The sequence below is a fragment of the Hyperoodon ampullatus genome (assembly GCF_949752795.1).
Source record: "Hyperoodon ampullatus genome assembly, chromosome: 1".
Taxonomy (NCBI): Eukaryota; Metazoa; Chordata; class Mammalia; order Artiodactyla; family Ziphiidae; genus Hyperoodon; species Hyperoodon ampullatus.
In genome coordinates this window covers 118608621-118896978 of record NC_136914.1, presented here as the reverse complement: position 1 = coordinate 118896978, position 288358 = coordinate 118608621, and the positions used below count along the sequence as shown (strand labels likewise).

General features: G+C 40.7%; 4 protein-coding genes across 7 annotated transcripts; 1 reads left to right on the top strand and 3 right to left on the bottom strand.

Moving 5' to 3' along the window:
• Window positions 1-90256: 90256 nt before the first annotated feature.
• On the bottom strand, window positions 90257-104025 carry TOMM20 (translocase of outer mitochondrial membrane 20). The gene is made up of 5 exons (XM_079718407.1): window positions 103813-104025; window positions 99400-99446; window positions 96669-96750; window positions 93254-93396; window positions 90257-91498 (listed from the first exon to the last, which is right to left on the bottom strand). The coding sequence occupies exons 1-5, from the start codon at window positions 103931-103933 to the stop codon at window positions 91454-91456; spliced, it is 438 nt and encodes a 145-aa protein (XP_079574533.1). The 5' UTR covers window positions 103934-104025; the 3' UTR covers window positions 90257-91453.
• A 4504-nt stretch (window positions 104026-108529) lies between these two features.
• RBM34 (RNA binding motif protein 34) lies at window positions 108530-121942 on the bottom strand. 2 transcript variants are annotated; one of them, XM_079703441.1, is made up of 11 exons: window positions 121838-121942; window positions 121553-121727; window positions 121194-121330; window positions 117857-118085; window positions 116536-116595; window positions 113327-113370; window positions 112158-112241; window positions 111944-112007; window positions 110636-110675; window positions 110290-110408; window positions 108530-108867 (listed from the first exon to the last, which is right to left on the bottom strand). In XM_079703441.1, exons 1-11 carry the CDS (start codon window positions 121894-121896, stop codon window positions 108589-108591), a joined length of 1290 nt encoding a protein of 429 aa, XP_079559567.1. In that variant the 5' UTR covers window positions 121897-121942; the 3' UTR covers window positions 108530-108588. The 2 variants fall into 2 exon arrangements, with proteins under 2 accessions (XP_079559567.1, XP_079559568.1); XM_079703442.1 differs by lacking the exon at window positions 112158-112241.
• A 4658-nt stretch (window positions 121943-126600) lies between these two features.
• ARID4B (AT-rich interaction domain 4B) lies at window positions 126601-188755 on the bottom strand. 3 transcript variants are annotated; one of them, XM_079701423.1, is made up of 18 exons: window positions 188615-188755; window positions 179192-179330; window positions 175383-175462; window positions 173576-173652; window positions 172251-172405; window positions 168664-168736; window positions 166645-166739; window positions 165462-165559; window positions 164455-164698; window positions 163975-164150; window positions 159822-160073; window positions 144912-144996; window positions 143359-143557; window positions 136932-138146; window positions 133630-133743; window positions 131209-131424; window positions 129795-129941; window positions 126601-126822 (listed from the first exon to the last, which is right to left on the bottom strand). In XM_079701423.1, the coding sequence occupies exons 1-18, from the start codon at window positions 188728-188730 to the stop codon at window positions 126695-126697; spliced, it is 3609 nt and encodes a 1202-aa protein (XP_079557549.1). In that variant the 5' UTR covers window positions 188731-188755; the 3' UTR covers window positions 126601-126694. The 3 variants fall into 3 exon arrangements, with proteins under 3 accessions (XP_079557549.1, XP_079557550.1, XP_079557551.1); XM_079701424.1 differs by having other exon boundaries at window positions 159930-160073; XM_079701425.1 differs by lacking the exon at window positions 159822-160073.
• A 67497-nt stretch (window positions 188756-256252) lies between these two features.
• GGPS1 (geranylgeranyl diphosphate synthase 1) lies at window positions 256253-262323 on the top strand (the record flags this gene model as incomplete). The annotated part of the gene is made up of 3 exons (XM_079713402.1): window positions 256253-256322; window positions 260931-261001; window positions 261247-262323. 3 exons carry the CDS (start codon window positions 256253-256255, stop codon window positions 262006-262008), a joined length of 903 nt encoding a protein of 300 aa, XP_079569528.1. The 3' UTR covers window positions 262009-262323.
• Window positions 262324-288358: the final 26035 nt, after the last annotated feature.

Below are 288358 nucleotides of genomic sequence, written 5' to 3'. Positions count from 1 at the left end.
GCCATAAGAAAGAATGAAATCGTGCCATTTGCAGCAACATGGACAGATCTAGAGATTGTTGTACTAAGTGAAGTAAGTCAGACACAGAAATATAAATATCATAAGATATCACTTACATGTGGAATCTAAAAGAAAAAAAAAATACAAATGAATTTATTTACGAAACAGAAACAGACTTCAAAAACAGACTTATGGTTACCAAAGGGGAAACGTGGAGGGAAGGGATAAATTAGGAGTTTGGTATTAACATATATACACTACTATATATAAAATAGATAATCAACAAGGACCCACTGTATAACACAGGGAACTCTACTCAATATTCTGTAATAACCTATATGGGAAAATGATCTGAAAAAGAATGGATACATGTATATGTATAACTGAATCACTTAGGTGTACACCTGAAACTAACACAACACCATAAATCAATGATACTCTAATATAAAACAAAAAATTAAATTTAAAAAAAGTTTAAAAAAGGAACTGAGGTCTGGGTTAGAAATATGTATTTAGAAATCATTAGCATATAGAAGCTATCTGAAGTCAAGAGACTGGATAAAATCAATGAGGGAGTGAGCGTAGAGAATAGCTCCCTGTTCAAAACCTCACGCTGGCTTACCATAAAACCCAAACCTTTCATCATGGCCAACAGAGCCCCACATGTGGCTCTCTCTCATTTCCTATTACTCCCACTTCACTCTCTTAGCTCTCTTAGGCCATCGTGCTATCCCTTGGGTAATCTCATTCCCAACTCAGGGCCTTTGCACTTGCTGTTCCCTAGGACAAGGATCTGTTCCCCCTATATGTGAGCCTGCACGCCCACATCATTTCACTCTGTGCTTAAATGCCAGCTCCTCAGAGACGTCTACTGACACCCTATCTAAAATAACTGCCCCCAACCATACCTACCATACTCTCTAACCCCTTAAACTGCTTTATTTTTCCTCCATTTACAGGTTACAGTTTCTATTGCTGCATTAACAAATTACCCCAAAACTTAGTGGGTTCACGGAACTATCTTATTATGAACATGGATTCTATGGGTCGGAATTTGGATAGAGCACAGAGAGGGTGGCTTGTCTGTGCTCTACAATGTCTGGGGCCTCAACAGGGAAGACTCAAAGGCTGAGGGTGACTTGACAACCAGGGTTTAAAATCACCTGGACGATTCACTCATGTATCTGGCATCTGGGCTCGGCTAACTCAAAGACTAGGACTGCAGACCACAGGTCTACGTGTGGCCTCTCCATGTGGCTTGGCAGCATGGCAGCCACAAGACAGTCAGACTTCTTACTTGGTTACAGAGATACAAGAGCATTGTCCCAGCAAACAAAACAGAGCTGCACTGCCTTTTGTGACCCAGCTTCAGAAGTTGTACAGTGTCACTTCCCCCATACTTTCCTGGTCAAAGTAGTCTCAAGTCTGTCAAGAGGAGGGACATAGACTCTATCTCCTACTGGGAAAAGAATCAAAAGAATTTTGAGGCTAGGTACTGCCACATTGCCTGAGATGTACTCTCATTGCTGAGCTAGTCTTCCAAGCCTGCTACCAGCTGTCTGTTGAAAGAATTGTTTCCTTAACGTTCTTCTGTTGACCTGTGAATATCTTGCTCTATCTCCCCCTACTCCTAACTATCTGAATTCTCAGCTGCTCTACTATTTATCAAGAAGTCTTCACTGGATATAAGACCCTGACTCCACAAAATGGAACACACAGTGTCTCCCTCTTTACAGAAGGGTTTCTAAATCTGTCAACAGCCCCTCCTCCATGATGGATGGTCTGTCTCCAGTTCACAACCTGGTCCCTGTTAATCCTCTGAAAATTCTTGTCAGGACTCCTTAAAGGGATGAAAGACTTCTCTGAACATTGAAAAACAACACAAAAACACAACAGAAGAGTTATTAAATAAGTTCAAAGTGGCTTCTTCACAACAATGCCATTTGATTGAAAATAACTGGACAGGAAAAATTAATTCCAGACTGCACTGAGTAGTTATTTTCTGAAATGGAAAGAAATGCTTCTCCTTTAACCATCAAAGCCCCTAAAAATGCCACCAAGATTGTTGAATACCACTAACCTGAGACAGGAAGCCAAATGACTGGAAATCCAGCTGCCCCTGGTTTATTCATATTCACACCCACAGATTTGCCCTTTGGCCTGAGCATACTTGACTCAGAGAAGAGTGACATGTGTCTGAACACCTAGCACTGAATTTGAGAAGCTTCCTATGGCAATGACCAACAAGAATTTCTCTCAGAGTAAACCTGAGGCTGGGCATGGAATTGTATGACATAATGGGACAGAAAGAGGCAGGGGACTGCATCCCAGAGGGAGATGTAATGAAGCAAAACAAAGGAAGAGAAGGACCAGACCCAAACCCAGACCCCACACACAGGCTAGGACATGGCTTGGGTTGTCTGGAAGCAGTTCCCAGACAGAAACCTCAGTGTGATGAATCCGTTTCCTTGGACATTGAGGGGATAAAGAGTCCGCTGTAGAGACAGAGCATATTTATCCAAGGAATGGCTGTGAGAACTGGGCTTGGGGGTGGGGCGGGCACATTGGAGTGTGCAGTATGTGGTGGGAAAAAGCCACCATGAATCCCCAGTCTAGACACTGAGCCCATAATGCCCAAGGAGAAGCAAACTATCTAAAAGAAAGGGCGTCTTTGGGAGAAGCCAGTTGAGCCTGACTCTGAAATCGCTGGTTGTGATACCAGAGTCAGATTTTGCAGACAAGTCCTTAAAAATCACAGAGAGGAGAAAATAGAGATGAATTTAAGACAGATATTAATAGGAGCACAAGTCTTCTTTTCTACCCTATACAATTCCACTGTAAACAATGCCATAAAAAACATCTACACCTCTAAATAGCAAAATTTTCCCAGTATTATAAAAAGCCCCCTTTATGTGAAGCAACACAATTACATTAAGCACAAAAGCAATGTTTAGACAACCTTCCATTATTCAGGACTATTGTCAGTCTCATAAAAGAGTGTTGAGACCAATGATGTGCATCCCACGCACAGGCAAATCCCACCACGAGACCAGCAGAGACCTACAGTATACACTTTGAAAAAAATGGCACTCTTCCTCTTTTACCACCCCTCCAAAAAAAGTCCCAGTTCTCTTGTGACCAGCCCTACAAATGCCCGATAAATGCCAGGTTGGCTGCGGGAACTAGGGCTCTAGGTTACTTTCAAGTGTTTTCATACTGAAGAAATAACAGCAACTGATATTCATATCACATTTTTGTGCTTAAGAGGCATTTTTACATATATTATCTCTGTTGATTCTCACAAAAAACATGTGAGGTCCGTTTGGCACATACAAGCCCTTAGCCAGAAGCCCTTCTGTCTCTCCTTGGAGAAGGGGAGGCATTTGGAAGGAATGAAAACACTCTCCCTTCCCTGGCCTTGCTGTGCACCAGGGCTTTCTCATCCTCCAAGAAAATAAACACGTTTTTACAGGTCCTAGGGTGTAGGTGCCACTTTGGTGGGCAACGGGCACCATACAGCATGCTTTTGTCGTGGGGACTGGAAAAGGGAGGGAGCTAGGATGGGGAAAGGGGAGTCAGTCTCCAGGTCTGAGGGACCATAGACGGCTGGGGATCCCGGAAGTTCTGAAGGCAGCGCCAGGGGGCGAGGAGCAGCACGAGGAGAGTGCCTGAGGCGCCTCCTAGCGCTCGGGCAGGACCAGAGAGCCACGGCCAGCCCTGAGAAGGGAAGGCAGCTGGTTCAAGTAGGAACCCCATCAGGATGGGGTGTGAGATCGCCTACCTTCCCGGGAGCACGATCAGCTTCCTGCCGGTGCTTCCACTTCCCCTCCTCAGTGTCAAATTGCTCCGCCACCCTAAAAGAGCCCACAGGCATCTGTGAGCCCTAGTGGAAGCCTGGACCCCCAGGGACGATGGAACAAGAGCTCTCACTCCTGTTCTCTGGGGCCAGATGGGCACACTTGAGACCACCACAAGCCAGGGACAGATGGGAGTGGACACCACCTTTCCACTGGATTTATCACCATCATCACCATTATCACCATCGCCATCATCATTATCCCATCTTTACTGGTAAGTAAGTCCTTAAGGCCCAACAAAGTAAAAGGACTTGCCAGGATCTCATAGCTGGTGAGTGACAACACCAAGTTACTCTGCCTCTAAGGCCCTGATTACTTTATTATACCAGCTCTAAGGGTAAATAACCCCAACCTCTGGGTTCATGTGTCAAATGAGGGAGGCCCTGGGACTTCCCTGGCGTCCAGCGGTTTGGACTCGGCGCTGTCACTGCTGGGGCCCAGGTTTGATCCCTGGTCAGGGAACTAAGATCCCGCAAGCTAGGCCGCACAGCCAAAAAAAAAAAGAAGAAGAAGAAAATGAGGGAGGCCCCATGTTCTCTCCATCCCCTAATTCCCTGGCCCCATGGTTCTAGCCCTGGGGCCCTGACTTGGAAGAGGTCAGCATGCGTTTCTCCTGCAGAACGAGCACCATCCCTCCAAACGCCCTTGGCCTCCTCTCAACGGTGTTTCCTTTGTCCCTGTCCTGGGCCTGCTTTATAAGGTGAGAGACCTCCTTTTCATAATGAAACCCTTTTAATACTGAAAAAAATGTAAAACCTTGGCTTGGAAAGAATCCCAGACAGGCACGGCTGACACAGACTTCCCCGGAAGCTGAGAGCATTTCCGCTCAGCCCCAGGTGCAGTCACCCAGGACGTGATTTGGAGGCGAGGGACTATTTTGTGACCAGACAGAAGAGCCCTCTTCTCTACTACGCCTGTGAAAGTAGCAGCTGTGCTGTGTTCCTCTGTCCAGGAAACTAGTGCACAACTCAGAGAAAATTCCCGAGGAAAGCGACAAAGATGATTAATGAGCTAGAAAAGCAAGTGACGGCCTTGGGGGATCACACTGGCAGAGCCGGGTGGGTACCACGCATGGCAGAAGGAGCCGGACCCAAAGACAAATATTCAGCTGGGCCCCGGGGGTAGTGGTTCTGTAGGCATAATGGGAATGAAATGGAGAGAAAAGTAGGATGTCAGCTGAATATCAGGAACAAATTCCTCATGCGGGGCACCCCCAGGATGCAGATGGAAAGCACATTGTTTTGGTTGTGTCATGGAAGGCCAGGATGAAGATTCAAGCTGAGACGGGTTGGGGCCTGGGGCCCTTTGCTGCAGGGCTGCAATGCTTGCACCTGGACACACCTCTCTCCTCAAGCAACGAAATACAAAGAAACTATATGGCACTAAAAATAACTACGTGTATGCGCAGTTGGGGCAAATTATAGACAAAAAGATACAAAGACCAAAAATCTCAACTGCCACTTCTGAAGAGCTGGGAGCAAAAACAGGGTGTTGGGAGCAAAAGCAGGGTACTGTGCATGTCCCCTGCACACACCACCTACGGGGTGGGCAAAACTCCTAAGCCGCCCCTCCAGCCCCATCCCTGGACACACCCCTGCCCTCTCCCCAAGCTGGCTCCACCCCTCAGGGAGGGAGCAAGCAGAGGAACCTGCGACTTGTTTTTCCTCCTCAGCCCCAATAAAGCCTCGCCTGAATTTCTTGTCTGGCTTCTAGTCAATTTCTATTGACTGGGGAAAGCCAAGAACCCTGGTCGGCATCAACAGCAGCTGGATGTTTGCAGCACCAAGGGTAATTCGACTCTCTGGGCAGGGAGGCTGGCTAAGGAGGTCCCACAGCAGCTCCCTGGCCACCAGGCCCCTTGACTCCTCCAGAGCCAGCTTCCCTCCAGGGTCCAGTGCTCCTGCAGCCCACGCCCCTGGATGGTCACAGTGATTTACAGGATCACCGGCCCTTCCCAACGTCGTCCAGGGACCTCAGGAACAAGTCTTCCTTTCTTGGTCTGCCGAAGTCACTGGAACCCATCAGTGAAGTTCCATCCCGGTCTGTAAATCACTGCCTTAGTCAGGCAGCGTAACTCTCAAACAACTGGGTAGGTTTGTTTTTAATTCCCTTAGAGGATGAGCATAGATGCAAACACTGGCTGAAAGCGGCCTTTGTTCCTATTGTCCTTGCGCACACCACCTCCCAGCCTCTGCTCATCTGCGGGAAGGGGCCAAGGCCAGAGCGCTCTTTGGGGTGTTGCAGGAAAAGGGGCAGGAGGGGTGGCCGCTGTTAAATCGGGAACACTGACTTGGGGCCGTTAGTCACCGGGGGCCGGCTGCAGGGTATTTTCGCAGCAGCCGCTAACCCCAGACACCCTGCTCTTTCCTCCCACACACCCTCCTCCTCAGCCACGGCTTCCACCTGTGGCCTTTTTTCACAGTCAGCCTCAGAAGTGTCTGCCCAGCGCGGACCGAGCTCTGGCTGTTTCATTCCCCATCCCTCCCCCTTCCCCCGTTCTTCCTCCCCTCCCCCTCCCTTCTTCCTCCCCCTCCTCCTCCCCTCCCCCTCCTCCTCCCCTCCCCCTCCTCCTCCCCTCCCCCTTCCTCTTTCCTTCCCTTCTCCCCTCCCCTTTCCCCCTTCCCCTCCCCCTCCCCATCACTCCCCTCCCCCTCCCCATCACTCCCCTCCCCCTCCCCATCACTCCCCTCCCCCTCCCCATCACTCCCCTCCCTCTTCCCCTCCCTCTCCCTTCCCCCCCCACCCCCTCCACTCCCCTCCCCTTTTCCCCTCCCTCTCCCTTTCCTTCCCCCTCTCCCCTCCTCCTCCCACTCTCCCCCTCTCTCACTTCTGAAAGCCAGCAGGCACCATGAGAAAGGCATTTTTCTTTCAGCCCACACGGGACTTTCACCCTCGACAGTGTTCTTAAATGCAGAGAAGCCTTCCCAGGACTCCTATCAGAAACCTTAGCGTCAGGCTCTCTGGGAGTCTCCCAGGTGCTTCACTGGCTGCTCTGGGGAGGTGGCGCTTGGTCGGGGTGATGGCGCCCAAAGCTGTGGGACCCCTCTCTCCACCTCCTCCACCCAGCTCTTCAGAAGTTTGTTCCATCTTAGAGAAGCCACTTCACCTCCCCAGGGGTCACGTTCCTCCTAGTGTAACACACCCACCACCATTCAAGCCAAAGGCAGAAGACTCCAATAATTTTGCTTGAAGGTTATGTGCATGTATTTCCAACGTTCCTATATTCCATGGAGGTGTCTTCAATAGACATTTGTTTTCTGCCTAACTGGAGCACCATGTGGTATAAATGATAAAACCCAAAGGAAGGCTCAGGGTATTAAAGAAATATGCCAAACATCACACACCTCTTGAAGCGCCAAGGCCGAGTTTCAAACCTGTCTTACTGTAAAGCCTTTGTTTTTTCACTAATGTCCTCCATTCTGCGATTGGTCCAACAAAATGCTTGTTTCCAGGCCCTTGGGCTGACTCTCTGAGACCCAGTGGTCACCTGAGGATGGGCATATTCATCAGAGCTCTTGGAAGCACATAGCTTAAGCAAAAAATAATAAAGAAATGAACGAATTCTCCACCCCTGAGAACTCCAGGAATGGACTGGAATTGCAGCTGGGCCCTGGGCTCTGACAGGGCTCTCAGGTGCCTGGCTCCTTCGAGGCCTTGCTCTGCTTTTGTCATTTGATGTCATTCTTAGGCAGGTCCCCCCACCCCACCCTGAGGGAGAAGAATGGCCACAGGTGATTTCACATTCTCCCTGAGCAGCCCAGAGGAAAGACACTCCAGTAAAAGTCTTGGGTTGGGTCTCATAGAACCAGTTTGTGTCAACATGCTCAGCCCTCACTGGGTTTAGGAGGTCAGAATATGTTGAGTGGTCAGGTCTGGATGCTCAGGTCGCCCCTGCACCTGGGGAGCAGTGACACCATTTACAGAAGAATGGGGCAGACACAGAGTGGGCCAAAACAGCCAATGGCCCTGCTGAAAAATTGTCGGGTACAACGTCGTACATGAGGCCGGCCCTGCCCACCTCTCCTGCCTTTTCCTCAGTTCCTTCCTCCTAAAAGCACACCCTCTCCCCTCCCTACACTGCCCTCCAGTTACCACCTGTCCTTCTCCACCAAGCTGCCTCTGACGTCCCTGGTCTGAAAGAAGCGACCCTCCTTTGCATTCTCAGGGTGTCTCATCTTGGGATGGCCGTGGCCCTTCTCACAATGGGTCATCATCACCAGCTTACTCGCCTGTCTGCCCCATGAAACTGAGTTTCTTGACAGTGAGACCATGTCACAGTACTTAGTGCATAATAAGTGTTCAATACACAACTATAAAGGAAAACAGGCCTTTTGGGAAATGAAAGAAATCATTTTTAGTAAAGTCTATTGATTATTTTATATGAATTGTAGGAAAATGAATCCATTAATGACTGTCTAACTTGAGTTTCAAAACACAGTTTTTCAGTAGAGATCTGATTATGATAACCAACCCTAAAGAAGGACTATTCCAAAGCCTATTTAATGGTACCTCCAATATACTATTCCTCTAACTTCCTATTCAACTGATACATTTAAAAAAAAAAAACAGTAATAGCAGAAGCAAGAAAACTACAATCCTGCAGCCTGTGGAACGAAAACCACATTCACAGAAAGATACACAAAATGAAAAGGCAGAGGACTATGTACCAGATGAAGGAACAAGATAAACCCCCAGAAAAACAACTAAATGAAGTGGAGATAGGCAACCTTCCAGAAAAAGAATTCAGAATAATGATAGTGAAGATGATCCAGAACCTAGAAAAAGAAGGGAGGCAAAGATCAAGAAGATGCAACAAATTTTAACAAAGACCTAGAAGAATTAAAGAACAAACACCTAAAACAATTAAAGAACAAACAAACAGAGATGAACAATACAATAACTGAACTGAAAAATACACTAGAAGGAATCAATAGCAGAATAACTGAGGCAGAAGAACGGATAAGTGACCTGAAAGACAGAATGGTGGAATTCACTGCTGTGGAACAGAATAAAGAAAAAACAATGAAAGGAAATGAAGACAGCCTAAGAGACCACTGGGACAACATTAAACACAACAACATTTGCATCATAGGGGTCCCAGAAGGAGGAGAGAGAGAGGAAGGACCCAAGAAAATATTTGAAGAGATTATTGTCGAAAATTTCCCCAACATGGGAAAGGAAATAGCCACCCAAGTCCAGGAAGTGCAGAGAGTCCCAGGCAGGATAAACCCAAGGAGAAACACACAGAGACACATAGTAATCAAACTGGCAAAAATTAAAGACAAAGAAAAATTATTGAAAGCAGCAAGGGAAAAACGACAAATAACATACAAGGGAACTCCCATAAGGTTAACAGCTGATTTCTCAGCAGAAACTCTACAAGCCAGAAGGGAGTGGCATGATACACTTAAAGGGATGAAAGGAAAGAAACTAAAACCAAGATTACTCTAGCCATCAAGGATCTCATTCAGATTAGAAGGAGAAATCAAAAGCTTTACAGACAAGCAAAAGCTAAGAGAATTCAGTACCACCAAACCAGCTCTACAACAAATGCTAAAGGAACTTCTCTAAGTGGGAAACACAAGACAAGAAAAGGACCTACAAAAACAAACCCAAAACAATTAAGAAAATGGTAACAGGAACATACATATTGATAATTACCTTAAACGTGAATGGATGAAATGCTCCAACCAAAAGACACAGGCCTGCTGAATGGATACAAAAACAATAACTGTATATATGCTGTCTACAAGAGACCCACTTCAGACCTAGGGACATATACAGACAGAAAGTGAGGGGATGAAAAAACATATTCCATGCAAATGGAAATCAAAAGAAAGCTGGAGTAGCAATACTCATATCAGATAAAATAGACTTTAAAATAAAGAATGTTACAAGAGACAAGGAAGGACACTACATAATGATCAAGGGATCAATCCAAGAAGAAGATATAACAATTATAAATATATATGCACCCAACACAGGAGCACCTCAGTACATAAGGCAAATGCTAACAGCTATAAAAGAGGAAATCGACAGTAAACAATAATAGTGGGGGACTTTAACACCTCATTAGACCAATGGACAGATCATCCAGACAGAAAATTAATAAGGAAACACAAGCTTTAAATGACACAATAGACCAGATATATTTAATTGATATTTATAGGACATTCCATCCAAAAACAGCAGATTACCCTTTTTTCTCAAATGCACACAGAACATTCTCCAGGAGAGATCACATCTTGAGTCACAAATCAAGCCTCGGTAAATTTAAGAAAATAGAAATCACATCATGTGTCTTTTCCGACCACAATGCTATGAGATTAGAAATCAATACAGGGAAAAAAACGTAAAAACACAAACACATGGAGGCTAAACAATACATTACTAAATAACCAAGAGATCACTGAAGAAATCAAAGAGGAAATAAAAAAATTCCTAGAGACAAATGACAATGAAAACACGATGATCCAAACCTATGGGATGCAGCAAAAGTTCTAAGAGGAAAGTTTATAGCAATACAAGTCTACTTCAATAAACAAGAAAAATCTCAAATAAACAATCTAACCTTACACCTAAAGGAACTAGAGAAAGAAGAACAAACAAGACCCAAAGTTAGTAGAAGGAAAGAAATCATAAAGATCAGAGCAGAAATAAATGAAATAGAAACAAAGAAAACAATAGCAAAGATCAATAAAACTAAAAGCTGGTTCTTTAAGAAGGTAAACAAAATTGATAAACCTTTAGCCAGAGTCATCAAGAAAAGAGGGAGAGGACTCAAATCAATAAAATTAGAAATGAAAAAGGAGAAGTTACAACAAACACTGCAGAAATACAAAGCATCCTAAGAGACTACTACAAGCAACTCTATGCCAATAAAATGGACAACCTGGAAGAAATGGACAAATTCTTAGAAAGGTAAAACCTTCCAAGACTGAACCAGGAAGAAACAAAAAATATGAACAGACCAATCACAAGTAATGAAATTGAAACTGTGATTAAAAATCTTCCAAGAAACAAAAGTCCACGACCAGATGGCTTCACAGGTGAATTCTATCAAACATTTAGAGAAGAGCTAACACCTATACTTCTCAAACTCTTCCAAAAAATTGCAGAGGACAGAACACTCCCAAACTCATTCTATGAGGCCACCATCACCCTGACACCAAAACCAGATAAAGATACTACAAAAAAAGAAAATTACAGACCAATATCACTGATGCATATAGATGCAAAAATCCTCAACAAAGTATGAGCAAACAGAATCCAACAACACATTAAAAGGATCATACACCATGATTAAGTGGGATTTATCCCAGAGATGCAAGGATTGTTCAGTATATGCAAATCAATCAATGTGATACACCATATTAATAAATTGAAGAATAAAAATCATATCTTCATCTCAATAGATGCAGAAAAAGCTTTTGACAAAATTCAACATTGACTTATGATAAAAACTCTCCAGAAAGTGGGCATAGAGGGACCCTACCTCAACATAATAAAGGCCATATATGACAAACCCACAGCAAACATCATTCTCAATGGTGAAAAACTGAAAGCATTTCCTCTAACATCAGGAATAAGACAAGGATGTCCAGTCTCACCACTATTATTCAACATAGTTTTGGAAGTTCTAGCCACAGCAATCAGAGAAGAAAAAGAAATAAAAGGAAGACAAACTGGAAAAGAAGAAGTAAAACTGTCACTGTTTGCAGATGACATGACACTATACATAGAGAATCCTAAAGATGCCACCAGAAAACTACTAGGGCTAATCAATGAATCTGGTAAAGCTTCAGGATACAAAATTAATAAACAGAAATCTCTTGCATTATCATACACTAACAACAAAAGAGCACTAAGACAAGGATAAGCCTGTGGGTACCTGGGGTCAGTGGCCACAGGAAAGTCCTCCTCTGGCTCAAAATGACCACGCCTCTGTCTCAGTCAGCATGGCCATACAGAATACCAAAGACCGGGCTTCCCTGGTGGCGCAGCGGTTGAGAGTCCGCCTGCCGATGCAGGGGACACGGGTTCGTGCCCCGGTCCGGGAAGATCCCACATGCCACGGAGCAGCTGGGCCCGTGAGCCATGGCCACTGAGCCTGCACATCCGGAGCCTGTGCTCCGCAACGGGAGAGGCCACAACAGTGAGAGGCCCGTGTACTGCAAACAAAAAAACAAAAAAACAAAAAAAAAACCCAGAATACCAAAGACCGAGGGGCTTACACAACAAATATTTATTTCTCATAGTTCTGGAGGCTGGAAGTCCAAGATCAAGGTGCCAGCATGGTCAGATTCTGGTGAGGGCTCTCTTCCTGGCTTGTAGTCAGCCACCTTCTCCCTGTGTCTTTACATGGTGGAGTGAGACATCTCTCTAGTGAGAAAAGGACATTTCTTATAACGACACTAATCCCGTCATGGGGGCTCCACCCTCATAACCTAATCACCTCCCCAAACCCCCACCTCCTAATACCATCACACTGGGGGGTTAAGCCTTCAGCATATGAATTGGGGAGACACATACATGCAGTCCATAGCACCAGCTGACCTCTAAGAACTGAAATTCTTTTAAAGGGAAGCCAGCCTTTCATTCCATGGTTAAACATAGGGCTTAAATGCAAATGAACCTACACAAGGTAATGACTGTCTCTGAATGTCAAGGAGCAAAAGTCCAGCGGGAGTGCTTGCTTGTGAAGAAGAGCATGTAGAAGGAAGGGGCGGCAGGACAGAGGGCTGCAGAGGGCAGAACAGCAGGGCCCCTGGGGTCGAGTGAAGCTCTGCCTGCTTCATAGATGCCTCCAATCCTCTCTAAGGATGGGGAACCGATGACACTGAATAAGTAAAGAAATTTTTCAGATATAGGGAAATATCTGAAAGAAACTTGGAATATCAAAAATGAAGGAAGAGCAATGGAAATGGTAAATATCTGGGTAAATAAACTAGACTGTTTTTCTCTTACTGAGCTCCTTAAAACATGCTGATGGTTGAAAGCAAAAATTATAATATTTTTGTTAATTGTTTTCTGGTTGTTTTTGTAGTTCTTTTTTGTTCCTTTCTTCTGCTTTTTTTTTTTTCCCCTCTCTTCTCTCCTGATTTGATGACCATCTTTTGTGCTACACTTGGATTCCTTTCTCTTTTTGTGTATGTATTATAGTTTTTAGTTTGTGGTTACCATGAGATATATGTATAGCAGCATGTATATGATTATTTTAAGTTGATAATCTGTTAATCTGTTAAGTTGGAATGCATTCTAACAACTCTGCATTTTTACTCGCCCCCCATGTTTAATGTTTTTGACATCATACTTTACATCTTTTTCTTTTGTGTATCCCCTTAACTACTTATTGCAGATAGAGATGATTTTTACTACTTTTGTCTTTTAACCTTCCTACTAGCTTTCTAAGTGGTTGATCTACTACACTTACTGTATATTTGCCTTTACCAATGAGATTCTTCCTTTCATAATTTTCATATATCTAGTTGTGGTCTTTTCTTTTCTGCTTAGAGAAGTCTCTTTAACATTTCTCATAAAGCCAGTTTAGAGGTGCTGAACTCTTTTAGTTTTTGCTTGTCTGTAGCACTCTCTTTCTCCTTCAAATCTGAATGATAGCCTTGCCAGGTAAGGTATTCTTGGTTGTAGCTTTTTTCCTTTCATCACTTTGATTTTTTAATTTATTTTTTATTATATTTTTTATTTTTGGCTGTGTTGGGTCTTCATTGCTGTGCACAAGCTTTCTCTAGTTGCTGTGAGCGGGTACTACTCTTCATTGTGGTGTGCGGGCTTCTCATTGTGGTGGCTTCTCTTGTTGCGGAGCACGGGCTCTAGGCGTGTGGGCTTCAGTAGTTGTGGCACATGGGCTCAGTAGTTGTGGCTCTCAGGCTCTAGAGTGCAGGCTCAGTAGTTGTGGCGCATGGGCTTAGCTGCTCAGCGGCATGTGGGATCTTCCCAGACCAGAGGGATTCTTAACCACTGCGCCACCAGGGAAGTCCCCCTTCCATCATTTTGAATATATCGTGCCACTCCCTTCTGCCCTGCAAAGTTTCTGCAGAAATGTCAGCTTACAGTCTTATGGGAGTTCCCTTGTATGTAACTAGTTGTTTTTTCCTTGAAAGAAAAGAGTCTTTCTTTATCTTATATTTTTTAATAAATGAATTTATTTTATTTTTGGCTGCATTGGGTCTTCGTTGCTGCACGTGGGCTTTCTCTAGTTGCAGTGAGCAGGGACTACTCTTCGCTGTGGTGTGTGGGTTTCTCATTGTGGTGGCTTCTCTTGTTGTGGAGTATGGGCTCTAGGCACGCGGGCTTCAGTAGTTGTGGCACATGGGCTCAGTAGTTGTGTCTCACAGGCTCTAGAGTGCAGGCTCAGTAGTTGTGGTGCATGGGCTTAGTTGCTCCGTGGCATGTGGGATCTTCCTGGACCAGGGCTCGAACCTGTATCCTCTGCACTGGCAGGCAGATTCTTAACCACTGCGCCACCAGGGAAGTCCCCTCTCTTTAATCTTTAATTGTTGCTGTTTTAATCATTATGTTTCTTGATGTGGACCTCTTTGGGTTCATCTTGATCAGGACTCTCTCTGCTTCCTGGGTGTGGATGTCTATTTCCTTTCCCAGATTAGGGAAGTTTTTAGCTATTATTCCTTCAAATAATTTCTCTGCCCCTTTCTCTCTCTTCTCCTGGGACCCCTATAACGTGAATGTTAGTATGCTTGATGTTGTCCCAGAGGTCTCTTAAACTACACTCATTTTTTAAAATTCTTCTTTCTTTTTTTCTGTTGAGCTTGGGTGATTTCCACCACTCTGTCTTCCAGTTCATTAATCTGTTCCTCTGTGTCATCTAGTCCACTGTTGATTCTTCCTAATGTATATTTTATTTCCTTTATTGTATTCTTCAGCTCTGTTTGGTTCTTCTTCATGCTTTCTAACCCTCTGTTAAACTTCTCACTGTGTTCATCCATTCTTCTCCCAAGTTTGCTGAGCATCTTTATGATCATTACCTTGAACTCTTTATCAGTTCTTCTGGGGTTTTATCTTGTTCCTTCATTTGGAACATATTCCTCTGTCTCCTCATTTTGCCTGATTCTCTGTTTTTATTTCTGTGTGTTAGGTATGCTGGTTACGTTTCCCGATCTTAGAGAAGTGGCTTTATGTAGGAGACATACTATGGGGCCCAGCAGCATGCTCCCCTCTGGTCACTGGAGCTACATGCTTTAGGGGTGCACTTTATGTGGGCTGTGTGAGCCCTTATTTTGTGGCAAGCTGACTACTGTGGGTACACTGATAGCTGGGGCTGACCCTGACCCATTTGGCTGCCAGGCCTTGCTTCCATGCAAAGACTGCTGCAGGGCAGGTGGGGCCAGGCCCCAGTGCAGTTGGCTGTGTGGCCCAGGGAGTCCCACTGCTGGTTTCAGCCCACTGATGGGCAGGGCTGGGTCCCAGAGCAATTGGCTGTGGGGTCTGGGGGGTCTGGGACTGGTGTCAGACTGCTGGTGGACAGGACTGGGTCCCTGGGTGGCTGGCTGTAGAGCCTGGGGATCTCAGTACAAGTGCCAGCTCACTGGTGGGCAGGGCCTGGGCCTGGGGAGGTCCTGGGCTGGTGACAGCCACTGGTGAGCAGGGCCGGGGCCTGAGCCTACTGGTGGGTGGGGCTGGGTCCCCACATAGCTGACCATTTGACCTAAGGGGTCCCAGAATTGGTGTTACACAGCTGGTGGAAAGGTAAGCCTCCAGTGCTAATAGGCTAGAGGGTGGACTCCAAAATGGTGCTTGCCAGCACCAGTGTCTTTGTGGTAGAACAAGCTCCCAAAAATGGCTGCTGCCAGCATCTATGTCCCCCAGGGGAGTCCTAGTTGCCTCCTGACTCTCCAGAAGGTTCTCCAAGATCAGCAACGTGGTCTAACCCAGGCTCATTTCAAATTACTGTCTCTGTGCTGGGTCTTGGAGAGTGAGAGATTTTACATGTGCCCTTTAAGAGTGAGTTTCTGTTTCCCATGGCCCTCCAACTCTCCTGTACACATGCTCCCCTAGCCTTTAAAGCCAGATGTCTGGGGGCTTGTCTTCCCAGTGCAGGACTCCTGGGCTGGGGACCCTGATGTGGGGCTCAGGCCTCTTGTTCCTTGGGGAGAACCTCTGCAATTGTGATTATCCTCCCATTTGTGGGTCACCCACACAGGGCGTGGGGCTTGATTATACTGCATCTCCTACCCCTCTTGCTATGGTTCCTTCTTCATATTTTTAGTTGTGGAAAATATTTTCTGCTAGTCTTCAGGTCATTCTCATCAATAGTTGCTCTGTAAACAGTTGTAATTTTGGGGTGCCTGTGGGAGGAGATGAGCTTGGGGTGTTCCCACCCTGCCATCTTGGCCACTCCCCTCTAAAATTAATAACTTCTGTTCATAAACCTTTAAAAGGGAAATAACAAGCTACAAACAGAGAAGATAGATAAAGCCTTGTCATAAATTGATAAGCAGGATCTAAAATATTCAACTTCATAAAATGCAGGATTGCATTTTTGCAAAATTGTGAAAAAATATTTTTGAAAAAAATTTTTCAATCAGTATTTCAGTTACTGTATGAAAAAAACTGGGGAAAATATATTTATGAGTTGTGTAGGAAATAGACATTTAAATGCTGACCTAGAAAATTCCAAATGATCAAGAGCATTTGTTTCCAAATGCCATTCCCCTCTCAACAGAGGAAAAGAAATTTAACCCACTCCTGTTTGTATGCCCAACCAAATGGGAAATATTTTTCAAGAAGGAGACGGAAAAAGAGCATTTTTAGACAACTCAAACCAAGCAGACTTTAGCTCACTTCAGAAAGAAGTAAAATGAATCCAGTAGAGGAAGATCTGAATGCAAGAATAAATGAACAGACAAAAATGTAAATATGTGGGTAAATCTAAATAAAAATTGATGGTGTAAAACAATGATAATTATGTTCAATTTGTGCAATTAAAATAAAACATGTCAGAACTAGAATACATGACAATAATAGCGCATACATCTGGAGAGAATAATGGGAATTCAGGTGTTCTAAGGTTTCACATTATTCAGGAGGAAGGAAAAGATAGTAATTAACTTCACATGTTAAAAATTTAAGGTTAACTACTAAAATAATAGAAATAAGAAATATAACACCCAAACCTGTATAGGGAAGTAAATGGAATAAGAAAAAACACTCATTCAATTAAAAAAAAGTCAAGAAAAATGGAAAAAAAATTTTAAAGTTCAGGACAAACAGGAATCACCAAAGATGATAAAAATAAATCCAAAATTATAAGTAATTACAATAAATGCAAACAAACTAAATGCTCCAGTTAAAGACAAAGATTGTCAGATTGAGCATTAGAAACTGAATTCAGCCATATGATGTTTATGAGAGATAAAACTAAAATATAATAATAGAGAAAGAATGAAAATAGAAAGATAGAATGCAATATTCCAGGCATGCCTAAAAAAAAGAAGCTTATGTATTAATATGTTAATATGAATTAAAATAGACTTTAAGGCAAAAAAAAATTGCTAGGGATAGAATCAGTACATAATGATAAAAGGTGCAATTCTAAATTTGTACCTACCTAACAACGTAGACGCAAAATATATAAAGGAAAAACTACAAGAAGAAAGAGACAAAACCACCATCACAGTAGGAAAGTTTAGCACATCCTTTCATAGAATAAACAAGTGAAAAGTCAGAAAACATAAAGCATATTTTAACGTCACAATTGACAAGCTTGATCTGAGAGATCTGTAAAGAAAACCTCTATCTAACAACTACCTATTACACAGTTTTTCAAGCACATACAAATATTCTTGAAAATAAATCACATACTCATGTATAGAGCCAGTTTCAACAAATTTCAAAAGATTAATATTTTACAAACCATATTTTTTAACTAGAATGCAATAAAGTTAGAAATCGATAGTAAAAAGATAAATAGAAAACTTAAAATATTTAGAAGTTAAGAAATATACTTCTAAATAACTCATAGATCAAAACAGAAATCAAAATGGAGATTAGGAAATATTTCCAGTCAAACTATAAGATAAATACCATATGTAAAAATTTGTGAGATACAGCTACAGTGCACTTAATAGAAATTTATAGCCTCAAATGGTATGTGAAGTCAGTTTTCAACTTAGGAAAAAGACAAAAAAATAAACCCTAATAAATTGAAAGAAAAAGTAATAAAGGGGAGAAATTAATGAAATAGAAAACAAATATATGGGGGGGATGAATTAGGAGATTGGGATTGACATATATACACTAATATGTATAAAATAGATAATAAGAACCTGCTGTATAAAAAATAAATGCATGAAATTTTTTAAAAAGGAAATAAAACAAATATACAATTAGGATTTTAATGGTGGTAGGCAGACATTAAGTGTATGGGTGTTGAGTCAAGATTTTAGACCACACCCTTCACTTACCAGCTGTATTATTTTGGGTGAGTTACTTAACTTCTTTGAGTCTCAGTTTCTCATACATGAAGTGGGAATCATAAGATTATTGTGAGCCTTAAATTATACATAGTATATAGAATGATACATAACTTTAGCAGAATAAAAAAAAAAAGCTGATAGGTGGGTCTTATAAAGACTAATGAAATTGACAAACTTATGATAAGATTGATCAATTAAAAGAAGAAAGGATACAGATAAAAATTATTAAGAATGAAAAGTGATTAAGTTGCTGGGGCTTGGGCAGGGCAGGGGTGTGGTAATGAATAGGCAGAACACAGAGGCTTTTTAGGGCAGTGAAAGTACTCTGTGGGATACTATAATGGTGGATACATGTCATTCTGCATTTGTCAAAACACATAGAATGCACAACATCAAGAGTGAAACCAAATGTAAACTACAGACTTCGGGTGACAGTGACGCCAAGGCAGGTTCATCAACCATAACAAACGTACCGCTGTGGTGAGGGATGATGATAGCAGGGGAGGCTGATCCCGTGCAGGGACAGCAGGTATATAGGAACCCTCTGCACTTTCTGTTCAATTTTGCTGTGAACCTAAACCTGCTCTACAAAAAAGTAAAGTTTATTATTTTTTAAAAAGTGACTTAAGTATAATGTTGTATAGAAAAAGAAAAAGGTTAAGAAGAAGATAGTGCAAAAAATAAATGCCAGGAAGTTTGCAAACGAATGCATTTCAAACCTACCAAAACCGACTCTAGGAAAAAAAAAAGGGGGGGGGAGTATTAATAGTTCAATAACCACTCATGAAATCGAATTCAGTAGGTAAAACTCTTCTCACAATGAAAACACTAGGTCCAGATGGTTTTACTAGCAAGTTCTACCAAAGTTTTGACTTGTTCTACCAAGGAACCAATACTATTCCAGAGTATAGATAAAGAAGGAGCAGTCCCCAACTCCTTTTATTAAGCGATCACAGTCTTGATTAGAAAACTCAGTAACAATATTACAAGAAAGGAAAGTTATAGGCTGCATCAATGAAAGTCCCAGCGGGAAATAAGATGATTTGGGGAGGATTTATTTACAACGTGTGGTTGAAGGGGAACAGCAAAGGATCTTGTACCTGGGATAGGAAACAGGGAAGAGAGAAATTACCAGAATCCAAAAGGACAGAGGGTGAAGTAGACTGGGCCTCTTTGACAGGGCCTTCTATCAAAGGGCACAGCCAGCCTGAGGTGACCTCACTTTCCTCCCTCCCACCAGCCTCCTGCCAGGGCTCCCCATTCACCCAGCCCAACTGTGAACCAGAGAGTACACTGAAGATGGTCATACCTTTACACCAGCCAGCCCCACTTGGCAGTGAGCACATCTGCAAGGGCAAATAGAAAATCTCCAAATCACAAGCCAAACTTGCTCATGAATTTAGATTTAAAATCCTTTTGTAAAATTAGTGAATTAAATCTAACAATGTATGAAAATTCTAATACAGAATAACTACAATGGATTTAAATTAAAAATGCAAGTTTGGTTTAACTTTAGAAAACAAATTAATGTAGTTCACTATATTAACAAATCAAAGGAGGAAAAATCGTGATTCTCTCTATAGATGTAGAAAAGGTATTAACTAAAATTCAATATGTGTTCATGATTTTAAAATAAACATATCCTCAGCAAACTAGGAATAGAAAGGACTTCCTTAACCTACCAAAAGCCTAGCGCAAACACGAGAAACTAAAATGTTGAAGGTTTTCACTTGAGACTACGAATATGACAAGAATGCCTGATAACTCCACTTCCTTTCAACATTGCATGGGAAGTCTTAGACAACACAATGAGGTAAGAAAAAGAAATGAAAGGCAAGAGCCTTAGAAAGGAAGAAAGAAATTGTTCTTATTTGCAGACAATATGGTTTCTACAGAGGAATCTCCCTAAATAATTTACATTTAAGTTACTAGAATTAATAAGAGTATAACAAGACTCCTGAACACAAAATCTAAATATAAAAACCAGTTGCAATATTTATACACCAGCAACAAAAATAAAAAGTAGTTTTTAAACATTCCAAAAGTATGAAAAAATAAAATACTTAGAAGTACCAAATAACCAAAGATGTGCACGTCTTTAGGGAAGAAAATTCTAAGCCTTTATTGAAAGATAGTAAAGAACTAAACAAATGAAGAGAGGGGTCTTGTCCCTGGATTAGGAGACTCAATATTGCAAAGCTTTTCCCTGAATTAGTACACACGGACCCCAGGTCCCGAGAACTATGGGGAAAGGGGCTCAGCAGGGAACTTCTGAAAAACCCAAGAAAGTGAACACAACTAAGAGTTGGCTTTCATCTTTTTTTTTAAGGTGACAATTTTTAGGTGATTTTTAAGGTGCTTTTTTTTTTAAGGTGCCAGATGTTTTTCTAACACAGTCCTTTGTTTCCCCTTGGTCTGTGTCTTTTGTTCTATGTTGAGCCTTTGTCCATGTGTAACCTATCTATAGTTTGCAAATTGTACAGGCAAAGCAGATAGGACTAGTCCAAGACTGCTCCAGCTGGGGGCAGTGGGGACCAAGGGCCAGAAGAAAAGCAAGAAAGCAGTTTATACACCAGGTATATTAGTCTGCTACGGCTGCAACAACAAAGTACCACAGACTGGCTGGCTTAAACAACAGACATTTATTGTCTCACAATTCTGGAGGCTGAAAGTCTGAGATCAAGGGGTCAGCATGGTTGATTCCTTCTGAGGGCTCTCTCCCTGGCTGGTAGATGGCCGTCTTCTCCCTGTGTCTTCACATGGTTTCGCTCTGTGTGTGTCTCTGTGTCCTGATCTCCGCCTCTTATAAGGACACCATTCATACTGGATTAGGGCCCAGCCAAATGACCTCATTTTAACCTCAGTCACCTCTTTAAAAGCTCCATATCCAAATACAGTTACATTCCGGGGTACTGGGGTCAAGGCTTCAATATATGAATTTGGATGGGCCCAATTCAGTGCATACCACCAGGTTTCAAGTACTTTATGTGCTTGGTTTCAAGTAATCCTCCCAGCAACGCTATGAGGCAAACATTCCTTCCTCATTCATATATGATGAAACTGAGGCCCGAGAAGATTAGGTAAACTGGCCAAGGCCACACAACTAGTAAATGGCAGAGACGAGTCAAAGCAGGTCTGACTGCCCCCAGTGTACCACACTGCCTGCTGGGACCAGGTGGCTACGGGTCACGAGGGCTATAGCGGTATATTATAAACAGGCACTAAAATTACTGCACGGAGGGTCACATGCCCATGTGTAGTCAGCCCTAAACTTTCCTTCTCACTCCCCTGTCCAATGCCCCATTGTGTCTCCGTTTCCCCTAGGCCAGCCTTTATATTTTATTTATGTTTAACTTGACTGCGACTCTTGGCAGGAATTGGAGAGATTCCCTCTGCCTAGGAAGGAGGCGGCCTCTTATGGTTTCCATAGAGGTGGGTCTAAAAGGAGCAAAGAAGGATGCTCAGAGCCAGGGAGAGGTCTGTCCCTGACTGAGGGCTGGTGTGGGGAGCAGCTCGGAGGCTGGAGCAGGAATCAGGAAGAAAGCTGTGGAATTCTGCTGTGGGTAGGAACGGGGCTGTGAACAGGCAAGTATGCCCTTACCCACTTCTTCCCCGGGAATTCAATCCCAGTCTGGTCCAGAGGGGCTGAGTTCAGATCAGGGGTTCCCAAGTGTTATGAGCTGAATTGTGTCCCCCAAAATTGATATGTTGAAGTCCTAATGCCCAGTAGGTCAGACAATAATTGTATTTGGAAATAGGGTCTTTAAAGAGGTCATTTAGGTTAAATGAGGTCATTAAGGTGGGCCCTCATCCAATATTATGGTGTTCTTATAAGAAGAGATTAGGAGAGGGTGGGATGAATTGGGAGATGAGAATTGACATATGTACACTACCATGTGTAAAACAGACAGCTACTGGGAACCTGCTGTATAGTGCAGGGAGCTCAGCTTGGTGCTCTGTGACAACCTAGACGGGTGGGACGGGGGGGAATGGGGGGAGGGAGGGGATACACATAGCTGATTCACTTCGTTGTACAGCAGAAACTAAGACAACATTGTGAAGCAATTATACTCCAATTAAGAAGAAGAAGAAGAAATTAGGATACAGACACACACAGAGGGAAGACCATGTGAGGACAGGGAAAGGAGACAGATGTCTACAAGCCAAGGAGAGAGGTCTCAGAAGGAACCAGCCCTGCCAAACCCCTGATCTCAGACTTCCAGCCACCAGAGTTGTGAGAAAATGAATTTCTGTTGTTTAAGCCACACAGCCTGTGGTACCTTGTTCTGGCTGCCCAAAGAGACTAAGGCACCAGGTCATAGGTCTCATCACACTGGAGAAAGCCTGGCTACCAAGACTGTCCCCAAATCTTCCTCAGTTTCCCCCCAGGATTCTCCAAATAAGAGAGATGGGCCCACTCACAACAGACCCTCATCTGAGCCTCTGAGAATCAAGAATAAGCTGAGTTGGGAGAGAATATGAGAAAACTCAAACTTTCTACCATCATTGGTAGGGGTTTCGCGGTGGCAAAAGGAGAGAAGAGGGGGAAAGAAACGTTCAGTAATACAAAGCAATAAAAAATCAAGGCACACTGATCCATCCCTGAGCAAGCTCGGCCTTTGGTGACTTTGTCTTTTTAAACAATATCTTTAGGGATATCTGTCGGCTTCTTCTATAAACTGCAATTCTCCCAGGTAGCTCTGTGAACCAATGGGTTTCATGTTACCAGCCGACCCAAATCTTTAGGAATTTAGCCCAGGTCTTCTGTTTTTCCATCCCTTATTCTAGCAGCCAAGAGGCAGGCTACTTGTCCTCACTACTAAGGTGGAAGAAGGCCATAAAAGGATTTACAATCTGAACATTCCAGAACCTTCTGAATAAATCTGCCCCACTGTCTCCCCTAAAAGCTGGACCAACTTTCTGAGAGCTGAGGAATACATTTTCCTTCTGGACCAGCCTGTCCATCTCAGCTTAGTTCACACAAACATGAAACCCTTATCAAATGACAAGCTGCTCACCACAGAATAGGAAATTTCTAGATCAGCACGACAGTTGCCAAGTTGGAAGCACAAAGATGGAAGTGGCCTGTGTCACTTGTCACCAAAGTTCCACAGCCACGATGTAGCCCCGGCGTCTCTGCCCTTCCCACTGGCAAGTCCTTGGACTGTTTGAGAACTGGTCATGGTCTGCCCTGCAGTGTGAACTCGCAAACGGGGGCCCACGCTCCCCACAGGTGGAGGTGTCCATGCCAGTCTTGTCAGGTGCATTCCAGCCCCTGTGGCCTCTTTTGCAGCGACAACCTTGAAGGCCACAGTCCCGGGCAGCATCAACCACTAATCATTCCACCACAGAGGTAACAGAATGTTAAAAGTGACACTTTGGGGGCCAAGCTACTTTCACCGTGAAATTCCAAAGCAAGACATGTTCACAGGAAATGCTCGAGGTCTGCAACCTGCCAGCCTCCTCACCCACCTGGAGAATATAATGAGTCAGCAAGTTGAGAGATGGGATTTTATTTATTTATTTATTTTTACTTTTGGCTGCGTTGGGTCTTCATTGCTGCACGCGGGCTTTCTCTAGTTGCGACGAGTCGGGGGCTACTCTTCGTTGTGGTGCATGGGCTTCTCATTCCTGTGGCTTCTCTTGTTGTGGAGCACGGGCTCTAGACACTCGGGCTTCAGCAGTTGTGGCATGTGAGCTCAGTAGTTGTGGCTTACGGGCTCTAGAGTGCAGGCTCAGTAGTTGTAGCATGCGGGCTTAGTTGCTCCGCGGCGTGCAGGATCTTCCCAGGGCAGGGCTCGAACCCGTGTCCCCTGCATTGGCAGGCGGATTCTCAACCACTGAGCCACCAGGAAAGTCTAAGAGACGGGATTCTAAAGAGAGGATTTTCTGAAAAGAGTATCTTTGGAGAAAGCTGTGCTTCTTGGGCAGGTGAGGGCCTGCTGCCTCATCTGAAACACATTGGGGGTTTCCACGAAGCCACTTGGCCATCTTACCTTGTGACTCCCTCTCGCTGAGGGCAGAAAAGGCTGGGGCCCTTTCCCAGCCAGGAAATCCAGAGGAGGGGGTGGGGCGGTCAGGCTGCAGTGGGCTGAATAAAGGTTCATAGATGTCAAGTCTAATGCCTGGAACCTGTAAATGTGACCTTATTTGGAAAAAGAGTCTTTGCAGGTGTGGTTAAGTTAAGGCTCTTGAGACAGGGAGGTGATCCTGCATTATCCAGATGAGCCCTAAATGCAATTACACGTATCCTTGTAAGAGGGAGACAGAGGGAGACTTAAGCGCACACAGAGAAGGCCATGTAACCAGAGATGCAGGGATTAGAGCGACGGGGCCACAAGCCAAGGAACGCTGGCAGCCACAAGAAGCCCAGAGAGGCAAAGAGCAGATTCTCCCCCCAGAGCCTCCAGAGTGAGCTCAGCCTTCCTGACACTGGATTTCAGCCCAGTAAACTGATTTCAGACTTCCATCCTCAGAACTGTGGAAGAGGACATTTCTTTTCAGCCATCAAGTTTGTGGTTATTTGTTACAGCACCCACAGGGCACTACTTAACATGCAGGGTGACTCCTGCTTGGGTGGTGACGCCAGATGCAAGCGTCTGAGTTGGGGTCACCCTCCATCCCGGAATTTGTCAGGGCAGGCGATGCATGAAGGTTTGAGCCAGATGCGGGCCACACAGGTAGGGAACCAGGATGGCCTCATCCAAACTCATCATCTCTGCCTGGAGGGGCAGAGACCCCAGCCGCAAGAAGTTGGAGGTAAACCCTAAGGGAAAAGTCCCAAGTGACCACCCAGAAGAGGGACACCTCCCCCTGGGTCAAAGACACACAGAGCCTTAGAAGAGCCCACCAGGAGAAAGGTCAGCTTAAACCATAGCAGGCTCCCACCACACCCACTTAAGTAAGAGCTATCCTATGCCTCCCACTCGCCCCGAACCCCAGCTTCCACCTTGGGGAAGAGCAGGAGGGGGCACAGAAGCCCAGCAGAGAATCCCCCTTTCCCACGCAAGGCTCCAGCCTTAAGCAAGCTAAGCTGGAGCCGGCGGGGGGAGAATGGAATGTCAAAGTTGAGAGTTTTGACTAATATCTTGGCCTGGACATTCAAATTCCAAATTGAGACTGTTTTCCATTTAAAGCGACCTTAGGACAGACTATTTCCTAAGAGGAGCAGAAAAGGCAGCGCCTGCCAGCGTTTTCATCCCGGGCCAGGGAACATTAATCCCACTGAACACATTTCAAAGGGGCAGCAGCAAAGAAACCCTGAAGCTGTGTGCCCAGTGCACCGCGAGCCAGGTTTATTCAACATGCTGGTTGCAAAGGCTGGTGAAAACATCTCAGTGGAACGGAGCATCGCTGAGTTCCTGTGAAAGGAAAAAATGCAAATTTGTTTTCGGTGTCACTTTGAAGCTTCCTGCGCAGAGCCCTTGGCCTTGACAGACTCGCACTGACGTCAGCGCAAGTTAGCCAGATCCCAGCAGCTGTTCACCTCCTCCCTCGACGGCCTCGAAACCCGGTGCAGAACACGCTGATTTTGTTTCACGGAAGATTAAAAACATTTGCTGCTGCGTCCATAATTCACAGGCCCTGTTATCACTGGGACCAGGAATCCTGAACAAGAAATGCTTAGTCCCCTCTCAAAGCCGAGGAGCAGCCCCCAGAGAGAGGCCAGACACAGGATGATGCATCATCTGGGACCCAGCCCAGAGCTGGGTCATTACATCCTTTGCCTTTCTTCTGGAACAAGAGGAGAAGGATCTATACACCCTTCAAAACACGGTCATGTGCCCCAAGCTGCTTTGTCCTCACGTGCTGTAAGAGAGACAGGGCTACACAGCCCTGGATGAGCGCCTCCTTGCCCCAGGTCTCACAGCAAAGTATCAGCAAAGCAAGATGAGAAATGAGCTCCCTGGCTCCTCGCAGGGGTGTAGCAGGGCTGGTGTTGATGGTGGCAAAGCTGACTGTCATGTGGCCCGCCCTGAACCTGCAGCCGGGACCCCAACTCTACCTGGAACCTTCTGGTCCCTCCCCGCACCCAGGAGGAGACTTGGGCAGGCAAAGCCCAGCTGAGATGGTTCCTGCAGCAAAGAGCCAGTTCTTCTCCAGAAATCCTGGTGGGACAGATGGTTTGTCAAGCTGGTAGGTAACTCCACATCTTTCCATCAGGCTGCTCAGACACATCGCTTAGGTAACTATTGTTTGGCGCCTCCCTTAAAATTCAGCAGAGGCCAGTAGATTCTTTATCCCTTTCATTTGTTTAGTTGCAGGAAGTAATGCTCTTCCCTAATTAAGCCAGTGAGTTGGGCGAAGAGAAGGGATGTGAGAGAAGGAAGCAGGGACTGGGGGAGGGCTGGAATGACGGTCACACCTCTCTGTGGTCTTCGGATGCTCTCAGCAGGGACCTGAAACATGTGGGTGTGCCTCAGAGCTAACCCCCCAACTCAGAGCCAGCAGATACCTGAGTCTGATTCCTCCCCGTGCCATCACTTTTTCTGAACATAGCAGTGTTGGTCTGAGCACTGCACCAAGCTCCAGCTAACGCTCAAGGTCCAGCTATTGCTGGACCTTCCCTCTCCCCTCTCCTGGGGGTCTCCCCTGTGCCTCCCACCCCGAGGTTGTGTGGGGCCCTTCATCTGAGATCACCTCCCTCATCACGGTTGGCTGCAGTGGGCTGTGGCATTTCCCAGTTGGCTGTGGGCCACGGGAGGGTGGGGACTGTGCCCTGTCTAAACCCCATCACATAAAATGCAAAATGAAGTATGCCAAACTCAGAAAAAGAGTCGAGATGTTACTGTTGTTGTTGCATTGCTGTTATTTATCTAGTAGAGTAAGTCCCCTACACGCGAACCTTTAAGTTGCGAGCTTTCAAACATGCGAACACGCGTTCCATCAACATCAGGCATGAGTGAAATTGCAGCTTGCCCTCCATCTCCTATCGCTGATGATCCTTCAGCTCTACCATCTCCTACCTCCTCTCCCTCCTCCAGTCAGTAACTCTTCTTGCCTGTTCACTCGATACCAGCCCCTGTATGCCAGCTGTTGTACTGGACTACTGTACTTTTCAAGGGACTGCACTGTAAGATTTAAAATGTTTTCTTTGGGGACTTCCCAAGTGGCGCAGTGGTTAAGAATCTGCCTGCCAACACAGGGGACACATGTTCGAGCCCTGGTCCAGGGAGATCCCACATGCCGCAGAGCAACTAAGCCCATGCGCCACAACTACTGAGCCTGCGCTCTAGAGCCCGTGAGCCACAACTACTGAGCCTGTGAGCCGCAACTACTGCAGCCCGTGCGCCTAGAGCCTGTGCTCTACAACAAGAGAAGCCACCGCAATGAGAAGCCCGCGCACTGCAACGAAGAGTGGCCTCCGCTCGCCACAACTAGAGAAAGCCCGCATGCAGCAACGAAGACCCAACGCAAGCAAAAATAAATAAATAAAATAATTAATTAATTTTTTAAAAAGTTATCTTTATTTTCTGTGTTTGTTTCTTTTCGATGCATTATTTGTGTGAAAAGTATTATAAACCTGTTACAGTACAGTCCTACATAGCCGATTGTGTTAGGTGGGTACCTAAGCTAACTTTGTTGGACTTAGGAGCAAATTGGACTTACAAACACACTCTCGGAAGGGAACTTGTTTGTATGTAGGGGACTTACTGTAATGATAAATAACCACGTTTCCCTTTCTGGAATCTGAGTAAACCCATAAGATGCTGCGGATTCACATCACGGACTGTCTGCACTCTCTGTTCAAAGTTGGGGGACTTTTCTGGAGGAAGGCAGACTGAAAGAAGGAGTTATTTTTGCTGTTGTTACTTGTAATCAATCTTTTACTCACAGCTGCAAACCTTTACTCAATTATGGATGAAACGTAAGAACCTTTTTGAAATGCTAAGAAAGGAGTGGGTACCAAGGGACCAAAGTAAAAATCCAAAAGCTGAGTGGGGAACAGGCCGGGGTTGTCCACTGCACATGATCCACACAGAGGCAGAGAGATGGTGGCACCAACGGGAAGGAATTCGGGAAACTCTTGCCTCCCCCCAGTTGCTAAATGCTATTGAAATACTATGGACAGAACAATGAGAGGAGGTTCAAGGTTGGCGTGAAAAGGTCAAGATGCCATCAAAAAAAAAAAATTTAGTGGGACTTCCCTGGCGGTCCAGTGGTTAAGACTTCGTGCTTCCACTCCAGGGGACACGGGTTCGATCCCTGGTGGGGGAACTAAGATCCCACATCCCACATGCCGAATGGCTCGGCCAAAAAAAAAAGATGCCATCACTCCCTCAGCAAACATTTACTGAGTCACTTCATGTGTCAGGTCACAACTGTAAGGGGACGCACTCATTATCCCCCAGGAGTTCCCAGCCTCTGGGAGACACTGTCACACCAGGCTGAGCAAATGCTATACAACCAGGTCTGGAGGAGCAGTGGGCGCAGAAAGGGGATGCTACATGGAGGCTCGTGGTAACAGCTCAACCCAAACACCAGGCAGACCCGGGCCAAGCCCTGGGTCCGAATCTTGTTAGCACTGGGACCAAACCTTGCTAGCACTAGGACCATTGCCAAGTTATTCAATCTCTCTCAACCTGTTCATGCCCCTTGAAAATGAGACTATCAGTGCCTGCCTCAGAGGGTTGTCATAAAACGATTAAATAGAACATACAATACAATGGTCAGCCTAGATCACTGCTTGAAGAAAATACTCAGTAATATTGGCTTTTGTTCTTATTCACCCGTCGGACAAAGTCAGACACTTCCACAGAGGAGGTAAGATTTTAGATGCATCAGGACTTAGGAAGGAGGACCGTGGATTTGGTGAAAAGGAGATGTCATTCCCAAGAGACCAACACGTACGTAAATGCACGGCATGTTTGGAAACCAGCAAGGGGTTCAAAGTCTTTGGCCTGAGGGACTCACAGGAGGGAAGAGCTGGACAAGTGGATTTGATCCATGCTAGGGAATTTGGACTTTGTCCTGTGGGCATTTGGTCAAAGGACTGGGGTCAGAAAACTTTCTCTGAAGAGCCAGGTAGTAAATATTTTCGGATAGGCAGGCCATACATTTTCTGTTGCAACTACTCAACCCTGCCAACGCAGCATGAGAGCATCCATAGACCATACGTACATGAGTGAGTACAGTTATGTCCTAATAAAACTTTATTTATAAAAACAGGCAGTGGGCAAGATTTGGCCTTCAGGCAGTAATTTGCCCACCCCTGCTTTAGATTAGGAAACAAACCTGAAATCCCCTACAACACGGTGCCCCCTGCCCCTTTCCACATGCCAACAACCAGCACTGTTCTTAGATCCTTATAGCAGGTCCAGTGGCTCCAAGATATCGCTAAATGGTCTGAAGATTATCCTGAGCTCCCCCAATCCAAGCTCTAGAGGCTGCCGTGCATCAAGATAATGTGTTCCACAGAATGAGAACTGCTTTGCCAGGAGCACTGAGTGTTTTAATAATCAATCAATCAATCAGTCAGTCAGAGAAAACTCATTAAGCACATGGTGCTGGAAACGTTGAGATCACTGAGGCTGGATCTGCAGGAAAAGCACGTGGTTCGGTGAGAAAGTCTCGCTTCCCAGTTGCCTGAGTTCTACTCACAGTTTTACACAGTTTTAGTTGTGCACAATCCTCGAGAGTCACAGTTTCCATTTCTTAATCTGTACGATGAAGGAATTCAGCCAAGCGAGGGTGTGGAGAAAAGGGAACCCTCCTACACTGTTGGCGGGAATGTAAATTGGTGCAGCCACTATGGAAAACAGTATGAAAGTTCCTCAAAAAACTAAAAATAGAGTCACCATATGATCCAGAAATCCTACTCCTGGGCGTATATCCGGAGAAAACTCTAATTCGAAAAGACACATGAGCCACAATATTCATAGCAGCACTATTTACAATAGCCAACATGGAAACAACCTAAATGTCCATCAACAGGTGAATGGATAAAGATGTGGTACATAGAGGATCTGCACAGAAGGGGAAAGGCAGCACGTGGAAAGGAGGGCCTCTGGAGTGTGGAGTTCCAGAGTTTGGAGCCATGTGGCTGACAGGGTCTTGGTGTTCCAGCCGGGTGTCAGGCCTGTGCCTCTGAGGTGGGAGAGCTGAGTTCAGGAAATTGGTCCATCACAGACCTCCTGGCTCCACGTATTATCAAACGGCAAAAGCTCTCCCAGAGATCTCCATCTCAACGCTAAGACCCAGCTCCACTCAACAACCAGCAAGCTACAGTACTGGACACCCTATGCCAAACAAATAGCAAGACAGGAACACAACCCCACCCATTAGCAGAGAGGCTGCTTAAAATCATAATAAGGTCACAGACACCCCAAAATACACCACTGGACATGGTCCTGCCCACCAGAAAGACAAGATCCAGCCCCCTCCACCAGAACACAGGCACTAGTCCCCTCCACCAGGAAGCCTACACAACCCACTGAACCAACCTTAGCCATTAGGGGCAGACACCAAAAACAATGGGAACTACAAACCTGCAGCCTGCAAAAAGGAGACCCTAAACAGAATAAGATAAGCAAAATGAGAAGACAGAGAAACACACAGCAGATAACGGAGCAAGATAAAAACCCACCAGACCAAACAGATGAAGAGAAAATAGGCAGTCTACCTGAAAAACAATTCAGAGTAATGATAGTAAAGATGATCCACAATCTTGGAAATAGAATGGAGAAAATTCAAGAAACGTTTAACAAGGACCTAGAAGAACTAAAGAGCAAACAAACAATGATGAACAACACAAAAAATTAAATTAAAAATTCTCTAGAAGGAATCAATAGCAGAATAACTGAGGCAGAAGAACAGATAAGTGACCCAGAAGATAAAATAGTGGAAATAACTACCACAGAGCAGAATAAAGAAAAAAGATTGAAAAGAATTGAGGACAGTCTCAGAGACCTCTCGGACAACATTAAATACACCAACATTCGAATTATAGGGGTCCCAGAGGAAGAAGAGAAAAAGAAAGGGACTGAGAAAATATTTGAAGAGATTATAGTTGAAAACTTCCCTAATATGCGACAGGAAATAGACAATCAAGTCTAGGAAGCACAGAGATTCCCATACAGGATAAATCCAAGGAGAAACATGCCAAGACACAGATTAATCAAACTATCAAAAATTAAATACAAAGAAAAAATATTAAAAGCAGCAAGGGAAAAAGAACAAGTAACACATAAGGGAATCCCCATAAGGCATCAGCTGATTTTTCAGCAGAAACTCTGCAAGCCAGAAGGGAGTGGCAGGACAGATTTAAAGTGATGAAAGGGAAAAACCTACAACCAAGATTACTCTACCCAGTGAGGATCTCATTCAGATTTCACGGAGAAATTAAAACCTTTACAGATAAGCAAAAGCTAAGAGAATTCAGCATCATCAAACCAGCTTTAAACAAATGCTAAACGAACTTCTCTAGGCAGGAAACATAAGAGAAGGAAAAGACCTACAATAACAAACCCAAAACAATTAAGAAAATGGTAATAGGAAACTACATATCGATAACTACCTTAAATGTAAATGGATTAAATGCTCCCATCAAAAGACACAGACTGGCTGAATGGATACAAAAACAAGATCTGTATATATGCTGTCTACAAGAGACCCACTTCATACCTAGGGACACGTCCAGATGGAAAGTGAGGGGATGGAAAAAGATATTCCATGCAAATGGAAATCAAAAGAAACCTGGAGGAGCAATTCTCATATCAGACAAAATAGACTAAAATAAAGACTATTACAAGAGACAAAGAAGGACACTACATAATGATCAAGGGATCGATATAAAAATTGTAAATATTTATGCACACAACATAGGAGCACCTCAACACATAAGGCAAATGCTAACAGCCATAAAAGGGGAAATCGACAGTAACACAATCATAGTAGGGGACTTTAACACCCCACTTTCACCAATGGACAGATCATCCAAAATGAAAATGAATAAGGAAACAAAGCTTTAAATGGTACATTAAACAAGATGGACTTAATCGATAGTTATAGGACATTCCATCCAAAAGCAACAGAATACACTTTCTTCTCAAGTGCTCATGGAACATTCTCCAGGATAGATCATATTTTGGGTCACAAATCAAGCCTTGGAAAATTTAAGAAAATTGAAATCCTGTCAAGTATCTTTTCCAACCACAATGCTATGATACTAGATATCAATTACAGGAAAAAATCTGTAAAAAATACAAACACATGGAGGCTAAACAATACACTACTAAATAACCAAGAGATCACAGAGGAAATCAATAAATACCTAGAAACAAATGGCAATGTAAACACGACGACCTAAAAGCTATGGGATGCAGCAAAAGCAAGTTTATAGCAATACAATCCTACCTCAAGAAACAAGAAAAATCTCAAATAAAGAACCTAACCTTACACCTAAAGCAATTAGAGAAAGAAGAACAAAAAACCCCCAAAGTTAGCAGAAGGAAAGAAATCATAGAGATCATAAATAAATGAAAAATAAATGAAGGAAATAATAGCAAAGATCAATAAAACTAAAAGCTGGTTCTTTGGGATTTCCCTGGTGGCGCAGTGGCTAAGAATCTGCCTGCCAGGGCTTCCCTGGTGGCACAGTGGTTGAGAGTCCGCCTGCCGATGCAGGGGACATGGGTTCGTGCCCCGGTCCGGGAAGATCCCACATGCCGCAGAGCAACTAAGCCCATGCGCCACAACTACTGAGCCTACGCTCTAGAGCCTGCAAGCCACAACTACTGAAGCCTGCGTGCCACAACTACTGAAGCCCGTGGGCCTAGAGCCTGTGCTCTGCAACAGGAGAAGCCACTGCAATGAGAAGCCCGTGCACCACAACAAAGAGTAGCCCCTGCTCGCCACACCTAGAGAAAGCCTGCGTGCAGCAATGAAGACCCAATGCAGCCAAAAATAAATAAATTAAATAAGTAAACAAAGAAATAAAATATCATAAAAAAAATAAATAGTAAAAGCTGGTTCTTTGAGAAGATAAACAAAATTGATAAACCATTAGTCAGACTCATCAAGAAAAAAAGGGAGAAGGCTCAGATCAACAGAATTAGAAATGAAAAAGGAGAAGTAACAACTGACACTGCAGAAATATAAAGGATCATGAGAGATTACTACAAGCAACTCTATGCCAATAAAATGGACAACCTGGAAGAAATGGACAAATTCTTAGAAAAGCACAAAGTTCCAAGACTGAACCAGGAAGAAACAGAAATATAAACAGACCAATCACAAGAACTGAAATTGAGACTGTGATTAAAAACCTTCCAACAAACAAAAGCCCAGGACCAGATGGCTTCACAGGCGAATTCTATCAAACATTTAGAGAAGAGCTAACACCTATCCTTCTCAAACTCTTCCAAAATACAGCAGAGGAAGGAATACTCCCAAACTCATTCGATATAAAAGGCCACCATCACCCTGATACAAACCAGACAAAGATGTCAAAAAGAAAGAAAACTACAGGCCAATATCACTGACGAACATAGATGCAAAAATCCTCAACAAAATACTAGTAAACAGAATCCAACAGAACATTAAAAGGATCATACACCATCATCAAGTGAGGTTTATCCCAGGAATGCAAGGATTCTTCAATATACGCAAATCAATCAATGTGATACACCATATTAACAAATTGAAGGAGAAAAACCATATGATCCTCTCAATAGATGCAGAAAAAGCTTTTGACAAAATTCAACACCCATTTGTGATAAAAACCCTCCAGAAAGTAGGCATAGAGGGAACTTACCTCAACATAATAAAGGCCATATATGACAAACCCACAGCCAACATTATTCTCAATGGTGAAAAACTGAAACCATTTCCTCTACAATCAGGAACAAGACAAGGTTGTCCACTCTCACCACTATTATTCAACATAGATTTGGAAGTTTTAGCCACAGCAATCAGAGAAGAAAAGGAAATAAAAGGAATACAAATCGGAAAAGAAGAAGTAAAGCTGTCGCTGTTTGCAGATGACATGATACTATACATAGAGAATCCTAAAAATGCTACCAGAAAACTACTAGAGCTAATCAATGAATTTGGTAAAGTAGCAGGATACAAAATTAATGAACAGAAATCTCTTGCATTCCTATACACTAATGATGACAAATCTGAAAGAGAAATTAAGGAAACACTCCCATTTACCACTGCAACAAAAAGAATAAAATATCTAGGAATAAACCTACCTAAGGAGACAAAAGACCTGTATGCAGAAAACTATAAGACACTGATGAAAGAAATTAAAGATGATACAAACAGATGGAGAGATATACTATGTTCTTGAACTGGAAGAATCAACATTGTGAAAATGACTCTACTACCCAAAGCAATCTACAGATTCAATACAATCCCTATCAAACTACCAATGGCATTTTTCACAGAACTAGAACAAAAAATTTCACAGTGTGTGTGGAAACACAAAAGACCCCAAATAGCCAAAGCAATCATGAGAAAGAAAAATGGAGCTGGAGGAATCAGGCTCCCTGACTTCAGACTATACTACAAAGCTACAGTAATCAAGACAGTATGGTACTGGCACAAAAACAGAAATATAGATCAATGGAACAGGATAGAAAACCCAGAGGTAAACCCATGCACATATGGTCACCTTATTTTTGATAAAGGAGGCAAGAGTATACAATGGAGAAAAGACAGCCTCTTCAATAAGTGGTGCTGGGAAAACTGGACAGCTACATGTAAAAGAATGAAATTAGAACATTCCTTAACACCATACACAAAAATAAACTCAAAATGGATTAAAAACCTAAATGTAAGGCCAGACACTATCAAACTCTTAGAGGAAAACATAGGCAGAATGCTCTATGACATAAATTACAGGAAGATCCTTTTTGACCCACCTCCTAGAGAAATGGAAATATAAACAAATGGGACCTAATAAAACTTAAAAGCTTTTGCAGAGCAAAGGAAAACATAAACAAGACGAAAAGACAACCTTCAGTATGGGAGAAATATTTTCAAATGAAGCAACTGACAAAGGATTAATCTCCAAAATTTACAAACAGCTCATGCAGCTCAATATTAAAAAAACAAACAACGCAATCCAAAAATGGGCAGAAGACCTAAATAGACATTCCTCCAAAGAAGACATACAGATTGCCAACAAACACATGAAAGGATGCTCAACATCACTAATCATTAGAGAAATGCAAATCAAAACTACAATGAGGTTATCACCTCACACCAGTCAAAATGGCCATCATCAAAAAATCTACAGACAACAAATGCTGGAGAGGGTGAGGAGAAAAGGGAACCCTCTTGCACTGTTGGTGGGAATGTAAATTGATACAGCCACTATGGAGAACAGTATGGAGGTTCCTTAAAAAGCTAAAAATAGAAATACCATATGACCCAGCAATCCCACGACTGGGCATATACCCTGAGAAAACCATAATTCAAAAAGAGTGATGTACCACAATGTTCACTGCAGCTCTATTTACAATAGCCAGGATATGGAAACAACCTAAGTGTCCATCAACAGATGAATGGATAAAGAAGATGTTGCACATATGTACAACGGAATATTACTCAGCCATAAAAAGAAACGAAATTGAGTTATTTGTAGTGAGGTGGATGGACCTAGAGTCTGTCATACAGCGTGAAGTAAGTCAGAAAGAGAAAAACAAATACCGTACACTAACACATATATATGGAATCTAAAAAAAAAAAATGCTTCTGAAGAACCTACTAGGGGCAGGACAGGAATAAAGATGCAGACGTAGAGAATGAACTTGAGGACACGGGGAGGGGGAAGGGTAAGCTGGGACGAAGTAAGAGAGTGGCATGGACATATATACACTACGAAATGTAAAACAGATAGCTAGTGGGAAGCAGCCACATAGCACAGGGAGATCAGCTGGTGCTTTGTGACCACCTAGAGGGGTGGGATAGGGAGGGTGGGAGGGAGACGCAAGAGGGAGGAGATATGGGGATATATGTGTATGTATAGCTGATTCACTTTGTTATAAAGCAGAAACTAACACACCATTGTAAAGCAATTATATTCCAATAAAGATGTTAAAAAAAGTAAAAAAAAAAAAGATGTGGTACATATATACAATGGAATACTACTCAGCCATAAGAAAAAAGAATGACATAATGCCATTTGCAGCAACATGGATGGACCTAAAGCTTATCATACCAAGTGAAGTAAGTCAAAGACCATAAGATATCACTTATATGTGGAATCTAACATATGACACTAGTGTTCATTACCTACGAAAGTTCATTACCTACGAAACAGAAACAGACTTGCAGACATAGAGAACAGACTCGTGGTTGCCAAGGGGGAGGGGGGGTGGCATAGGGAAAGACTGGGAGTTTGGGGTGAGCAGATGCAAACTATTATATATAGGATGGATAAACAACAAGGTCCTACTGTATAGCACAGGGAACCATATTCAGTATCCTGTAATAAACCATAATGGAAGAGAAAAAAAAAAAGAAATTCAGCCAAATGGCAATGTGATTCTGAGTTTGCTTCAGAGGGCTTCAGGGGTGGGGAGGGCTTTCTGGCACCATCTTGAAGGAAGCCATGCCCATGGGTTGGCCTTGAGGGGTCAGGCTGGCATTCTTTGGGGGAAGGGACAGCATGAACCACGGGGAGAGGAGGTAACGGGCAACCAGTGCATGAGCCTTCCTTTATTGAGGAAGGGTTCAGGGAGGGAGATGCAATAAAATGGGAGAAATGGGTGGAGACAGTGCATTGAAGACTCTTGGTGTTTTCTGCTGTCATTGCAAGAAGAAGGAGACTTTCTGGTGTATAGTATAGATCAGGAATCAAAAATGCCTGCAGGGGCTAGACAGGTAGGAGTGAGTACGTGGGATGGATATAACCACAGGGAACCATAAGAACAGGACAGACTGGCGAGTGCAAGCCCTGCCTAGGAGAGGTGCTGGCACTTAGCTCCAGATGACTGCCGCCATGTGGTCTTCATGGCTCAGTGTGGTTGATCTGATTTTTTTTAAGAATGTTGGAAATTTAGATTTGTATGTGAGAGCTCCTGATTTTTAAAAATTGACTAAATTGTTTTTATTAACATCATGACAGCCAAACAAAACATGGCTGGTTAGATTCTGCCCAAGTTGCCAGTTTGAAACTTCAGCTGTAGATGGTGAGGCTGATTTCAGAGTGAGCTCTGGAGAACCAGCAAAGCTAAAGAGCGACGGTGAATCCAGTCCCAGCCTCTGCAGACGGAGGCCTCCTTCAGCATTAGATCAGCTACAAGCTTCACCTGAAACTAGGATTAGCTAGCTACAGGACCCCCAGTTAAATTTGAATTTTAGATAACCAGAATACATTTTTAGCGTAAGTATATCCCAAATATTGCATGGGACATAGACTAAAAAGTATTCAGTTTATCTGAAATTCAATTCAAATGTAACCGAGCATCTTGCATTTTTATTTGCTAAACCTGGCAGCTGTCCCTGGAACCCCACCCCAGGCTCCAATGGGGTCAGACCCTCCCAACTCCTCTCAGAGCAGCAGACTCCACCCTCGAGGACACAGGGATATAGTCCACGATGCAGATTTCAAAGGAAAGGGAAGCAGATCACACGTTTGAGGACCTGAACATGGCCGTAACTTCAGGTGATCTGTATTAACTACCCTTGGCATCAAAGCATAGATATTCTGGAGCCATCTCAGCCCCTCACCAGTTGTGTGTCCTTTGGCCCTCTGAGCCTCGGTTTCCTCATCTCATAAATGGAGAAGGGAACTCCAATCCCACAGGATTGTCAAAAGGATGAAATGGAATAGATGTAAAAGCATTATCACACTGTGTCTGGCACCGGGCAGATGCAGAACAAACATCTGTTGTGTGTTCAATGAAATTCTTCCACCTCAGAATGATTGTCTTCCTACTGCTCCTGTCACCAAGCCAAGATCTGTCTACTGAGGGTCCCAGAAGGCTGAGGCAGGGCAATATGAGAAGCCCACTATGGCAGGTGACGTCTCTGGGGACGGGGGAACAGCCAGAGAGCTGAGCTCCTGGTGAACCACCAGGATCACAGTTCAGGGGGAGAATGAGACCCTGGCTTCCTACACTTTCAAGGCTGGAAGTCACGTGTGCAGAAGCCTCCATTTATTTGTTTGTTTGTTTGAAATATATTTGAAATATAACACTGTAAGTTTAAGGTGTACATGTTTTGTTTTGTTTTGTTTACAGCAGGTCCTTGTTGGTTTTCTATTTTAAATATAGCAGTGTGTACACGTCAATCCCAAACTCCCAGTCTATCCCTCCCCCCGACCCTTCCCCTATGGTAACCCGCAAATTCATTCTCTAAATCTGTGAGTCTGTTTCTGTCTTGTAAATAAGTTCATTTGTAACATTTTTTAATGCCATTTGCAGCAACATGGATGGACCTGGAGATTATCATTCTAAGTAAATCAGATAGAGAAAGACAAATATCACAAAGTCTCGCTTATGTGCTGAATCTGAAAAAGACTGATACAAAAGGCGTACAATATTGTTGACTTGAGACGTTTATATATTGTAACATGATTGCCACTGTACCGATAGTTAGCACTTCTGTCTTGTCCTATAATTATCATTGCTTTTTTGTGGTGGGAATAATTAAGATCTAGTCTCTTAGCAAGTTTGATGAATATAATACACCCGATATTGCTGTCTATATTCACTATACTGTGCGTTAGATCTCCAGAACTCATTTATCTGCTAGTTGCAAGTTTGTACCCTTAAATAACTCTCCAATTCCCCACACCCCAACCCCTGGAAACCACCGTTTTACTATTTGTATGCATTTGGATTTTTCAGATTCCACATATAAGTGTTACGTAATATTTGTTTCTCTCTGTCTGACTCACTCAGCCTAATGTCCTCAAGGTCCATCCATGTTGTCCCAAATGGTAGGATGGCCTTCCTTCTCATAGCTGAATAATATTCCATCCCGTATATATACACCACATCTTCTTACCCATTTATCTGTTGGTGGACACTTAGGTTGTTTCCATATCTTAACTACTGCGAATAATGCTGCAATGCCCATGGCAGTGCACATCTCTCTTCAATATCCTGTTTCCATTTCATTTCCCTTGGGTATATACCCAGAAATGAATTTGCTGGGTCATATGGCAGTTCTATTTTTTAACTTTTTGAGGAACTTCTATATTGTTTTCCATTGTGGCTAAAGCGATTTACATCCCCGCCAACAGTGCACAGGGGTTCCCTTTTCTCCACACCCTCACCAATGCTTGTTATCTCTTGTCTTCTTGGTGAAAGCCATTTCTAACAGCATGAGGTGATAGCTCACTGTGGTTTTGATTTGCATTTCCCCAATGATTAGTGATGCTGAGCATCTTTTCGGGTACGTGTTGGCCATTTGGATGTCTTCTTTGGAAAACTGTCTATTTAGTTCCTCTGCCCATTTTTAATAGAATTGTTTGGGAGTTTTTGTTATTTTGGATATTAACCTTTTATCAGGTACGGGGTTTGCAAACGTTTCTCCCATTCTATATGTTGCCTTTTCATTTTGTTGATTTTTTCTTTTGCTGTGCAGATGCTTTTAAGTTTGATGTAGTCCCACTTGTTGATTTTTGCTTTTGTTTTTTGTGCTTTGGTGTCATATCCAAAAAAATCACTGCCAATGCCAAGTTCAAGGAGCTTCTTCTCTATGTTTTCTTTTAGGAGTTTTATAGTATCAGGTTACATTTAAGTCTTTTTGATCCATTTTGAGTAAATTTTTGTAAGTGGTATAAGACAGGGGTCCGATTTCATTTTTCTACATGTGTTTATCCAGTTTTCTCAACATCATTGTGGAAGAGACTATCCTTTCTCCATTGGGTGTTCTTGTCAAATATTAGTTAACTCTGTATGCTGCTGGGGGGGTGTAATTTTGAGCTCAGAATCCTCCTTCTCAATTCATGGTTTGCCACTGTTCTTCAGCAGCATGGCTACTCTTGCAGGTAGTACAGAGATGGTTTCTTAAGCACTCAGAATGTTTTTTGAGAGGCTCAAAGAAACCCAGGATTAGCTCCAGCCACCCTCCCCACCTCCATGTTCAGGCCTGAGAGCCAAACCCAAACACAGAACAGCTGGGAAGGCCTTCAAGCATTCTGAGGCACAAAATAGAACCAGGAGCTTGAAGTTCTCTATCTGATTCCTTCCTGACTGCTTAGAGGATGACAAAGGATGTCTTCACTTAAACACAGAGATGCCACTGCCACACACTTATCTGATACACCCCCCCCCACAAACACACACATTAAAGGTCTCTGTGAGAATCTGTTTAAACTATGTCCCTTGGGAATACTGTATCAGTTTCCTAGGGGTGTGTCTTAGTCTATTCATGCTACTATAACAAAAGCACCATAAACTCTGTGGTTTATTAACAACAAACATTTATTTCTCACAGTACTAGAGGCTGGAAGTCCAAGATCAAGGCACCAGCAGGCTCAGTGTCTGGTAAGGGCCCGCTTCTGTGTTCACAGAGAGCAACCTTCTCACTGTGTCCTCACAGTGAGAAGGGATGAGGGAGCTTCTGGGGTCTCTTTCATAAGGGCACTAACATCATTCACAGGGGCTCCACCCTCTTGACCTAATCACCTCCCAAAGGCCACACCTCCTACTACCCTCACATTGGGGGGTCAGGTTTCAATATATGAATTTTGGAGGACCCATACATGCAGTCCATAGCACCCGCTGACCTCTACGACTTGAAATCCCTGTAAAGGGAAGCCAGCCCTTCATTCCATGGTTAAACATAGGCTTAAATGCAAACGAAATAACTTAATACTCTTTTCCTATGAAACTCAACTTCAAAGTAGCTAAAAGATAATAATTATGCCCGGCATCTGTCTTTGTGTTTTTAGGCACTTTGATGTATACTCACCACACTCACACCAAGAGGACCCCCAAAAGGAAATGCAAACTTTATCATTCTGGAAACCAGAGTCAGTGCTAGATTTCTAGAAGCCTGACCAGGGACTCTGGACACTCAGGATTGGCCTAACTGACCCCTTCCAAGCACACCCTCCAGGAAGGGGAAGGGCACGTGGGTAAACCAAGCTCTCATCCAGACACCACTGCCATGGGAGACCAGCCATCCCTGTTCTGTGCCTGCACGGCCTGATCAATGAAATGCGGATAACGGACTTGATTTCTCTCACTGAAATTCTTGAGAAGTGTTAAGAACCAATTAAAGATGTGTCTAAATGCTTGACGGAAATAAGAGTAAGCTACAGAGAACGTGACTTGAGCTGAAAGCGGCAGGATTTCTGGGGAAGTTTTCTTCCCTCTGTTCTTTCCTCCCTCTTTCCACAAATGGTTCTTGGGTCTTGAGTACCTTGTGCTAAGTGCTGTGATCAAAGTGACCAAAACAGAGGGTCCGCTCTCTGCAAGTAATCAGTTCACTGAGCCACACAATCCCCCCAAAATTATCCCACCACCTGTAATCATGGGGCAGCTTGCTCACATGCACAGGGCCTGAGGAAGTAGTGCTGTCCTCCAAGCAATTGGAAATGAAGGTCACAGGTCATCCATTGGCTGCAGCTCAGGCAGATGGGCTAGATGCTTCCTCAGCCTCTGGACAGGCCTCTGATTCATTAAAGTGAATAGGATCGTAGGTCCCTGGGCTGGACCAATTCTAGAGGTCAGTGAGGCCAAAGCTCTCCCCTAACAGATCCGGAAACTGAGGACACCCAGGTGGGGACCAAGCCTCCCACAGTTCCTCAAAACAGACTAGCATCCCAGGCCTTCTGTGTAAACAGAGTCGATTTTCCCTGCCTAGCAATTTAATTTATGAGGTTCTTTTATGGTAATGAGTTGGAACTGCGCGCACACACACACACAGAAATGTAGCACAAACCACTGTGAGAGCTGAAAAATGCTATTCTCCCTCCAACATCTCCACACCATTCTCCTGAAACTACCTACTCCTGCAAGGTTCCTGTGGGTTAATTATTGCTGCAGAGGAAACGGCAGTGATTTGCATCAACTTCCATCTACTGTAACCACGCAATGTCAGTCCTGCAGGAACAGGCTTGGGTTAACCTATGAGCCCCACTGCTTACAGGTAAGAGGGATGCAGCTTTGACCCACGGCACGGCTTCCCTCGACGAATCACACACAGTGCCCCTGCCGCCTGGGGGCCCCTGCCGCGATGCGGTTACCTGCTCACCTGTGCTTGACACGTCTGATAATCCCGGAGCTTTCCCACCTGCTCCTCGTGGCAGCAACAGCCTGAGGCCCTAAGCTCAATGTGGCCTGGTATTTCATTTGGCCTGTTTGAAAGTTCCATCCATACCTGGTGAGCTCATCAATAACCATCAAAGCCACCTTTCTTCCTCTCCAAGTTCCAGGCTTTTTATAATGACTGGCTCCCAGTAGAATTTCAAAATATGACTGGTTAGCGCAGGCCAGGCCCAGTTCTGAAGGCAGGGCCAGTTACCAAACAGAATCACGTGCGTTCAGGGAAAGCGTAAAGAAATCGCTACATAGGACTGGCCTCTGGGGTCCTGAAGGCCTGAGTCCTCTGCTCTCATATTGCAGGGAATTTGAAAGCTCACTGGCTGTTTGTCCACCTGTGTGTGTAACAGGGCACCGACTAGTTCTGAGAAAAGGAAGCGTCTGTAATCCATACATTGATATGCAAAGGTGAGATGCATTGTGAGAGATGCACCTGAAGTAGGTTCCCATTCTGCATTTCACCTTTATCCTGGGATTCCTGTGTCACACGGCTGCCCAAAGAGGGTTTCGAAAGAAAGTTCTGCTTGTACACACAGCTCATCTACAAAAATCTTTCACGGAGCCACGTTTCAACCAAAAAAACGAATATGTTTGCATTCGTATGTGTGGACTGTCATTAGGTGATGAGGCACGTAAGGGCACCAAGAGTTTCACATCAAGATAGCACCTGTCCTGGAAGATTCTCGATGATGCTAAGTATGTTCCTAAGTATAACAAGTATTTCATATTTATAGATGCTGCTGCATTTTCTCCCTGAAAGGCGCTGAGCAACCCTGTACTGATCACCGTGGGCCCCAGGAGCTGTTCTCATAGCGCTTAGCTCACTCCCTGTGGCTGGTTCTCACAAGCTCTGGAGGGCAAGACTGAGCCCCATCCTGTTTCTCTACCCGGGCTGAGGAGGGCAGCTGGCTTAGTGGGTGCTCAGTAGCACTGGGGCAGGAGTGAGTGGGTGAAGGTGTGTAGGGATGGACAGAAAAGCAAAGTCTAGTTCATAGAGAGCAAGCCGGTCAGGGAGGAAGGCTGTGGCCACCAGAGAAACCCCACTAGGTGAGGATGAGGGGCAGAAGGGGGCTGCTGCCTGTGGTTGCCTAATGTGCAAGAGGCAAGTATCTGCCGAGGAATTTGGCATGAAACACATGGCATCTTGTATGCCTAGTTTCTAGGGATCTTCCTGGGGGGAAAAACATGGAGGACTAAGGAAGTGTAGCAATGGCCGACCTGGCGGCTAATGCCAGGATTACACACACTGATCAAGATCAAGTCCATCCAGGTGTTACTCAGGACCACCCCCAAGCCCTGACAGGTACTATGGAGGCCAACAGCTGGGCCCAAGTCCCCTCACTGATGGGCATGTCCTTCAAATGCTGCCCAGGTACAATCGGAGCTGCACACCTAGGCGCCATGCCATCTTAGGGTGGGCTTGTGTCATGGCTGATGGCCGTGACCGGTGACTGGGCTTCCCCACATGTGTGACGCCCGCCTGCACCTGGAGCAGCGTGGAAAGGAGACCTGCCTGCCTACAGGGGCCTCACCCACTCCCTACCTCCCACCCGTCCTCCAACCCCCACTCCCCCCTACTCCCACCAAATCCCCACCGGCCCCTCCCACCCAAGCCCCACCTTCCACTCTCACCCAGGAGTTGCTGACAATTGCACTGAGTCAAAACAGAGTCCACTCCACGGCCTCCACTTTGCAGCTCCATCATACTGTCTAACCTTAGATGACCCAAAACAGCGCTATTACCTTCCTCAGCCATCGCCCCTATAAAGAAACACAGCTGCTAATGTCCTTAACCATTGCCAGCTGAAGCCACATCCTGGCCAGTGCATCGGCCTTTATAAACAGCCCTGCCCACAGGCCAGGGGCACACAACACCCTTGTGCTCCCAGCTAAGATGTGGGCCCAGGTGCTGATGGCAGGAAGAGAACTCTGCAGCAGCCCCCGAGGTTCACAGAAGGCTCTTGGCTGCATTATCCTATCAAATCCTTGTCTCCTTCAGCAGACTGAAGCTCAGAGAGGTTCAGAGTCAGAAAATGACAAAGCCAAATCAAGCTCAGGTCTTCTGACCGAAAAAGGAAATGTAAGAGCAGTCAACCACCCCAGAAAGGGGGAGAAGAGCTCTGTAATGTCTCTTGGGGCCCTGCAAGGTGTTTCTCTTTGGATATTATTAGCCGTAAAGAGGCCTAAGGACCAGGACCAAGGATTTTTCTTTGTAATTCCCTAGAATATTTGAGGTCTCAATTCAACACGTTTATTGAGAATCTACATGCTGTACGTCGTGCTAGAAACTGGGTTGTACAGAAACAGTTCCTGCCCTCAGGATGGTTACAGTCCCAGAGATGAGAGCAGCAAGAAAGGAGATAATGACAATAGAGTCACGGGGAAAATGAGAGAGGTCTCCGTGCAGTTCAGAGGAGTGTGATTGATTCTGCCTTAGGGAGGAAGCTGTCTTTGGAGGAAGCTGTGTTGACACTGAGTGAGGATTTTGCAGGATGAATAGGAGTTTGCCAGGCAGTTGAGAAATTGGGAGTTATCCCTGGCAAAGGCAACCATACCTATCAAGGCCATGGGCATGACCAGCACACAGCTGCTGGAGAACACAAGTTGCTCAGTACTTCTAGATCCCAGAGTGACAGGAAATGAGGCCAGAGATATAAACAGGGTCCAGGTCATGGAACCAGCTTTGCATGCTAGGCTAAGAGCTTGGATGTGACCCATAACTAATCAGCAGTCATGGAAGCATTTCAACAGGAGTGCATAAAGAATATGTGGTACATATGTACAATGGAATATTACTCAGCCATAAAAAAGGATGAAATACTGCCACTTGCAGCAACATGGGTAGACCTAGAGATTATCATACTAAGCAAAGTAAATCAGAAAGAGAAAGACAAATACCATATGATATCACTTATATGTGGAATCTAAAATATGACACAAATGAACTTATCCATGCAACAGAAACAGACTCACAGACATAAAGAACAGACTTGTGGTTACCAAGGAGGAGGGGAGGGTGCGGGAGGGTTGGATGGGGAGTTTGGGATTAGCAGATGCAAACTGTTATATATAGGATGGATAAACAACAAGGTCCTACTGTAGAGCCACAGGGAACTAGATCCAATATCCTGTAATAAACTATAATGGGGGGGAAAAATACCAGGAGCTCATGCTCAGATTTCCACTGTCAATGGTCACTCCACTCACAGTCTGGAGAGGGTTTCAAAGGAGAAGCAAAGAGACGAATAGATCAGTTATTGCCATAGTCCAGACAAAAGAGATGTGGACCCAGGTGGGGCTGCCGAGCTACTGAAGGGAGGACTGACTCAGGTGACAAGAGTTAGAAAGTAAACTCAACCAACAGACTAGAATAGGGGAGGTACAGCAGAGCCGAGGATGATGTCCAGGTTTCCTGCCTTGTGCACCTGGATGAGTTGTAGCATCCCTGACTGACGTGGGAAATACCGGGAGAAAAGCAGACTTAGGATGATGGTGCGTTCATTCCTGGCCATCTTGGATTTGAGATGTCCGTGGGACCGTCCTGTCCAAGTGGCCCTCGTGCACCTGGAAATGTGAGTGTGGAAGAGAGCACAGACGAGTGACCTTAGCAAGCGTGTCTTCCGTGGGCTGGTAGGGGGGTTGTGAGAAAGTGAAAACAAGAGTGTAGACGAGTCCTGAGTTAGTGCAGCTAAGGGTGGAGAGAAGGAAAATCAAAGTCATGCAGGGCCACGGAATTGACTTCCCTGGGACACAAGAGAGCCGGAGGGAGTGAGGGGTGGCCTTGGGGCCAGGATGCAGGCATACATGCAGATGGGTGGCCAGGAATAGGAAAGGGCAGCTTGTTCTCAGTTCCTGGAGAGAACAAGAGACAGATGCATGAGGGCAGACATCACTTGGTAAGTTGAAACAAAGGGGGACAAGAAATTGAGAACTATATGTTGTTCTCCTTTATAAAAATTGGGCTTAATGAAAATGTTATCTAGGTAATTAGGTTACACTTTAAAGTGACCAGGTAAGAGAATCTTTAGAAAGATAAACTAATGCTAAGTATAATATGCTCATACCTCTCCATAGCGTATGCACATACATTCATGATACACCAAATGCCATAGGGTAAAACTCCTCTTGGATCTGGCAACACTGAATTATTTTACTAAGATTCTTTAAAACCATAAAGACAGTAGGTTCCGGGGGGTTTTAAAACCACTGCATGTCGAACACCATGTAGACTTTGGCTACCCCTACTTAGAATAACCAAACTCCATGAAAATATAACATAAATTTCTGCTCATCTGAGAAAAGGGCTCTCTGTCTTGGTATCTGTTCTTCCAAACATCACCAAACTCGAGAGCAGAACACAAGCTTCAACCTCCCAAAGGAGAAGCATCTCCCATCGCGCAAAGTAAAAATGCCTTTGGAGACAAATTTGAGGGCATTTTGAAGATTTTGATGTGCAGAGAAATCTCAAGCTTGAAAGAACAAGAAGCAAGGCGAAATAAACATTTCCAGTATTTTAAAGAACCAAGGCATCAAACTGCTCATTTGACCAAGGGGAGACTTACAAAAGCCTTGGTATGTAGGTTGAATCCAAAGTGGATCGCCATGGCTATGGGCTTTTAAACCATCACTCGCTGAGGACAGGAGTGGGTGTCAGGTCCACATTTGGGCCCCATCCATCAAACACCTGCCTCTGCAGAGCACGGTGCAGGCGCTATACGGACGCAGGTCCCACCACCCTGGGGTCACCCTTCAGGACAAATTGCAAGGCAATTACAGCATCTGCCACACAGGGGCGCTGTGAGACATAAGGGATGTGGTCCAGAGTGGAGCAAGGTAGCCCCTCCCACTGCCTGAGAAGAGGAGCTCATACCTCCCCACCAGCAGCACTTGGGCAAGAGAAAGGACTTGAAGGCAGGGGGCTGAGTGTGTCCCCTGGCACCAGGCGAATCCCAGCCCTTCAGCGGGTCACTCTCTGGCTGTGCTTCTCAGGAGTCCTGCTTTCTCTGCCTCAAGAGTTTGGGGGGTCAAATCAGGGTCTTCACGCAGGCTTCTGGCTCCAGAAGCTCACTGTTCAACTGCCACATCCTCTTAGCAGGATAACTGGGGGCAGGAGAGGAAAGGAAGAAGATTCGGGAAATGTGCTTGCCTCCTGGGAAGGAGGAGACCCTGGATGCTGCACTGGGCTGGGAGCCCAAAGGCTGGGTGTGATGCAGGCACCAGAGGAGCAGATGGCAGAAACCCTCCGCGCAAAGCTGAGGACTTGGGCGTCCAAATGAGACAGTCTCCTCTTCCTGATCGCATTATTTTCCTCTTGGAAAGGTTTTTTTGTACATCTTGAGTTCAAAGGAGAGTTTTGGGCAAAAGAGAGGTTGTCCCATCCCCAAAGCGGGTACTTGTCGGAACATGTGACTTGCCGAGTGCCGACGGGGAAGGGCAAGGAGCCCTGGACCAACGTCCCCAAAGTCCTGAGGCAATAGCAGGGCACCCGCTCTGAGTCAGAGGAAGGGCATGCTTCTACTATGACCAGCTCCTCCAGCACCGTGTCTTTCTCCTTCCCACGTCCCTAGGCTGAGAAGCAGGTGTGGTCCATTGCGTCAAGTTTACATCAACGAAAATCACATTCCTGGGCGCCTTGATTCTTTGACACATGCAGTTTCTGAGGCTGAATGACCCCTGACCTCTGGCCAGTCCCTGTTTACTCCTCTGCACAATCCACTCATCCATCAGGGAGTGGCCGTGCCCTTGGGAGGCGCCTCCAGCTCAGCCCCAGGGGCAGCCTTGCAGGGGTCCAGGAGCCACAGGTTGCCCGGTGCTGGTGCCCAGAGCATCCTCGAGGGCACTTGCTGGGCACCTGCTCATATGAGCCCACCCCACCCCCGCCCACCTACCTCCATGTCAGCGACCTGGTTGCGTTCATTCATTCGGGGGGATAGGTACCATACGTCTCCAGTGCCAGGCTTTGCCAGGTGTCAGGGATGTGATGGGAGGTAAACCAGGCACAGTCCCATCCCTGATGGAGCTCACCTTTTGGTAAGAGATGTCAGAAGCAAACAAACAAAGAAACCAGGTTCTGGTGGTGGTAAGTGCCATGGAGAGCATCGAGATCGTTGGGGGCATGGGTGTTAATTCCAGGGAAGCCTCTCTGAAGAAGGGACACTGAGCCGAGGCCTGAGTGATGACCTGCAAGGATATTTCAGCTCTGGTCCCTGAGCAGGAGAGCCCAAAAGGAAGCCATGACGGAGGGCCAGGTCACAGGCATGAGGCAGAAGGCCCCAGCACTGTCCCAGCTCATCAAATACAGGCGCCTGGGACTGCCCTGGTGGTCCAGTGGTTAGGACTCCGAGCTTCCACGGCAGGGGGCATGGTTTCGATTCCTGGTCGGGGAACTAAGATCCCTTGGCCAAAAAAAGATACAGATGCCCACTGCCCGGAACATTTGCGACAGTGTACGGGCCTCTGTCCTCACCCCCCGACCCCTGAGGCACAGGGCTTTCATGGACGCCAGCATAGGTGGCACGCTGTGGACTCCCTCACAAAAGGAAAGCAAGCACGGCCTGCTCAACTGGGAAGAGAGGTCATCCCTGCGAGGACACTCCGGTAGCTCACAGTTGGTCCGATTTCCCCAGGTGACCCTCCAGTCACATCCATCACAGGATCCAAAAGACCTCAGCCAATGGAGGCAGTCAGCCAGCTCCTATAGCTGGCACCCTTGCCCCAGCTCTTGGGTGTGAACCCCACTTAGTATTTGGTCCCTTTCTCAGAAGAGGGGCTGGTTCAGGTATGGCCAGGGTCCTCAGGGCTCTGGGCTCCTGGGCCTGGCTGCCTTGCACACACTCCCTTCTGGAAGCTCCCCTTCTCCCCGCCACGTGGAAAGGTGCCAGGCCACACCGCGCCTTCGCTTGGGAGCAGGGCATCTCCCTCCTGAACATCGCAGGTCCATGTGCTTCCTGAGGTGATGAGTGACCTTGACTGACGTGGGTGAAATAATGGCCTTCAGTCTCAACCTTCTTGGTCACGTTGCAACACAGCCCTCTGGAAGGAAGAACTAGTTCCCAGGGCCAGCTCGGGGAACTTCAAACACCTCCCAGTCTGGGCTTACCAAACTCACCGTCAAACGATCGGTCCACGTGCCAGAACCGCCCTGGCCCGCTGCCACAAAAGGTGCAATGGCAGGGCCTTGGCGAGGTAGAGGCCGGAGGACTGGGGCTGATTCCCAGCTCTCCCTTTGCTGTGTGACTTTAGACGAATAACTCAACCTCTCTGAGCTGCTGCATCTGTACCCACATGTGAGTTGTGGGGAGAATCGAGTGAGAAAATGGCCGTGAAAGCACTTTGTTAGTTTGAAAGCACCACACCAGTGACAGTCCTTCCGTCCGGTTGAAAAATTGATCCTAATGGGTGAACTTTTGAGTTTTTACCCAAGGAGCTCTTGGGATATGAGAACTGATATCCCTGAATCCACTTCAATGTTTTTAGTATATCAGCAAGTAAATTTCCGGGGTAAAATCCAAAATAGAAACTCCATGCCACATTGTAGAGCATTATGATAAGATGTCAGGAGATCCCCATAGCTGTAAACACCATAATATATTCTCTGCTCCAAAATAATTCCTTGCAGACCCAGAATTGGAACTTCCATGGCACTACTGGCTATGAGTTGACCCTGCAATGAGATACAGTATTGGGGCCCATAGGGCCTTAGGCTGTTTTCTCTGAAACAAGTCTTTTTGTAGCTTACAATTTATACTATGAGAGAAGAATGAACAAGTTCTTCGAAGCTACATGCTTTGAAGTTGCACAAAGAATCCTGCCTCCTGGGCAATGACCCTTGCTGCTCACGTGGGTCCATGTTCTTCAAATGCCTCTTCTTAGAAGAAATTGCTAAACTTTCACCATTCCATTTTATCAACCAAAAGAGAGGCAAGACTCGGGTCCTTCCTCACCCACAGGTAATAACATCAGCCTAATTATGATGCCCAAGGACAAATGACCAAGGATGTGGCTGTGAACAGAGGTGGGCTGGACATGAAGGGACAAGCAGGCTGGGTCTGCAGAAGGCTGTTCACCACATTACACACACCCGTCTTGGCTAGTCTCCTTCCCCAGCAGTAGGAGAGACCTCCCCCACATCAGAAAGTAGGGATCTGATCCTCCTTGAAAAATACGGGGTGTGAGGGACTTCCCTGGTGGTCCAGTGGTTAAGACTCCGTGCTTCCACTGCAGGGGGCCCGGGTTCGATCCGGGGAACTAAGATCCCACATGCCAAGTGAGGTGTGGCCACCCCCCCCAAAAAATATATATATGTGTGTGTGTGTGTGTGTGTGTGTGTGTGTGTGGCTTGAGCACTGGAAGGCTCCAGTAAATTCAAAACCAACTGCAGTAGAACCGTCCATCTTTCTTCTCCATGATCTCAGAGGGAGAGTTTAGAAACACCCAGAAGTCATCCTTAATTCCTCCCTCCTTCGTGCCCCGTGTCCTGTCCATCACAGTCGTATGTCAGTACTGCCTCTCCAAGAAATCCGGGCTCACGTACTCCTTCCCCTTGCCCGGTCCCCTGGCCAACGACCTGCTCACTCCCAGCATCGCCTCTTGCAGTGTCTTTCTCCCTAACCTGGGAACAGGCCACCCTCATTTCCTTGTCGGGGCCTCTGCCCGGCTGCTCCCTCCCTCTGGACTGCGCGGCCCAGGTCTGGCCCTTCCCCAGCATCCGGGACGAGCTCACGTAGACTGCTCTGCTCCCCTATGTAAAGTCGGTCCTCCCCTCGCAGCCTCCCCTCCAGCCCTTCTCTGTTACATCATGCATTTTTATTTTCCTTTTCATTTGATGTGTTGATTATCTGTCTCCTGTGAGCCCCGTAAGCCAGGGGCCATGCCTGCCTCATTCGCCACCACATCCCTGGCACCTGGAGCCACTCCTGGGCCAGCACGGGCTGCTCAAAAAGTACTTAATCACCCCCTCTGAGAGCCCAGTAACTCTGAGCAGACTGGGCTTGGTACAGCACACTGACACTTCCTGGGGTCACCAACGGCCAGTGTCAACACCTCAGCCCACAGGGCTGCGACCGAGTTCCCGGGGTGGCCGCCAAGGCCCATCAGTGCTGAGGAGAAGCCCTGAGCCTCCCCCACCCCCGGCCTCCTTCTCTGCGGGGCGGCCCCTCCCTCCAGGAGTTGGGCTTCGGCCCCAGCGTCAGGCCGCCCACGCCCCAGAGCCCTGGGGAGGACAGCACCCTTCTCCCCTTCTTGGCCTCACCACCCGGCCAGGTAAGCCTCGCCATTTCCCCATCTGTAAGACAGGGACAAAGAATGCTTGGTCGCCCCACCTACTTCTCACGGTGTTGTGAAACTACTGTTTGCTTGGAAAACACTCTGAGCAACTTGGGTAAAGGTGCCTGTGGTTCAGATGACGTTGCTGTATTCAGTCCAGGCCCCGGGCCCTCCAGCTCATCATCCGGTCACCGCCTTGCCTGCCCGAGGGATGGGAGGTGCGCAGCCTCTCCTGTGTCACCAGGCCTGTGTCACCAAGCCTACTGGCCACACTGTGATCCCAGAATAAGCCTACGAGGTGCGTGTGCATTCCTGGGGCCGCCTGACCCACTGATTTCAGCAGAATATGAGCTCTCTGTGGGCCTGGACATTGGCCACCGAGTGCCCAGCCTGCCCTGTTGTCAGGAAGGAGAGCCAAGGGTTACCTGGGGATAACCTGCCCGAGCTCTGGCCACGTGGGGTGGGGCTGAGGCCTCGGTGCCAGCCTCTCAGGCAAGGAGCCGGGAACAGAGGAACTCGGTCTTGGCCCCTGGCCTGGGGAGGACAGATCGCAGCCTGCAGGCACTCAGGTGCCCCTCATCGGCTGCAGATGCAGTGGCCACCATGTTGCCATGACAACCATACTTGGCAACCATATCTCTGCCCCGCCCCCGGAGGGGAAGACCCCCAGCACTGACCAGGCATTTCCCGGAGCAGCTTGAGGTTGATGATGGAGAAAGGCCAAGGGGTAGGCAGTACGAGGGGACAAGGAACACACCTGCCGTTCAGCCAACAGTCCGGCCTTCACTTCCGACTGGACGTTGGACTCAGCGCCCCCAGATCTCTCTCCCTGTAGCCTCCACCCAGGGGCTGCTGCTTCCCTAAAGCGGGTGGCAAGGCATTTAGCAGACAGTGAACAACAGACAGCATGTACATTTAATTATAACTCTCCCGGATAGGAAGGGCTGGCTATATACAGTATGTCTGCCTGTTACTAATTATATTTATTTTCAAATGAGGGGGGCGGCGGGGAGGGGGATCTTCTGAAGATGAGTCAGAAAAAAAACCCTTCGGTGTTATGAAAGCAGAGCCATGTCTCCCAAGGGTGTCTGTAACACGTGGCTGTCACCGCCTGACAACGGAAAACCTGAGCTGAGCCAGCTACACCGCTGAACACGGCGAGATGGCTCTCCTCGCCCTGGGGCCCCTCAAGTGGGCACCGGAGCAGCTGAAAGGGCTTCTCTCTGCCAGAGAGCCTGACAGCCTGGCTGGGCCTCCTCCTCCTGCAAAGACAGGGCCACGCAAGCGTCTGCTGTCACCTTAACTGGGAGGCAGCGTTCCAGCTGAAACACAGGAAAGACTTTCTTCCTCATCAAAGGAAAAGCATTCTGCCCAGATGGCCTAAATGAAAAGACTTCAACTTCAATCCCCACACAGCCCACGGTGTTATTTCTAACAACACCGTGAACACCTAGAAACCCAAGATAGTCACCCCCATGCCTGGCAGAAGCCGTCCACACTCTGGAGGCGGTCAGAGCACTGGGCTGTCTGACCGGCGGACGCGGGCCACACACACGTGTGCACACCCCTCCGCGTCCGTGCGTGTGAGGCGCACACGGGCGTTTGGGGCAGGGGTGCTCCTCGGGCCCCATCAGCTCCTCCAACTTGAAGGCGCTTGGCTGCCCTACCTTCTCACCACATATACACCGTGGAGTGAGGAACAAAGGGGACCCAAGGCGACACATCCGCCCAGGGGAGCCGTTCAAAGCCATAGTGTTCAGAAAGGGTTTTCCAATCATTTTTAAAATAGTCACACTTGTTTTGTTTGCTTTCTTCCAGGAAGGCTGCACTGTTTTGGAAAAGGAGGGGGAGGACAAAAAAAAAAAATGTGAGTTCATTTCCTGAGTCTTTAAAATATTTCTCCGTAGACAGAGCATTGAGAAGCCGGGACCAGAGGGCAAGGCGGGCTCCGGGCGGCAGCACACCTGAGGTGCAGAGCGGAACTTGGTCCCCACCCATGCTCTTTACGGGCCGTTGGCGGGGAAACCAGATTCAGCGACAGGGGGTGTGGAAGGACCTGGGGGGGCAGGTCCCCAGAAATGTCATTAAGGCAAGCTGTTCTTGGAATGGGTCTCCCTGTTTGTCCAGGCAAGGTTGGATGATTAACTCAGTTTATCTGAAGGAGGAGGCAGAAAATGGACCCGGTGACTGATAAATTAGGGACCCAGGAGGGAGTTACGGGCGCAGCCAACGCTTGTCGCAGTGCTTTTCACACATGCTATTTTACCCCATGAGCACTGGCACTGTGCCCGTTCCACAGGGGAGGCTCTGGCGGGTACACAGCGGATCTGAGGGCATCCCACCCTCTGCCCCAGACTAAGCCATCTTTCCCGGGTGGCTCTCTGAGCCCTCTGTCCCTTTCCTTCAGGGCTGTAGCAGGCATCATGCGCAGATGGCACCGCGGGGTGAGCTGGCCTACGTCTGTCTATCTGCCCCACTAGGATAAAAACTCCACGAGCACAAGGACGCGCCTACTCACCGGCGTGTGTGGGACCAGCACAGAGCCGCGAGCACAGCAGCCCTGCCGTGTGTATTTGTCGGATAAGTGAAGGAATGAATGAATGAACCAAAAACTCCCGCCTGAAAGGAGGAGAGAAGGCCCAAGAGAGACGCATGGCAACTCCGAGCGTGCCAGCTGTGACACAGCTGGGTTCATTTTGAAACCAGCGGCAGCAGCCAGCCCACACTGAGCCTCCACGGCCAGGGGGCCCGGCTGCCAGGCCTGGGGCAGCTCTGCCCTTCCTGTCAAGGTTCTGTGCAGCGTGGGCAGGGCATGGACCCCTGGGCGGCAGATGGGGGCCAACACCCTTGGCCTGATGGACACTCAGGACCCGGGAGAGCTGTGCTTTATCCTGAAGGCATCCTGGCAATTCAGGGGCAGAGCCTGGAATCAGACCCGTCAGTCCTGCCCGTAAAGTCCAAGATGGGCTCATGGATTAAAGCAATGATCTGGTTTTCAGAGCAATGGTCCCAGTTCCAGTTGAGCTGCACAAAGATGACCCGCAGGCTCAAAGTTTCGGGGCCTGGCCACTGAGAAAGCCTCCCTGCTCTGTAGCCTGGCTCCCCCTGCTCTCCTCCGAGACCCCAAGGCGGATTCAGTGACAGTGAGACTGACTGAGGGAAAGAAAAAAGGACAGGACAGAAGGACATGTAAAAAATGGGGACCGCGTGAGGCAGGGGACCTCTGAAGGCTGATCCGCTGCTGTGTCTTTTATCCTGGTTCTACACACAAGCATCTGTAAGTGCTGTTTGCATCCCTGGATTTGCCTTCAAACCAGGACTTCTGGGGAAACACAGGGCCCAGCCCTTGAAGGCTCCCAGCCCACCGATGATGCCAGGTGGGGAAACCCCAGCGCAACCCACCCCTGTGTGGCACAGAGGCACCCACCAGACTGTCACCACCCCGGGGTCTGCAGCTCCTCCAAGGAGATGGGAGGAGGCACTGGGCAGTCCCAGCCTCCAATGGCCAATTCCTCTCCTTTTCCTCTAACTTTCTGATTCTGCTGGGTTGAAGTTTATGAGAAAATGGATCCAGCCATTTCTAGGGGAAAGAAAAGTGAGGAGCTGGTAACGAAATCACCCTTCAATATGACCACATTCTGTTCCCGGGTCACACAAAGTAACTGTTGAAAAGCCTCCTTCCCTCTTATAGGTGGCCCTTTGGGGCCGAGGCAGAAGTTACTCTGCTGCCTTGTGGGCATGACGAAGCATAACACAGCAGAGAAGACCCGAGATGCCAGGACCGGCTCGCGGGGGCTGCATCCCACCACCATGCTCTCCAAAGGGCCCTTTGGCTCCAATGTATCATATGACTTGTTCTTAGAGTTACATTTTAACTGACAAAGTTTAACAACAACTATGACTTATGGCCTTCTAAAATTGGCAGCAGAAAAATGAACTGAGGAAGTAATGGAAAAAACCACAAGTGAAGCCACTCTGTATTATGCACAATTTCTGTTGTGTTTTTTTTTTCTTTCCAAGCGTGTGTGTGTGTGTGTGTGTGTGTGTGTGTGTGTGTGTGTGTGTGTTTTCGAATGGTAGAAAATATTTTCCAGATACGCTGCCCTGGCTTTCCCAAGCACATATTTATGCCAAGTTTATAAAAAGCAGCTGCAGACAGGGTTGACCGAAAGGATTGCTCTGCTGCCTGGCTTCCAGAAGGTGCTTAGGTCCTCAGTCTGTCATCAGGACACAGACTTACCACCTAAAACTCACCTTCTGCGTCGTGCACCTGAAAGAGGACAAACCCACGGGGCGGCGTGACCCGGAGGGACATGGGGCCCCTGCTGTACTAGGCGTTCACATCCCACTTTTGATTTGCAAGGTGCTTTAGTGACCTGTGCTTTATCATTTTTAGTCATTCGAAATCCCCACGCAGACACAAAAAGGAAAGTGTTCGGAGGCACATTTCACAAATATCTGGATGGCTCAGGGGTGGGGGCGCAGCGATGGGAGGCCCATCAGCATCACTTTCTGAATCGTTCAGAGCAGATGGTGGAGCCGCGTGGCTGAGCCTGTGTCAAACTGTCTGCATCTACTCGCGTTGGCCTGAGACTCCAATCCCCTCCCCTAGCCCCTGGGTGGGTGAAGCTGCCCAGTGAGAAGCTCCAGCCTCCCCTGCACCATGGAGGGACATCATCCTGGGACACCCTGAGCCACTGCCCGCCTGCACCCAGATCCAGGCTCTCACTGGCCCGGGGGTGGGGCGTCCACTTGCCTCCCTCCGCCACCCCGGCCTTAATGAAGATGATAATACCTTGCTCTGTGGCTTTCCTGGGGGTGACTAATTGGTTAATCCTGGGAAGGCCCTTTGAAGATGGCAAGCAGGGTATTACTCATGGGCTTGAAGGCAGGCACCTGACCCAGTCTGGGCCTGAGTCAGCAGAGAGACCTCCCTCCTGCAGGCAGACTGGGCGCGCTGGCCCGAGTCCCTGCTCAAGGTCAGGGTTGGCCAAGGAGAGGGGTGTGGCCAGCATGCCTCCATGGCCTGTGCCATGTGGGCCCAGAGTTTGGGAACCATGTGTCATGGGCGTTTGCGTGGTTGAATAAGCCTCCAAATGACTCCGCCAAAAGGGCAGCGTTACCTCCAGAATATCAGTCGAGACAGCATTTCCTGGTCATTGTTAGGGGAAAATGCTTTTCTCACAGCAAATTCCTCCCAAGCGATGCCGTTTTTCTCCTTCCTCTGGAGGAAGGTGGGCTGGGGTGGTGCTGGGCAGCCTGGGAGACCTGAGGTCAGGGTGCCAGGGCCGGTGACGGCTATGCTGTCTCGTCTCCAGCTCCTGGTCTGCCCAGTCTGCTCCCCACTCACATCTCCCAGGAAGAGGAAGTGGCAGCAAGCACTGGGAACCAGAGGCCAAAACCAGTGGGTGAAGGCGAGGGTCGCTCAGGACCACACGGAGGAGGGGGATTCTGACACAGCGGCAGCTGGGAAGCCAAGAACAGAGAGCCTTTAAGCAGCGCAACCTGACGCCAAGATTCCGCGCCCAGAGCCCGCTTCCTGCGCTCCACATATTCCTCCCCGCTCCCTCTCTCCCTCCCAGCACCTTCTCCCAGTGACCCCTCTCCACGCAGCCTCTGTGCACGCAGCACTAGTTTCTTCTTTCTTCTAGAACACAGGTCATGCGGCCAGAAGGATTGCAGGCACTTCTGCTTTCTCTTTTAGTTCCCCAGGTCCTTATAAGTTTTTCACGGCCCTTTCTCCTTCCATAGACCGCCTGGAACCCTAGAGGCCTCCACAACACACAGAATGACAAAGATCCGAAAAGAGGGTGGAAGGATGGGACCCTGAGGGTGGGAAAGAGGGCAGAGGGACTACTCGTCTTTGCAGGCAGTCAGGAATGGATGGGGTGCAGGGGAGGCGGTGCAGAGCAGAGGGAACAGGCTATGAAATGATTTTCTTCTATTCTGTTTTGAAGGAGGTGGGTGGAAATGACAGTTTGGAGAGGATTAGAATGAGGGAAACCGGTTTCAGGGGAAGCAGCCTCTTTTCTCCAGTTCTAACAGTGCCATCAAGTGGCTTGTGCGAGCAGGTGCAGGGCAGAGCCTCCGGACAGCCCGCGCTGACCCCGTGGAGAGAGGAGCAATGGGGCTTTGCAAAGGGCACCCTGCTGATTGCCAGGGGCCAGCCTCTCGCCTCTCAGCCGCGTAGCCAAACACCTTTCCCTAGATCGGCCGGCAAGGAGGTGGGGGAGATAGCTACCCAAGTGTACCCTTAATCACCCCAATGCATATGGCGACCAAGCTCACCAGGTTCCTGTTTCATTTAGCCTCTGCCCACACACACTTGCATCACTGGGAGGCATTAGGACAGAAGTCGTGGTCCCACGAGAGGCACAGAAGTACATTTCCAACCAGAGAAGTGGTTGAGCAAGCCTGTCTGGGCCATCAGACCCTTGTCTATGTTCAAAGGAGAGCTGAGGGCTGAAGGGTGCTGGGCGAGACTAGACAAGGTGCGCATACCTGGGGAAGCCTGGCCAGCATCCCTCAAGCTTGTGTCCGGCCAGGGACACAAGTCTTCTGGCATTTCACTTAACTGTAGTTGCATTCTTTTTTTTAACTCTGCAAATCAAAATCAATTCGCCTTGGAACTCCACAAGTTGTTTTTCTTTCCAAAGAGAGACATTTTACTGAAACAGAAGACTTTGCCGGCAGTTGTGTATTTGGTACCCGGAACCGAGCAGCAGATGGGGCAAGGCTCAGGGAGAACGTCCCTCCAGGAGTCCAGGCGCCTGATGCTCGTCAAGCCTGAACACTAAGCTGCTGTGTACCTCTGAGGAGGTAACCTCAGGCTCTAGCCTCACTTTCTGTAAAAACAGAGGACACAGCTAGAGCCACGGTTTTCAAAACTCCACTCCTCAGCCCCAGGGGAGGGATGCCAGTTTGGTGGGACTCTGGCCACCATCTCCTTTACCAGAACAACTCAGCCTTTATCCATCTGTCATAGTTGGCTGTTAGGTGAGATCTTATGTGAACAAAGGGTTCCACAGTGTCATAACCACTTTTTTGTTTTTTTTTTATCTTTTAGCCACGCCACACAGCCTGTGGGATCTTAATTCCCTGAGCAGGGATCGAACCCGTGCCCCCTGCATTGGCAGCACGGAGTCTTAGCCACTGGCCTGCCAGGGAAGTCCCCGTCATAGACAATTTGGGGGCACCTGCCCAGACCACGGCTCTCAGAATGGTCCACCCCGCCAGCAGAGCTAAGGCCCTAACACTGTACTTCATGACTGCAGACCCGGATGATGACCGACTGCACAGAGACGCACACCTGCTCCCGGTGAGCCAACCTGATGTCCCTCCCCAGAATTTGAAACTGGATCAGACTGGGTCCAAGTCAGTCTCCGTTAGAGCTGAAGTGGCCACTGGGGGTGGCCGTTGGGTTCATGGGATGGAGGAGGCCTGACAGCAGCCCCAGCTTTCCACTCCCCATGGTGCCCCGCCCTACGTTCCCCTGCATAAACTTCCCCGGTTAAAAGCTTCCAAATCTCTACACAAGACCCTCTGAAAGCTTCTTCCCGTCCCTAGGAAACAGCAAGATCACCCAGCCCAGTGCGATACACCTCATCTCCCCAGAGCCACGTTCTGTTTGTTTGTTTTTTTTAAGGGCAGTTTCTAAACAGACTATGTAATCTTATGAACAAAAATGTTTACCAGAGCAGGCATATAATGACTCAGTAAGTATCAACATTATCATTACCTCTATTATTGATATATTCAAAAGTCCTTTATAAATCGATCATACTATTCCGTTGCTATACATTTTAATTTCAAAAACATTTTGTTGTTCATAGCTCCTTGGACCACACCTACCGATAACACTTTTTAAAATCTATTAATCCTGAAATCTTCCATCCGAGGACTTAAGTATCTGTAAATATGCTAGTTCTTTCATTCATCTATTTTCTTAGATGCTCTGAGATCTACCAAAGAAATAGATGACAAAAATCCCTTCACTAAGAGCTTACAGGGTAGGAATGAAATAATGCCATTCTCAGTAACATGGATGGACCTAGAGGTTATCATATTAAGCAAAATAAGTCAGACAGAGAAAGACAAATATCATGATATCACTTATATGGGGAATCTTAAAAAAATGATACAAATGAACTTATTTACAAAACAGAAACAGACTGGGAGACTTTGAAAACAAATTATGGTTACCAAAGGGGGAAGGCAGCAGTGGGGGAGTGGGTGATAAATTAGGAGATTGGGATTAACATACACACACTACTATACATGACATAGACAATCACAAGGACCTGCTGTAGAGCACAGGGAGCTCTACTCAATACTCTGCAATAACCTGTATGGGAAGAGGATCTGAAAAAGAATGGACATGTGTATATGTATAATTGAATCACTTTGCTGTACACCTGAAACTAACACAACACTGTAAATCAACTATACTCCAATATAAAATAAAAATTAAATTTAAAAAAGGAATAAGAAAAAGATTTTTAAAAGAGCTTACAGGGTAGAATTTGAAGAAATCATAATTTTAAGTGGGTATTTCCTAAATTAGGTTTTCTAACACTGAAGAAGACCTGTGCCTTACTCCACAACATATCAAAGAGTCACATATTGTGAATGTGAGAAAAGGCTTTCAAGGCACCCGTGTATTTGTCAAACCCTGGGTCACGACCTAATGGTGGACCCTGAAATCAATTTAGTGGATCAGAACCAGCATTTTAGATTTTTAAAAAATTTTTATTGAAATACAGTTGATTTGGACTTCCCTGGTGGCGCAGTGGTTAAGAATCCACCTGCCAATGCAGGGGACACGGGTTCGAGCCCTGGTCAGGGAAGATCCCACATGCCGCGGAGCAACTAAGCCCGTGCGCCACAACTACTGAGCCTTCACTGTAGAGCTCGCGAGCCACAACTGTTGAGCCCACGTGCCACAACTACTGAAGCCCGCGTGCCTAGAGCCCGTGCTCCGCAACAGGAGAAGCCACCGCAATGAGAAGCCCGCGCACCACAATGAAGAGTAGCCCCGGCTCGCCGCAACTAGAGAAAGCCCACGCGCAGCAACCAAGACCCAACACAGCCAAAAATAAATAAATAAATTTGAAATACAGTTGATTTACAATGTTGTATTAGTTTCAGGTGTATAGCAAAATGACTCAGTTATACATATACATATATCCATTCTTTTTTTAGATTCTTTTCCATCATAGGTTATTACAAGATACTGAGTATGGTTCCCTGTGCTATACAGTAGGTCCTTGTTGGTTATCTATTTTATATAGAGTAGTGTGGATATGTTAATTCCAAATTCCTAATTTATCCCTCCCCCGCCTCCCCTTTGGTAACCATAAGTTTGTTTTCTATGTTTTTGTAAGTAAGTTCATTTGTACCCTTTTTTTAGATTCCACATATTACGGATTAGATTTTTTTTTTAATTAGTGTGTGTCACATGCAACAAGGCTAAGTATTGTTATGTAAAACCTGATTTCAGCCACATAAACGGATGTGCAGGGTGACAATGTCAAATGCATGTCTCACTGTGGGTTGGGGGGTGGCGAGGGGTAGGTGGCTGGTGGGATCAGCAGAGTCCAGGAAGCCAGGCTTGAAACCCCCGGTCACTTTTGGTGGCGCTGGTGCTGGGCCTGGACTATGAGCACAGTCCAGTAGCCGTCATTCTTACAGGTGTGAGGGCTACAAAGGTCCTTGCCCATCACTGCACTGAACCCCGGGCAGGGCAGCGGTCGGTGGTCTCTGACAGCCACGGCTACGGCCATGCAATAGCAGAGAATCTAGTTAAGTGATGTTTTTACTTACATGACACAAAATAACCATTTTACCTGATTTTGTCCTTTGCAGTCTTGACAGAACCTCAGGATTATTTGGGGCACAGTACAGGGCAGAATCTTGCTACTCAAAGCCTGGAACTGGGAGCTTGGCCTCACCTGGGAACTTATTAAAAGGAGACTCCCAAGCCCCATCCCGACTTAATGAATAAGAATCTGCATTTTAACAAGGGCCCAGAGATTGGTGCATGCATTTAAAGTTCGAGGAGCTCCGATTCAGAAATGCTGGTCCACTAACTGACACCCAGCTTTGGAAGAGATTTCATTGGTCCACATGAAAATGTCAGTGTGAAATTTGTCCTTTCTTGGCAAGAGCCATCTTCCACTCTGATTGTATTCCCTTCCTACTACTTTTTAGGCATAAAGTGTGCTTGAGGAAGTGAGACTGATTGTGATTGTGGATGTAGTTCTGTCTTGTTTTGTTTCATGTGTTCAGCAGTCAAAAATAAAATTTGGGGGGCTTCCCTGGTGGTGCAGTGGTTGAGAGTTCGCCTGCCGATGCAGGGGACACGGGTCCGTGCCCCGGTCCGGGAGGATCCCACATGCCGTGGAGTGGCTGGGCCCGTGAGCCATGGCCGCTGAGCCTGCACGTCCAGAGCCTGTGCTCCGCAGCGGGAGAAGCCACAGCAGTGAGAGGCCCACGTACCACACAAAAAAATAAAATAAAACTTGGTTACCTATGCCTTCCATGTTGTCATCAGTTTTTCTAGCCCAGGGACCCAAAAGCCTGGGAACAACTAGTAAAAGTCAGAAGTGTGTCTTGCTGATTTCTGCGCCGTCTAAAGCACAGCTGGAAAGCACTATTTGTTTCAGGTGAAGATGAGAGGAACAGCAGTGCTTGCCCTTCGTTCATAGTCTTGGAAACTCCAAGGGTTGCCCCCTCTGTAAGGAGCATTGTGCGCTGCTCACACATAGACCTGGGAAGGCAGCAGGCCGACTTGCACGTGGCCTTCCAGATTCCAGATCCCACCGGAGCCCAGGCTCGCCCACCCCCTCGTGCACCCCGGGAGCCCCCACACGTCCACAAACTAGCCGATCGGTGTAAGAGGCCATGTGCTTGGGAAATGAGCCCCTCTGGCCAAAGCAAACTGGACATGAAGTCTTATAAACATGGCCCTCGCATTCAGACCCGCTTAAGAAGCATCAGAAAACACCTGCATGACTGGAAACCCAAACATGCCTGGGTTTGTTTTCTCTGACATCCTCTCCTGAAAACTGGAGGGCCTGTTATGAGCAGGAACCAGGTAGAAGGTGAGGACATCACGCCACTCGGTAAATAGGAGTGACTTTCCTGAAGAAATGGAACACTGGGAGTGATTCTGGGATCCTCGGGAAGAAAAAAACAAGGGCCTGGCATGGTGAGAAGGAAAGAAACCTGAAAGGCAAGCAGCATCCGGCCAGTGGGAGCCTGCAGAAGGCAGGAGCAGCCACGACCCTGCCCCACATTCTTGGACCCCGAAGCCCACCTCCCAGCAAAGGCTCCGGGCCCCCTGCGTCCTGACCTGGCAGGCAGGCCCGCCCTTCCCCCAGTCCTGGGATTCTCGGCATTCCAGAGCCCGGCAAATAACAAAGGCAGTGTTTGTGCCATTTCAGAACAAGCTTGGAAACTTCTAAATGTCAAAATGAATGATGTGGAAAGACTTGTGGGAGCAGCGAAGAGGCAGAAGCTGAGCTGGGGAAACGGAGAGGCCGGGGGCGCCCGCGGGGCCACCGGTTAACACGTCTGTAGGGCTCCGACGTCTTTTAACAAAAGGGATACTCAGAAGCAGAGAAACATCTTGAGCTGTCACGAGAGCCAGTGATACGGCAAGAATGAGAAGATTTATGTGGTCCCGGCGGGGAAAGCTGGGTGTGCGGCATTCATTTACAGAGGATCTGCTGTCTGAGGGAGCAAGCCTCTGATGTGCACGAGGAGGTGGCAGAACTGTCACCCCAGCCGCCCCAGACCCGGGCTCTGGATCTGAGGACACACGCAACCTTGCTAAGGGCGGGGGGTCCCATGACCCGGATGTCTCCCACATCGAAGGCCGGATTTGTCATTCGATTCCACTGCCCACGCTAGCCCCTTGACAGGACAAGGGACCCTCTGGCCTCTCAAAGCCCATCATCACCTGGGTGGAGATGCCCCATGCACCACAGGCAGGAAGCCAGGGCTCCAGCCCCACTCTGCCTGCCGCTGGGGGCTCTCGGGGAGGACAGCCACCTCCCTGACCTCAGTCTTGTCATCTGCGGGTAACAGGCCTGGGCGGGGGCGTGGTGACGTCCCCCTTGGATGGGGAGATCAAAAAAAAACAGTGTAAAGTTTAACCTGCTGAATGGGAAGTCAGCCCTTATATTTCCACAATGTGCTCCAACATCTGGAGTACTTTCATATACATTGTTTGGTTTTTTGTTTGTTGGTTTGTTTGTTTTTTGGGGGGCCACGCGGCTTGCAGGATCTTAGTTCCCCGACCAGGGATTGAACCCGTGCCCCCTACAGTGCAAGCGTAGAGTCTTAACCATTGGACCACCAGGGAAGTCCCTAACATGCATTGTTGAAACCTCATAACAACCCTGCAAATTAGGAAGTCCCGTTTTACAGATGAGGAAACTGAGGTCAAGAGTGAGATACAAGGTTCCACAGAACGAAGGACTTCAGAGCCAGTCAGAGCTCCCTCTCTAACCTCTGCTGCCTGTAGGAAATGTAGTCCAGGTAGGAGGTCCTGGGTGATTTCCAGGATGGGTCCACAAGGGTGGCCCCAGCCAGGGCTGAGGACCGTAAGCAGTGGGCATCTGGCCACTTCCTCGTGGGACAGCTTTCCCGTGCCTCCGAGCTCAACTGTGCTCCCCTGCGAAAGCTCCCCTTTGCCTTGCCCTCTGGGAACGTCCCTCAGCTTTACTGACCTGTGAGCCCCGAGAGGAAAGGAACTGGTTTCGTGTTAATAGAAATCTGGAACACATCCCCTCACCCGATGTTCCATGCCTGGCCCTTCCATCAGGATTCCTCTCCTAATTCCTGCTGTTCCCACAAAACCGGCCTGGCCCCAGCTCATTCCCACCCTGGTCCCAGAGCTGGTGGCCAGCTTCACCCCTGTTGGGACTGGGACTCCCCCACCACCCCCACGGATCACCCCCCCACCTCACCCAGAGCCCAGGTGCCCACCTTGATGATCACAGGGAGGAGAAGGGAGAACAGACCCTTGGGGCCCCTCACCCTCCATCACGTGTCACCAAAGCACAGCGAGGTTTCCAGGTCAAGACTGGGAACCAGGACGCGGCAGGCTCACCCCCTCAGAAGCAGTTGCTATGGAGACCAAGGCCCGGGTCCCTGATGCTGTCACCCTGCCTCTCTCTGCCTCCACCCCTCACTCACACGCACCACTCAGATAACCAGGAACAGCGGCTGAGCTCTGAGAACTCACCCCAAGACCTCCACTCCACCCACCACCCCCCACAGACCCAGCCTCTCAATGGGAAAGCACCTTTGCTTGGTCATCTGCCATTAAAAAACAGACTTAAAAAAAATCCTCCACTCCCTCATACCACCGCCCACCCCCAGCCCCCAGAACAGGGAGACCAAGGTCCCTCCAAGCAGAGAGCAGGACAAGGTGTCACCCTCTGTCCTGACCCCACAGCAGCCCCTGCCTCTCAGCAGGACGGGGAGTGTGAGGCAGGCTGTGTCACCAGGCAGCCTGGCTGGGATTCTCATCGGAGGCTCCCAAATGATCCATGACTTGTAGGCAAAACCCGCAGCCACCTTCAACTCCCTCACACGGTGCGGGCTTGGGCCCCTGCAGGGAATCAGCCCACTGGTCCAAGTGCCTACAGCAGCTATGATGGTAGTGACCCTGGGCAATTGGTGCATCACTTCCGCTCAGTTGAGCAGAGGGGAAGCTCAGCAGAAGAACCAGTCCCACTGGCTGTGGCTGTCACCACGGCCACGTGGCTCCTCCTTGACCAGAAGCCAGCAGGGCGGGCCAACTGAGGCACCCTGACCTTCCCAAGTGTAATGTGCAGAGGGAGACCACGCAGCCCCAATCCTCCCACACAGAAGCAACCACGCGCAGCAGGGCAGACGCTCCGGAGCAAAGCTGCAGTGAGCAGGGCCACCTCCTCCTGGCTCTTGGGAAATCACAGTCCCCGTCTAGGAAGAGCAATGTGGCAACAGAAGCATTTCAATGCATGTGGCCCGGTGGGGGGGCGGTTTAAACAGAAGAGGGGTTGAGCGCTCGCTCTTTTCGCTGCGTAGAAGCAGAACTTGGTTCAGCTGCCTGCCCTGGGTGAGGCGTAGTGGCCCTTCTCTCCGTGGCCCAGACCCACCCGGGGCCAAGCCCAGATCCTGTCCAGGCACCTGGCTCTCCCAAAGTCAGGGTTCCCAATGAATTCACTGAAAAGTCATCTTATCATGGAATAAAATGAAGAGTGAGACAAAAATATATCCCACTCTAAAGCATCTGGTTTCTAGCAGTCATTAGCAGCTGGCAGGCTGGCAGTCAGCTCCAGCTCTCAGCTGCCTGCAAGACATGGGCCCATCCCCAGGACGAGCCTGAGTGTGTGGACACCGACTGTGCCCCCCGGCCGCCCCTGACCAGAGGCCATCACACGGCAGCACCTTCCTGGCGGGAGCCTCAGCGTCTAGCACAGAGCAGACTGCGTAGGGAAGGGATGGGTGAGGGGTGCCGGCCCCTCGCTGGGCCTGAGACTCTGGAGGCGGCAGGCAAGTCCTCCCGCCCGTGGGGTGGGGGGCGGATCTCAGAAGAGGTGACCATACCCCACCCACCATAAGCCCCTGCGGGGGGCCATCCAATGATGCCTGAATTTATCTGGGATTCTCCAGCAGCAGGTCGAGAAGTGGGAAGAACCCGGGGCCGGGGGGACCTCGATCTGCTGCTCACGCTTGTCTGGGCTCAACGACCCCCATACTCTGCGACGATCGTCCCATCTGTAAAATGGAGACAAAAGCACCCACCAAGTGCCCAGGATATTGGAGGGAATGTAATCGTAAGGAAAGCACCCAGCACAGCGCCCAGCATAGAGTAGGTGCTCAATATGTGGTCCTTACCATGGGCTTAAGGTGGCTTCTCCAATCAAGCAGTGCCAACATGTCTGGCCTGAAGGAGCACCCCTCCAGCCTCAGGACACTCACTCAGCACATGTGAGCTCCACACGGGAGCGGGACAGGGCCTTGTGAGGGAGGGAGGGTGGCCTCGGGGGGTCTGGGTAGGGGCAGGAGGCAGAGACCCCACCAGGGAGAGGAGGGAGGGGTCACCTACCCTGGGTCCAGCCCTCACCCCAGCCCCACAGCCTGGCTCCTGAGGGACGTCCCGCCCCTTCCCAAGAGCTCCCCCACTGGCATTGCAGGGTGCTTAGGAGTGCAGGGCCCTGATCTTTAAAGAACCACTGCCACACTCTGGCAGATGCAAGGAAATCACCCCGGTGCCTGAAGGACAGCATCCAAGTGTCCTTTGTTTATGAGACACCAAATCCAAACAGGGCCGAGGCCAGGCCTGCCTGTAACAAGAGTCGCACATCAGCAGGAAGGTCACCGTGAGGGGCGAGGCAGAGCAGCTCCCTGGGGGGCCAGGGCTCTGAGGCCAGGACCGTGTGGCCCAGCAGAAGGTCCTGATGGGCAAAGGGGGGACTTGCAGGAAGACTCAGGCCCACTGATTCCTCACCACCCACCCCGGGAAGCAGAGTGGACCCTCTGCAACTCTCGGCTCCCTCATCCCAGGATGGACTCCCAGAGCCAGTCCAAGGGGACCGGCACCGGCACCGAGGGGGCGGGTCCACACTCCCGCAGCACTGACCGGCACCAGGGCAGCCCCTGTGGACTCTCCTCCCCGGCTCTGCCTTCTGCCCAGCCTCACAGGAGGGAGCGTCCGGGTGCACCCAGAACCCACCCCTGATCTGAGCCGCGCTGCTCAGGATCCCTGCCCACAAATCTGATTTGCTGAGAGGTGTGGTCTCTCCCTAGAGGACCAACATACAGTGCGTGAACCTGGAGTTGTGAGCCGCCCTGCCATCCTCCACGGAGACTGTGGAACAGACAGTCTTTCTGCAGAGAGAGGCCAGAACAAAGCTGGTACAAGTGTAAGAGCGGAGAGATGGAATATTACTCAGCCATAAATAAGAATGACATAATGCCGTTTGCAGCAACACGGATGGACCTGGAGATGATCCTACTAAGTGAAGTGAGTCAGGCAAAGAAGGACAAATATCACATGATACCACTTATATGTGGGATCTAAAAAATGACACAAATGAACTTACTTACAAAACAGAAATAGACTCAGAACAGAAAGCAAACTTATGGTTACCAAAGGGGATAGCAAGGGAGGGGGCAGGGAGGGGCGTCAGTAAATTAGGAGTTTGGGATTATAACATATCCACACGACTATATTTAAAATAGATAACCAACAAGGGCCTACTGTAGAGCACAGGGAACTCTACTCAGTATCTTGTAAAAACCTCTAATGGAAAAGAATCTGAAAAAGAATACATATATATATACACGCACACATATATATACATATATATATATGTGTGCGTGTATATATATATGTATAACTGAATCACTTTACTGTGCACTTGAAACTAACACAACATTGTAAATCAACTATACTTCAATTAAAAAAAAAAAAGAAAAAGGTGAGAGAGAGAGAATAGAACTTAATAGAAACACTTCTACATCCACTTCCATTTCTGTGAGCTATCTGACATTTCCCCAAGAAACCGCATTTTCTACTTAAGTTGGCCAGGTTTGATTTCTGGTGTTCGCAACGAAAAACTCAGACCAGTCACGCATGTTATCACATTGAATTTCCCTAACATAACCCTACAGGAAATACTATTCTTTGCATTTAACCCACAAGCAAATGAAGGCAAGCTCTCCAGAGCTTGGATCTGCTCCTAGACAGTCTACCTCCAAAGCCCACTGTCCTCACTTTGGGGCTACGTGCCTCTCTGTGGCCGCCATACCTCAAGCATAAAGTAAGGAGACTGAAGGAGACAGTGTAGCTGAGTTCCTGCCATTGGCCAGCACAGCTATGCTCACTGTAGGATGCATGCGTTGGGAAGGAAGCAAGCAGGGGAGGTGAACGGGCCCAGGAGGCCCAAAGCTGCTGGAGGGAAGCGGCCGTGACCCCCTCTGTCCAGAGCCAACACTGTGCCTGGAGCAGAGGAAAACACTCCATCCCACAGTGCTCCCCCTCAAATCTTCCTTGTTCATCCCTTAGCTCCTTGTTCACGTTTCTTACTTGGCCCTGAGCATACGTGATTACAATCATCTGCTTTTATTCCGTGTCTCCAGCTTAGCTGTGAGCTCCGTGAAGTAGAGAGACCGCCTGCTGCAAAGCCTTGCGCACAAGGAAGCCTTCACTAAATGTTTGTTGAGTGAATAAAAGAGGGAAAGATGTACATGAGTATGGAGGTCTACTAACATGTGCTCAGGGAATTAAATCTGTGATGATGGGGATGGAAACAGGGAGTAGAGGGATGGCTAGACTTTGCAGTACCTAAATTGGACACTAGGTGGCACCCAAGCACACCAAGAAGATGCTTCTGAGACAGGCAGGAGGTGTGTGTTTTTTGGTCTGGGGGTTTTAAGGAAGATTGCAGCAGATCCCATTGACCGGAAGTCTGCAATCTTGCACAAATGAGCCAGCCTCAGCAGGACCGACTGTGTTAATCAGGGTTCTCCAGAGAAACAGAACCAATAGGCTATGTATAGAAATAAATTTATTATAAGAAATTGGCTCCTGCAATTACGGAGGCTGGCAAGTCCCAAATCTGCGCCATCAGCTGGACACTTCCTCCAGCTTAGGGAGTCAGGTCTTTTTGTTCTATCCAGGCCTTCAACTGATTGGATGAGGCCCACCCACATTAGGGAGGGCAATCTGCTTTACTCAAAAGTTCACCAATTTAAATGTTAATCTCATCCAAAAACACCTTCCAACTGACACATAAAATTAATCACCACATACACCCTTTGAGCTGTTGGTCCAGAGTGGCCGTGACCTTGCATGGAGACTTGCCTCTCTCTTGTCCTCTCCTAGTAGCCCTGTAATGAATGCAAAGTGCTAGAACAAAACCCTGTTTCCTCCCCTCAAAAAGCCAAAGTTTAGACTATCAGTGTGTTTTCCCCACATGCACCACCCCCAGAAGGCAGTGCAGGGAATATGACCCATGATCGTGGTTATAAACTAACCTTCTGGGGCACCATCCTAACCTGTGGGGCTTAAGTATACTGTTTGAAGAATTTTAGTCAAGGTTTAAAAATTAGCTGATAATTCCTAAAAGCCTGTGAATTGATTGTAAGAAATTTAATTGGAGATGAGTAAGTGGGAAGACAAAGGAGAAATTTCACTCTCTCAGCTGCTCACAGCTAAAATCACAGCTAGGAAAGCTCTGTTAGCAAATTCACTAACTGGAGTCATGTTTACACTCCTGTTGTCAACTAGAAACCTTTACTTGTTTAAAGGAAGTCTCCTGAGTTCAGTGTAATTGTTACAACCTCTCTACGGACAGAAAGTCCAGAGTGGAGACACAGACGCAGCAGTTTCGTAAACGACCCTTTGTTAGGTGAGGCACAAACTTGCTTTAGCTGCTAAATTATTTTCTTTCACCATAAAACTGCCAATGGTTCTGCCATCAGTAAAATCACTCAGGATTCTTCCGTGTTGGTGTTTCTAAACAACCCTTCTCAGGAAAAAACCTTTAATCGGTGTTTATACATGGTCGGTGTAATAAAAGACCTTTTGTTTAAAGCGAAATCTGTCCATTTGTAATAGACTCATAAAAACCACTGGGAGGAAAAAAATCATGCTTAATCATATGAGATACACTCTACTTTGCAATCCAATTTTTAAAATAAGGCTTCTAACTAGATAACATTAGTGACTTAGTGGGGCTTCTGTCTTGAAAGAAAGCCATTGTGGCCTGCCCCTTGGTCCACCTGGGAGAGAATGAAGGGACAGGGCAGCAGAGAAACAGTTCTGTATGGTGGGGATGTCCTTCTACCACCACACACAACCTAGGCACAGCCTTCTTAGGTCATACCCTGTCCCCAACAAAAGGCTGAAATACACTGCAGAAAACAGTATGCAGGTTCCTCAGAAAACTAAAAATAAAGTTCCCATATAATCCAGCAATTCCACCCCTGGGCATATACCTGGACAAAACTATGATTCAGAAAGGTACATGCACCCAAGTGTTCATAGCAGCACTATTTATAACAGCCAAGACATGGAAGCAACCTAAATGTCCATCGACAGATGAATGGATAAAGAAGATGTGGTACATATATACAATGGAATACTACTCAGCTATAAAAAAAGAATGAAATAATGCCATTTGCAGCAACATGGATACAACTAGAGATGATCATACTAAGTGAAGTTAAGTCAGAAAGAGAAAGACAAATACCATATGCTATCACTTACATGTGGAATCTAAAATATGGCACAAATGAACTTATACACAAAACAGAAACAGACTCAGAGACACAGAGAACAGACTTGTGGTTGCCAAAGGGGGCGGGGAGGGAGAGGGATGGATTGGGAGTTTGCGGTTGAAAAAAACAAAAAAAAAAAGCTGAAATAATTACGACCAATTCTGAGCAATGGTTCTCCCCTTAGAGATGAATGTGGCTGTTGCCCCGTCACATATGTTCTGTGAAGTAAAACGAACAGATGCTCCACAGACCATACAACTCCAAGTTAAATACTAAATCCAAACTATAAATCAGGGACTTCCCTGGTGGCGCAGTGGTTGAGAATCCGCCTGCCAATCACGGGTGTGAGCCCTGGTCTGGGAAGATCCAACATGCAGCGGAGCAACTAAGCTCGTGCGCCACAACTACTGAGCCTGCGCTCTAGAGCCCGCGAGCCACAACCACTGAGCCCACGGGCCACAACTACTGAAGCCCACGCGCCTAGAGCCCGTGCTCCGCAGCAAGAGAAGCCACCGCAATGAGAAGCCCCCGCACCACAACGAAGAGTAGCCCCCGCTCGCTGCAGCTAGAGAAAGCCCACGTGCAGCAATGAAGACCCAACGAGCCAAAAATAAATAAATAAATAAATAAATAAATAATTTAAAAAAAAGAATAACACAAAAGAGAGACTCAACAGATTATAGAGGAACGGTTACAAATCATTCCCTTGCCGCAGTCAAATTGTTCTCCTGTCTGCCTTTTCTAGGGGGGAGAAAAAAATGCTGGCAATTAAAAAGCTGCAAATAGAACAAACCTAGGAAAGAAAAGACCCCAAGCAGGAGTAAGGCCAAAAGGTGCCCCTCTCTCCCCCATATTTGGGATCCCACAGTTGCCTGTAGCTACTTTGTAAACTTGAAGCCTATAGGAGTGGGAAATAGGGGTCAACCTTTTCTTTCCCCAGAGCACCTGCGGTGTCTGTCAGCAAGGCTCCCACAGGGCCAGCCCCTCTGCACATCTGCAGCTGCTGGCTGCCCTGGGAGAACAGGGCAGGGGACGCCAGCACCACGCCCGCCCCGGAGCAGATGTGCTTCCTCTGGCTGTCAACACAGGAAGAAGAATGGAGTGTGAAATGCTTAGGATCTGTGAGAAACTGCGTGGTCTGGGCAGAAAATCTCTGAAAACCATTTGGATGCAAAAGACATTGTGAAATGGGGTTCAGTAGGAGAATTCTACTTTCCCACCGCGTAAAGCACTTTGCAGAGTTACACGGGGATGTTGGCATCCGATCCAGTGTATCCTTTTTCCAAGGGTCCAGGGAGGGTAGATGACTCGAAAAGAGAAACTGGACTAAACTCCGGGCTGACCCTCCAAGGGCAGTGGATTTTTAGCCTTTAGTTTTAAGGTTAACCCCTCCCTTCAGGAGCATAAGGAAATGTTATCACAGCACTAGTCTAAGTCCCTGGAGGTCCTTATGGTTTCCAACTCAACAGACATATGAAGAAAGGTCAAGAGACCATATGGTGGCTCTAGGCAGAGACAGGGGACAAGGACTCATCTCAGCAGCATGAGAAAAAAAGGTGGAGATTGCCCAAGAGAGACAAAAAGTGAAACAGCAAGAAACACTGGAAATGGAGAGAGAAGACAGCGGAAGAGGACAGCTTAACTGAGCACTGGACTCTTAGGAAAGTTTTATCATCAGGGTTGTTGATCCTAACTTACTCTTTCATTCTGATGAGTTAGCCTTTCCCTTTTGCCTTGGTTGCCAGGAACCTCAGAGCTACATTCTGGGTTCAATTAAAGCAGCTTTCCTTAGTCTTAAGTGTCCTCTTTCTTGCATTATTGCAAATCCTTTCTGGGAGTAGGAAGACGAGGTATGTGTGATTTTCTGGTTATGTTTCATTTATTCCCTCATTTTGCTAACTGGACACCAGCCTCTAGGAAATGACCCTTCCTTCTCCTAGCCCATGTGCGTGGTCCCACCTCCATCTCAGGAGACAGGAACTGATCAGTTGCTCTATCCTTCTTGCCCCAGCATTGGTTTTTAGGTGGGTACATGAGCCAAGGAGACACAAAGAACATTTTGCCAGGAATCATGGGCCAGAAATTTTTCCCACTAGACTTGACGCTGGAAAGAGGCAAGTCTAAAGCTGTGTTATGACCACAAGGGAAGCATCTGCCTGAGAGTGGAGCCAACTCGAGAGGGAGACCTGTGGGATGAAGAGGGAGAAAGACCCCCAGGTCCAGCGGTACCCAAGACCCGCCCCTGCCTGTGAAGCCACAAATTCCCAGTGTGCTTCAGTTTGATCTGGATTTATTAGTCACAGCAGAACGGGTCCAGCTGATACTGCAGGTAGAGATCAAAAAGCTTACTGGGAGAAGAGTATGTGGTGATGGCAGAAATTTTCAAAAGTACAGCAAAGTATAAATAAGAAAAAAATATGACCCCTGAATCCCATAACCTAGAGATGATGAGAAAATGGACTATTCCCCAAGTTTACTTTGAAGACAGGGAAAAGCACCATCCCTGAGCACCTTCAAATGTATGGTCACACAAAACCTGATACCACCTGGAGTTATTCTATTTAAGCTGCACAGAAGGATCGAAATTCCCTGGTGGTCCGGTGGTTAGGGCTCTGTGTTTCCACTGCAGGGGTCGTGGGTTCTATCCCTACTGGGGACACTGAGATCTCTCAAGCCTTGGGGTTAAAAAAAACAAAACAAAACTGCACGGAGGGAAAGATTTTTGTCTGTTTCTGTTTAGCTTAGGAGGGTGGTTCTAGCAAGCTTTTGACTTGGATTTAAGGAATCTTTTCCCCTTCCAAATCCAAAAGCCATAAATCTGCGCTACTAGAAACCAGAGACACAGTGTCGGAGTTGCTCCCGACTCTGGGCTTGGCCCGGCACCAAAGGCCTTTTGCTACAACAGCTGAGCTGATTGAGAGCTGCCTGTCTCCGAGCAGCAGCTGGCTTTTCAGGCTGGCCCTTCGACTTTGGAAGCCGCGTGGAGGCAGGGCGGAGCCTGCCAAGCTGCTGGGATGCTCCTTTGCACGGCCCTGGGAGGTAAGACGAGTCCTCCAGAGCTGCGGGTCTCTCGCCAGCAGTTCCCGGCCCCTGGATCGCTTTGAAGCAATAGCACCATCAAAGTCTGCTGCAACCAGTTTCCCACTAAAGCTCATAGCATGCTTTGTGTAACTTTTCTACTAAAGTTTTCAAACATACAGAAAGAATAGTATAACAAACACCCATGTGTGCATTGCTTCAATTTCACAATTAACATTTTGCCAGCTTTGCTTCATGTATTTCTCTTCTTCTTTTTTAAAGTAAATTATAAACATCACATTTCACCCCTAAAAACTAAATTTCATATATATGGATATGTTTATATAAAAATGAAATGCTTATCATAATACATAATCACAACTATGTATTAAAACAGCTAATACAATTAATATAATTTTCAACACTGTCCCCAAATAGTACAAAATTTTCTTTTAAAGTTCTTTTGCTCAATCAAGGACCACACAATATATTTGGTGTTTTATCTCTTAAATGTATTTTTTCTTTCTTTCTTTCTTTCTTTCCTTTTTTTTTTAAAGTTGTGCTACAAATGCAAGGCTTGTGGGATCCTAGTTCCCCGACCAGGGATCGAACCTGGGTCCTCGGCAGTGAAAGCACAGAGTCCTAACCACTGGACTGCCAGGGAGTTCCATTTCTTAAATGTATTTTCATCCAGGACAGTCCCCTGCCCCACCAGCCCCCTTCTTAAAGATACTGACTATTTGAAAGAAACTGGTCCAGTACAATATTCCATCTCTGGATGTGTCTGATGGCTCCTTCACAGTGCATTTTGTTCTTTTAATTTCCTATTCATATTAGATACCTAAGAAGGCTAATGTAAAATAATAGCTACCATTTATCCATTTATTAAACACCTGCTATTTGCCAATTGCTTCATTCATTCATTCACTCATTCATTTGCCAGTATTTATTGAGGACCAGTTAGGACACAGTTTGAAGCCCTGGGGATACAGCAATGAACAAAACTAGGGTGAGAGGGGAAGCAGCCTTCATGGAGCTTACATTTTTGTGGAGGAGACTGGCATTAAATAGATAAAGAACAAAATACATAGTACACATATGGGCTTTGGAGAAAAATACAGTAGAGAAGGACCACAGTGATAGCAGACGGGGTGAGGAATGATGGATTCAGGATACACTAGGAAGAAAGAGACAGGATGTGAGGTGTGAGAGAAACAGAGGGGTCAAGCATGGCTCCAAGATGTTTGGCCTGAGCATCCAGAAGCCTGAAGAAACTATTAACCAGGATGGAGATGACCGCAAAGAGAACAGGCCTGGAAGGGAGGGTCAGAAGTCCAACGTGGACATGTTACGTTTGAGAGGTCTCTGAGACAAGCAAGCATTGATGTCAAGTTGGAAGCCAGAAGTTCAGGGGCCAAGTCCAGGATGGTGATGCTACCCGGGAGCATTCAGAATATACAGATAGTATTTTCAGCCTTGCGACTGGATGAGATCAGTTAGGGGTGAGCATAGCTGGAAAAGACACACAAGGACTGGGAAATGGCCAGTGCAGGAAAAAACTTAAGAGAGTGTAGTGTCCTGAAGCCAAGAGGACAGAGGGTTTCCAGGGGAAGGGAATGATCATGTCAAACACTGCTGATAAACCACAGAAGATAAAGACTGAGAACTGACACCAGAATTCAGCATGAGGACGCCACTGGTTTCCTTGGCAAAAGCAGCAAAAAGTCTGATAGGGTGGGTCACGACAGAGTGGAAGAAGCAGAGACAGTGAGTATGGACAGCACTTCAGAGACATTTTTCTATGATATAAATGTGAGAAGAGAAATGGGGAGCTAGCTGCAGGGATGAGGAGCCAGTAGATTTTTTTAACATGGGAGAAATTATACCATGTCTGTGTGCCAATCAAGTTATCTGGTAGAGAGGGGGAAACTGAGGATGCAGAAGAGAGGAAGAACTGCTGGGCAATGTCCATGAGTGGTCCAAAGGGGACGGATATCAGAGAGAAGCATGGACAGCTAATCCATAGGAATAGGAGGAAAGGTAACAGTATGGGCGCAGTAGACGGTAGGCGTGGCCGGAGTTTTAATTCTCCTTTTGAGAAGATACTATCTCCTCTTTGCAACTAAGCCTCGAAGAAGGTAAGGTCCCTGGTAAGTGGCAGATCTGAGACTCAAGCCCAGGACTCTGATTCTAAAGTTTTTGTTTGTTTTTTGCATGGTGATCATACAGAATTGGGAGGTTAAGGAGTTAAAGAAACCCTCTGCCTCATTTTTTTTTAATTGGAGTATAACTGCTGTACAATGTTGCGTTAGTTTCTGCTGTACAATGAAGTGAATCATCTATATGTATACATATATCCCCTCCCTCTTGGACCTCCCTCCCACCACCCCCATCTCGGTCATCACAGAGCACCGAGCTGAGCTCCCTGTGCTCTACAGCAGGTTCCCAGTAGCCATCTATTTTACACATGATAGTGTATTTATGTCAAACCTAATCTCCCAATTCATCCCACCCTCCCATTCCCCACGTGACCACGCATCCATTCTCTACGCCTGAGTTTCTATTCCTGCTCTGCAAATAGGTTCATCTGTACCATTTTTCTAGATTCCCCATATATGCATTAATTTTATTCTTTGTCTTTATTATAAAAGATCCATATGCTTCTTTGAAGCAAGAGTAACCTGGAATTATGCCTTTCTTTGACAAGTCAGCAGTCCTTCCAACTATTTTTCTGAATTACATTCTCTCACTTGGCATGTTCCCATATAAAATTTTAACTTATGGGGACCTAAAACAAGACTTGACAAAATGCCATGCTGGTACATTTTCCAGGCTGAACTTTTTTTTCCCCTCTCTGTGCCCTAGCATTTTTCACTTCGCTATTAGTGATCGGTATACATTACAGAATCACATTTCCCTGCAAGGGGAAACCGAGGGCCGGAGCCCGGAGGCTGCGGGCTGTCTGCTCCAGGTCGCCGGCTAGCGGGTGGCGAGTGCCCCCGGAGGACCACGGAGCCCGGGGACAGGGAGCGGCCAGGCGCTCGGGCCGCTAGCGGGGAAGCGGCCACCAGGTGGCACCAGAGCTCTCCTTCGCCTCCGCTTCTAACCTGACGGGATTCTCACGGGGCTGCGGTCCCGTCCAGCGTGGCTCAGCAGCGAGCATCGCTCAGCACCCGCACGTCTCACAGGATGCGTTCTATCACGTGTGCAACGCCCCCGCCCCGGCTGGGAAGCTGAGCAGCGGGGAGAGCACGCCGCCCGAGGTCCTCTCCGTTCTTCTCCTGACTTGATGGAGCGGGCGTCTTCCTCTGCCTGACAGATGAGCCCATGAGCGGCCAGGATCACTCAGCCAATGGCAGTGCAGGACTCGGTGGGTGTAGGGAGAAGGCAGGAAGAGGTTTTTGTAAAAATACTACTGGACACATACTTTGCTGATATTTGCTTCTCACAAAGACTGGTCCAGTGTCCAATAACTCAGCTGCCTTGACCCCTATGCGATGGAGATGGAATTTCCCCTGTGGAGCAGCTGGTGGCATTAAATCATCTTCAGATGAGTTCACCTATTACTTCTTCTGTTCCATGGTGACACACCACCATGGCACAAAACATGACCAGCTTACAGATGCTTGAAAGAATAATCTGTGGTTGACAAGTCCATCCTTGAGAAAAACTCGTGCGTGCCGCCGGGACAGCAAGGTGCAATAGCTCAGTATATGAAGAATATTATCTATAATTAAAGCACCCCAGACCCCTTTGACAATTGGCTAAGGGAGATGCTTTTTCTAGACTTGAGAGCTCATTCTTTTCACTGTAGGGTATCTGGAAAATGCTATTCAGCATGGAATAAACTAAAAACTTTTAATCATGAACTATTTTAAACAAGTCAGAGTAAATATTGTTTACGATAGGAGCCTTCCAGGCATACTGTGGCTCTAGAGCTGATGTTTGCAGGGCTGGCTTAGATGTTTCCTGGAATCATTTTTTTTAAATAAATTTATTTATTTATTTACTTTTGGCTATAGTTAGGTCTTTGTTGCTGCGTGCAGGCTTTCTCTAGTTGTGGTGAGGGGTGGCTTCTCTTGTTGCGGAGCATGGTCTCTAGGCGCGTGAGCTTCAGTAGTTGTGGCTTGCGGGCTCTTGAGCGCAGGCTCAGTAGTTGTGGCGCACGGGCTTAGTTGCTCCGTGGCATGTGGGATCTTCCCGGACGAGGGCTCACACCCATGTCCCCTGCATTGGCAGGTGGATTCTTAACCAATGCGCCACCAGGGAAGTCCTTCCTGGAATCATTTTTATCACATATCTTACCTCATGCTAAATGATTTTTATCACATATCTTAACTCATGCTGAAGTTAACTTGAATATCTTGGCTTTGGGAGATGAGAGCTGAGGTAATAGGGTAAAGTATAATTGAGGAGATGTCACCTTGACTATGAGAACTATTTCACATTGGTTCGTACCTCTGGGAACCCATGTCCTTTTCTCTTTCACTCTCTCTCTCTCTTTTTTTTTTAATACTAATAACAGCCTTTTCTGTCAGACTCCATAAATTTTTTTGTATGTGGAAACTGTCTTTTTAATGAATTCATTTAGCTTTTAATGAGGTGTCCATCTTGTGCCAGAAACCATTCTAGGCACTGGGGATACAGCAATGAACAAAAATCGTAAAAAACAAACAAACAAAACAAAACAAAAAACAAAAACACTGCTGTCCTAAAGCTTACATCCTACCAGAGGAAACCACCAAGTAAGTTTTTAACTGTGCATCCTGTTAAGATAGGATATTTATTAACTTACTGTCCTCAAAGCATCATGATGTGGCATGACCTGTGGTTGAGATGGCTCAGGTACAAACCAGGAAGATGTGCCTGAACTCATTTCTATCATTAATTCCGGTGATTCAGAACAACTCCTGTCTCAGTTCCATGCATCAGTTAATATCCTCTGGTAATATCCTACCTTCCTCATAGCTTTGAGAATTCAATGATAAAACATCTAGTGTTAAGAGCATTACACAAATGCAGGTTTACATTTTTTATGTTACAAAACTTAGTATTTAAAGAGAGCATTAGATAAGCTAAAATAAGGGAACACTTGATTACTGATGATTCTTAAAATCAGTCAAAAGACTTGTAAGATGAGGCCAGAACTCCAACAGAGGTTGGAGTACCGTTTACTTTCAGCCATTATTTACTTCTCTGAAGCAAAATCTTAGGAAGGCAGAATATTCTCAATATCTCTTAAAAGAGATCAGACTTGAGCACGTTGTCAGCCCTGAAAAGGAGCCCAGGAGCGTTAGGTGTCCTCCTAGCAGATAGCCTCCCTTGGAGAGCAGCTTCAGGCAGATCTTCTGCATAAAAATGTAGAATGGAAACCAGCCTTGCCAGCCCAAGCTGTTCTGATTTGACCAAGCTCAAGGCCACTGTGGATGAGGTGACACGAGAGGTCAGCGGTCTCTGAGGTGTCTCTGTGTGACTCTCCAATACAGGACAATCCAGAGCCTCTCTCAGGAGGTATGATGAACGTGAGATGCACAGAGAAGATGAGACATAAGATGCACCCTGAAGATGCAGTGTCTAGGCTGCCGAGGCCTGTGGTGCATCCCAGATGAGGAGGAATCAATGGAACTGAGCGACAACCCCACCGCGCACCTCCCTGCCCCCCGCCCCTTGAGATGCCTTGGTGCTCTCAGCTTCCCCACCCCACTGCGTGCATCCTGACCGTTAACCCCATCACCTCGCGGCTTCACAGAGAATGATTTTTCCTTTTTCATAGGAAACAGGTCGAATATTAATTCTATTTTTCTTAAGTACAGTAAGATCTGTATGACCTTCTGCAGGAGAGAAGTTGCATGTGGCAGAAGAAAGGGCCTGTAAATCCTGCAAATTTCCAGTTCAAAGTCCTTTATTTAGAAAGCATACTGGCCGGCCAATTTGTGTTTCTACTGACCATCAAGAGAAATACACCCCCTCTCAGAGGCCCAAATGTAAGAACTATGGGCCAACAATTTCTCTGCGAGGAAATTAAGCATCAGGACACCTCTCCTTCCACCTCTTCCACTCCATGCAAATTTAGTGTGAGCCTCAGATAAATACCTGTGCCTATTCTCAAAATCAAGGAATATTTGGGTGCAAGAGCATTAGGAAGAAATCTCAAGTTTAACCGAGACCTGAAAGCATTAACAAAAATATCTGAATTTTGCTTGGCATTGTCTTTGATAAAATAAAAGGGTAGTAAAAACATTTAGGCTGACCTCTCATCCCATCCTGAAACTTCTATTTAATTAAAACAATCAGTGCAAGGCCTAGCCCAGAAAGGAAAGCCATCTCTAATTTTGTCAGGTGCTAGAATATTTTAATTCAGGTCAAATTAACGAGTCCATCCTCTTTCAGTTCAAAAAATATTTACTATCTGCCTATTGACAAGCCAGAGTAGATACTCAGGATCCTAATAAAAATGAGATCTAGCTCTTTTTTTTTTTTTTTTTTTTTTTTTTTTTTGCTGTAGGCGGGCCTCTCACTGTTGTGGCCTCTCCCCTTGCGGAGCACAGGCTCCGGACGCGCAGGCTCAGCGGCCATGGCTCACGGGCCTAGCCGCTCTGCGGCATGTGGGATCTTCCCAGACCGGGGCACGAACCCGTGTCCCCTGCATCGGCAGGCGGACTCTCAACCACTGCGCCACCAGGGAAGCCCCGAGATCTAGCTCTTATGTCAAGAAAACTTCTGGTCTATCAGGGAAGAAAGCATATAAGCACATGATTATAATATGTCATTTCACTTTTTGTCCATTTCACTGATGAGGACCCAAGACTCAGAAAGTATTCCTTAGTAATGAAGTACCCAAGAAATTAAAGGACCTACCATCAGACAGCCAGTACATGACAAACCACAATACCTACGACTGAGACTACAATCACTCAAAATATTATTATATGTAGTAATATTATTTAAATGGAGCTTGCTGAATGTCTAATGTAGTACCTAGGAAGTTAAAGAAAATTTGGAAAGTCTTGTCTTTCATCACAAACGTTTGGTGAGGGCATGGTCATTTTAGCTAGCGTTTTTCCTGAATATAAAGTGAATTTCAAAATGAGTCATCTGTGAAAGTATATAGGTTAGATTCCCAGTTTTCCAAGTTCCCTGGACTGCTGTGTAAAGTTCTTCTTGCTCAAAGGATAGGTAAAAAACAAAACGAAACAATCCTTTCCTTTCAAAGGCATTGGCAGAGTATGGACTGTCCACAGAATAAGATTTAAGTGATAACTACACATAATTCACCCCACATTTGACAACCTTTCAGTGAAAGGATGAACAGTTTGGAATGACTCTGAGTTGCTTTTTTTAATCTTATAAATGCTACTTCCATGGCTGCCAGATTTGCTTAAAAAAATTTTTTTGGCCTTTTGTTAAGCCAGGAGGCTGTCAAGACATATGAGGAAAACTAAATAGATATGTTCCCTTCTATTCTCAAACCATGTTACTTCTAACCCAGTGACTTAGTAAGCAGCTTTTAAAATAGATCTCATCACCCCTCACAATCATGTGCTTTTTTCCTTCCACTTACCCTGCATGTGTAATGTCAAAGAATCTTTTATATTAATTTCATTGTGAAAAATCCCCAACTAACTTCTGCCCATTTGAATCTCCATTCATCCATTAAATATTTACTAAGCATTTAAGTACGCTTTATGCTGGGAAATCCAATGGTCGGTAAGACATACGTCCTTAGGATTAGGAGTGGTCTAGTGGGAAAGAGGGCTAAGTTACCAAGAAATTACAGTAATCTTGGTAAATGCCATGGTTAAGAATATCCCAGGGTTCTACAGAATCTCCAACAAAGGGCACCTTACCCCTTTACTTAGGAAGCCTTCACTAATTCTCTCTCAACCTGATGGTAAAGTCAGTGAGGGCAGGGACTATTTTGTTCATCCAGAGATCCTTGGCGGTTAGAACAGGGCACATATCATGTGCAAAAGTCCTGAGGCAATAGATAGGATCCTAGCTGCAGAGGAAGGTACTTCTGGGGTAAGTCAGTTCAGTTTGACCAGAACTTCGATTTCTGTGTGTTTGGGAGGGGAGGAGGACATGTGATGGATGACGTTAGAGAGTTAATTACTCAGGTCAGATTATAAGGGGCTCGGATGCTACATGAGGGACAAAATGTTACCCAACAATTCCTTAGGCAGCAGGATGGATCAGAGGGGATGAGGCTGTACAGTAACTATACAGATAAATGACTCAAGAGAGTGACAGTGAGGTCAAGAGAAGTGAATGGTTAGGGACATAGTAAGAAAAGGAGGGGTGAGACTTCCCTGGTGGCTCAGTGGATAAGAATCCGCCTGCCAGTGCAGGGGACACGGGTTCGAGCCCTGGTCCGGGAAGATCCCACATGCCGCGGAGCAACTAAGCCCGTGTGCCACAACCACTGAGCCTGTGCTCTAGAGCCTGCGAGCCACAACTACTGAGCCCACGTGCCACAACTACTGAAGCCCGTGTGCCCAGAGCCTGTGCTACGCAACAAGAGAAGCCACCACAATGAGAAGCCCACACACCACAAGAGTAGCCCCAGCTCACTGCAACTAGAGAAAGGCCGAACACAGCAACCAAGACCCAACACAGCCAAAAATAAATAAATAAGTTTAAAAAAGAAAAAAAGAAGAGGAGGGGCAGGTTTGGGCACTGATGGAACGTGCTGAGCAGGAAACAGCCAGGCTGAGGGCAGTTCAGAGGAGCAGGTTCAGTGGAATGAGGTCAAGTCTGAACATGTCATCAGAGGTGACTATGGACATCCACATGATGCTGAGCAAGCAGGCAGCCATACCCGCCTGAGCTTAGGAGGGGACATCGAGTACTGGCGCCACTCGGCCACAGAGAATGAAGTCACCCAGGAAGGAGGGAGAAACTGGGGAGAATCTCCAGGAAAGAGACGCCAAGAGAGGAGCAAGTTCTGGCAGAGGTTCACTCCCAGCCCTGAGCCCCAGTTCCCATGGCCTCTGGCTCTCGCCCAACTTCATCCCAGACCCCCAAGATGATCTGCTCTCCAAACTCTGCTCCCACTTATCTGGTCTGTGACAGGAGCTCAGAAGTCATGGCAACCTTCCCAAAGCATTACCTTTATGTCAGTAACTTGGGAGATGGCAGAGACTTTTATCTTAGACATTGCAAAATTATAAAGCAGAAAGCACACCAAAAAACCTCTCGTTTTTTAAAAAAAGATGTAAGATTTCAATGATGTTTTGTGCTTTCAACTCCTCAGGCTCCATATTCTCACAAGAAATAGGCATCCATTCCATGAGCAACTTCAATGATATAGTGGCCATTTGGTCCTGTTTGCTCATCATGTTTCTCGTCTTTGGTGAAAAGTACCCCCATTCTTTAAAAACATTAAAAAAAAACCGGGCTTCCCTGGTGGCGCAGTGGTTGAGAGTCCGCCTGCCGATGCAGGGGACGCGGGTTCATGCCCCGGTCCGGGAAGATCCCACATGTCGTGGAGCGGCTGGGCCCGTGAGCCGTGGCCGCTGAGCCTGCGCGTCCGGAGCCTGTGCTCCGCAACGGGAGAGGCCACGACAGTGAGAGGCCCGCGTACCGCAAAAAAAATAAAAATAAAAAGTAAAAAAACAAAATAAAAAACATTAGAAAACCCAAAAACACTCCAGTCCTCCTCCTTTATCCTATCAAATAGGTAAGGTAGCCAAGTACAGTGCAAGTTACCCTTAATTCAAGTCCTGAATCTTACAGTGAACTCATCTTCAACAAAGGTGCTGAGAATACACAGTAACAGTCTCTTCAATAAATGGTGTTAGGAAAACTGGATATCTACATGTAAAGAATGAAATTGGACCCTTACCTTATACCATATGCAAAAATCAACTCAAAATAGATTAAAGACTTAAATGTAGACTGGAAACTGTAAAACTCCTAGAAGTAAAATTAGGGGAGAAGCCCCTCAACATCAGTCTTGGTGATGATTTTTTTAAAAATTTGAACCAAATGTACAAACAACAAAATAAATAAATAAATAAATGGGACTACATCAAACCAAAAGCTTCTGCACAGCAATGGAACAAAATGAAAAAGGCAACCAACGGAATGGAAGAAAATATTTGCAAACCATATATCTCATATGGGGTTAATATCCCCCAAATATAAGGGAATTCATACAATTCAATAGCAAAATAACAATAACCCAGCTTAAAAATAGGCAAAGGGCTTAGACAGACATTTTTTTCTAAAAAGGAAAACCAAATGGCCAACAAGTATATGAAAAAGCACTCAACATCACTAGTTATCTGGGAAATGTGAATCAAAGCCACAATGAGTATCACACCTGTTAGAATGGCTTTCATCAAGAAGACAAGAGATAACAAGTGCTGGCGAGGACATGAAGAAAGGGGAACCCTCGTGCACCATAATGGGAATGTAAACTGGTGCAGCCACATGGAAAATGGTATGTAAATGCCTCAAAAAATTAAAAATAGTACTACATGATCAAGCAATCCCACTTCTAGGTATTAAGCCCAAAGGAAATGAAATCACTATCTCAAAAAGGTATCTGCACCCTCATGTTCATTGCCGCATTATTCACAAGAGCCAAGATATGGGAATAACCTAAGTGTCTGTCAATGGATGAATGGATAAATGTGATACACACCTTTATAAAAGGAAATTCTGCCATTTCAACAACATGGATGAACTTGGAACATTAGACTAAGAGAAATAAGCCAGACACAGAAAGACAAATACTGCATGATCTCACTTATATGTGGAATCTGAAAAACAAAACTCATAGAAACACAGAATAGAATGGTGGTTACCAGGGGCTTGGGGACAGGGGAAAAGGGGAGGTGTTGGTCAAAGGGTACAAACTTTCAGTTATAAGATGAATAAGTTCCAGAGATCTAACATATCTCATGGTGACTGTAGTTAATATTTACCTGAAATTTGCTGGGGGTAGGTCGTAAGTATTCTCACCACTCACACAAGAAAAGGGAACTATGTGAGGTGATAGAGATGTTAACTAGCTGGACGGTGGTAACTATTTCACAAGGGCTACAGACATCAAATGTCACACCGTACATCTTATATATTTAATATACGTACACAATTTTTACTTCAATAAATCCTGAATCTTCCACTTCCATGCAACACTGGGCACACCCTGTAAGCCTGTAAGGAGTGGTGAGTTAACACGTTCTAGAGCTCAGGGAGTGTGACTGGCGTCATGCACATGTGCCTGGAGCGGCCAGGGCCCAGAGCTCCAGCCTCCTCTCTAAGTCTGCTTGTAGAAATGACACAAGCCCAGTGAGAAGCAGAAATGGAAGGAGCTGTCCTGGTGTGGAGATCCTTGTGCTAATCATAAAGGTCTTCGTGAGGAGCTAACAAATGCCACTATTTCTCAAGCTTATTCAAGTTGGGTTTCTAAGCTTGCTACTAGGGTCCTAATTAATACAGGGAATTGCAAAGGAAGCTTTTATAAACCACTGCAGTGCTCTCTGGGAATGGGGTATGGATAAAATTGGTCTATTAGGAATTCCATAGCAGTCCAGTGGTTAGGATTCCGCACTTTCACTGCCAAGGGTACAAGTTCAATCCCTGGTCAGGAAACTAAGATCCCACAAGCCAAGCACTGTGGCCAAAAAAAAAAAAAAAAAGAGGTCTAGAAAAGAATCAGTCTCTGCTGACAACCAAAGTTGTCCTCTTCAAATGGTGAGTAGGTTGAGCAATTGCACGTGTGACGGGAACACTGTCCAGAGGTCACTGAGTACGTTCAGCCTCTCCGGGGACTAGTCTGGTGTATTACCCAGGGACTAGTCTGGTGTATTACTCCGGGTAAACTGAGACAGGCTCTGGTTTTATAACTTCAAAGATGCCCACTTGGGCTTCCCTGGTGGTGCAGTGGTTGAGAGTCCGCCTGCCGATGCAGGGGACACGGGTTCGTGCCCCGGTCTGGGAAGATCCCACATGCCGCGGAGCGTCTGGGCCCGTGAGCCATGGCCGCTGAGCCTGCGCGTCCGGAGCCTGTGCTCCGCAACGGGAGAGGCCACAACAGTGAGAGGCCCGTGTACCACAAAAAAAAAAAAAAAAAAAAGATGCCCACTCAACCAAGGAACAAACTGAAAGGCCAGCTCAGTCTACTGTCTTATGTGATAAAAGGCAGGGATACCTAGATTTGAGGACTTCGGTGAACTTCCAGGGGGATGCAGTTGTTCTGGCTCTCTCTCTGAATGTGCAGAGCGCACGCAGGCACACGACACACGGAGACGCATGCTGAGTGCCAGGCACCACTCCATTTCTCAGATCAAGCTCCAGCTTCACCACAGCTTCTCGTCCCCGTTTTATCCCCAGCCTCTCGTCCCCGTTTTCTCCCCTTCACTCCCCACCTCTAGCTTCTTTGTCAGTATTACGTCAAAGTACTTGACTCCCTTATCAATATTAGCGGAAATTAAACAAGGATTTAGTACCTCCAAAATTATATTATACAATTTATTATGTAATTTAAATACACAGTGTAATTAGTATTTAAACAATCTATATATACATAAACATTATATATATATATATATATACATATGATGCTCCAGAAAACCTGAATCTAAAAAGGGAAAAAATCCATTTGATTCACTCAAAGACATAAATGTGGAGTAAAAACTTAAAAACTCACAACTTACATGCTTAGGGAATGTGATTTCTGTTTAGTTGACCTGTCTAGTCGATGGGTTATTTTTTGAAAAAAATTCCTAAAATGCATTTTTTTAATGGCCTGGCCTATCTTGAACATAAAGTCTGATAACTGATGGTCTGTACTGGGAGCTCCCAAATAATTACATTCTGCTACAGTCGGCAGGTTTTTTTAAGCACATGTCTCACTTTCAGAGTCCTACATACAGTACATCATCTGTGACCTTATCACAGCTGGTGTTCTCTAATAAGGATTTCCTATTCACATTTTCCACTTCACCACTGAGCATCACCGTCTGCGTCACATTCATGACCCGAGACCAGCAATATCACCAAAACCAGGGAACTTGCTAGAAATGCTGATTGATACGTGTTCCTGGCCCAGACCTGCTGGCCAGTGTCGGGCCCAGCAATCTGCTTTAACAAGGCTTCCATCAGAATCAGATGATTCTGATACATCTAAGGCTGGGAAAACACTACTACAGAATCCTCACCTGTTGACACTAAAGCAGGGGTTCTTAACCTGGGATCTGTGATCCCCCTTAAGTCAAAGGCAAGTGTGCATTTTCCTGGGGAGAAGCTGCAGAGCTGTCAACTTTCTCAAAGGGATGGTAACCAAGAAACTTGATTCTACGTTGAATCATCAAATTCAGCAGAATTCACTTCTGCAGACACACACGAAGCCAAAATTTCCTCCAAGCCCTGTAATATCACTTAAGCAGCCGAGGCACAAGCAATAAGAAAACTGCGTTTTTTACGTTACAAGAAAGGAAATTTTGTGTATCTGCATGATACACGTTTTCTGAAAAATCTCTTCTGCGTTGACATTCATACACACTCTGGTCCATAGGCTGAGTCAACAAGGTCAGAAAGGCAGGCAAGATGAGAAACCATCAAGTTTACTGAGGAGGAAGAGGACTCAAATGTTTACCGACTGCCCACCACACACACTGTACCAGGTTTTACGCACTTTACAGAAGTGAGGTGTGAACCTAAGTTCTATTTATCTAACAGAACAGCGCTGATACTGCCAGCTAAGCCTCCGTTTTAAGTGCTCTTGAAGTACAAACTGTGGAGATGACAGCAGAGGAGCACCTGAGCTCACCTTCTCTCACGAGCACAACAAAATGACAACCAACAGCTGAACAACCGTCGATTAAAACGACTGGCAGCTACCAGAAGAAGACATTCTACACCCAAGGACATAAAGAAGAAAGCACGAGAAGGTCGGAGAGGCGCCCTCTCGCCACCACCAAGTCCCACACCACCTGAGCGGGCGACCCCAGCTAGAGGACACTTACATCGCAGAGCCTCGCCCCCGCGTGCGCGGAACCCCACGCCAGGCTCCGCAGCCGGGTGTCTGGCATCGGGAGGGGCCCCTGGCATTTGGCTGTGAAGGCCGGCGCGGCTCGGTCGCAGGAGCCCCACAGGACGGGGGGAAGGAAGAGGAGACTCCGCTCCGGGAGGGCGCACGCAAGCTCCCTCGCGTGACAACGGCATGACTGCACAGCAGCCTGAGCCCGACCTACCTGCGGGTCTTGGAGGGTCTCCTCGTGAGGTAGCGGGCGTCTGCGGCCCTCTCTGGGGTCATAAATGCTGCTGGCAGACATTTTGGGTCCTCGGTCCGGGAGACCTGGTCCCACCCAACAGCCTGCAGGCTCCAGCGCCTGGGCGCCTTAGGTCAAACCACCCACAGGGCGGGCACCCAGCCCCACCCATGAGCAGACAAGCCGCCTCAACTGGAGGCCAGGGCCACCTCCACACACGCCACTAGGCCTAGACCCAGCCCCGCCCACCAGCGGGCGGGCACCAGCCCCCCCACTTCCGGGCACCGGCAGAAAGCGCGCGCAAACTTCTAGACGAGCCTCGGCCACTAGGGGGCAGACGGCAGCGGCCGGGAAACTACTGAGTCTGCAAACACAGCTCACTACCTACCCTGGTCCTGCACTGGGACACACAGGACATCTCCCACAGAGAGCCACTTCTCCCAGGTCGAGAAACGTAACTAAGCTACTACGTATGGGTTGACAGAGGCTGATGCAAAGACAGCACACGCAGACCCGGAAGCCAGAGGCACCAGGGACAACGAGGGTGCCAGCGACTCCGAGAATCAGCAGAAACAAAGGCAAGGCCTGGAGTTTTCACAGATGTGGAACTGGTGAATTTATACAGATATGGTGAATTTCGATATAAATTTAGTAGTAAAGTGGAGTAGCCAATCTACTGGAAAGAGCTCAAGTAATGACTGTAAAGATGATCCAAGAACTCAGGAAAAGAATGGATGCACAGTGCGAGAAGTTCCAAGAAGTTTTTAGCAGAGTTAGAAAACATAAAGACCAACCAAATAAGAGTTGAAGAATTTAAGCACAAATTGTGGAACCAAAACAATAGATCTCTGCCCCAGGAAGCATGCCAATGTGCACTAACATTTCCATTTCCAAAGACCTAAGTGTGCTGCAACATTAGCACATGGGAACAACCAAGCAATTACCACTCTACTTAAATCTTGGGTTGAGCACCATTCGGCCAGCATCCCCACCACCTGGTTCCATCACTGTGTAAAACTTTAGATCGTAAACCGTGTTCAGCAATTACTTGTCTAGACGGAAAAAACTTTTTTGGTATTGTTTTTAACACAACATAGCTAGCTTTCAAAAGTGGTACCTAATTTTAAAGCACCAAAGCTGTCACTCAAATAAGATGTACTTGGCATAATCAGCTCTAAAGTAAGGATATCACTACCTTCAGTAAGCATTAACGCTGATTATTTCTCAGAAAGCCAAGTGATACCCAGCTTGGGCTGCACTAAATTTCACAAGGGCACATAGTCTTCATTCCCTCCTAAAATAAACCTAAGTTGATTGACCCCTCACACTCCTCTAGCCAGTCCTTAAGTTTTCCTGGGTCCATTCCTCTCTTGCCAAGCTGTCTGCCCCTTGCTCTTTCCCCACCTACAATCCCTCTGACTGCCCCAAGTCCATCCCCCATCTGGGAAGATGCAGGACAGAAGAGTGTTTCCTAGCTGCACGGTCAATTACTGACGAATCACCACTATACTGTTTTGGATTTGGGATCCTACTAGGAAAATGAACCTACCAACACATGCTTGAACTGGTCATCCCACTCCACCTCACCCCCAAAAAGCATGCAGACTTGTCACTGAAAAAAGCACAGTTTATGGTTCAGAATCACAAACCTGGAAGGTTCCTGAGGAAGCGTCCTTTAATGTGCAAGGGACCTAGTCTGATGTTCTTATTTTACAGATGAGAATACTGGAGTTGAGATGTCATGTGGACTTGCCCAAGGCTGGCAGCTATCCAGAGGGAGAAACTAGAACCACACTCCAAACTCTTCCCACTACATCCCAACCACCACAAAACCCTGCAGTTAAAGTTTTTAAGAAAAACAAAATGTCTAATACACAGAAAAGGTCTCTCTACATTCAGACAGAATAAAGGCAACCGGTACAACGAGAAATGCTCAACACCACTAAGTACCAAGATCTTTATTCTCAGGTCTGATACTGAATCTGTGGCTGCAGATAATGTCACTATTTTTGAGAATAAAAGGTCCCATTATCTTCATTCTTTGCAAGTCTTCAGCCACAAAGTTATACCTTATTCCCATAACAAGATAAGTGAATCAGGCTGGAAGGGGATTCAGGAGGTACACTGACGATAAAAGCAAAGGGGAACACACACTTTTACAAGCATATTGTCCCAGCTACCCTGAAGGTTACATTTCAGATTAATTTACAAAAGTAGTGACAGAACCATGATTTCAGTGAAAATCAACACAAGTTATACCTTAAAAAAAAATCAATTCAGAAATACGAAGTCAGGCAAGCATGCAAAATTCAGAGTATTAAAAAATGCAAGGGCTGGTTGCCCAAACAGATATATCCCTCAGAAAAAGGGATTTGAAAATGCTGAACAGAACCAAAGGAATCAGAAGCTGAATCAGCAGACCAATTCCCTCATTTTATAAATGCAGGCAGACATTAACTAGCGAAGCTTACTCAGCTAGATTAAGGGTGTACACAGATCTAACTCCTGGTGCTATTTGCAACTACACACATCTAAAATACAAGGAGATAAATATCCGGAACACATTAGGCCCACTGATTCAATCAACGGTGGGAGTGAAGTTACTATAGCACAGCAGCACATTAGACATATTTAAGAGATTAAATGGAAAGAAAGAATCTCTTAAAGATTTTAATGCTCAGTTTTAATACACAATCAAGTTTCCACCCAATCATCTGATGTACAGTGAACTGTACTAGCTTAAAAGAAAAAAGTGCATTCTTGTTTTCTTCTACACCTTTTTTGGCCTATCTTTCAAAACTGAGCATTAGGTATTTTTAATGTAAGTAATGTGATGTTATATATGTACATTCTAATTGCACGTTTTAGGAATAAACAAAATCCGTATTTCGGTAACTGATAGTGTATTTATAAAATCAAAACCTATCAAAATACACTTTTCACTGAGAAAAATAAATAAAACAGACAAATGGATCTACACAAAGTAAAAATTAACTTTGGTAGATTTCAGTGTAGGACAGTCCATAACAAGCTTATTTGCCCTTACTCCCCCAGAGCTGATCATCTTCCAAGTTAAGATTCTAAAAATATTTTAAAATTGAGATTATTATGTTGACATTTATTTCTCATTCCACATCATCTTCAGCCAAGCTCTGAGCACTTACAATTCTCTGAAAGAGAAAAGAATTTTTAATTTTTAGAAGTATGATAAGCATTTAATCAGGATTCTAAGTTCAACATAAAATGCTCTTTGTATCAAATCTCTGGATCAAATCTTGCTGAGGTTTACCCATACTGAGATATCAACATTTAACACTTCATACATTGTTTTTATCTGAGAAAATAATGATCATTGTCAGTTCCATCTCAAAATTCAAGTCAACAAAGGAACCATAACATTATATCGTGTTACATGTTAGTCAATTTTGTAACTAAAACCAAAAAGAATTTAAGATCTCTTTTCACTCCCACAGGAACAAATACCAATTAGTGCTATACTGATCATTCTATCCTCCAAACATTTCCCTTTTCTGCCTGTAAATGGTCACAGTCATTATACAAAGACATCATCCTCAGGTCAATTTTCCAAAAGCACTATGCTATGCTGTCTTTCAAAAGACAGATAATCTTAAGAGGATTCTGACAACTGACTGGGAACCACATTAGTCTAAAATAAAAAAGATTGAAACTCCTTGGTTTTCCAACTCTTTCCCTTAAATCCTTTTTTTTTAACATCTTTATTGGAGTATAACTGCTTTACAATGTTGTGTTAGTTGCTGCTGTATAACAAAGTGAATCAGCTATACGTATACATATATCGCCTCCCTCTTGCGTCTCCCTCCCACCCTCCCTATCCTACCCCTCTAGGTGGTCGCAAAGCACTGAGCTGATCTCCCTGTGCTATGCGGCTGCTTCCCACTAGCTATCTATTTTACATCTGGTAGTGTATATATGTCAGTGTTACTCTCTCACTTCATCCCAGCTTACCCTTCCCCCTCCCATGTCCTCAAGTCCATTCTCTACGTCTGTGTCTTTATTCCTGTCCTGCCCCTAGGTTCATCAGAACCATTTTTTTTTAAGATTCCATATATGTGTTAGTATACGGTATTTAGTTTTCTCTTTCTGACTTACTACACTGTATGACAGACTCTAGGTCCATTCCCTTAAATCTTTAGGACCCTTTTCTTTTCAGTCCCTTTCCAATCTAGATGAGTAAAGACTAGTTTAAAGAATTGTAAAGATGAGTTTAAAGAATTAACCAGTCATTTTACTAATTTTTAATTATATCAAAGATGAAAATTCATTTAATAGACATGATATTCCAAAAAGTAGATTCATTCGAGCTCCTTGAGAAGGATTTAAAATGAGTGGAATGCATTTTAATTAACTCCTAAGTCATGCTTAATCTCTTATTTAAATGAGATGTAGTCAAATAGCTCCAAACTTGAAGCCCACCTCAGCAGCAGCAGAGACACTGGGGCCTTCAGACAAGTGAGGTCAGAGGGAACCCAGAGCCCTTTATGACCTGATTTCCAAGCTATGCCACCTTGGCTCCTCTGGCCTCTGCCAGGCCCCTTAACTGCATGCGTGGTTTCACACAAGAGGCAGAAAGCTAGGTTCAGAAAGTAACTGGGAATGGCCTGAATTTGATGATTTGAATACTAAGGCCTGAGATTTAACACCAAGAGACATATTTCCTAATCAACTTCTTGGGCACAATCACTAGATTTTATGCCCCCTCATTTGGATGCTTTTCTCTTAGGGAAGAAAATGTCAAGCACTGACATCTCCTGTACTGTTTTCATTACACGGAGGAGAGTTTCATGATGCCATCATGCTCACTAGGCTCCTTTTAAAACGCCAATGTCCCTAAACATTTAAACTCAGATTCTACTCACTTATTTCATAACATTTCAAATCTTTACCTGACTAATTGTTGGGAGCTTAGTCAGAAGCATCTGGAACACTGGCGGTGGAAGAGTTTGCTGCAACACTTGCAGTAACTGCTGTGGCTGTCCACACACAGCAATTGCATTTGTCAGATGGTCCACACCCTTCTCATATTCACCTGGAAGATTTACATAAACATAACATGAGACTGGAAAAGCCTTTGCCTTTGTTCAAAATTCAACCCTAAAGTCTTCACTGTATCTCCAAGTGAAAATGACCAAAAACATTGTGCAAGTAAAACCTAGAAAATATAGTAAGTACACTCGTATAGCTGATTAAGAAGCCATGAACAAGAATGAGTCAGATTATACGTACTGATATTGAATGGACTCCAACACACATACAAAGGGGGGAAAATAAGATATAGAAATGTCCAAAAAAAAAAAGAAATGTCCAAGTTTTTACTATTTATATACTAAGAATACATAAGAAATTGCTAACAATGAAACAATATTTTCTATGAGAAAAGAGAACTGGAAGATTGGGGGCCTGAGGCAGACAGGCCCAATTTCACTTTAAGCTGACCCCTTATACTGTATGAATATGACTACATGTAAGTAGACACCCTAAAGGCCTTTAATCTCTCTGAACTAGTCATCACTGCAGTCATCCTCTCTGCGGATCCAACAGCAAACAATGCCAGACAATCCTGGATACATTTACACATTTACAGGACCTCAATCGCAGTCAACTTGTCACCTTGAGCTTCCTTCACACGTGATGTTGCTACAACTTTTGCTGACCTGATAGCCAGATATCAAGTGGTATGTTTTATAATACCAACAGCATTGAAAGCATCATATAATCCTTTTATGACATAGCAGAGGAAGAACAAACCAAGTGTTACAAGATGGAAGTCGCCATTTGGAAGAAACACTGCTGTGTTGAGCAGAATGCTCTCCCTTTCCCCAATACCTAGGCCCTCCCTCTCAGGGAATTCAAGGTGCAGCCTGAAGGAGACGTGAAAATGTCCCCCTGATTGGTAGCTAACTCATTTTCTGTTGTAGACTTTTTCATTGGTTCTCCTACTCACTGATTTTTAATCTTAGTTTGTTGGCAATTTAATGTAGAGACTGTGTCATTTGTTAACTCTTTCCGTGAAACTAAACAAATTCTGATTATGTCAAGAAATTATTTCCTGAGCTTCTGGGTTGGTGAATACATCAAAGTACTAGGAGGGTGGCACCTCCAGAAGGCATGAAGTCCCCCACCCCCTAACCCTATGCATCTCTTCTATCTGGCTGCTCTTCAGTAGTATCATCTATAATAAACCAAAAAAATAAAAATTAAATTAAACTTAAAAAAAAAAAACAAATATAATAAACCAGTAAACAAAGTTTTTCCAACCCCTGAGTAAGAATGTGACCAAATAAGGGACTAAAGACTGGTAACTGAGAAGGAACTGCCTGCTACCTAGCATTTTCACTTCATGTATTCAAACTGAAGAAAGCATTAACTCTACAAAGAAGCATTAAAAATGGAAAATATAAGACTTAGGTCTTCCAAATAAGACGGGACTTCCATCGGGGACACAATGGCTCCACTGACTTGGAAATTAAGATGCCACATGGTCACTGAATCCTCATGCCACTGAACTTACAGGCGGCAGACGGGATCACACTGTTGTCTGAGGATATGAATTCCGATTATTAAATGGAAATAGAGTGGCTATACCAGAGTGCTATGTGTAGAACACAGGGGATCCTCTGAGACACCTCCTAAAACTTCTAAACACACTGGAAACCACTCATCAACAACCACAGCAATTCAGCGCAAGTGAAACAAACCGTTTCCTCTCTGCCCTTGCAGCTTCGATCCCATTCACATATCCTGAGATGAGATCTTGCTCAGCAAATCGAGTATGCTTATGGAAGACCCCTGGACGAAGGAGGCCTTGCCAAGCAATGAAACTCACTGTCTAAGCTGCTTATGCTTTCTCGTGGCTTACTTTCCCCAAATTCTAACCACCTGAGTCTTCTACCTCGGGCTGGGCTGGTAGATTCCACCAGAAGAAAAGGCAGCTTGGCAGCTGAGTTAAGTATCCCTCTGGGTGTGCTGGGCTGAAATGGGACCAACATACGCCTGGGAAAAAGAACAACTCTTCCCTACCCTTCCTTGACCCCCCATCCCCCTACCACCACGAGTTAACTTTTCTTTTCCATCTGTATCTAAAGGCTCAAGACAAATAGACAGATGCCCACAGTACATGGATCTCCAATATAACCCAAGCATATGCTCTATCCTTAGACACATATCATTACACATGCTTTTCTTTTCGGATATTAAAGTAATATAATCATAGCCTCTCAAATGATCCTTATGAGGATTTAACTGCTTTACCTTGCCCTATGATTAAACTTCATATTTTTCTAATACTGTGAAAAAAGTCAATTATTTCCTAGCAAGACATTTCCATTTTAATTTATAAATATTAGCAGCTTACTATACCAATCAAATAAAAAACAATTACTGCCTCCCTTACCTCCCTCAAGAATTATTTCTTATGAGACAGGAGACATGATAAAATGTATTGATATCACTTTGCCTTTGTTCAAAATTCAACCTTTAATTACTCCCCATTAAAAAAAGGGGAAAAAAACCCCCCACAAATGACCTGCATCATGTAGTTCAATACTATCTAAATCTATTATAACAGTGAGAATAAGAAAAACAAGTTGACACTTGATACTGTTTTTATTAATGACAGCAACTACTTCAAAGCTACTTTGAGATAAAAGCTAATTTGACAATAAAATATTTATAAATACTTCTGATCAGGTAAATTAGCCTTCCACCTTCTCTGGGACTTATTATCTTAGCCATTCCTTCCTGTAAGTACTAGAAAAGACCTGAAGATTAGATGAAGGAGTTGAGGGAATTATACTCCCAGATATTCTTTCAGTCACAATTTATATATTACACTATGACTGTATTCTCTAAAGAACTTAAAAGCAACCTCATTTGTAAAGATTACTTATTGTCCTCCTATTATTAAATTAAATGTCTCATATTATTAAATGCCTAAAAACTTGTCTTGAAATATTTACAGTATCTTTTAAAAAAATAGCCACACTAGGGCTTCCCTGGTGGCGCAGTGGTTGAGAGTCCGCCTGCCGATGCAGGGAACACGGGTTCGTGCCCCGGTCCGGGAGGATCCCACATGCCGCGGAGCGGCTGGGCCCGTGAGCCATGGCCACTGAGCCTGCGCGTCCGGAGCCTGTGCTCCGCAACCGGAGAGGCCACAACAGTGAGAGGCCCACGTACAGCAAAAAAAAAAAAAAAAAAAAAAAAAAAGCTACACTACATTAAAAAAGCCCCTCATCACCATAAGTTTATATTAGTGTGAAGAATTTTATCTTGTTTCCTAGTCTTTTAATGAATATTAATTACCTTGAGCTAGTAACTCTTCACCAAGCTGTATTTCTTCAAGGAAGAATTTCTGAACGGCTTCAGCATCTTTAAGGTCAGGTAACTGTTTAGAAATAGACTATTTAGTAACTGATACCAAAATTACTCCAGGGATATAAACAATACAAAAAATCATGCCACTAAAAAAAACTGAATAGTTCATTATGAAAACTGACAAAAAGAAATTCACTCTTCAACAACACTCGCAAGGATTAGAGGTTAGTATCTACATTCAAATAAATGCAAGAAAAAATACTTTTTGATCAAACTGGTATTTGTTCTTAGAAAACTGTGAATCAAACCTAAAGTAAAAAGTAGAGTACAGGGCTTCCCTGGTGGCGCAGTGGTTGAGAGTCCGCCTGCCGATGCAGGGGACACAGGTTCGTGCCCCGGTCTGGGAAGATCCCACATACCGTGGAGCGGCTGGGCCCGTGAGCCATGGCCACTGAGCCTGCGCGTCCGGAGCCTGTGCTCCGCAACGGGAGAGGCCACAGCAGTGAGAGGCCCGCGTACCGCAAAAAAAAAAAAAAAAAAAAAAAAAGTAAAGAGTACAAATATCTTTACCATAAAATATGCACTTTACAGGAAAAAAGACACAGACCTACTAGAGAATGGACTTGAGGATATGGGGAGGGGGAAGGGTAAGCTGTGACAAAGCGAGAGAGTGGCATGGACATATATACACTACCATACGTAAGGTAGATAGCTAGTGGGAAGCAGCCGCATAGCACAGGGAGATCAGCTCGGTGCTTTGTGACCACTTGGAGGGGTGGGATGGGGAGGGTGGGAGGGAGGGAGACGCCAAGAGGGAAGAGATATGGGAACATATGTGTATGTATAACTGATTCACTTTGTTATAAAGCAGAAACGAACACACCATTATAAAGCAATTATACTCCAATAAAGATGTAAAAAAAATGCACTTTACAATTTACACTATTTTTTGATGGCCATTATCATAGATTTTTATATAACTATAATCAATTTGTTCTCTTCATCCAACACTGTCTTGTATAGATTTTACATGCATCTATAAGGTTAGCTATTTTTAAACAGCAATAGAACATACCATCGAGGAATATATGACTGCATAATAACGATCTATCTGTTGGGCATTTGAGCTGCTTCTAATTTTTTTGCTATTACAAACAAAGCCTTATTTAAATAATTTTTCATTTCTGCGTTTTTGTTTTATAGTTTGTTACATATTACCAGATTGAATGATTATGGTAATGATTATGGTATGGTGATTATAGCCACAAGCTATATGCATTATCTTTTTTAAAAATGTAAAACAAGTATTTAAAAAGTCCCTTTTTATTTAAAAACCTAGACTTCTATTAATGGAAGTTTTTAAGTTCTCGATTATTATTATATACGCTCTTATTACCAACATAGGTGAAAAAATTTAAATTTCTAAAAGTGGAGGCATCTTTCATTGACTACCCCAGCATATGGCAAGAATATGATTATACGTGAATCTAAAAACACACACTGATGCACATGGCTATACAGGCATATCTCACTTTATTGTGCTTCACTTCCTTAAACTTCTCATATAATGTACTGTTCCCCGTGTCAAGTGAGTCTATCGGTGTCATTTTTCCAACAGCATTATTTTTTAATTAAGGTATGTACAGTTATTTTAGACACGATGCTACGCACACTTAATACAGTATAATGTAAACACAACTTTTATATGCATCGGGAAACCAAAAAAAAAAAAAATTCACGTGACTCGCTTTACTGACGAAGTCCCTTTACTGCAGTGGTCTGGAACCAAACCTGCAGTATCTCTGAGGTATGCCTGTAATATATCCATTTTCCTAAATCCTTAGAAAGAAAAGGCTACTGAAAACATAATGAAGATATTACGTATTTCAGAAAGGTAGTTTGGAGATAATGGGAAAACAAAGTGGTCGCCTCCAAGTTTCACCTCACTATTAGCACATCCAGTCAGTCAGCTGTGTTAAATTACTCAAATGTAACATTTATTGATTTAATTTTTTCATTGCTTCAACTTGCTTTAAAAAGAACAACTACTGACCCAGTAGGTCCAAGTGCTGGGCATCCAGACAATGGAACTAATTTCAATAAAAAAGAAAAGCTGTAGGCACAATGATTAACATTTACTTTCTTAATTTACTTACACATGTCACACAACATTTTTTTATAAAGCAGATAAACCTATGTAGTTATTAAAAATAATCATGAACACAGGATCTATGAAAAGAAAAAAATGAATAAGATTTATGTCTACATTTACGTATTACAAGGTAAAAATTTGACAGGTGGTGGGATTCTGGATCAGTGGGTGTGAATAAGCTTATGTAATTTTCAAAATGAATAACGTGGCTCTTTTAAAGAAAGTTTGTAGGAAGGAAAATTAAATTAATAATAAATGTTTTATTCTATTATTTTGGAGCAGCTAAGTGAGAAAGTTTGAACTTTTTATTATAAATGTCTTCTGGGGCCTATCATCTTACCACCCCTTAAATATTGATCGCAAACTAAGTTATGAGCTATGATGGCCCACAAAGGGAAAATAAGGAAGGACTGGAAAATCTGCAGTTGAACAGAGTTAATAAGTACTCTTAAAAACAACAAATCATATTTTAAAACAGAAAATCTATGTCTGATACCAATTAGCATTCTCAAAATACACATTTGAAGTAGATTGTAGAATAATTGTTTCTCTAAAAGAGATTATTACCTTGGAAAGTCCAGCTCTCTCCTTGGCAAGCTTCTGTTTCTTTCTTCCTGCAAGAAAGCAATATTTTCCTTTCATCATTATTAAAATGAGAATCAAAGGAAGTCTAAATGCTGTGGCAATCATTCATTCTATTTGCAAAACATGCCTGACTCAAGCTCTCTTCTTGTGATTTGTCAGGGTCATAAAAATAGTTCTGGTCAATGAGCTATGGACAATAGGACATTTCTGGGCAGGAGCGCTTTCCTTCCCTCTCAGGCACCAGGATGCGCAGTTTACAAGATGGAGACAGTTCCAGCAGCTGGGTCTCTTGAGTAATTATCATAAGCAAAGCAAGCCTCTCCTCCCACCTTCAACCTATACAGGACATGAAACACGAACAAAATTCAAGCCACTGTTGTTTCAGAGTTTATTGCTGAAATATAACAGACTGTGTCTTTACTGACTTTTGAAAACTACCTGGCATTCTTAAATAGGGAAAAAAACAAAACAACAACAACAACAAAAAAAACCCAACAAAACCCCCAGCATTTGACAGTTTTCTTAAAAAAAAAAAAAGCATAGTTTTTATGCATTTGGCAAAAGTAAGAGGGAAGAAGGGTAGCACTCAGAAATGATTCTTAATTCAACTACTGCCAGCTAGTTAAGAAAAAAAAACCCTCTGCCTAAAGTCTGTAAGTTGTTTTGGGTTTTTTGTTTGTTTTTTGATATGAAATAGCAATACTACAAATCTCAGGAGTAAGTGATGTTGTTTAAATCTGTTAGCCAACCCTTAAAACCAAATCAATAATAGGACACTAACAGTATTTTAAGTTGTTGTTTAATTGTACACCCTGTGTTGGCACAACGAAGCTCGGGCTTCCTTTATATCCCAGATCTTCCAGTGACTAGCAGTGTGACCTTGGGCAAGTTACAGTTAACCGGTGTCTCTCCTTCTCTGTATTTGACAACTGGTTTATGAACAATACCTGCTTCATAGAGTTGATACGAGGATTAAATGAGTTAATGTATTTTTAAACAGCGCCTGGTTGGTATCCTGAGATATAAACATTCAGTGTATTGAGACGGTGCAAACGTCCTCTTAAAACCTTAAAGCATTCTATAAATCCAAATTTCAAATCATGACTAAAGAGGCAGTGACCTGTTTGCCTAAGTGCAGACAGATGGTTAATTTACTACAGTCAGGGAACCTTTTCTTATCTACACTTAAAAACTTAAGATAGGTTTAACCACACCAGTGTCTCTGGCCAACTCTAGCCCCCAGATTACATAAAGTGCTACAAATCTAAGGCTTAAAAACTGTCTTAGCACTGTCAACAAAAAATATAGGTTAAAGCTATCTTACATATTATTTTGAAGACTGCCTATTTTCCCCACCAGCTACCTTTGCTAGGTGTTCATCACTGGGCAACTGTGGGGAAACAGACGCATAATATATTCTACCTCCAATTTGCTTAACTAAGGGTTTTGTTCAGCCCTCTTTAGGCAGAAAATAATGACTGATAACCAGACTACATTAACTAATTACTAAGTATCACGGTACAGCCTAGTGCTGGGAAGGTACTACAACTAGAAGAGAAAGACTTCACAGAGGAATTGGACATGGAACACTTGGATGTTAAGGGTAAGCACCTGTTTTAGATATTACATGCCAGACACTATTCTAAATGTTATTAATTAGTTTATTTTATCCTCATAGTAACCCTATTATCATCGCCAAGTTACAGCACCTCAGAAGTAAACCTGGAAAGTTTGTGGAATAAATACAATATGCTAAGTCAGAATTATGGAAAATAACAAAAATGATAATGAAACAGTAGAAGGAAACTTAGTTTCCAAGCTTATAGGTTTTTTTTTTTAAATGGAGTGGAGAAGAACGCATGATTGTTGTTGAATGTTTGATAGTTACCAAATTTTAAGATCGCTTAGTTGCTTTAAATTTATAGCTGTTAAGATTAAAATTGTGGTTTAATTTATAAGACCATTAACTTGTATAAATTTATAGCTATAAGATTAAAATTCTGGCTTTACTTTTATAAGACAATTAACTTGTTGTATTATTTTCAGGGACAGTATCAAATAGGATCTCTGTGACAAAAGGACACAGAACACACTGAAAAACCGAAGAGATACACAATCAGCAAATCGACTCAGTATTTGCTAGTAATCAGTCCGAAGTGCTACTGTGTAAACCTAACAAGTTAAAACAGACTAAAAAAAACTCATAAAATATGAACTTACAAAAAGCCCCAAATCTAAATCATTCTTAAAGCATTCATTTAAATGAGAAGATTACTCAATATATCTTAAAATGATGAATCATTTTACACAGTGCTGTATAACGAAAAACATCTGTAGTTGGCACTATAATTTGTAGATTAATTTTCATTTATAGTGATTATTTAGATATAAATTATGCTGTAGGAGTTCTGGTAATCTGCTCTTACTAATATGGAAGGTTAAAAAAAAACTGAACAAATTAGAATCCCAGATCTAACCTCAAACCTATTTTAAACATCTTAAGTCTCTTTTCCTTAAAAAAAAAAAACACACACACACAAAACAAAACCCCAGAAACACTAATTTGAAAAACGCTGCCCTTTTATTATAGATGTAAATATTCTATTAGGAATTAGGCTAGAAAAACACGAAATTAAACTAAACTGAAATCAATTTCGCTCCACAAATACAAAACGCCATCAAGTTCTTAAAATCGGTCAACCATACAGACTTTAAACAGACTGCAAAATTACTCTGAATAAGGTTTACTTGGTAAAGAAAATATCAAATAATTATATTCATAAACAATCTTTAGCGTTCATCCATTACCATGTGCCAGGGGCACTGTACCAAACTCTACATTATACTATTTTACAACAAAGGAAAACTAAAGGTTGAAATCCCTTGCCCAAGGGTTATTCAGCTACTAATTCAAGCCTGACCACTTAAGTCATCAGGATACTGCTGAAAACTAGAAAAAAAATTTATGGATTGAGGATGATGGAAAAGAAATTCTGAAAATAACAGATTTCTCAATTTGTCCAAAACGATAGTTTCATGATTTCTTCAACCAAAAATTCATTTTCTCAAGGTTTAACAATAGGATTGTAGTGTTTCCAAAGGAAAAAAAAGGTTAATCCATTCTTTACAGAGCTCTGCATCCACGCCATTACCCCCCAGCTATTTCTAAAACTACAGGAAAATTATCTAAATTCCAACAGTTACACTTCCAGCCAGGATTTACAGGGCCTTCTCCATGTCAGGAATGGTGGCCGGCACCTCAAACACTTTAATCTTCACAAAACCAACTAGAGGCATTACCTGATTTTGCAAGCTAAGAAAATTAAGACTCAGCCCAAGATTATGCTAATCTGTGACTAACCTGGGCCAGGAAACTCAGTGTCTGAATCCAAAACAGCACTATTTCCATTACTCCACCTAACCATAAATAAAATAAATTATATCCATATCCCTTTCTTCCTGGGACATAAGAGAGCCAGAATCAGATACCATATTGTAGATGGTATAAGAGCGCTTTTTCCAGTAAGGTAGTCACTAGACACGTGTGACTACAGAACACGTGAAATGCCTTACTTTAGCTTAATTAAGCAGTAAATCATTAAATAGGATAATCACTTCTTCGTACTTCCTGGGCTTTAATAACTCACATATAAATTCTAATTTTACGAACTGTTTTGACTGAGCAACCCAGGTAAGTTACCAAAGTTATTTTTTAATGCAACAAATTTGCCCTTCTATTGCTGCAAACGAGCATTACCTCTGAAATTCAAAGATCACAAAGGTTTTGGTGACACGATTCCCCTCTTGTAAACCTCTCTTAAAAGATGTCGCAGGTATGAAATAAGACTGAGCCACAGAAGCAAAGCCCTTTGGACTCTCCTGCAATCTCTATAGCATTCACTCATATCTTGGAAGCCTTTAGAACGAAGCTACCAAGAGGGTTTAAGAATGCAACCTTATCGATTGAGAACGATACTGAGCTGGATTTGCAGATTTGGTCTCAAGCAGAAATTCGCAAAATACAAAAAAACCCCGCAACTTTCGAGCTAGAAATAGGTTTAGAAAGATCAACAGCAAAAAGGACCACAACCCCCGCCCTAAATCATAATACAAACGAATATGCATCTACACGCCGAAAGTGTTTGGGGAAAACAAAATGGGAAAGCTCGCCCCTCCAAAATGGAGGGACTCGTACGGGGCACAAGGGCCGGGAGCAGCCCTGGGAGCGCGCGGCCAGCGCCATCACCTTCCTCTGGCTTGTTCGTTCGCCGCCCCAGACCCGGCAGCACCACGCGGCCACCCAGCACGCGGCGGCCCGGCGAGGGGCAGGAGGGGATGGGGACGCCGGGGTGGGGTGGGGAGGCATAAGGCCCAGGGGACAGGGGACCCACTCACGTTCCCGCAGCCTGTTCTTGAAGTTGGGGTCACTCCGTCTCTTGCGGTCGAAGTAAATGCAGTACCCGATGAAAAGGGCCCCGCACACGCCGGCGGCGATGGCACTGTTCCGGCCCACCATCTTCTCTCCAACGAGGAGTGGGGTCGGCGGCCGCGGGGCCCGCAAATGACCCGTTGACTCAGAACTCTCGGAGCGGACTGCACCGCTCAATCCCGACGCCCGCCGCGAGGGACGCGGAAAGGCGGAGATGCGTCACTTCCGGCCCCTGTTGCCGAGGCCCTCGGGGATGTCCGCGGCAGTGCCTGAGCGGAGGCTCCCGCGCTGCTTCTGCGCCTGCGCAGGGGCTTGGGCGCCGCCGCCGCCGCCGCCGCCGCCGCTGTTGGCGTAGGAGTCGGGATTTTGCGGGAAGCCGCGCACTCCCGTAAGAGCCGCTGAGCGTGATGTAACCAGGGCGGCATGTGGCGGTTGTGCGCACACTCCAAAGCCTGTGTAGCTGACCTCCCTACTTGTGTCAAAGAAGGAAGGTCGCTGACCACAAATGCTTCATCTTTTTATAGAATGCAGGTAACCCGTGACTCTTGTATTTAATGGAATTTGCTTTTCAAGTTCAGTCACAATCCGTTGTGCCCCAAGGACCATAATCATACGATTAGTAGCTGGCTGGTCAGAAGAGTGAAACCATACGATTTCAAATGATGTTACAGTATAGCCTCAGGAGTGGAAGAAAATTAAATGGAGCGATTCCTGGGAAAGCGTAACGGGTAAGAGATTGAAGGAAAAAAATAGAAAACGTTGAGTTGTCAAGTTGTCATAGCCACTGAAAACATTATGTATGTAGTTTAAATTTAAAGAGGCAGAGGCGGGATCCTCTTAAAACCTTGGAGTGATAGGCCTGTGTTATTCATAGTGGATCCTGACCGTTTAGGCTAAGGAGATGGTTCCTGATGGGGTCTGGCCGGTTGGCTCTACTCTGTGTAGTTACACGTCAGTGTGCCGTGTGCTAGGAGGGGGAAGTTTCGGTCTCCACAGGGAGGGAACAGAAGCTCTGCATTTGGTACTCTCCCAGACCTCTCCCTGTGCCCCTCGGCTTTCCCTTTGGCTGGTTGTTTTTTGTTTTTTGCCCCACGGGACTTGTAGGATCTCAGGGACCAGGGACCAGGGACCAGGGATGGAACCCAGGCCCTTGGCAGTGAACGCACTGAGTCCTAACCACTGGGCCGCCAAGGAAGTCCCTGGCTGGGTTATTTGTTTCTATTTTGGGCTGTGTTGGGTCTTCGGTGCTGTGCGCAGGCTTTCTCTATTGCGGTGAGCGGGCTTCTCACTGTGGTGGCTTCTCTTGTTGGGGAGCACGGACTCTAGGCGTGCGGGCTTCAGTAGTTGTGGCTCGGGGGCTCTAGAGTGCAGGCTCAGTAGTTGTGGCACGGCGGGCTCAGTAGTTGTGGCACACGGGCTTCGTTGCTCCGCGGCATGTGGGATCTTCCCGGACCAGGGCTCGAACCGTGTCCCCTGCATTGGCAGGCGGATTCTTAACCACTGCGCCACCCGGGAAGCCCCCTGGCTGGTTTTGATTTATATCCTTTTGCTACAATAAACCTGTAATCGTACGTATAGCATGTTCTTGAGTTCTGAGTCCTTGCAGTGAGTTATTGAACCTGAGAGGGTAGTAGGAACCTCCAAATTAGTAGCTGGCTGGTCAGAAAAGTGGCCTGGAGACACCACCCCTCCCCCACATGTGTGACTGGTGCATGAGGGCAGTCTTGTAGGGGACTGTCCACGTAACCTATTTAGTTTGGCTCAACTCTGGGGTAGTTGGTGTCATTTAGTTATTGCAGGGGTACCTATGGAAACGTTTAGCTGGAGCTCCGAACCTAGTCCAAAAGCCTAGGAAAGCCCTTCTGCCTGGACCTGAGACCCTATAAAAGACTGGAAATTAGATCAAAGGTACATGTGCATTGACAGGACTGCGGTGGGGTGTGAAGGGGCATATGCACCAAAGCAAAGCAAATGATTGAGATCAGAGGATTGCACACAACAGGAAAAAAAAGCTTTTCCTTATATCCTGCACACATACAGATTCTTCCTATCCCAAAAAGTGCACCTCAACTGATACAGGTATGTCCTTAACCCCCGGGGTGTTGGGACAGAAGACTCACAAGGCCACACAGATGACATGAGGCCTCTTGGAAATTTGAGACTGTGTCCATTAGATTATGACTCTGAACAAAGAACATGCTGTTCTTCTGTATCCCTGTGTTGTATAGAGTAAATGCCATGAAAATGTGAGGTCACTGCTATGAGTCCAAAAAACGAGGCAACACATTTATACAAAGCACAGTTAGTGCAACACCCGTGCCTTTGAATCTCTCAACCACCCTACAGTTTTTAATACTTCTTTTTTTTAACATTTGTAAAATACCTATAAGCATAGAATCCTGAAACAGAAACAGCCTGGAAATCCCTGAGGCATGTTGCTTGTGAATGGAATCATTAATGGGTTGTGGAATGACCTTAGTGGACCATCACGTGTTTTAAATAAAATAGGATAAAAAATATCAGATGGCAACACGTGTAGTAAGGACCAGTACTGTCTTGTGAAACTTGTGTGTCAGTTAAATATACCAATGTTTGTACTGATCAGTGTAAAATTAAAGCTATTGCAGATCACAGTCGAAAAAGAGGGAAACCACTGACCTAGTCCAAGCCCCTTATTTCACCAATCAGGATATTTAGATAAAGAGGTTGAGAGGCTTGTCCAAGGTCATGCATGCACAGCCAGAGAGATGGGTCAAGAATCAGATGTCCTTACACCCCACTCCAGGACTCTTTACATGAAAACCTAAAGACCAACACTCTATGTTAAGAACACTAAAATTATATCTATTTATATACACTAAAAAGCATATAAATAAAATACACACTATAAAGAAAATACAATGAAATTATAGTCTATAGAGATAGTTTATGTAGTCTACAGATAAAGCATCTTTATATAAATTTAACTGGAAATATATGAAAAAACGTTCAAGAGCTATCTAGTGAAAAGTACTTACTGAACCCTACTTATGAAAAACAAGATTCTAAGCACCATAGAAGATACTAAGCATAAAATATCCAGTCCTTGGATACAGGAAAATGGAGCTCTTTCTGCTTTCCATAGAGCTACATTTTAAAGATCCATTAGGTTTTCCCTGTGCTATGCCCAAAAGACAGGATTTTCAAAATAATCACCAATAACTCAGTGTCCCCCAGTTCTCTTACTTAAGTAATAAGATGCGTGTATAACAGATCCGCCTACCTCAGATCAGGCCCCTGGTTTACCGCCACTCCTCCCTCCTGGATACAGGCCCAGCTCGGCAAGGTTTGTGGGAGGGGGCACCGGCTATATACCACGAGGTTAAATCCCAAGGAAAGGCAGGGGTATTCCTTCTCTTTGTTGAACTTTACACCTTGTGACTTCATTACCATACTTTTTCAGCAAATGTTTCCTTTAAACACGATTTTTTAAAAATATTGTTTCATTCTACTGAGTGATGTTAAGAATCACAAGTTTTGGGTTTCCCTGGTGGTGCAGTGGTTAAGAATCCGCCTGCCAATTCAAGGGACATGGATTTGAGCCCTGGTCCAGGAAGATCCCACATGCCGCGAAGCAACTAAGCCCGTGCACCACAACTACTGAGCCTGCGCTCTAGAGCCCACGAGCCACAACTACTGAAGCCCATGTGCCATAACTATTGAGCCTGTGCTCTAGAGCCCACAAGCCACAACTACTGAAGCCCATGTGCCATAACTACTGAGCCTGCGCTCTAGAGCCCACGAGCCACAACCACTGAAGCCCGTGTGCCATAACTACTGAGCCTGCGCTCTAGAGCCCACGAGCCACAACTACTGAAGCCCGCACACCTAGAGCCTGTGCTCCGCAACAAGAAAAGCCACCGCAATGAGAAGTCCGCGCACCACAAGAGTAGCCCCTGCTCGCCGCAACTAGAGAAAGCCCACGCACAGCAATGAAGACCTAACACAGACAAAAATAATAAATAAAAATAAATAAATTTATATTAAAAGAAGAAGAATCACGTTTTCCTGGGAGAATATTTTTCAAATTAAAAATAGAAAAGTAAAAATCTGCTTTATAGCCAATTTACCAAGAACTTTAATAACCAGTCTAATCACCAATTAAGAATAAGAAATCAGAGCAACATTTGATACAAAATCCCTGTCTGTTAGTTATTAGGTTGATGAAATAAAATTAAAACCCAAAACTCCACTTATCCTAAGTGCAAGAGGAAGGAAGAAAAATGAGTGGCTATTATATACCAAACCTCAAAACCTTACTTCTTAGGGATTATGATTTGACCTTAGATCAATCAGTATTCCCACTTTATTTAGATACTTTGTCTACATACAATCAGTATTAAGGTTACTTCATTTTTCTTTAAATTTACTCACTTTTAAATTTAGTCTCATCCCAAGTAATTCTTAAAATAACTCTCTGAAGTGTTAATTATTTCCAACATATGGTAAAATAATACATAACCACTAAAATTCTAAATGTTCACCCTACATCTAAAATCATCTCTCATACCATCAGCAGTATTAACATGGTGACTGATCCGCCTACACCTTAAAACAAATGATTCAAAGGTACTATTGCAATGTGAATAACTGAAAAAGTGTCCATGTTTCACAATATGTAAAAAAATCCTGAAATTCAATACATGGATTTACCACAATTTTATTACCAGTAGTCAGTGGGGAAAACAAAACACTTCGGATAGCTACTTCTGTTTTTTCTGTTTCTTAGTTCGTCCACTTTTCTTCTGTCCTTTCTTTTTCTTCTTCATGAGAACAGCTTTTTCTCCGATAAACAAACTTTTAGAATGTTGTGCATTTTTTGAAGAAAAATTAAGTCCCTGCTTAGGTTTACTGACATTCTTCAAACTAGGATTTGAATTTTGTTTTAATTTTTCTTTATGGACAGAACGCATGACTCTGAGTTTTCTTCCCATCAGTTCAGAGTTATTTAATTTCAGAGCAAGATGAACAGCATCTGTATTCTGCAATAAAAATCAAAATATTAAATTTTCACCAGAAACTCATGTGCAAAGAAACGAGTAAAATGGTGACTTTTCTGGATTAGAACTTTCAAGCTTGCATATAGAAACCCCTCTCATTTCCACAGCCAAGCAGTCTAATCCGAAGTATTGAACTACAAGCAGCTGTTCTTGTAGTCTTAATCATGCTCCCTCTCATGAGTTCCTCCCCAGGAAGCACTCAAGCTGCCCTGTCAAATAATCAGATAAGTCACAATCTAAGAGGCTTCATTTTTCTCAATGTAAATTCAATTAACGAGGTCAGCCCTATAGTGTCTTTTAAACCAATAAACCTCCTCTTCACAAGGCTCTTCCTGAAAAAGCCCTGCTCTACTAGTTGATTTGAGAGCCGAGAACTCTCTATTACAGTCCTTGAGATGTCGGACTAGATGCCTTGTAGGGTTCCCTTTAGGTCCAAAATTCTATTATTCTTTTATTCTAATAGAGAACCACTAAATGCTAACCACCCTGAATATTCATGACATGTTTGTTGAAGGACTTTACAAACTTATCAACAGTCAGAAGACAGAGCAGAGAAACAGTGAGATAACTACATCACAGTCATGATGGCCGCTGTGACCACATTTCTTCAAAGCCATCTGGTCATACATACTGAGAGCCTTAAAGATGAACAGATGTCTTGACCTGGTTAGTGGTAACCCACTGGGGAGCTTTCCTAAAGAAGTAATCCAAAAATGGAGGCAAACATTTGAAGGAAAAAACATAACCACTCTGATCTCATTATTACAGAGAAGAAGAGAGACCACTGCAAACATGCAACATTTGGGACACACTAAGGAAAAGATAGTATACATGCTCAGTGGAACATACTTGCACGACAGAAAACAACATAAAGCAGACTGCAGAATCTTATGTTCACAAATACTAAGTTTGTCCATAAAATAGGCGGCACAGGTAAAAACTGAAAGGAAGTACACGGATGGGCTGTTGTGAAGGGAAGAAAACATAAGGGCCGTTGGGCCACATGTGTATTCTAATAATTTTAGGCATGAGACACTGGCTAATATTTAGTGAACTAAATATAACCAATTTTGTACAGAGACTAACATTCTCTTCTACCTGAGTGAACGATCAGTTCTTCTCTCCATTTTACAGAAGGTGGAGATTCAGAGATTTAATACCTTTACTATCCAGTATCTAAAACATTATTTAACAACATTAATGTGGAGAAATAACTAGAACATCTCTTGGTTGGATGCAATTTATAGGAACAGGAGTCTATTATACTGTGGCGTGTTATGAATGTAGTTTTCTTAAGGTGGAATTTTGAGGGTGACAGTGAGAGTTACGTCTGAAGGACAGGGCAGCGGTGACAGCCTCTCCAGGCACACTTCAAGGACAGTGACAATGTATCAGCCTCCCTACCTCAAAGAGCACGTAGCCAAAGCCTCTGCTGGCTCCTGTAACTTGATCCCGCACGACCCTTACAGCCACAGTGTTCCCACAGTCCAGAAAGTGTTTCTCAACCGCAGATTCTTCAGCTTCTAAAAACAGATTCAACCCCAGTGGAAGTGAGGATTTGGAATAGCCTTAGGAAGCTGGAGATGTTTCATAATATACCAAGGGTAAGCATAGCATCAAGGTAATTAGTCAAGTTACACCCCGCGCTTCTTAAAGGTAGTCTTAAAGCGAAACATTATGTTACCAACTCAGATGTTATTTGCATTACTTCAGTGATAAACAGGTACTTTATTTGTTTAAACAAACTTACTGTATGGGAGATTCCCCACAAATACAGATCTCTTGTCCCTCTGAAACACAAAGAGGGTTAATAAAAATCACTCATGGAGCAGAAAACGGAAGTCACCCTAAAGTCCACCCTTGTCCTCACCCCACACATCTGACGGGGCTCCATCTCCTGGTTCCCCGCCCTCCAGGCCCGTTTGATTCCGTTTCTTCCGCCTTCCCCGCTGGAGCGTGAGCGAGCCCCGGAGCAGGGAGTGGTTCGGTTCACAGCTGGCACTGACCCACGGCAGTGCTCAACGAAGGCCTGCTCTATTGGCGGTGGGCAAACGTTTTCTGGAAAGGGCCAGAAAGCAAATATTTTAGGCTTTGTGGGCCACTCTGCTGTGAACTCTGCTGTACCTACCTGCCTGGTTGGGTGACAGTAAAACTTTATTAACAGAAACGGGCTGCAAACAGATTGGGCCCTCAGGCCAGTTTGCGGACCCCGTGCCAGGTCCACAATCAAACCCAGGGCTGTCAGCCAGGCCTCTGTCATTTCTCAACTAGTCACCCTGACACCAACCGTAACGCACTCTGTTTCTGTGGTGAGTTCTTGCAACTCACGCTTCATCCGTTTCAAGACACCCTGAAGAACAGCTCTGGACAAAACTCACTCCTCCCCATGGCAGGCCAGGGTCTTCATGATTGGCCTCCACCTATTTCTCCAACAGCTACTCTTATCCCGCCCCTCCTCACACGCCAGCCACTACTAACTGTGTCAGGCTCTTGCCATTCCCTCAGCAAATTAGGTTTTGGTCCCCACCATTCATACTGTTCAAAATTTTTTTGCCTGGCTAACAGACTCATCTTGCAAGACTGATAGAACACCTGTTCTCCTGGAAACCCTCCTTTGTCCCTTCTTGCTGGCAACCCCCCAAATCAAGTGCTCCATTCCTGAGCTGACAAAGCGTCCTGTGCATTTATGACAGTATTTATCATAAAATCGTTTGCTCATCTTTACCTCCATCCTGTGAACTCCTAGAGAACTGAGACTGTATCTCAGCACTGACCGCCTGACACAGAGGACAGACTCAAAAACTGTTTAATGACTGATTTAACTTTAGACCTCAGTCTATAAAATAAGGTGCTGGCCCCGATGCTCTCTAACGTAACTTCTGACCTCTCTCTAGGACTACTGGATCTAACGTACGGGTGGGAACCACTTTCTTGAAGCTGATGCTGACTTACAGGGCATTAGCTGAGACCACAGAGGGCAAAGGCTGTCTCCTCTGTGCTTCCCGCAAGCTCCCTGCTGACCCCACTGCTCTCCCAGCACAAGCTCAGAACTACTCACAGATGAGGTCTCAGATGCAAGATCCACTCTAACACGAAATCCATCTGCAATCTGGGCCCCATTTCTGGTATAAATACGAAGGGAAAATTGTTGTTAAAAACGAGTGCTGAGTTACTGGGATATTTGCTCTGAAGTGAAACCAAAGAATAAAGCATGGACTCATACACACTTAAATTAGAATAATTCTGTCCAAACCTCAAAGAGATGAAATTACCTTTCCAGTGCTTTTGTAGCAGCACTCTCGTCCTTAAACACAACATAAGCGTTAATATTTTTCTGATCAGGATGAATTTTACGTCTACACCAAAAAAAAAAAAAAAAGAAAAGAAAAGAAAAAAAAGACAATGTAAAATTTGTTAATCTCAAATTCACTGAAATAAATATAGCTTGTTTTCCACTCTCAACACATATGACAAGAATTTCTGGGGGGAGTTTCATCTCTTTTAATAAATATTTAGTAATAACTCAAAAAATAGCACACACCTTACACAGATATGGGCTGATACACGTGACCCAGGCCTCCTTACTAGTCATTACTGTGAGAGACCAGCAAGTGCCCCCGGGCAACCCACCACACTATAACTACTGGGCTGGCCAAACAGTTCGTTCAAGTGACACCTTACAGGAAAACTCAAATGAACTTTTTGGCTAACCCAGCATCACCTTAGCTGCAGCTCTGTATCTAAGGCACACACAGATGGGAAAGACAACGTGCTTTTTCCTTTTTACTGTAAAATAAAAACTACACAGACAGGTACAGCTTAGGGAATTATTATAGGAACCACTTCCCTGCGTGTCTATGTGGTTTTATCACCCAAGTGTCTACTCCTAGACATACTTTGGTCTTGTCCAGTTTTCAACTTGAAAAGTCTTCTGACTCCTGTTTAATCTGTAGGATTCCCCATTTATCTCTCCATCTTATAGTGTGACCTATAGAATTTCCCTGGAAAAACCTGGCCAGCCAATAGCAACCATGAGGCCCCTCTGATTTTAAGATGCATTTTGATTTTTAAAATGTTAAGGTGTGGGAAATGTCGCCTTAGAATTGATGAAATATGATACTTATGATTTACAATAGAATTTTTAAATGCAAAACTTTCTTATTCTCTTCAAACACTATGCCTGATTAAACGTCCTTGAAATTTCTCGTTTCTTGTGGCACATTTTAAGTTATTTTGCAATTCTTATCCTTGATCCTACAATTTATGTTGAGGCTTGAAGACGAACATCTGACAAATTTATATGTTATTACAGACATAAGAAAACAATAAAACATGATGTTTTATCCAAATACAAACATCTATGAGGTTAAGAAATGATCTCAATTTTAATCAAAATGGAAGAGAATTTATGACTACTCCATTTCTCTAATTATAAACTTACTTTATTGCTGCCAACTTTTTGGACAAAATTCCCTCTGCTGGAATCTTTTAAGAGAAAAAAAAGTATTAAAGAAAAATCATTGTTTGAAATATTATTTCAAAATAATTATATTTTAATTAATTGAATTCTAAATATCTAAGTCTGATATGATGGGATTAAAAACATTCTAAGGAAATACTGAATCAGAAACAACTGTCCTAATGTTGTATGAACAGGACCTGGTGGCTGAGGACAAACATTTCCAATGATAGTGCCACATTCAGATTTCACAGGCAGTGACTCTCAAACCAGGCGGAAGTTACAAATGACTTGAAGGGATCTCTGGTCGTGAGGGGACAATGATGTTGAAGACACACGTGAAGAGTGTTATGGAAAATTGTTTTATAAAATCAGCATGGAAAAAAGGGACACTTCTAAATTAATATTGTGTATGCTACATGATTTTAAATATGTCTAACTAAGTTGATAAATAATATAAGAAGATACTACTTCAGTATCTGTAATTAGACATAAAGGGAATCTCCTTTATATTCAGTCACGTTACTGTCAGTCATATAAGGGTCATACGTAAGAGTGAAGGGGGCAGGTAGGGAAAACTTTAGAGAGGTGGAAATTCAAGTCAGCAACTGTGACTGTCAGGAATGTGTGCCAAATACCACCAGGCACAGAGAACACAAAGGTAAAGGGATACAGACTGCAAGTTCACAAGTCCAGGGGTGTGTCTATAAATGCCAACCCCATTTAGGGCAGTTACTATAAATCTCTGGAAGACTTTTTTCTTTTAGTCATTCAATAGTTTATATAGTAAAACGAAGAAACTTGAACTATTTCTTCTCAGTCTGTTCTGCTCAAACTAACATATGGTCAAACTCTCAAAATATAGACAGGAAAACAGTATGACACATGAGAAATGCCTACGTGAATAACTGACATGGGAATGCTGGTCATCAAAACACATCTATTGGATGCCTTCTAGGAGCTCTCAAGGACCTGTGTTCTGTTATTAAAGATACGAATGAATAAACATAAGGCAATAAAGTACAAAAAGAATATATATACAGTGAAATACTACTCAGCCATAAAAAAGAAGGAAATCTTGCCATTTGCGACAACATGGATAGATGCTGAGAGTATTATGCTAAGTGAACTAAGTCAACGACAGATGCTGTATGATGTCACTTATATGTGCAATCAAAAAAAAAACACAACAGGGAATTCCCTGGCGGTCCAGTGGTTAGGACTCTTGAGCTCTCACCGCTGAGGGCCTCGGTTCAATCCCTGGTTGGGGAACTAAGATCCCGCAAGCAGCGCAGCCGAAAACAAACAAACAAAACAAAACTCAGAGATACGGAGAACAGACTGGCGGTTACCAGAGGAGAAGGGGGTTGAAAGTGGGTGAAATGGGTGAAGGGGGTCAACTGCATGGTAAACACAGACTGAACTGTTACGTTGAACACCTGAAACTAACAAAATGTTATATACCAATTTGATGTCAATTAAAAAGAAAAACAAATGAACTGAGCAAAAGGACAAGGGTGGGAAAGCCCAAGCATATGATCGGCAAGGAGGGCAGCTCCCGGGTTGCAGGACAGTCCCATGTAGAAGAACGCAGGGCCCCAGGGCCACCCTGTGCAGGCTGTCAGGCAAAGAACCAAGGACACTGACAGCGAGAAAAATGAAAAGCTTTTAGGGAACGCCATACGTATTTGATGTGCACCAGGTGCTAGTGACCCAAGGAGGAGCCACACAAACAGGGTGTTTGTGGTCACAGCTCACAGTCTGGTGGCACAGGAGCAGCGTAACAATGATAGAGCAGTGTCACAAGGACTATAGTGAAGTAGAGGGTGCTGGAGGGCGCACAACAGGGTCACCTGACTTATCAATAATCCAGGGACAGGGAAGAATCAGGGCAGGCCCCCCAAAGGGAACTCCAGGCCAAGGCAGGGGTGGTGGTGTGTATAATATTCACGGGAGGGGAGGTGGAGGGGAGGAATTCTGGGCAGGAGGTCCAGGAGGAAGTGCTTTAGGAAGATTAAGCTGACAGTGGTGCGATGGATGCATCTGAGGCAGACTGAAAGCAGGACCCGTAAGAGGCCTCTGCAACTCTTCTGGCAAGAGCTGTGAACACTAAGGTGGAACAATGGAAAAAGAAAGAACTCCTCTTGGGAAGACACCACAGCTGAAAAACAGCAGGTGGCATAGGCTGGGGTGGGGGACTGACAGAGGTCAAGCACAGACGCGCTGATAATGGGCAGGACACCCAAGTGGATGTGTCAGGCAAGGATCTGATGAGGAAACGGGACTCAGAAGGGCAGACAAAATACATACGTGATAAGCGTGAGGAACAAACACCACGATAGGAATTATGGAGACGGCACCAAAAGCTTGCGAAATGTCTACTTTCAGAGAAGCAGGCAGTTTTGCCCGCTGGGGACATCTGGCAATGTCTGGGAATATATTTGGCTGTTACAACTGGGGTGGGGAGGATGCTACCAGCACCTAGCAGGTGGAGGCCAGGGATCCTGCATCGCACAGGGCAGCCTCCAACAACTAAGAACTAACCAGCACCAAATGTCAATAGTATCAAGGTTGAGAAACCCCATTTTAGACAATCACATTGAGAAAGAGCAGTTGGAAACAAGGAACAAACATCTCCTATACTATACTAATACATATTAATTACATTAAAAAACATATGAATGATGCTTATTTATGCTCCAAGGAACATGGCTATAACTGGTCTACAGAGTGCTCAGTTGGTGAAATCAGATACCATTTATTTCCATAAAGTTTTAACATTAAATTGATTAAAACATACTTTATCTTTCTATGTCAGAGCATAAGTACTGCTCTGCAACGTCATGCAAACCCCTCATATGAACACCTATGATTCCAGAAATGCTACTCAACAGGTGTGAACGTTTCCACCTACTCAACTGACACACAAACAAAAGTCACCCATCCACCCTCCAAAGTACACTTAGTAAGGAAAGCATTTTACTATTTGAACTAATTAAATTAGCTAACAAAGTCCAAGAGTCAGCAATCGATACCAGTGTGATTCTTCTTTGGGGCTAGATTTGAGCCTGTCGGTTCTAAAGGTTAAAGTCAAGGGCTCCTCCATCTCACTAAAACCGACACATGAATAAGTCGGATTTAAATGCAAAACATTTTAAGATTATGCAATTTTAAGGGGGCGGAACACATACCAGAGAACGAAATCGTACAGATTCTATCTGTCCGTACTCTTTAAAAAATGACTTCAGCTTCTAAAATAAAAAAAACATATATATATACACACATATATATATTTCAGTCCACTTTCAGAACGTCAAATAAATACCACAAAAAGGAATTAAGTAAAACGGTCTGATAATCTTTTCCTGCCATGTTTTCAGAATATTTCAGGAAAAGTAGGTAACTATTCAGTTAGAAGACAAAAAACTTCTACTGAAACTTATATAAAAACACAATTCAAGTTCATGTTAGTATCTATAAGGTACACAACATTTTTTCTTTCAATCTTTTATAATCTTTACTACAGGTAAACTAAGATTATATATTCCATAAATTCTCTCATCTTTTCACACTGGCTTATTTAAACCAGAAATGGATTTTAAGGATCCTTATGTCACCATGGGAAATTCCCCAACTGTCTGGAATTAAGACCATCAGATTGAAGAAAAGTCTTAGGATGAATTTTATACATTACTCTTATGACTGGCTCAGGATGTGAAGAATGTATATGTTTTACAGCTTGCACAATAATTTCTATAAGCAATTTTAATCCAAAAATAACTTATTAAATGTGTAAAGCACCACAAACACTCCCTTCCCTTGAGGAAGATAAGTAACCAAAACTACGCTAGAAAGTAAAATGGGTTATGTTCTACAAAATAATCACACATCAAATGCTAGGGGACAAAAAGGCAAGGGGGAAAGGGAAAAACCAGGAAGTAACTTTCTAGTACTGTTGTGTTTTTAAGAAAGTGGAATTGAAATTGTTCTTCAAAAGATAAGCAGGATTTTAACCAAAGGGATTGCCACCAGGGTGACTATCACATAAACACACAGAAAGTAAAGGGCACGTCTTGGTTTAGTGAACCCCACATAACGGAAGAAACTTAGGATGTATGCATTCATTTACACGACAAATATTCAACAAGCCTCTACTACACACCAGGCACTGTTTCAAGTGCTAGGGATAGAGCAGTGAAGAAAAGAGATAAACATCCCTGCACGTATGGTGCTTCCGTTCTAGTGGCATATAAGAGACGACAGAGCTGGAGGAAAAAACCAGATAGGAGACCACTGCAATATTTCAGACAAGATCTGCAGAAGCCTGAATTAGGGCAGTGACTTTGGGAATGGAAAGGAGCAGGTGGATACTGGAATCAATCTATAGAATGATATATGTAGTCATTTATAATGAAGTTATCTACTAATGACTTACTTAATAAGGTGACAGTAAACAAAATCACGAATTATTAATTTCTCTGCATGTTAACAATATACAGACTACACACTCACCTTCTTATTACAGGTGACAGGCAAATTCCCAACAAACACAGTTCTCTCATTCTTTAATCTCTCTTCTTGGTTGGTTTGAATTTTCTTTCTTTGATTTACAACTGTCTGATCTACATCATCAAGTACTTCTTTATCAGCAATTTTAACACCAGATTGAGAATTTTTCCTTTTCTTCCCTTGTTTCTGGTGAATTTCTTCTTCTAAATCAGCACTTGCTAAAGAATTTTCTCTTTTTAAGTCAAAAAAAAAAAAAGTCATGGAAGTCAGGTCTAGTATTTGACAAAACACATTGATTAGAAACACTTCCCATCTACTTCTGGCCCTCCTATATATCAACTTACCATTCACAAATACATCTACATTTAAACAGCATTATCAAAAAGTGACTGGTATCTTTAGGAAACTCAAGAGTTAGAAAAAGTTAAGGTCAATTTCTGAAGATAGGTTAAAACTGCCAGGTAATAAGCAGAGCAACAAAAGTTCATTTAAACAGAAGTTGGCTCACTTAAAGCTTTGGGGATTTAGTTTACACTCTACCAATGCCTAATTCCACTCTCTGCTCTAGAATTCTAGGGTTACTGCAGCACTCCCAGGGGGTCTATGAAGATTAATATACCGGCAAAGTACTTAACTTTGTAAAAGCAATCTGGCGAAGAGGAGAAATCAGATTTCCTACTGCAATATTTAAAGGACTGCTTGTCAGAAGTAAATTCCGCCAATATTGTAAAGTCCTGGTGCACTTGGGTAAGTGCACCAGTCCAAAAAGAGAAATGGAACAGGAACTTAGGAGTGAGGGGTCAGAATGGGTAGTAGGAGTCATAAAACTCATTCATTCATTCATTCAATAAGTATTTACTACTCAGTTCTAGCCTCTGGGGATACAAAGATAAAAGAGACTATTAGAGGCCTTTCAGTAGTCCAGACTCTGGAGCGAAAGGCAAGGTTCACCATAAAATGGTTAACATGTATAATACATGGTGTAGAAACATAAAAGAAACAAGAAAGGCTCTCAGAGGAGGAAAGGCAGTGTACAGCACATGGTCAGTCCTCAGTAAATGTTGACCGTTTCATCCCTCCACTAGACCGCAAGCTCCAGTAAGGAGAGGGTCAATGTCTAGTTTTTGTTCACTATGGTATATAAAGTACCTAGTAGGAGTGAAAGGAAATGAGACAGTATGTCAAGGAGGACCATGCCTGTTATGCAAAAGTGCTTAGATTTTTATCCCACAGAGGATAGGGAGCCCCTGAAGACTTTGAAAGTGCCTAAAAGAGATCATTTGGGCAGCAGAGCAGAAGACAATTATGGAAGGGACAAGGCTGGATAAGGGAGACCAGTAAGGACACAGTTACAACTGCAGGCATCGAAGAAGACAACAGACCCACCAGAGCAAGGGAAAGGGTGGAAAGGGGAAGGAGATTAAAAGAGATAATTAAAAGACAGCATCATTAGGACTTGGCAACCGATTAGATATGCAGGGAAAAGAAAGAGTCTAAGATGACTCCCAAGTCACAGGCTCAGGCAACAGGAAGGCTGATGGTACCACTCATAAAGAGGAACAGGTTTGATGAGGATAATGAGCTCGGTTTGAAGCATCCTGAATTTGAGGTCTATATGAATATAGAGCTAGAGATGCCAGTAGACAAACAGATATACAGGTTTACAGATCAAGAAAGAGAGATGAGAATTGTGGAGCCACGAGGACTGGGAGACTGCCCAGAATGAAGGGTGTGAAAAAGGTCATGAGAAGATGACCAAGAACAGAATCCCGAGGGAAATCAGCATTTAAGGAACAGTCAGAAGGAAAGTGCCCACAATACCACTGAGAAGGAGCAGAAAGACAAGAGGAGGATGAGAAAACACTGCTATCAAAGAATCCAGCAGCTTCGAGAAGAAAAGCAACCACGTGACATGTAAAAGCGAGGACTCAGACAAAGGCTGTACTCTCTACCTAGGTCAGGATGGCTTCCCTGAGCACTGTTTCAGAAGTATGGTCATATCACATAAAAACAAACACAACAAACAACCAACCAGAGTGCAAGTTGGTGGAAAAGAAAACAGATCAAGAAAAGGAAGACAGCGCAAGTATAGACATCTTTTTCTAAAAGCTTGACGATGAAGGGAAGGTGTGAGGGGATGGAGCAAACAGGGACATACGACTGCAGATGGGGTTTTGCTGGATTTCTTTTTTTAAGATGAGAATCTTGAGAGGACAGATCAAAGATACAGGAAGAAAAAAGGAGATTATATATATATATATATATATATTTGATGACATAAACCCTAAGGAGGCAGAAGAGGTATATGCTATATATAAACAGCACAGGTGAATGAATTAATCTTGGACGAGGAGGAAGACACCCTTCTCTGAAAGGGGAAGAAATTAAAGATGTGCATAGTTACAGGCAGTAGGAGAACCAGAAGTAGTCGCTCACAACTGTTAGCAAGTAAAAAAAATAACTCTCAGGGGAATTCCCTGGCAGTCCAGTGGTTAGGATTCCAGGCTTTCACTGCTGGGGGCCCAGGTTCAATCCCTGGTCAGGGAACTAAGATCCCGCAAGCTCCCTGACGCAGACAAAAAAAAAAAAAAAAAAATTCTCAGATTAGGTAACAAGATCACCTGCCAAGAGAGAACAGAGAGAGAAAGGGCATGAAGAGTGGCCTGACAGGCTGAGGAAAGTTAATGAGGAACCTATAATGATACTGCTATATGGATGTCAATTCAAATAAACTGTTTTTTTAAAAAAAATTAAACTAATGGGGGAAATTTGATCTCTGACTGAATAAGTTTAAGAAAAGCAAACTCATCTTTTCCATACATGCTGAAATATTTATAGATGAAACCTAAGTCTTAGGTTCGCTTCCAAATAATGAGGGGGAAATGAATAGGGTAAAGATGAAACAAGATTTGCCAAGTATTCTGGGTACATGGGGTTCCTTATCCTTTTCAACTTTTTTTTTTTTTTTTTTTTTTTTTTTTTTGCGGTACGCGGGCCTCTCACTGCTGTGGCCTCTCCCGTTGCGGAGCACAGGCTCCGGACGCGCAGGCTCAGCGGCCATGGCTCACGGGCCCAGCCGCTCCGCGGCATGTGGGATCTTCCTGGACCGGGGCACGAACCCGTGTCCCCTGCATCGGCAGGCGGACTCTCAACCACTGCGCCACCAGGGAAGCCCATCCTTTTCAACTTTTGAAAATGTATGGGGCTTTCTATAATAAAAATTTAAAAAATATAACTATGAAGTGAGAAAAAAATTAAAATGAACATTGCTGGTATAAGAATGTCAATTTCTTTACCATCTAATTTCTTTAACATCAACTAGGAGAGAAATTTTACCAACCTGTTTGCCAACTTTCGGTCTGCATCAGAAAGTTTCTTCTTCAGTTTCATTTTTTTGGCAGGTTCTTGCAAAAGCGGTCTTTGGATTTGGGATGAACTTTCTTCCTCCTCATCCCGTTTCCTTTTTTTGGTGGTTTCCTTTTAAAAGTTTGAAGTTATGTTTCAGACCTCATCCTTCTTAATAATTTAGTGGTCTTTCTAAAGTAGCATCTTTTCTCTCTCACTGTTATGTCCAGTAATGAAAGGTTACTTAAAATTGATCCTTATCTGCCCCACTTTAGAAAGCATGCCCTGCAAGGTAGGTTGCTTGCTTCTAAAGTTGTTCTAATGGGCCATTCGGGGTAGAATGCAGTGACTTACTTCAGGCACAGGCACATACACGGGTTGAAGCTGAGGCTCCAAAGAGCCGAAGAGGGAAGCCAGCCGACCCGTGCTGCCTCTGGAGGGCCGCTTGCCGTGGAATAAACTACTGGCGACTTGTCCAACTTCATAGTCTCCTGCCAGATTCCCACAAGCGCCGTCCTCCGGGTTCTCTCTAGACACGGACATCAGAGACTCAGCGACACGACGCCACGCCCCACCCCTCGCGCCCCGAGCTCCCGAACGCATACTCCGGCCCAGGCAGACGAGCCACGCGCCACTCACCCCTCCCGCGCACTCCGCTTTTTCTTCCGTTTGTTCTTTTCTTCCAGGGCCATTCTCATCCGAGGCCTCGGACAGGGAGGCAGCACGTGATCCCGCACTTCCGGGTACCGGCCACTCCGCTCTCGGAGCCACGCCCCTTCCGCCCCGGGAGTCTCTGCGGACGCCCTGTGGGCGGAGACGGCGGACGGGGAGGGGGGCGGAGACGGCGGGCATGGGGGCGGAGACAGCGGACGGAAGAGCCGGGCCTAGGCTTCCGGACCAGTTGGTACCTCTGTCTGAAACCTAGCCTTGGGAGGGAAGTCTTCCGAGGGTAGTTGAGGCCTTAAGTACGAATAAGAATCGGCCAGCCTGGGACTGGGGTGTCAGTCCAAGCAAAGGGAAAACACTTAGGAAAAGCCCTGAGTTGTCGAAGAGGAAGGAGGGAGGTTTATCGGGAAATGAAGTTACAGGGATGTATGTCACACGGTATTAACAACTGGTGAATCGGTTGAAGGATACATGGGACTCCTTTGTACTGCTCTTGCAACTTTTCTGAAATTTGACATTATTTCAAAATAAAGTTAAAAATAAATAGAGACCACAGCTCTAACCTGCTCTACTCTAGTCTACCAAGAAAAGGGGCTCTCGGCTCTCAAAACTATGCTGTTTTCTTGGCCTACCTTCCCAAAGCCCGCTTTTTTCCACCACCTTTTATTCCTTCACCTTTTGTCATTCCTTCTTATTCTTGTTATTCCTTCCCCCACAATCGCCCCCCTCTTTACCCCTCATTTTCACCTGCAAAATTGTACCCATCCTTCAAGGCCCAGCTCACTTAGGAAGATTTCCCAGCTATTTACAGTAGAGATATAACAGTCTCTCTAGATGTAAATGGTTGTCTTATTCAGCCTGTGCTCTGTATCCCCATTCACCGTACCTAGTGAATATGTGGTAAATTAACTTTTAAGCAATAAAAAAATATTAGATTATCATTAGATAAATCACTGAATCAGTAGTTTTGGTGGTAAAATCAAACTTTGAATCTATGGGAACAGATTTGCTAATTTTGGAGAGCTGCTTAATAGAAGTCACTGGGAATATATGTGATCTTTTTTACAGTCCACATCAGATAATGTGATGGAAAAACAATATTCAACTGCTTGGCACTGGTTTTGATTTGAGTCCCTTATTTTGGCTTGTGGTATCACACAAAGATGAGAAAAACTCCACTGTCCATATTTGCAACTCTAGCATCTCCATCTATCCTATACTGTCCAATGAAGACATTCTACTCATTTTTCTTTCAGCATGTCTTCCAATCAGGTTCCTTCCTCACTCTCCCTAGCATTATTCCAAGAATCACTTCCTCTCTGGAACACCACAATGTCATTGAATCTGGCCTTTCTCCACTCTAGACTACCTACGCATTCCATTTCCAGATGGATCTCAGTTAAATGCCAAGGTTTGCCATCTCCTCCATATCACCATCACATCAGTCATCACATTCCTTTCATGCTCATACACTGCCCTCTTTAAACTCTAACGCATGTGTTTTCCCTGCCCATACAATTTAGTGCTTAATTTTATGATCTCTTAGATATCTATTACTTCCACAACTAAACCATGAAACTATTCCTCCGGGGGATTTACATCTTATACATACAAAACCCATCATATGACGTTAGACAAAAATCCCTAAATAGCAGGTTAAAATTAGACGAAAGGTGAAGAAATGGACTCACAAAGAATAAAAGGCAGCACACACTTCTAGAGGAAAAGGTTGTAAGTATGAAAGAGACTGTGGTTGGAGATAGTTAAAAAATGATTCCCACTGTTCTTAAGAACTGCTTTCCAACCATTTAGAGATCACTAACCCCTTTGAAGAGTTTCTTAAACTTATAGGGGCTCTTTTCATTAAAAAAAATACAAATACATTTTGTAAAAAATGTTAGGGGTTTCTGGAATCTGGTCCACCATCCCCAATCTTCCCAGGTTATTAAAATTAACAAGACCTCACCCTCAGGTTATTTCAGTAGGAATAAAAAAAAAAGGTTTTGGAGAACACTGTAAAAAAAAGTACCATCTTAATTTTATTAGAGATTGTAAACTAGTTAGATAAAATGTAGTTTAGGGGACCAGGGAAAGACTTAAGTCAAATTCTAGTAATGCCATGAAATTCTCAAACTCTCCGGAGAAGCTGGGAGGAAGGGAGAAATAGGCAGAAAAGCCCAAGGGTATAAACCTCAACTCCAAAAGAGTTTGAAATCACTCTCCTTTAGAGCACTGTTTCTGTAACCTAACAAGTAGGTGATATTGGGAGTTCCTTGAAAAACAGGTTTCATGATCAGGTAAGTCTAAAAGCAGTAAGTTAAATGAAAAAACTTCCTTAAAAAAACTTCTTAAAGTTTTTAACATGTGAACACTGAAACTCTAAGAAGGGGATGTGCTATATATAACATTTCTAAAATATGTTTGGTAATAAACTCCCAGAACATTTCCAGGGACCAGTATTCTAGGACCTCATTTTGAGAAGCACTATTCTATAGATTTTAAAACTCATCCCTTAAACGTTAAACTGATTTCTGTGAAAATAAAGGGTCATCACAAAGGTACATCAGAAATACACATCTGGGCTTTTTAGGCCTTAAAAAAGTTTCCTTTTTGTTTTAAAGAAAAAATTTTCTCTTGGTGGGAAGTTCATTAAACAGGACAGAAAACCTGATTATTGATTTTAAAGGTTTGGAGTGATGCAGTGGTTCTCAACTCAGATGAGTATTAAAATCACTGGCCACCTTTAAAAAAAGACCAGCATCCAGGTACCATCCCAGACCAATTAAATATGACTGAGGGTGGGGCTGGAGTATTTACGAGTGTTTTAACAATACCCAGATGATTCCAAAGTGCAATGGGGTAGAGTGCACTGAAAGTGTAAGAGAGCCACAAAGGTCCAATTACATTAAAAGACCAAAAAAAGAAAAAAATCTTGGTTTTCTTCTTTAGACAAACCTCCAAGTCAGAGTATTCATCTTCAGACTCAAGCTAAATTGTGTATGCAAAGATATAAGAATGCTTAACAAATCCTGTACATAAATCTGGTTAATGGACTTTTAATTCCTATAGGCAGAATATTCCCTTTTTTGGATGTCAGTTTTACCCCTTCTGATAATATATGCTGGAGATATATGTTTCGGTCAGGCATCAGAGACAGAAATGAACTAAAATTACTTAATCTTTTAGAAACAAAATCAAGGATTCACAAACTATGGCATTTTATTTCAGAGCCTTTGCTTACATTTGTACAATATATTACATAATTCTTCATTGTTTGCAGATCCTAATATATACTTTATAGCTTTTATTCTATAAGCTTTTCTTCAATGTTTTGCTGTCAACAAATCTTTACAGTCCTGTACAAATCTGAATAACTTGAAACCATTTTCAACAAAATTAGTTACTGTAAGCACACACTGCAAGACTGAAAATGCTTTTCTTAGAAAAGTTGAATGTAAAGGATTCTGACACGTTAGCATCTACAACAAAACGCTTCGAAATTCTCACGTCGTATTGCCAGAAAACAAATAAAACATGCCAGCCCCGTCCAAAAAAAGTACACAGAACTACAATTAAAACAGTAAAACAGTCTGTACAGTACTGTGTATTAACAGTGCCAGATATTAAATAGCTTGAATGAACACATCCACAATATACAAATGTCTTACAAAGGTGTAGAATTAAATACAAGTGCCAAACAGAACAGAGATTGGAACCATACAACATAAAGTCAATACAGGTGAAAACAATTTTGCGCTCATTTTGGATTTTATACAAGGCATTTAATTTTTATAGGCCTACCAGCCCGATTAGCTATTTATACTTAAAATAACAGCCATCCTTTTGAGACAGTTCATAGCAACAGCCTTGAACCATACCGATAAAGTGTACTTGTTCCTGAAGTCCTCTTGTTGTAGCTCATAATAAAATAAGCAATACAAATGAATTATCTGTATTTAAGGAAAAAGAAACATTTACAAGAAAACACAAAAATATAACTGTTATAATTCATTATGAATAAATATACACTTTGAACTGGCTAAGTACAATCTTTACACATTGTTTAAGATTTAATACAGTTTATTAGCCATTTTCTTTTTTCACACAATGTATTATATCAAAATTAAAAAAAAATACTGATTTATAGAAAAATGGCAAAGTACAGTAGTTCCATTCCAATTTGAAGGGGCGTGAAAAGCCACTACAAGACCTTTTAGCCTAATTCAAACCTGTAAACATGTTCAGTCTTTTTTTAAAGAGAATCTTTAATATTTGGTTATCAGGATTGATGTCTAATATCCTGTTAACTGCAGGTTCTGAATTTATTACATGTGCTTGAGTTATACAATTAAAGCCACCCTAAGGTGACTTGCTTTAAAAAACAATTAGCTTGTACAAATGAAAATAGGTTCATATTTTTCATAAATAAATGGAAAAATATCAAATGTTCCAGCTTTAACAAAATACAAGGGAATACATATACAGTAAGTTATCTTAACATGTTGTGGCCGCCCAATGACTATGCTTACTGTATTGTCTCTACAGGCAGTGAAAAGCCTCCATTTGCCACAGTGGAAGGCCTTCAAGTTACCAGACACACAATTCCCAGACAAGTTGGAAACAATTATTGCTTGAGGAAAAGCAGTTCATTGTACTTTTTCTTCATAAAAAAAGTGCACTTAAGTGCCAAGTCAGCTTGTCAAGAAACAATTTTTAAATATAAAATAGTGCTTGTCTGATTTTTTTTTTTTTTTGTGCCACTGTGCAGTATAAAAAAAGACGTGGCTCTCAACAGCCATTAAGTGCAAAGTGCTTTAGCAAGTCCTGCTGTCACCTGCACTCAACTGACATTCCATTCTGTGACGTGCTGGACATTGACGGTTCAGCTAATGTTAACATAACAGCAGCCGTTATGGAGCTGGATGAAGGTGAAGATGATGACGAGGATGTAGCAGCACCTAAGGCGAAGGGAAACCAACAGCTTAATAACACGCGTATACAACAGTAGAAGGAAGTAAAGCACTCGTCCTCTAAACTAAAATTCTGCTGTGTTCTCCAAAATCATTTAGCTTACTACGAGAGCAGTCAATTCTTACAAGACCATTATGTAAAGAAAGGAAAACCTAGTGCATCTCAAGTAAGGAGGCACTGCCAAACCACAGGAGAAGCAATGACAAAGGACAGACCAGGGAACACTCTTGCGTGGATCAAAAAGGAAAATGAACAGTGTTCTCAGTCTACAGAGACATGGAAATAAAACAAAAGATAGACTTCCGTAATAATGAAACAAATGTCAAAAAGATCTTTGAATTCAACAGGAAAAATTTGTAATCCATCCCCACATCTTTTTCCCCCTCCCAATTCTTGTATGTTTCTGCTTCTGGAGTTCCTTATGAAATTAAATGGTGATGAGAAGGGAAAGCTAATTGCTTCTTAAAGCTGGGAAAAAATAACTACTACCACACATCACATCATAACTACTGCATTTTCCTACGCTTGGTTTACAAAGCAAATGACACATTAGTTATTGTCCTCAAAGAAATTCTCTCATTGTTATAAATCAGTGTTTGAAAACTTATTTTTTAAGGAATACATGCACAAAGCAAACGAAATCATTCAGTGCTGGGATATTAAGGTGGAAAAGCTAATCTCCCTCTCATCCAGGACCCTCCTAACCCTCCAAATTCCCCTCCCCACTGTTACCAGCTGCTTCACAATCTTTAAAACTCCACAACAGGGACTGGCAAATTATTGCCCCAGGGCCAAATCTGGCCTGCCTGTTTTTGTTAAGAAAATTTTATTGGAACACAGCTATGCCCGTTTCTTTACATCTTGCCTATGGCAGATTCCATAAGGTCAAGTAGTTCTAAAGAGACTACAAGGCCCACAAAGCCCCAAATATTTACTATCTGTCTCTACAGAAAATGTCTGCAACCCCAGTTCTAGAGGAATTTTTTCCGTAGAATCTAGAGATATGATATGCACATTTAAAATGAAAACACTAGTAACTTCTCTTTTAAAAACCCAAGTGGAAGCACAGTACAGAGTCTGACTCTTGGTTTTTACACTTAACAATCTGAGGAGATGATTCCTTATCAGTACATATATAGATTTACCTCTTTTTCTTTTCAAAGCTGAATAGTGTTCCACTATATTTATGAATTGTAACTAATTTAATTCCTAGTCTTTTGCTGTTACCGACATCAAATGAATACTTTGAGCATTATAAATAAAAATTTAAACGTCTACTTATTTTTCACTAATGCCATATATTATTGGAGAATACAAGTTAATGATTTCTATCTGCTATTATAAATATTACCATAACAAACTTCTTTGTGACCACATATTCTTCTCTGGGACCTATTCTTAGGAACTAAAAGTAGCTAGGTCTCCAAACACACAGTCGAAGAGTTTCCCAAGATAACTGTGCCTGTGATACAGGCTACTTCGTTGTAGTATGCTTTGCTTTATTGCCCTTCAAAGATACTGTGTTTTTCACAAATTGAATGTTTGTGGCAACCCTGAATCCAGAAGTCTATTGCAGCATTTTTTCCAACAGTATTTGCTCACTTTGTGTCTCTGTGTCACATTCTGGTAATTCTCACAGTATTTCAAACTTTTTCATTATTATGATGTTATTGTATTTGTTATGGTGATCTGTGAGCACAGATCTTTGATGTTACTATCGTAATTGCTTTGGGATGCCATGAACCATGCCCATATATAAGACAGTGAACTTATTTGACTGTTGAAATGACAACAAAGGATTTAGAATATTACATAAACTTAGTTAGTGGAGCAGCAGCAGGGTGTGAGAGCACTGACTCAATTCCAGAAGGAAGTTCCACTGTGGGTAAAATGCTTTCAAACAGCATTGCAGAGAAACCGTTTATGGAAGGAAGAGTCACTTGATGCAGCAAACTTCCTTGTTGTCTTATTTTATTTTATTTTATTTTATTTTATTTTATTTATTTATTTTTTGCGGTACGCGGGCCTCTCACTGTTGTGGCCTCTCCCGTTGCGGAGCACAAGCTCCGGACGCGCAGGCTCAGCGGCCATGGCTCATGGGCCCTGCCACTCCGCGGCATGTGAGATCTTCCCTGACTGGGGCACGAACCCGCGTCCCCTGCATCGGCAGGCGGACTCTCAACCACTGTGCCACCAGGGAAGCCCTGTTGTCTTATTTTAAGAAACTGCCACAGCCACCCCAGGCTTCAGCAACCACCACCCGGATCAGTAAGCAGCATCAACACTGAGGCAGGACCCTCCACCAGCAAAAAGATCACAATGACGGCTCAGATCATGGTTAGCATTTTTCACAATAAAGTATTTTTAACTGAGGTACGTACATCGTTTCTTTTCTTCGACATGATGCTATTGCACACTTAACAGACTACAATATAGTGTAAACATAACTTTCATATGCACTGGGAAGCCAAAAAATTCATGTGACTCATTTTATTGTGATATTTGCTTTACTGTGGTAGTCTGGAAAAGAACCCGTAACATCTCTGAAGTAGACCTGAGCTTTGTTTCGGCAGCCCCGGAAAACTAAGACAACGCCCTTCCCTCAGATATTTTAACCTCTCTCACTTCCTCTGGTCATTCGGGTCTCAAAGAAAAATGTCCCAGCCATTGGTAATCTAACGCAACCCACCCAATCACTGCCTTAACACTGCTCTAGTCTCCTCACAGTCTGAAATATTATTAGTTTTGGCAGAAAAGCAGACTGTAAGCTCCGTGAAAGTGACTATTATGGTTTGAGATAACTGTTTCTTTAGATAAAATTTCCCACTTTATAGATGAGGAAAATAAGCCAGAGGGATACAAGAGCCTGCCTGAAGATACACAAACACAACTCACATGAGCCCAACTGCACAGTCGCAAACTGCTTTATGTTTAAGTAAAGTAAGGTAAAAACACTTACTTTCTCTCTCTTTCTTCTTTAAACGCTTTCTCCTCCGATCAATGGAAGCTACTTCAGATTTTAATGACAGATAATGTTTTCTGATTTCTTGCAGTTTTTCTTGAAGAATTGTGATACGCTCAGCACTTGTCATATTCTCCAGGTCCGCTGTGAATTTAAAACTTTCATTAATATGCATTTGTGAACACAATTTTAATATATAAGACAGAGAACATAGAGTGTGGCTGTAGAATGAGGAAGACAGATAAACTAAAAATTGGCTTGTAAACATTTGTTTGCCGAAGATTTTTTTTCCCTAGCCTAGAGCAATGCTTGGCACTAACACATGCACGGTATTTTTTGAATGAATGAGTGTGTAGAATTAAAGATCTCAGGACCTAAACATAGAGGTTAAAAATTCCACATTTACCAAAAAGAAAAATCCCACATTCGTGTACAGTATCACCACAGTACAATATTAATTTGCTTTTTTTTTTTTTTTTTTTTTTTTTTACGGTACGTGGGCCTCTCACTGTTGTGGTCTCTCCCACTGCGGAGCACAGGACGCACAGGCTCAGCGGCCATGGCTCACGGGCCCAGCCGCTCCGCAGCACGTGGGATCTTCCCGGACCGGGGCACGAACCCGTGTCCCCTGCATCGGCAGGCGGACTCCCAACCACTGCGCCACCAGGGAAGCCCTGCATATTTTTTTTGAATGTTAGGACTGTGGATAAATTTTTGTCTTTCGTCTGCTTTTTGTTCTTTTTTTAAAGTTTATCTCTTAACGCATGTCCCATCAACTTTTTTTGGTCGCAGCGCATGGTGCATGGAACTTCCCCGGCCAGGGATGGAACCCACGCCCCCTGCAGGGGAAGCACGGGGTCTCACCCGCTGGACCGCCAGAGGAGTCCCCTCTTTTTGTTCTTTTTTAGATTCTTCTAATACTTTTAGGTTGGAGGAAAGCTTTCACACACTCTAAAGCACTTTCAGTCCCCTAAGACTCTTTCCCTGCGTGAGAAACTGCGGTAGTCTCTTTTTCAGAAAACATCTTTCATGGTTATTTCTCATGTATACAAAAGGGTGAGGAGCAGGATAAGGGAGTGGCACACGGCCATCACGCAGCTGCAGTGACCAGAGATTTGTGGCAGACTCTGCCTCACTTATGCCTCCATCCACTCCCCACTTCAACACCAGGCTTTTACAGCAAACTGCTGACACAGCAGAACACACCAACGCTGACGTGTGCCTCAAATGCCTTACAAGTTATCTTTCAGCAATTTTCTGTTCAAATCAAGATCCAAATAAGTTACACTGCAGCGAATGGTTATTATGTCTCTCAGTCTGGTTACAGCCACTTTTCCAGAATTACTGGCATCAAGAATTACTAGGATGCAGTTTCTGCTGCTTAACTGCTGATTTAATGTATGTCACTTACACATCTGAAAACTCCATTTGTAAACTTTGGGTAACCGATTGCTAGGTTCCTTGAGGTCAGGATCCCTGTCACCATTCTTTCCACACTTCCCTGGAGACTGCGTCCTTGCGGGAGACTTGGTACCATGAGCCTTCATTCCACTGGAAACAGACTTGACAGGCTGAGCCTTAGTTACACTCTCACCAGCAGAAAGCTCTTCACTATCACTACTATTTGCTGAAAAAAAAAAAAAAGAAAAAGAAGAAGAAAAGTGTTAGTAAATAGAAAAGTAACAAAGAATTTGTCACAGATTTCAGTGGACAATTTAAAGTTAACCATTTGAATTTATTACTACAGTAAACAACTTGCTTTACAGACCCTGCCTAAAAACCTGGAAAATCATTAAGTATAAACACAGCAGTATCTCAGTTAAGGAAAACAAAACCAAAAACTCTTCTTACCTGAATTGTCAATAACATATTTTTAAAAAACACTCAAACTAATCTTTCATTATACCTGGTAGACTATCAAATATACAGTAATTATTTAAATGGCTTTTAACTCTATTATGTTAATATATATAAAGTAGAATACAGCATCTTTTAAAATGACTCATAATGGAAACCTCTTAACTTTCATATGTTAAACTGTGTACAGATTGTGTACATGTCACACTTTCCTACTCCTTTGGCCACAGTGATGCACAATCATATTTAATAAAGAATTCTTTGGGAATAAACTCTAAACTTTGATACATACAATGATTCCTTAAGAAACTCCTACATCATAGCTTGTTGACTAAAATAAACCATCAGTTTTACCCTGGTAAATATATTCAGTAAGTTATAAAAAAATTCAGAACTCTATGTAATAATTATGTTACATCTGCCGTTGCTGATTAAAACCTCAGGACTAGAATGGAAATGCTTAACACTTTGACATGTGAACAGGTTATGGAACTGGTATTTTTATAAATTACCTCTTTCTGGATACAAAGCATTATTGTAGATTCTATGAGAGTTAATTCACTTTACTAAATTATTCTCAGAGAACTGTTTCCTCATTCTGATTTATAAAGACGTAAGCCCAATAATTAAAATGGGAGAATATGCGGTCAACTGCTATTATCTCTCAATTATATGAATATGTTAATTGACTTGCTGAAGATGAGCCCTCTTAGAGAACATCATTTAAAAGTCTTGAAGATAAAAACATCAGAGTGTAATAAAAAACACTCTGATTACCCTGTCAGTTACTCCAAATAAGTGATCAATTTGGCATCAAATTTATCGATTTTCATTTCCTGATTCTTCATTTAACAACCAAAAAAAAAGTATAGTTAAGCTCTAAAAGCCTGAAAAGTGTTCCAGATAGGAAAGACACACAGCAACTCCTCCCACTGTGGTGTTTTGGGAATAAAGAATCTCCACCACTCTTTTACACATACGTTTAAAGAATCCCTTCCCAGTCCCCCCACTGCTGCTCTGGAACCCCTGGCAACTCCTAGCTAAGCCACCCAAGGCTTGGGCCCACTCTGATGCAGTGGTCTGCCTCAGCTTGGCTTTCATGGCCTTGCTGAATACAGCCGCCCGGGGCCCCAAAGGATGCCATATTCACCGCCTGGAAGTCATATGGGCTCAGCAGAACCTCGGGGAACTGGCCGCATAACCCTTTTCTGCACTGAAGTGCAGCCAAGCCGGCCGATAGCAAAGGTCAGGCAGTGGAGGTGGCAGGAGTCTCCTGGAAGAGCAGCAGGAGGTCAGTGTGGGACACCTGAAAAGAAATTCTTTACATATTTTCTGCTTCTTACTTTGTCTACAAAAGAGAGAAAATGTGCAGCTCTCAGGAGAAATACAGTATATATACTCCTGTAGGTTGATAAACAGAATCATTGCTAAAGTCATTAGTTACAACATATTTAACCAGAGTATTCTTACAGCTGCTCTTAGATACATAGTTTAGGATACTGAAGATAAAGGTAGTGCACGGGAATTACTGGATTTACAGCTCTAAAGCTATCTTGATTGTTCTCTTCCAGGCTGATTTTGCCTGGAAGAATTACAAAGCAATCAATTTCCTTGTAATAAAAATAATATATAATTCAAACATTTCATAACATGTAATATATATAATGGCAAAAGAACTGTTGAACATAAAACTAACGAAGATGTTGATGTTTATATTATATTGGCTACTATTTTTTAAAAGATTACCTGATCATTCATCAGCAATCAGTACCACTGCTGAATAATAAACTGCTCAATCCTAGAATTTACCTAGGATCAAAAGACTTCTGTGTGATTTTGGTTGGGGGGGGGGGTTTGGTTAGAGACGAAATCAAAATATTAACTGTCCCGTATCCTGAATACCCTTTTCTTAATGGGGAAAAGACATATCCACCATTATCTTTATATTTTAAAAATTTAGAGATTTCACACTTACTGCCTTTGCCTTTCTTTTTGTTGTTTACCACTGTTGCTTTATGGCTTCGTTTCTGCTTTTTTGATGAACTTCCTCCTCCCTGAGCTTCCTTCACTCTTTTCTGACCTGTACAGGCTTTGATGGGAAAGAAATTATTAAGTAACACAAAATAAAATCAAGCTTGCCCCAGGTATAAATTAATACCACATTCTAGAAGAATAGACCAATTCTGAGACTATACCTGTTCTTTATGAGATTTATAATTTGTCATAGAAATTACTACAATTTTTAAAATAAATCATCATTAATAAGCTGAATTACTACACATAATTAGAGTTTTTTAAAAAGCAGATAAAGTATGTACATCCTTCTTAGAAAAATCAGATATAAACCGAATATAGTTCTCAATATAGTACTGAGAGTTTATGAGTCTAGTAATTCAAAAAAAGGTATATACTGAAAATAAAAGCTGAAATTTGTTAAAATTCAATAAAACCAAAATATTAAGATTTAATTACAGGTTAAAATAGTAATTATATGTATTATAATGATATTAATGAAAATTTTAATGACATAATATTAATGGAATAAATTTTAGTAGTACACACAATTATAATAACAAATTTATTATAAAGACTATTTATTATAAATTTACAACAACAATAAATTAGCTCCCAGGGCAATGGTTAACACGTATACCATTTACAAATCTAGCATAGTAGTTCTAAGAAATGTTTCATCTTCTTGGCAGGAAGTTATTCCAAAATATTATAAATGTCTCCCTTTCTTCAAGGACAAGCCCAAGTCCTACCTTCCCCGATGCCCAGCCTTCAATGATCAATCACTACTCCAAACTGTAGTTTCTCAGCCACTAATCTGATCCTCAGCATCTGCTGTGTTTCTATATCTTCCTAATTATATGCATTGTTTCTCAGACTATACAGTAATCTTTTTCCTGAGATTAATAAAGTCTTATCTCTATTCCATTCCAAAGTCAGATACTATAATGACACAATATAATTAATACCATGATAGAATTATGCCATGTTTGTTTTAAAAAAAATGTTTCTTAGTCCTGTTACAATGGTAAAATCAACCATGAATATAAAAGACATGGCTTCGTTGGTAAAAAATGGAACAGGCTATTAAATGTTTTGTTTGCAACTTCTCAGTTTTCTTTTTTTTTTAATGGGTTACATCTAATAGATAACTTTTCCTGATGCTCTTTTAATATAACAAAGTGAAACATAAAGAAAGTGATTTAGATATTATCTATATTAAAGTACAGAATCTTAAAAACAATTGCCAGATTTCTCTCCAAGAGTTTATTTCTGAAACTTTCAGCTACAAGAAATAAAAAGCTTACTGTAGGCTAAACTGGAAGGCAATCCGAAATCTAAATTGTAAAACTTACGTTTTTACTTTTTTTTTTTTTTTTAATGGCCGTGCCGGGAGACATGCAGGATCTTAATTCCCTGACCAGGGATTGAACCCATGCCCCCTGCAGTGGAAGCACGGAGGCTTAACCACTGAACTGCCAGGGAAGTCCCTTGCATTTTTACTTTTAAAATCAAGTGAATTCTGGGACTTCCCTGGTGGTCCAGTGGTTAAGAATCCGCCTTCCAATGCAGGGGACGCGGGTTCAATCCCTGGTAAGGGAACTGAGATCCCACATGCCGCCGGGCAACTAAGCTGGTGCACCACAGCTAAAGAGCCCATGCGCTCTGGAGCCCACATGACACAACTAGAGAGAAGCCTGCATGTCACAATTACTGAAGCCTGTACACCTGGAGACTGCTCCGTAACAAGAGAAGCCACTGCAATGAGAAGCCCACGCACCGCAAGGAAGAGTAGACCCTGCTCGCCACAACTAGAGAAAGCCTACGCGGAGCAACAAAGAAGACCCAAAGCAGCCAAAATAAATGGGTAAATTTATAAGAAAAAAAAAAAGTTTATCATATTTTTGAAATAGTTGAAAGCCTCTCTAATCATCTGTGATAAATGCTTCTTTCATTTTGAGGATTACTCTATTTATGCCTGGATAATTCAGTTCCATGAGATAGTATGGCACACAAACATAATCACAGTAGCTGTGTGTGTGAATGTACAAAAAAAAATTTATTGCAACTATATATATATATTTTTTTTTTTTTTGGCAGTACGAGGGCCTCTCACTGTTGTGGCCTCTCCTGTTGCAGAGCACAGGCTCCGGACGCGCAGGCTCAGCGGCCATGGCTCACGGGCCCAGCCGCTCCACGGCATGTGGGATCTTCCCGGACCGGGGCACGAACCCGTGTCCCCTGCATCGGCAGGCAGACTCTCAACCACTGCGCCACCAGGGAAGCCCGCAACTATATTTTTTACTTAATTTTTAAAAATGTTTTAAGTCAAGATTTGTGTGATAATGTTATGTCAATTATATCTCAAGGAAACTAGAAAAAGGAAAAAAAAAGGTTTGTGTGAGAAAACTTAGCATTAACTAATTTGGTCTGGATCATTATCTCTTTTTTAAGTTTAGCTAAAAACCTGAAGTTAGCATAATAAAATCTGGTATGTTATATAAAATACATACCCTAGTGCTGTATCTTTATACTGGAAAAGTGTGTTTCAAAGCCAAGTGTCAGCCTAGAGCATATTAATTTAAAGACACCTGAGTGAAGTGGTTTATAAGTAAAATGATGACAGAAGTACAGCTACAGCACCATCAAAAAGGCACTAATACTTTCGGGAAGTACTAATTTCAACTTCACGGAAAAATCAAGAGTATTACTATAGGTTATTAACAGAGACACTGATCCTTCAATTTGGAAGCTCTGCATCTAAGAAAGCATCAAATTCCTTTACAAAGGCTTGAAAACCAGTCTGACACGGTTGTCTGAGGAAAGCAGTGCCTGCAGAGCTGGTTGCTCCAACCTCCCACATACAGTATTTGGTTAAGGGTGGAGGGGTCTGTCAGTAAATCAAAATGTTTGTGAGAAACTGCACACGGCAAGTGCAAAAACAATGTTACACAAATATATTTAAGCTGCTCACGCCATACAGTCACTCAGTGCATCATGAGTTTTCAAGTAGGTCTGGATTTGGGCCTGGGTGCAGTTTCTAGTACGTGTCTGGTCCGCTGTGAAACGGCACGGGCGGCTGAAGCAGAGGACATTCAGTTCTTCTCAAGCTTTTAAACACACTCCACTCTTCCTTACAACAAATTACCTTCCAAATTTCCGTTTCTGCCACGTTCACACAAGTACTCCATGTAAACACCTCACACTTGTAACGAGAGATACTATAAACCCATAAGGCAACGAACGCAGCCCTGCACGCCTCACCTTTCTCAGGATGCTCCGCTTCAGGCTGATTACTGCTGCTGGAGCTCACGCTGGCGTCAAAGCCCGCAGGTGAGCTGTTCCCTTCTGACTGGAGGTCCTGGAGCTCCCCGGCCACACTGTCCACTTCGATTGTGCTATCAGTCTCACTCTTGATACTGCGGACTTCTTCTTGGTTTGGGGCCAGCGGCTCCGATACTGTTACAGAAGACGGCTGCCGACTGGCTTCCGTCACGGTGACTGAGGAAGGCGACTCGGGTGTCGTGGGAGGGGTATTGAGCACTGAGTTACTGCCACTACTGGGAAATTCCGATTTTTTGTCACTGACCTCCGCTGGCTTTTCCTCGGCGTGTTTGTCGTCGGCACTGGGGGGCGGCGGGGCGGTCAGCTCCGCGCTGGGGGAGCAGCTCTCCTCCTCGGCCACGGTCTGCAGGGACCCCTCTACCGGGCCCTCCTCTGGGGCAGGATGGGGCGGGGAGGCCGCAGCCTCGGTGTCAGAGTCAGAGAAAAGCTCCTTCAGCGTTTTTTTAGGCCACTGTCCCTGAATACTTGACCAGACATCTTTTCGATCTTTAGCTCTGCTGTTCTGAAGTCTTTCATCAGAGTTATTTGAAAGTTTTATCCTTTTTTCGGCAACTTCTGAAAATCCTGAATAGAAACCAGTTGTCCGCAGAGACTTTCTTTTCTCTTCCAAACCGTTGTATTTCTTAGTTGGTGTCGTCTTTGCTTTTGATTTTTCTTCTTCATCTTCATCTGAAGAGCTGTTGCTACTGTTTTCTATGCAGAGGGGCTCTTTGTTCTTGGCCTTCTCTTCCTTTTTGCCAGGTGATCCGGTTTTTAAACACTCCTCGGTATTGCAATACCTTCTCTTACCACGTTTTACCGGTGGCTTTGAAGATTTATCTGCGGTGTCCTTCTTGACATCCTTTCTCTTTTTTGTGACTTCATCTTCTTCCTCATAATCAGTATCTTCGGATAATCCTTCTATATCTTTTCTTAATCTTTCTGGAGATTTTGACACGGATTTGGCTATTACCAAATCTGCATGGACTTTGTTTTCTTCTAGCAAAGATGAACTGTTCTGTTCCTCTTTTGCAATAAGATCATTTCTGGTGTGGGTCAAGTGATCAACCTTAGATTCTTCTTTGCCATTGTTATCTAGGTCTTGAACACCTGTCTCATCCTCTTGCTCACTGTCTTCAGCAGAACTTTCAGAAGCTAGAAAAGAAAGAGAAAACAATGAGAATGATCAGAACACTAGCAATGTCTTCTCTGTGCCAGCTAATATAAACATGGATTAGCTCCTATGTTTATAACTACCCCAGGTTGCTAGGTTTTATCCTCGTTTTACAAGTGAGGAAACTGAGCTTCAGAAAGTGAAGACATTCACCCAATGATGGAAATGTTCCATATCATGACTATAGTGGTAGTGACACTACTGTATACTTCTGCCAAAACTCATCAAATTGTAAACATAAAAGTTGTGACTTTCATTGTTTGTAAATTATACCTCAGTAAAGCTGATTATAAAAAAGAAAGAATTTTCTACAAATTTATGAGCACAAAATAGGGGAGTTAGGATGTAGTCCAAGGTTGTTCTAACTCCAAAGTCTATATTCTTATAAAAGCGTAGCCTTCATTTTTAATGTAGCAATGATCATTCAAAGATTTTGTGAACAATGTATTTCCACGGTAGATGCTTTAAAGAACAACACAATTAAGTAACTTAGACTTTATATAAATGTATCTATAGAATTTATTTCTTAATTGTTCATTTTAGTAAATAAATTCAATTAACTACTAAAAAATAATAGCTTTTATTATGATTTTAACATACCATTTATTGAGAAACTGTTACATGTCAGGTACCTTGAAATGCTCTGCACAGATCATCTCATTCAATCTCACCATAACCCTATGAGCGTGTTATTAGCCCCATTTTATAGTTTAGGAGACTAGGAGTTAGAGAGGCTAAGTAAACCACCCCAAAGAGCTAAAATAAGTCAAGATCAAATCTAAATCTAAGTCGTCTGACTCCAGAATTTAGAATCTTAACTACACTACACTCTACTGAGAAGTCCATGTATATTCTTTAGCTAAATTTGTTAAAAGTAAAAAATAATTGATACAGTTAAGATGGTTAAAAACATTTAATCTTTTCAACGTGTTCCTAAATAACTGAATTTTTAAAATTATTCAAGCAATACATATACATGGTTAAAACAAATTTAGACTCATAATAAAACACCAAAAGCTCTTTTCTTCCCTCCTCAGCCTCCAAAATGTTGTAACTATTTCCTCTGATAGTTACGATTGTTATCTCTTAATAATATGCCATTCGTTGATACGTATAAGCAGTGAGGATTTTCTCTCTTATTAATACCTCTACTCCCTTCTGCCACACTTTCTATACAAGTGGTGTTGGGAAGTTGGACAGCCGCATGTGAATCAATGAAATTAGAACACACCCTCACTCCATACACAAAAATAAACTCAAAATGGCTTAAAGACTTAAGTATAAGACATGACACCATAAAACCCCTAGAAGAGAACATAGGCAAAACATCCTCTGACATAAATTGTACCAGTGTTTTCTTAGGTTCATCTCCCAAGGTAATAGAAATAAAAGCAAAAATAAACAAATGGACCTAAGCAAACTTACAAGCTTTTGCACAGCAAAGGAAACCACAAACAAAACGAAAAAACAACCTATGGACTGGGAGAAAATATCTGCAAATGATGCAACTGACAAGGGCTTAATTTCCAAAATATACAAATAGCTCATACAACTCAATAATAATAATAATAATAAACCCTACTGAAAAATGGGCAGAAAACCTAAACAGACATTTCTCCAAAAAAGACATACAGATGGCCAACAGGCACACAAAAAAATGCTCAACCTCACTAATTATTAGAGAAATGCAAATCAAAACTACAACGTGGTACCACCTCACAGCAGTCAGAATGGCCATCATTTAAAAAGTCTACAAACAACAAATGCTGGAGAGGGTGTGGAGAAAAGGGAACCCTCCTACACTGTTAGTGGGAATGTAACTTGGTCCAGCCACTATGGAAAACAGTATGGAGGTTCCTTAAAAGGACTAAAAACAGAGTTGCCATATGATCCAGCAGTCCCACTCCTGATAATAAACTCCAGAGAAAACTATAATTTGAAAAGACACATGCACCCCAATGTTCACAGCAGCACAATTTATAACAGCCAAGACATGGAAGCAACCTAAATGTCCACTCACAGATGACTGGATAAAGATGTGGTACATATATACAATGGAATGCTACTCAGCCATAAAAAAAGAATGAAAAAATGCCATTTGCAGTAACATGGAGAGACCTAGAGATTATCATACTAAGCAAAGTAAGTCAGAAAGAGAAAGACAGATATTGATACCATATGATATCACTTATATGTGGAATCTAAAATATTACACAAATAAATTTATTTATGAAACAGAAACAGATTTCACAGACATAGAAAATAAGCTTATGATTACCAAAGGGTAAAGGGGGTGGGGATGGATAAGTTAGGAGTTTGGGATAAGCAGATACAAACTACTATATATAAAATAGACAACAAGGTCCTGTATAGTACAGGGAACTACATTCAAAATCCTGTAATAAACCATAATGGAAAAGAATATGAAAAAGAATATGTATATATATGTATAACTGAACCACTCTGTTGTACTCAGAAACTAACACAACATTGTAAATCAACTATACTTCACTAAAAAAAAAAAAAAAAAGAATAAAATCAGAAACATAAGATATTGTACAAGAAAAGAATTGTATAAAGCATGCAGAAAAGAGTTGTTGAAAATTAAAAACATTACAGCTGTCAATAAGCATTACAGCAGTAAATTAAATAGTAAAAGGATTAAAAGATAAAGTTGAGACAATTTCTAAGAAATCAGAGGAAAAAGACAAAAGAATAAGTAACATGTCCCCGCCAAAAAATAAGAATATTAGAGTATACTGCAGAAGGTTCAATAGCAATATAATGGCAGGTTGAGAGAGACAGAGACAGAGACAGAGACAGAGAGAGAGAGAGAGAGAGAGAACAGTGAAATGCAGAGGAGGAAATCAACAAAATAATTCATGAAAACTATCCAGAACAGAAAGACACAAGTTTCTAGAATGAAACAACTTAGTAAGTACAAACCACAGTGGATGAAAATACATCCACACAAGGTATAATCCTGTGAAATTTTAGGACATTAGAAACAAAGATTCAAGATTCCAGAAAAAGGGAGAGGCAAAAACAAGCAATAAAACAAGTCACATGCAAAGAATCAGAAACTAGAAGAGCTCTGGACTTCACAGAAATAACACGGTAAGCAAAAAAACAGTGGAACAATGTCAGTAAAATAATTACGGGAAAACGTCCAACCCCGCTAAACCATGAATAAAGATATTTTCAGATATGGAAAGTCTCTAAAAATGTATCTTCCCTCTTATTCACTTGTTCTTAAAATTTACTAGAGAATGTGCTCCACCACAACCAGTATACCAAAGAAGGTTAAAAAAACACATCAGATATCCAAAACAAAGAAATTCTAGGGACCGCTTTGAAGAGAGAGCTCTAAAAAGTTCCCAGGAAGAGAATTGTGCATCAGATATAAAAGGAAACCAGTCCAGACCGTGCAGTGTATTTCCAAAGGAAGTCATATGGAGGGCTATCATCCCCAAGATGCCTCCTGCCATCAACTAGATTCTTTGTATGTATTTTAGCTTGTTTCCACCATTTGGTGATGAAATTCCAGCTCTCCCCTCAATGTCTTGTGTGCCATCACCTGAATCGGATAATGATGTCATTTCACCCGGCCTACACCTGAAAGCCAGGCGTATGTCTGGGAAGCCTAGAGTCAGAAAATACACAGGACCTTCCTACTGCCACTGAACGTACTCCTTTTGGTCCCCCTCTGAGACTACGTCAGATATTCCTGTGGGGAGCCCCGATGTTTCCCAGAACGGCCTCATTACTTTGCCCCACTGAATTCCCTTCCAGAGGCTTTTGTAGAGTCACAAAGAAGCTTACTATGACCTAGAGAGTCTATTCAGATAACATTCTCAGGGAGCCTTCAACTAAGTGGAAATACTGCCTTTTTTACATAGCTAGGTTTACGCTTGCCATAGTTTTAAGGAAACTAAATAATATCCTCTTTAGGAATATATATAGGTTTAATATAATTCTAAAGAAAAGTAAAAGAATGATTAAGTCAGAATATTAATTACTTTTCAGGGAGACATAACTATTTTAAGTAAATACTACTTGTTCACCACTGTGGTAGACAAACAATATTCGTATCATTATTCTTTAAATTATATATATATTTCCATATACTGCTCTGTATTTCTGATATAGTAGAAAATTATGAAAAATGAACTTTAGAATATTTAGATATTTACAAATAATAAATATCCATCTGAAATAAGAGAGAAACACAATTTCCATTACATTCAAAATTAATAAAAATTCAAACTCTCTTAAGTTATAAGAAATGTAAAGTTTGTGGGGTTTTTTTTAAGAAATGTAAAGCAGTTTTATGGAGATACATTCTTTTACTTCATTTGACAGATCAGATTCTCTCTTCCCCGCCAGTCAGATTTACAAAAATCTTCCCCTCCTGTACTCATCACTTTTATTATTTGTTAAACTTCATTCTGCCTTAAACATTAAGCAATAAGGACATCATAAAAGGGATCATAATAAATATAATCAAGATAAGCAAAGTTTGGTATTCTTTACAAAAAGTTCAGTACAGTCTGATATTACATAATACAAACTATGTTTTACATGGCTACAGAAAGGATGGTGCCTGAAAAAAACACAGTAATAGTACTAGAAGTTGAATATTAAATTTTAACTAAAATCTAATGGTGCCCTCAGCTCTACTAATAACAGAAATATTTCCAAGCCTCAATCAATGGCTGATTTTTTTTTAAATTATTTATTTATTTATTTATTTATTCATGGCTGTGTTGGCTCTTCGTTTCTGTGTGAGGGCTTTCTCTAGTTGCAGCAAGTGGGGGCCACTCCTCATCGCGGTGCACAGGCCTGTTACTATCGCGGCCTCTCGTTGCGGAGCACAGGCTCCAGACGCGCAGGCTCAGTATTTGTGGCTCACGGGGCTAGTTGCTCCGCGGCATGTGGGATCTTCCCAGACCAGGGCTCAAACCCGTGTCCCCTGCATTGGCAGGCAGATTCTCAACCACTGCGCCACCAGGGAAGCCCCAATGGCTGATTTTATTTCAAGTAATAACAGAGTCAATAAAATTCTGGTTCAATTAAAAACAGAGAATTTGATAATGTCACTGAATTACCTTTATAGAATTTGATTTATAAAAATTGAAACAAACAAAAATTAAAACAAATACTTGCATGCAACAGGATGCTTGTTATGTTTACCTTGAAGTCCATTAAGGATAGAAGTGATTTCTATGGATTTAATATGAGCTGTATCAGAGTTTTTGGCATCAGTAAGATCCAATTTGGATACCATTTCAGGAGATGGATTTGTCTGAAATGGTGGTTTTGACAAACGCCGAAGTTTACAGTTCTTAGGAGAATACTTTTCATCTTTGTCTTTTTCTTTGTCTAATTTATTCTAGGTTAAGGAAAAAAAAAGGTATCCCATGTTAGCCATAATACGTCATGAGGCATTTATTAGTAACAATGTTAAAACTCATTTTTAACTCAACGTTACAGACTATTATTAAAAAACATAAAAAGAAAGAATACAAAAAGTCCCACAAAACAGTCAGAAATGTTTTTTCAAAGTTATTTAACAAATACTACAGGATGAGAAATAAGTTTTTGTCTAATATTTATATTTTAATAGTGGAAATAAGTTAGCAATCAGATAGGCAATTAAGACTAGCAAACTCCCCTACTGCTAATAATTAGTGTTACAAAGTCTGTAAAAATTAAATCACAATAGGCTTAAATTAAATATTCACTAAAAAAATATACTACTTCTAAAACTTGCTCTGTGTAAGGAAACTGGCTTTTTAGTGCCACACACACACAGCTCTTCTAGTAGCTTAGAGTGATGCTAAATGTAGCATGACTTCCAATAAAGACCAAGAGTGTCCTGAGTCGTAGCTACTGAGTTGTTATACCAAAACTTTAAAAATATGGACCCAATTTCACAGTGAGAAAAGAATAATCATTCTAGGGGAAACCTTTCAGTATTTAGGGCCACTAGGGTATCAGTTAGTCAGAGAGTAAATAGCTCCTCACTTTTAATATGAAAATTGAATTTCAGGAGAACTATTAAACACTTCAACTATATATACCATTCAAAGTATTAAAGAGCCATTAAAAAGATTAAAAAATATTCTAAAACCTAGTTAATGGTTCTACTTTCTAATAAAACATTAGAAAGATTCAGTCTTAGAATGAATAAGCGTAATTCTATCATACATAAAAGTAACCTTAATTTCCATACAAGCTCATTAATAGATTCCCCACGGTATCTATGTAGAGTTTGCCTAATAGGGTCTTGTGAACACATTCTAAGGCACTACCTATATAGTCAGAGAAAGATGAAGAAAAAAGAAGAGCTTCAGATAGGCTTTCCTCTGCCTTCAGACACCTCCTTCTCTTCCTCCAATGGTTTGCAGCTATTACAGTAACCCCAGGGCTCCCAGCCACAATACTTAATGACTCCTAGTTGGAGACCAGAGGTGTAGGAAACAGGAAATGGGTAAGTGAAATCTGGCTGAGTGGACTTATACAATGTTGGAACTGAAAAAGCCTCAAAGATCATTTAGTACTGTTTTCAAAATGCTTTTCCATAAGCTGACAATCTTAATTGTACGCAAATCTAGCATTTGATAAATTTGCTATTTCAAGAGAGTATTTCCACTCTACTAACACTAATGCACACACACTTAATACTCATTTTGGAGGCAAAGTTCCTTAATTAAGAGCTATAATACAGCAAAATAAGCACTCACCTTTATTTTCTTGCGATGTTTTATCTTTGGCACATTTTTATCAGCAGGTCGTACTATTTTATCTGCTTTAATCCATTCATCATATCTAAAATTGAAGGAAATTAACATAAATATAAAACACATACCACAGAAGGAACCATGCCATATTACAGAGAAACTTGTAAATAGAATCAGAACATTTCAGAACTGGAAAGGGCTTGGAGGCCATCTAGTTCAACTTCCTGGTTCAAGAAATAAAGTTACAATGGCTCAAAGAGAGAGACGAAGTGACCTATCCAAGGACACAATGTCATCTATTGCTGAGCTAAGACTCAGCAAGATCTCTGGACTCCTGGACTAGCACTCCTTGCTCTGTTGCCCCAATGAGAAACCAAATCTGTGCAATAGCTATTAAGAGAAATCCCAGTATTTCCTATACTTTTTTTGTATACTTTGTTGTGTTCGTAAGCAGCAAGTAGCCCATTTTTCCTAACCGTGTCAGGAAGCTATAAGGGGAAGCATAGCTCTGCCAAGCCTCCAGTGCCAAGACACTTCTTATGTGTGCAGGCAGCCGAGGGCCAACAGTCGTGATGGCCCCTCCACTCAGTGCTGGCAGTCTGCGTGATTTTACAGGGTGCAAGTCACTACTGACTGCAATAAATCTATTTGTTTAAAGGGAAAAAAAAAAAAGACAGTTTACTTTTGTAAAAACTCAGCCAGAAAGAAGAAACATTAAAAACAAATTAACCTCTTTTTATGTTTGAAAGTTATCTACATTTATTCTGGAAAATGGGAAGACTCACTGACATTTTTAACTCAAGGAAATGAACAACTGAAAATGAGCTTTTAAATTAAAATGTCCTCATTACCAGAGGTATTAAGTGAAGTAATAAAGACCTTAAGTCAGGAAGCAAATGACCTGGGTCATTAGCTTACTAATAAATTACATTCTTGCTCTAGATAGGCCTAGTTGTATTTGTAACAAGTCCCAGGCAGAGCTATACTGCTGGTGCAAACCATGAGCTGCGGCGAAGCTGAGGGCTCAGCCCCACGATGGTTAAAGCAGTGTCTGCTGGAAGCTGCCGAGGGCCACAGTGATAACTGGAGAGGATGAGGAAAGAATGGAATGAGTTCTAGAAAAGTCTTTACATATCCTTGCTGACTAGTTATGTGGCCCTGGTCAAGACGTTCTCAACCTCAGACTTAGTTCGCTCTGTATAAAGACCACATTAAAAAGATAAAATAAAAAATAAGACTGCATATCACATATGGCTCTTTGAGGATCAAATATATGATAAGTGCTTTGAAACAGTTTAAGTCAAATATTATTCTTCTACTAAACACACTCCTCTGGTATTTATACTGGCACACTAGCACCTACCTGTACATTTATAGTAATTTTAATTTTCCCATTAATACTCAAAATTGTATGATGCTTGACAAGAAAGCAATTTAGTTCCTTCCAAAATTAGAGTGAAGGTGAAGAATGAACAGAAAATATATCTGCCCTCTACAAAGTTGAATGTGAACTTCCAGAAGTTGCTCTTACTTGAATATAGTTATGGAAATCAATGCTATGTAATTTAAGAAAAAATAAAACAAGCTTCCTATCTTCTTATGAGATAAACTAAAAACAGTTCATGATGGTTACACATAACATCAGCATAAGCTAAACGAAGATATAAGAGTTTTTTACCTTTCTTAACCAAAGACTACCTGTTGTACAATTAATTTTGTAATACCAGACATTTTGACTACCAGTAAGAGTATGATTCAATTCCACTTGGATTTTTTTTTTTTTTTTTTTGCGGTACGCGGGCCTCTCACTGTCGTGGCCTCTCCTGTTGCGGAGCACAGGCTCCGGATGCGCAGGCTCAGCGGCCATGGCTCACGGGCCCAGCTGCTCCGTGGCATGTGGGATCTTCCCGGACCGGGGCATGAACCCGTGTCCCCTGCATCGGCAGGCGGACTCTCAACCACTGTGCCACCAGGGAAGCCCCTCCACTTGGATTTTTGACATGAATTATTATATTGCAAATTTGGGTGAAACAGTAGCTTTCAATGCAAGAATATCACCAAGATATTGTAGCTTTGATGGAGCACCAAACACATCAAACAAGCAAAAATACTTACTGTCCCCATAGTTACAATGTTCACTGTGACAGAGAAAGATTTCTTTATGAGTTAGAGGTAATGTATTTTGCTTAAATTCTCTTAGGAACAAGGTATAAGGAACATATACATAAATAAAGTAGTGGTTACTCCACATGGTACAGGCTGATGCTCACTGCCTAAGCTCCACTAGAGTACAGATACTATACGATAATCATTTTCTCCTCCACCCAAACATAAACTAAGGATGGTATATAAGAGGACTGGTTATCAGAAGAACTTTAGTGAGTTTGGGGGTGGAAAGAGTGTTGAGCCAGGCAGGAAACAAAAAAGAAAGATTCTGGAATTAGAAGTAACAAACTATACACGCTTCTAAAATACTTGAACAGCAGTAATTAAACACAAGGGTCTTACTATTCTACATGACAATTTTGCTTGAAAACTACTGACTATTCTGTATGGTTTTAGGAGATTCCTTGGGAAATTCTTTAGATATGTTTCCTACTAGAGCAATTACATGGTAATGTATGGTTCTATAAGTATTAGCTAATATTTATATTGTGACTCCTTTATTATTTGCCTCTTTCTATTCTCCTTTCTCAGTGCTTTTTGTTTGTTCAGGCATTCCCTTGTTCTAATACTATTCTTTTAGATTTTTTTCTTTTTTCAGCTAGATTTATGCTGCCTTTCGTAAAATGTAATAACACAACGTTGTTATTGTTATTATAATTAATATCCTTCAGAACTAGAACATGCCTTAAAAATCTATCAGGAATTTATTTCACAGATTGAGAAACTCAAACCATGGAGGCGAACTCATCTTGCAAGCTACAGGCTTGCCAAAAACCACTATGTGAGGAGTTAGAGAAGAACGGGGAATGGACTGCCTGTTAAACAGTGTAATACTAGAATGATTACTACTAGGCAGGCCAGGTCCTGTTCAGAGTAAGCATACAGAAGAGTCCAGACCAGCAACTGAAAAAGCCTCATTAAGAATGCACAGTATGAACCAATCCACGAGGAGGGAGAACGGGTGAAAACAATGTGTGAGGATTTTGGTTAAGGCAGCTTTTTCAAATTACAAATGCCTTTAACCAAACAGAGGTTGAGACCAGTGATGTAAACATTAACAGAAATATTTCAAAATGTAATGAGGTTCCAAGTAGCACTTTAGTTGCCTGATTAATCTTACAAGGAAAAAAAAAATGATGATCAGAAAATAAACTGATAGCTATAACTGACCATTGTATATATTTTAAAAATAGGAAATGTTCTTTCCCTTTATGTAATAACTGATTAGAGTATTATTCAGGAGTTCTATTCTCTCTTCTTTTTTTTTTTTTTTTTTGGCTGCAAGGCATGTGGGATTCTAGTTCCCCAACCAGGGATCAAACATGCACCCCCTGCACTGGAAGCATGGCGTCTTAACCATTGGACCACCAAGGAAGTCCACAAGTTCTATTTTCTTTACAGAATACTTTCAAAGACCAGGAAGGAGAGAAACATAAATTCATGTGGGGAAAAAGCAAAACGATACACCCCGAAAGGCAACATTTCCTACTGACACTAAATTATATAAGAAAGAGTTAGGCCAATTTAATTTTTATTTTACTAGTGCTTGTTAATTTAAATTAAGTAATATTAGTGGGTTAAGATCTCTGATTCCCTATCAAATACCAAGAATAAAGACTTGAATGAAGGGAATTTAATTCAGAACTACAGGAAAAGCTGCCATTGATTCTGTTTATTCTATATAAACTTAAACTTTTTATATAGTCTATTTAATATACATTAAAAAGAGATTACAGCACATTTACTTTAGGCATTAGAAAACAGTCAAAGAAGCTTTAGGCATTAGAAAACAGTCAAAGAAGACAGAAAATGGGAAAATTTAGCTCAAATTCAAATACCTTGGACACCATAGAAATTGAAATTACAGGGAAGTGGCAAACAACAGAAAATTGCAGCTAAGAAATAGAAGAACATGAAATATTTCTCATCTCTCCTTGGGGCACCATACCAAGTACGGTATCCATTCATCCCTCAAAATACATTCTTAAAGAATACAAGAGGGCTTCCCGGGTGGTGCAGTGGTTGAGAATCTGCCTGCCACTGCAGGGGACACGGGTTCGAGCCCTGGTCTGGGTAGCCCCATGAGCCACAATTACTGAGCCTGCATGTCTGGAGCCAGTGCTCCGCAACAAGAGAGGCCGCGATAGTGAGAGGCCCACGCACCGCGATGAGGAGTGGCCCCCACTTGCCACAACTAGAGAAAGCCCTCGCTTTCTTTTTTTAGAAACGAAGACACAACACAGCCATAAATAAATAAATAAATAAATAAATAAATAAATAAATAAATAAATAAATAAAAGAATACAAGAATTGGGGCTTCCCTGGTGGCGCAGTGGTTGAGAGTCCGCCTGCCGATGCAGGGGATACGGGTTCGTGCCCCGGTCCGGGAAGATCCCACATGCCACGGAGCGGCTGGGCCCGTGAGGCCATGGCCACTGAGCCTGCGCGTCCGGAGCCTGTGCTCCGCAACGGGAGAGGCCAAGACAGTGAGAGGCCCGCGTACCGCAAAAAAAAAAAAAAAAAAAAAAAAAAAAAAAAATTAAAAAACTAAGTCAAATATAAATTTTTTGGTTTTAAAATGCTTCCATCCTTTTCTCAAACATTCCCAAATATATGGACATGCTGTACTTCCCTCACAGTGGCTCTCCAATATTCTTGATTCAGCTTTAAGTACCACAAAGGGAATCAAGACATTAGAACGCATATTCTGATGGGGTCTCTCTACTGTGCAGGAACTACGAACAGCTATTTAGGTATTCAAAGGTATTAGGTATTCAACAGGTATTCAAAGAAACCACGTTATTGTTAAATACCTAGATTTCTCCCCAAGGCTAGCAGGACTATTGCTGTCAGCTCTCACGTTCTGTGATAATGTAGCTTGAAAACTAGGAGAGAAATTTAAGCTAAGTGGTTGGCCTACAAACAAAATGACCTGTAACTTTAATCCAAGCAACAGAGTTTTATGAGAATGTCTGAGGAAAACAAGGAAGTTTGGATTATTGATATAAACTATACTACCTTTAGGTGGACTTTAAATTTAGAAATTACGAACAGAAGAGAGTAATTGGCCTGTTTGTGACAAAAGGAAATATAGTTTGCTAGGGCACAAGGAAAAGATTACTAAATGCTTCCATTTAAAAACAAATATCAGAAAACAAAGAAAAACAAATATTGGAACAAATATTAACAAACACTGAGTTCGAAAATGAAGACTAAGTCTGTTAATGATTAGACCATACTTTTTCAATTCAGTTATCAATAAATTCATTGTAATTAATGCATGGAGTCTAGACAAGTATCTTCTCTGATATTTAAAGTACTAAGGAAAATATTTTCAAAGAATATACTGACTTATTTGAGAACAGTCTATTGAGATCATCTAACATTCAACTAACGGAATAAACATGAAGGAACAGATGCATAAGCAACTCATTTAACTTCTAGCGGTCTGTTCCCTGACCTACCTAAAATGAAGAAGGTAGAACAGATGATCCCCCAACTTAAAAAATTATATGAAACTCCCAGACTAGAAGTCTACACAAGGGCTTATTCATTCGACAAATACTTCTTAGGTACCTATCATGTGACAGGCTCTGCGCTAGGCACTGGGTAATAAATGCACCACAGCTCCTTAACAAGGAGTTTACAATTTAACAGAGAGGACAACACTAATCAGTCATTACATAAGTAATACAAACCTTTTGAACCATTCGAGAAAAGTAGCTATGTAAATATTTGAAATTTTAATGTGTTGAATTAAAATATTTATACAAAGCTAAAAGGAACCATTCAGAGACCATAGCATACTTGCTCTCACCAGAGAAAAACAGAGTTCTAAAAAGAAAACGTTTTGACTTTTTTAGGGATGTGTTGGCAAATCATCTAAGAAATCATTTAGCAACAATAAAAATGGAAAAGAACATTAGTCAACCAGACATAAGATACCAAAATGGTTACTGTGCCCACATCAGTTCAGATTTTGGTTCTGCTTAAACCTAACTAAACCACTTTCAAAGAAATATCATCAGCCATGTATTAATATAAACACACACAGTAATTACATGCAGAATAAGGATACTGTACAAATAACTTCATCAACAAAACCGAACTGACAAAACACTTAAAAACTCATTATTTAAAATATGCATACAGATTATAAAAGATAAAATCTAATAACTAACCGTTAATATAAGTGAAATATTAACATCATTAATATGTTGTTTTCTGTAGAGACTCATTTCATAATTGCTGAACAATATGTATTTTATATCCTATCTATAGGCAAAAAACTTAATATATGTCATAAAACTAACTTAGCTTTTAAAAACCTCACATCTAAAGTGGAAATTTAGGCCCTCTTTAGCATGGAAAGGAATTCTTTCCCCCTTAATTGAGTAAGAAACTATGAGGGAAAAAACATGACACCGTAATAGAAAAAAAGACCAAGTCATGATGAAGAGCAGCACTAGTTATTATCAATTATAAACTTTATAAGCAATTTAATCAATATTTACCTACTTTATGAATTTTCTATAATAATCTCAATTTACATATTTATTTTTAATGTGAGAGAATATCTAAAGCAAAATTTATAGAGACCTACTGACTACAATTTAATGCTTTTAGTCATGTACTTAGGATAAAACAAAAATAAAGATAAAAGCATCACATTATTGAAAAAATAAAATTCTAAGCATGCTATTAACATTTCATATTTCCACTCCATACAACACTGTTAAATCCACATCAAAGAAACAGGAATGGTGTTCATTGTAATAAGGAACATAATAGCAGAATGATAAAAACATGAATATTATAGCATCATCATATTAAAGATTTGACGCAAACAGCCCAAGAGAAATGTACTGTAATTATATAGATCTGTTTTCCTAGAGAATTTAACTTTGTAAAATGAAACAAAGGTATAGGTCTTCAGGCAGAGGTAGTACCAATATATAATGTTAAGAACACATCACAGAGCATTGTACCAGGCTTATAAAGACCACTGCAAATGGTTAACAACTCTGGCACTCATTGTATTTTGTGATGCAGATACTGACTTCTAAAAGTATCCCCAAAGTTTGTTTTATTAATATTTGATAAGTTTAGGGGATTAGTCTGTTTGTGCACATTTAGACAAACATACTGATGTAACTGCCAATCTACAAAACTATGAAATGGAATCAGTCCAAGTTAATGCTTTACATTAAATGTACCTGTCAATCTACAAAAAATACTAAATGGAACAGGCCCAGTTAAGTAAACACTCAGAGAGAGAGCAAGAGAGAGAGAAAGGAAAAAAGGAAGAAGGAAAGAGAGAGAGGCCATTTGAGTGCAAAAATATATGAGTTTATTAATCTTCTTCACAAAGGAAATTTTTATTTTCACTTGCACTGAAAAACTAATCAACTTGAAAGTCATTTTTTAAGTAAAAATTTATTTTTATGTTCACCTTGTTCATTGCTTATAAGCTTTCGTTTAAATTTCTCTACGTGTAGGACTGTCTGATACAAAGCATTTGCATGCTGAAAAAGAATTTTTCACATGAGCAGTAACATACAGTCCTTTGACTTCCCTAGTAGTTTTTAATTATAATGCTTTATAGCATAAACAGAAGTAAATAGGCTAGGAGACTGTGACATAAGGGTTTATGGAGACAAGAGTTTGGAGATGGCAGTGAGGTATCAAGAAAAGAAGAATGGCACACAGGAGGAGGAGGAGTGTGCAAAGAGAATAGGAAGACTTGGTGAAAGAGATATGGGCAATGTTCCCTTTCTCCCCTTAAAACAGGCTGACAGATATTTCCCTGGGAAGCATTGTCAAATGACCTTCATTTATAGTTCTTTAACTTCCAACTATAAAAATAAAGCAGACAATTTCCTAGATAGGGTACCTTGCTTTCCTTTCTATCATTACCAGAGTAATTATTTCAAAGCATATGAGTAGAACAACTTTGTACTCTTATCAATATTCCTAAGTCCAAAGGCATGTACAATGAAAGTATGGCAGGGAAGGAACAGGGAAATTAAGCTGAAAAAGTGACATAAAATTCTTCAAAGGAACAAAAGGAGACAGGGACTGGAAGAAAGGTCACAGGACACGAGCACTTCCAATCAGATTCATTCAAGTCTCTTACTCTGAATCCCATTTTGGCTGCTAATTAGGAGTTGGGCTCTGTATATTACCCAAAGAGGTCATTGTAAAAATTGACTACCATAATCATATATAAAAATTAACTCAAGATGGACCAAAACCCTAAATATTAGAGTTAAAACTATAAAATTCTTATAAGAAAATGGGGAAATTTTCATAACACTGGATTTGGCAATGTTTTCTAGGATACAACACAAAAAGCATGAGCAACAAAGAAAAAACAGATAAACTGGACTTTATCAAAATTAAAAAGACACTATTAAGGGTGAAAGGACAATTCTGTGGGTTCACAGAATGGGAGAAAATATTTGCAAATGACATCTCTGATAAGGGATTAGTATACAGGATATATGAAGAACTCCTACAACTCTTTAACAACAACAAAAAACAACCAATTCAAAAATGGGCAAAGAGCATGAATAGACATTTCTCCAAAAAAGATATACAAATGATCATATAAAATTAAGTACATGAAAAGATGTTCAACATCACTAGTTATTAAGGAAATGCAAATCAAAACAACAATGAGATACCCACTAGATTAACTATAAATAAACACTTTTTTAAAAACAGAAAATGACAAGTGTTGGCAAGGATATGGAGAAATTGGAACCCTAATACAATGCTGGTAAGAATGTAAAATGGTGTAGCCTCTGTGAAAAACAGTTTGTTCCTCAAAAAGTTAAGCAAAGAGTTACCATGTGTAAAATGATATAGAAGAGGTTCCAGTGAGAAAACTAAGCAACATCTGTCCCAATTCCCCACTAGTCTCTATATTCCATAGGTATCACTTTTTATATACAAGTCCCCTTTTTTTAGATTTTAATTTCTGCTCTACGTCCATTTCATTGCCAGGAGGTCCAATCTAGTTCAATATTCGTTTAATAGTTACCATACGCCAGGCATGTACAGAACATTCTAGATGTGCTAAGGGATATTAATGGAACGAATATGAAAACTGAGGGGTTTTTTTTCATGTTTTAAAATTAAATGTACTTCCGTAATGTAAAGTAATGTGGTCCCAATTTAAAAAGCTTAAACAATGGAAAAAAATTTACCCACAGTCCTACAGGCAAGTTATATTCCAGGAGGTCAAATCCCTTTGGCTGCAAAAAATAATTCAGAAAAATTCAATATCAGAAAAAGTGACTCAAATCAGGACTGGAAAATCAGGAACAGAATGTAAAATAAGTTAAAAATGGATACCAGAAGAATAAAAGAAGGGAACAATTAGAAGGGAGAAAACACATAAAGATAAGAAATGACAGAATGACTGAGGGGTGGTTTTCAATTTGGGAAAAGTAGAAAAGGAAAATAAACCAGAAAAGTAGTTGCAGCTGCAGCAGCCGGAACCCACGTGAAAAGTACCACAAAAGGAGCGATCAGCTGGCTCAGGCACTAAGGTAAGGCAAGTAACAAGAGGTCAAGAAATAAGGGATGGAATTTGGCTAGATGGGGTCCCTGGTGACCGTTCTGGAGGTGTGATGGAGGCGAAAGCCTTATTGGGTTGGGTTTACACAAAAACAACAGGAGACAAACTGGATAACAAGTGTAAATAACTCTAGTTGTTTTTGCTGGATGGAAGTGGAGCAAAGAAACAGCACAGTAGGGAAAGCAGGGGGAAGCTCAAATGAGATGAGAGAAATAACTGCAGGTCTATATGTGGATGGGAATGGTTTAGAACAGAGCGAGAAAATGAGAAAAAAGGGGAGAATTTCTGGGACCATATCTCTGATTTAGGCAAGAAGGTATGGCAGTTGGAAGATGGGTTTTAGATAGTAGCATGCTTGTTCACCTAAGGCTAAAGATGAGAAGGCAGAAAACATGGCAGCAGATGTAGGTAAGAGGTGATGTAGTGGAATTCTGTAGAAATTCTCTTATTTCAATTTTTCAATGAGGTCACCAGCTGAAAGTGAGGATGGGGGAAGAGTTTCTGGGGATTTGAGGAGATAAGAAACAGTATGAAAAAAATTTTTTCTGTAACTATGTATGGTGATGGATGTTAATTAGATTTATTGTGGTGATCATTCTGTAATATATACAAATATCAAATCATTATGTTGCATACCTGAAACGAATATAATACTGCATGTTAATTATACCAATAAAAACTGTAATAATTAAAAATTACTCCCTTAAAAAAAAGGAATAGTCTGAGAAAGCAGAAAGGGCATGGAAGGAGGACATATAGCGCCCACTTGAGGTTCACAGTGACGAATTTAAAATAAGACCACTCATTGTGGTTGTTTGCTTTCCTCCAGACAGGATCAGCTGCACAGGTGCAGGCAGGGAGTAGTAGGAGTGTTAGATTTCATCAGCGTTCTTGGGGTTTTGTCAAGCAGGTACTACAAAGCAACAACACAAGAGCAACAGAAGAACATGGGGGTTAAAAAAAAAGATTCTGGGCTTCCCTGGTGGCGCAGTGGTTGAGAGTCCGCCTGCCGGTGCAGGGGACACGGGTTCGTGCCCCGGTCCGGGAAGATCCCAGATGCTGTGGAGCAGAAAGATTCTAACAAATGACTGAAGAATGCGAGCAACATAAGGAGAGGATGAGGGCGGGGGGAGACGGGGGCTGTACATGCTGGAGAGGCTCTCCCCTCACCTGGACAATGAATTCCTTGCTAGGGACTATTTCTTTGTACCTTTAGTGCCAAGCACAGTATTTGGCTTATAGCTGTTGAACTTATGTTTGCCAAATAAAGGAAGATATTTGATAAAAAGCAGCTGAATGTTCACAAAAAATGGGATGAAACCCATTTGTTTGTGAAAGCTTTTTACTAGTTCCCACTCCACCCACTCCCTCCAAGGAGGAGCCAATTTGCTTAGAAAAATGAGGTATTTTTTAAAATGAAATACATTTTCACTTCATATAATATACTTAAGTATAATTCATCTTACTTTCAGTTTTCTATAACTTGTAATATGGACTAGAACTAACTGTTGTTAGTTATTTAAGAGCTTTACAGTTGAAATTTTAGTCTCTCTTTTCTTTTTCTTTTACTTAAGGGTATCATTTAATGCAGTTGGGAATCATCAATATTAAAAAAAATTCTCTAATCAAACTCCCAACTCCTTGATTATGGAAAGCCAAAGTAGAAATGAATGGAGAAAAATAAATCAGCATCGATACATAATAAAATACTGATGTATTTTAAATCCCATGCCGAGTAGCCTAGATAGTTCCAACACACTTGGTTGTTTTACTGAACAAGGATAGCTGTTACTGAACAAGGATAAATCCAACACACTCAAGTTTATGGCCAGTGAATTTCAACGTGTAACTTCATTTTCAAACGTCAATCTCATGTTTTATGGCATGACCTAGAAACTTGAGAGTGAAAAGGACCAATTAGCTAATGATACTAAAAACATCTATAAAATATTAACATCACTAAGAGAAATTAAAACAAATATAACAGAGCCTACAATTAAAAATTACTGAAGTATGACTATAATTTTTTTAATATATGGAGATATATTTTTTAAAAGACTAAAAGAGAACACACAACGGTATTAGTAGTGATCCTTTCTTTTATGTACTTTCTCATTTTTCTATATTGAATGCTATTTTTAGATGAGTTTTTAAAAATTCTGTAAAAAAGCATGTGGTGAACTAGTAAATGCTATAGCACTGGACAATAGTTTTACATATGGCCACCATATCGGAAAAATTCTGTAGCAATACTGTACCATTTATAAGTCATTATGTGGTTTAGGATCCAGAATTTTGGCTATTTCCCATAAATGTGATGTAAGTATGTAAATATGTCTTTTTTTCTCATTGTAGTAGTAAAAAAAAATTAGCCCAAATGCTATCTTGTGTAACAAAAAAATTAACATTTTCAGTTGTGAAATAGGGGTATAAATGAAAAGTAATGTAAAGGTTTAGACAGCACTTTAGAAAAAAAGGAAAAATGTAGAAATTACAAGAAAAACAGTATTTTTCTAACTAAGAAAGATATTCTTATTTTCTTTAAGAAAAACCTGTTTGATGGAAAATGTTTCAGATCAAATAAAATGCAAACATCTCCATACAAAATTTCCAAAATGCTGTTGTAATAAACAACTGCCAATGAAGATAAAACTATTTTTATGAAACTTCATGCATAAATCTTCATTTCTAATTGCACATCTCAAGTGTAAATTCAGAGATCAAGCTGAAGATCCCCAAAATAATAGGAAAATAGTTGTAGAGCTGATGAGGATTTGTTGAGGTCCTCATTAGATTAGCTTCAGACATGAAGGAGCAGCAAAAATCATAATTATTGCTTATTCATCAATAAGACAGACTCTTTGGTTATTAATCCAGAGAGAAATAGGAATACTGTTATGTTGACTACAAGAAAATTAACTGCTTCATCTACTGAAGTACAATTGTTTTCTCTATGATGCTGGAGTCTGTAGAGATCCACCCTACAGGTCTTCATCAAGATGGTAAGTTTTCTTCTTTTGAACGTTCATACCATACAAACGTGTGAGTCGTCAGAAGTAGATGGCATCCTTCTTGTTAACACAAGCATGTCTTGTTGAACTAGGTCTTGTTTTTCTTTTCTATATTATTAAAAACTTGAATGCCTCAATTTAAAATCCTCCCTTACCCTACCCAACCCCCTATCAATTTCAAAGCTCAAGTACTGAACATTCTTTTTACCCTCTAAAATCCAAGTGCTCCTAGGATAGGATTATGCTTTCCTTTAGCAAATCTTTTCTTAACAAAAGAAAGTTGCATCTTAATTGCAGAATAATTTTATGAATGTCTCAATCCTTATATCTAGTAAGCCCCTTCTGTTTAATGAGATAATTAACAGAAAATAATCAAGCCCTCATTACAGTGAAACTTGAGAACGCCTAAATTCTATCCATTTGTCACAGAATTTAAAGCATTTTATAAAGGCCACTGGGAAAACTGCCTCATTATATAAACTAGCAAAATAACCAGAAGAACTGAAAAAAAGAGGTAAAAGATGATGTAGCTCAGATTATCTATCTTGTGGGCATTACTTAGTAATTATTAATTTTTGCTGATTCAATTTTTCCTTCCTAACTTTAAACTAACATATTCAACATTTACATTTACATCCTATGCCAAAGTGGAACTCCCTCTAAATTTATATTTAATAAGATCATTTAATGTAAAATCAAAATGATTAAACATCAAAAACAGGAAAATATTCTGATAACAGCTCTATCTGAGATCTCAAGTGTCTTCCTTTGAACATGATCATTAACAGTCAGCCCTTCAGGTGAGGAAAATCACGCACCACAGGGGCAGCGCAAGAACCAACAGCCAAAAGGATAAATTACACACGATGTTGAAGGAGGTATCTGGAAAGCTTATGTTTCATCAGGACAATACTGATGATAGGCATTCTTAAAATCCAAAACTTTGTTAACCTTCCTGGTAGAAATAATAAAGAAAAAGTCCCAAACAAAACTCCTAAACATTTCCTTATGACTTAAGTTGCTATTTTCTTCCAAGCTTCAGAATGGATCAGAACTGCACTTCTCTCAAATTAAGAAAGGTAATCAGAAGATAATGCTTCTAGATAGAGCTTCCTATTGCTGCAGAAGGAGAACACAAATTGTACTTTTAAGAAACAAAGAGTGTACTTTAAGAAACAGAGAATATGCGATGATGTTTTCTTAAAAACTTCCCAAACCACAGAATACAATTTAAATATAAAGCATGAGAACTGTATTCCTCCTTGAAGAAGACACTAGGCACACCGTGAAACTACCACTGAAAACTTCAATGGTTACCTTTTCAAGGGCTACAACTCTATCACAGTCTACTTCAAATATATCAAACATTCCAAAATAAACAAGGTTTTTCTTAAAAGATATCAAAATGCTCAGATCCCAAAACTGGCTTGCCAACTTTGGATAAAATTCAAACATAAAATTTCTTTGGATAAACCAAAGCAAACTTGTACAAAAAGAAAATTCAGTCTCGCCTTTCAGTTCCCTAGGTGAGTAGCAGTCGGATCGTGCACTCTATTTCAGTCAAGCAGACTTGCTCATAACATTTCAACGATACTGTTTCAAACATAAAAATTAATTTCGGAGGCTTGTGAACAAGGCTGTAATGCAAGAGCTGTTAATGAGGAGATAAGGCTTTCTTGAAATAGCTAAAGCTTCCTAAGAAATCACAACTTTAAAATCCCTGCCTACTAAAGGAAAGAAACAAGATTACAAAGAAGAGGTTACTGCAGCAAGGTGGCTGAAAATGCAAGAGACCAAGAAGCCTGATAACTGGCTTGTGGACATCAAGAAGCTCAAAGCCCTTTTACCTTTTAAAGAAATTTTTCTATCATTTCACTAATAATGTTGCCTCTATTAATCTACATGCATAACATAAAAATCAGCTACATAGACTTCAGTTTTCCAGACACTAAGGATACCTTTGAACTACTGAAAACAACAAGTAGGAAGTCACTGAGCGAGGCACTTACTTGCCAAAACTACATGTTTTTTGTGTGGTATACTGTGCCCTCAATTAGAATACTAATAAATCTGTAATTCGTTAAATATTAAAATAGGAAATTATTTTACAAGTGTTTTTAGGTAGTAATCACTAGCTAAAACTCAAGTTACCTCACATTCCATCCGCAGTAATGCACCAAGTAAAGGACCTCTCCACCTTCGACATCAGAATCTTTAATACTAGCTTCATACATTTTTTGATTTTTCCCTCGTCCATACCGCACTTGGACTTTCATGCCTGGTGGATAGCACTCAAACTCCTCTTCTTCATTGTTGTCGTCATCCTCTTCATCCTCTTCCTCCTCCTCCTCCTCCTCTTCTGCTTCTTCATCATCTTCCTCTTCCTCTTTATTCGTTTCATCTCTTGAAAGGTTTAAAAAATTGCAGTTAATAAAAGACACTTCATAAGCTTTTCAGTTCCAAACCACATAAAATGATAAAAATCGTGGCTGTGATTGTTCCGGGAACAGCAGGTTCCAAGTGTATGATATTCTCTGAGTTTCTATTTAATATTAAAAACTAAAACTGTGTAGGATGACCATGGATGGTTACAGAAAGATACATTTAGAGAAAATTAAAACGGAAAAGTAAGTGCATTAAAAGAAAATGTCCAACAGCCAGAAGAATAGAAGTTGTGTTGAATAGCAAGAAACTAGTAAGGTCGAATGTAACATTTTTCTCATGTTTTATTGTCAAAGTGTTTTACATCTCAGTTGACAAAAACAAAAATCATCACACCTTATAGCCATTTTCTGACTAAAAATTATTTTTCATTCAAATATTTCCAACCTCAGGATGTTTAAACAAAACTTTTTACTAGCCAAATGGCTAGTCTTAATAACTTTAAAATAATTCCAACTAAATTTTCAAAAGTTATACTAAATGAAATATTACTTTACCTTTCACAGTAATATCCTACTAACTTCATATTGCTATCACATCAGGTTTTTTCTTTCTATTCTTCTAAACTTCAACACAATTTCTGCTCTCTTTAACACATATTTACTGCAAGTCCTCTTCTACCAATTCTCTCAACTTTAAAGTTCTGAAGAAATAGGTATATGAGAGGCCAATTCCAAATAATATGAAACTAAAAGTCATTTGCATTCTAGAAGCAGCAATGCAAACCATTCTGGTCTTCTCAATATCATGCACCTTCTAAAGCTGAGCATTCATATTCATTTTATATTAGCCACAAATCTGTGTTCAACAAATTGGAGAAAATCTTAAATTATAAATCTTTCCAGGCACTAGATTTACAAAAAAAAAAAAAATTTCAATAGGAAATTCTGGACTATATTTAGTTTTAATTTGCTCTGCAATATGTCTATACTTATTACAACAGTTTTCTCTCAAAAAGAATCCATCACTTTACAGCTGACAAATGAATAAATGTCATAAAACAGAACCACAAGACAACTTAAGTAATTAAGCTTTAAAAGTTAATGGCTATTAATATTTATATAAAAAGTCTTCCTCCACTGATAACTTTAGTTTTATATTCTTATATGCTAAAGTACCAAATGAGCCAATTTTCTCTGAAATACATCATAAAGTCTACAAAGATCCTTAAGAATTAATCCTATTTTAAAGACTCATTTACAGTCAAATAAATAGGTACTTAAAAAATTAAATGAATCCAGCTGTAATCTGAGATAAAAAATATGAACTCTGTTACTGAAAATATATTAACATTTCTATAATGAAGAAAAACTTATTAATAAGGCTAAAATATCTAAGAAATTATCAGAAAGGATGTTATGGATGATAAACTATTATTAACAACTTTAAGTAAATGATTTATATATACTATATATGTAGTATACATATATAAAATTAAAATAGTTAAGACTTTTTTTTGAAAGAACACTACTTGTTTAAACCATAAAAGTATATCCCTGCACATCAGGGAGTAAAGGAAGTGTATTCTGGTGGCTACAACAGAGACTGATTATGTACCAAAGAGATTTATCATGCACCTCAGAATCATCATAAAAGAGATAAAAGATATATGAGAGATAAAAAGTCTAAAATTTTTAAAACGAAAACTAAACTGTATCTTACATTATATAATGCACTGAGCACACTGGTAAATGCCAATGATAGCAAGCACAACCTGACTTAAAGTGGTAGCCAGGACAATCTTTTATTTAATCTGGAATAAAAACCTAATATTCTGCATTAATTTTAAAAAGCAGTCAAAAATTAAAAATTCTCATTTAATGTCAACCTCAGACGCAAAGCAAATAGGAATCACTCAACTAATACACTGAATTATAGAGAAGCAAACAACACAATTACTGGTTATCAGCCAAAGCAAATATTCTCCTCCTCCTCCTCTTACTGGCAAAATCAGAGGTAAATGCACTAAACTAAACAGAACACAGAATGCCAAGAAAGAGAGCCTTTCAAAGTATAAAATGCAGCCAGTACACAGGTTAAAAAAATTAAGTTGATGTATATATTACACACACATACATACACACAAACACAACACACACACACACGCACACACACACATGCACGCACGCCCCATTAGTTAGCTTTTAGAGAACTACAGTTTGGGAAACCAAATGTATCGACCAGGAACTTTTCATCCGAACTCACAAAGAAATATCAAATTTCCCAAGGTTGATGTCATATGCCTTATTTACAATGGAACAAATTAAAAACAAAAAAACTACTTCGGTTTATTAGTACCTATTATGGGCCAGGCACTGAACCAGACATTTTACATAAATTAAATGATTTACTCTCCCATACCTGGACTATGAGGGAAGAACACTGAAAGTTCTTGGTAGCAGCTAATTACTTAGAGAAAGTTTATATACTAGAAAAATACTTACACATTAATTCTTTATAATTATAAAAGTTTCTATTGCACTTATCTAATAAAATTCAGAGATCAATTTTGGACATTTCTAACCCGTAAAGCTTCTAAAGAACCCATAACACTTCTAAAGCAGTCACAACAGGAAAATTTCAGTTTGTTGTATGATATATTTATAAATATCTGTGGTAAATAAAAAGGCCATATAGTTGAAAGATTTTTAAAAATCTGCAGAATATAGTTTATACCATAAAATAAGCTGAAGTACCTTGAAAATTTAAGATAACTATTAGTAACAAAGAGAAAATACAGGCTAATCACAGGGCTTTCCACACAGTAGATACTCTGGAAATGTCTACGTATTTAAAAATTCAGCAAAAAGCTGAATCCTTACGAAATTTCTTAATAGTTAAAATAGTCTCCAAGTAGCAGCAAGAGTACTTCAAATATACATTTAACACACACAGAAATATAGCCACGTAAAATGAACAAACACTTATACTATATTCATCTAAACCCAGTTTTGTTTCGTTTTTTCATGTATATTTGCATGTTGTGGCCAAAACTTCAGAAGAACACTAAAATGAGCAGAGATTTTAGGCAAAGAGCTGAATACTCACTAAGTTTCTTAATAGTTGAAATAATTTCCAATATCAGTAAGGAGTGCTTGAAATACACGTTTGTACACACAGATATATATATTACAAAGTATAATAAACACTTTTTACTATATTCATCTAAGCATGGTTTTTTCTCTTCCCTGCTTGTCTGCATGCTGTGGCCAAATTTCAGAAAAATACGAAAATGATCAAAAAAATATTTGGTTGTACTTATTTAAAAGAACCACTAACAATGGGAATATTTAGGTTTTTTAAACCTCAGACACAAAATCAGATGCCAAAGATCACCTATCAGTATAGAGATTACACTGCTAAATAATTCATTATCCCAAACTGACCAAAACAAGTAAATGCTACTACCACATAAAACACAACATAACAATTCTGGCTTTTTAAAAACTAATTACTAGCACTTTTCCATTCTTATTTTTTCCTTAAAAAATGGTTACAATTCTCAAAATCTAGAGCCAACATACCATCTACAAAACACTGGAGAAGGCCATCTTCCCAAATTTATATTATCTGGTTATCCAGCAGAGGTTAAGGCAGTAAGAAGTGCTTTTCTCTAGCTCGAAATTTCATAAATTTCCATGATGAGAGCAAGAATAATGGATCAAAAATATGATCTTTTGCTACAAATTTGCATTAGTAGGGTCTCTGAAGGAGGCAAATACTATTTACATAATAAATGCAAATTTAAATCACTCATTTATTTGGTCAAATTTAGATTCATACATACACACACACATACAAAGAGCAAATTATAAGGATTCATTCAGCCAAAATGCATCTTAACCAAAAACAAATTTCTTACCCAGATTTTGCTTTTTCTTCTTCAGCTTCTACCTTTATGCTGAGGGATTCATCTACCCCAGTTGTCTCATCATCTTTATCTTCCAGATTTTCATTTTCTTCTGTTTTTTTCACATTAACCTCTCTTTCCTGATCAGACTGTGTAGGTACAGATTCTGATAAATTCTTTTTACTTCCCTAGAAAAAGATCAGAGGAACTATACCAACAAAAGTAAAAACTGTCAACCTAATTCCATTATCTAATTGTTAGCAAAAGGAGGTACCAACGAATACTAACATTGAGAAAGTTATTTTAAGAAACTACTAAAACACTAGGCAAAAATAGCTAACAGCTATTTTGAACACAAAAATAGCACTTAATGAAGAAAGTGCATGAACAATAAAGTATAAAATTATATAATAAATTAACTATGTAATCTTTACAGAGGATGTAGAAAATGCACTAAAGAAGGCAAAGGACTATCAACAGTATCTTATTTACCAGAGAGGGCTGAATATTTTCCTTTCTTTCAATACCCTCTTCAGTAGGCTTTTCTTCTTTTGGTATTACATTCTCCTCCTCTTCAATCTTTATTTCTTTGATTTCTGGTTCATTTTCTTCCTTAACTTTTATTTCTTTTACATTTTCACACTCCTTACAAGGCTTGTTAACAACTTTCTCTGGCAATGCCATCTGAAATTCAATATTGGCCGACCTACAGTACTCCTCAAAACCATATAAGTATCTGGAAATATGAAAAGAAGTTACATTTGGGAAAACATTTTGAAATGTTACTGTAGAGTTGTAGTTCTTAAAATATGTGTTCATTTCTCCTGTTTAAGTGCTCAGATATCGAGCTATGCTAATATTCAAATTTACTCTAGTTTAGTTCTTCCCAATCTTTTTTACTCAAACAGAAACGTTTTTCAAAGAAAAATAAATTCATTAAAAAAAGATGCTAAAAGTGAAAAGACAGTCATCCTCTTAAATGTAGTAATTGTAACAACAGTAGCTATTAGAAGAATTAGTAATAGCATCTATTTGTTGAGCACTTCTTATATGACAGGCACTGGCATGTAAAATTTCATTAACTCATCAGAGTAATCCTATGAGGCAAACAGTATCATCTCATTAAAAAAAGAGGAAATTGAGGCTTGAGAGAACAAATAAATGGTCCAAGGGCACAAAAAGCAAATAACCGGCAGAACCAGGACTCGAACCTGGGTTTATTTGACTTTAAAACTTTGGCATTAAAAAAAACTTTGGCATTTTAACTCCTACACATACTTTCCAAATTTACTTGGCCACAAAAACTTTCTTCACAGACACTCTCACAGATCTAGTATTCATGGAATACACTCTAGAAAACGCTATTACAGAGTGATTACTCTAGTAAAACTTTCTTGATTTCTTCTTAGAAGAAATTACTAGCCTCAGTTATATGGTAAATTCCATCCTGCTTTCTAGGTAAAATATTGAATATAGCTATATCAAGTACACCTACTTACTTTTTATAAGCACATTTAACATTGTATCCTGCCGCTGAATTTAAGACAGGGATTCCAAGATCTTGGTAGACTTGTTTCCAAACAGCTCCGCTTTCAATCTAACAGACAAAGTGAAATGAAAACTCCCAAATTAAAAGGTGGGAATGCGATAAAAGTTTGATAAATACTATATATATATGTGTATATGTGTATATATGTGTATGTGTGTGTGTGTGTGTGTGTGTGTGTGTATACACACAAATATTCCTATATTTGTTGGTTCCAGTCTGAAGGAATGAAAAATATCAATCTTGATAAATTCTAAATCAAAAACCTGGTTTACAACAATGTTTTAAAGTAAGTTTTGGTATTTTAACAAATCTCAGAGAATTACAAATGTTGAAATACTAGGCCATCTGACTTTTTTTTTTTTTTTTTGGCCACGCAGCATGGCATGCAGGATCCCACTTCCCCAACCAGGGATTGAACTGGTGCCCCCTGCAATGGAAGCACGGAGTCTTAACCACTGGAGCGCCAAGCAGTCCCCATTTGACTTTTAAAGAAACCCTGCTATATATAATAAATAAGAAAACATCCACATTCCTAAATCAAAATCTTAATGAAAAGACAGAGATAAAAAGTTTTAATGATGTATGATTTCCCATAAAATATATAAGCTAATAAATCAAAGCAATTTTATGAATCTTAGTAATGCAGAATACTTTTTGTTCCTCCAGAATAGCCATAACTGGATGGGCACCATACATCATGGCAACCTTAAGATAATTTCTTCAGTTCAACGAAGATCTTCTGCATATATATGCAAATAATGTTTTCTACATATATAAGGCACAGTGGTAGAGATTAAGGATATAAAGAATATTAAGACAGATCCCTGCTCTCAATGACCTTACAGTCTAATGGAAAAGAGACAGAGAAAGGAAGAATCTCCACTAATATGGCTGTGTTATAACTCAGGTAGTTTATGAAAGTTTGACAAATTTAACAGTAAATCAGAAAGCTCACTTTTTTAAATCTTTAATTAAATTTAAATTTGGACTGAGGAAGCTAGCTGTTTCTAACTTATACTCTCCATTTTCTTTTCCTTTTATTCTTAGGTTTTTATTAATAGACAACTTTAGATAATTTTTAGATGACAAAACATGTATGCAAAACATGTTTCACTTTTGATCGTAATACTTACATTATCAAATCCTCCAAGTTTGTGTACAAGTCTGAATAACTTAAAGAGATTCAAATTTCGATATCCAAGTACAGGTCGCTTGTTAATGGGTGTGCCTATTAAAGGAAACACGAAATATATTAGAACGATGCTACATTTTTAACTTAAACTCTGAAAAGATTCAAACATTACCACCAAATATACATAGTGTAAAGTGTGTATATATGAGAAAAAAAATCCCTCGTTAATCAAAAACATGATACCTACTACTTAAACCCATTTCATTAAAAAATTGTTTTCCTATATCAGATTTTTGAAACCTTATTTATATGATTTCATTCGACTTTCATTCCCCTGATGAGCAAAAGAATAAATACTAAATGAAGCAAAATAAAATACCAACAAAAATTTTTAAAAATCAGGGTAACAAGGTTTGGTAGAACTGAAAAAAGTGTTGAGATAATTGATGGGCAACTGTGTCACAATTAGAGTTATCTTTATGATACTTCCTTTGTATTTTACTAATTTTCTACTATTCTAAAGAATAATTCTAGAATAAAGCTATAGTGTTGTTTATTCTAACATGAGAAAATGTAGGAGAAGAACACTAAAACTATCAAACTGTTAGGATGTGGTAGAGAAAACAACAGGATAGAGATACACAACTTACTGCCCTTTCCAAAAAACATATGACTGGCATAATCACATTTTTCACTCTTTTCTAGTATTAGATTTTATTCATTTTCTTCACTTTTTTATTTACCTTACACAAAAAAGCTTAAGAAATAGCCTGGGGCCTCCCTGGTGGCGCAGTGGTTGAGAGTCCGCCTGCCGATGCAGGGGATACGGGTTCGTGCCCCGGTCCGGGAAGATCCCACATGCCGTGGAGCGGCTGGGCCCGTGAGCCATGGCTGCTGAGCCTGCGCATCCAGAGCCTGTGCTCCGCAACGGGAGAGGCCACAACAGTGAGAGGCCCGCGTACCAAAAAAAAAAAAAAAAAAAAGAAATAGCCTGCCGTCTTAGGCCAAGCCTCCATTCATACAAATAAATAATATAGGAATCAAGAACATTTTATATTGAAGAATAAAAAGATACCCACATTGTAGTAGCCACTATGATTTATGAGAGCAAAAAGAAGACCAAGCCAGCTTCTACTCATCAACAATACAAAACTGGATTAAAAAAAACATTAATTCACAGAGCACAGTAGCACTTTCAAGTATTATTCATTCATTTTGTCCTTCTCCTCAAGCTAGAAAGCTTTCTGCCTCTCACCACTCCTTTTCTAGCATCTTCCCAGGAAAGGAGAAACTATACTCTGAACAGCAGATAAGCAAGAGAGTAACAGGACCATAGTTATTGGTGGACTAGGTCATCACTGCAAATTAAAAGTTATTGTTAGGTACCCATTCCTCTTTCCCCCAATGCTCGTATTTCTTAAACCACAAAAGCAGATTCGATAAGTTAAGCCCAGGCTCACCTTGAGACTTGGTCACCTTTCTCTATGGATGGTTTAATTCTGTTCTTAGTTCTATGTGGCTGGGTTATAAGAAGACTTATAAGGCCCATCTTAGAATGTGTGCTCGCTCGCTCTCTCTCGCTCTCTCTCTCTCTCTCTCTCACTCACTCACTCACACACACAAACACACACACATGCTGGGAATAGCAAACAGTGATTTTAGAGAAGAGGCTTTTCTACAGGCATGTATGTAGGCTCAAATAAAATGGTACTCTGATACCCATTCTGCTACTGTTTCCTAGTGTAAGAGTTCTTTGGGGGGGTCCCATAAATGGGTGGGGGGACAGACAGGACAGCATACAGTAATTTATGGGTCCACGGCAATAATATCCATCAAAATACTGTCAAATTCCACATTCCACTTCCTATGTGACAGACACCATACTAAGATGCTGGTGATTGGAAATCAAAAAGATAGCCATGATTACCAGTGACATGCAGCTTAATAAACAGAATTCTTATTTTAAGATATTAATTATCTGATACCTACATTAATGATGAATAAAAGAAAAAACACTCACCTCTATCTTCCATAAATTTGTACAACTGTTGAAGAAAGTTCTCCCTTTCCTCTGGAAATGGTTCTATTTCTTCCTAATTTTAGTCACAGAAGAAAAGAATATTATTTTCCTCAGTTAAGCATTTTACTAACACAAGTAGCTTTCCTACCAACAGCAAAGACTAATACTGGAATATTTCAAAGGCTTTTTACCAAATTAAAATTATTTCTTAACACTAAGCTATTCAAAACCAGAAAGCCTAGACATTTCATGCTTTACAGAGAAATATGTCCTAAAAGGTTATCTCAATAGTGACAATTCCAAATGTAAATGCTCATATAAGAAATGAGACCAGCAAAATGATTCATGAACTTTTTACCAGATCAGAGATCTAGTCCTTCATAGGACTAGGTCATAGGCTCAAGAAGACCTACTCTCACTTATATTAAATTGGGTCAGGGTTTACCATCAAAACTAACTCTATTATTGCTCCTCAAGGAACTGAACAAGTGTGGTTCCCATTAACTGCGACTACAATTATCCTTCATTATATATATACGGCCCCACTGTATAGTGCTTCGAGCTTATAAATTCAGTAAAGTGGGGAACAAACTTGATCTACAATACCTGAAGATTCAGACTTAGGGAAATCTTCAAGTAATAAAATAGTTCCCGAATTTATCAATTACAAGGGAGGGACTAGCTTCTTGCTGCTGTGGCCAGGGGCTGTGGCAGTAGGGAGCTGGTCCTGAAGCAACCTGCAAGGAGCAGGGTAGCAGGTGAGATGGAGGAACTCATCAATTCAGTGACTATCAAGCCATTCAACAATATTTAATGAGCACCGGTAAGTGTAGGCACCATGCAAGGTGCTGAGTCAAACAAAAGAGAAAAAAGCAATGGCACCTGCCATTACAGAACATGATCAGGAGTAACTGCAGAGGAAGTGATTCAAAATATACACCTAGGCTTTACAGTTACTCTGGCTGAAACAAATGTACTACTAACAGTAAAAGTCAGGAGCGTACTTTGCAACTGGTAGTCTAAATAAATCATTTTAATTTTAAAAATCATTAGCCTAATGCTACTGTTTGAGTGAGATTTGCCTCTTTATTTTATAAGCTAGCAGAAAAAAGGAAGGAAGTTAAAGCAACAAAAACTCATGTTGATAAACTATTATGCTTGCTAATTGGGAAGAGAAGAATCAATGACAATTATTAGTTTGTTCAGGATAAATCTGTATTTCTCAACTTAAACATGGTCCACATACACTGGATTGTGGTAAGGTAGTCAGATGTAAGTCTAAGGAAATCTGTTTTCTAGATATTATCTTAAATGCTCCCAAGGTACAATATTTGACTTACATAAACTGTCAAATGTATTCCTGTTGCAACAAAATTTAAGTGAAGTTTGAATTTAACTTAAAAAAAAAAGTTTAAACTGGAAACCAGATCTGCTTTTACAAAAACATTTGTAAAACATAAATCTAAGCGACAGAAGTTTTGGTAACTAATACTTATTGAACATCTGTTACACGTTACACACTATGACAGAGTACAAGTAAGACAGAGTCCCTACCATTGAGGAGCTTACAGATTAGTAGGAGAGAAAACAAATAGAAAATAAATATATGTACATATGTATGTACACATATATATGTAGGCAAAAATTTCTACAAGAATAGTAGTAGTTTATATTAGCAAATTGAGTGATTAAACTTTTCCTAAGGTGAGGAAGGTGATAGTTCTCAGGGCGTTTCCCTTTACAGAGGGGGCATGTCAGTAGTATTTAAAAAACCGAACAGGACTGTGTCAGGCTGACGGGGGGAGGGCACTGTAGGCAGAGGAATTGGTTTGTGCAGAGGTGAGTAGAAACGAGGTATGTAATTTGATGTTGCTGCAACATAATGTTCATAAGTAGATGGGTAGGGAGTTAGTTCCCTGGCAGTACAGTGGTTAGGACTCAGCACATTCACTTCTGTGGCCTGGGTTCAATCCCTGGTCAGGGAACTAAGATCCCGCAAGATGCACCACGCAGCAACCCCCCCCCAAAAAAAGTAGGAGGGTATACCAAGAGAAGTAATATAAAAAAAAGGCAGGGGTGGGCTTCCCTGGTGGCGCAGTGGTTGAGAGTCTGCCTGCTAATGCGGGGAACACAGGTTCGAGCCCTGGTCTGGGAGGATCCCACATGCCGCGGAGTGGCTAGGCCCGTGAGCCGCAACTACTGAGCCTGCATGTCTGGAGCCTGTGCTCCGCAACAAGAGAGGCCGCGATAGTGAGAGGCCCGCGTACCGCAATGAAGAGTGGCCCCCGCTAGCCACAACTAGAGAAAGCCCTCACACAGAAACAAAGACCCAACACAGCAAAAATTAATTAATTAATAAACTCCTACCCCCCGCCAAAAAAAGTATAAAAAAAAAAAAGGCAGGGGTGGGACTACAAAGGGAGGTTCTAAAAGTGAAGCTTGATTTTCAGAGTGATAAGAAGCAACTGCAGAGGTTTTAAGCAAGGAACTGATGGCTCCAAGCGTTTTAAATAGAAGGCAGTAGGGAAGGAGACTGAAGCCTGCGAAACTTTTACACTACACACTGTCATAGATTACTATATTATAAAACATAAACTCTAAAACAATCCTATTTCATTACTAGTTGCTTACTACAGTTAAATGGCAGAATTTTATAACTTACCTAAATTATTACATATTAACTTATCTTTGTTTCCTAAAAACATTAAATACAATTCACTTCATGGTCACGTATTGCAGTTTCACTACCTGCACCATTCCCCCAATAACTCTGATAAAGTCGTCCAACAAACCATTAAAGAGCACAGTGGTGCAATGTCACTAGTAATATTATGAGCATCTTTTCCCGGTACTTGTCATTGCTAGACCTAAAGTAACAGCTAAAATAAAATATAAATTTAGCTCCTTGATCCATATAAATTGACAGATGTCTTATTTATGATCTAATTAGAACTATCTACCCAGTTGTATTAGATAAAGTCATTTAAGATTCTCTGAATTAAAGAGATATTAATCTTTACTTTTTTTTTACTATTTATTCCTTTAATACTAGATGGAAGACATATTTTATACTTTACTAGGTATTTTAATAAAATATGTAGATGTAAACATACTATGAGGTGACAGCTGTCTACATGATGGTAAAAAGCATATGAAAGTAGGGTCTTCCTATATTAGGTAGGGATTTCCTTAACCATCTGATAAACAAAAAGCACAGCAAGATTAAGAAACATTTTTTTCCCTTTTTATTTTTTTAATTGAAGTATAGATGACATACAATATTATATTAATTTCAGGTGTACAACATATTGATTTGACACTTACATACATTATGGACTGAAGATTAAGAAATATTTTTTGAGGTTACTGAGATAACTATACTTAATATTTTTAATTTCACAAGACCATATTTCTGTTTTAAGGTAAGCAAGCAAACTACTTGATTATGATGAATATCACAAGCACAACTGTATTATGAAATACTTCTAATGCTAAAAATATTTAAGTGATTAATGACTTTAGCCAAATCCCAACTCACAAAGGAAACGTGTCCTTCATTTGAAAAGGCATTAACTATGTTTACTCACCTCCTCTTCACTGCTGTTATCTTCCTTTGCTTTTTCATCATCTTCCTCCTCCTCTTCTTCCTCTGCTTCACTGCTAGAACTATCTTCTTTCAATTCAGTCTTCCAGTTAGCAGGAATAGTTCTACTTTTGTGAAACTCAAGTGCCTGATCAAAGGCTGGAAAGAGACCATAAACTATATCAACTGGAGAAATTAAGACAACTGATTTGTCTAAAAATACTAACAGGAAAAAGAAATAAAAAACTACTGTGCTGCCACCACTGACATTTATGGAGTGTTTGCTATGAGCTAGGCACTGTGCTAACTGCTTTTCCATGCAGCAACTCATTTAATCGTAACAGTCTTAGGCATTAGGCACCCATTTTATAGACGGCAAAACTGCTACCATTTGAAGGTGACTTAGGTTCAAACAAAGACAAGAGAAAAGGGGCAGTTTTCTTCTTTTAAATGAAAATTAAGAGTGTCTAGTAAAAAACACTTTAAGATAGGTAAATTTTTAATCGTTTTATCAAAAAAAAGAGATTATTAAACAGTATTATATACCAGGCACAGAGTCATTGTAATAACACACAATACCTGAAAATATACTATAAATATGTCCTCTACATTTTTCGTTAAGCCTGAATTTAAATTATATTAACAATTAGCTTAAACTAAAATTAGCTAGACAGTTATTCTCACTTTATAATGCATGGAAATAAATTCTAAGCCATAAATTCTTGATGATTTTTAACCGGTCTACATAGCATATTATTTGATTCAGTGAACATGGGCAAAGAAAAAATAAACAGCTATTTACAATGCTAAAAATCAAGTAAGAGATGCAATTATCACGTATTCCTTAATAAAATATAACTACGGTTATAAGAAATGCCAAATCAAAATTACTTTGATTCCTGTTTCTACCATCCTCAGGAACTAATATTTTATTTACTAGGCAAAAGCCAGACTACAGTAACAGCTGATGATATTGTTCTTTCCCATTTTTAGATTATTGTCCCAATTATAAGCTAAAAAAAAAAGAAAAAGAATACCTGTGATAACAAAAGGCACGTGGGTTTACAAAAGTATAAGTTGCATAGAACCAAATGTAACTTTAAAGACTTAAAAAAAATTTTAAGACCAAAGAATATTTAATCTTCAGAAATACTTTTTACTTTTTTTTTATTTTGGCCATGCCACACAACTTGCAGGATCTTAGTTCCCCGACCAGGGATCGAACCCGGGCTCCAGCAGTGAAAGCTCCAGAGTCCTAACCACTGGACTGCCAGGGAATTCCCCATCAGTTTTTAAATTAACTATAATTTGTTCCAAGATTATCCTTACCTTGTTTTAATACGGCATCAGGCTTTGGTGCAGTGTCACTAGTAATTTCATGGACATCCTTTCTTGGTACTGAAGTACTATATTATTTTTTTAATTTTAAAGGAAAAAACCCACAAAAATACAACAGAGATTAATTAAGAGTCCAATTACCTACCACAGAAAGATACTGAAAACATGGGAATACTGACATTTACAATGAAAATGATTGCATACAGGGTTGCAAGTCCCAAATAAAATGCTAGGCAGGATGTTAAAATATGTAATCATCTACAGAAGGACCCCACCTTAAGAGATGTTTTATAAGCAACAAGGTATTCTCAAATATCAGAGGACTTAGCTAAATGCAATACTAAAAATACTGAAACACTGAAAATAATAAATTAAAATGTCTGGATAGCAGAATGCACCAATCCAATAAAAAATAAGTTAAATAGCAAGAATTGGCCATCATCTTAGGATAAGCACAAGAAATTACTAAATTTAAGACTGGAAGAACATGTACTATTTTATAATGTAAAATGTTCTTTTAACAAATTTTTTTTAAACTGAATTCTAGGTTCACAAGCAAACTTCTAATACATAATTTAAGGTTTTTTCATGGAACTTAGCAACCATAAGGAGGGGCTAGATGCAAGCAACTGGGAGAGGTTCATTCTATCATATACATCACGTATATTTCCTATTTTACACTAATAAATCATCATTCATCTTTTCTGCACTTGGTTTGTCTCAACCAAACCACAAAAGCCTAAAAACTATTCCAAATACATTTTTCAGCCTGCTTTTTTGAACTTTTTATTTAAAAATTTCAAATATATACAAAAGTAGACAGAACAGTACAATGAACTCCCACATATCCATTACCCAACTACAATAATCATTAACTCAGAGTCACTGTTTCGTTTATACCCCTACCTACCTCCTCCTCCCACCCCAACTGGATATTTTGAAGCAAATTCCAGACATTATATAATTTAATTTATAATATTTCATTACGGAGCTTTAAAAGAAAATTCTTCTAAAAATATAACCGTATCATTATCACACATTTAAAAATTCACAGCAATTTCTTAATATCATCAAACCAGTATTCAATTTCAGTGTTCAAATTTCTCTGATTATCTCCATTTTGTGAAAGTGAGTTTCATATAGACTGTTTTTAAAAATCACATTTCAGAACTTGAAAACCCAAACACCAATCTTAAAGCATGATGATCCTTTTAAAGTATAGTTACCCAATAAGGCAAAATATAAAATACATGGATTTTCTAGTCACACAATTCTTCAAGAAAGAAAAAAACACATAGTTTTTCAGTTCCAGAAAAGTTCTACATGAAAGGTCACTTTCTTAATACTTAACATACATTTATAGTAACTCATTTTAATCCTCAGCCTACTGCAGAAGTCGAATGTTACACAACAGGGTAACACTAACCCATTTAGACATAATTAAAAATGATAGAAAATCCTAATAAGACATTCAAAAACAATAAATATATCAATATCAATCAAGTATTAGATGTGGTAGATATATCGAATTTTCCTCAATAAATCATCAGCTATTACACAGGCAAACACTGACAAATTAGACAGCACTTAGAGTCTAGTTTAGAAAAGACCAAATGAACAAGAAAAGACATATCATAAGACTACTATACTTAATGATAATATGAAAAATGATCATACTCTGAAACACTGTGTATGATGAGAAGGAAAAGCATAAGGTCACTGGAAATAACTAATTTATAATTTACCATCCCAATCTGGAAAAACAGCATATTTTTCATACCAAGTGAATTATACTTACAATTTGCCATCTTTGAAAGATCGAACAAGAATATTGTCTTTTTTCACAGCAATTTCATCACTACAATCAGGACAAACCACCTTTTAAAAAAAGTGTGAAACTATTATAACTAAAAGTACATTTATAGATAGTTATATAAGTATCAATTATTTAAATCCTTTTCAAAATAGTTTCAGCTTAAAATTTAAAAACTAATTTTAGTTTGAGGGTAAACAGTTACACACACATGTGGGAACACACACAAGTAATTTTAAGTTTATATCCTTCCAGCTCTCTGGATTATCCGCATTGTTTTCTGACACAGGCACGGTGTTGAGAGCAGAACTGTGGCTATGACTAGACTGAAGCTGTGGACCAAGTCTAGGCAGAAATAGAAAGCTGGAATGAGAGTAGCTCAGGGGTGGAAAAAGAGGGAGAGCTAGTCCTAACAAAGGGTCTGCAGCAGGGCTAAGAGAACAGCAGGACCAAAATGGAATCAGATATCAGAACCTTAATCAGAGCAGTCTCTATCTTTAAAAAGACAGAGATGATGTTCTACTGATTATCTACATTTAAATATACACTTTAACACATGCTAAAATTTCTCCATAATATTACCCACTCTAAAAAGTAAGTATTTTAAACTGGGTACCTTCCTGGGGTCTATATAAGATTTATTATGAACAAAATAAAAGATTTATTTTATTTGAAGTTATCTCAACTATTATTTAAAGTAAGGATAAAGCATGCCTTCCCAAAGGTAATACTAATGTAAGACACCTATAAATTTTTATTATTTTAATCCCGAGATAGCCCACTATATATACCAAGAACAATAGTATAGTTACAGTTTTTAATGAAAAATGGGCTAAGTAACTATGACAGATTTAAGGACTGTCTCATTAGCTCTGAAAAATGACACAATAGTACATAAAGGCATGTAATCTCACCACAGGTTTGAGAGGAGTGAGAAACAGGTAAGTTCTAGTTCAGTCTTTAAAAGGTTAACAATTTCCATACTTGTAACTGCACTGCATTAAGCATTGCTTAAATGTTGATGGCATTATGAAATAATTCACTCATGGAAGTCTTTTACATGCGTTAGCATCTATGAAAACTTTCCTATCATTTCAATAAGGTCCAGAAGTAAGTACTTAATATCTGTTCATTCATTCATCCAGTCACTCTACAAATATTAACTATTTCATCAAGGTACCATACTAGACCACAGAGGCCTAGTCAGTCACCGTTCCTCCCCACAATGAGCTTGTATTCTAGCTGGGAAGACAAGCACTAAACAAGTAAGTGCACATTTATTTAACTGCTATTGTGGTAAGTCTTTATCTAGGTGGTCAGGTACCACTTTCTTGAGGACACAACATTTAAGCTCAGCTTTGAAAGCTGAGTAGGAACTGGCTTGACGAATGATGTATGTGTGTACACGTGTGTACCACAGGGCTGCGCTGCAAGCAGAGGAAACAGATTATGCGAAGGGCCTGACACAGCAAGCAGTGGAGCCCATTCCAGGAAGCAAAAGGTCAATGTAGCTAACTTTCTGCCTGGGCTGAATAAGTGAGGTAAGCAGAGTTCAGATCTGTCAATCTTGTATGCCATGTTAATTCTGAGGATAAAATCTAAACTCTTCAAGGGAAGGATCCAAAGCAAGATAATGTCATAATAGAAGTGCCTTTTAAAAAATTACTTTGACTGTCATAAAGAAAATGGACCAGAGAAGGACAAGAGTTGGAAGAGATGAAGCTACTGCAAATCTTCCAGGTGAGAGATGGTGACCTGGATGTAAAGTGCTGATGGTAAATTAAAGGAACAAGAAATAGTAGAGATAATTAGGGAAGTGCAGAGATGACAGAGAAAAGGATGCTTACATTTCTGCCTTGTGCAAATGGTGTCATTCACAGGGAGAGGAGACAATGGGTCATGTTTGGGAATGAGGGAGGAGAGAATAAATTTAGCTTCAGGCTTATTAAATTTTGAGGTGAATTAAATTTTGAGGTGACTAAAGGGCAGCCAAGTGGAGATAATGATAGATAGATACACAGGTCCAGAGCTCAGAGTAGGGGTCTGAACTCTAAGCTATAAACTTGGGAGTAAACAGTCTAAATATCAGGGCTCTAAAACTGTGAGCCAAAAGCACACATTTTTTTCTTTCTCATGAGCTTAGGATTTTGAAAACCACACACGTGACAGCTTTGGCCAGTGCTGACAATGGCGTGTAAGTGGGTTCACTCTCCATTCTCTTACAGGAACTACAATCCACATTTTATCCCATTCACCCATGCATGTGATTTTCTTTGGTCCCTAAGACATTTCAGTTTATTATCTCTGCAACCAATGCTATAAAAGGGGATGAGATCACCCTAAAGAGAATACAATGTGATACATTCTGAACCTTGAACAACAACATTTAAAGCTTGGTTAAAGGAGAAACAGTAGAGGAAAATGAAAAAGAGGACTGCATGAGTCAGGGAAGCTAAGATTTCCTCCCCTTAAAATGGGGGTAAATACCACTTATGTTTCAGCCTCAATTAGGATTAAATAAGACCATGTGCTTACATGAACAAGCTAGCACAGGGCCTGGCCAGGGTAAGTGCTCAAAACATGGTGGCTATTAATAGTTCCTAGAAGTATGCAATTGTTCTCTAACATGATGTTACCAAGCAGTTGTTAAAATTTACTCAATTTATAAACACTAATTTTAAAAATAGAAATGCAAATACTATTTATGTGATTATGTCAAGATTGTTTGATTCAAAACACAATTTCACACTCTAGTTGACAAAAATTATTTATCACTTTCCAAAAGATCTCAAATTTGTGGGGAAGATAATATGTATCACTAATGCTAAGATTTTTAAAATAATGATAAAATCGTTGACTAAGCAGATTACTAACCTTTCAGTATTGTATATCTTTAAATACTTTTCTCATCATCAAGGAAACTATTTAGAAATTATGATGAGAGAATATTAATACTGAAAATACTAAAGTGCAAATTTTAATGTTGCTTTTGTTTTAGAAAAAGACACACAAAGCTCTTTTAAAACATGTTTTCAAAAGAAATTCTTTCAAAGAATCTTAGTGCTTTAGGAAAAAAGAAATGATCACATACACTTACACTTAAGTTTTTAGCTTGCCATTAACCCAAAGCTCAACAAGTTACTTAAACCTTCTAACACTCAGTTTCCTTATCTCTAAATGAGGATAAATAATACATACCTCATAATCAGCATAAAGACATTAGCACAATCCTTACACATAACAGGCATCCAATAAATGTGTAATGGATAGATGGATATATGCAGAGGTACAAAGGTATCATAAAGTATTTATATTTATTAAAATAATTGCTCTCATCAGTTTTAATTATAACTGTAAGAGTTGACAATTATTGGGCACTTATTTTGTGCAAAACACTAAACACTTGGGATAAAGAATACAAAATGTTTACAAAAAGGATGAAAAATAGATATCATTTGTAGACAACAGTAGAAAACAAGATTCTGTTCTTCTTTTGCAGCCTTTTGCATGGTAGATTTAGAAGTTTTAAAAGTTTGCATGAGGAATTTTTCACCCCAAATTGAGCAGTGTAACATACCTAGCCTCTAAAATTATCATGATTTTCATCCTTTCTCGGATGACTTCAGGAGTTCTTTGTACTCAGAAATAACTTTCAAGGAATTTTGTGTGAACTGAATGATGCTAAAACCATTTCCCCATTTTGTACCTATGAAAAAACACTAGTAAGAAAATCAACTATTTTCTTCATGAACTTATATAGTTGAAAGTTAAACTTTCTTACTGAAGTTACTCACCAATGCAGGAAACCATAGTGCTTTCTTTTTATCCAAACTAACGTAATCTACACATACAACTTTTCCTAGCAGCTCATCAATCTGTTTCCTATCATCCTCATCTTCATCACTGGAGGATGAAGAAGACTCTTCCTCTGGTCTAGGGAAAGAAAAAAAATGAAATATTTCTATTTATCTTCACAAAGAATAAGCACACCAAGCTGATGAGTACAGGTATTCTAGAAATCTTACCCCGTTTCCTACAGAATGGCTAATTTAAATTTTTAAATAATTTTCTAAATTTCTAAAGAATAATAATTTTAAAAAGGTTATCATTAGAGGAAAGCAATCCATTTTCCTAAAAATCTTCTGGATTTATTTAGTGCTATTTTAAAAGATTAAGGGAAAGATCAGAACAGAATAACACTGGTCCCCAAATTCTCAAAAAGCTAAAGGCTCCATATGAAGCATCCCAGTACTGCACTAAAATATACTAGATCCTCCTCTCAAATTAAAGGAATTCTGGAGATGGTAGTTTTACACTCCCAGTACAAAGCTAATTTTATTTATTTATTTATTTTGGCCACACCACACGGCTTACAGGATCTTCAGTTGCCCGACCAGGGAATTGAACCCGGGCCACCACAGTGAGAGCTCAGAGTCCTAACCATTGGACCGCCAGGGAATTCCTCCAAAGCTAATTTTAAAAAGGGGAAGGCAGATCTTTATTAATGGGGATCAGGCTGGGGAGAGGAAACACTCTGGTAAGAGATCACCATTGGTGTCTTTAGTATCAAATATACACAAACTACATATTCATAAGATGCACAATATGGTTCTTCTGTATTATGTTAAAAACTCCTTGGGCTTCCCTGGTGGCGCACTGGTTGGGAGTCCGCCTGCCGATGCAGGGGACACAGGTTCGAGCCCCGGTCCAGGAAGATCCCACATGCCATGGAGTGGCTGGGCCTGTGAGCCATGGCCACTGAGCCTGCACGTCCGGAGCCTGTGCTCCACAACGGGAGAGGCCACAACAGTGAGAGGCCCGCGTACCACGAAAAAAAAAAAAAAAAAGGAAAACTAAAAGGAAAACAAAAACAAATTCTGAATCTGGTTCCGAGAAAGCCCACAATTAGTGGTAAAGAAAACAGATTCTAATAACTGTGCTCAAAATGCCCACAATAACTGTAGTGACCTAAATGGGAAGGAAATCCAAAAAAGAGGGGACATATGTATACGTATAGCTGATTCACTTTGTTGTACAGTAGAAACACAACATTGTAAAGCAACTATACTCCAATAAAAATTAAATGGGCTTTATGAATCAAAAAAAAATGCCCAGAATAAGTAATGATACTAAGAATGTTGAATAAATAGACTGCAAGAGAATGAGAAATATAATAAAATAAAAATGATATTTCTATAAAATAAAACAGGATGACAATATGTCATCCTTTTATACTTATATATTCCAATGTATTCCAATATATATTTATATATTCCAACGTAAATATAAAGGAAGCAAAACCTATTATAACACTATTAAACATTTTAGAGTGACAGGGGGAATATCACTATCTGATTTCAGTGATCACTCAATTAACCTAAAAATTGTCCCCTGATAAAAAAACAAAGCAGGGCTTCCCTGGTGGTGCAGTGGTTAAAAATCCACCTTGCAATGCAGGGGACACGGGTTCGAGCCCTGGTCCAGGAAGATCCCACATGCCGCGGAGCAACTAAGCCCATGCACCACAACTACTGAGCCCACGTGCCACAACTACTGAAGCCCGCATGCCTAGAGCCCGTGCTCTGCAACAAGAGAAGCGCACCACAATGAGAAGCCCACGCACCGCAACGAAGAGTAGCCCCCACTCGCTGCAACCAGAGAACAGCCCGCGCACAGCAACCAAGACCCAACGCAGCCAAAAACAATAAATAAAATAAATAAATTTTTTTAAAAAAGCAAATCTTCAAAATTTGCTACTGAGTAGAACTACTGTACTTCAAATGGCACTTAAAGTAGCTTAACCCTTACTTAGAAAGTAGGTAATAGGTATCAGGAAAAACCAACACACCTTCATATTAGCAGAGCATAAAACCTTACAAATTGGCACAAAGCTTGGGATAATAATGACAGACTTCTCAAGTCTGATTTCTACTTGATTAGAAGAACTTCTCAAGGACAACACAACCAAACTTAAAACCGTAATTATTGCTTTTTTCAAAGTAGTCACAAAAGACTCATTCAGCTGGGATTTTATGGACACCCTTTATGCCATTATCATTAGCAAGACAGAAAGTCACAATGTCACAAATAACATTAATCAAATCCGTAAAACATAGAACGAGAAAACTGGGCCTTACTTGGCTAACAATGTCATCTGCAACAGTAATGAAAATTCTGATTTCTTTCAAAAGACTTAACAAATGTGAAGACTTCAGACACGAGAAAGTTATATATATAAAAATGTAAACTGACTGGCTACATAAAACATCCATCCACCTCCCATCATGTCCAGACTCCACTCCAAAACCATTCCCCACTCGTGGACTAGATTTCCTCCTCCCTCTCACCTACTCAAGCCTTTATTCCAGCAATGCTCGCTTCTCTCTCCTGTATCGATTTTTCTGCCTCTACTAGATTGAGTCCTACCAGTATAGTGTTATTTCTAAGAAAATGCTGTTACTTCTCCCACTTAAAAAAACAGAAGATCCCCTGACCTCACTTTCTCCACCAACTACTCCTCCCCTTGGCAGAGAAACAGCCTAGAATGCTTTATCCCCAGAAATCTGGAAACTTTTTCACCTCCTCTAAGTGTCTGTTCAAATGTCACCTCAATTACGTTACTCTGATCACCTTATTCAAATTTATAACCTGCCCATCCCAATCCCCCCGCCCAACCTTACTCTTACTATTTCCACAGCACTTACAAATCTATCATACTACATAATTTACTTAATTCTTCTGTTTTTTTCTGTATTGTCCATCTCCCCGCATACAAGATAATGTAAGCTCTAAAGGCAGAGGGGGTTTTTTTGGCTACACCACAGGGAATGTGGGATCTTAGTTCCCCAACCAGATATCAAACCCATGCCCCCTGCAGTGGAAGCGGAGAGTCTTAACTCCGAGACCGCCAGGGAAGTGCCCCGGAGATTTTATAAATACCTGTTTTGTTCACTGATATATCCCAAGTACCTGAACAGTGCTTGGCACAGTGCAGATGCTCAATAAATATTTGTTGACTAAGTAAATGAACTGAATAGGTTTACTTTTTTTTACTGTGGTACTTTTGATTTCTATTTCTTCTGAAATCACAAAATGTATACAATCAGTATAATGTATACAACCAGTATTACCCATACCATTATACCTAAGGCTCCTTTTAACTTTACCTTTTAGTGGAGTTTAGCCAGGAAATTGTTTGCCTAAGACTAGTACTCAATAAACTGGTATACTAAAATAAATGAGCATCAGAAATATGTTAAGGGAGCAAAGATAGAACAAGCAGAGAGTCTGCTTGGTGTTTATTCCCCTCTGACACTGTTGCTTCTCTGGTACCAGGTATGTGTTTATAGAGCCACAACAAAATAACGTACTGTCTCTGAAATAATGTCTGATGATGCCACTGGAAACAAAGCTAATTACATGAGAATGTTTACTAAACAAACAGCTAGACACTTAAAGCTGATCACACATCACTATTAACTGTAAATTAATTGTAAATCAAGTAAGAAGAACTTTAGACAAGACACTTGCCAAAGAATATCAAATGAAGAGCTACAAATATAAAATTGAGCCAGAAACTGCAGAGGCTCAATCTCTGAAATGCAATTCGGACTTCAATGATCCTTATTCTTTCAAACAACTAACTCAGTTTCAAATTTTGTACATTAAATTAAAAATCTGTATTAGTCAGTATCAGGAAGACTGAAAACGTGTAGCTTCTTAGAGATTAAAACATATAGAACATAAGAACATGTACAGACTTAATAAAAGGGTTTTAATTTTTTCCCAATTTTTATCAAGAAGGAAACTAGAATCAAATTCTCATATCAGAATAAAGCAGTGAATAATAAAAAGTACTTCTGGACTTAGATAGTGGTGCTGGTTGTAAAAATGTTGTGAATATACTAAAAAACACTGACAGTGAATACTTTAAAAGGGTGAATTTTACATGTGAATTATACCTCAATAAAAAAAAATTTTTTTTAGGGCTTCCCTGGTGGCACAGTGGTTGAGAGTCTGCCTGCCGATGCAGGGGACACGGGTTCGTGCCCCGGTCCGGGAAGATCCCACATACCGCGGAGCGGCTGGGCCCGTGAGCCATGGCCGCTGAGCCTGCGCGTCCGGAGCCTGTGCTCCGCAACGGGAGAGGCCACAGCAGTGAGAGGCCCGCGTACCGCAAAAAAAAAAAAAAAAAAAAAAATTTTTTAAAGGTCTGCAGACCTGTATACCAGGTACAAATCACTAGTTTATTGGGTAAACCTTAGCACTGTCACTGGGTAGAACCTGTACCCACAAATAATCTCTAACAAGTATCATTATAAGCCTTATTATGCTTTATCCTTTTTCTGAAGGATAACAGCAAGTAGACTGGGTAGAACTGGGTAGAACCTGTACCCACAAATAATCTCTAACAAGTATCATTATAAGCCTTATTATGCTTTATCCTTTTTCTGAAGGATAACAGCAAGTAGACTACCTTCCTACAATAGCAGTTGCATATATACTTTTGCCAGGTTATTGGAAAAAACTTTTGAGGGAGAGGGTCACAAATACTTCTATAATTTCAGAATTCTATTCTTTAGGTAGAATCAAAGAAAACCTCTGCATACGATGTAAATTATAAGGGCAAAATTCACTCAAGTTATACATAATCAAAAGGATCAATAACTTGCTTTAAAAAAATTAAGCTAGAGGATGATAATCTTTGAAAAACAAAATATCTGAATATATTAGGATTAAAAGCAGAATATAAATAAAACAATTAAAGGAAGGTATCAAAAATAATTTTGGAATAGCTGGAGGCAGATCAACTGGTATGTGGATTAACAGTTCTTAAAAGAAAACAAAGGTAGTGATATATCATTGCAACAGTGGAGTCCGGGGAATCCTGGGAAGAGATAACCTTATCTATCTTTGTACAAATTTTAAATGGCAATCAGAGAACCATAATGAAGACCTTTTTGAGTTGAGTAATGGAAGAGGAAATGAAGGTCAGATAAATGACCTTAAGATCCAGGTTCCAGACTTTGTTGCAGAAAATCACTCTGAAGAAAGGGGAGAAAGAACTTTGAAGAAGCGTAATTTAAGGAGATGGGCACTTTAAACTGTGGTACTTGCCTGTGGCACTTACACACCAAGGCTTAAAGCACTAAGCATGAACATCATGACGTCTCTTGGCAGTGAGAAAGACTACAGTAGTGAGGCGGAAGGAACAGCAAGCAAAGTAAGACTGCAGATGGGCTGCGCTTCATTTCCAACAGTAGTAACTCTCAACCTTTCACCTGCCTTCATCCTTTGCACATGTACAACACGATCCTAACAGCAAATCTTTCATTACACACAGATTCTCAACAGGAAAATCACTAACTCAGAATGTTTGCTAGAGTCTTTAGAAAGCAAAGATAAACTTGCTCAGTGACAACTGCATGCTTTCTTCTCATATACAAGAAAGGGAGACCTCAGCTAAGAAACATAGCAGACATTTTAACAGACTATAATTTTCGGTCTTTTTTGGGGGGAGCCGCACTACACGGCTTGTGGGATCTTAGTTTCCCCACGAGGAACTGAACCTGGGCCCTCGGCATTGAAAGCACGGAGTCCTAACCACTGGACCACCACGGAATTCCCGTTTGGTCCTTTTTGTAGACCATTCTATGTGATATTCCATAAATTATCTTATTTAAAAAATTTTTTTACACTTCTGGATGACATTTGTAGAAAGGTAAAATATGTTAAATATTAGATGCAATTTTTTTCAAAATTGAAAGAATTCTTGATTCAAAAACTGTTTTCCCTATAATATGTATATAATACATAATACAGGAATACTGTTTTTAAATTCATAAAATATAGCCAAAAACAGTCCTTCCTGTCGGACATAAGCACTAGTAAGCAGAATTTTTACATACTCACATATAAACACATTTTTACATGTAAATGAAATGTTACATACTAGTATTTCATTAAAATTTTTTCATTCAATACATGATGATGATATCCAGTACTTACATAGTGATTACTACTTAAACCCTTTAAAGGACAGAATTCATTTCACCTTTGCAACAACTCTCAGAGACAGGGAATACTATTACCTCAATTTTACGGATGAGAAAATTGAAGCATGAAAAGACAAAGCATCCTACCCAAGGTTACACAGCAAAGAAGTGGCAGAGGCAGGAGTCAAACCCATGCCATCTTGCTCACTGTTCACACTCTTTTATTTCGGGGGGCGGGGGGGCGTGCGGCATTCTGGACCTTAGTTCCCTGACCAGGGATCGAACCTATACCCCTACAGCGGAAGCACAGAGTCTTAACCACTGGACCACCAGGGAAGTCCCTACTGTTCACACTCTTAACTCAGCCACACTTCCACTCTCAAGAGCTAGAGAAGCGGAAAATCTTTGCCAATGAAATAATTTTACATTAAATACACCCACACCTCACTGTTCTGACATCATCAATCATAGTTAATTAAATTGACTACGGGCTTCCCTGGTGGCACAGTGGTTAAGAATCCACCTGCCAAGGCAGGGGACATGGGTTCAAGCCCTGGTCCAGGAAGATCCCACATGCCACGGAGCAACTAAGCCCGTGCACTTCAACTACTGAGCCTGTGCTCTAGAGCCCGTGAGCCACAACTACTGAGCCCGCCTGCCACAACTACTGAAGCCCACACACCTATAGCCTGTGCTCCACAACAAGAGAAGCCACCACAATGAGAAGCCTGCACACCACAACGAAGAGTAGCCCCCGCTCGCCGCAACTAGAGAAAGCCCACGCACAGCAACAAAGACCCAATGCAGTCAAAAACAGTAAATAAATAAATTTATATATATAAAAAAAAAGAGTTGACTATAAAGCTACGGGAAGACCCTAATGATCAATGGTAGATAAAATTTTAATTCACAATTGAAGTTATTAACTTTCAAAGAGATGTCAAAAGATTTAACCTATAAGTGCTTCAGTGAATATTTTATGGCAATGTAATAGCCCTCTGAAAAAACTGAAAACAATATTAGATCACAATAACATCTAGTAATCACAAGAGGACTCTTTCATACTAATAATGCCATTACACATTTTTCATCTATTTTCCTTTCTGACTAGAAGACTCATATTTTCAAAGTTACACAAAGAAGAGTAAATAATAGTTACAACCTCAGTATCCTAAAAATAATCAAGTGACCAGCAAGTTACACTGCAAGTGACAGACATTTTTCACCTATTAATTGAGAAAAACATTTTCTAAAATATTCAGAGTTAAGTGAGAAAAAGAAATTCATGGCCCAAATCACTAGTAGAAAAATAAGTAATATTATATATTTTTTCAATGCAAGGATTAGTCTTTTAATTCCCTCCCTCAAATGAGTCATTATTTATTTCCTGTTAAAACTCATTTGGAAAGTAACTGTAGTACTCTAGACAAAAAAGAGTCAATCAATTGAATGGGAAAAGGCCTATGGAACACGGGTGAGTTCAAGGCCTGGTCCCTTCCTTCCTGTGTTCCTTGGATTAGCTGCTGTCTCTGAGGCCAATTTCCCCAATTTTTAATAGGGGTAAAAATAATACCTACCTTCATGAGTTCGCTGTAAGGCTGAAACTAAGCTATATGAGAGATAGAGCTTACCCAATTTTTATCTCCAAAGCTTAGCCACTATTAGATTTAATACCTAACTCTATTACTTTGAATGAAAGCATTCACTTACATTACAAGTTTCAATAATTCAATTCAATATTTTGGGGTGGTTTTTTTCCCTTTATCTTTTGGTCACGCAGTGCGGCATGTGGAACCTTAGTTCCCTGACCAGGGAACGAACCTGAGACCCCTGCAATGGAAGCGTGGAGTTTTAACCACTGGACCGCCAGGGAAGTCCCTTAATTCAATATTTTTAATAGCTACTCTGACAATATTTGGCTCAGGCACATTAAATTTTTAAAAATTTTACCCGAGTAAAATATTCAAAATCGTTTTTAAACAATTTAACCTCCAACAGAATAAATTAAAAACTACATTCTCTTGCCCCATCCTCTCCCATTTTCTTCTGCTCTGTGGAGGCAACTGCTTTTAACTCTTTCAGCTCTGACAGTTAATACCTTATCTCTAAATAATATTCCTATACCCCTATTTCTATATTTATACATTTTAGACGTTATTGTATTGACTTCCCGTTGTTTTAAGGACTTAGCTTTTATATTTAAGCAACCTCTCTACACTCCATCCTACTAATATAGTGTTCTTTTCTTATATAATTTTGAGGGGAGTAACTAAATGCCTTTACTATTTTTTTCTCTGTTTGTTATCATCATATCTTTAATTTCCCCCCAATGTTCCATCATCCTAGATAACAAGTCCTCCCTTTAATAGAAACTTCCATTTCTCCATTTTGCATTCTACTGACCACTAGCATCTAGTGTTACTATTGAGAAGTCTGATGCCATTCTGCTTCTCACTCCTTTGCAATAAATTATTTTTTTCTTCCTGGAACTGGTTGAAGATTGTTTCTTTCTCTCTGATGACCTGAAATTTCATGACTCTTTGATCCTGTGATCCTTTTTAATTTAAAGCCTTTTGGAGCCTAAGCACATTTCATTGAAAGTAATTTGTTAAATATGCAGAACATGTGTCACAACTGTAAGAAGACATAAAAATAAGTAAGATAGCTCGGCTGTCAGGAAGATTTAAATTACTAGGAAGGGAAAACAAACACAACAATGATAATAATAGGTGAAATACTGTCTATGACATTAGATAAATGCAAAGGATTTAGAGGGCTCAGAGGAGAAAAAACATGTCTGTTTTTAAGGAAAGAGAGGGGAGGCACAAAATGGTTCACATAAATGTGGGAGCATTTCTGGTTAAGAACTGAAGAATGAGTGAGCCGGTGGCATGGAAGGGTGGCATTTAAGACAGAAACAGCATGAATAAAAAACATGACATCATGAGAACAGAGGATGTATCATTCAGGAAATATTGACTAATTCCATTTTGACAATGACATCAAGATACGTGTAAGGAGAAATGGCAGGCAGATAAATAATATAGCTGTTAAAGTTGACGGAGCATGGAGAACCTCAAGCACCCATCCCAAAGAGTCTGAAAGTACTCTTCCATTCAGTTAGCATTTTGCAAGTTACAATTTAAAATTAATAACTACTAAAACAATACTGGAAGGAGAAATGAATTCAGGTTCAACTAACAGTTATGAAAATGGACTTACATATGATTAGATCTTCTTCCTCTATTTGTTTTCTTTCCTATGACTGGAGTGCCAAAATGTTCAGGGTTGGTGAGTGGGAGCTGGTCTAATGTCTGTGGGTAGGAACATAAACCCATCAAAAGTTATTACGTTGCAAGTTTTTTTTTTCTTTTTAAACCAAATCAGTTTAAGAATATGCTTAGATTTTGAGATTTAAAACTTCCCCTGAGGGAGACAAAAATACAACTTTCCTAAAGATAGAAAACTCTCATTTCAAAGATGATAGAATAAAGATGAATGAGCCCATGGCTGGAAAAAAAAAGTGAAAAGAAATTTAGTTGTTCTCTCTAGATAATTTCATTATCTATTTGAGGACTGAGAGACTTCTAAGAATGATTAAAATATAAAACAAAACAAATAAAACTCAGCGGAAACAACAGATTTGAGAGATAAGAAACCTATGTGCAAGTACCTAACCCCTAGGTTGGGCCAACTGCAGCTCAAATTTTTCTTTGCATATAGGGAATCCCAATCCACAAGATAGAATTCTTAGTAAGTAACAGAAACGAAATTATCAGGATAAGCATCAACTGCTTGAGAAAAGGGCCTCAGATATCCTAGATTATGACTTTGCAAACATTTTCTGCAGTAAACCTTTCTCCCCCGACCCCTCACCCCACCACCCCCGTCCCTTGCGGCTTGTGGGATCTTAGTTCCCCAACCAGGGATCAAACCCGGGCCCCAGCAGTGAAAGCACCTAACCACTAGACGGCCTGGGAATTTCCTGCAAGAAACCTTTTCTGAAGAAAATGTAAAAATCAGTTTTTCTACAGTTAATATTTTATTTTCCCTTCCTTTTTAATCTGCAACATCTAATACTGTGCTTGGTATGAAGATAATAATCAATAAATGAACACTTCTTTCTTGTTACCAACTGGTAATTCATGTCAACCCTTTTGTCCCTCACCCCATTCAAAAATAATGATTTCCAGGGAAGGAACTGGTTGTTGGTTAAAAGCAGAATGAAGAAAAAGGGATTCTGAAATCCCTTCGTTTCTCCATATCAGAGACTTCTTGGATTTTTCGTGCCATTATTTCCTGAAAAGGTTTATATATCTAAAAAGTTAAGGTATCAATCTGAAGATGCTATCCCAACCAATATCAATGTTGGTAATATTCTTACTTTTTCTGCATCTTAATGATTTTCCACAGTTACTATTCCTTTTATTCCTCCATGAGAACCTTTGCTATTGCAGATACTTTTATGAACAGAAGGGGAACTAAAGAGCCCAGGAAAACTGTCAGAGTGGAAGTGAGGGTGAGGAACTACTTAGGATAAAGACTTCTCAAAGTTACAAACAAGAATGTTATAGGAAAGGGTGTCCATCAACTTAAAGATCAGATATCTAAATACAAACTAATGTTAATATTTAAAAGAAAAACTTTAACTTTTATTTTTAAAACAGATAATTTTGTTGAAACAACGATTAACTAAAACATGAAAGGGGGAAGCATATTCATCTATTTTGCATAATTTGTTAGAATATATGTAAATATATTTGAGGTACGTATAGATATCCAACAACAAAGAATACAGTATAGGAAAAACGCAGTAACGACAGACAAAAATCGTAACTTTTATACGGCTGAAAACCTAACCTTTCAAATTTAGTTTGTAAGTCGGGCATTTAAAAAATATTTGGAGGCAAAAGCTGGCCCAAATACAATAATATGCCAGACAAAACCTCTTTAGAAATGACCTGTTATTAACTCCTAATTATGCTTCCCAACGGTGAAAATTTCAAAGTACTGTATTTGGTAAACAGGAAAAATAAATTAATTTGGTTTCACTTTCTGTAAAGCTAACAAAAGAATTAAATGCCCCTCCCCTAAAATTAAGGCTGCTCTCTTGAAAGCAGAGATTTCTATTAAGTACTATGATTTCTATTTTAAGTATCTGCTAGTCACTTCACTTGATTTAGGAAAGAAAATATCCAGGATTTCTGAAGAGTTATCTAGGAATCACATATAGGAATTCTCAAATAAACCACAATCTCTCCCTAGTATGTAAAAAAGAATTAGAATAATAGGAAGCAGTATCTCTGTCCCTGGCCCCAATCCTGGAAAGCAGGAACACCTTTATTACACATGACAGAAAAGAGTAAGGGGAGGGTAGGATTTGTCCTGTCTTAAACCAACAGAGCAAAGCCAGAGACTCCTGGCTATATCAAAGGCTCAAAGAAAATACCACAGGCCTGGGGGAAACACGCCGATAGCCCTGTTACCTAAAATGGGCTGCAGGAAATACGGAGCTGGGATTTCATCTAAATTTTCTTCAGAGTTTTCAACTGCATGTAGTAAAGGCACAGAGAGAATACCAGCTGATAAAACTACTTTTGGATAATATTCAAATTATGAATGCTCTATAGAAATACCCAAACACTCCAACAGATGTCAGGAAATAGGCAACATCCTCACTAAGCTGGTTATGGCTAGAACCAGTGATTTTGGTGTGGGAATTCAAACTGACTGACCCGCTTATTGTCATCTCTTATCGTGAAAATTTTGAATTTAAGTCTTTGTTTAGGTATGAAGCTTATTAATGGGATTAGGACCCCAAATACTGCCAAGTGTCATGTGGCTTTCCACTCAAAGGCCAAAGTTATTAGTAATAACAATTCTCTGAGCAAACTTCCAAAAAATTAAAACTGCTTTTTGAAAATAGCAGAAATATCAAATAAGGGAAAGAATGTACATAGATGGTAGATTAAATATACTCCTGGCCATGTCTCCAACAGCTCCTAGTACCCTTAAATTTTTATATTTTTGATTAAATAATGCTTTGTCTCCTTCAAAAGCAAAAAGAAGTTACCCAAGGATAAATTCCACATCTACTTAGCTTACCCATGTACTCCCAATACCTAGCGTAGCACGTGGCATATGGCAATGGGTAAGGAATAATACACCAGTATTCCAATACCCTCTAGCAAAACATGAAGTTCAACACATATAGCCACACACAGTAAAACCGATCCTTCCTGAAGTTAAAAAGGATACATTGAGCTACTTGCTCTTATTGCTTCAGCCTTTATATTACAACTGTCTTATGAACAATTTCAACTTAAGATTCTCCTGGCAAATACAAGATTAGTATCTTTGATATTTCTCTGGATTAAATACATAAGACATATACCTTCACTTAGGTAAAAAAAAAATCAAGTTTTCAAGTCCCCATATTCATTAACCTACTATAATTATCACATGTTCTAACTAAGGGAAATGAAATTATTTCTAAGAATTACATAAACTCAGAAAGAATTCTGTTACTTCATCAGTGTAAGAAGCCAAATTCACTGTACTTGTCCAAAGCTATATGTATTTCCTATATTTAAATGTTCACAATTAATTCATCAAATATTTACTGAAGGCTTTTGTGTAGAAAACACTACTGGGAAAAGGAAAGCCCATCAAGATGACAAAAACTTGGCTATTCCGCCAAAACAGCTTACAATTTTATTGAAAAAATGATAAAAGTAACCAAAAAGACCATAAAATAAAAATAAGAGAAGTGGAAAAGTATCAAAGGATATAGAGATCAAATTTGGTTAGAGAGCTCATGAAAGACAGTCATGAAGGAGGAAGCCTTTCTCATGGCCTTGAAAAGAGCAGGGCTCAGCAGAAACCAAGAAAAGAAAGTATGAGCCATAATCTGGAAACACCAAGTAGTCTTATAAGTCAGAAGTTCAGGGAAATAGCAGAGTATGAGACTGAAAAGACAGGCCAGAATCATAATACAGAGAATCTGTCCCAAATTCTGAGTTGAAATGGGAATTCAATCATTTACGGGAAGGGAAAATAACAAAAAAACATAAAATAAAGTCTAATAATTTAAAAGAAACATTAAAATTCCCCATAAAAACACTGTTCTAAATAGCTACTAGAAAAAAGAAATCTTGGTTCAGCCACACTGTACATTAATTAATATTCATAGGCTGGACTAGAGAATATAACACTATTTGCAACAAATATGTCCATTTTTAAAATTCTGAATTGCAAGTTACTGATTTATAAAACTTTGTGAACCCTCCACTCTTAGTAACTTAATAACATCTTTCAATTTTAGAGCATGATTTTGGTGCTAGAAAGTGCTGGTCTGAGAACCAGTTCTGATCATCACTTTCATCAACTCTGAGTTGGAGATAAGCATTGTATCTCCCTCATAATGTTGTAAATGCAAGGATGTATGTAAACCACTAAGCAAAGTCCCTGGCAAATATGAACACTTCATTTATTCATCCAGCTAATGTTTATTCAGTTCCTACTTTGTGCCAGCCACTGTTCTAGGAACTGGGAACAAAGTGGTGAAGAAGACATACAAAATCTCTGCCACTGAGACACATTCTAGTGAGGAAGGCAGACAATACATAATTAAGCACATATACATATTTTGGTGGTGAGAATGATCTGGGCTATAAAGAAAACTAAACCAACCTTAAAGAGTTATGAGGAATGGAAGGGACTATTTTAGAAAGGGCAGTCAGGCAAGCCTTCTTCAAGGAGAGGCTATAGTAAATGTCAGTGGTTGGCAGCAGTAGTAGTCAGGGATGGCTTGCAGTATCTACATAGCCTCTAATGATGATGGGGTTCAAGTAGATTACAAATAAGACAGCTCTTTTCTACAATTATTTAAAAATTAAAGGACTCTATAAAAAAGTTGCCTAAGGGTAATAAACAATCCCGTTGTTTTTTCTTCATGGACAAATGTTAAAATACATTTTTTTTAGACAAAAAACCCCACAGAGAACCTGTTACTGAAACACAAGGCCTTAAACAGGTTTCACAGACTACACTCTCATGCTGTTATGTATTAATGAATTTTCCTGATTAACAAGTAAGCTGCTTGAGTTGAGAAAGCAGAACTTTCCTGCCCCCTGTACTAAATACTAGGACATGTTCATTCGTTAACTGATTACTTACTTCACTTTCAGCAAAATGCCTCTCTCCTTTCAGGCACAGTGAAGACCGTCTCAGTGTCTTCTCATCTCCATCATCAAAAACTGTGAGAAGAGGTAGAAATGGCAACTACTGAAGGGTTTTTCAAAGATTAACAAAATGACATAAATTATCATTTAACTTTCTCAGTGCAAAAAGAGCTATTGTTTTAAAAGATTAGATCTGAAATTCAGTACACATTTTAAGTTTTGTAACAAACAACTTCAAGTGTAGAGTATGTTTTCCAATTTCTAGGGAAAAAAAATTATATACCTGTAATGAAAACATCTTCTCTGGAACAGAAAACATCAAATGAAAATAAGAAGTTAGCACTTCAGAAAGAAACCTTTTAAATGCTGATTAATCCTTCTCAATATGGTAAAGAAAAAGCAAATTCTCCTATTGGTAAATACAGACAAATTTACCTAAGAAACAAAAAATAACACTACAAGTTTATATATTCAGACTGCCCCTAAAAATTACCCTACTTTTATTATTTAAAGCAGTGTTTCTCAACCTCAGCACTACTAACATTTTGGACCAGATGTGAGACTGTCATGGGGACCTGTGCACTGTGAGATATTTAACAGCATCCCTGGCCTCCAGCCACTAGATGCCAGCAGCACCCCCTTCCCAGTTGTGACAACCAAAAATGTCTCCAGATATTGTCAAATGTTCCCTGGGTGGCTAATTTGCTCTCACTTGAAAACTACTTATTTAAAGTACTAAAATGTCCCAGCAAATTTGTTGTAAGTTTACATATACACAGAATAGATGTATACTTTATGATATAATTTTAGCATATACTACATTCCTCACAAATCACGGGAAGAGAGTACCTCTATTTTAAATAAAGTTACCAGGCCTTGATTTTATAAACAGAGGTTTTTGCCAAAAAAACAAAATTAGGTTCTTATATATAATGTGAGCTTTTACATCACATGAGACTGGATAAATAACTCTTCGTACTTTTTAAAAATGTAGTAACGAAAATAGTCAGTGATAAAAGTGCCAATCACACCTAATTATCAAACAGACTTAACGACACAGACCGCTCACGGTCTTGTAACCTACACAAATGCAAATATATCCTTACGCTTCAAAATCAAATTTTCCCTCTCCACCAGGTTTTTTTTTCTCATACCACAAAACTCATCATTACTATTTGAAAGCTCCATCAAATTCTGACATCACCAAAGACATTTTACTAGATGTTTACTCTCATCTCTGAGATCATTAAACAGTAAGAATTTTTACCATTCAATAAATAATACTGGGATAATTACTCTGTTATCAATTTGGAAAAAAATAGTATTTGATTATATTTCAGAATGTTAAAAAAACTGTGGGTGAAATAAAAAGCTCTTTGTAAAACAAAAAATAGAACTTTAAATTGAAGAATACATTGGAAAACAAATTTACAACACTGATGGAAGGAAAGCCTTCTTAAACAAGACTCAAACTAAAATGACAAAGGAAAAGGTGACCACAGGAAAATTGACTATGATTTGAAAATTGATAGCAGAGATAAGAGTAAAGCAATAGAAGAACACTGGCAACTGAAGTGGCAAAGGTTAACATTCCCTTTATACATTTAAATATATAAACTCATACTCTGAAAATAAGAAAACGATAACCTTCCCAAGAGGAAAAGGAGTGGTCTGGGAAGACCCTATAAATTGGCAATTCAAACGAGAGAAAATACAAATGAAATAATGTTCCTTTCAATAAACATACGAAAATATGTCCAATCTCACTACTAATCATGGGAGGAGCATATTAAAACAAAACCGAGATATTATTTTGTGTCCAGATGGGCACAAATTTTAAAATATTACTAACATCACATTTGACAAGGGTTAGGACAACAACCACACTTATATACTGTTTATGGAAGTGTAAATTAACAGTCTTTTAGAAAAGGAGTTTTCATAACCTACTACAGCTTTAAAAGGACATTTCCCTTCAATCTATACCTAGTTCTCAATGTACACACTAGGGAAACATTAGAATAATGTCCATGTACAAAAGACATTCAATCCAGAATTTATTACAACAGCAAGAAAACTGGCAACATCATCAGTAAGAGAAAATACACTATGGTACATCTAATGCTATGAAACATAATATTGCAGTTAAAAAAATTTATCTGTTGCACAACAACATGAATATACTGAACACTACTGAAATGCACACTTAAAAACGGTTAAGATGAAAAAATTTTCTCTAAGATATACTCTGAAGTGAAAAAAGCTAGAAATCCAATTGTATAATATATACACTAATTTCAAACTATATGTTATGTACATATTTATGAAATAAATTTTTTAAAGATCTGGAAAGATTAAAAAACATTAACAGTAATAACATGTACGGCAACTAGGGGAGGAAGTCAATCAAGAAAAATCTGTTTTATTTGTATTATCACTGAAAATATATTTTTAAAAGAAGATGTAAAAAAAAAAAAAAAAAAAAAAAGGTGGGCTTCCCTGGTGGCGCAGTGGTTGAGAGTCCGCCTGCCGATGCAGGGGAAACGGGTTCGTGCCCCGGTCTGGGAAGATCCCACATGCCGCGGAGCGGCTGGGCCCGTGAGCCATGGCCGCTGGGCCTGTGCGTCCGGAGCCTGTGCTCCGCAATGGGAGAAGCCACAACAGTGAGAGGCCCACATACCACAAAAAAAAAAAAAAAAAAAAAGAAGATGTATTCCCTTACCTACAGTGTACCAACTCGCATCTGTTAATTTATTGATTACAGCTTCTTGATATGCGCCATCCAGATTCTTCACTTCCACAATAGCTCCAACCTAAAGTATTAAAAAAAAAAAGTTAGGAAAACTTTAAGAAGATAAATGAACAAACTAAAAACTGGCTTTCTTTTTTTAAACTAATTGAGTGCATGATGGTGAAGAATAAAATCACTACTGATTTGATTTGCGTTAAGGTGCCAGACATTTTACTCACCACTGTTTCTGCACCATCAGTGAAAATGTCAACACAGTGAAAAAGGCAAATAATATCTAAGTATTACTATGAAAATTGTTTTGCCCTTACAATCTCCCTGAAAGGGTCTTGGGAACCCTCACAGGTCTGGGGGTCCCTGTCTGTGAAACTGACTATCTTTGCCCCATATTACGACTCTTCTTTGAAGAAGGCTGGGGAAAAATTAACAAATAACTTTGAGGTTCTCCTTATGAGTTATAATGTACCAATAGTGACAGTCATTTGAAATATTTTCATCTCATCAAGAAAATGCTGATAATTTATATGATTTATAAATTTATATGGTTTTTATAAGTACATCAAACTAAAACGCTTCTATACAGCAAAGGAAATCATCAAAAATTTGAAAAAGCAACCTACTGAATGGGAGAAAATGTATCCGCAAATCACATATCTGATAAGGGGTTAAAAACTGAAAGATATAAAGAACTCATACAATGCAACAGCTAAAAAAGAATCAAACAATCCAATTGAGAAATGGGCAAAGGTTCTCACACCATATGCAAAAATAAGCTCAAAATGGATTAAAAACCAGAAACCATAAAACTCTTAGAAGAAAACATAGGCAGAACACTCTGACATAAATCGTAGCAATGTTTTTTTGGATCTGTCTCCTAAGGCAAAGGAAACAAAAGCAAAAATAAACAAATGGGACTTAATCAATTAAACTTAAAAGCCTTTGCACAGCAAAGGAAACCATCAACAAAATGAAAACAGAATCTACGGAATGGAAGAAATATTTGCAAATGAAGCAACTGACAAGGTGTTAATATCCAAAAATATATTAACAGCTCCAAAATTAATATCAAAAAGTCCAATTTAAAAAATAGGCAGAAGACCTAAATAGACATTTTTCCACAGAAATCATACAGATGGCAAACAAGTACATGGAAAAATGCTCAATATCACTAATCATCAGAGAAATGCAAATCAAACCCACAATGAGATATCTCCTGACACCTAATGAGAATGGCTTATTATCAAAAAGACAAGAAGTAAAAGTGTTGGCCAGGATGTTGGAGAAAAGGAAACCCTCGTGCACTGCTGGTGGGAACGTAAATTGGTGCAGCCACTATGGAAAACAGTATGGAAGGTCTTCAAAAAATTAAAAATAGAACTACCATATGATCCAGCAATTTCACTTCTGGGTATTTATCCAAAGGAAATGAAAACACTGATTTAAAAGGATATACGCGCACCCAAGTTCACTGAAGCATTATTTACAATAGCAAAGATATGAAAACAATCTAAGTATCCATCAATGGATGAATGGATAAAGATATGTGTGTGTGTGTGTGTGTGTGTGTGTGTGTGTGCATGCAAGCGCACGTGCGTATAATTCAGCCATAAAAAAGAATGAAATCTTGCCATTTGCAACAACATGGGTGGACCTTGAGGGCATTATGCTCAGTGAAATAAATCAGTAAGAAAAAGATAAATACCATACAATATCACATATACATGGAGTCTAAAAAACAAAACAAACAAAAAACCAAGCTCACAGACACAGAGAACAGACTGGTGGTTGCCAGAGCTCGGAAGGAAGTGCAGGTGGACAAAATGGATGAAGGGGTCAAAAGCTACAAACTTCCAGTTATAAAATAAATAAGTCATGGAGATGTAATGTACAGCATGGTGACTATAGTCAAGAACACTGTATTGCATGTCTGAAAGTACAGGGTAAGTCTTAAAATCCTCGTCACAAGAAAAAATTTTTTTATAACCATGTATGGTGATGGATGTTAACTAGACAATGTGGTGATCCTTCTGCAATGCATACAAATATTGAACTATTATGTTGTATACCTGAAACTAATAATAATGTTATATGTCAATTACACCTCAATTAAAAATAAAATGTATATGGTCTTTGCAGTGATAACAAAAATAAACTTGTTCACAGAAGAGACTGTCAGCCCCACACAATGCCCAAAAGAGGGAAGGAAATGCTGAGGAATTAACAGAACTTTCTTTTTTCTTTTTTTTTTTTTGGCCACGCCGTGCAGCATGCGGGATCCTAGTTCCCCAACCAGGGATCGAACCCAGGACTCCTGCAGTGGAAGCGCAGAGTCTGAACAACTGGACCACCAGGGACTACTGCCATTAAATATGTAGTACATTTTTTTAAATTTAATACTCAAGTGGTCTAGTATTATTTTCATGTGAACTCACTGAAAATATATTGAGATCAAATGACCATCACTATGGGAAGTTTATTTCCTCTAGGAGAAACATAAATGCTAATACTTTCTATCAGCTGATGGAAAGCCACAAAGTACATTAGGGAACAATTCAAAATCTATATACAAAAAAAAACTCCATAGGCAAGAGAAATATTTTAACAATTTTGAGACCGAAATTTAATACACTTGCATACATCAAAATCAAAATGGTCCTAAGCCCTAATCAAAAACAAAGAAAATTTTAATAAATAAGAAAAACAAAACAAGAAAAATAAACCAACTATGCCACAATCAAAGAGGCTGGAGCAATAGGAGAGAAAGATGGCTTGAGGATACAAAGTAATTGTCTTTCCTATCCCTTGCAACACTGAACATGTTTTGTAGTTGGTACCAGCTAGCCTGTGCCAGGTGAACAGGGCAGTCAGGCAGCGAAGAGCTACGCTGGTGTGCTTATGAGGCAAAAACACAAATAAGGCATGGAGATGTGTGTGTTCTGATCATCCAGGGGGCACAATGCTTCAATGACAGGCTGTGAGTCCATCAGAACTTTGTCTGCCATTACTGGCTGTAAGACTTCGGCCAGAGTACTTTACCTCCCACCTCCCTTCACAGTTTCCTCTTCTGTAAAGAGCTATTATGAAAATTACATAAGATAATATGTGCAGAGGACTTAGCACAGTACTAGCACATACTAATAAGTGCTAAATAAATGGCGGTTAACATCAAATTATACATGTGCATGTTTTTGTCCTTTTGTCCCTACAAGTGATATACATGTGCACGTAAAATTAAAGATGGCACCTATAGGGACTTCCCTGGTGGCACAGTGGTCAAGAATCTGCCTGCCAACGCAGGGGACACAGAGGTTCGAGCCCTGGTCCGGGAAAATCCCACATGCCGCAGAGCAACTAAGCCCGGGCACCACAACTACTGAGCCCACACTCTAGAGCTCATGAGCCACAACTACTGAAGACCGCATGCCTAGAGCCCATGCTCCGCAACAAAAGAAGCCACTGCAATGAGAAGCCCGCGCACTGCAATGAAGGGTAGCCCCCGCTCGCCGCAGTTAGAGAAAGCCTGCACGCAGCAACGAAGACCCAACGCAGCCAAAAATAAAATAAATAAATTTGAAAAAAATGGCACCTATAAAACAGAAAGGGTGGAAAATAATTTTCACAAGGCAAGATTAAAAAAACGTACAAGTTTTAGTCCTCCATAGTGCCTACTATATATGCAAGGTACTAATGCCCTGGGATCCAATTAAAAGTTTTTAAATCAACCACCAACAAAAACTGGCAGATACACACACCTATCTAGTTCTCTGAAAAGTACAGCTTCATTAGGAAAGGATTTTTCTTGCATCTACAAATGTCTCTTCAATTCTGTTAGCATTTCTTAAAATTCACCCAGCTAGGCCAATGTCCACTTCAGACATTCTAAAGGACCAAACAGCATACAGTGGCTACCCACATTCCCTTTAGCTTCCTCACTAGTGGAAAGTAAAGCAGCACTAATTTCACTGGCCAATGAAAACTAATGCAAAGAAATGAAACTATCTGTATATATGAACATATTTATCACTTATAACTGCCTGATGACCCTTTAACAATTTCATATGCCAGTAGTTGCTTCAAAGAATTAAAAGCTCTGAGGATTTGTTTTGTTTTCTCAATTTTCACATCATCATGGAACTTACATCACTTGATCCCTAGTTCACCACCTATTATTTCTGGAAATTGTACCTTTTAATAAATGAAACATGGTGAGACCAAAACAGATGAGTAAATAAAAAGCAATCAGTTTTTCCTTGATGTTCATTTCACTTCTGAACACAGGTTTTACTGTCATATAGGTTTTATTGAACACTAAGTCTAATTTTTTTCTATTCCTCTATTCAGAGAGAATTACATATTTATCAACTCAATAACAGAGTAACCAATGAATTTTTTAAAAGACTGAGATAATTACTGTTTCCCACTGAAGCATTAGAAGTAATAATGAATAAATAAATGCATTACCTTTAGTGGGCCCTTTATGTGGTCATCCTGAACTTCCACTGTTGAAGAATCATGTCTAAATGTTACCTAAAGATTATAAATTTAATTAGCCACCAAAAAAGAAAAAAAAGCAACACAAGCTCGTTAATGCATGAATTCATTTTTATTATGACTAATCTAAACAAACGGCTGCCTAGTTTATATAATATCTCAATCCCTAAGTAGATTAACTGAAAAATTTATTATTTAACCGACAACTTCCTAGACTAATTTACTTGATGATTTACATATCGTATTTTATTTAATACTATTAGTTGTGAGTTTAATTGTATAATTTCTTTTCCTAAAAATGAGGAAAAAAGAGGTGGCAATCTTAGGCTATTAGGTACTCTACCATTTTGTGAAGGCCTCGCTTAATAATAAGCAGTAGCAAAAAGCACTTACTGACAGCCAAGTATCAGGCTCAAGCATCAAACATATTAATCTCCACAACAACCATATTAGGTAGGTATGATTATTCCCATTTTGTTGATAAGAAAACTGAGGAACAGAAAGTGTAAGTAACTGGTCCAAGATCACAGAACTAGTACCATGGTGGAGCTGAGATGCAAACTCAGGCCAACTAGATCCAGAACTTTACTGTATTCTCCCTCTGTATCAGTATAGAAATCAGAGAATGGGAAACCAGATGTGAGGTAAGTTAAAATAAAGGGATCAAGTTTAAATATTTAACTAGTTGGTAAAAAACAAAACAGCTTCCAGTACTCAGTATAGAAAAGGTTGTTTTCCTTATACAAAGCAGGAGTTCTTACAGAGATTGAACCATTAATGTGGTCTTATCTGATATGTGTGGTAATCAACTTAGGTAACAGGGTCACAAACCAGCTATGAAAGGAGATGTCCTGTACTCACAGCATCCCAGGTATTTCTGTCTCACACAACACACTACTATGCTTTATTTAAATTATGTATTTAGATATCTGTGTCATTCACTAGGCTGTAAGCCACTTAAGAATGGAGACCAAGTCTTAATATTACAGTTTCAATACCTGATATCGTGCTTGGCATGTAGTAAATGCTCAATAAATGAAAACGGATGGGGAAGAAGTGTTGTTCTTCTTCCCCAGAAAAATGTATTAACTCTGAATCATAAGCTAATTAAACTGATATAGAAATATACTACCTTATCTGTTGAGAAAATCATTAGCTTTGAATTATAAAAAGATTTTTAGAGCAGCCCAAAAAACTAACAACAAATTTTAGATAGCCACTACTTATAAGACACAAGGCACAAGGTACTGGCTGGCACTCTGTGCCATCAGCAAAAGCAGTATAGACTGTTTTCTTCCTTTCAATGAGAGCAAGAAATGGCAGGACTGCTATGTGTCATTTTGCTGGTTCATTCATTACAGAGACACCCAGCTGAGATTATAAATCACATCTAAAATCCAGTGAAGCATGGGTCCTGGAGTAAGACTGCTCCTGCCCAAAGGAACACCATTTCTAACCAGCACAAAAGTGTTATCTGTAGGCCAAGCTCTGCTAAGGAGGGTCTCTACCAGCAGGGAGAGATTTTTGCCTAATCCATGTTAAGGTGTTACATGTGCTAGCAGTAGCTCTGTCTGAAAGACTGAGAAAACTGATAAAAAGCTTTCTCTTCATCTCTAAGACAGTAATGGCAAAAAATGAGTGCTCAGGGAACACCACTATATGAAGTTGGGAACAGGAAAGGCCACTATAAGAGCTCGTGTGCACCAAGCATGTGAAAACTAAAGACAGGGTGGGGGGCTAAGAACAGCATCCTACAGGCTTATGGTTAATTTAAAGGCCTTATCACAATGGTTCTTAACTGGCAGTGTAAATTAGAATCACCCAGGAAGTTTTTTTCAACATATCCATGCGTAAGGAAGGAACCTAAGCATACAAGCATGGAAGAAGCTCCAGAAAAGACTCTGACATGCTCCCCTGAGGTACAAAATCTCTACGGCCTGTTTAACCAGTGATGTTCAAACCAGTATTTTACAGGGTATCTGCTAATGTGGATTATAAGCCCCTTGAAAATAGAGATCGGGTTATTCTCATATCCCCCTCTTCCTTCCCTCCTGCAGTTTTCCACTCAATAAATAATTAACAGTTATTAGGAAGATTTTTCAAGAAAAGTAGAGGATAAGGAACCAACAACTAGATCTACCATCATCAATTATAAATCACATCTCAATTTCATGGTTAAAATGGGGGGGCGAGTCTTAAAACTGATGTACTATGGTAATTCCCATTCTGCCACTAATTTGCCATAATGGCCTTGGAGAAATCACTAACCCTTTACTGAGCCTCATTTTTCTTACAATAAAATTAAGGAATTAAACTACATGACTTCTAAGGTCCTTTCCAGCTCTGAAAGGCTAACAGTACAAACAATACCAAGTCTGTAGCGAAACGGCATTCAAAATACCAACTGTGATCATCTAACTTCATTCCAATTGGAATAAAATCACAAGTAATGCTTTGTTTTCAGGTATTTTTACAATCATTACTCCTAGAAACTAAAAACTCATCTTGCAGAAGAAAAAAATTCTTAAATATACTTACCAGTAAAAGTTTAAGCATCAAATATATGTTTATACTAAACATAGAATTTAGAAAATCTACATATACTGTACCTTGACTTTGACAAGCCTTTTTGCTGTCTTGATCTTGGCTTCACAAAAGGCTCCTCTGTATTTAGCACTCACATCAGTGCCCACTGTCAAGTAGGGAGGTTCATCAAGGGCCTAAAATGCAAATATAATTAGATTTAAACTTTCTAGTTCTTTCCCAAAATCAGACCTCAGAATGGCAGATCTAATCCTGTTACGGCTATAAAAGTTGTAATAGATGAATGTATTGTTAACAATCTATAAAATACTCTAACTTAAAAATAAGTAAAATACATATCATAAAGCCTATTTAAATGTACTAAAATGTACATCTATAAAAGATAAAGCCATCTTTTTTCTCTATATAAAATACATATGGTCCAAGTAGATCATTCCATCCACCCCTCCATCTACCCATTCATTCAAAAGTTTTTATTAAATGACCACTGAAAGAAAAGGCAGATCCTTAAAATTCAGTCTAAGAAAATTTCTTTTAATATTTAGGCTATATCTTGGCAGCCACCCAAATTCAGAATAGCTTTGTTATATCCCTATCTAGACAATGCTAAGGTAGAACAGCATAAAAGAGGTGGGGGAAACCCACATGCATTCAAACTACTGGTGAAAACTACATGAAGAAATCCAGTCTGAAAAATCTGAAGTAAAAAATCAGCCAAAATGTCTCAACTGCTTTGGCATGAGTTCACTGTTCATTTCCTGTCTACCATAAATATTAAGTTTCCTCACTTGTGATTTAATATTTAATAGTCCTAATCTAGCTGCTCTTTTTATAATCAGGTACTTTTCTGCACAGGATCTATATTTCTAAGGAGTTCTACTTATATTAATCAATTCTATAGCCAAAGAAAGATTATGTAAGTAACTTTTCCCAAAGTGTTTTACAAGAAATACTAATATTCCAAGATGCTCCACCAGAAAGAAAAAGAATTGGGAGTTTGGGAAAATCAGTTCATTGAATGAATTCCTACTCTGCCTCATCATTTCCCAATCTATTTGTCCAAAGAACCTTTTTTTATTTCTTAAAAATTTTAAATAGATTTTATTTGTTTGTTTATTTATTTATTTATGGCTGCATTGGGTCTTCGTTGCTGCACGGAGGCTTTCTCTAGTTGCAGCTAGCGGGGGCTACTCTTCGCTATGGTGCGCGGGCCTCTCATTGAGATGGCTTCTCCTGTTGCAGAGCACGGGCTCTAGGCACATGGGCTTCAGTAGTTGTGGCACGTGGGCTTCAGCAGTTGTGGCTCGCAGGCTCTAGAGCACAGGCTCAGTAGTTGTGGCGCACAGGCTTAGTTGCTCCGTGACATGTGGAATCCTCCTGGACCAGGGACCAAACCCGTGTCCCCTGCATCAGCAGGCAGACTCCTAACCCCTGTGCCACCAGGGAAGCCCCCAAAGAACCTTTCTTAAATTAACATCTATTAACATCCTGCAGAAATTCCACAGACCGTAAGGTGGAAAAATGCTGTTATACAGCAATAAATAATGAATATATCAATTTCATTTGGATCTTAAAATAAATTCATCCCTAATAGTTGTAGTTAATACCCCTAGAAGAGATTTATCTCAAAAAAAATTCTAATGCTATAACAAAAGTGACCATAAATATATCAAACAATTTTAATAACTTTTTGAAAGGTGGGGAGGTATCACAAACCAAAGCAAGGGTGCTACAACTAGAAATATCAGGTCACCCTCCTTAATGGCCATTTGCCTCACATTCTATGTATTTCATGAACAGTATTTTAAAAAACAACACTCAAAACACATCAAGTATATGATTTCTTAAATCTACTTAGGAAAATGCCTATATTTCAATTTATTTATGCTGTAACAGAAGTGTAACCTCATAGAAAGATAATCATTTTTCTGCATTATTACTTTTAAAATCTGTTGATATCATTAACTACGATTTGATAACTTTGTACTGCTCTTGCACCTAAAGTTAATAAATGCATTTCTACTTTACAGATTAGCCCTCTTAAAATATCATCTTCCCAGGTCAAAATTTTGAATAAATTCCAGACAAGCTAGTGGCTTTATTTTAGCAAGAATATGAAAGGGACTCACAGCACTTCACCCAGAAATTTTAGGAAAATTTCCAAAAGATATCAATCCACTTTGTGGTTCAACTGGTATTGTGTGTTACTGCTAAACAAGCCTAAATGGAGAGGCACTCTTCATGACCACAAGGTTCATTACTCTCCACAACTTGCAACCTCTCCCATTAACACTTCCTGCCTTATTAGCCAGTAAAATTCTGAAATGTAGAACAAGAAATTCTGAAATGTAGAAGAGAAAAAGAGATCATCTAAAAGTGCATGTTTGTGCCTACTCAGGAACAAATAAATATTTAAGAAGTGATAAGCTTTTTAGGTACTTTTATTATAGAGAATTTTGAACCAAAAAGGGGCGGGGGGAATAGGATAGTAATATATTTAGACTACTAGTATACAGAAACCCATTTATGTATTCTTTTCATTAATATTCAATATCAAACACTGGCAACATTCCAACCCAAGCAAACTATAAACATGCTTAATGAACAGACTTATTCATCTTGAATTTGAGAAAGGGAACTTTTCCCCCAAAACTAAGCCCATCCTACATCCTTACTAACAGGAAAATCCATGTTGACAGAAAAGAGTAATAATTAGCTCAAATATCATGAGGGGAAATTATTATTTTTGAAGGGTAATATTTTCCTTCCTTCAAACTAGAACACATGAAGAGGAATCAGCAAGGTATATAAAGAAAATGTCTGTTACAAAAATACTTGCAAAGGGAAGCCAAAGTCAAACAAAAACCTGCTAAATACATTGTTAGAGCAGGGTTAATTTCTCAAAAAGAGCATAGGAAAAGCAAAGGTCTATGTTCTGATCTTAATTTCTGCCTGTATTTTTTTGTATCATCTTAGGTAAGTTACTTTTCTGTCCCTAATTTCTCATCATTAGATGAATAAAATAATCTGAATTCTGTATACATTTGTTTAACATGCCTATGTCAAAGGACTAAGGTTATTACAAAGATGGTCAGAATAGGATACTCTGAGACACGTAATTGTCTAGAAGTGAAACTATGCTAACCAAAGTATGAATTTCTACAGAAAAAACAAATGAAACTCACAACCTACATGGTCATATTTCTGTATGTAATTTTAGCAGACCATAAATTATCACTCTATCATTAGTGTAATGTGAGACTAACATAGCACAGTTTTTGAAAGCAAAAGACAAGGTCCTAACCCCAGCTCTATTCCTATGCTAACTACATGCGTCTTTATAGACTACTGAACCTCCCTAAACTTCAGTTTCCACTACAGGAAAATGGGGCCAGTATTAGAAAGTACTCAGTTATGATGCCAGAAGTATTTAATTATTCACAATTACTATTATGAAACACTGAGAGTGGGCAAATAAGTCATTAAACCAATGTAAATTCAGATTTGGCACCTCCTCCTTTTTTCCTTTTTAAAATGGGGAAGGCAAAACCTCATTTTAAATGATTGCTCACCATAAGTCAGTGTAAAGAGAAAGTTAAACCACTTTTCTCACTTTTTCAACTAATGTCAATACTCCTCAGAATACAATATTTTTTAGCATTAAATCTAATGAGAACATAATACAGGATAATTGGTACTATGTATATGTCTTTAAAATATTATACTTTTTCTTCTTCTAGAAATGCAGAAATAAAAATATATATGTTATACTATACATATAGAAAAAGCATACATATTAAAGATAATAACAACTGTTAAAAAGGGATTAACCTATGAGAAAGGGAGTGGAAAGGAGGGGTATGTATATAAAAACATTTTATCCAAAGTATGTTTTTTTCCTAAAAAAAAAAAGTTCCTTTTTTGTTTTTTACAATTGGCATGTAGCCTTTGCTTTTTAAAATGTATACTAAGGAACATTTCAACCTTATAAAAAATAAGACAGAACTGTACAGTAACTCCCCTATATATTCATAATGTGACTCCCACAGTTATCAACTCAATTATAATACTCAAAGTATTATAATCTGTAGTGACTGGGATTATGGGTTATTTTGAACGTTCGTATTAATACTTATCTATATTCTCCAGTGCACTTGGAATGACTCTACTAATGAGAGTCAGTATAATACAGTAATTAAGAGCACAGGCTCTTGAATCAGATGCTTAGGTTCAAATCTACCACTTAGTAGCCAGATGACCTTGCCTCTAGATATAATAAATAGTGACTATCTCACAGGGATGAAGACTGAAATGCTTGCTACATGTGAAGTGCTTATTAGAACAGACCCCAGCATACAATACCAAATAAAGGCTATTATTATTACTCAATAATCTGGGGTATAATTGTGAGTTTAAAAAAAATTTGAGTCCTACACCAAAGAGATCCCACATAAACAGAACAGATGCCAGTATAATTGTGTATATGGGGCGAGGGGTGTTTAAAATATTATCCCCCTATTCAATTCAGAAATAAAGTAATCAAGTTGAATTCTAGTAGCAAGAGAGGTAAAGTGTTTGTGGGGATGCTCCATAAAGTCTATCACAGTCTTTTAGTGTGGCAGAAAGACAAAATCAAGACTATACACACCTATTCTGAGGCTACTGTACTTTGATGCAATGCAGAGATATACAAAGAATCATGCCAGCAGGTTTACCAAGATTCCTTTGACCAACACCAACCCTGTTAGGTGTATGTACATGTATATCACCAGGGGAAAACACACAAAACAAAACTCTTACCTTCTCTTTTTGTTCTGCTTTTCTCATTTTGGTCAAAAATACAGACCATCTCAGAGGCTAAAATAAAATGTTTTTATATAGCACCTCCATGCCAAAAAAGAAATTAAACTACTATATTACCATCCCTTTGTTTAGCAAACGTAACAGTTTTCCAGTTGTCAAGGCAACAATTACCTCATACTTATCCCAGCATTGCTTAAACATTTATTTTTCTAGTCAATCTACCAAATGTCCTAACTGGCACCGAAAAACCACTGAATTCCATGGAAACACTAAAAGCATAAGCAATTTTTAAATTAGATATTGGTGGATAATAAACCTTCAAGAAGCCAAAATGCCATGGAAATATATAAGTACCCAAATGAATCAACAGTAATCTCTAATGTGACTTGGGCTACAGTACACCTAATATACAAGTTTCAGAAAGATAACAGTTGAATCAATGCTCCAAACGGCTAATGTTGACACTGACTAAGAAATATTCAGTTATTCAAGATCTATTTTTTAAAAAGCAAAACATGCTTGATGACATTTTATTGAGGTAGGTTTTTAAAAAAAGTAAGCATTCAAATTGGTTACTAAGGCAGTGCCAATGCAGCCAAGAGAATCAGAACACAAGATATTAAATCTGATGCTAAAATCCTCACTAAATAAATGTATTTAAACACACAGTGTGACAATAAATCTATGAAAACAATCTATTTGTTTACGACAATCCCAAGGAGGCATTAAAACAATAATGCGGATAATTCCAACAGATGAATGAACGAAAAACGCATCTATATACCAAAGGGTACATGATTTTAAAACTAAGCTTAAAACTAAAATACGTAATTTTTTAGGACATACCAAAAAATGAGTACATTGAAGAAATAAAGAAACTGTGCAATCTAACTTTAAAATCTTCTCTGGAGCCATTCCCTCTCCACCTTTTCATGTCGCTTTAAGGACATGGGGTAGTGAGGGGTCAGTACTGGGGACAGGAGGTAAGGGACAGATGCTGAGTATACAAGGTGGTGAGGAGGAGGCTGGGGGAGCCACATGGAAGCACAGGCAGGCTCTGTGGCTGAGAACATTCTGGGAGTTAAGTAGGGACAGAGGAAATGAGCAGCAGGGTTGGAAGATTTGTTACAGTGGCCAAGTAAGTAAACTGAATGATCAAGTAAGTAAACATACTGAGGATAGTTGGGGCCATTTTTCTCACTGACAAAGAAATTTAAAAGGAAGGGGCAAGGCTAAAAAGAAGTCTAAGGTATTGGAATGGAATTAGAAATATGAATTCATGGTTATATTACATATATACAACATAGATATTATATATATACATATGTATTATATATACACACACAGAAAAATGAACACGTAGTTATAGATGTATATGTGTATATGCATATATATTTGTATGTCTGTGTGTGTGCATATATACATCCATATATTTTCCTAACTCTGTCCACTAAGAACAACTGACAGCTCAACTCGGACTACTTTTACTTTTTTGATTTTCAGGCTCCCCAAGTGGGAAACAAGAGCCACTCTACCACTTCCCTGGCGGCATTTGATTCCTCTGACATGGAAACATAATCAATGTGTTAAATGAAAATGTCAGAAGTTGAAAAAAAAACAAACAGCATATCAGTGGCGTATATCCTGATTTCTAAAACCCATCCTACATTAAAAGGAAGCAGGAATCCTTGGAGAAATGGCTAATTTCAAAGTTGGGCAGGGAATGTACAAGAAGAATGTAAAATATCTTGTGCCAGAAAGTAAGGAAATGCTCAAAAAATAGTGCAGATACTTCGAAGAAACACAGGAGCCACCTTGAAGGGCTACTACTGGCCAAACGGGGGGGAAGTTTGAGCACCAAAAAAAATATTGGTTGTCCTGTTATCCTGTTAGGGATGTATGTGTATGTCAAAACTGAATGACTCAAGATGTGTGTATTCTACTGTAATTTATATAATAAATTATATAATTTATATAAATTATAACCCATTCAGTAAAACTCGCATCCCTGAGTCCATATTGACAAACACATGAATGAATGATGAATAAATAAATAAATGCAGAAAAAGGAAAATGCAGAAGGAAGAAAGTTCTTCCTTACAGTAAAATGTTAATAAATATAGCAGGAATGATGGAAACAGAGAATCATCTTTCAGCAATCATCATGAAGGTGACTGATTTCACAGAGTTCTCAACAGATGCTAAACTGATGAGTGAAGGTTTGATGAAGAACAGGATACTGGCATATTCCTGGAATACTATTCAATTATCAGTTTTGGAATGATGTGATGCACTGAGGACAAAAGCACATCGTTTTTGTGGTATACCTGGCAAGAATAACTTTGACAATGAGAAAAATTAGATCTACAGAATGTAAGGTGTGTATTCCTTAAAACTCTAAAGGACATGAAATACAGGGAAAACTGGGAGTTTCAAACTGAAGCAGTCTGAAGAGATGTGATAATCAAATGCAACGTGAATTCCTGGATTGAGTATAGGTCAAAAGGAAAAAGAGACATGAGGAGAGTTGGTGAAATTTAAAAGGGGCCTGAGAATAGGATGGTAGTATCATACCAATACTGATTTCCTGATTTAGATAGGTGAATGCAGAATAGGTAGAACAGTGTCCTTTTTTGGGGAGATTACATTCCGGAGTATTTAGGGATGACAGGACATCGTGTCTTCAGCTTGCTCTCAAAAAGTCTGAAGATAATAAGAACGGATACATATATCTGTATACATACATAGATTATATGAATTCTTTGTACTGTAAATTTGAAATTACATGAAAATAATTTTTAAATAGTGTATATTTATTGGGCATGTGCATATTTTTCCTATGAATTGCTCACTTATGTTCTTTACCTGTCTGAGTTACTAATTTTTTTAAAACTGGATTATAAAAGTTCTTGAATATTAAAAAAAAAAAAAAAAAACCCTTTCCCCCAAACACAAAAATCTTCTCTGGATGGTACATATATTTCTTAGTTTTCTTCCTAAAATTTAAGTCACTTTGGGAGATGGAACTACAAATTATTTATAAGTAAATTTTAGACCCACATCTATCAACCAGAGAGATACCTACATATTCACAGATATTAACAGAGGACTGTCTGCATATTCCTGGAAACTTAAATAACTCACAAAAGACATTTTAACTAGAATGTTCATCATCAGCAAAGAGGTAAGAGAGAAGTATATTGGGAAGAACATTTATTAAGTGCCTCCTGTATTTAAAACATTATGCTATGTGCCAAAAAAGCAAAGGCACTTTTAACACAAAGATAGCCAATTTATTTTGCCCTTAGAAGAGGTTAAACTTGTTTGTAATCTTGCTAGTAAGATCAGAAAACCTTATTCAAGGGACTTCCCTGGTGGCGCAGTGGTTAAGAACCTGCCTGCCGGGGCTTCCCTGGTGGCGCAGTGGTTGAGAGTCTGCCTGCCGATGCAGGGGACACGGGTTCGTGCCCCGGTCCGGGAGGATCCCACATGCCGCGGAGCGACTGGGCCCATGAGCCATGGCCGCTGAGCCTGCGCGTCCAGAGCCTGTGCTCCGCAACGGGAGAGGCCACAACAGTGAGCGGCCCGCGTACCACAAAAAAAAACCCCAAAAAAACCCAACCTGCCTGCCAATGCAGGGAACCCGGGTTCAAGCCCTGGTCCGGGAAGATCCCACATGTCACGGAGCAACTAAGCCCGTGTGCCACAACCACTGAAGCCCGTGCGCCGTAACTATTGAAGCCCGCACGCCTAGAGCAGATGCTCCACAACAAAAGAAGCCACTGCAATGAGAAGCCCGCACACCGCAATGAAGAGTACTCCCCGCAACTAGAAAAAACCAGCGCGCAGCAACGAAGACCCAACACAGCCAAAAATAAATAAATAAATAAATAATTTTTTTTTAAAAAAACCTTATTCAAATGAATCTGCATTAGCGTAACATCGTTCTCAGAACATACCTTGCTTATTTATAATATTTAAACTTTAATAATCTGGAAATTAGTGGTGCAGCCAGTTCAAAAATCAGAAGCACAAAGAAAAACCATAAACTGGCATTGTTATGATTTATATCTGGCCATGTGGACTTGCAGTTTGGGTCTTGGTTCACTGGCTCTCCGGATACAAGCCATCTCCTATTTGTTACATGATTTCAGAATGGTTGTTGTCTACCTGAACTGCTCAATGTACAAATTTGCACATTCTCTGGCTTCGGAACCAGAGAGACTGCAATTCATGTACTTAATAACTATCTGTCTTTGGGTATGTCACCTCACCAGTTTGGTTTTTGGCTTCTTCTCTGTAGACTGATCTTGCAGGGTGCTTGCAAGTTTTAAATTAAATTAAGTAGCATATTTAGAATCTTTAGGAGACTGACAGGTCCTGAGTAAACACTCAGCAAACATTAGATTAAACCACATGAAATTGCTATTTTTCATAAATCAAAAAAGGTCAAATATTGGCAATTTTATATTCGGTTCAATCTCATACTGCTTTTCTCCATTTCTTTCAAGCAGCTGGGAAACGACAGACCAACACCCAAGAAACATAAAAGTCCTGTTCCACAATCTGCTCAGACTCTGCTCCTGCTCTATTGCCCATGAGCAAGACACAGCTTTGCACCACCAATCACTCTGTAGCTCACAGGACTCCATGTATGTATATTTCCTCCTGTGGCCAGAGGACTAGGCCTCACACAGAGATCTGGACCCCTTATACCACTAATGTAGCTATGGCTATTTTCCCACTTGATGGCTGTGTGGGCCACCAACCAAGCTTTTGTTCAGTTTTATATTCTCAAGAATATGACCTTGGGAATTCCCTGACAGTCCAGAGGTTAGGGCTCCATGCTTTCACAAGCCATGCCGCCAAAAAGCAAAAAAAAGAATATGACCTTGAAAGAAGCCATCAAAAGGAAACAGTAACCTCCAATCGTTTGAAACTCTATCCATTCTTTGTCTAGTGACCAAAAGAAATTGACCCATGGAGTACGGTAGGTAATAAATATTCTAAGTCACAGAATTCACTCTAATTTCAGAGCCCTCATGTATTAACCCCTTTGGTAACCAATGCTACAATACTCATTGCCATGCTATATACTGGCTTTGCTTGTCCCAAATGGATACAATCATTCTGTAAAGGTGAAAGTTTCACACTGCATTTCAGTGATTTGTATCTGTCTTCTCTCCTGGATTGAGCAACTTAAGGCAGAAATAGCATCTTATTTATCTTTGGATGTCCTGGTCTTAGAATTGCACCTACATATAGGAGGAATTCAGTAATCATTTATTGAACCAAAAAATGTCAGGCATTAGTTAAGCCCTGCTAAATGAGATTTCTCTTAAGGTAAAAATTATTTATATTTCAAAAACACCTTATATTGGGAGGCATCTTATAAATTGAGAATTCAAAAGCATGAGCTCTGGAATCAGAGTATCTGGGTTCAAACTCCACATCTGTAATGTACTAGTAGGTGACCTTTGGGACATGGTCTTTAACTTCTCTGAGCCTAGCTTCACATTTGTAAAGTGTGGTTGATAACAGTAATATAATAAACATATAATTTGTATTTATATATATCATAAATAAATTATATAATATAAACATATAATAAAGTTGTGACCTTGTTATACACAAAATGTCATATGCTGATAAATCTAGAATGCGCTTTATAACTTCTCAGATGACCAAATTTTTACAGTGAAAAAAAGTTCACATAGTTTCATAAAGAATAAGTTGTGACAAGCACCCACTACTAGATTATTTCTCTTAACAAAGAGCTATGCTCCAGCAATACACTTTGCTGACAAGAAGTGGACTATACAGATCGTCAGCTATCTATCTGATCCAAACTGTGCCAAAGCGGTTCTCTCTCCTAAAAATTCAAAGCTGAAATGCTAATCAAATTGTTAGTAGAGCAAGGTGATACAGCCTGTGTTAGCCATTTTCTGGCATGCGTAGTGAGAAGGAGAGAAAACCGGTCTATAACGAGAGAGAGGAAGAGCGATAAAAAGAAAAGAACAAACAGACATGCAGAGAAAAAAAGGGACACATGCGAGACTGTGTCCTTTGAGTGACTGAGAGAACAGCTAGCCTTAGTTCCTGTTAGCTTTCCAAAACTTAAATCTCTCCTCGAACCTGACTGGACTTTCTGCTCGTGGGTATTCAGTATCCATAAAGTAAATTCTCTTTTCTGCTTTCGATAATCTGAGGTGGTTTCTATTACCTGTAACCAAAAAAGCCTTAATTAAAACCCATCAGAAACGTATCTAAGAAGACATAAAATGTAATTGCAATTCTACAAACATTTACTGAACATCCACAATGTCCGGGGATATTTAGGACTTAGATCCTATTCATACAAATATTAAACCAATTCCAGTTTAAAATTTTAAGCTAAATTGTCACAATATACAAAATCCTAGAAGATCAATAAGGAATAATGAAATATGGACCTACAAAGTAAAAAAACAGATTTCTTATGGCAATCCAAACTTTATTATTTAATACAGAAATATTTTAATGAATGTTTAAGATGTGAAAGAAACATCATAATAAAGCATTCTTGAGATTACTGCCAACTGTAAAACTCCCAACACCACTGACCCTGCTTCTTCCACAGAGGAAACCATTATTTATCTACATTTTGGTTACCCTTCCCATGGAAAAGCCAGATTATTTTTTAAAAAGCTATTCAAGGTCATCAGGTCACTATTACAGCATTAGTAGCATCAGAAGACAGCAGTGAAAAAACAACCTCTGGTTCTCAATTTTTAAAAATCAACTTATAAGCCTTTACTATATAGGTCTGGCCCTACACTCTTATCAGCTTATTAAAAATATATTTATACTTAAAAAAGTTTCTGCTTTCAACAGACTTTTCTCCTTTTTCCACTCATATTTTTCAAAACTTAGAAGTATCTTACCGAATCAGAAGAAAAAAACAGAGCATTAACCAGGAAGAAAGCAGGAATAGGAAATTCCCTGGCAGTCCAACTGTTAGGACTCGGTGCTTTCACTGTCAGGGCCCCGGTTTGATCCCTGGTCGGGGAGCTAAGTTCCCGCAAGCCTGGAGGCACAGCCCAAAAGAAAAAAAAAAAAGGCAGGAATAATAACTGCTCAATAAAATACTAAGTGAATGAATGAACGAATGAATCAATCAATCAAACCAAATCAAAAGTGGCTAGGTGCCCAGAATATACAAAAAACAAAATAGTTTTCCTGTCTTCAAAAAGTCATTATCTAGTTGAAGAAAATGAGCAAACAAAACCAAATGAATGTTTAAAGATAAAAGAATTTTCCCCCAACAAGTTCAAATTAATCTATTTATTTATTCACTTACTTGTTTTTTTATATTCTATTTATAAGTGATAATATGCAGTATTTGTCTTTGTCTGGTTTATTTGATTTAGCATAATGCCCTCCAAGTTCAGCCATGTTGTCAAAAAGAATTTTTTTTAAAGTAATTCTTCAAGGTCTGTGACACTGAGAACACTTAATTGGACACATTTAATACTGTATATTCCAGCTAGCATGATTTGGATTGGGGCTGGGGAGATGCCAAAGCCTTTATAATTAAAATCTCAGAAACCACAAAACTAATTTGATCCACAATTTTGAAAGATTGCAATATGAAAAAATTAACTCCTAGTCTATTAATCTACTAACTATTCTTTTCTTACTGAATACTTATTGAATAATTTATCTAAGTTCTTGTTAACCATAGTATATATATTTCATTATAATACAAAGTCAGATACTTGAAACTGCTCTAGGAAAACAGTAAATTTAAAGAATGAAATCATAATAATATATGGCCCTTGCCTCCTATGGAGCCTCAATTTGTATTAAAGCTATCACTAAAACTGGAAAGAACTTTCCAATACATCTCATCAAAAGAATTCTTTTATTACAGGTTATTAGTCTACAACACAAGATAAACAATGATATTAACATAAGTGAGACTTTTTAAATACCTTATATTTAATGTGTGAATATTTTAGGGATTTGTTTTGTTTTGTTTTGGGTCTTTCTCCTGATCATCGTCCCAGCACCTTTCAAGTTTTGAATGGCGGCATCAAATGGCTTTACTTGGTTGGCTACGTCTGCCATACTCTATCACACTAAATGGAGATTCTGTTAGTTGCTAAGGATATTTATTCACTTAGCACCTAGAGAAACAATTTTCTCTAGGTGTAGAGAAATAGGTGTAGAGATATATACTTAGGTCAAAATTCTATCTCCTGACTCTCCACATGCACCTAGTCTTACTACTAGATCACACTGGTAGTCTTCTGGGTCACCAGAATTTACCATTACACTAGAGCCAATATCCAATAGTTCCTCCCACATTTTATGAACTGAGTATTTCCCCTTCCCCACAGCACAGCTATTTAAAGTAAATGAACACAAGGTATCATTAGTGAAGGCAGGTAGGAGGGGGTCACACTACATACAGGGATATACAACAGGCCCTCCAGGGTACTCGATCTTGCCTTTTTTCAATGGGCTCTGAGGCTCTTGCCTTCTTTCAACAGACTCAATCTCAAGGATATATATAACAGGATAGCTTACATCAGATTTTCATTATTAAACCTGGATTTTTAAAAAAACTATACCAAGCGAGTTACTAGGTTGATTAACAACCTAGGGATCCCAGGTAGATCAGAACATTCTCAGAATTTCATTATCAAACCCGCCTTGCCATCTTTTATGATGACCATGCCCACCTTGCCACCAGCTATAAACTCTGCCAACTTATGATTCTCTGACTCCACTGAAGTCATGAAACATATTTCAATGGCATTCCTTTCCAGAAAGCAGTCCCAGCTGGAAAGAAAAGCCAATAAAGACCTTAAATTCTAGCATTTCCCTTGCTAATCCATTTTCCCCAAGAAAATATTAAAGAGAGAATCCACTGGACTGTGATTATCCTGGTGACATGATAAATTCCAAGTGGTGTGGGGAAGATTCACTGAGCACACAAAACATAAGAAGTCTTTTATTCCCCTTAAAAAGATGGACTTCCCTGGTGGCGTAGTGGTTAAGAATCCGCCTGTCAGTGCAAGGGACATGGGTTCGAGCCCTGGTCTGGGAAGATCCCACATGCCGCAGAGCAACTAAGCCCGTGCGCCACAGCTACTGAGCCTGTGCTCTGGAGCCTGCGAGCCACAACTACTGAGCCCACGTGCCACAACTACAGAAGCCCGCATGCCTAGAGCCCGTGCTCTGCAACAAGAGAAGCCACCGCAATGAGAAGCCCGCGCACTGCAACGAAGAGAAGCCCCTGCTCGCCGCAACTAGAGAAAGCCCGTGTGCAGCAATGAAGACCCAACGCAGCCAAAAACAAATTTAATTAATTAATTTTAAAAAAAGATAATAAAGTAGTCTTTTCTAATACCATTTCTTATGTTGATATACATGAGCCTGTGTGTCCTATGAATGTCCTGAGAGAAAAGTAGCAGGTGCACAACACACAGGAGTTGACAATAGTGCCATCACCTGTTCACTCACTTTCAGCATATTGTGTTAGGTATGCTCACACATGTAAATTCTACAGATTACATTATGCTTGTTTACATGAATTTGTGGATTATGTTATAAACTAGAAAAGAGGTTTTTAAAGTGTGTCCCCAGCAACAATGGCATCAACATCACCTGGGAACTTGTTAGAAATTCAAATTCTCAGGCCCCACTCCAGGCATCCTGAATTATAAACTCTGGGGGAGGGAATCAGCAATCTGTGTTTTAACAAGTCTTCCAGAGAACTCTGATGCACCCCACAGTTTGAAAACCAATGACCTAGAGGTTACTTCTCTAGGAACCTGTAACAGATATATTCAGCAACTAACAGACTCTCTGCTTGGTTTCCTGACCAATATAGTATGGGGTATTATGGTAGGAACGGCCAAAGTAAAAGCAATTTGGGGAATTATGGCTACCATTTAAAGACTTGAGAGATGCCAGAATGGTGATTATGAAAAAAATAGATAACATACACACAGAATGAAATGATGCAATGAAAGCAGACTCATTTAAAATAATGTAATATCGGGACTTCCCTGGTGGTCCAGAGGTTAAGACTCCACACTTCCAATGCAGGGGGTGCGGGTTCGATCCTGGTCAGGGAACTAAGATTCTACATGTCGTGTGGTACAGCCAAAAAATTTAAAAATAAAAATAAATAAATAAATAAAAATAATATAGTATAGAAAAGTGGCTTAAGAAGGTTCTAGCAAAGAAATCAGAATCTGAGATTAAACTATCAATGCAAAAAGTAAAAACTAAGAAAAGTGAAAGCTAAAACTTCTCTACAGAAAAGAGTTAACACAGCAGGCCTGACTGCTATTTTTGGCCTACTTGCAAGGTTGGCCCTTGGATGGCATCTGGGAAGTTATGGGAACTTGAATTTCGGGCGGGTTCCCACAATTAATTGATAAGAGTGGCTCACTGAGCCTAAACTGTATATACACATAATACAGTGCATGCGGAACATCCGCTTTGATTCCCAGAGTTGAGAATTTGGGTATGTGCCCGGTGTGGGGCTTCTATGTGACTACCCCCAGTAAAAACCCTGGGTGCTGTGTCTCTAACAAGCTTTCCTGTTGGCAACAGTTGCGAAATGTTGTCACAATTAATTTCTAGAAGAATTAAGCATGGCCTGTGTGACTACTGAGCAAAGACTCTGGAAGTTTGCACCTGGTTTCCCCAAGACTTCACCCCAAGCATCTTTTCCTTGTGCTGATCACGCTTGGTATCCTTTTTGTTGTAAAAAGTCACAGCCTAAGTGCAACTATACACCAAGTCCTGTGAGTTCTCTCAGCCAATTACCAAACCTGGGCGGGGGGCCTTGAGGACTCCTGACACACTCTCTTACTTCAAACATCAGCTCTTTGACAGTCACATAACAGGGTTAAAAACACTGACAAGCCCACCAAATCTGACGTTTATACTGTTCTTACTTGATCCATTAATAAAAGAAAAGATTTTAATATTATTTAATTTCCATTTCCTTATTCTTTTTAACATATCTAGTAAGTGTAACTTGAATTACATGCTCAGTCCTTGGCCAGCGAAGGGCAGGGCATCTAAGCTGACAGTCCATTAAGGGAAGTGGTATAGGCTGCTGCCAAATGAAGGGTGACCACTAAATCAGGCTCTTTGGCAAACACGAAATTTACTTCAAGGATATTGGGAAAGCTCCTCAAGGAGGACAGTTATGACCTGTCAAAGTTGAAACTAAGTTACAAAAAGCCCTGAGTAACTTCTAGTTGTTAGTTTATATGTTAAGACATAAAAACAGAAAAAAACAAAGTGGTTTCAAACGTGAGCCCAAAATAAAAAGTCACAGACTCTACAGATTGAAGGGATGACTTGCCATCATACTACTTCTCACCAAGGCAACTCTACACAGCATGCCGCCAGGTGAGCAGCAGTTATTATTTAACTCAGTGGTCGACAACTCTAGGGAGGCTGGGTAATATCTAAGAAAAATCTATTCTTTATACCATTTAAAAGACCAAGGAGAAATGCTAGAAATATTAGAGATAGACAAATAAGAGTAAGTAATGTATTACTAATCCTGTTAGGTGTCAATATTATCAATAATGGAATAATTTTCAGGCACCAAAATGGTCTTTAAAACTCTCCTATTTGGGGTAAAATATTGGCCTAGGGATATATACCATGATTCAGGAAAGGGGGGAATCTAGTATGGAATAAAGACAAATACTGAAATACTAGAATTTAGTGGCATATTTGGAGGAATTAAAATCATCAAAAACACAATCACTACGTAAAGCATAATGGTGCCTAATAATGGTTGGCCCTTAACACTGCAACATCATATGAAACTGTTTACAGCCTTGACTTTACCTACTCATACCCTCAACAGACGAAGTTTTTTACATGGTCTAGTAAACCCAAGACCTTACTTTAGCACTGTACTGATTTTATCCTTCACTGCTGCCTCTAATTCATAGAACGTAATATTTTCCTCTAGATTACTCCAGAGAACACAACCAGATAAAGGCAACCTTTTGTGTGGTAGACTTTGGGATAACAGTTTGTAAATTTAGTCAATACAAAAATTAGTTCCATGGGTGTGTCAGACTTTGAAAGCACAAGTAAGTGAACCAAGATGCTGTGAACAATGGATGAAGACTACTTTATATATAGGCATAGTCATCCTGAAAGTCATAAAAGTGTTTCTGTAGGTCTCTGAAGACCCGGCAATTAAAGACAGAATTTTTAGAGATTATATGTACAAATACAATAAAGCTTGTGCTTTCAACAGACCCAAAAAAGTCTAAGAATTTCTACTGCAGAATGGCTTTTCATAAAGGTTACCTAATTAAATGGGAGAAAGGAAGAGAACAAGAAAGCTTTGAAATCAATCAGATTTAACCAGACATGGAAATATTTACTACCTTAGATATAATTTAATATTATTACAAAATAATACATTTGACACAACATCTTTCAAGGCACATTCATTTCTTTTTTGTTGCTGTTCTTGTTTTGGTTTTTTGGGCGGTAATATAGTCATTTTTTAAATTTTAATTTAATTTATTTATTATTTATCCAGCAGGTTATTATTAGTTATCTACTTTATACATATTAGTGTATACATGTCAATCCCAATCTCCCAACTCATCCCACCACCACGACCCCCCATGGCACTTTCTCCCCTTGGTGTCCATACGTTTGTTCTCTACATCTGTGTCTCTATTTCTGCCTTGCAAACCAGTTCATCTGTACCATTTTTCTAGATTCCACATATATGCATTAATATACAATATTTGTTTTGGGTCATTTGTAGAGACGTGGATGGACCTAGAGACTGTCATACAGAGTGAAGTCCTAAGTCAGAAAAACAAGGCACATTCATTTTTATCCAAAAAAACAAAAACAAAACCTCTGTAGGCAATAGGAAAGGTACTATTATTGCCCACTGGTAATTTATTTTACAAACAGAGACAGAACTTTAAGTGGTTTTAAGGTCACAACTAATCAGAGGCAGGAAAAGAGCTTAAACCCAGATTTCTACTCAATGTTATTCCATGCTGCCTATCAGGTAGTAACAATCTATCAACATTTTAAAATTTATCTATAACTAATATATAAATTAAACTGATCTACCCATTTAGGAGCCAATGTTAAAAATGGTTAAAAGAAAAATTATTATTAACAACTATTCTAAATACACACACACACATACACACACACACTCACACACAGAGGTAAAGACGTAAAAGGATATAATAAATGTTAACAGCAGTTATCTCTGCAATGACTGAATTATGGGTAATCTTTTTCCTGTCTACTTTTCTATTTTTTCCATATTTTCTATAATGAGTTTTTTATAACCAGAAACCAAATAAAATGTTTATTTTTATTATGAAGTTATTAATATTAAACATTAGTATTTAATATTTATTTAAAGCCTGTCAGTTATGAGATTTCTTGCAAAGACTGTACTTTTCTTTCTTAAAAAAAAGAAATTAACTCACGGGACTTCCCTGGTGGCGCAGTGGTTAAGAATCCGAGCCTTGGTCCGGGAAGATCCCACATGCCTCGGATCAACTAAGCCCGTGAGCCACAACTGCTCAGCCTGCGCTCTAGAGCCCACGAGCCACAACTACGGAGCCCGTGTGCCACAACTACTGAGCCTGCACCCTAGAGCCTGAGAGCCACACCTACTGAGCCCGTGTGCTGCAACTTCTGAAGCCCGCATGCCTAGAGCCAGTGCTCCACAACAAGAGAAGCCACCGCAGTGAGAAGCGACCGCGCACTGCAGTGAAGAGTAGCCCCCGCTCGCTGCAACTAGAGAAAGCCCGCACAGCAACAAAGACCCAACACAGCCAAAAATAAATAAATAAATAAATTTATTTTTAAAAAATTAACTTAGACTCTAAGGAAATGAAATCCATCCTATATTTTAAATGAATCTCCATTAATTCTATAAGGCCTAACGCTGCCTGCTCTCCAAGTACACTGTAAAATCATCCTAAGATGCAATGTGATAAACTGATCTGATAGAGAAACTTCATTACATTTATTTCACTGGCTTTTTCATCTGTTTGTACTTATATGATAAGCATATCTTTAAAAATACAATGTGACTATGGCCTATTATTTCAACTAAATATTAAGTGATTTAATTGTAAATGATATACATTTTCACCTCAACTTGGTTTTTATTTTAACTTTGCCAAAATTTCCCTATTTTCTGCATAACTGGACCTATTGTCATTTCCATGGTTTTCAAGAAGAAGTAATTATGCTTCTTCCACAAGATTAAAATAGTATATTTGGTTAACCAGAGAATACAACATATAAATACTACTATATTTACTCTATTTTATACCTCAGATTTAAGGGGGCACTAAGGTTTATCAATAATACAGTCACTATCATCAAGAACAGGGTTAAATTAAGTTTAAAACAATCTTTTAGACAATATGAAATGCCAAGACATTTTGTAAGAATTCCATTCAAAAATTTTAAGGCTTAACGTTAGAAAAAGGTATAAATTATACTCAGTATCTAGAAGTGACTCACTTTTTCCCGAAGGTTCCCCCAAACCTAAGTTTTATAGCATCCTCAAGTAATATAACTATTCAAATATTACCAAAAGATTGCAAAACTTCTGTTAACTATAACCAGCATGAAATCTTAAAATAACATTTATGACACTAACCAAAATGCTTCCACAGTCTCAGTGAGATAATGTAAAAGAAGGTACAAGTAAGCAGAGGAATAAATAGATTGGTAAAGGAATGAAACTCTTAATGACAACCTGACCTCCTGTCTAATTCACAAACTTAAATACTATCAGCCCAAATCCCATGAATATAGTGAACTAAACTGATCATTTGCTCACCAGACACTAGGCATAAATTTTGATGCACCATTTCTGTGTTTCTGAAATCTTGACTTATTGATTTTTTTTAAATGTGTAAGATATTTTCTTTTAAAGAAATGATTAGTCTCCTCCTTCAGCCAAAATGGAGTAACAAGCAACCAGACTTACTATCCAGCCTAAAACAAAAAACAAATAAAATTCTTTAAACAATGGTTTTCAAGTCACTGAACATCATGCAAAAAAGGACAGATTCTTCTAGAAACAAAACAAATGAGGTGAGTCCTATAATTGCCCCAGTTTACTGCCTTGAGCGTTATCAGGCCATGGAACAATAAGAGGGAACTGAGGCAAAAGCCATAAGACTCCTTTGAAGAAGCAGGGGTAAGAGTCTAGAGAGGCCAAAGTAGCCAGAATTCATACAACAGACTACCAGGGAGGAGAAGGTTGCAGAGAAAGAGAACTCTGGAGATGGGCAAAGGGTCCCCTTCAAGAATTCAACAGAGGATTTATCAGCACATGCATGTGAGGAAAACAACCAAGGCCATGGAAAGAACCATCAGAAAGGATTCGAGGAAACAGTGCCTGGTGCTCACATTGAGCCCAAAAAAAAAGCGTTCGTTCCCGCCAGCCAGACTAGAAAGACCCATAATTTATGGGACATTGGGTAGTGTACTCAGGAAGGTCTTGTCTTAGTGGTGGAGAATAATTAGCCCTTGTCTAAGCTCCTGACCTAACAAATTTTAAAAGCAAGACCTGATAAGATCAAACTGTTTCCAAGTAACTTAACTACATACTAAGAAAAAGCCCAGGAAGATTTATAGGACTACAGAAATATCCAGCACCCAACATGGCAAAATTCACAATGTCTGGCATCCAATCAAAGATTAAAAGATTAAATTAATTGATGAACAGATTTAAAATTTTGTGACTTTTAGGTGAAAAAGGCTGAATTTGAATGATTTAGTGTTAGGCCATTATCCTTCTGAATTTATTTCCAGATTTTTGGTGGGGTTGGAGTGAAGAGGAGGGGTAACAATTCATATATAAAACTACTTAGTTGCACTGGATCTGCTGCCACTTTTAAAAAATTATCTTTTCTGAGGTCACTTTTATTATTTTATTTTTCAAAATAAAGTTGTAAGAAGTGAAAAAAAAAGGCATGCAAAGAGGTAGGAAAACATGATCCATAATGAGAATAATCGATCACTCAAAACTGATCCAGAACTGTCACAAATGTTAGAATTAGCACCTAAGGACATCAATTACTTGTAAGTGTATTCCATATGTTCAGAAAGTCAAATAGAGACATGGAAAATATTTTTAAAGGACTCATACTTCTAGATATGAAAACTACGGGACTTGCGTGGTGGCGCAGTGGTTAAGAAACCGCCTGCCAATGCAGGGGACACGGGTTCGAGCCCTGGTCCGGGAAGATCCCACATGCTGTGGAGCAGCTAAGCCCATTCAACACAACTGCCGAGCCTGTGCTCTAGAGCCCGTGAACCACAACTACTGAGCCTGTGCACCACAACTACTGAAGCCTGCATGCCTAGAGCCTGTACTCTGCAACAACAGAAGCCACCGCAATGAGAAGCCCCTGCACCGCAACGAAGAGTAGCCCCTACTTATCACAACTAGAGAGAAAGCCTGCATGCAGCAAAGAAGACCTAACGCAGCCAATAAATAAATAAATAAAATTACTTTTAAAAAATCAGTAAGAAAAAAAACTACGATGTCTGAGATGAAAAACCACTAGATGAGGAAAAGATTAGTGAACTTGAAGACACAGTAATAGAAACTATCCAAAATAAAACAAGAAGAAAAAGAACCCCCGCCCCCAGCAAAAACTGAGAAGAGCCTGAGGAAGGTTCGGCACAACTTTCAATAGCCTAACATACATGCAGCTGGAGTCCCCAAAGAAGAAGAAAAAAGACTATAAAATTTTTGAAGAAATTATAGCCAAATTGTTTCCAAACTAGATGAAAACTATAAACCTAGGGATCCAAGTAGTTCAACAAATCCCAACCATTGACGGTAAATAACACTATCAACAAACGCAACCTGATTTACATATGTAACAGTCCACCCAACACGAACAGAATATACATTCTCTTCAAATGCACACAAAACATTTACCAAGAACATATTCTGAGCCGCAAATCAATATCTATAAGTATGAAAGCATTTAAGTTACACAAAGTATGACCACAATGGAATATATGTAGAAATCAACAACAGAAGATCTCTGAAAAGTCTACAAATATTTGGAAATTTAGTAACACATGTCAAAATAACCCAAGGGTAAAAGAAGAAATCAGAAGGAAAAATAAAAAGTATTCTGAAAAGAATGAAAACAAAAATACAACATATCGGAATGTGTGGGATGTTGCTAAAGCAGTACTTAGGAGTATATTTATTGCACTAAACATGTACATAAAAAAAGAAGGAAGTTCTCAAATCAATGACCTCAACCTGCACCTTAAGAAACTAGAAGAATGACTTCCCTGGTGGTCCAGTGGTAAAGAATCTGCCTTCCAATGCGGGGGACGCAGGTTCGATCCCTGGTCGGAGAACTATGTTCTCAAATGCCATGGGGCAGCTAAGCCTGCGCACCACAACTACAGAGCCCACGCACCCTGGAGCCTGCGTGCCACAACTAAAGAAGAGAAAAATCTCGCAGGCCACAACTAGAGAGAAGCCTGCACGCTGCAACAAAGAGCCTGTGTGCTGCAAGGAAAGATCCTGCATGCCTCAACAATGATCCCGCATGCTGCAACTAAGACCCGACACAGCCAAAATAAAAATCTTAAATAAATAAATTTTAAACGTATTAAAAAAAAAAAAAGAAACTAGGAAGAACAAATGAAACCTGAAGTAAGTAGAAGACAGGAAATAAAAAAATTAACATGAATATCAATGAAATAGAAAACAAAAATAGAGAAAAATCAATAAAAATCTGACTTGCTGAGATCAATAAAATTGCTAATCTAGACAGATCATGAAAAAGAGAGGAAAGGTGCAAGTTATCATTATCAGGAATGAAGGAAGTGATACCACTATACAAATATTAAAAGTATAGGGCTTCCCTGGTGGTGCAGTGGTTGCGAGTCCGCCTGCCGATGCAGGGGACGCGGGTTCGTGCCCCGGTCCGGGAGGATCCCATATGCCGCGGAGCGGCTGGGCCCGTGAGCCATGGCCGCTGAGCCTGCGCATCCGGAGCCTGTGCTCCGCAACGGGAGAGGCCACAGCAGTGAGAAGCCCGCGTACCGCCAAAAAAAAAAAAAAAAAAAAAAGTATACAAAGTATACTTTGAGTATACAAATATTAAAAGGATAACAAGGGAGTATTATGAACAACTCCATGCCAATAAATTCAATGAATAAGATAATATGGACAAATCTCTTGAAAGACAGAAACTACAACAGCACATTCAACAAGAAACGATAACTGGAAACAGACCTGTATCTATTTTAAAAATTGAATCTGCAGTTTAAAACTTTCCCACAAAGAAAACGAGGCCCAAAGAGCTTCACTGGTGAATTCTATGAAACATTTAAAGCAGTAATAATAATCTACAAAAAAACCTGTGGAACTAATAAGTGGTTTTAGCAAGATCACAGGATTCATAATCAATATAGGTAAATCAATTGTATTCCTATATACAGAACGATCAAAAATTGAAAATTTAAAACAATACCATTTACAATAGAATAAAAAATTACTAAATACTTGGGGATAATTCTGGCAGAAGATGAAAGTACTCTCTCTCATTCTGAGAGTACTAACTGATATACCAAGTTTCCCTTACACAAGTGGTTTTCAAACTGTGAGTCACAACCTCTTAATGGATTGTAAATGTAATTTGATGGGTCCTGACCAGCATTTTAAAAAATGAAATAGAAAAGATCAGAAAATATCAGAGTGAAATGAACATCGTAGAATTATTATTTTGGGAAATTGTGTTTCCATTGTTTGTGGGTATACACATATTGGGTTGTTATAAAAAATCTGTGCTCAAAAAAAGTTTGAAAGAAAGACTTTTTATACTATATTATATTACCCCTGGAGTGCCTTTTTTGTTTGTTTTGTTTTAAATGAGGGTTAAGGCTAAAGTAAAAGATGAGCACTGATTCCAAGCACTAGCCCTGAAGCAAGGAACTAGAGAGGTATGGGTATTGTAAAGTGTAATTCTAATCAAATATTCAGAGGTAAGAATCGGGCAGGAATAGGCTCTATGCTCCAGCCATGCCAGGCTTTCACCACTTTAAATTCTCCCAGCACAGAGGGCCTTTGGCCACAGTGCTATCTGTCCCTCCCCCAAGTTTTTCCATTTGCCAAAGTTCTGCTTAAATATAAAGCCCTTCCTCAGTTTCCAGACAACGTCTCTGTTTGTCTTACCTTTTGTTGGTCAGAGCACACACATTCTACCACACTCCACTTACTTCACATCTTTCCACCACCTCTCTATCGAGCTGTGAACCATTCATATTTAAAGTAAATGGCCAGAGACTTCCCACCTAGCCTGTAAGGAGACTGGAAGTCATCACTCCCATCCCCACAACAAGAAAAAAAAAACAACTGAACATCAATAACTCTTCTTAGATCCAGCAGAGAACTAAGTCATAGAACAAACCACTGCCCCCCAAACTGGAGAGAGGAACAGGCAAATACGGAAAACCACAATTTATCAGAGAAACAGCAGTGCAGGAGCAGAAACCTCTGCGGGAGCTGGTCAGGTGTAGGTGATGACGTGCTGGAGCCTCAACGTGGACAGCTTGAGAGTTAAAAACTCCAAGGGGATTCAGTAGTAAGGCAGTCTCCACCCTCATGAAATGGTAACATAGGTTCTCACAGAGAAGATCGAAGCAAAATCCCCCTCAGGCTCTGGCAGCGAGAGAGAGAGAGAGAGAGAGAGAGAGAGAGAGAGAGAGAGAGAGAGAGAGAGAGAGAGAGAGAGAGAGAGAGAGAGAACTTTTCACCATTTTGAAATCTGCCCGAAGCATTCTGTTTTCCTTAACAAGGCCTGCCCTCAAGAGAAACTATGCTATCAGAGCCTAACCTACTGGGGTTTTACCAGAGCCTAACTGACCTGGGGAAGTACAATACCCAATGCCAGCCCCCTCAAGCCTTCCTGTCTCATCTAAAGAGGAGAAGCACCTGCGACGGTCAGAGCCCAGGGACACCAGCGCACTAAAGAATGAGACCTGATCATAGGACTACAAGGTGGTTCGCCTCCCCCCACATCTTGACATCATATCCGTAGAACTCCTGCATAGTAACAGCGGATTACAAGTGAAAGAACTGCATATACCAAACCTTACTTAAGAAATCTCTAGGAAAACGCAAAGACAGAAACAAGGACACCAAAGGAAATTTTAGCCTGACACCTACAGCTACAACAAACAGTAAACACAGCCTAACTCCTAGACGATAAACATAAACCCTCATATTAAGGGCCTCAGTTCCTTTTACCCAGTACATGTCCAGCCTTCAATAAAAAATTACAAGGCATGCTAACACGGTTGGAAGAAGGAGACCATGTATCAGAACCAGACTCAGCTATGGCAGATGTTGGAACTCTCAGACAGGGAATCTCAAGTAAATGGCAGACATCAGTACACTTTCCCTTAATACTTCAGCATATTGTCTTTTTAGTTTTTAAACTAAAAACCATATCACTTGCCCAAAAATCTGAAATTGAAATAGCATCTGTCCATTCTTTGTAATAATGATAATAAATTACTTTATCCTCGGAGTATGAGGGGGGAAAAAAGGAATTAGACATAGAATACTAAGAACCCAGCAGCAAAATTTCTTTGCATTCTTCTTCAGTCTCCCTCTATCACTAGGTGGAGAAAGAACTTGAGAAAGAAGGGGAAGAGAGGAAAACAGCTGAGAGGTTGGGCGCATGATAAGATTAACCATTCACTGATTCGCACATCTGACCTAAAGCCTAGAATATACACGGACTAGTTAGGAACTGGGGATATAGCCTAAGGCCTAGTCTTTGTTTCCAAGAAGTCTAGTGGAGGAGTCAGTTAAACAAGTGAGCAATTGCAACACAGAGGTCACTACTGTGATCAAGTTCTGTATACGGGGAGCACAAAGGGGGACATAATTCAGTCTCAGGGTATCAGGGAAGGACAGCTGGTAGTCAAGGAAAAAGAATCAAGATGTTTAATGACCTGAAATGAGAAATACAGTCTGGAGAACTGGAGTGCACAGGGAAGGTGGCAATACAGAAGGCTGTAATTATTCATGATCATATCGAGAAGCATTCTGATGGCCAAGGGGGAAGCAGGGCCTGACAGCAACAGGAGAACCATTACAAAATTTTATGCAGAGGAGTGACATAATCTGATGTATGTCTTAGATCACTGTGGCTGCCATGTGGAAAACAGACTAGAAGAATACAAGGCAGAATCAGAGAGACCAGTTAGGAATCTCTTGCCATAATCTAGAACGAGATATAAGGCAGGGACAGAGACAGAAGGACTGACCGGAAACATCTTTATGTTCAGTGACTCACTGAATAAAGGGATGAAGAAGAATTTTATCTTTTTTTTCTCTCACTGCCGATTCCCACTCCATAAGAGCAGATCTGATCCTGGGCCGGTAAACTAAGAAAACTGAACTAGAGAGAGATCCAGACTGCAAGAGAGGTTGTAGAAGCAAAGGGGAGAACAAGAGAAAATTCCAGATGAGGATACAGGGGAAGAGAACAGCTCTGACTATGTTTACCATCTTGCATGATATTAGAAATGACTAGTATTCATGATGGTATATGGGAAAAGACCTACTTATTTTTATTCTTGTATTTGCCCTAAAGTGATGAAAATGCATCACATCAAGTAAATTAATCAGCAAATTAGTAAAATATATCTTAATTCTCTACCTAGTGATTCAACTGGCAGCTAGTATTTTCATTAAGAACTGTTAAATGAGCCTGACAAAATGAGATATCCTCATATGATTTCTTGGTCTCAAAGATTTTAGTCTTTTTTGCATCATACACATTACTAATGAATTCATTTGCTTTATGAAAATAGAGGAATACAGATGTATACAAAAGTACGCGTTGTCTCTCTTCATCTTCTCTTCTCACATCCCTCATCAATACAACTACTGTCACCTCTTCAGGATATCCTTCCAGTCCCCTTTCTCTGCATTTACAGGGACATATGCACAAACAGCATACTTTTACTGCCAAAGTATGTGTAAAATTAGCTTTTAGTTACACAATCTATGAATATCTTATCCCTGTATAAATAATAAAACATTAAAGTTAGTCCTAAATTACCATACCCAATCCCAACCATTTCCCATTGGTAATCACTTTTATCATTTTGGGATATGTTCTTCTAGATTTTTTCCATTTATATACATGTATATGTGTCCAGATATAGTATTTCTGTGAATACATTTTTCATACTTGGTACTATTTTAACACACTGCCTTTCAACTTTGCTTTTTCATGGAAAAAAATGTTTCAGAGATCTTTCTGATCAGTAAACACTATCAAATTACTTTTGTGATATAATCATTGTAGGAATTTACCACGGTTTAACATCTCCTCTACTAATGATATGAGTGGCATCCAGTTTTTCACTATTACAAACAGGCTGCAATAAACGTATTAGTACATGCTTCCTTGTGCACATGTACAAGTGCTGCTCTAGGGCAGATGTCAAGAAGGAGAATGCATAATAGGCACTTTTTTATTTTAAGAGATAATGGAAATTTTTCAAGAATTTCTAAAATATAACTCTGGTGCTTTGAAGAACAACACAAAATGAAAAAAAGAAGATTCTTATTTACAGCTAAGTATTCTATTTTCAACCAAAGCTTTTCTAGTAGTACTGGAGGAGTTTAACAATCTGGCATCTTGAACACAAATCACCATTAATTTCCTCACCAGTTAGTAACAATGCAATATCTTAATAGTCTTGGAAAAAACATGTATTCAATGTGATGGTAACTGTCAAAATTTTACAAACACATATATCCACAGCCCCAAGAATATATACCAACATTTATCCAACAGATATGCTTGTATATGTGTGAGATAACATATGTTCAAAGGTATTCATCACAGATGCAAGTCAGTAGATCTGGCTAAATCTCTAACTTAATTCAAAGTGATGATGAGTTAATGACCTTGGAAGGATATTTAACATAGGCCTTACTTTAAATAGTAAATAAACTCAGGAAGGATATTCAACACAGGCCTTACTTTAAATAGTAAAGAAACTCAAAGTTCAGAAGTTATAAAAGGAAATATTGGCAAATTTATCAATAAAGAACTCCACACAGCAAACAAAAACTACACAAAGCAAGTAAATCGAAACACAAATCACAAGCTGTAATCTAAAAGGATTGTAATCCATATCGCTACAAAGAGCTAACCTCCCATATATAAAGAACACCTAGAAATTAATTTTTTTTTTTTTTTTTTTTTTTTTTTTGCGGTACGCAGGCCTCTCACTGTTGTGGCCTCTCCCGTTGTGGAGCACAGGCTCCAGACGCACAGCTCAGCAGCCATGGCTCACAGGCCCAGCCGCTCTGCGGCATGTGGGATCTTCCCAGACCAGGGCACGAACTCATGTCCCCTGCATCGGCAGGCGGACTCTCAACCACTGCGCCACCAGGGAAGCCCGAAATTAATAATTTTTAAAAAGACTAACCACTTAACAGAAAAATGAACATATTATAAGAAGATGCAGTTGACATAAAAATAAATACGAGTGACTCTTAAACATATAAAAAGATGTTCAACTCCTCATAAGAGACATGCAAATAAAACTACTCCAAGATACCATTTTCCAATAGCAGACTGGCAGAAGTTCAGAAATCTGGTAACATACTTGGCTGGTAAGGTTTGGGAAAATAAGCAATCATGCTGCTGGGGAGAATGTAAATTGTATAACCTACATGAGGAAAAACTGGCAATAATTATCAAAACCTAAAAGGTATATATACCCTTTAAACAAGTAACCCTACTCCTGCAAATTTATCCTATATTCTTGCATAGGTATGAAATAATACATGTACAAAGTTACCTCATCTCAGAACTGTTGGTAAAAGCCAAAGGTCAACAACAACGCAAACATCCAAAAATAGGGGAGTAGTTAAATAAACTACATTACATCCATAGAACTGACTAGCACAGAATTGCAGAAACAAATGAGGAGATCTAGTATTGTGTGGGGCTAAAGATGGGAGTGAGCATTGACTGCAGATGGGCAGGAGGTAACTTTCTAGGGGGGATAAAAATTTCCAAAACTGGATTGTGGTGATGAATGTGCAACCCTACACATTTATTTTAAAAACACTGGCTTTGGGCTTCCCTGGTGGCGCAGTGGTTGAAAGTCCGCCTGCCGATGCAGGGGACACGGGTTCGTGCACCGGTCTGGGAGGATCCCACATGCCGCGGAGCGGCTGGGCCCGTGAGCCATGGCTGCTGGGCCTGCGCGTCCGGAGCCTGTGCTCCGCAACGAGAGAGGCCACAGCAGTGAGAGGCCCGCTTACCGCAAAAAAAAAAAAAAACAAAAAAAAAACACTGGCTTTTACACTTATAATGGTTTAATTTTTTGCTGTCAAAAATTACACCTCAAAAAAGCTGTTAAAAGAACACACAAATGAGGGCACTCTCCATGCACTGGTATAGAAACATTTCCCAGATGTGCTAAGTGACAAAACTGAAAAGTGCAAAATAGTATGTATGATTTAAAAACTGAAGGTAAAAAAGAGGAATAAGAAGGAAAATTTGTGTTTGCTTTTCTATGCATAAGTAACACAGGAATGATATCTGTGCAGAAAGAAGGAAATGCAACAAGTGGAGGAAAAAGGTGGGATGAAAGGTATTTTTTACTATATTACTTTATGTATTTTTAAAAAATCTTTTCAGCCATGTAAGTGTTTTAACCATTTGAAAAATTAAATTAAAAAACAGATATTTGGGGGCTTCCCTGGTGGCGCAGTGGTTAAGAATCCACCTGCCAATGCAGGGGACATGGGTTCGAGCCCTGGTATGGGAAGATCCCACGTGCCGCGGAGCAACTAAGCCCGTGCGCCACAACTACTGAGCCTGTGCTCTAGAGCCCGCGAGCCACAACTACTGAGCCCGTGTGCCACAACTACTGAAGCCCATGCGCCTAGAGCCCGTGCTATGCAACGAGAGGCCACCGCAATGAGAAGCCCACACACCGCAACGAAGAGTAGTCCCAGCTCGCCGCAACTAGAGAAAGCCCACGCGCAACAACAAAACCCAACGTAGCCAAAAATAAATTTAAAAATTTTAAAAACCCTATAAAAACAAACAAACAAAAAACAGTCTTATTTCCTCGGTCTAAACACTGAAAAAAAACCTAGAAGCAATAATGAAACCAGTAGCAATTAATACCCCTAATACCCTGATTGTGATTTCTAAAAACCATTTCCCTCTCGAGGAAACCAGGGCTCCTTGAAGAAATATCTGATTCTAGGTCTGGGGCAAGAAACGTACAAGATGAACCTGAGATTTCTTGTGCCAGAAAGTAAGGAAGTTATCAAAAACTAAGGGGATCATATTCAAAAGAACACAGGAATCCACTGGAAGGGACTCCAAATGGCCAAAGATGAGGCTATTAAAATATCAAAAACAGCAACCACAATGGATTAAGACACAAAGAGTACATAAAAATCCATGATACTAAAAAATTAAAAGCAAAAACACTTCATTGATCGTTTTAGGAGGTTCCTAGAGCACCAACCCATTATGTAATCTAAAAACCAGCAAAGTGAGGGGGAAAATAATCGATCATTTATCCTGCATTTCTATATTGTAGAGTTACCAAACATAGAAGAATTTCAGCTAACAAATGTAGTAGGAGTGATATAATTATAAAACCTTTAGTATATAAAGCCTTTAGAATTACCAGCTTACAGGAAATTCAGGGGTTAAACAAAATCAAAAACATGCAATGAGCCAAACACAGAATGTGGGAAATTCTACAGGTTAAATGACATCGTTCCTTCATCAAATAAATAGCATGACAAGGGAGGAGACTTTACAGAATAAAAGACTCAGCTTAAGAGACATATCCTTCAGTTGCAACATGAGGACTTTATTTGGATCCTGATGTAAATAATCCAATCAGTATTTTTGAGACAGAGAAATTTGAAAATTTCTAACTACAGGATAGCATTCAGGAATTGTTAATATTATTAGCTGAGACAATAGCATTGTGCTTATGTTTTAGATAAAGATATCAATGAAATGATACTTGGAATTTGCTTTAAAATGCTACATGGTGAGAGGGGAGGGGAGAGAAGGAGCAGCAGAGTGAAACTGATAAAACAAGAATGGCAAAATGTGGAAAACGGCTAAAGCTAGGTGATAAGTATGGGAAAATTAGCTGAACTTCATTTTAGTATGTTTTAAATTTCCATAATAAAGTTTTAAAGCTGTGTATCACCAGCATGTTTGTTACCCTCCAGTGTATTCATCTCTGACCATCTATTTTTATTACTTTGAGTCCCCAAATTTGAATATCATTGAATTTCCCCAAAATTAAAAAAACTTTGTTTCAATTAATATGTTTATATTAATCTAAAGCCAATTACTACATCATATTAAACACATATATAACTTACTATCTGCATTATAAACAGTCACTGTGCCTATCCACTAGACTGGTTAAATATTTGTTTAGCAGATTGGTGATTAGTAATATACTGCTTCACTTTATTTGAGATCTTTATTGTGCTTAATTAGGACCCTATATTTGTTTCATTAACAATCACAGCTAATATGCAATCAAGGCAATTTAAGTTATAACTGGAGGGACATGGAGATGGGGAACTAAACCACCTTGTTAATGCTTGCCATAAAAGCCAGCTTCGATCCATACACAGAGGCATTTCATTCATTAAAAACTGCAGTCTTATAAGTCTCTCACTGTACTTTCTAGAGCCATCTTAAAGTCTGAACCTAATCCAAGCTCATATACGTAAGAAGCTTTTAGTGTTTTTCTAGGGGATAAACTGTGTTTTTAAAATTATCCAAAAGCTTAATATCCTAATAACAATAACAAATCCTGAGAGTTCAGCCTCAGTCAAAAAATTAACACCAGACACTAATACATCAAGGAGTTATTTTCTCATACAAAAAAAAAATCAAAAATGCTTCTTGCCTGTCATTATTGAACCTTGCCATCTGAAGAGATCTGAATCCTGGCGCTGGTTTAGAAGTAGAAGCAGTTCTCTGTGATATGATGGACAGGAACACTGGATTATGAGTCAAGAGATCCAAGCGAGGAGGCTGGCCCACACCAGTTTGAATTCATAGTTCTTACCCATGGGTGGTAGCTGCCTGAAGCATTAGTTTGCAAAGGATTCTAACGCTTCTTTTAGGAGCAGCAGAAGTCTTTAGAGTCCCTGACAGCCTTTTTAAATGTATGACGTATCCAGAATATATATTATTCTCCCCATTTTCCATAACTGCCTAAGGCCCTGCAACTAGTTAAGGGGCAGAGCAGGATTTAAACCTAACAACTTCAATCCACTATTTCTCTACCATCAGGGTGATGAGGCAAGCAACAGCACATCCTGAAACACAGGCTCTTTTGCTTCTAATACACCTGTGATGAAGTCTGACAGTGAAGGGTGGTGCTTGAATTTATCACCTCCATTAAAATGAGGTACTGAGATCTAATTTTTTAAAAGTTAGATAATTTGAAGAGTACCATATGCACTATCAAACTCAAATCATTCATATATCTGTATTCTAAGAAACACTAGACAAAATAGTTTATATATGTAAAACAGAAACTTTGAGAGCATAAATTTACAACTCAGGCAGACAGAACTTTGTGAAACTTATTTTGTGTACTGATGCATGGATGCAAATAAACAGTTGTCCAGTATTTACTGCCTGTCATTAGAGTGTTATGGGGGCACTGCTAGAAATATGTGTATAGTGATAGGGCAAAGGAGAGAAGGGTTAGAATCAGAGTCAGAGGACCCTGTCATGCTACAAGAACCAAATGACTGGTTACAACTCAATCTTAGGCACATTCTAACTTAAACCATATTCAATCAGCAGCTATGTGTGCAAAGAAATACATGATAATGCAACGTAGAAAAAAACAAGTTTTTCCAACCACAGAACTGAGAAAATTTCAATCACTTACTTACTTGAAACAGGTCTGTAATAAAACAGAATTAGTGGATTTCTTTCCATCTATACTATCTACAAGGTAACCTAGTGAATGATCACATGGAAATGTTTTGCTAAATTTATTCTAGAGCTACGTAACTCAAATTTTAACCTGGATATAGAAATAATAAAGAAGACATATCTACCCCTACAATTCGCTTCGGCAGGGTTTTCTAACAGCCATTTTCACTATCTACTACTTCACCCTGTGAATCTTGCCTCACAACACCACAGTTGTGAGAGTTGAAAGACTCACAAAGAAAAATTAGGAAATCACATTAAACACAGCAAGTCTCCAAGTTTAACTACAAAAAGGAATACCAAAAAAAAAAAAAAAAAAAAAAAGGAATACCAACTTGGCACATACAAAACAATCAATCATAAGCAATTGAGATTTAAAACTGCACTTACTGAAGGCATCTCCATTAATTATTGTCATAGTAGTTCTTTGAAAAATCCTAGCAAGTAGAAAAGCCTACTGCTTAAAAAATGTGTTGTATCTTTGAGACTAAAACAGATTCCAACCATAAAACAAATTACGGTTAGGCATTGATCTATTTTTTTCAACACTATGCTATAAATTATCACTGTCCTCAACACGCAAAGGTCTGGAAAAGCTGAATACTAAAACAAAAGCCTGCCTTTATAAGAGTCAAATGAAGAGTAAACAACAGTAATGAAGCCTCATTCTCTGGAAAGCATTTGATTCACTGACTTCTTGTTCTGCTTCCAGAGGCCAAGCTTAACTCCAGATATTCAAACTGGAGTTTACCAAGCCCACTCACTGGTTACCTTGGAGACTACCTATCCGCAAGCATCCACCTAACTCAGAAAGCATCAGTTAATATTTCTGAGTGTATTCTATGCATGGTCTGTCTGCATGGGTATATAATTGCCATTTTCATTAAACTCCTTTGTAGTAAACAATAATATTAATCTCATTTTACAGAAAAGCCTGAAAGGTTAAAGAGATTTTGCTGAACTAAAGAGTCTGTGGTAGGCATAATAATGGCCTCCCCAAAGATATCTGTATCCTAATCCCCAGAATCTGTGAATTGTTGTTAAACAGCAAGGGGGAATTAAGATTGTACATGGAATTAAGGTTACTAGTCAACTGACGTTGAGATGGGAAGATTATCCTGGATTATTTGGATGGGCCCAAAGAAATCACAAGGGTCCTAACATAAGTGAAAGAGGGAGGCAGAAGAGGTAGTGTCAAAGCCAGAGAGATCTGAAGATACTAAAACTGCTGGCTTTGAAGACGGAGGTGAGAACACAAGCAACGGAATGTGCACAGCCTCCGGAGGCTGGAAAAGGCACGGAACAATCTCCCCTAGAGCCCACACAAGGAATTCAGTTCAGTGAGACCCATTTCAGACTTCTGATATCCAGAACTGTAAAATAAAAAGTCTGTGTTGTTTTAAGCCACTAAATATGTGGCAACTTGTTACAGCAGCAATATGAAACAAATAAAGCCTAAATCTGTCACCATTCTACAAGAATTTGCTAAACAGTTTTGTGAAGAACATAGGTAGTAAGCAGTAAAATTTAGCCATGATTTGCTTATAAAAACCTCTGTCCCATTCAATGCCTCAAAATTCAACTTGCATACTCTTACATAATAGTTTCTTGACTTCTAAAAAACAACTACACAGGAATTAACCCTGAATTTTAAAATATTCTTTTAAAATATGACAGCAATTTATGGAATAATAGAATCAAGTCCTAACAAGTAAATAAAGAATGATTCACACAACTAAACTTATAACTTAAGGAATGCCACCAAGATTGTAGAAAGTTTTTTAGACTAGATAACCTCCATGTTGTTACATGGTGGAACAGTTGGTGTCTAAATCCACAGGTCCAAATATTCTTTGCAAGTCTCTTCTGGCTCTATGAGCCACAGTGTTTCAACTCAAAATTACTTGCGGAAATATACCCTGACGATTCATTTTTCTCCTATTTAAAATATCTTCAAAGCCTTGCACTGTTTTCCTCTAATTTACGATACTAATTTTCAAGCCAGTATAGGTTATCCCAGGAAAATGAAGTCCACTGCGGTTCATTTTAATATATTTTCATATAATTTTTTCTGTTTTATAAGATAATAGGACAGATTTCCCTAAAATATTTAATACTATAATGCAAATAAATTCTAGCTTTAAAACTGTTCCTTTCAATAAAAGTAGGTAAAAGGTTTCTAAACTAACTATTCCATAAGGCCATCAAAAGGTCACTAAATGGCAACACCTTTATTACTCTCTTGTAACTAGCAGAGGCAGCATGGTTCAGTTTACTAACAGGAGAACAGATGCTGCCATCAGTTTAATGTGTGCCTGTAGGCAAATCACTCAACATCTTTGCATCTGCTTCTTCAACCATAAAAGAGGAAAAATGCTGCTGACCTGCCTCAAAGGGATGTTATAAGAAATAACTAATGATTATGAAACTTTACAAACATAATGTGCCATTTAAAAACCTAACTGTAGTGTTACAAAATCCTTTACAAACCACATATTCTGACTCTAAACATCTGCTGGGGTCACTGCCTACAGTGGTCTGTCCCAAATTAAACTTTCTAATAAGAGACAAGAACATTAGCTTCTTTAGAAGCAGCCATATAGCACAGGATGTTCCCTCACTACCTCTCACAGCTTACCTTTTAAAAGCAATCTCGGGACTTCCCTGGGGGTGCAGTGGTTAAGAATCCACCTGCCAATGCAGGGGACACGGGTTCGAGCCCTGGTTCGGGAAGATCCCACATGCCACGGAGCAACTACGGCCGTGCGCCACAACTACTGAGCCTGCACTCTAGAGCCCGCAAGCCACAACTACTGAGTCTGCACTCTAGAGCCCGTGTGCCACAACTACTGAAGGCCGCGCGCCTAGAGCCCGTGCTCTGCAACAAAAGAAGTCACTGCAATGAGAAGCCCGCGCACCGCAACAAAGAGCAGCTCCCGGCGCTCCGCAACTAGAGAAAGCCCGTGCGCAGCAACGAAGACCCAACGCAGCCATAAATAAATAAATAAACATTTTAAAAAAGCAATCTCATGCAATCAGATTTCATTAATAGTAGCTGTAATAATAATCCATAGGGTTATGAGAGGCTATTATAAATGTTACAGATGACTGGGACTATTCACCACCTAGTATACTAGATATTCAAATACATTAATAATACTTACTGAATATCTACTGAATGCTGAACACTGCTAAGCAAGCCCTATACATATCTGCCATAACATAAAGCTAAAGAAACACAGTGGTGACCTAAATAAATCATTTGGTGGTAGAGAAAATAGCACACTGAATGCAAATAAAACCTTGCTGAAGGCATCAAAAAAGAATGACACTGATCTGTTATATACTGATATAGAAAGATGTAAAAACAGCCACAGAACAATAGGCAAAATATAAGCCCATTTTTGTAAAACCAAACATATCAAAAAATACTCAGATGTCTGTTTATATGTTCAAGGAAAAACGTATGGAAGAATACACCCCAAACTTTTAAATCAAATTGCCAACAGGAAGTGAGAATGGGGAAGGTAATGACTTTTACTATTCACTGTATATATTACATTTCTGTAATTTTCAATATTTACAGCAAACTGTATTGCTTTTATAATTAAAAAAGAAAACTTATTTAATTTTGCTAGGAATAGAACTAGTTTAGAAAAGTATTTCCCCAAGTTGGAGCAGAGCAAAATATGAGGTGACTTACTAAGTTTCAAGAGCCCTCCGACACTGAGCCACTTTTTTTAAAAAAATCACTGAACATGGGACTTCCCTGGTGGTCCAGTGGCTAGGACTCCACGCCTCCACTGCAGGCGGCCTGGGTTCGATCCGTGGTCGGGAACTAAGAACCCGCAAGCCGCGGGGTGCAGCCAAAAAAAAAAAAATCAGTGAACAACTTTTAACAAGGATATTCAGATAAAAAATTGAAATGGGACCTCGGATGAGCGATACTTACCAAGATAAAACTGAAAATATAAAAAGCTAAATGTTTTAAAGACTCCCAAATAGGTGTAAGCCAAGCTGCCTCATTTAAACTTTGACAGCGACAGTAGCTGTCTATCGTCAAGCCTGTTCGGCTTTCCTTTTACTCTCTTGAGTAGAGACGCAGGCTTGGCAGGGGCCCCAGCACGCGTTCGCCCTATCCCCACAGGCTTGCCACGCTAGAGCAGCTTCAGGTGACTAACTGCCACATCACAACAGTGATCTGACCCTGAGAAGAAAAAAAATGTCCCCACATAAGCAAGTCTGGAGGTGTATGCCCACTTAGAAAGTGAAGATCTCCTGTGGCTCACTTAATGCAATAACCACCCTCTAGGCTTGGAAGTAAAATTTACTTTTCCCTTGAAAGAATCCCATCTGGGCAAGCGAGCAGCAAACGAGAAGAGAGAACAAGTATTGTATTTACTAAGAGAAGCTTCTGCATCAGGAAGTGCTAAAACAAATAAAGGTTTGAAATGGGAGCAAAGAGTTCTTAGAATAAAGAAATCTGGTTTTCACCTTCCACTGAACACTCTGTTTTTAAGGATTTCATAAAGACAGCAATAACAGGCTTTAATCTCAATCGCAAAATTGTAACTTCTTCCCCCAACTTCCAAATCAACCTTTAAGAGACTAGAGTCACTGCATCACCCCAAAAGCCTACTTAAATTCACAAGAGTTTACACATTCTTTCCATGAACTAATAATAATAGCTACAATTTTACATAATAAGTAATAACTTACCATGGAGTAGGTCTTGTTATTACACTTAGTCATCCCAACAGCCCCATGAGGTAAGTGCTACCACCATTCCTCATCTTAGACAAGCACACCAGCCTTCCTAGAGAGTTTAAGAAAACTGCCCACAACTTGGTAGCACAAGAGTCCCAATTCAATCCCAAGCAGTCTTGATGAAAGAATCCTCACTCTATCCATTTAAAACAGAAATGACAGGCTTTTACCAGAATAATGAAGCTACCATGTACTGACTGCTCAGAACAATGCCGAGCACAGCGTACGTCTAAAGTAATTTAATTTAGTACTTACACAACCCCGTGATGTAACCATTATTACCCCACTTTGCAAAAAATGAAACTGATGTTTACTTTCAATTCAAAAATAAATAACTTTACCTAAACTTCAACAGCAAAGTAAAGAACACAGAAAGACAGGAATGGCTACAAGACCTCTCTCTTTCCCAGCTATATGCTCTTAATGACTAAGCTACACGATTTACTGAGTACTTTAACTAAACAAAGTGGTTTTTATAGCCATTTTCAAGTTTAACTTTGACTATCAGTATGAGTTTTTTCTTTAAGTACCATTTGATCAAAGGTTTGGCAGTTTATTATCTTCATTTCTGCTATTAAAGAAAATAATAAAAAATTAGTGTGACTTTAAATGAAACTTATTAAACAGTTATCAATGACTATACTCTCATAAGCAATTACGCCCTGCAAGATTATCAAATTAGGAGACAGCAGTCTGTTACTTGTCAAAACCTTGACATAGGACTTTAGATATCCTAGAGTTAAGTCACACTGCCAAAAATTCATCTATTAATCAGAAAAAAATGGCTTAAATACGGAAAGTCTAAGTAAAGTATCCATCCCATTGTCCCATATGGACTGTAATCTGACACATTTGAATAGTAAAAGACTTTGTACGGAATTATTGTTCTCTTAATTAATAGCTAAATTTATAACTTAAAGGTGATACATTACTTTCTGTAAAGATTTTCTTCCTTCAAATCATAATAATAGCCCAGAGAATCAGGCTCTCTAACACCTGACTGCCAGCACCAATGTTAAGCTGGGAAGACACATCAGGCAGAGTAAGTAGAATTGTACACTTATCTCCAACTGTCCTAAAGCTCAGTGCATCTAGTTATTCACAGTTGGATATTATCCTCAGAGTAAGACAAGTGTTGTTTTAAAACTTGCTTTTCTGCCTCTTTTATTTTGTCCCTTTACTCCTATTAACCAGCCTAAAACATGACTGTTAGTATACAAGGTGAACATGAAGTTTGGTTTCTCTGTCTTTGTAAACTGACCCTAGCAGATCTTTTTATCTTCTGGTAAACTGTTTACATATTTTTTTAAACTCATTTTTCCTCCCCAAACTTGAATGCTGTCTCCAATCTTAGTATGAAAATTATCAGATTTCTAGAAACACGTTATCTTCCATGGAAAACTCGAATGTCAAGATTTCCTACACTCCTAAAAGAAGAGAAATGTAATAATTTTTATAACAAAAGCTCTTTCTTAAAATTAAGTTAAACATACTGATTAGTAGTTTTTAAGAGGTAACAAATATACTGTCTTATTTTGATGTAAAGTAAATAAATGAAAAAGTTCAATCATCTTGGGAACAAAAGCTCATTATTTATAGCTTATGTTTCATTCAATGTCCACTAGGTTTAAAGAAGGCCCAACTAAAAGAAATAGTGACACATTTGTTTTTTTAATATTTTGTCTTTTATATTCAAATTAAGTTACAAGCTAAAAGTGATGCTTTGCACTTAGGTAATCAATACAAATTTTAAATAATTCTACTTGCAGTATATGCCTTATCAAAATCCACGCCTTCTAGAATCTGCAACATTTAAATATCAAAAAGATTTTGATCCTTTTTGACCCACAGATGACTGTGGGTGTCATCTTACACAGAATACTAGTGCATGCGTCTCATGAATGTAGAAACATCCTTGTTCTGTGACACCAAAATGAAGGCGGCAGCAGCAGTCCTGTTTTTAAACAATTCAACAAGAATGAAAGGCTCCAACGCTTCTAAACGTCTGTTACTAAAAAGCTAACCAAGCTGACTCTTGAACAACACCAGGTTAAGGGCGCAGCTGAAAATCTCGCTATAACTTTACAGCTGGCCTTCCTTATCTGCAGTTCCATATTCTCAGATTCAGCCAACCACACACTGTGTAGTACGACTGTAGTATTCACTGCAAAGAATTCTCGTCTAAGTGGACCCAAGCAGTTGAAACCCATGCTGTTCAAGGGTCCACTGTATAGCATACCTACATTTTGTTTACAGCCACATTTCACAGAGCAATATACCAGTCAGCATGCTTCACAAATATAAAATATACCTTATAAATTTATTAAATATAAATGTTTACTTCCAAAAATTACGCAGCCCTAACTTCATCATAAAATCCCAATTTTCCAGTTATTCAGCCAAAACATCTTGGTATCCTCCTTGCCTTTCCTCTGCATTCAATCTGACAAGAACTCCTTTTGGCTCTACACTCAAACCACATCTAGAATCTGACCATTCCGCACCTCCCTCACGGTGGCAGCCAGCCACCATTCCTTATAACTACACCTTCTTAACTGGTCAGGTTCTATCCTGTAGATTTGCCTACAGCCTGTTTGTAACACAGCAGTCAGTGATCCTTTAAAAATATAATGAAAATCTGCCACTCTGTAATGAGACTGCATCACTCCTCTGTTCCAAACCCACAACTGCTCCCTATTTCTATCAGAGTGAAAGCCAAAATCCTCACAAAAGCCTGCAAGGTCCCAGGTGATGTGATCTGATCTGCTCCACCCCCAGCCTGCATCCCCCTTACCTGTCTGACCCCGTCCACTCCCGATCTCTTCCTTCCTTCCTTCCTTCCTCCACTCCAGCCACCCTGGCCTCTGTGCACTTCACTGAACATGTCCAGATGCCTTTGAAGCTACATGACTTGCTCCCTTACATCCTTCCATCACGCATTTGCACAAATGTCTTCTCAATGAGCCCTACCTGACCATCTCACTTAGTGCTACAACCTGCCCACTCCACAGTCCCAATCCTCCTTACCGAGCTCCCCGCTTAGTGCCCTACTGCTGACCACCTAACAGGTTAGATAATCTACTTACTATGTTTATTCTGATTTGTGTGCCCACCTCCCCACCTTAAAAGGTAACATCCGCAGGGCCAGGACTTTCTACCTGTCCTGTTCCCTGATATATCCTAAATGGTTAGGTCAGAGACTCGCACGTAAGCATTCAGTAAATGTTGAACTAATTTTTTCTTCTGCCACACTGAGAAGCAGTGGGGATGAACCCGTGCCACTGGCAGTGGAAGTGCGGAGTCTTAAACACTGGACCGCCAGGGAAGCCCCAAGTGAATTTTTTCAATGTCCAACTTCTTGGTGGCCATTTGCCACAGCAACACAAAACATCTGAAGTCCAACACTCAGCTCTCAACAGGGTTACCACAGGTAGTATCACCACGCTGAAAACTGAAAAGTCCACTCCTAGGACGCCCCCCAAAACTGAAAATACATGTCCACACAAAAGCTTGTAAATCATGTTCACAGCAGCATTATTCATAATAGGCAAAAAGTGGAAATAATCCACATGTCCAACAACTAATAAACAGATTAACAAAATGTGGTACATCCAGAAAATGGAATATTATTCAGCAATAAAAAGGAATGAAATACTGACGTATGCTACAAAAATGAATGAACCTTAAAAATATTATGCTAAGTGAAAGAAGTCAGACACAAAAGGAATACTGTATGATTCCGCTGCTAGGAAATGTCCAGAATAGGCAAATTCTTGGAGACAGAAAGTAGGTTAGTGATCGCCAGGGGAGGGGTAAAGGGAAGAGAGAACTCTTTGGGGGGAAGGTGAGAATGTTCTGGAGTTAGACAGTAGTGATGGATACACAATCTTGTGAAAAGCCTAAGCAATACTGAATTGCATACTTTAAAGGGTGAATTTTACCTCATTTCCTAAAATTCAAAGCAAAAACAAAAACAAAGGACTGCTCAGCTCAGTGTTCACTGCTCACCAGTAAGGGAAGGCTAAGAGTTGGGAACGGCTTCTTGACTACACTCAGTTCCAAGAATCCCATCCACCAACTAATCACAGCAAAAAGATTTTTATTTAAAGGGGCCAGAGATGGGAGGGTTAGTCATCTATAAGCAGCAAGCAGAACCGTTCCCTCACACCCCATCCATCAGAATTCTAGGTCCCCACCTTCAGTACATCCATCTCCCACACCTGGTCCCCCACCATCTCTCTCACCAGAACTGACGCACAACTCACCTCCTGCTTCCGCTTTTGCTGCCTACACTCTATTCTCCACACAACCACTTCACTCTCTTGCTCCAGACTCTGCAGTGACTTCCTAGCACACTCAGGTTTTACTCTAAGTCCTTGCTGTGGCCTACATTGTTCCGGCCCTTGTGACCTCTCAAGCCTCATCTCCCACTCCAGCCCTAAAGGCCACCTTCCTGTTCCTTAAACATCTCAAGGTCAAACAATCTAATCTAGAGCAACACTCTCGGTCACTCTACCCTCTTATCCTGATTCGGCTTCACTTGCCTTCGTACCACTTATCACTTCTTTTTTTCTGGTTTGGTGTCTGTCTACCCTAATACAGTCGACCATTGAACAATGTAAGAGTTAGGGGCGCCACCACCCCCACGCAGTAGAAAATCCATGTATAACTTCTGACTTCCCCCAAACTGAACTATTACTAATCCAATGTTAACCAAAGCCTTACCAGTAACATAAAAAGTCGATTAACACATATTTTGACTGTTATATGTATTTTACAGTAAAGTAAGCTAGAGAAAAGAAAATACTAAGATCATAAGAAAGAGAAAATATATTTACACTGCATATTTGTATTTATCAAAAATCCACACATAAGTGCAGTTCTAGGGTCGACTGTAGACAGTAAATCCACAAGAATTCTTATTTTGTTTACCGCTGTATCCTCAATACCTACAACCATGTCTGGTACAAAGAAGGCACACAATATCTCTTCAGAGACTGAATTTACAAGCTAAGTTAGCAAAAACACACTCTTCAGTGTAATATGTACTCGTCTAGCATACTTTTCAAAATTACAATAAGCAAAGGATTAGAAATTTGGACAGAAAACAAGTTGGTATTTTATAAAATTACCTGTTCATCAAAAAGACCACAAATTTATAGCACAAAATACATTTGCCATATTATGGGTCTAAATCCCTTGAAATATTATGAATATTAACTACAGGTTAACATTCACACTGGATTAAGCAAGCCTCTGCTTTCTCTTCACTCGACCTGCTCTTACCCTTACATCTTAATTAGTAAGTCCACCTGGATGTGGACCTCCTACAGGTCCCTTAAATACTCAGAACCTTATTCATGTTTACTCCAGTGACAGCATGACTCAAATGACGATAACATCTGTCTCATGCCCCAAGAGAGAAACCTCCATCTTCTCCCACCCCAGGGTGAGTTATTAGCCCTGAATTCTACGTCCTAGGTATTTCAGATCTATTCCCTCTGTTCCGCTCCCACCACATTAGTTCAGGTCCTTATTCACTTCTCACTTTGACTTATCACCTGGAATCTCCAGACTTTCCATTCAGATCTCCCTTCTGACGTATTCACTACAATACTACCAAAGTGATCTCTCTACAGTACAAACCAGTGTCTTTACCTTCAGCAGTTCCATGTAGCTTTCGAGAATATTTTCAACTCCCTAACTTAACTTCATCTCCCATCACTGCCCTCCTATTCCCACCCCAAATACAACACGCTTTAAGTTAATCCAGCCATAGTGAACTACTTACAGTTTCCAGATACCTCATCTTGTTCTTTCCTTTATTTTCCAATATGTTGTTCCCTATCTGAAACACTGTCTTCTACTCTTCTTCCCTAGCAAAAGCTTTAACCCTCAGCTTAGATGCCAGTTCCACCAGAGAACTTTCAATGGCTCTCTGCTTTAAGTGTCCTCTTATGTCCTCCCATTGCACTTATCACAAATACTGTATATTGCAAAAAATACTCTTATAATTCAATATGCACTTTGCTTCATTTTTCTGCGTCTTCAACTAAATTGTGAGCTCCCTGACAGCAGGTCTGAGAGCGTATTTACCTTCATGCCACACTGCCTGACACATGGAAGAGGTTGTTGTTAAATGAATGATTTATAAAAGGGGGAGGAAGAAAGGAAGGGAGATGGGGAGAGGGAGGGAGCAAAGAATAAGGAGGAAGAAAGGAAGGAAAGGTAGAAGAGAAAGAGGGAGGGAGGGATCCAGAAAGAGGAAAGGGAAAAGGAAGGGGGGGGAGGAAGGGGAAAGGGACTGAGAATACTCACACAAGCAAAGGATGTTAAAAAAGGCACTTGTAATCAATCCATTATTTTTATGTGGTCTCAGGCAGTGATTACTGAGGAGAGAACGGTACATCTGAAAAAGCCCATCTCCCCAGATCCTAAGTACAACCACCTAAATCACTTATCCCCTAAAGATTCTGAAATGTCTATTCTATCCAGCCCATTTCCACTTCAAAATTTACTGCAGTGTAATGAGAAATGTTAATAACCTGCACAATAGAAAAGCAAAAAAAAAAGTTTTAGAAAAAAGTAGGAAATGTATCTGACATAATTAAGTCTTAGAATTATTTATAAACGTCAATAATCTATTATTTCCTGATAATGTGCTATCGGTGACATTGAAAGGTTTACCAAAAAGATGAAAAATAAACTGAACATAACACCAACATCATGATCTATGTTAAAGCACAAAATTGCTTTTACGTTATAGTCATATGTCTCAAAAACACACTGGGCAAAAATACCATGAGATACAGTATATTCGTCAGTAAAGGGGCCTTATTTATTTATTTATTTAAGTAAATTCTAACAGGAAAATTGCTTCTAAAACATATAGCACTTAAAATGCTACATATATTTTTCCTTGTTTGGGGACTTTAAAGCAACAACCAAAAAAGTGTACTCCTACACACTTTCAATTGCCTCAATACACTATCACTTAATAAAATTTAATTCTGTGACTAGTAGGACACATACTACAAACTTAAAAGCTTGCTACACAATACAAATCTGTTTGATAAGATCCGATAATTGGCATAAGTCCTTCTACAGCTCAGTTGTCATTACAATATAGAAACTGGGAACACACAAACCAGAAAATCTAAGTCTAATATAATCAATACTACATACTTTTTGAATTGCAATTTTGTTAAAGCAAAATACCAATCATGGGCAGCCTCTCAACTTTCCCAACATAAAAAATTAAGTTGAAAGAAATAAGCTACATCTTTAGGACTTCTGATTACTAGCAGATTCCCAAAGAGAGGACTTACTATACTGACAATAACAGAAGTTCTTCTTTCATAAAATTAGAAGATTACTTTAACAATTCTTTCCTTTCAACATTACTAGTAACTTTTTTTATAAGCCAGTAATAATGGAAATGCTGAGCCCTTAAAATGAGTAGTTCTAAAATGATACCAAAATATTTGCATTTGCCTAATACCGTGAAACTTTCAGGGCTGAAGCTTCCAACGTACTTTCATTTTTTTAAACAGATAAGTTGAAGGGAAAAAAAAAAAAAGGAAATGAAAGGAAGAAAGAAAAGGTAAGAAAATCTAAAATCTAAAAAACCTTCAACTTACTACATTTCTTTTAATCAAACATTAACAGAGTGCTCGAGATGTGCCAGGCACTACACTGGAAACTGTGACAGATTACAACATTTATTCCAAACTAAATCCTGTATTAATCTACTTCTGAACTTATTATATATTATTCAACCCAACACTTTTCTTAAGAAATTGTTGTCCAACACCAAAGAAGATATATAGTTTTCCCTGATAAATGTACTTGTCACTGATTCATACAGGTCACAGACGATGTAGCTAGCATCTGTGATTAACAAAAGGGATTCACTTCTGAAACATCACTGTTTTTTCATTTACATGAAGGTGAAATAGTAATTCAGCAGATATAAACTGTTTCAGGTAGGAGTTTACAGCACCCCAAACTCAAGAATAAAAAAACCTAAAAAAAAACCCCAAAAAACTGGATGAAATTTAATTACTTTGTATAACTGATAAATATTTAAGTGGCCACAGCTTTCACTTTCTACCATAAACACAAGTATTGCAAATCTTAATCTGAATGCAGTACTATGAAAGCGGTCCCGATTCTGAAGAGAAATAAATTTTTTTAAAAAAAATTCAAAGGAACTATCAAAAGTAGATGACACCCATATTTTAACATACTAACTGTTGCATTTCTATCCTTGTGAAAACCCTGTACTCCTTTCAAGCACTTGTGAATTTGTAATGGATGAAAAATATCTGCTAGTCTCTAAGTTCCACCAGTTGAATCTAGACATTTCAGATATCTAAGGCTTTTCATCCTCAAGTGCGTTAAAAAATATGACAGCATTCAATTACATATTCTCTAAAGTGAAAAAAGAAAACCTGTCCTTTTATTACTATAATTTCTTCCACCATTTAAGTAGATTGTACTTTTTAGACAACATGCTACATTCAGTTAACATGTTTACATTTAAGAGGAACCTGACCATCGGTTTTCCACGTCGGTTTTATCACAATGCAAGAGAGCATCTGATAATTTAGAGACCAAATGGATCAGGAGAGGAAAACACACCATATAATCCTAAATCCCCGGAAATACGAGGAACATCTGCTATCTCTGAGTTGTCTAAAGATCACCAACATTTTCCTGAAAAATCTTTCGATTAAGATTATATTTGATTTCGCTAATCTAATAGGTCTTCTACTAAAAATTCAGAGTGCTGTTCACACAATAAATGAGATGTTCTTTCATCGGCGTAACCGATAGAACCACAGTACGGTTCAGTTTCTAGAGTCAGATTACTTGACCTGCTTTTTTTTTTTTTTTTTTTTTTTTTTTTTTTTTTTTTTTTTTTGCGGTAGGCGGGCCTCTCACTGTTGTGGCCTCTCCCCTTGCGGAGCACAGGCTCCGGAGCACAGGCTCAGTGGCCATGGCTCACGGGCCTAGCCGCTCTGCGGCATGTGGGATCTTCCCAGACCGGGGCACGAACCCGTGTCCCCTGCATCGGCAGGCGGACTCTCAACCACTGCGCCACCAGGGAAGCCCTTGACCTGCTTTTAAAACACTTAAATTCACGCAGTTATTCCTATCATTCATTCCCTGAAAAAAGAGAGATTCTATACGAGGAAAAAAACATCATTCTCAGCGAGATATCCTATAACCGGCTCCAAGTCCACAGCAAAGCCCACCGAGATCCACGGCAGCTGACCCCCGTCGTCCCCGGGGACGAGCTCGGGCCCCAAGCCACCCCACACACCTTCCTCGGCAAAACTCGGGGGTCGCTCACACGACCCCGATCAAACTCCCCACTTCCTGGATCCTCTAGCCCCCGAGGCTGGCTTTCTGGAGGCGATCTTACCTTCATGATGATCCTGGGGCCGCGATCCCCTCTAAAACACCAGATTCACCTGCACCTGGAGGCGAAACAAAAGACACCCCGTCAACACCACGGGCACCCCTCTGCACCGGCGGAGGCGGAGGGAACCGTGCGAAGCCTGCACCCCGACAAGGAGCCGAAGGAGGCGTCAGTCCCCGAACCACCAAACGCCGAGCCGGGGCCCCTTCTGGCCCCGCCATCCCCGCAAACCCGACCACCTACACAGCTCGACAGCTTCCCGTCCCCATTGTCGGGACCGACGGAGTTTCCCGTCTCCGACAATGACGCCATTTCTGTCAGAGAAGAAACTCACTACAAACCCGGGGGCCGGCGCGGGGTCAACCGCCCTCCTGCCCGCGGGCCTGCGCGCCGGCCCGGCCGCTCCCCCTCGGAAGGTGCGGGGTGCGTCCAAGCGGGCGCGGGCCGGGCCTCGGGGAGCACGGCGGGGGCGGCGGACCCGCCGGAGGGCCGCGGGCTACACCGACCCGCCGCAGAGCCTCAGCCCACGTCCCGCTCCAGGGCGGACACCGACAAGTGCGAGCGGGATCCACGTCTGCCGGCCGCGGGGACGGCGAGAGCGCCGAGGGGCCGGGCGGCGGCAGAGCCCCCCCCACCGGTCGGGGCCCCCCACCGCGGCTGAGGGGCACTAAAGCGCCGAGTGTGCGGCCGCCAGGGTGGGGGGCGACTCGGACTCGGCAACTGCGGGGGGGGAGGGGGGCGGCGCGAGTTCCTCGGAGGCCGAGGCCCCGAATTGGGGCGCCGAGGGACACCATCCCAACGATCTTCCCCGGCTCCCCGGCCGGGCCCAGTGACTCCCCCCGAAGACCCCCTTACGAGACAGCGAAAGCCCCAGAAAATGCCCCTACCTTCCTCAGAGGCAAGCTCCGACCCTGGCACGTCCAGAGTCCCCTCCCCTGCTCCCCCCCAAAACCAGCAGGCCCGGGGGAGAGATGGGGGAAGAAGGGCGGCGGGTCCAGCGGTGGCTGAGGCTGAAGCTCCGGCTCCTCCTCCTCCCGCGGCGGCGACTGGTACCTTTGTTTGGCGGCCGCTCGGGCTCCCTCGCTTGGGGGAGGGGGACGACGAAAAATCCCTCCTGGACTGGAGGTCCGGGCCCCCAGTCGCGCTGCCCTGCAGAGGACGGCGGCGACAGACCCTCTGCGACTCCCTCCGGGCAAAGGTCCAGGCGGTGGCCGTGGCGGCTGCAAGCTTAAGCGAAAGAGTCTCCCTCCGCTCCGGCGCCTAAGCTCCTCACTCCGGACTCGACTGACGGGCAAACATCGCTTTCCCCCCACCCCAAGTGCCCCCCCTTCCCTCCTTTCTCCCCTCCCCTAGACTTTTTTTCCCCTCCCCTACCTCTTTCCCGGATGGCCTCTTAGACGACCTCGGATTGGTTAGACTTCTTTAGAACCCGCCCATACACTGTTCCTATTGGTCCCCGCGATACAAACAACGACGCCATTTTCCCACCAGTTCTATGGAAACAGAAAGTTACGCCTCAAAGCTCCCCGGGAAATGTAGTCCAGCCTCTGGGGCCAATGCGCGAGGCCTTGCCCCTGAGAACTGCAAGACCCGCAACGCCCCGCGCCTACGTGAGACAGGGAAGGGGGGGAGGGAAAGGGGGCGGGGCGACAAAGCAAAGGGGAGGTGGCAACGACGCCTGCGCAGTGTGAGCGGGATGGCGCATTTTTTTGCACCGAGCAATGCGGTGTCGCTGGCGGGTGAGGAGGGCGGAGAGTGCTATCGTGAAGTGAGGGGAGGGATTCATGTAGGCATCCGGGGGAGCCTTGTTCTGAACTATAAGGTGGGAAGTTGATGCTGCGTACTGCTACTCCCGGACCCCCGGCGTGAAAGTTGTGATATCATCCTCGAACCGTGAGTGGCTGTGGTGGCGGCTGGGGGAAACCCGGATGGGGAGTGAGGGTGGGGGAGGTTGGGAGGCGGAGCTGAGAGGAAAGAAAGAAAGGAGGGTGAGGACCCGGATGCTGAACCGGATTGTGTCTGAATTTTCCATCCTCTCGCTGGAGAAGGGGAGGAGCGGTAGGGGACCCCGCGGAGTGGAAGGGGGCCTCGGGGCGGCGAGGAAGCAGGAACCTCACCGACCCTACGGGCTCTGCTAGACGGAGTCGGCGTTGGAAGCCCTTCTGCCAAGCCTCTGTGGAAAATATGCCTCGAAGTTATTTAAATTCCCTCCATGCACCTCTCCAGCAATTGACTTCACACCCATCCATCGTCTCCCGGAGTTCGAGTGGAAGGATGTACTCCGCGCTTCACAGCGGCGCTTACACTTTGTCGATTTAGCAATTCTGAAAACAGACCCATCCCTTTTTTAAAAATTACTTTGCACGATATTTTCACTTTTCTGTGCGTGTGCCCGGATTTCGTCCTCTAACGCATTGGAAGGTACTCGCCTTACGTCCCTTCGTTCATATCGTCTTTCCCACATTTGAACGCCACCGCCTGGTGTGGTCCCTGCCTTCGTGAACCTGAGCCTAGTGAGACAGGCAGGATGGCCACACAAGTCAGTGTGATATTGCAACAGGTGTGAGTGCCACGAAGGAGAGTTTCGTGGTGATAAGAGAATTGGAAATAGGGAGTTTGCCTTAGGGAGGTGAGGGAAGGCTTTCCCGGGGGAGTGAGGATCGAGCCGAGAGTGGAAGGGTTAGCGGGAGTTAACTACGGAAAGAACATTCCAGAGAGAAAGAACATCACGTTGGAAAGCCTTCTTCCAGGAGGGAGCTTTTTAAACCATGAGGAGCGGCTGGGCCGGGGGGTGGTGGGGGGGCGCGGGGCTTGGCTGTCCGAACCTGATACGCTATGTGAGGGAGTTTTGTTTTTATCTAAGAGCCATGGGATAACTTCGGAGGGTTGCCAGTCAGAAGGGAGATAGGACCAGATTTTAATTTCGAAAAGGTCACTGGCTGAAGAGTAGAGGACCAGGGGGATATTGCTTCAGTAGTCCACACGGAGGAGAGAATCTGATTTTGTGTTAATTAATATTCATCATGTGTTGTTTGAACAAATGTAAAGCAGTTTCCCAGTTTTGAAAATGAGTAGTTTCAGACTCTCACAGAGGCATCCTGTGGTGGTTCGTTCTAAAACTAGATTAGACACAACATTGTAAATCAACTATACTTCGGTAAAATAGTTTAAAAATTAATGACTTTTAAAAAAGTAAATTAGTAGAGTTCATGTAACACATTAATGCCTCTTTATATTCGGGTCCAGTATGTGATAGCTGAAATTTCTAGGTGTGATAAATTGGAGTCTTTTGGGTTAAAAAAGAAGAAGAGAAGAAGAGCCAAATCAGAGTATATGCCACGGTAATGTAGAAACCCTCAGACTCTTTTAGAAGACAGGAAACTTTCGTTTTCGGTACCTAGCAAAATTGAGGCTTCTGTGTTTTCCCACTGTTGAGAATACTTGCATGCAAACATTCTCTGGGGAAGGAACATTAATTGATTTATTTGTTAAGTGAGTATTCTTAAACTTAGCTGAGTGAGCAAAGGAAAGAATGATTTTTTAAAGTTCATAACTAATATTTTCAGTCGAACAAAACATCAACCAGCTAAGCCCTAAGAATTGAAACAGATTAGCGCTGAAAATCTGTCTAGCGGTGTATTGTTGTTACTGATACAGAGACAAAAGAGAATTATTGAAAGTTGGTCTTACTGATTTTTAAGTTAAGTCATACGTGTTCTGGAGGCTGTGAAAAAGATAAACATAATTTTCTCAACCTAGTTGGGAAGAGATGGCTACTAACTGGCTTAAATAGAATAGTATATGAGATGCTTTTTTAAAATTCTACTTTTAATTCTGTTCAATAATCTTTTAACCTAAGTGATTATTCTTCCTGCGCATCATCTTTTCTTTCTTTAATCTCTTAAGAATAAGATAATCTGTGTCAAACTTTAAACTGTATAGGTAATAGGTTACTAAACTAGTATTTGGATTATTTCAAAATATTTTCTGAGCTTTTTTCCCTTGCAACATACTTAACATTAATTGTCGGTCAAGGCAGATGTAGAAGTTTCCTATATGAAAGGTTTCTCTTAGGATTCATATTGCTGAAAGGATTTCCTTTGGGAAGTGCCGATTTTTTATTATTGTTTCACCTAGATACTCAAGAGTAGACTACAGAAAATACACTTTTCAATCTTTTAGGCTCATGATCCTAGAGACCAAATCATTGTCCCAAGAAGCAAAAGAAAGTAGACAAAGGTGAGAAACCTTCTAAAGTGTGCCAATTAGAAATGAAAACTCTCTCCCATCCCCCCAAAAAGAGAAAAAACAACAAAAACAGAAATGAAGACTCCTCATAGGAGGACAAACAAAAATATCAATAGATATTTACAAAGAAATAGTAGAGAGTCAATAGCAAAGGGGGATTCTAGGAAAACTGAGTGATGTTCTAGGAAATATTGAAGTAAATATAAAATTCAAAATAGTAAGTCACTACAGGGGAATATTTTTAATAATATAATTGCACTCAAGTAAATGCATGTCTTAATCAGAATGTCTAAAATGGATTGATTGTGAAGAAAATGCAGAATAGGATTTTCTGCATTTATTTTAAATACACAGTTGACCCTGAACAACATGAGTGGGAACTGCTGGGCTCCACTTATACCTGGATTTTTTTTTAATAAATACATACTACAGTATTACATGATTTGCACTTGGTTGAATCTGTGGCTGCAGAAGATTTTCAGTTGTGTGTGTGTGTGCGGAGGGGGGGTGTTGGTGCCCCTAACCCCACTGTTGTTTAAGGGTCAAATGTATAAAACATACTCATTTATTTTTTTAATTTTTTGCGGTACGCGGGCCTCTCACTGTCGTGACCTCTCCCTTTGCGGAGCACAGGCTCCGGACGCGCAGGCCCAGCGGCCATGGCTCACGGGCCCAGCCGCTCCGTGGCATGTGGGATCTTCCCAGACCGGGGCATGAACCCGTGTCCCCTGCATCGGCAGGCGGACTCTCAACCACTGTGCCACCAGGGAAGCTGCAAAACATACTCATTTTAATGCTCTTAGAAAAACAAGTATGTTTATTAATTTATGTGTTTATTATGTGTTTATTAATTTGTGTGTTTATTAATTTATATGTTTATTTATAAATAAGTATGTTTATTTAATTTATTTAACTTAATTCAGTTAAGTATAGAAGTATCTAATTCTGTTGTTTTCTTTTGATGTTGATGTCAACAATTTAAGCCTTTTATGGTTGATAAAATAGGACAGGCTTTTAATGTAAGTTTTATAACTAAGGAAACCACTTAAAATCCAGGTGAACACCTTGACCAATATAATCACTTAAAAGAAGACTTTGATATAATTTACATATCATATAGTTTACCCATTCAAAGTATTCAACTCAGTGTGTTTTGTTATATTCACAAGGTTGGGCAACCAGCACCACAATCTAATTCTGGAACATTTTGATCCCCCCAAAAAGAAACCCCCATTAGCAGTCACTCTCTCTTCCCCCCACCCCAGCCCTATGCAATCATTAGTCTACTTTCTGTCTCTATAGATTTGCCTGTTCTGAACATTTCATATAAATGGAATCATATAATATGTGACCTTTTGTGACCATCTTCCTTCACTTAGCATAATGTTTTCAAGATTACATAGGTGTAGAATTTTCATTTAAAACCAAACTGAAAGTTTACTTTTACTAAAACACCTTGAAATACAAATACAAGTTCCTTTGCACTTTGATACTCAGGTAATTTAGTTAACTACATCATCTTTATGTTTCTCCTTTTTTACAGATCAGCTTTGAAATTAAAAAACAATGGAGAAGACTCAAGAAACAGCCCAAAGAATTCTTCTAGAACCTTACAAGTACTTACTTCAGTTACCAGGTAACAGTTTAGTTATAGTACATATAGGGTCATCTATATAAAGTAATGGTCATTTAAATATTTGCATACAGAAAAGGTTAGAATTGCCAGCTCTTGAGAGTTTCTGTTTTCTATTTTGTAAGAAGATACATATGAGGAAAATAATAATAAACTTTTACAACTTTTTGTTCTTAAAAGGCACGTTTTTGAGGCACCCCTTTAAAAATATCCAATTTTATAACAACTAAAAAAAAAAACCACTTAAAACATTTGAGTATCTCATTAGAAGTTTTATTCTTTATGGATGCCACACATTCCTATTCCCTACTCTTTAGATATTAGGGGATGTTCTGCCAATTTGTGAAACAAGAAACTTCACTTAACTTCCCTGTTCAGGTTTTCCATGATCACATACACTGCATTTCTTATACTACTAGTTCCTTTAAGAGACAAATAGTAAAGCATCCAAAGCACATTACTTGGAAGCATAGCCCACATTATTCCTGTATAAAGATGAGTCACTTGAACATGGCTTCCTAAAGAAATACCTGCCTAATCATATGTAAGTGCTTGTTTTATTTTGCTCTTTTATTTTTTTTTTAAGCTTTTCTGGGAAATGATAGTAGCAAGGAAAAACTCATGCATGTGATAAGTGTGGCTTCTTGTAATAAAACTTCATGTATAAACCAGTTACTAAAAGGTGATAAGTTGGGACTTCCCTGGAAGTCCGGTGGTAAGGACTCTGCACTTTCACTGCCGAGGGCCCGGGTTCAATCCCTGGTCAGGGAACTAAGATTCCACAAGCTGCGCAGCATGGCCCCCCCCCCAAAAAAAAAAAAAAGGTGATAAGTTGACAACTATAGAAACCCATTTAGCCCATAGTGTGGCTCAACTGGAGTGATGATCTCAACTCAATCACAAAAAGTTTTTCATTTCTGTTCTAAAGTGCACACTTTTCTTGATGAGCACTCCTCAATGGCATTTCTATTCTTCATGAGTCTGGGGAGGATAAGTGCTGTTGTCTGAGCCAGAAGAGTGGTAGCTCCCTACCTCCACCTTGGAAACCATCATGATTAGTGTCATTTCTATTCTGGCAGACCCTCATGGAGACATACTTGTTAATGTCAATGCTTCAAAAGAATGGAGGAGAGACAAGCGGAGAATGCAAGGGAAAAGTTGCCTACTGTTTAAGAAAAAGCCAAGAGACTGCTTTTGAGTGACATTTATTCAGCAGCCAGTAACTTTACTTATTTTAGAGTCTCACATTGAGAAAGGTAGCACTATTTCTCCTGTACTCTTCCCACCTATTGCTGGACTTACTTTGTTACACGCTGGCAAACACTGGTTGGAACTGGGCTACCATAAAACATGCTAGTTACCAGTGATGACAAGTGTCCAACTAGCACCACCCAGCGTCTCTGCTCCACTACTGTGCAGAACAAGGACTGCCTATAGTTACATTTTAACAGTAATGCTTACCTGTGTAATGAACTACTTCTGTAACATTTTTTTTAATCCTCATTATTTGGAAGTAATGTTTTAGGCCATTAGATAACATATTTAAGACTCTCATTAGGTATCCCATCTTTTTATTTTTCAAATTAAATATACTCTTGCACCCATGATACAATAGAACCTCAAAAGAGTTTTCTAAAGAAAGGGGAAACTGTGTTATGCATAAAGTATTTTTCACAGAGAGCTTCAAAGTTACTAAAGTGACTTAAAGATGGGCCAGGCCATTTTTTCTATTGTAAAGTTACTCTTGTTGAAAAGAGGTTATAATAATTAATAATTGTTGATATTAGGATATTCTGAAATTAGTGAAGTAGAATGACTTTTATTTATGTTTCTTTATTTACCCTAGTGTAGAAGTGTAGGTCCCCAGGCCTTTGCAGTGGGAGGTGGAGGGTGGGTTTTGAAATGGAGGAAGAAGAGGGCCTGCAGAAAGGGAGTCAGTAACGTTAAAGTCTTAACAAGGAAACAGTAATTACTGTAATATTAAAACAAAACCTGAGGGGACTTCCCTGGCAGCGCAGTGGTTAAGAATCCGCCTGCCAATGCAGGGGACATGGGTTCGAGCCCTGGTCCAGGAAGATCCCACATGCCACGGAGCAACTAAGTCCGTGTGCCACAACTACTGAGCCTGCGCTCTAGAGCCCATGAGCCACAACTACTGAAGTCCTTGCACCTAGAGCCTGTGCTGCGCAACAAGAGAAGCCACCGCAGTGAGAAGCCCACGCGCCGCAACGAATAGTAGCCCCTGCTCACTGCAACTAGAGAAAGACCATGAAGCAATGAAGACCCAACACAGCCATAAATAAATACATAGATACATACATACATACCTGAGTACCTGTAAGTTAAGCCATTTATTGTACTGTTTTCTAAATACATTCTGAAGTGAAGGGGGAAATGTGCCTGCACATTGATTCTCTGTTCTTCATCTTCTTTTTTTAAGGTGATAGGGTTACTTTGCTCAGTTGTGCCTTCTCAGTATAGCCCAGATTGACCTTTGTCAAACTGGAAAGTAAATCAGAAGGATAAAGGATATAATTGCTACTCAGACCACATTCTAAGTGTTAGTAGACAGAGGATACTGCTTCCAGAGCCCTAAGAGATCCTTCCGTTTTAGACTTCTTACAGAAAGTGAAACTTGTTCCATTTGGGTATGTGATGAAGGTGTGTGTATTCATTTGTTTGGCTGATTGGTGCAGAGAAAACACAGATAGGACTCAAAAAATATTGTTTTTGTTCACTGAAACTTTATGTAACTATTTTCCTGAAACCTAATCTGAAATTAGGGCGTTACTGTGCATTCGCTTTAGCAGGAAGCTCATAGAAAGAACATTTTTATTAAATGAACTGGTGGTTTTTATCTACCATTCCTTTATATTTGGGCTAAAACGACTTCTAATGGTGACTACTACCCAAAGACCTCTCTTGAGCTTTCTGTGTAAGAAAAAGATAATATTGAAAAACTAATGGCCCTAGTCAAAATAAAGAGATTAACTTTTGACTAAATTCAGGATGTTAAAAGGGGATACTTCATGGAGTGGTAATTCACTTTGATAGGAAAGAAGCAGAGCTGTCCAGTCTCTAAAATCTTAATATAAAGGAATGGTAGATAATTTTAAGAGGTAATTCTATAAGGTAATTCAATAGCAAAGTACATTTACTTAAAAATACCTATAGTTGGGCTTCCCTGGTGGCGCAGTGGTTGAGAGTCCGCCTGCCGATGCAGGGGACATGGGTTCATGCCCCGGTCCGGGAAGATCCCACATGCCGCGGAGCAGCTGGGCCCGTGAGCCATGGCTGCTGAGCCTGTGCGTCCGGAGCCTGTGCTCTGCAACAGGAGAGGCCACAGCAGTGAGAGGCCCGCAAACCGCAAAAAAAAAAAAAAAATATTCCTTTCAGTTACATTGTATATTGGACTAGTAAGTTAGAAAAAAGAAAAAGGAGCTATCCCAAACCATCCATTTGATGTTAGAGGAAAGTATAGTAAAAAGGAAAACTAAAAGGAAAACAAACAAAAACAAAAAAATACCTATAGTTATATATGGAATGGATAAACAGCGAGGTCCTACTGTATAGCACAGAAAACCATATTCAGTATCCTGTGATAAACCATAATGGAAAAGAATATTTTAAAAGAGAATGTATATATATGTATAACTGAATCACTTTGCTGTACAGCAGAAGTTAACACAACATTGAAAATCAACTACATGTCAATAAAAAAAAAAAAACCTATAGCCTCTGAAGTGAATGGTGCTAATTAACTGCCACTAACTAGACTGGCTCCCTTTTCAAAAAAAGGAATGAATTAGATCATAAGTCCCTAAAAGCACATTCCATATTACTCAGCCATAAAAAACAAAATTGAGTTATTTGTAGTGAGGTGGATGGACCTAGAGTCTGTCATACAGAGTGAAGCAAGTCAGAAAGAGGAAAACAAATGCCGTATGCTAACACATATATATGGACTCTTAAAAAAAAAATGGTTCTGAAGAACCTAGGAGCAGGACAGGAATAAAGGACACGGGGAGGGGGAAGGGTAAGATGGGAAGAAGTGAAAGAGTGGCATTGACATATATACACTACCTAATGTAAAATAGATAGCTAGTGGGAAGCAGCCACATAGCACAGGGAGACATAGCGCAGGGTGATCAGCTCGGTGCTTTGTGACCACCTAGAGGGGTGGGATAAGGGAGGGTGGGAGGGAGACGCTAGAGGGAGGGAATATGGGGATATACGTATGCATATAGCTGATTCAGCAGAAAGTAATACAACATTGTAAAGCAATAAAGATGTTAAAAAAAAAAAAAAAGCACATTCCATTCCCAAACTGTTGATATAAGTTAAGATGAAAGGAGTGAGCTTACTGATGGGTCCCTGGAGTCCTAGAACTCTCTTTTGCTTGCCCTAATTTTAAAAGGTTGTGCGTTTTAGGATATGAGTTTTGGTGGAGGGAGGTAGTAGGGCCCAGCAGTGGAAGACAAGCTCTACAGTAGATAATGGATTGGTGGGGCTGAATTTGTCAAGTTTTATTAGTTTCACAGGAAGTTTCTGAATGTGTTTCTTGTAATTAAAAACATTAATTTATTGCCGAATTTTATTCTTTAAATGCAGGTAAACAAGTGAGAACCAAACTTTCACAGGCGTTTAATCATTGGCTAAAAGTTCCAGAAGACAAGCTACAGGTATTTAGGCAATTCTAACCTTATTCTTAATCTCCAAGAAATTAATAGGTATCATGTAAAAATACTCCTAGCTCTTAATTCAGTTTAATGATCATACAATATCTTACATTGAGGTTGCTAGATAATAACTAGTTGTAAAAACTAAGGCACCTGACACTTTGATTATCTGTTAATATACATTAAGTATTTATAAGCTCTTGAATAATTCAAATAAAATGAAAATTTTCAATTGTATTTCTTGTTAGATTATCATTGAAGTGACGGAAATGTTGCATAATGCCAGTTTACTCATCGATGATATTGAAGACAACTCAAAACTCCGTCGTGGCTTTCCAGTGGCACACAGCATCTATGGAATTCCATCTGTCATCAATTCTGCCAATTATGTATATTTTCTTGGCCTAGAGAAAGTCTTAACCCTTGATCACCCAGATGCAGTAAAGCTTTTTACCCGCCAGCTTTTAGAACTCCATCAGGGACAAGGCCTGGATATCTACTGGAGGGATAATTACACTTGTCCCACTGAAGAGGAATATAAAGCAATGGTGCTGCAGAAGACAGGTGGACTGTTTGGATTAGCAGTAGGTCTCATGCAGTTGTTCTCTGATTACAAAGAAGATTTAAAGCCACTACTGAATACACTTGGGCTCTTTTTCCAAATTAGGGATGATTATGCTAATCTACACTCCAAAGAATATAGTGAAAACAAAAGCTTTTGTGAAGATTTAACAGAGGGAAAGTTCTCATTCCCTACTATTCATGCTATTTGGTCGAGGCCTGAAAGCACCCAGGTGCAGAATATCTTGCGCCAGAGAACCGAAAATGTAGATGTTAAAAAATACTGTGTACATTATCTTGAGAATGTAGGTTCTTTTGAATACACTCGGAATACTCTTAAAGAGCTTGAATCTAAAGCCTATAAACAAATCGATGCATGTGGTGGGAACCCTGAGCTAGTAGCTCTAGTAAAACACTTAAGTAAAATGTTCAAAGAAGAGAATGAATAATATTAAGCCATTCTTGATTAGGCCTGATAGCTTAGTTGACTTTTTTTTTTTTTTTTTGTCTTTTAGCCTATTACCTTTTTTAAAATTTGGACCAATCTGTTAGTCCAAAAACTGAGTGATAGTGGTGATGTGAGTGAGGCTGTTTCAATATTGAATCCCTGTGTACAGATAATCATAGTACCAAGTTGAAGGAATCAAAAGGAGCCACATTTAAATGAGTCTAATTTGAATGTCAGAATGTGCTGTGTTGGGATGTTGTGGCCAACTCTGCCATGCGTGTTCTGTTGATTCTGTCAATAAAGAAGACTTCAGCTCCAGGAATTTTTATCCACATACTTCCTAACTGTGCTATATGGGCAGTTCACAATTCATCTACCCCATTTCCAAGCCATTGACTACTTGGGACCAGTTTCTATAGCTAGCTGGCCCGAAGACCACAGGAACTGCTCTTTCTTCCTAAATGTCGTTGCTTAGAATAGCTCATTCTCCTCCCTGGAAACTCCCTTAGTAAAGTCTTCCATGAGAAAGCTGACAGTGACAAGCAGTAAGCATTCTGGGCCTCTTTTCCTTTCTCCCAACCCAGCAAATTCTGTTTATTTAACCAAGGAGTCTCCACTGAATGAAATTTACACACTAGCCCAAATTCTTTTTCCTTCTAATGTAACTTGTGCCTCAAAACTAATTAGTATCTGGGTACAGCAGTATCTTTCCATTTGTGGGGCAGGGGGAGGTACATGGAAAAAGTATTTTAGGAAGGAGCCTTTAAACCTTTTTATGCTGTCTTATCATCAGTAGTAAAAATCATAAAAGAGCTGTTTGCTCACAAGTACAAAAGCTGGGGGAACTGTCCTTTTCCTTCCCACCCGCATTACATCCTTAACCCCACTATAGGCAGTTGGTGCTTGAATGGAAAAGGAAGTAGGCATCTTTAATCTCTATGATTAAAGGAAAGAAAAGTGTTAACCTGCGAGCTAGTGCCTGACTGAAAATTAGCCAAAGGCTACACTATCAGGTACAGTTAGCTTAATAGTGCCTTAACCCTGACTATCCCTTTTGTTTCATTTTAAGCCCTCAGCCCCTGGAGCTATCTTACGGCACGAGAGGTATGAAAAAAGAGACCGTGATTTCTGTATGAGAAGTGTCACTGACATCCCAGAATGAAAGTTTGTACTTCTCAGTAGCATTACATTTTGCTTGATTGGTTGTACAGTGTGTTATCTTAGATCAAACCACCGTATTTTTGTATGAGAAATTCTCACCAAAGCACTCAGCCTAAATCTTTTTTGAAAAGTTGGGTATTGCCTTTACTTTGAGAATAATTTGAATCTTCCTTTTTAATTGATCCAAGGAAACCTCTTCTGAAAATCATACATATTTGTGTTATACTATGGATATTTGAACTTTGCTTTTATGAACCTATAACAAACTTGATATTAAAAAAGATCTAATGCTAACTATATAGACAGAAATGAAGTTATTTACCTGTAAGTATAATGATTGCTTAAGTAGATTATTTCTTAGCTAATCAAATTAATTTTGGCCTGGTGCTACTCATGATTCTTTTCTCATTTATTTTTTTAATTTATTTTTGGCTGTGTTGGGTCTTTGTTGCTGCGCGTGGGCTTCAGTAGTTGTGGCACGTGGGCTCAGTAGTTGTGGCTCGCGGGCTCTAGAGCGCAGGCTCAGTAGTTGTGGCACACAGGCTTAGTTGCTCCGCAGCATGTGGGATCTTCCCGGACCAGGGCTCGAACCCGTGTCCCCTGCATTAGCAGGCAGATTCTTATCCACTGTGCCACCAGGGAAGCCCTCTTTTGTCATTTTTATCTTGCCTTTCAGTGACAGAAATGCTTGGTATTGAACTGAGGACTTATAAAAAGAGTTACGTATTAAATCATCAAAAACCTATTCTTTTCACTTGAACCATAGTCATGATGGTTAATACAGAAGAAAATCAAATTGATTTTCTTTGTTGGCAAAATCAAAAGAATGAAGGCTAGTTATGTTGCTATAAATGACTTTCAGACCTTGGCAAGATTTTAAATACATCAGCTCGTCTCTTACTCCGCTCTGTCAACTTCCTTACTTGACTTCCTTCTCTTCTTAACCTATAGTCGTTCACTTCAGGGAGCCTTTCAAGAGCTTTCTCAGATCACTTTCCTCCTTTCCTTAGGCCCCTCTCATCCTGCCAGTTCCCAATCCAGCGTGAATCCAGTGGTCCACGTGCTTTGCTCCTCCCACGTTGCTAAGTGCTGCTGGGGAACGTTTTCACAACTGCTGTAGCCATTGCAAATTAATGTATTAAAACCTCAGTAGCCCTCTTCTTTTTCATCTAATCCTGATGGAGGTTTAAAATGTGTCAGTCTAGGGACTTCCCTGGTGGCGCAGTTGTTGAGAATCCGCTGCCAATGCAGGGGACACGAGTTCAGTCCCTGCTCCTGGAAGATCCCACATGCTGCGGAGCAGCTAAGCCCGTGCACCACAGCTACTGAAGCCCGCATGCTTAGAGCCCATGCTCCGCAACGAGAAGCCACTGCGATGAGAAGCCCGCGCGCCGCAACGAAGAGTAGCCCCCGCTTGCTGCAACTAGAGAAAGCCCATGCGCAGCAACGAAGACCCAACACAGCCAAAAATAAATAAATTTACAAAAAAATTAAAAATAAATGAAATTTGTCAATCTAGCATTCCCTCCTCCTCCTCCATTTTTCTCCTGTTAAATGTAAACTCTTCTAACTTTCCTCCACTATGCTTCTTTAGGTCTGCCTTTCATCTCAAGAAAAGTTGTTTGTCCTCCTGCCCTAGACCAAACAAGCTCTCCTGTTTTTGATTCCCTCTTTCTGCATCTTGAGGGCCTTATTTCATTCCCTGCCTTATATCCTCAAGACTTATCCATTGGCTCTGTTTTAATCAGTACACTGAGAGGAAGGAAAGAGGGAAGAAAGTTATATTTGTGAAGGACCTATTAGGTACCACTGTTTTATGTTTTTTTCTTCAAGCATTTACTGAGCAGAGCCAGGACCTTGAATACAGGTCAGAGCACTTTGCTCTTCTGTACTGTTGGCCTCCCATTCTGAATGCACACTTAAATATGTTTAAAAGTTTAGAAAGCACTGGTCTATTGTAATAATGTACTAAACAGCTTCCTTCCTATAATCTCTACCCACTCCAGTCTATCCTTCACACTCCAACCAAAGTTGTCTTTCCAAAGTGCGTATCTGATTATGTCATTCCCATGTTTTAAATTCTCTGAATCCTCAATACTGCCACCTGTAAATTCCTTGGCAGAGTATATAAAGCTTTCCAAAATCTGATCTCCAAATGACTTCAACCATATTTCCTAATATTTTACTCTCCCCACACACATTATACTCTGCCAGAAAATAATGTTCGTCATTGCTGAGACACTATTCTGTTTTTCATTCATTTCATTTAGAATACTTCTTGAGTGCCTATAAGCTAAATCCTTTGCTAGGCTTTGGAGATAAAAGAGTGATAGACACTATCTCTTAGCCTTATGTGATTTTCCTGTAATGGAGACTGGGAAGTAAGTAGCCAATTATTAAACAGTATTGTTAGTGATGGAATCAGGGATAGAAGAGTGATAGACACTATCTCTTAGCCTTATGTGATTTTCCTGTAATGGAGACTGGGAAGTAAGTAGCCAATTATTAAACAGTATTGTTAGTGCTGGAATCAGGAACCCTAATTTCTTGTTTACATGTTTGCTTCTCCCATTGGATTAGAAACTCATTAAGGGCAAGGACTGTGACCCTCCTCAGTAACACTTAATAAATACTTGTGAATGAATAAATCTACTTGAAACTAATCTCCCACCTCTCAAGGGTTCCATTAAATATAATGTATGTGAAAAGATATCATAAACTTCAAATGTTAACTTTTATGTTAATGTGGTTCTTCTACCTCTAATTCTTTTTTTTTTTTTTTTTTTGTGGTATGCGGGCCTCTCACTGTCGTGGCCTCTCCCGTTGCGGAGCACAGGCTCCGGATGCGCAGGCTCAGCAGCCATGGCTCACGGGCCCAGCCGCTCCGCGGCACATGGGATCCTCCCAGACCGGGGCACGAACCCGTATCCCCTGCATCGGCAGGCGGACTCTCAACCACTGCGCCACCAGGGAGGCCCCTACCTCTAATTCTTTCTCTAATGATTTTTTTTTTTTTTTTTTTTTTTTTTTTTTTTTTTTTTTTTGCGGTGCGTGGGCCTCTCACTGCTGTGGCCGCTCCCGTTGCGGAGCACAGGCTCCGGACACGCAGGCTCAGCGGCCATGGCTCACGGGCCCAGCCGCTCCGCGGCATGTAGGATCCTCCCAGACCGGGACACGAACCCGTGTCCCCTGCATCGGCAGGCGGACTCCCAACCACTGCGCCACCAGGGAAGCCCCTCTCTAATGATTCTTACTCAATGTTTTCCCTTCTGAAAGCATTCTTAGACTTTACTTTCAGTTTTGTCCATAATTACCATTGTATCAAAACCCTGACCTCCTCATATTGAAGTCCTATATTTTAATTGTTCATCTGAGTTTCCTGTTATCAGCTTGAAATCATATTTAAAACCAACTTATACCTCCCTCCCTGTCCCTTTACCAAGCCAAATAATGGAATGAAACCACTTCTACCCCCGCCTCTTCTATCACCATTGTCATTCTTAAAGTGATCCAGGAGTGTCTTTGATTTATTTCTTACCCTTGCCTCCTATCCAGTCCTCCTAAGTCCTATAGCCTTGTCCTTTGAGATGTCTCTTATCTGTCCCTTACTTTCCATTCTCACTTCCTTTTCATTTTCACTATGGCACTTAGAACAGCCTTTATTGCCATACATGCAGGGCTGATATTTGGTGGTTGGAATACAGAAAAGGACTCATGATAATGAACACTACAATAATATGAACTCAGAATACAATTGGCATTTGGCTTCTCAACCTCCCACCACCTCCAGTTGGCTAACTGCACACTTGCTTTGGTTATTTCATTAAATCTTGTAATAATGCAACCTTAGCTTTTATGTGATTGACTATATTGGACCTTACAGTTGTATGGCATAATTTTACTATACTCTTGGTAAAGATTATAATAGTACGTGCAGTAAGCAAAAATCAGTAATACAAATTTCCATATTAACCCATTAGTTAAAGTTAATTGTGTAGAATGTTTAATGGGCATCTTGTCATAGAGATATCTGGGAAACATTTGCAGCACTACCTGCCTTGTCATGCACGTTGTTTATAAAGCACTCTATGCTTTAGGAGAATGACCCATTTATTTTCTTTGAATTATATTTGTTACTGTACAGAAAGAAAAATATATCTGAAGAATTGAAAATTGGTATAGTGGATAATGGAAGCTATTTAGACCTCAATGGGCAAAGCAGTACTAACGGTAAGCTACAAAAGTAATTTGTAAATCTCACCAAAACTTGTAAAGTCACATAATAGAAATTGCAAAATGAGAATAGTTAAATATTTGAAAAGTAAAAAATTTAAAAAGATTTAGCTTTAGTAAATTATATTCTAACAGCTGTCCATATTTTACAAGAAAGAAATGATTTATTAAAGACAGATAAAATCAAAAAAGTCAATTAAACTAAAGGAAACTGAAAATGAAGCAGAAGGTTATTGAAACAAATAATGATAAGCCCTTTGAAACAAAACAAAGTAGCTATTCTAAGAGGCAAACTAATAGATTTTCTAATATGGTTTATGAAAATGCATTTGTGGTTTGATAAGAGACATGAAAGCGTAATTTTTGTAAGTTCAATATATTGAATCCTGAAACCTCGCCAACTTAAGTTTGTAAAGCTTGGGATTGAAGAAGAACAAAAATAAAATGACAGTATTCACTAAATGACTTAGCACTAAAGATATAAAATATATAATTTTAGACACTATTATAAGGCTTAGAAGAATTTTGAATATAATTCCTAGTAGTTCAGAGGGAACCAGGAGAGGATTCAGCAAAAGAATGTCATTAATATTAGGAGAAATTTTCAATTTATTGAGACCACAAGTCACCTATGACTATCAATTTATTCATTTTATTTTTTCTGGCCACGCTGCGTGGCCTGTGGGATCTGAGTTCCCCAACCAGGGATCGAACCTGCACCCCCTGCGTTGGAGGCATGGAGTCTTCACCACTGGGCCACCAGGGAAGTCCCATGACTATCACTTTAATGAGGAAGTTGTTGGGAGAATTTATTGCAGTTTACTGTGTTACATCATGGCTCAGACAGGAGTATCATTTAGCTAGTAACTGCTGCAACAAACAAAAGATCAAACCAATCATTTCCTCCTGCCTTGGAGTATCATCATAGCATATATGGATAATTAATGTCACCTAACTTGTTTTACTGGAATCCCTTCTCTTCCTTCAGCCCATGTTGCACAGAACTGCCAAACTAATCTTAATTAATTTGCTTTCACTTTATGCCTCTATTCATAAATCATTTCCTTTTAGGACAAACACTTTAGCTTCACAATCAAAGCTCCCTGTAATCTGCTTCTCATCTTATATATACACACATATATATGTATATGTATTTATACTTATATATAATTTTTTAGAAACAGCTTTATTGACTCACACACCACATAATTCTTTTAAAGGATACAATTCAGTGGGTTTTAGTGTATTCATGGGGTTATGCAATCATTACCACAATCTAATTTGATAACATTTTTGCTTCCCCTGAAAGAAACCAACATCACTATTAGCACTCACTCCCATTGCCCCCACTCCACCTCTAACCCCCACCCGAGGCAGTCACTAACCTACTCTCTGTATTTATAGACTTGCCTATTCTGGTTGTTTCATATAAGTGGAATCATATACTACATGGTCTTTTGTGACTGGCTTCTTTCACTTAGCATAATGTTTTCAAGGTTCATCCATACTACTTATATCATAACTTCAGTAATTTTTCAGTCTGAATAATAGTCCATTATATGAAAATACCACATTTTGTTTATCCATTCATTGGTTCATGGACATTTGGATTGTTCCTACTTTTTGGCTTTTATGAATTATGCTGCTATGAACATTTGTGTCCAGGTTTTTCTGTGGCTATATATTTTCATTTCTCTTGGATAATATTATGGACTGAATGTTTATGTCCCTCCAAAATTCGTATGTTGAAGCCTCAACCTCCAGTATCTCTGTATTTGGAGATGGATCTTTATGGAAGTAATGAAGGTTAAATGAGGTCATAAGGGTGGGAATCTGATCCAATAGGATTAATTTCCTTACAAGAAGAGACCCAAGGGGACTTCCCTGGAGGTCCAGTGGTTGAGACTCTGTGCTTCCAATGCAGGGGGCGCAGGTTCAATCCCTGGTTGGGGGATTAGGATCCCACGTGCCATGCGGCCAAAAAAAAAAAAGACCCAAGAGAGCCCTTTTCTCTCTTTACACCATGTGAGGACACAGTAAGAAGGTGGCCACCTGCAAACCAGGGAGAGAGCCCTCACCAGGAATCAAATCAGCTGGCACCTTAATCTTGGACTTCCAGCCTCCAGTACTATAAGCAAATAAATTTCTGTTGTATAAACCACTCGATTTGTGGTATTTTATTACAGCAGCCCAAGCCAACTAAGAAAGTTAAATACCTAGATGAGTCATATGGTACCTTTGTTTTACATTTTGAAGAGGAAGTATATTCTTAAGATATACTCCCTTAGTTGTACAGAAATGTACATAAAAGTATATTCATTGCAGCAGTATTTGTTTTTGTCTAAGATTTTTTTTTGATGTGGACCATTTTTAAAGTCTTTATTGAATTTGTTACAATATTGCTTTTGTTTTATGTTTTGGTTTTTTGGCTGGGAGGCATGTGGGATCTTCACTGAATCACCAGGGAAGTCCCTGCAGCATTATTTGTAATAGAAAAAAAGTAACAAATGTTCATCAATATGAATTGATTAAGTCACAGTTCAGTGATTTAATGCAGCAAAACTATCTGTATACTATACGTAAAATATATAGTAGCAAGATAATTTTTAGATATTCGTGTTCTTTTCCCTCTATTTTTTCCATCTTTAGTTACGGAAAGTTACCCAGTCCATTTTGTACTGTCTTGCCTCAGGGAAGTATTATGATGATAAAGCTAAAAGAAGGCTCTTGTAAAACACTTCCTTTCTGAATTAATCTTCCTACAACCTGAGCCTGTTGAAGAGATCAGGCTAGGTGTACTGGAAGGGAGACACAGAAAATGAGCAGTGACTTTAAGGGCAAACAGAACAGAGGAGAGAGGAGAGATTCCTGGGAAGGGAACAAAAGCCAGAAGTTCCCATGGTTGTTGGTAGTACTGTAGGAGGTGAGCAAGACTTCATGGAGGATGGACTAGACAGTAACATTCCTGCTCTCTTCCTGGGACAGGGAAGCAGAAAAGTGCCAGGCTTTGAGGAATCACTGTTGGCTTCAATAATAAACCTGCCAATGGAGTCTGATGCCTGCAGTTGAGAGGTAAGGAAGCCCTAACACTGACTGAGATTAAATTTTCTGCTAGCCCTGCAAGAAGGGAGTGAAAAAAGAACATTTGTCCTTTCAAGATGCTGGACTGAGTACATGTTTATCTTTTCTCCCTCTTGAGAGAATACTAAAAGGAAAGAAAAAGAATAAAAAGGCTAAAATATCAAAATAACCTTGAGAATTGGAAGGGCTTTGTTAGTAGATGAGAAATTCCAAAAAATGTCTGGAATACAGAAAGCAGAAAGACTACTGATTGATGTAAGCAGTGGGGATATGACCAGAGCTAAGGCTATGTAGAGAAGGGGTTGTGGCTGAAACGGGACCCAGCAGGCTCAGGAGAACTGAAAGTACTTGGCAGAAAAACAGGACCCCCAGCGATGTCCACGTCCTCATCCTCAGAGCTGGTGAACAGATTAGATTACATGGGAAAGGGGAATTAAGGTTGAAGAGGAATTATGGTTGCTAATTGATGATCTCAGAATAGGGAGATTATCCTGCATTATCCAGGTGGACCCACCTGTAACTACAAGGTTCCTCAAAGGAGAAGAAGGAGGCAGAAGGGGAGAGTCAGAATGAGATGTGACATTGGAACCAAAGTCAGAGTGGTGTGATAAGAAGGACTCAACCCACTGTTTCTGCCTTTAAACATGGAGGAAGGGGACCACAAGCCACAGAATGCAGGTGGCTTCTAGAAACTGTAAAGACAAGGAAACAGATTCTCCCCTGGAGTCTCCAGAAGGGAACACAGCCCTGCTGATACCTTGAGAAGTGTTGGACTTCTACAGAACTCTATATAATAAATATATGTTGTTTAAGCCACTAAGTTTGTGGTAATAGGAAACTAACTGGAACAGCTCTATACCTGTCAACAAAGAGGACTGGAGAGATAAATGTGGATGAAAACAGAAATTAATTGATAGTCTGTAAATGGAAGGGTACATCTCCCCACGCTACCTCTTTCTTACACCCCAATGGGCAAACTAAATCATCACTGCCAGATATTTTATCCTCAAGCAAAAGAGTAAGACATCTTTTTAGAGAAGTAGAAGTGAGTTTCTGGGAAGAATTTGAGCAAATAGGAAAGGTATTGGTGTCAAAGAGCTACATTTTTCTGTTCTGGCATCAGGGAGCCTTCCTGGAGCATCATGGCTGCTCCCTTCCCAATCACATGACATTGAAACTTACCAGTCAGCCAGCCAGCCCCGCTTGCATAAGCTGAGCTCCCATTAGCTCACATTTAGCATTTCTCATGCCTCATTCTGTCTGAAACACAAATGGACAACCAGAAACTCCCACACATTTATAGAATACCTGCAGTATGACAGAGAAAGACCAAGGTAAAAAAAAAAAAAAAAAAAGCAAAAACAAAATGAAACAAGAAAAATATAGAAAAACTCAAATTAGAGGAAACAGAAAAAACAGAACACCTTAAAACAAAATAAGACAAACCATAATCTGTAAGTAGTATCACTGGAGAGATCTGAGGAGACATTGAATTGAATCTATGGCAGCTGTTGTTGTTTATCTTCCTAACAGTCATCCCTCACTTCTACTTCATGAAAAGAACCTTGATATTTTCCCCATGTTCCATGGCCATGTGTTTCAGGAAAAACAGAATTCTCTCTTCCTCGGGGGACCTTAGTCTTTGTCACTTAAGGCCTTCAGCCAGTTGGGTGAGGCTCACCCACATAATGGAGGGCAATCTGCTTGACTCAAAGTCTGCTGATTTAAATGTTGATCTCATCTAAAACATACCTTCACAGCAACATTGAGACTGGTGTTGACCAAGTATCTGGGTACAATGGCCTAGCCAAGTTGGCACATAAAATTAACCTTCACAGCCACATGCCAAGATGAAAAGTTGCACATCAGAAGGTACCAAAAGTTCCTTAGAAGAAGGCTGGAGAGAACTTGGTATGATAAACCTCTGCCACTATGAAGTCCCCCGTGGAGGGCTGACTCCTCCTTGGGATGGAGCTGTGAGGAGGACAGATATGGAAGAAGACTGTAAAATGTTACAATAAAATAATTAGCTTTTGATTTTTTTTCTTATATAAATCTTTTTCAGGATGTCCTTATGAACAATTATTCATAGCCTCAACTCCTGTGGTGTCCAGTAAGACACTGTGAAATCAAATAAATCTCCGGAAATTGAATGGGTTTAACTGATCTTGATTTTCTTTTACGTTACCCTACAACTTCAAAGGGCTTGTGTACTAAAGTAGGCATCATGCACAGAGATGGCCAGCAGGCACATGAAAAGATGTTCAACATCTCTAATTATTAGAGAAATGCAAATCAAAACTACAGTCAGGTACCACCTCACACCAGTCAGGATAGCCATCATTAAAGTCTACAAATAACAAATGCTGGAGAGGGTGTGGAGAAAGGGGAACCCTTCTGCACTGTTGGTGGGAATGTAAATTGGTGCAGCCAATATGGAGAACAGTATGGAGGTTCCTCAAAAAACTAAAAATAGTTGGGAATTCCCTGGCAAACAGTGGTTAAGACTCAGCACTTTCACTGCCTTGGCCCAGGTTCAATCCCTGGTCAGGGAACTAAGATCCCGTAAGCCATGCAGTGCAGCCAAAAAAACCCAAAACAAACAAACAAAAAGATACATGCATCCAATGCTCATAGCAGCACTATTTACAATAGCCAAGACATGGAAGCAACCTAAGTGTCAATTGACAGATGAATGAACAAAGAAGATATGGTATATATACACAATGGAATACTACTCAGCCCTAAAAAGAATGAAACATGGATTTGCAGCAACATGAATGGACCTAGAGACTATCATACTAAGTGAAGTAAGTCAGAAAGAGAAAGACAAATACCATACGATATCACTTATATGTGGAATATAAAATGACACAAATGAACTTTTCTACAAAACAGATTCACAGACATAGAGAACAGACTTGTGGTTGCCAAAGGTGGGGGATGGGGGAGGACTGGATTGGGAATTTGGGATTAGCACATGCAAACTATTATATACAGAATGGATAAACAGGATTTCCCTGGTGGCATAGTGGTTAAGAATCCACCTGCCAATGCGGGGGACACGGGTTCGATCTCTGCTCCAGGAAGATCCCACATGCCGCAGAGCAACTAAGCCTGTGCGCCACAACTACTGAGCATGTGCTCTAGAGCCCACAAGCCACAACTACTGAGCCTGCATGCCACAGCTACTGAAGACCACGCACCTAGAGCCCTTGTGCTCCACAGCAAGAGAAGCCACCACAGTGAGAGACCCGTGTACCACAACGAAGAGTAGCCCCCACTTGCTGCAACTAAAGAAAACCCCATGTGCAGCAATGAAGACCCAACACAACCAAAAATAAATAAATGAATAAATTTATTTTTTAAAAAAGAGACTGGATAAACAATAAGGTCCTACAGCACAAGGAACTATGTTAAATATCCTTTGATAAACCATGATGGAAAAGAATATGAAAAAGAATGTATGCATATGTATAACTGAATCACTTTGCTGTACAGCAGAAATTAACATAACATTGTAAATCAACCTTACTTCAATAAAACAAATTTTTTTTAAAAAGTAAAATAGGTGTCATGGTCCCAGTGACAAAAATCAAGAAAGTAGATGTAGTCACTGAAAAAGGATGTAGCCCAAGAAGAGCAGTAATCAAGGACAGTTATCAAGGAGGGAACAATTAAAGGAATACGGAAACCACGAAGGAAGAGACCAGCTAATTAAAAAGAGAGAAGGTTCTTAATCTGTGTTCCATGGACTTCTCTGGGGCCCATTAACTGTCTTCAAAGGATTAACTCCCTGAATTATGTATGAAATTTGCATGTATGTGGATAGCTGTCATCAGATTTCCAAAGTTATTTTTTAACTCCTGGTCAATGACAACGACCAAAACAAAGAAGAGAAAAAGAAATGAAAAGAAAAACAAAACCAAAAACTAATCACTGGAAAGAAAGCATGTGGTTTCAAGGTGTGAACCATTCAAGTATAATGCAATAGAGATACCCAATAGGATATTGACTGAAAAATGTTCAATCAGTATGGCAATTAGAAGGTCTCTTCTTTGAAGAGTCATTTAGTTGTGCTCCCTCAACCTCCCTTCCACTTTAGCTCACTGTAGTGTGGCTTCTGAGGCTGCTACTCTACCAAAACTGCTCTTGTCAGCGACACTGACATTTATTTTGTGAAATCTAGCGAATAGTTCTCTCTTCTCATCTAGTTTGACTTCTCAGCAGCGGTGACCCCACAGTCTTCCAGTTTTGCTCCAACCTCTGTGGTTTAAGCCACCATTTCCTTTTGTGCCCTAGATAAATTGACTACAATAGCTCGTAAGTGACCCCTCTTTTTTTTTTTTTTTTTTTTTGGCCACTCGTATTGCTGATCTTAGCTCACCAACCACGGATGGAGCCCAGGCCCCTTGGCAGTGAAAGCGCCAAGTCCTAACCACAGACCACCAGGGAATTCACCGTAAGTGACCCTCTTAATACTCCCTCAGCCCTGCTTCCCACTCCTGTTTACCTATAGAACCAGAAAGATCTTCCTCCAATTTTTTTTCTTTTTTTTTACATTGCTTGATCCTTCTTATCTTGCAGCTGTCAGTTCAAATGTCACCTTGAAAGCTACCCTCCCCTTACTTCCTACTTTTAGTTTGTAACATATTATCACAGAACCATCTGTTTCCTTTAGTGCACCTCACATAACCTGAAATTATCTTATTCATTTTATTTATATATCATCTGTCTCATACCATTAAGATATACATTTATCCAGAACTGGAACATTGCATCTCTTTTTCTCTGCTAGATCTCCAGTGCCTAAAAATAGTGTTTGGTGCAGAGCTGGCACTTATTTACCTGATGCATGAATGATGAGACTTAAAATGAATTGCATTACAAATACTTGATATTTTAAGTTTGTGCTTTTTTGAGACAGTGCTTTAAATATGATCTTTACAACAAAGGGGGATAAGTAACCCTATCAACCTATGCTATAGAGAAATCAAGGGATATGAGGACTAAGAAACCACCTTGGTGATCTGAAGTCAGTGGTGATATTTGAAAGATAATTGTGGAAGAACTGGAGGGAAGACAGAAGCCAGAAGGCCAGGCTGAAAAAGATTAAAGTGAGAGGAGGGTGAGGAATGAGAGAAAGGGTGTATAGATCTCTTTTAGGGAAAAACTTTAGCAGAGAAAGCACTTCAAGGAGATAACATGGTTGAGGCAGCAGTACACAGGATCAATGTCTTGAGAAAAGGACAAGGCAGAGAGAGATCATTCTTTCACTCTAGGCAAAACCAGGCAAATACTGTCACAACTCAGTGGAGACAGGAAAATATTTTACAAAGAAAAGGAAGGTGCATGCTTCCTATATCTGTTGTGGGGCTGGTCTGAATTTGGTGGATGCCAGTAATCTTCAAGAAGTGTGGCCATTCTCTGCCGAAAGATAATTTAAAACTCTTCAGTTAGAAAGTGCACAGCTCTTCTCGGGACACAGCTGAATGTCAGTAAATAACTTACCTTTATTCTGCTTCAGTTTTTGTCTAAGTTGGGGCCAAAGTTGTCCTCCAACCTTCATGAGTACAGGGGGCTTGATCAAAATAAATAGTGATAAAGCCCATCTGATAAAGCCATCTGAGTCAAACCTGTAGTCTAACAAAATTTATTAAGTTGCTGAAACAAGGAAAACCACCCACCAAAGGAACTGGGGGAGTCTTAACTGGAAGAAAAAAAACAAAAAGGAAGAGGCAGACATAGCATAGGATTTGGTGGAGTGTATTAATAGATAAGAATTAAGCAGGCTCAGGCCTCAGCTGTGAAGCCGACTCCAAGGTCATGTACCCTTGAAAACCATAAAGTTAAAATAAATGTGGAATGTTATATCTGAAAATTTCTTATTTGAAGCACTATGCCTGGGCTGGCAAAGTGTCAAAATGATCCCCAGGACTCAGCTCTGCCAGGCAGACTTGGGATATTCCATTATTACTCATATGATTTCAAACAATAAAGCTTCTGAAAGTTTGTTTTTTGGAACAAGCTTTTTTAGCCTATGCTGTTTCATTAATCAACAAAAGCAGTTTTTACAGCTTCATAATGGGTATCTCTGTGTGCTGAAATTCTGCTTAAATTTAACATTCAGCTTGAAGGCTACCTCCCTGAAGTGTTATTCAATTTACCTTTGGTTGGGTTAAAGGCCTCTTTTATTTTCACCAACGATAACAATACTATGGGTATTATATGCTTTAATCATGTACCAGGCTCCACGGCTAAACGTTTATTTATGCATCATCTCATTTGATCCTCACAACTCTTGAGATACGAGAAAACTCTTAGAAATTAACATGCCTACGGAATTTGCTTTTTCTATTACTGCATTTACTTTCATCCTTCTTTGCGATTCATCGAGTTAATTTTCTTCCCCTAGTTTCTGTGGAATCTACATTCTTCTCTGTGACCACCACAGGCTTCCTACGTGGTAGATTCTCAATGAACGTAGAACTGAATCTCATACAGGACTTGTAACTCGCTTCCGGGATAACAAGTAAACTGGAACCTGCGCGTCCCTTGCGTCGTTCTGTCATCCCGGGTTTCGGGGACTCGCTGGAGCAGCACAGGAGCGGCGAGCTCCGCTGGGTTTGGGCGGTCTGACCACACCTTTGGCTCCCCAGACCCTCGCTGATTACCACCGCTGAGCTCCAGCTGCCGCCGCTCCTTCCCGAGGGGGCGGGACTTCCTATCTTCCTAAAGGAGCACTTCCGCCCACAGCCGGAAGCTACCTTGGGGCAAGGCGCGAGGCGGGGGCCGCCGCTCAGACCACCCCGGCGTACCGCGGGTAGGTGAGTTTCTTCGGGGTCTGGGGAGCGGAGGGAGGCGTGCGTTCCTGGCTGGCTCGTGACCGGTGCACGCCTGCGAGGCTCTCGGTCTGTTTTCCCTTTAGAAACTTCCCAGGTGGCCGGGCGTTGCCTGCTTCCTGGGGCTTTGAGCGAACCCAGCTGCGCCGGGTCCAGAGGAGGCATTCGTGGGGGCGAGCGGGGTCCCGGGCCGGGGCCCGTGGCGGGCGAGCGGGAGTGGTAGCCCCGCACTGAACTTCACAGAAAAGTCATACTGACTTGTCACTCTGCAAGAGGTGAAACTGGCACAGGCGACCCACGACTTGGTGCCAGGTTAGAGAAACAGCCCTGACCGTCCAAATCCTTTAACATTTGTGATGCAGGAGAAATAACGTTAAGTAGGTGGAGAACGTTTACAGGTTTTGCATATTACTCACTACCAGCCGGGGACTAGGTTGTGGGTGAGAACAGACTTGTCTTTTGTCTGAAGTTAATATATCCATGGCCACTGTCATTTGATACTTGGCTCAACTGTTTTCATCTTTTTAGGGGTTTTTTTTGTAAATAAATCTTTTCTTTTTTTTTTTTTTTTGGCTGAGTTGGGTCTTTGTTGCTGCGCGCGGGCTTTCTCTAGTTGCTGAGAGCGGGGGCTACTCTTTTTTGCGGTGCGCGGGCTTCTCATTGTGGTGGCTTCTCGTTGTGGAGCATGGGCTCTAGGTGCGCGGGCTTCAGTAGTTGCGGCACACGGGCTCAGTAGTTGTGGCTCGCTGGCTCTAGAGCGCAGGTTCAGTAGTTGTGGCGCACGGGTCTTAGTTGCTCTGCGGCACGTGGGATCTTCCCGCAGCAGGGCTCGAACCCGTGTCGCCTGCATTGGTAGGCGGATTCTTAACCACTGTGCCACCAGGGAAGTCCCTTTACGTATGCTTTTGTAACTAGCATATTGATGGGGAATTTTTTTTTTTTTTTAAACCAGTGGACAGCCTCAGCCTTTTGACTGGCAGGCTGATTGTACTTATATTCACTGTCATTACTGAGATATTTGTTGAGGCCTGTAAAACCTTCGGCGTCATCCTTGACCCATTTCTTTCTCACCACACATGTAATCTATCAGCAAATCCAAGAACTCGGCCTTCAGAATCTGTCCAGAGTCCCAAGCCCTTCTCAGCACCGTCCCTTATTCAAATTACAGCCATCTCTCACCTGGATTTCTGCAGTAGCCACTTAAATAGTCTGCTTTTTCTTTCTTCAGTCTTTCCATCGCATGTAGAGTGATTCTTTTTTTTAAAAAAAAAATCAGATTATCTCCCTCCTCTCAAAAAATCCTCCACGGGGCTTCCCTGGTGGCGCAGTGGTTGGGAGTCCGCCTGCCGATGCAGGGGACGCAGGTTCGTGCCCCGGTCTGGGAAGATCCCACATGCTGCGGAGCGGTGAGCCATGGCCGCTGAACCTGCGCGTCCGGAGCCTGTGCTCCGCAACGGGAGAGGCCACAACAGTGAGAGGCCCGCGTACCGCAAAAAAAAAAAAAAAAAAAAAAAAAAAAAATCCTGCACGGACTACCCATTTCACTCAGATTAAAAGCCAGTTTCTTTAGAGTGGCCGTCAAGGTTCTGTATGACCTGGCCCTTGCTTTCCCTCTGATCTCATCTCTGGCTACTCTCCCTCTTTGCTCTATGTTGTTGCCTCGGGCACATCCTAACCTCAGGATGTTTACACTTGCAGTTCCTTTGTCCACATGGTTTAATCCCTTATCTCCCTCCTGTTTTTTTTTTTTTTTTTTTTTTTAATATTACCTTCTCAGTGAGGTCTTCCCTGACGTAGCCTTCCCTTATATTTCCGTTGTACTCCTTCCGCTTGTACTTATTACCATAATATGTGCCATGTGATTTATTCATTTTTCTGCTTCATTACTGTTTACCCCACTAGGAGAAAAGTTTCATGAGAGCAGCTATTTTTCTGTGTTTTGTTTACAGCTGTATCCCTAGTACCTAAAACAATATTTGGCTTTTAGTGGGCTCTCCATAATATAATTGTTGAAAAAATGGATTTGGCCTTTTTTTTTTTTTTTGCCATCTGATATTTTGTACTTTCTGTGCTTTCTCTTTCTTGCCTTTTTTTGAATTGAGGTTTTGTCTTGTTTTCTCTCTTCACTTTCTCCCTTCTACTTGTTTGGAAGATATGTTACTATATATATGTTACTTCTGTTCTTATAGTGGTTAACCTTTTAATTTATCTAATCAGAATCTTAACCTTGCAGAACAATATTGTCTTTACGTGTGAGCTACTGATTTTAACAGGCTTCCTGGATCACCTCAGTACTTATTTTCATAAGATGTAAACGTTCAACAATAAAACTAGTAGTTGTTACTATTTTCTGGTGGTCTTGATTTTTTTCCTTTTTGGATTATTAAAGTAAATTTGTCATACAGCTTAATAGAATATCTACTGTTTACTTAGCATTCCAAAGTTTATTTTTTAAAAAGTATATGATACTTTCCCTACCTTAGCATTTTGCTGGGAAATGTACAAAAGAGTCCATTAGAAAATAATATCATAGACATTATTAAGTGTGAAATGAATATGAAATAGGTAGAGGCCACCAGAAAAGAGGGAATTTAACAGTTTGCTGGTTATTAGGAGCAGCTGGAATGAATTTGTGGAGGAGTGATTTGGGAAGATTTGGTGGTATTTGAAAGTGTTTGAGAAAAGGCACTGATTGGTTCATTAATTTTATTATTTCTGTTTCATATAGTTGTATCATAAAAATTGTGGGTTTGGTGTGGATTTCAGTCATTGGTGTTTGAGAGAGAAGACATGTCTACAGCCTCTTCAGAAAGCCTAAGGCTTTCTGGAGGAGCTGCTTAAAATGATGAGACAATTCAGTGTGCGAGGGCCAAGGAACTACTGTGAGCATGTAGTAGAACTTGTACACAGGCTTTGACATTAGCTATGACGTGCATGGAGGACAGCAGGACATTATGCTAAGTGAAGTAAGCCGGTCACCAAAGAGAAATACTGTGTGCTTCCACTTCTGTGAGATATTTGGAGCAGTCAGGTTAATAGAAATGGAAGGTAGGGTCTGGGAGAGGAGGCTATGGGGAGTTGTTTCATGGGTAGAGACTTTCAGTTTTGCAAGACGAAAAAGTTTAGGTGATTGATTCCCCAACAGTGTGAATGTATCTAATGCCACTGAACTGTACACTTAAAAATGGTTAAGGTGATATATTTTATGGAATGTGTATTTTATGACAATTAAATTTCTTTTTAAAAAGGACAGCAGGTGGGATTCTTTAAAATTGGGCTATTAAATACTCAGAAGTTGTTACATTTTAGATGGTCATTTGAAAGCAAATGACATGTTTTGCCCTTACATTTTCACTTTCTTTAGTCTCCCATCATGAACCTCCAAAACGTCAGTGAAACCCTCTTACATTTCCCTACCTGGAAAGCTTGTTCTCTTAATTTCTGCTGCCCATTTCTGTCAGCTTAACCAGGGAATGCTTTCCACATGGAGTCCTCCTCACTCTTAACCCACGGGTTTCTTCTTCATCACTGAATTTGATCCTTATGTTACTAATTATAGGTCTTAATTGTTTTCTGTTAGTTATCTCTTCTAATTAAACTCTGATTTCCTATAAGTGCATGTCTTCTACTTGCTTATGTTCTTCATGACAGAGAAAGGTTAAGGAATGTCAGGATTCACTGCTTGTAAGTTCCTGAGCCAGGATTAGTGACTACAGTTTCTAATCTCAGTGAAGCCTGTTTCCTGTTGATGTTGAGTTTTCTACTTGATAGGTGTCAATCTGTGAATGATAATTCAGACCTCATGCCAATTATTTTGGTACAATTTAGAACAAATATCAGGAAAGATTAAGCAAAATACATTTAGAAAGATAACAGGGCTTCCCTGGTGGCGCAGTGGTTGAGAGTCTGCTTGCCGATGCAGGGGACACGGGTTCGTGCCCCAGTCCGGGAAGATCCCACATTGCCGCGGAGTGGCTGGGCCCGTGAGCCATGGCTGCTGAGCCTGCGCGTCCGGAGCCTGTGTTCCGCAACGGGAGAGGCCACAACAGTGAGAGGCCCGCGTAACAAAAAAAAAAAAGAGAGAGAGAGAGATAACAGAATACATATTGGAAAACTTTTTTGTTGAATTTTATTTTTTTTATACAGCAGGTTCTTATTAGTTACCCATTTTATACATATTAGTGTATATATGTCAATCCCGATCTTCTAATTCATCCCACCCCCCTTCCCCCCTTTGGTGTCCATATGTTTGTTCTCTACAACTGTGACTCTATTTCTGCCCTGCAAACCAGTTCATCTGTACCATTTTCCAGGTTCCACATATATGTGTTAATATACAATATTTGTTTTTCTCTTTCTGACTTACTTCACTGTGTATGACAGTTTCTGTATCCATCCACATCTCTACAAATGACCCAGTTTCATTCCTTTTTATGGCTGAGTAATCTTCCATTGTATATGTGTACCACATCTTCTTTACCTGTTTGTCTGTCGATAAGCATTTACGTTTCTTCCATGACCTGGCTATTGTAAATAGTGCTGCAGTGAACACTGGGGTGCATGTGTCTTTTTGAATTAATGGTTTGTCTGGGTATATGCCCAGTAGTGGGATTGCTGGGTCATATGGTAATTTTATTTGTAGTATTTTAAGGAACCTCCATACTGTTCTCCATAGTGGCTGTATCAGTTTACATTCACACCAGCAGTGCAAGAGGGTTCCCTTTTCTCCACACCCTCTCCAGCATTTGTTGTTTGTAGATTTTCTGATGATGCCCATTCTAACTGGTGTGAGGTGATACCTCATTGTAGATTTGATTTGCATTTCTCTAATAATTAGTGATGTTCAGCAGCTTTTCATGTACCTGTTGGCCATCTGTATGTCTTCTTCAGAGAAATGTCTATTTAGGTCTTCTGCCCATTTTGGGATTGGGTTGTTTGCTTTTTCATATTGAGCTGCATGGGCTGTTTATATATTTTGGAGATTAATCCTTTGTCCCTTGATTCATTTACAAATATTTTCTCCCATCCTTAGGGTTATTTTTTCATCTTGTTTGTAGTTGCCTTTGCTTTGCAAAAGCTTTTAAGTTTCATTAGATCCCATTTGTTTATTTTTGTTTTTATTTCCATTATTCTAGGAGGTGGATCAAAAAAGATTTGGCTGTGATTTATGCCAAAGAGTGTTTTTCCTATGTTTTCCTCTAAGAGTTTTATAGTGTCCGGTCTTACATTTAGGTCTCTAATCCATTTTAAGTTTATTTTTGTTTATGATGTTAGGGAGTGTTCTGATTTCATTCTTTTATATGTAGCTGTCCAGTTTTCCCAGCACCACTTATTGAAGAGGCTGTCTTTTCTCCATTGTATATCCTTGCCTCCTTTGTCATAGATTAGTTGACCATAGGAGCGTGGGTTTATCTCTGGGCTTTCTATCCTGTTCCATTGATCTGTATTTCTGTTTTTGTGCCAGTACTATACTGTCTTGATGACTGTAGCTTTGTACTATAGTCTGAAGTCATGGAGTCTGATTCCTCCAGCTCTATTTTATCCTTCAGTCTTGGAAGTTTATACCTTTCTAGGAATTTGTCCATTTCTTCCAGCTTGTCCATTTTATTGGTATAGAGTTGCTTGTAGTAGTCTCTTAGGATGCTTTGTATTTCTGCTGTGTGTGTTGTAAGCTTCTCCTTTTTCATTTCTAAATTTATTGATTTGAGTCCTCTCCCTCTTTTTCTTGAGTTTGGCTAATGGTTTATCAATTTTGTTTATCTTCTCAAAGAACCAGCTTTTAGTTATATTGATCTTTGCTATTGTTTTCTTTGTTTCCATTTCATTTATTTCTGCTCTGATCTTTATGATTTCTTTCCTTCTGCTAACTTTGGGTTTTGTTTGTTCTTCTTTCCCTAGTTCCTTTAAGTGTAAGTTTAGATTGTTTATTTGAGATTTTTCTTGTTTCTTGAGGTAGGCTTGTATAGCTATAAACTTTCCTCTTAGAACTGCTTTTGTAGCATCCCATAGGTTTTGGGTTGTCGTGTTTTCATTGTCATTTGTCTCTAGCTATTTTTTTATTTCCTCTTTGATTTCTTCAGTGATCTCTTGGTTATGTGGTAATGTTATGTTTTGCCTCCATGTGTTTGTGTTTTTTATGTTTTTTTCCCCGTACTTGAATTTTAATCACATAGCGTCGAGGTCAGAAAAGATGCTTGATATGATTTCAACTTTCTTAAATTTACTGAGGCCTGATTTGTGACCCAAGATGTGCTCTCTCCTGGAGAATGTTCCATGCGCACTTGAGAAGAAAGTGTAGTCTGCTGTTTTTGGATGGAATGTCCTCTAAATATCAATTAAATCTGTCTGGTCTGTTGTGTCATTTAAAACTTATGTTTCCTTATTAATAATTCTGTTTGTGTGATCTGTCCATTGGTGTGAGGTGTTAAAGTCCCCCACTGTTATTGTGTTACTGTCGATTTCCTATTTTATAGCTGTTAGCAGTTGCCTTATGTATTGAGGTGCTCCTTTGTTGGGTGCATATATGTTTATAATTGTTATATCTGCTTCATGGATTGATCCCTTGATCATTATGTGGTGTCCTTCCTTGTCTCTTGTAACATTCTTTATTTTAAAGTCTACTTTATCTGATATGAGTATTGGTACTCCAGCTTTCTTTTGATTTCCATTTGCATGGAATATCTTTTTCCAGCCCCTCGCTTTCAGTCTGTACATGTCCCTAGGTCTGAAGTGGACCTCTTGTAGACAGCATATATATGGGTCTTGTTTTTGTATCCATTCAGCGAGCCTGTGTCTTTTTATTGGAGCATTTAATCCATTCATGTTTAAGGTAATTATCAATATGTATGTTCATATTACCATTTTCTTAATTGTTTTGAGTTTGTGTTTGTAGGTTCTTTTCTTGTCTTGTGTTTCCGACTTAGAGAAGTTACTTTAGCGTTTGTTGTAGAGCTGGTTTGGTGGTGCTGAATTCTCTTAGCTTTTGCTTGTCTGTAAAGCTGGAAAACTTTTTTCTAAAATTAATTCACAAAATGCCAGTGTTTTCACCTTTTCTGTTGTATGTCCAACTTCTTTTTTGATCCCTTGGATCCCTTGGTGGCTAAACAAAGTAGGAAACATGGTAACTGAATCTGTACCTACTGTTGGTTTAGGCTCACTGGGTTTAAACTTCCCCATGTCAGCTACCATTATTTTTGTTTTAATCTAATTTTTTATTTTATATTATGGTTGATTTACAGTGTTGTATTGGCTTCAGGTGTACAGCAAAGTGATTCAGTTATACATATACATATATCTATTATTTTTCAGATTCTTTTCCCATATAGCTGTTACAGAATATTGAGTAGTGTTCCCTCTGCTATAGAGTAGGTCATTGTTGATTATCTATTTTATATATAGTAGCATGTATATGTTAATCCCAATCTCCCAATTTATCCCTCCCCCTGCCTTCCCCTCTGGTAACCATAAATTTGTTTATAGAGTCTGTAAGTCTGTTTCTGTTTTGTAAATAAGTTCACTTGTATCTTTTTTTTTTTTAGATTCCACATGTAAGTGATATCATGTGATATTTGTGTTTCTCTGACTTCACTTATTATGGTGATATCTATGTCCATCCACGTTGCTGCAAATGGCATTATTTCATTTTTTTTATGGTTGAGTAATAGTCCATTGTCCTTATGTACCATATTCTCTTTATCCATTCCTCTGTCAATGGATATTTAGATTGCATCCATGTCTCGGCTGTTGTAAATAGTGCTGTGGTGAACATTGGGGTGCGTGTATCTTTTCAAATTATGGTTTTCTCCAGGTATATGCCCAGGAGTGGGATTGCTGGATTGTATGATACCTCTATTTTTAATTTTTTAAGGAACCTCCATCCTGTTCTCTATAGTGGCTGTACCAATTTACATTCCCCCCAACAGTGTAGGGGGATTCCCTTCTCTTCACACCCTGTCCAACATTTACTGTTTGTAGACTTTTTTTTTTTTTTTTTTTGGCGGTACACAGGCCTCTCACTGTTATGGCCTCTCCCGTTGCAGAGCACAGGCTCCGGACGCGCAGGCTCAGCAGCCATGGCTCACGGGCCTAGCTGCTCCGCGGCATGTGGGATCTTCCTGGACCGGAGCACGAACCCGTGTCCCCTACATTGGCAGGCAGAGTCTCAACCACTGTGCCACCAGGGAAGCCCTACTGTTTGTAGACTTTTTGCTGATGGCCATTCTGATTGCTGTGAGGTGATAACCTCATTGTAGTTTTGATTTGCATTTCTCTAATACTTAGAGATGTTGAGCATCTTTTCATGTGCTTTTTGGGCATCTGTATGTCTTCTTTGGAGCAATGTCTGTTTAGATCTTCTGCCCAGTTTTTTATTGGGGTTCCCTTTTTTGATACTGAGCTGCATGAGCTGTTCATATGTTTTGGAGATCAGTCCCTTGTTGGTTGCTTTGTTTGCAAATATTTTCTCCCATTCTGTGGGTAGTCTTTTCGTTTTGTTTATGGTTTCCTTTGTTGTGCAAAAGGTTTTAAATTTCATTAGTTCCCATTTGTTTATTTTTTTTTATTTTCATTACTCTAGGAGGTGGATCCGAAAAGATACTTCTGTGATTTATGTCACAGTGTTCTGCCTGTGTTTTCCTCTTAGAGTTTTATAGTATCCAGTCTTATATTTAGGTCTTTAATCCATTTTGAGTTTATTTTTGTGTATGGTGTTAGAGAATATTCTAGTTTCATTCTTTTACATGTAGCTGTACAGTTTTCCCAGCACCACTTATTGAAGAGACTGTCTTTTCTCCATTGTATATTCTTGCCTCCTTTGTCGTATTGTCGTAATAGATTAATTGACCATAGGTTTGTGGGTTTATTTCTGGGCTTCCTATGCTGTTCTGTTGTTCTATATTTCTGTCTTTGGGCCAGTACCATACTGTTTTGATTACTGTAGCTTTGTAGCATAGTCTGAAGTCAGGAAGCCTGATTCTTCCAGCTCCATTTTTCTTTCTCAGGATTGTTTTGGCTATTCGGAGTCTTTTGTGTTTCCATACGAGTTTCAAAATTTTTTGTTCTAGTTCTGTGAAAGGTGCCATTGGTAATTTGATAGGAATTGCATTGAATCTGTAGATTCCCTTGGGTAGTGTAGTTATTTTGACAATATTGATTCTTCCAATCCAAGAACATGGTATATTCTTTTATCTGTTTGTGTCATCTTTAATTTCTTTCCCCCCACCCCCCATCTTCAGTTTCTTTCATCACCATCTTGTAATTTTTGGAGTACAGGTCTTTTGCCTCCTCAGGTAGGCTTATTCCTAGGTATTTTATTCTTTTTGATGCGATGGTAAATTGGATTGTTTCCTTAATTTCTCTTTCTGATCTTTCGTTGTTACTGTGTAGAAGTACAACAGATTTCTGTGTATTAAGTTAGTTTCTTTTGGGGGGGGCGCCATGGTGTGCACCCTGCAGGATCTTAGCTTCCCTGACCAGGGATTGAACCTGTGCCCTCAGCAGTGGAAGTGCAGGATCTTAACCACTGGAGCACCAGGGAAGTCCCTTTGTGTATTAATTTTGTATCCTGCAACTTTACCAAATTCATAGTAGTTTTCTGGTAGCATCTTTAGGATTTTCTATGTATAGTATCATGTCATCTGCAAAGAGTGACAGTTTTACTTCTCTTTACTTCTCTTTTCCAATTTGGATTCCTTTTATTCTTTTTCTTCTCTGATTGCCATGGGTAGAACTTTGAAAACTATGTTGACTAAAAGTGGAGATAATGGGTATCCTTGTCTTGTTCCTAATCTTAGAGGAAGTGCTTTCAGTTTTTCACCATTGAGAATGATGTTTGCTGTGGGTTTGTCATATATGGCCTTTATTATGTTGAGGTAGTTTCCGTCTGTGCTCACTTTCTGTAGAGTTTTCACCATATATAGGTGTTGAATTTTGTCAAAAAGTTTCTCTGCATCTACTGAGACTATTGTATGTTTTTTTTTTGTTTGTTTGTTTGTTTCTTTGTGGTACGCGGGCCTCTCACCACTGTGGTCTCTCCCACCATGGAGCGCAGGTCCAGCGGCCATGGCTTACGGGCCCAGCTCCTCCACGGCATGTGGGATCCTCCCGAACCGGGGCACGAACCCACGTCCCCCTCATCGGCAGGTGGACTCTCAACCACTGCGCCACCAGGGAAGCCGTATCATATGTTTTTTATTCTTCAATTTGTTAATGTGGTGTATTACCCTGATTGATTTGCGGATATTGAAAAATCCTTGCATCCCTGGGATAAATCCCACTTCATCATGATGTATGATCCTTTTAATGAATTGTTGGCTTCAGTTTGCCAGTATTTTGTTGAGGATTTTTGCGTCTCCGTCCATCAGTGATGTTGGCCTCTAATTTTCTTTTTTTGTGGTATCTTTGTCTGGTTTTGGTATCAGGGTAATGGTGGCCTCATAGAATGAGTTTGGAAGTATTCCTTCCTCTGCAGTTTTTTGAAAGAATTTCAGAAGATAGGTGTTACCTTTTCTCTAAATGTTTGATAGAATTTGTTTGTGAAGCCATCTGGCCCTGGACTTTTGTTTGTTGGAAGTTTTTAAATCACAGTTTCAATTTCACTACTTGTGATAGGTCTGTTCATATTTTCTATTTTTTACTGGTTCAGTCTTGGAAGATTGTACCTTCCTAAGAATTTGTCCATTTCTTCTTAGTTGTCCATTTTATTGGCATCTAGTTGCTTGTAGTAGTCTGTCATGATCCTTTGTATTTCTGTGGTGTCAGCTGTTATTTCTCCATTTTCATTTCTAATTTTATTGATTTGAGCCCTCTCTCTTTTTTTCCTGATGAGTCTGGCTAAAGGGTCTCAATTTTGTTTATCGTTTCAAAGAACTAGCTTTTAGTGTCATTTATCTTTTCTGTTGTTTTCCTTATCCCTATTTCATTTATTTCTGCTCAGATCTTTAGGGTTTCTTTCCTTCTATTAATTTTATGTTTTGTTTGTTCTTTCTCTAATTGCTTTAGGTGTATCCCATAGGTTTTGGATCATTGGGGTTTTGT

Bases quoted from the DNA above. Each gene is read 5' to 3' on its own strand.
- ARID4B (XM_079701423.1), bottom strand. From the start codon at position 188,730: ATGGGTTTATGTTCCTACCCACAGACATTAGACCAGCTCCCACTCACC. The intron at 175,463-179,191 runs GTGAGTAACTTC...TTTTTTTAAAAG, and splicing joins CACTATGGTTTCCTGCATTG to GTGGTTTGTCCTGATTGTAG. The intron at 168,737-172,250 runs GTGAGTAAACAT...GACTAAAATTAG, and splicing joins ATAACAGCAGTGAAGAGGAG to GAAGAAATAGAACCATTTCC.
- RBM34 (XM_079703441.1), bottom strand. From the start codon at position 121,896: ATGAGAATGGCCCTGGAAGAAAAGAACAAACGGAAGAAAAAGCGGAGT. The intron at 116,596-117,856 runs GTGAGTGTGTAG...TTTTTATTTTAG, and splicing joins CTGTCACCTGTAATAAGAAG to AAGCTGAAGTCATTTTTTAA. The intron at 110,409-110,635 runs GTAAGTTTGTTT...ATCTGTTTTTAG, and splicing joins TGTGGGGAATCTCCCATACA to AAGCTGAAGAATCTGCGGTT.
- TOMM20 (XM_079718407.1), bottom strand. From the start codon at position 103,933: ATGGTGGGCCGGAACAGTGCCATCGCCGCCGGCGTGTGCGGGGCCCTT. The intron at 93,397-96,668 runs GTAATTAATATT...TAAATCTTCCAG, and splicing joins TGAAGAGTTACTAGCTCAAG to GTGAATATGAGAAGGGTGTG. The intron at 91,499-93,253 runs GTAAAGATTTGA...TTTCTCTTTCAG, and splicing joins AGCTCCCAACAATTAGTCAG to AGAATTGTAAGTGCTCAGAG.